The sequence below is a fragment of the Plectropomus leopardus genome, chromosome 23, assembly GCF_026936395.1.
Source record: "Plectropomus leopardus strain MGB_pleo_1.0 chromosome 23, ASM2693639v1, whole genome shotgun sequence".
Classification (NCBI taxonomy): domain Eukaryota; kingdom Metazoa; phylum Chordata; class Actinopteri; order Perciformes; family Serranidae; genus Plectropomus; species Plectropomus leopardus.
The window spans coordinates 2,722,968-3,011,325 of NC_142198.1; the positions used below are offsets into that span (position 1 = coordinate 2,722,968).

At 38.7% G+C, this 288,358-nt stretch overlaps 16 protein-coding genes and 1 long non-coding RNA gene across 38 annotated transcripts in view; 7 read left to right on the forward strand and 10 right to left on the reverse strand.

Moving 5' to 3' along the window:
• Nucleotides 1–894: 894 nt before the first annotated feature.
• cd68 (CD68 molecule) lies at nt 895–13,167 on the forward strand. Its single transcript, XM_088073974.1, has 6 exons — nt 895–1,048; nt 3,215–3,597; nt 4,044–4,163; nt 6,241–6,310; nt 6,676–6,849; nt 8,303–13,167. Exons 1-6 carry the CDS (start codon nt 1,000–1,002, stop codon nt 8,440–8,442), a joined length of 936 nt encoding a protein of 311 aa, XP_087930100.1. The 5' UTR covers nt 895–999; the 3' UTR covers nt 8,443–13,167.
• Nucleotides 13,168–14,209: 1,042 nt separating this feature from the next.
• Nucleotides 14,210–21,528, forward strand: LOC121964549 (uncharacterized). The gene is made up of 7 exons (XM_088073975.1): nt 14,210–14,369; nt 14,889–15,010; nt 15,096–15,206; nt 15,852–15,905; nt 17,934–18,095; nt 19,339–19,461; nt 20,469–21,528. The coding sequence occupies exons 1-7, from the start codon at nt 14,363–14,365 to the stop codon at nt 20,505–20,507; spliced, it is 618 nt and encodes a 205-aa protein (XP_087930101.1). The 5' UTR covers nt 14,210–14,362; the 3' UTR covers nt 20,508–21,528.
• A 1,729-nt stretch (nt 21,529–23,257) lies between these two features.
• Nucleotides 23,258–25,069, forward strand: LOC148185582 (uncharacterized). Its single transcript, XR_015775783.1, has 2 exons — nt 23,258–23,384; nt 23,548–25,069. It is a non-coding gene; the product is annotated as an uncharacterized LOC148185582 (long non-coding RNA).
• slx1b (structure-specific endonuclease subunit SLX1B) lies at nt 25,035–31,554 on the reverse strand. 2 transcript variants are annotated; one of them, XM_088073976.1, is made up of 5 exons: nt 30,925–31,482; nt 30,776–30,827; nt 29,093–29,410; nt 26,251–26,466; nt 25,035–25,352 (listed from the first exon to the last, which is right to left on the reverse strand). In XM_088073976.1, exons 1-5 carry the CDS (start codon nt 31,095–31,097, stop codon nt 25,323–25,325), a joined length of 789 nt encoding a protein of 262 aa, XP_087930102.1. In that variant the 5' UTR covers nt 31,098–31,482; the 3' UTR covers nt 25,035–25,322. The 2 variants fall into 2 exon arrangements, with proteins under 2 accessions (XP_087930102.1, XP_087930103.1); XM_088073977.1 differs by lacking the exon at nt 25,035–25,352 and adding an exon at nt 28,736–28,847 and having other exon boundaries at nt 26,343–26,466; nt 30,925–31,554.
• A 198-nt stretch (nt 31,555–31,752) lies between these two features.
• Nucleotides 31,753–34,222, forward strand: LOC121938713 (bolA-like protein 2). Of its 3 annotated transcripts, none has more exons than XM_042481884.2 (4): nt 31,753–31,844; nt 32,055–32,119; nt 32,983–33,080; nt 33,950–34,222. In XM_042481884.2, the coding sequence occupies exons 2-4, from the start codon at nt 32,057–32,059 to the stop codon at nt 34,047–34,049; spliced, it is 261 nt and encodes an 86-aa protein (XP_042337818.1). In that variant the 5' UTR covers nt 31,753–31,844; nt 32,055–32,056; the 3' UTR covers nt 34,050–34,222. The 3 variants fall into 3 exon arrangements, with proteins under 3 accessions (XP_042337818.1, XP_087930105.1, XP_087930104.1); XM_088073979.1 differs by having other exon boundaries at nt 31,757–31,775; XM_088073978.1 differs by having other exon boundaries at nt 31,816–31,870.
• A 5,792-nt stretch (nt 34,223–40,014) lies between these two features.
• Nucleotides 40,015–47,837, reverse strand: LOC121963297 (protein C-ets-1-like). The gene is made up of 8 exons (XM_088073747.1): nt 47,819–47,837; nt 45,813–45,932; nt 45,508–45,711; nt 44,128–44,202; nt 43,803–44,009; nt 42,013–42,237; nt 41,133–41,251; nt 40,015–40,254 (listed from the first exon to the last, which is right to left on the reverse strand). Exons 1-8 carry the CDS (start codon nt 47,835–47,837, stop codon nt 40,042–40,044), a joined length of 1,182 nt encoding a protein of 393 aa, XP_087929873.1. The 3' UTR covers nt 40,015–40,041.
• A 2,560-nt stretch (nt 47,838–50,397) lies between these two features.
• LOC121961994 (glycogen phosphorylase, muscle form) lies at nt 50,398–74,185 on the reverse strand. The gene is made up of 20 exons (XM_042512154.2): nt 73,840–74,185; nt 69,511–69,612; nt 66,996–67,074; nt 66,797–66,900; nt 63,709–63,840; nt 62,374–62,485; nt 62,197–62,279; nt 60,188–60,331; nt 59,503–59,595; nt 58,118–58,264; nt 56,961–57,124; nt 55,997–56,111; nt 55,814–55,915; nt 55,579–55,726; nt 55,090–55,148; nt 53,882–54,023; nt 52,977–53,184; nt 52,712–52,846; nt 52,442–52,508; nt 50,398–51,589 (listed from the first exon to the last, which is right to left on the reverse strand). Exons 1-20 carry the CDS (start codon nt 74,080–74,082, stop codon nt 51,440–51,442), a joined length of 2,529 nt encoding a protein of 842 aa, XP_042368088.2. The 5' UTR covers nt 74,083–74,185; the 3' UTR covers nt 50,398–51,439.
• Nucleotides 74,186–75,718: 1,533 nt separating this feature from the next.
• On the reverse strand, nt 75,719–89,501 carry sf1 (splicing factor 1). Its single transcript, XM_042511990.2, is given in 13 exon segments — nt 75,719–76,760; nt 76,763–76,978; nt 78,384–78,548; nt 79,007–79,232; nt 79,622–79,817; nt 79,924–80,031; nt 80,136–80,251; nt 80,433–80,616; nt 80,763–80,852; nt 82,272–82,424; nt 85,194–85,269; nt 87,069–87,200; nt 89,099–89,501. Coding segments are annotated over 13 exon segments (2,034 nt in total). The 5' UTR covers nt 89,361–89,501; the 3' UTR covers nt 75,719–76,650.
• A 1,051-nt stretch (nt 89,502–90,552) lies between these two features.
• rbm4.1 (RNA binding motif protein 4.1) lies at nt 90,553–97,909 on the reverse strand. The gene is made up of 3 exons (XM_042512225.2): nt 97,749–97,909; nt 95,710–96,122; nt 90,553–93,938 (listed from the first exon to the last, which is right to left on the reverse strand). Exons 2-3 carry the CDS (start codon nt 96,113–96,115, stop codon nt 93,088–93,090), a joined length of 1,257 nt encoding a protein of 418 aa, XP_042368159.1. The 5' UTR covers nt 96,116–96,122; nt 97,749–97,909; the 3' UTR covers nt 90,553–93,087.
• A 1,361-nt stretch (nt 97,910–99,270) lies between these two features.
• On the reverse strand, nt 99,271–106,223 carry rbm4.2 (RNA binding motif protein 4.2). Of its 4 annotated transcripts, XM_042512369.2 has the most exons (4): nt 105,959–106,082; nt 103,643–104,072; nt 102,555–103,306; nt 99,271–101,684 (listed from the first exon to the last, which is right to left on the reverse strand). In XM_042512369.2, exons 1-3 carry the CDS (start codon nt 105,986–105,988, stop codon nt 102,570–102,572), a joined length of 1,197 nt encoding a protein of 398 aa, XP_042368303.2. In that variant the 5' UTR covers nt 105,989–106,082; the 3' UTR covers nt 99,271–101,684; nt 102,555–102,569. The 4 variants fall into 4 exon arrangements, with proteins under 4 accessions (XP_042368303.2, XP_042368304.2, XP_042368302.2 ...); XM_042512370.2 differs by having other exon boundaries at nt 99,271–103,306; nt 106,077–106,223; XM_042512368.2 differs by having other exon boundaries at nt 99,271–103,306; nt 105,959–106,083.
• Nucleotides 106,224–108,472: 2,249 nt separating this feature from the next.
• Nucleotides 108,473–160,325, reverse strand: map4k2 (mitogen-activated protein kinase kinase kinase kinase 2). Of its 5 annotated transcripts, none has more exons than XM_042511968.2 (32): nt 159,854–160,325; nt 145,157–145,214; nt 142,996–143,086; nt 142,615–142,679; nt 140,704–140,759; nt 138,575–138,622; nt 137,031–137,073; nt 136,783–136,855; nt 135,648–135,779; nt 135,398–135,460; nt 135,193–135,274; nt 133,399–133,515; nt 133,167–133,245; nt 125,722–125,780; nt 125,572–125,621; nt 124,060–124,098; nt 123,589–123,622; nt 122,348–122,504; nt 120,428–120,603; nt 120,205–120,246; nt 119,253–119,337; nt 118,269–118,348; nt 117,387–117,447; nt 117,182–117,305; nt 116,357–116,421; nt 116,166–116,269; nt 114,510–114,687; nt 114,361–114,429; nt 114,193–114,279; nt 114,040–114,110; nt 113,883–113,938; nt 108,473–112,351 (listed from the first exon to the last, which is right to left on the reverse strand). In XM_042511968.2, the coding sequence occupies exons 1-32, from the start codon at nt 159,944–159,946 to the stop codon at nt 112,264–112,266; spliced, it is 2,625 nt and encodes an 874-aa protein (XP_042367902.1). In that variant the 5' UTR covers nt 159,947–160,325; the 3' UTR covers nt 108,473–112,263. The 5 variants fall into 5 exon arrangements, with proteins under 5 accessions (XP_042367902.1, XP_042367901.1, XP_042367904.1 ...); XM_042511967.2 differs by having other exon boundaries at nt 125,572–125,624; XM_042511970.2 differs by lacking the exon at nt 124,060–124,098.
• A 1,039-nt stretch (nt 160,326–161,364) lies between these two features.
• Nucleotides 161,365–179,470, reverse strand: men1 (multiple endocrine neoplasia I). 3 transcript variants are annotated; one of them, XM_042512265.2, is made up of 10 exons: nt 177,133–179,470; nt 172,895–173,373; nt 172,555–172,763; nt 171,096–171,224; nt 170,737–170,777; nt 170,548–170,635; nt 168,956–169,092; nt 166,651–166,795; nt 165,509–165,682; nt 161,365–164,656 (listed from the first exon to the last, which is right to left on the reverse strand). In XM_042512265.2, exons 1-10 carry the CDS (start codon nt 177,180–177,182, stop codon nt 164,141–164,143), a joined length of 1,968 nt encoding a protein of 655 aa, XP_042368199.1. In that variant the 5' UTR covers nt 177,183–179,470; the 3' UTR covers nt 161,365–164,140. The 3 variants fall into 3 exon arrangements, with proteins under 3 accessions (XP_042368199.1, XP_042368200.1, XP_087929862.1); XM_042512266.2 differs by lacking the exon at nt 177,133–179,470 and adding an exon at nt 175,661–175,867; XM_088073736.1 differs by lacking the exon at nt 177,133–179,470 and adding an exon at nt 175,563–175,585.
• On the forward strand, nt 176,579–221,351 carry rtn3 (reticulon 3). 3 transcript variants are annotated; one of them, XM_042512264.2, is made up of 9 exons: nt 176,579–176,886; nt 187,628–187,675; nt 193,977–196,709; nt 203,616–203,823; nt 208,380–208,518; nt 212,499–212,568; nt 215,539–215,585; nt 217,076–217,134; nt 217,222–221,351. In XM_042512264.2, exons 1-9 carry the CDS (start codon nt 176,796–176,798, stop codon nt 217,268–217,270), a joined length of 3,444 nt encoding a protein of 1,147 aa, XP_042368198.2. In that variant the 5' UTR covers nt 176,579–176,795; the 3' UTR covers nt 217,271–221,351. The 3 variants fall into 3 exon arrangements, with proteins under 3 accessions (XP_042368198.2, XP_087929860.1, XP_087929861.1); XM_088073734.1 differs by lacking the exon at nt 193,977–196,709 and having other exon boundaries at nt 176,599–176,886; XM_088073735.1 differs by lacking the exons at nt 187,628–187,675; nt 193,977–196,709 and having other exon boundaries at nt 176,602–176,886.
• Nucleotides 221,352–224,394: 3,043 nt separating this feature from the next.
• Nucleotides 224,395–240,531, reverse strand: zfta (zinc finger translocation associated). 3 transcript variants are annotated; one of them, XM_042511987.2, is made up of 5 exons: nt 239,941–240,531; nt 236,861–237,376; nt 234,590–234,946; nt 233,605–234,060; nt 224,395–233,213 (listed from the first exon to the last, which is right to left on the reverse strand). In XM_042511987.2, the coding sequence occupies exons 1-5, from the start codon at nt 240,062–240,064 to the stop codon at nt 232,720–232,722; spliced, it is 1,947 nt and encodes a 648-aa protein (XP_042367921.2). In that variant the 5' UTR covers nt 240,065–240,531; the 3' UTR covers nt 224,395–232,719. The 3 variants fall into 3 exon arrangements, with proteins under 3 accessions (XP_042367921.2, XP_042367919.2, XP_042367920.2); XM_042511985.2 differs by having other exon boundaries at nt 234,590–234,949; nt 239,941–240,530; XM_042511986.2 differs by having other exon boundaries at nt 224,395–233,210; nt 234,590–234,949; nt 239,941–240,528.
• Nucleotides 240,532–244,964: 4,433 nt separating this feature from the next.
• Nucleotides 244,965–260,290, forward strand: LOC121961889 (uncharacterized). Of its 4 annotated transcripts, none has more exons than XM_042511980.2 (7): nt 244,965–246,849; nt 247,341–250,808; nt 252,604–253,311; nt 255,083–255,132; nt 255,222–255,283; nt 255,378–255,695; nt 257,345–260,290. In XM_042511980.2, the coding sequence occupies exons 2-7, from the start codon at nt 247,545–247,547 to the stop codon at nt 257,359–257,361; spliced, it is 4,419 nt and encodes a 1,472-aa protein (XP_042367914.2). In that variant the 5' UTR covers nt 244,965–246,849; nt 247,341–247,544; the 3' UTR covers nt 257,362–260,290. The 4 variants fall into 4 exon arrangements, with proteins under 4 accessions (XP_042367914.2, XP_087929936.1, XP_042367915.2 ...); XM_088073810.1 differs by having other exon boundaries at nt 244,965–245,349; XM_042511981.2 differs by having other exon boundaries at nt 244,965–245,135.
• A 1,229-nt stretch (nt 260,291–261,519) lies between these two features.
• On the reverse strand, nt 261,520–269,783 carry ecsit (ECSIT signaling integrator). Its single transcript, XM_042511988.2, has 8 exons — nt 269,629–269,783; nt 268,698–268,873; nt 267,828–268,233; nt 267,458–267,681; nt 265,965–266,022; nt 265,443–265,591; nt 262,100–262,205; nt 261,520–262,008 (listed from the first exon to the last, which is right to left on the reverse strand). The coding sequence occupies exons 2-8, from the start codon at nt 268,836–268,838 to the stop codon at nt 261,722–261,724; spliced, it is 1,371 nt and encodes a 456-aa protein (XP_042367922.2). The 5' UTR covers nt 268,839–268,873; nt 269,629–269,783; the 3' UTR covers nt 261,520–261,721.
• eml3 (EMAP like 3) overlaps nt 263,231–288,358 on the forward strand; it is an 80,105-nt gene continuing 54,977 nt past the window's right edge. Inside the window, exons 1-3 of one of the 3 annotated variants that reach the window (XM_088073811.1) lie at nt 263,231–263,297; nt 263,391–263,511; nt 265,206–265,326. Coding sequence is in view for 2 of the 3 variants with exons in the window: in XM_042511983.2 (XP_042367917.1) it covers nt 271,427–271,451 (25 nt within the window). In the remaining variant the exon portion in view is untranslated. Of the gene's footprint in view, nt 263,298–263,390; nt 263,512–265,205; nt 265,327–270,994; nt 271,452–288,358 lie in introns of those variants that run through there. The other 2 variants (XM_042511983.2, XM_042511984.2) reach the window with 2 other exon arrangements.

Consider the following 288,358-nt stretch of genomic DNA (forward strand, 5'->3'; position numbering starts at 1 on the left):
GGTTCTCACACCCAGTTTTACATTAAGTTTAGTTTGAATTAGTTCAATTATTTTTGGTTACCCTCTGAAACCTTAGAAAATTGGTTTGATTTCTTTCAAAAACATTGGAAAAGACAATGTGTAACATAACAAGACATGGCTCAAGAATCAAGAAAAATCAGCTGAAAATAAGCATAAAAAAGTAAAGTAAAAACAAAAACAAACAAGAAAGTAAACCAAAAATGTGAGGAAAATTAGAAAATACATATGTATAGTTTTTGCTCTCTAAAATAATTTTTGATACATAATTATACAAATAATAAATATATTTTTCTGGGTGGAACCTTTTCCTTTATTATTATTTTTATTTATAATGTTATTTAATATGAATATTTTAATAATCACCCCTTTTGTAAAAACAAATTTTCAGGTCATTTTCCTGCCACCTTTTACTTATGTTTTACAACTATGGGGACATTTTTTGCCAAGTTGGTTCTTGCCTTTTTTCTCCCATGTTTTCTAAAGAAATCAATTCAGTCAGGTTTCATTTTTTTAAATAGCTTATATAAGACACTTGGAAGCAGTGCAAGTAAACTGATGTCAAAGGTTCCAAAGGGTAAATAAAAGCACCAATGTAAATCAAAATCCTAAAATCTCACATAGATTCCTTAAAATGTAGGATATTACCAATTTATTTACAAAATATTGCCATAAAGTGTAACTGAAGAATAGCCTACTATTATATAATCAATACTTTTTAACTTAAATGTAACCTACTCAAAAATATTCAAGGCAATTTCTCACCTGTTCTACTATTAATTGCAATATTTGTTTTTCTGACAATTAGTGCTGCTTTTACTTTGTAAAAGGATGGTTTCCGGTTACGTGCCGCGTCTGTGCGTGTTTGACGTTGCTGCTTGTTTATCAGCGGATCCGCTGCGCTGTTTGTGCACACTGAGCGAGTGCGAAAAGCAGTGCTGCAGCAGGACAGATACCGTCAGTGAGTCAGCACCTGTCACCATGAAGAGGGCTTTTGTGTTCGCCTTTGTCCTCTGCTTTGCTGTCTCAGGTAAGACATTTTTTTTTTGTTTCGAACACTTTGTCAGTCAAAAAAAATAAATAAATAAAATACAAAAATGTGAAAGCTTTTCTTTTCCAAGCAAGCCTCCAGACCTGCAAGGGGGGTGTTTTTCATCTTTTGCGCGCTCCGCAGAGAATGAAAGCTGATTCGCTGAGTTTCCTCATAAACTTCAGGCTATTTTTTTATGTTTTTACGACAGGTGATTGTATGAATTTATTGTAAATTATCTCATGCGCATCAGATAATTAACTTCCAACACGATCATTAAGGTGTGCGCAAGAGATAAGAAAATCTATAAATATACCACCGTCCAAGACTTTAGGGGCCCCGCAGTGGAGGACTGATTCTATATAAAACAAATGTGCTCCAGTACATTAATAAGTGTTTTATAATACAACTGTGCTGCGTCATGTTGCTTGATCAAAATGATTGTATAACAATGGGTTTTTGCTTTTATCAGCTGATCAGGAAGACTTGATGTTGTCCTTACTCGATGTAGAAAAATGAAACATGAGATGTCTTCATGAGACCTCTGTGTGACTTCCTGGATTGTTTGGGGAACAGATATTTCCGCAGTCTTTCGATAGTGTTACTTGTCTGAGTCACATGTCTGCTCGCATATGAGAGCTGTTTTTTTATCTTTCTTTCTATCTTTTTCTTTCTTTCTGTCTTTCTTAATTTCCCTTAATGAATAATGAATCTGCAACTTGGGTTGAAGCCCAAACCCCAGTGGATATTACATTTGAAATGTTGCAACATCTAAGCACCCCAGACAAATTTCCCTAGTTTTAAAAAGAAAAATTCTTAATTTTTAAATTCCAATTAGCTCAGGGTTCAAAGGTGTAAATATTTGTGAAAGGCATTTGAAAGCAGCACAAAGAGCACAAGTGATGTTGCTCCAGGTTTCAAAGAAATATAATACATTCGTGTTGACTTTGGTGGTAGCGGTCAGAGTTTGCATTTATTCTTTTAAACAGGCTTGAAATCTCCTATCCATCTGTCCAGCTCAACCTGATCGCCGTTAGTAACATGAAAGTAGTAATTTAACATTATTAAAGCCAGACATCTGTATTTCGCCCACTTCCCTGTTCTATCTCAATGATAATATGGGACATTTCAATAACCACTGCCTGAACTTGCAGATTAACTGTGCATTGACAACTCATCACAGTGTCATGAATGTACTACAGACATGTGTACTTAAATGTGGCGTCACCAGTCGATGTTATCAAATGTCAGTCTGCTGATTTTACTGTTTGCTTTAAGGCAATAAGCTGCTCACAGTTCAAAGATCAGAAGTATTAGGCTACAGGTATTAAAGCTGTGCTAAGAAGTATTTTTTATATTGTCAAATCACTTTATATGATGTGAAACAGGGATGCAAAATATTTGATTTTTGTCCAATATTGGTTAGCCATTAACTGATACCAATGTTAACTTAGGGTTGATGTTTTTTACGTGTTCACTTTGTTAATTAAACAAATGCGTGTGTGTGTGTGTGTGTGTGTGTGTGTGTGTGTGTGTGTGTGTAGTTTGTCATATCGGCAGAAATCAGCATGTTTGCTGATACCAGCATTTCAAATTAAAGCCAATGTAGGCTGATATTGATGACGTGCTGATATCATCATGCATCCCTAATGTGAGAGGAGTCACTTGTATTGTCAAGCGCCCACATAATTATCATATTTGGACTTTTCCACCAGCTCAAACTGTTTTTTTTCCTCATTTTTTCCCATTGATTTGGTTGTGCAGACTGAAAATTCAACTATCATTAGCTACATTCCAGCAGCAGCAGGCAGCTGTTTTCAGTAGGCTTATTCAACCCACTTCACACTACCTGTTCAGCATCAAAAACATGTAGCAGTTGAAGAGACATTGAGGCAAGTGTTTTTCTCAGGAGTCAGTAGAGATAAAAATAAAGGTAAAAAGATAAAACTGGACTTAGTTCAGCAGGTGGCACAACTCCAAATGAACTTTTATGTTACTTTGAGCCTGTAAGATGATGTAAATAGGAGACTGCTTGCTAACCTGTTCGCCAGTACAACTCTATTAAAGCCAACAATATGTTACATGTTATATTTTTTAGCATGTTCTTCCAAAGTGGTATATGAACAGTGAAACTGATGTTTTCTCCCTCTGTCCTTCTAAATGAAGCACTGTCATTGGCTGAAGATGAAAACATTCCCGTGTCTTCTGCAACTATGGGCCCTGCAGGAGAGTTTGACTCCAACTCTACTGCAAAGCCGCATCCTGCCATGACAACCGCCAAGCCCACTCCTGCCAAGACAACCGCCAAGCCCACTCCTGCCAAGACAACCGCCAAGCCCACTCCTGCCAAGACAACCGCCAAGCCCACTCCTGCCAAGACAACCAAGAAGCCCACTCCTGCCAAGACCACACTGCCGCCACCCCCACCTCCTCCTCAACCTACTCCCTCTACCAATTTGACTGTGGGAAATTACAGCCTGCAGGGAGACAAAAAGGAGATTTGCCTGAAGGCTCAGATGGCTCTACAGATCCGACTGATGACACCAAAGGTACATTTTATCAGGCACAAAAGATGCAACAAAAGCATTATAAATCTATAACAAATATATATTTGTTTAAGAGCATAGCTGTTTATCTAAACCAGGTTCTAATCTAAAACTTGCATCCAGGGACTATATTAAACCATTTAGAAATTCGTCAACATGGATAGAACATTGTGCACAAGCCTCTGACTCAGCTTTCAGCAATGCGATTGTCAGCATCATTTTTTTTCAGGAATTGAGAAAATGATTTCAATGCAAATTTTGATTTCCTCATTGTGGTGCATTTGACAGACTGTAAAAGGCTAAGATGTGTATCATCTTTGTGTCATATGACATTTGCTAATTCTACATGACCAGGTAATTTCTCTACAGAAACACTGCCGGTACCGTCTGGAACATTGTGATACAAGCTGGCCGCCAAATTGCCTGATTTCTCTCTGTTTGTCTTTCAGGCCAATGGAACCTTCATTGTTCAACCAAACCTTACCAAAGCAGATGGAGGCTGTAAGGAAACCACGGCCAACCTTACCCTTGTCTTTAAAGAGGGCTTCATCACCTTCATGTTCAACAAGGTACTTTCCATGTCCTAGATTGGGCAGAAATATAGAGGTATAATGGTGAGATGTGCTGATAGGTGAGGAAATGAGGTCAGAACCTTATCTTTGATCTGCTGATACGGATTTGGCATTTAGTCATGAGCAATTTAAAACTCGGACAGCAACACCACTGATCCATTTAGTCTTGTGATGAATAACAAATAATATCACTGGTAACTTTATACAGGGACTGGAATCAGTGAACAGTGGCTAAAAAAGGGAAGTATAGTTGACAAGCCTGTTCTAAGAGCATGTGACAGGGAGTGCCTCACTTCACAGAGCTCACATGACTCATTTAAAGGTTTTTTGAATGAAGGAAAATGGCGAAAAAAACGTTACAGTTTCACAGTTCAAGGTGGCGTCTTCAGATATCTCATACAAAGTTTTCCATGATATGTTAGAGAAAAGCATATCAAGAACAGGACTTTTTGCTTGAAAAATTACTGAACCAAATAATTGGTTATTAAAGTGGTTCTTAATTACTGTTTTGTCAATCAACTTATTGATTCAAATTGATCATTTTGGCGCTAAGAGTTTGCATCATTTCAAAACCTTTATCAAGCTTTTTAGGTTTAGCTCTAATAACAAAAGCAATTTAAAAAACAATTCATTTGTTAGCATTCAAAGAACTAAAAGTTTCCAGTGCGCCACCCTGTGTACCTCATTCTGAATGTGGTTTAGCTTGGACTTGGAATGGAAACTGTGTTCATTAAAAGACACTAAACATAAATATAAATCAATATGGAGCAAAATGAATTATTTATTAAAAATGAAGTATCCAGATATATGAGTGAACTTCACCACATACTCTTGAGTAAAGTTATGTTTAATTATGTTTTGTCATAGCAAATCACAGTGATTTTGTATGAGGTTGTCATACTAAGCAACACAATCTGAAAGTTTTGGCTATAATTAAAGCTTCATTTATTTGGCTAAAAGACTGCTTTAGCTTTCGAAAGTAGCAAAGTACAAAAGTTATAATACAAGAGATAAAAATGGAAATGATTGTTTCAGAATCAAAAAGAGCTGTGTTAAAAAGGCGGTTGCCAACAAGTGGCTAAATGAGACTGTAGCACATCATCACACCAAATGTGGCTTCTGTGGCAAGGTAGAGTCATGTGACCTTGGTGTTGTCCATTTTTGGCGTAGCACTAGCTTTTTACTTCTGCTGATTGCATTTAGACTTCAAAAATCATAAAAGTGGTGTCAGTTTGTGAAGATTATCTTGGTGGAAAAAAATGTTCAGGTATCAAACGTTAGTTTATAACAGAGCCTATTTCATATAATAATCTAAAAAAGTTGAGCCAGCCTGACAAGCTCTGTGTCCACTGCTCAGCAACCTCAAAGTGCAGTAGTTTATGTACTGAAACAACAGCTTCCTCTCTGTATTTCCTGTAATACAATCTGTTTGTGCTGTAAAGGAATCCAACACATTTCCAATCACATCAACACTCTGACACTCAATAAGAAATGCTGCATAGAAGACAATCAGCCTGTCAATGTTCTTAATGAATTGTGTTATTTGTTCATGAAAATTAAAAAACAATATTGCATATGTAATTACAGTAAGGATTTACAGTGCTACATGAATATCCACTACTAGGGGTCGACTATTAGGGGTCGAAATTGGTTTTTCAGGGCCGATACCAATTATTAGTAAATAATGAGACCAATAACTGAAAATCTGTCAATATTTTTCATTTGGAATATAACAAACCCCAGCACAGAACTTTATTTAAATGCCTATAGCAAATGTTTAATCAAAACTGAGACTTTCAACATCATATACAGCAAGTTCCCAGCAACTTTTTCACATGAAGTCAAGTGAGTAAATGAAAATAGCCTCCTGAGGTTTTACAGAGTAAAAGTTCTTCCCATGCTGACCCTTTCTTTGATTAATTTTATTGGCGATCATTAAAATAAAATGCAGATACAGATCAATATCGGCAAAATGCCAAATATTGGCACTGATATTTGTCTGACAAGGCTGATAATCTGTCAGCCCCAACCCACTGCCACTGGATAACAACTTGTCCTTTTATTCTTTCCTCAGAGTATTGCCAATAATACTGTCTACGTCGATGCTCTTTCCTTCTCCCTCTCCTACCCTTTAAGCAAAGACCGTAAGTTGGAATTACTCACATATTATTCCAGTTTCTACATTTGATTTACTGCCATTTTATCGATTAATCTTGAGACTAATTGGGTCAATGCATGCTGAAAGTTGGGGTTGTTTAACACTGGCAACTACTGTAACAGACGAGAGGCATCCAAGAGACAACAACTTCCTTGTTTATGTGTTTGTTCAACTAGATAATAGACATAATCTGTGGTATTACTGTTAGGGCATGTGATGCCTGTAACAACCAACCTACTTTCAGTGCGATGCAGTCAAACAGGTTTGGTTCCATAACTGATCATCGGTATTTGTTTTTATGGTCTTGATGCCCTGAAAGGACCTGAAAGTGTTTTTGTCTTTCTGTTGCAGGCAATCTTGCATACACTGCCAGCAACAAGTCAATGCATCTCTTTACTGCAAGGATCGGACACTCCTACTCCTGCAAGAGTGAATCCCTCTACATGGGAGACGGACTGTACCTGGATGTCAACCAAGACCGGATGCAGGCCTTCAATATAAGCAAGAGCAACGATTTTGGCCTTCGTAAGTGTCTTTATGAAGCAGAGCCAGGGAGAACTCTGCTAATTACAAATACGTACAGTTGTCAATTAATTGCAATGTCAAATCCATTGATATAAGTAAGAAGTCCTCCTTATGCAACGTTCTGCACTAACTGCAATGTTAAATACACCATTACAAGTAAAAGTCCAGGTAAATTTATTGAGACTATCAAAAAAGTAAAAGTAGTCGTCACACAGAAGGCCTTCTTTCATAATATTGTATGTGTTATATTAAGTTTAGTATTATAAAAAAGCTGTTTATGCATTTTAACCCTTCGTAACTTGAGCAAATGAGCTTGATTGCAATGAGCAACAAGAATAAATAACCCAAAATTAGCAAGAAATTTGTAAAAAGTACAAGCAAATTACATGAAAATTAGAAGGAAAAAGGAAGATAGATAGAAGTAAAAAAGACTTGAAAAATGCTTGATTAATTATAATTATTCTGTAACATAATTTTAAACAGGTAATTATGATAATTATATATGTAGTTTTTCCGTAGCTTTTTTAAAAAATAACTTAAATCTACTAATTTCTTGCAATTTGTGGAACATTTCTCACCAAGTTACTCACTGACTTTTTTTGCCATGTTTTTGAAATCAAACAAATTTGTTTCGGGTTCAAAGGTCTAAACATTTGTAAAAGGCGTCTGCCAGCAGCATCAGGAATATGATGTCAATCCAGGTTTCAGAGGGTTAATTGATAACAATGGATCTCTCTCTCTTTTTTTTTTTTTAACAAATCTATCATGTTTTCTATGTAAAAGCTAAATCTGCAAGGTAAGTAGATACTACAGCTCTAAAATAAATCTAGTGGTGTGAAAAGTACAGTAAGGTTAACATTTAGTTACTTCCCCTGGTGAATAGCCATAATCACAGTTTAATCACATGGCTGTCAGTTGTGTAAGACAGGTGTATGTGACCTGTGGAGCAGTGTGTATTAATACACTCTGTGGCATTTACCAGCAACCACCTGCAGGCTAGGAAGAGCAGGTTTAACTACAGTCAGACTGCAGCCGCAGCAGCGTGTTTCTGCTGAGATACTGACATTAACAGGCAACAAAAAAACAGCTTGCGCATGTTTTAGTCTTGAGCTTTTACTCTGTACCGGTCAGTAACATGTACCAGAATTTGCATATATTATATATATTTTCTGAAACGTTAGATTGCTAACAAGCATGCCAGCTCTTGGTAGACTGGCATTTAATTCATCATAATTCAATATTTTATGAAAAATGTTTATTTCTCACAGCATGTAATTGTAAAATAATTTATTCGATTAATCATTAGAACTGTATCAATCAGGGATACTCAAATTGCTGATATACTGGGTTATCATATATTGATATACTGGGTTTTATTAGTTGTCAGAGGTATGTCTAATGTGTGTGTGTGTGTGTGTGTGTGTGTGTGTGTGTGTGTGTGTGTGTTTTCCAGCTGACCCCTGTGCTGCTGACAAGCCTGACTACCGCATTGCCATCGCGGTGGGAATCACATTGCTGGTGCTCATTGTCATCGTGGTGGTGGTCTACCTGCTGGGCCGCAGAAGGAGGACCGATGGCTACCAGTCTCTGTGAGCAAGGCCGGGGAGACTTTGATCAGAGGTCACACAGATCTTTCTCAGGGGCTAAAGGGCACTTCCACTAAAGCCTAATGTGCCATTTTTCTGGTCCTTTATGCCCTGGTTTAGCCAATTTACTGTTTTTAACAGTGTTCGAACTGGAGATCCCAAGTATGGAAGCCTTAGTGTGCCACAAAAAAGTTTAATTCATTATTCAATGATTAAAAATCCAATATCCTAATAAATTGTTCAGTTTAAATGCACTTAGGCACTTGCATTAATAAATAAAAAGGGAAAAATAGAAGGATATTTGAATTTTTCAATTAATGGAGTTATAAATTACATTTTAAATAGCATTTAGAGTCATCTTTTTGTTATGTTATTTACTTATTTGTTTGTCTGTCGATTTCCCTTTCATGTTTCATCAGTTTCCTTCTTCAGTATTTAGAATTGTGTTCGATTTGATTTACAAACAAGACATCAGAACAGTACGTCATCTGTTAGATCTAAAGTCTAAGCATAGAGCAGCAAATAGTGCCCCATTTATTGGCCAATCAGAGCTTCATCGGTCGCTCTGTTGGTTGGACTTTTGACCTAACTTTTAGGTCATGATGACCAAAATAAAGCCTCATGAACCATTTTCATTATTTTATGAGCTCACTAGATGGTGCTCTTGGTTAAAAAAACAAAGGGCTCAGTGCAGTTTGCATCCCTTAGTGGAGCAGAGAGTTGATACTCTCTGCCATTAAGTGGGCTCAGGGAATGAAGGAAATGGTTCATTAGGCTTATTTTGGCCATCTTTTGGGTGACACACTGCTTAAATATCTTAAAATTATTTGTTTTAAATCATAAGAGTTTGGATAAAAACAAAAAATTAAATTGAATGCTAAAAGAGGAAACATGAATTTTCTAATGGAACGTGATAGGTGGACATGCAAGCAAAAAATGAATTAAATTTTTAAAGTTTACAATAAATTTTGATGAGAGTTTTTGCTCTATTTAAAAAGTTGATTTTTTTTAAGAGATCAAGGGAATGGCGTTTGAAATAGTCATTTTGTTTAATAATGCAAATTTAATTAATCAATTCATATAACATTTGTATTATTATTATTATTAGAGTGGTACACTTTAGATTCCATACATGTGGGTTTTAATTTGACATCCCAATAGCCAATTTTGTTCTAATCACTTTCTCAAATGTGCAATTTGTTATGCCAGAGAATTACACAAAGTTACAAAAGTTTGACCCCTGGACTGTATTCTCAGGGTGGACAAACCTCTGAAAGAGCATTTTCACATTGGGACACTAAAAACGATGATGCTTATAACGACACATCTATACAGACTGACTTGTTCATAAATACTTAAAGCAAAAACTGACCAAATAGAATCAGTTCAGGTAATTTTTTCCCATTGACAGCTGGCGTATTAGTGGTCAGTACAGTGATAATGGTGTCATTTTATATTTAATTTTTAACAGGAAGCATATTGGTTCCTTCTGTTAGTCTAACCCCACAGTATACTCTCGCTGAGCAGGGGAATCGGGAAGTAAGTCACATATTCTAACTAAATTACATTCAGCTTGTCTCAGCAAATACACGATAAAGGACATTACTTTTTCTTCATAGTTTTACCATTATCTGTAAATGTTTTGTTATTCCTTGTTTTTTTAAGAATCAAAATTTGTGTCTTCTGTATTGCAGGGAATTTTATTTTGAAAAGGGAAGGAAGTTATCCAATCATTAACGTTGATTATACTGAGTGTGTTTGCATTATTCATAAGCACAAAGGGAAAATTAGAGAGTTGTTTGTCAGGAGTTATGTCAAACTAGTCAATGATCATTTGCACTGATTGCTGTCCCAACTTGATTTTCTTTGTCATATAATATGTAGCTGATGCTGTGTTTCTATAGAAATGCAGGGATGGACCGTCCATGTGGGTCAGCAGCGAGCTGAGTCTGATGCGCATTAGATGTTGAATAGGTTTTATCACGTCTCGGGAATCTTATCTCTCCTCCCTTGGCGAGCCTACTCTCATACATATTGCTGCCTCCAAGGCATAGTTTGACATTTTTCTTTTATTTGTTTTTTTCCGCCTTGTTACATAATGGACAGATACTATGAGAGGGTTGAACATCTTTTCACCTAACTCTGGACAAGAAAACAAAAAATAAGCATATTACCCATAACGTCCAAATGATTGGATGGAACAAAGAAACATTATGCTGTCGAGAAAACAATCCCAGCTAGGAATTTTTGGTTCTATAAACATTCTGAGAATGTTTAAATGCAGCCACTGAATATTTTAGTAACATTTTCAGTTTTCTTTATGTTCCCAGAACATTACTCTTTTAGTTCAGGCAACATTCTCTCTAAACATCAAAAATCATTCGTTCATTCATTCATTTTCTGTAACCGCTTGTCCTCGTAAGGGTTGCGGGGAGGCTGGAGCCAATCCCAGCTGTCATCGGGTGAAAGGCGGGGTACACCCTGGACAGGTTGCCAGACTATCGCACCGACACATATAGACAGACAACCTTTCACGCTCACAGTCACACCTAAGGGCAATTTAGAGTCACCAATCAACCTGACTTGCATGTCAGAGAACCCACGCAGACACGGGGAACATCAAAAAATGTTTTTTTTAATTGTTAATATATCACATTACATTACATTTTCGACTAAAAAAAAGTTATGTAATCTCAGTCCTCAATAACATTTTCTGATGTTGCTTTGAAAGCGTTCTTCTTTTGTTCTTATGTAACATTGTGGGAAGTTTTATAAAAAAGAGCATTATATGATCTGTCTCAACATCACCAAAGTATCCTCAGAATGTTGTGGTTAAAATGTTATGTCTTAGTCAGGATTTAACCTTACAAGAACATCATTTGAAATGATAAACATCCTTTAAACATTCTTAAAGTATTAGAATCAAATGTTTTCTTTAAAACATTATTGGAACATGTAGGTGACGTTAGCCAATGTTGTGGCAACGTTCTTTGCTAGCTGGGCTCCCAACACACTGTGAAAGCTATGTTGAGATTGTTTCGGTCAACTACTGATTCCAAGGTCGACAACGAACTTTGAACCTCAAATATTATGCTGCGTTCAGGGTCCTATCAGAAATAGCTGAATTGCAATTTTATTACATAAGTAAAAGAAACAATTTTTTTTCTAATCCTCAAATCCCACCTTTATGTTAACAGGGTCAGTGTCTCCCGTACCTCCAGCGGTATTTAGTCAATTTAAATTGATAGCTTAGATTTTTGAATCGGGATTGTATGAAGCACATATCCATACTCAGTGTGTCACATACAATAGCTGTCTGTCGGCATGCCCTTATTTTGGAGAAGCAGGCTGGAGGCAATGTCCTGCTTTGGATGGGGGTCAGCAACAAGAAGTGTTGTAGCCACCTAAAAAAGTCCCACCTAAAAAAAATCAATTTCAGTTTGAGTGCACACTATATTAAGAGTATTTTCACCACTTTACCTTGATGTCAGAGAGCACATAGTTTTAGAAGCTGTTCATGTCTTTGGTTCCCCGTCAATGCTCTTTTAAAAGCAACCAGACTCCATTGAGAAAAACAGTCATTTTAGCTTGCTGAACTCAGGACCTGCTGGTTTCCTGCTGCTTCAGGTAGTTTGTGTTATTCTGTAGCTTTGATGAAACTGATGTATCCCAACAGATTGAGGCAGCAGCAGACCATCAGCTCCTATGTTCAGCGATGTTAAATCACTTTTTTTCTCAATGGAGTCTGGTTCTGAAGAGAGTGATATAACTGCTTCATTTTCTCAGTGGAAATCACTGTCTGACAGCAAGATACAGTGGTGAAAATATTCTAAATACAGAATACACTCGCACTGATAGTTTTTTTAGGTGGCTAAAATATGTTTTGTTGCCAGCCCCCATCCACAGCAGTACATTGCTTAACTTTCATGTCAGACTTCAGCCTGCTTCTCCAAACTGGGGGCGTGCCAACTTACATCTACTGTATGTATTACACTCTATATAAGTACCTCATACAACCGCACCTCAAAAGATCTGAACTATCCCTTTAATACAATGAAGCTGAATGGAATTTCATTTGTGCTTCTTAAAGCATTGAAACATGACGTGAAAAAACTGAATAGTGGTTCGCATTTCCAGAATCGATGTCCCGGTCACTTTGTATTATCCACAGATGTCACTGTCAGCAATTTTTATTGGGACTATTTCTGTGGGAGAAAGTAGTTCTGGTGAAAGCTGTTGTCAGGACTGTGTGTAGGTTACAGAATGACCAGGACATTGTGTGTGGAAAAACAAGCAGCTGGTGAGTTTTTCAAATGTCATTTTTCAATGCTTTAAACATCCATTGTTTGGCGGTGGAAGCCGAAATCCCAGAGGCGGATGTCTCAAAGCCGGGACAGACTTTTCTTTGTGAACTGAACCTTTAACTTGGTATGCCTGTCTCACTATAATGGACAGTGGCATGTCGGGCGGGTGGGGTAGGACGTCTAGGTGTGATGTTCCAGTCTGTCCCTACATAAATGTCCTGCAGTAGTTGTGCAACAGAACTAGACTCAGTAAAGGATACGAGCTGCTGCTCACAGCTGCTCACAGCTGCACAGGTTTCGTCCATCAGGTGACGCTCTGAACTTATGAAGGAAACAAAAATGAGGGACCTTGCTGTACAGTTATCCAGTGTGAGTGCACTTTTATATGTTTTTAACTTCTTGTGCTAATAAAGAAATATATTTCTACATTTATGTGTGTGTGTTTGCTCTGCAGCGTCCTCAGCAGATGTGCAGTTGTTGTTTTTTTGTAATTAATCAGTATATAAAAACCACAGAATATTTTACTCAGGTGATTTATAGTTTTGATATACTTGTATGCGTGTTATTTATATTTTACATATATCCAGGGGCAGCGTTTGGATTTCAGAAGTAATGCAGTTTATGATTCAGTTGGTTATTGAACTTTCTATGATAATAGCATAAAAAAAAAGAAATAAGATGTACTTTAATCCTTTACTGCATTCAGATGCCTTTTACATGAATTTAACCCTTTAAAACCTGAGCAAATTGTCAGTTTCCTGAGAAGCATGGGGAAAAGGCAATGAGCAGTGTAGGAAGACATTACCAAAAAAAATAGCAAGAATGTAAAAAAATTACCTGAATATTAGAACAATATGAATAAAAAAAGGCAAAAACAAATAAGGAAATTACTTGGAAAAAGTGCAAGTACAACAACAGCACAGAATATATATTTTTTTGGTATCAAAAGAAATCAAACCAATTTAATCGGGCTTTAAAAGTTAAGTTAAGTTCTAATTCTGTTCTACATTATTTTTGTTTTGAATGATACATTTAAAAAAACAGCTGCTACAAAGTAATGAAAAATAACCAATAAGAGTACTGATAGAGAACAAAAGTGACAAGGAGTAGGAATAGTGGTAGATTTAGAGATTGTTTGCTGCTCACATTTCACCATAGAAGAAGGCCAAATGGACACAACCTCTTCACAACGTGTTACAAAGTGTTGGTTTGTGTTACATCCCACAGGCTGTGTTTTGCGTCTTTGTTTCTTTGTTCTTTTTCTCTTTTGTGATGTTCCAGGTCACCCACTTTTCGTTCTTGCTTTTGAAAGTAACAGTGTCTTATTGTTGAAAAAAATTTATTTAAATTAATCGGATTGATAAATTGATTGCATTGATTGATAAAGTCATAATGATCGATTTTGGGACAGGTGTAAGTGATCAGGCCTCACTCAGCCAATCATCGTCCTGGTGTGAGACAGCTGGTGGAAGAAGTGAGCAGCAGGAGTCATGTTTCAGGGACAGATCAGACCAGGGCGGGACTCGATCTCCAAAATCCACCAAGTTGCAAAACTTCCGATCAGCGGTTAGGGACCGTTACAAAACACATCTGAAGAGGGAAGTTACCGCGGACATCGTGACCATGGCAGGTAAATATAAGCTGCACTACTTTTTGTTAAAAGATGAATGATTTCACAGCTTTGTGTGAACAGTGAGGACAGAAAGACATGACGATCAGTGTTGTTTGTGCAGTCTGATGAGATCCAGATGATGTTTTTACTGAGACTAACTTCCGCTGCACACGCGCCTGCAGTGCATGCGCTTCTGTTGTTATATCGGAGAGTGAAGTTAGAGAATTGTTGGGGATGTAATTTGAGTATTACTCTTGTAGTGCAAGTTTAATGTGCATCTAATATATACAATATACATATATTTAGTGGGGGGTCTTTGCTCCATCTGTCTTATATATTATTACTAAGTTGAAGACCACGGCTCTAGGCTATGGCGCTCTGTTTACATAGAAATGAGGTCCCTTTTTATCATGTTTTACACTGGTGCTACATTTTAGTTTAAATAATCTAAACACCGTCCCAATTTACTCGAAACATGCTGTTCCAAATTATAACACAGGAAAGACAAGAAAGTAAGAGTAGGTGTGGCTGTTTCAGATGAAGCAGCGGTCGTGGAGGAAGTCACCAGGCCAGCTCAGAGCCCGCTCATCACAGTCAGCTTCCAGAGAAGCGCCCACAGGAAAGAGAAGTACCTGGAGGCTGAGCCAAAGGCTCTGGGGGTACAGTGTGTGTCTCTGTGAGCTTTAAACTGCTCTTACACCAGTTTTGCAGTCTTAATATAACATATTCTCTCTGCTGTCCTAGATCACTCAGATTGGCCTGAGTATATTTAAGATCACCTGCACGGCTGTGTTTCTGATCACTGGCCTTGGCCATGTATTCATGGACGTAATGTTCTTCATTGCATCTGCACTGGTAAGCACATGGACGTATCATAAATTGAACCTTATATCAACAGCAAAATCTATATCATACGATAGCAGCATTTACACCAAGGATGAGAATGGATGACGTGATTAAAATCAGCAGCTGCTATGAAAATTCCATCCGGCTGCTTGGGCATGTTGCTGCTGTGGCATCAATGCCTGCAGTGCATTTTTTAAATTTGCATTCGAGTCTTGTGTCCTCTCGGCTCTGAACAAGGTCCACCCATTGAGTGCAATAATGATAATAATAAAAATAATAAATAATATATACAATAATAATAATTGTAATAATAATAATAGCAGTATATTCCCCTTTAGACTGGCAGCCATTGCCAACACATTCTAATTTCAACTCGTCAAATATCATCACATGATCAGTGCCATTCACGTCTACATATGACGCACTTCATATCCTCCTGTTTCTGTTTTTGATGTTCCAGGACGACGTTTCAATTTCCGCCTGTTTATTGCATTGTGTTTTGTTTTTAAAGTACACCTCCATGTTCACAGCAGATGGACAGTGTCAGAAGCACACAGTTTTTTTCCAAGATAACTTTACAGTGTCAGTGAAACATATTTACGATTATTTCCTTGTGCAAAAGTTTTAATTGCATGATGTGTGTTGTCTTTACAGGTGATAATAGCTGGGAGTTTGGCTGTAGCAGCTCAGAACCTCCATCTGCCAACGGTGAGTTATGTGGCTGGAGAAGAGAAACCAACACGATCGCCAATTCTGCATAAGCAATTATCATCAGATTTTAAGAACAGTAAACAGAAACTGCCAGAACATACCAAAATATGTGGTCATGAGAGATAAAGACTACTGGACTCTTCCAACCACAAAAAAATCTCAGTCTCTGCAACTTCCCTATTAGATGAGCCAGATGAGTCACATGGTAAGGCTGAATGCAGCCAGTTGTTGCATAACTCCACTGACCATGTCAGACTTTTCCATATGTGGCCAGATTCAGCCGTTTGGCTCCCTTTAACCCTTTGAAACTTGCGCAAATTGGCTCGATTTCTTTCAACATGGGAAGAAGGAAATGAGCAATGAAAAAATGACCCAAAACTTAACAAGCAATTGGTAAAAAAGTTACAATAAATTTACCTGGCAATAAGCAAAAAAGAAAAGATAATAATAATAAAAACAAACAATCAAGAAAATGACCTAACAAGTGCAATATATATGTATGTGTGTATATATATATATATATATATATATATATATATATATATATATATATATATATATTGTCTGTGACATGATTTAAAAATATAATTATTTTTGAAAAATATATGATCTATTTTTTTCTGGATATTTTTCACTTGTTTTTTAAATAACTTTCAAATACTTCTTCCCCCTATTTAAAAACTACTTTTTGGGTCATTTTCTTCATCAGCTTTTACTAATTTTCTCTGCAATTTTTGGGACATTTCTCACCAACACAAAAAACAAACAAATAAAAAAAACAAGGCAAACCTGGAAAAAAAGATTCTTAAAAAATATATTAATTTTGCAACATAATTTCAAATATGTAATTATGATAATTATAAATCTATATTTTTACTAGCTTTTCATCTTTTTTCCTTAGACATATTTCCCAAGCTTTTTTAACATAACTTTCTAAATCAACTAATTTCTTTAATTTTTTTTTTGGAAGAAATCAACTTATCTTGAAGCATTTCAAAAACATGGGAAGAAGACAATATGAGCAACATGTAATTACCCCAAAACTGACAAGAAATCAAGAAGAAATTCAAAAAAATTGCCTGTCAATTTGTACAAAAAAAGATGAAAATGACACAAACAAGTGCTTTTAAAATTATGTTAATTCTGTAATTCTGTGTTCGGCCTGGTGACCCGTGGCCGGGCGAAGGAAACTTTGGACCATTTGTGTCTTTCATCATAAGTGGTCTGGTGAGCTACGCTTTGTCTGGTCCCTCCCCTAAGACCTGTTTGCCATGGGAGGGCAAAGCCCCCGACAGCTGAGCTCCTAGGATCATTGGGACACGCAAACCCCTCCACCACAATAAGGTGTTAGCTCAGGAAGGGGTATTCACTTGTTAAATAAAAAATAAAATGAATAAAAAAAATTTAAAAATAATAAAATAAATACATTTTTTATTCACTTTTTAAAATGTATTTATTTTATTATTTTTTTATTTTATTTTTGCAGTCATTCATCTTTTTGTTATATTTATTTCTGTTCTTTTTAAGTAATTAATTAATTAAAAACAAAAAATATTTAGATTTTAACAACACAACGTAGACATCATAGGTCATTCTAAGCCAGCTAGGGTGGGGAGTGGAAAAAAAAGAGTTTTTCTTCTGGAGTATCAATACCTGCAAAATTTGGGAAACACGGGGTCACATATAGATGAGATGCAGCTATGTGTATATGATTTATTTGTATACTCTGCACAAAACCAAATAAAAATTTGAGAGTAAAGAAGCTGATCAGTTTTTATCTCAAACTCAGGCCAACCTGTATGACCAGGCAGTACTGATCAAATAGAAACCAAGATTCAGTTGCTGTATTTGCAGTTTATAAAACAGTGCACTGTTTGGCTGTGATATGAGAATTTGCAAACAGGAAGTGGGCACCATACTGTTTTCTGATTTGCCTTCATTTTCTTGTTTTATCCAGTTTGTAAATGTTTTGTAGAAAAATGTAAGTCCAATGATTTCCTAAACGTTGCATCTCTTGTGTTTCAGCTGAGGGCCTGTTTCGGGATGCAGATTGTGGCCTGTGTCGCCTCCCTCTTCAGCATGATCCTTAGCCTGATTAAAATGAATGAAATGCCCTTTCACTGCAGGCCATATTATGATTCCTACCGCTCCCAGAGGAAAGGGCATGACAGCTGCAGTATGGCTGCGGTGAGCGATAGCTGTTTATAAGAACAATGTTTTCATGTTTCAGAATTGGATAAGATGAATATTGAAGTTGTATTGTACTGTAGTGATCAGTTATAAAACAATGTATCACTAACATATTTAAGTTATGCTCAAGTTACCTTTTGAAATCTGACACAAAGAGAAAGCCAAAATTATTTTACCCGTATAGTTTTTGCAATGTTGTGTCATTACATTAATAGTTCCCACAGGATGTTGCAATGTCACAAACACAACAATTACTGTAAATTCATCCAACCCCCATGCATTCTGTGTGACCTTTGAATTGTATCCAATCTCAGCAAATTGCATGCAAATTTACCCAATTATCGTAGTCTTCTGCAAGTTTCACCAAGTTTTACAATTTTAAAGGGTAAAGTCCTTCTTTATACAGTCTATGGTAAAGCCACCAAAATCCTGACGGGACAGATTATTCTATTTTAACCATAGACTGTATATAAAGATGGATGACACACCCCCACTTACTCCGCAAAGTGCGGCTGAAATATTGCAGATATGGCTGCTGACATTTTGCACTGATGACTTGTCACAGCTGTCAATCATGGTGGAAAAATCCCATTTTTGTAGAAGTGAATAACTCATTAAAACTGAATTTACTATAAAACGCTCACTTGAACAATCATCGGGGTGATAAGAACTACCTTCAGTGACAGAAACCATCACTGGGAAAATTTGTTTGGCATGTACTTTGAGTTTTTAGTTTGACCTATGTCCCTTACACTAACATGGAGGGGCGGGCTTTATGAACTATACTGCGGACAGACACCAGGGGAAGATCCAGATTGAAAAGTTACACTTTGTGGGAGCTGTCATGATGTCCATCTGTATTGACAGTCTATTGTATATCTTTTAAACTTTCAAATTTAGTACATTTTGAAATACAAGTTGAAGATGTGAGCACTGAAAGCAGATAAACCCTCATTTAAAGAGTCCAAAGTTGAAGAGTAAGACATGAAAGACATGAGTTGAAGACTAACAGAAGGAGACCAATGAAGTGGCTAGAGACAGATGAATAGTAGATTGACATTTAATTGTCAAAAATTTGCACAGATCACAGATTGCACAGATAAATGAATTAATTAATTTAATTGACATGTGAAAGCATATGAAGTGTCAGTTGAAATGAAAGCAACAGAGGCACTTCATCTTTTCTTTTATCTTTCCTTCTTTATTTTTAAGCATTCTGCATGTATTCTCCCTCTTGCAGAACGCCTATTCACACTTTTTCGCTGAGTGTGTTCTCATCCAGGCTGCCCTGTTGGCCATCTCCTTCACTCTGGTCGCCTACTCCTTCAAGGTGATCAACTGCTGCGCACCACCTCCGAAGATGGTGAGAAAAGTCTGATGATAGCTGCAAATGTTTAATTAATTTCTTTTTTATTTTGTTTTTTAAAATCTTTTTTACTCTTTACTTACTTTTTAACACAAATCATGTAGCCATGTCTACTTTTATCATGGTGACCCTCAGGATAACTAATGCCTAAATATACACCAACCACACAAGAAAAAGAAACGGCCAGGGTGACAGTAAGTTTACATGACGGTAGAAAAAGTCGATATATTGGGTTAGTCCGACTAAAACTGGACTTTTAAAATACACATACACATATAAATCTGACTGAAATCACATTAAGTTGAATTTCTCAGACTAGCATGCCTTGATAATGCAGGTGGGGGTCAATTTACTTTATTATGAGTAGTTCTGCGTATGCTCCATTGTCGGGTTTTGACCCAAAGTGAAAGCAGAAATTCATGGGAGAAAATAAAATAAGATGAAGGTAAAAAGTAAAGGGTAAACTTATGTACAAAAGTACAGCGCCAAAAAATTATCAATGTTTTCACCATCGGACATGCAACCCATTTGCTGCTTGCTAACTTCTTTTGGTGTATGACATAATAGGTCTAAAAGAAGAAGGTCCAGAAGTGTAGATTCATTAAACTGTGCATGGAAATGTACTGATTGTATTGAACCCCATGCAGAGTTTCAGTAGGCCCAAGAAAAGTGAAGCACTTTATAAAGAAAAGATTTAACTAAATCTAATCGGAAGACTAGTGGTTCAATCTCCAGCTCCTCTCATCAACATGTGGAAGTACCCTTCGCCAAGATACTGAACCCCAAAGTGCGTCCAATGCTGTGCCTCAGTAACCATTCACACACTGTGTGAGTTTGTGTGAATGGTTACTGAGTAGCAGGTGGCACTTTGCACGGTAGCCTCTGCCACCAGTGTGTTAATGGGTGAGTGTGACATGTAGTGTTAAAGCCTTTGAGTGGCCAGAAAACTAGAGAAGTTCTATACAGGTGTAATCCATTTACTATTTGTTTTCTGTCCCTCTTAGCCGGTGATCACTGTACAAGCCCCCCCTGTCCAACAGTGAGGAGACAAAAAGGACCAGCTCAGAAGGCAGATGATCAGCTACACACAAATGAAACACAAAAAACTGTACTAATCAATATGTTTATATTATCAATTGATCAAATGGCTATGTGTCATGTGAAAGTGGTCATATGTAATGACAAACCCACAAAAAGTTATCAACCCTGCATGGTAACATTTCACTTCAGCTCAGGCTCATGCACTGTTCATATGTATACCGATGAAAAGTAAGGCACCACAGTTTGTATATAACCCATGTAATCCTGAGTTAGTATAACTCCATTGGGAAGGTTTCAGTTTACTCAGGTTTCAAAGGATTAAGTATTGTATTAGAAATGGTATAATTTTAAGGGTATTAGTACTGGTATTGTAATTTTTACCAAACTGTACATGACCAAGTAAGAGTTTAGCAACCAACCCTCAGAGTGTATTGAATTGAACAGAGGTGTGTTTTATCCATACACTTTTTTAAAATTGCGTTCCTTCTTATTTCAACCGGACACCATTTTGCCTGAACATGTACATTTAATTTTTTGTGTTTTTTTTGTTTTAATTTTTCAAAACAAAAAAAAGAGAATCAGAATGTACATTTTCACTTCACTTTAAATCCTATATCACCCCTTCATGTGTTCTTTCTCTAAAAGATTATTTCCATTTAATATAGATGGAAATGGGAGCAAATTTACAGTCTCTTCCAGAAACATTTTTGAAGTGACACAAAATACAGCAATCTGTATTCCCAGTAAGGTTGATCAAAGACGCTCTTCACTACTGCAGAACCCCCCCAGTGCATTTTTATGTTTTCCTCCGTTTTAAAGTAAATACTAAAATTTATAGAGCCATAACTTAGTTTTAACACTTATATGAGTAAAATCACAAATGATTGCACATTAATGCTTTTTTAAAAAATAGTTTTGTTGAGACTGTTGGTTACTTTATGATGATTATTATCTATGCAATGCTTCATTATTTCATTTTTGATTGCAACTAACAACTGTGAAAAATGAAAAACTAACAAACGATCAGAGTTTTGTCATTGTTTTTATTTTGGGAGGCCAACATGCTAAAATGTAACAAGACAGTCACATTTAAATCTCACCTGTTATTCAACCCTCTATTTTATATAGGTTACTGGTCTGCTGGCAATGTTTCTGTGAACTTGCCAGTGTTCAAGAGTAACTAGCTGCATGAAATTAAATTGAAAATAAATGTAATTGTAATCATTTACAGTTTATTAGAAAATATTTGTAATTGAATTAAAATTATCCATTAAAATATTGGTGATGAAAAGGGGTGAGTTCCAAATACAGTATGTGTTGTTTTAGTTTATATGTTTATATGTACACCAACTTCTAAATTTTTTGTCCGTTTAACAAAAGTCGTAGTATATTTTCCGAAATAGCTTGAAAAATTTATAGTATATTATGTCGTCCAAAGCAACATGAAAAAGTTAGTCATAGTATTGTAAGTCATCTAAAAAGATCTAATGAAATTAGAAGTATAGTATGTTGTCCAAATAATAAAAATTAATTAAATAGTATTACACCAAAAATTGCATTCAAAAAAATTATACTATAGTATGTATAGTATGTATAATATGTATAGTAAGTATAGTATGTCATCCAAAATAGCATTTTTAAAAAATCAAAGTGTATATAACCCCAAATAACACAAAAAAAGTCACTGTACATTATGTTGGTATAACAAAGCCATAGTATAGTATGTCTTGAAAATGATCATAAAAACGCCATCCAAAATAGCATAAAAATGTTGTAGAGTCACATCTATGACTACGATGAAGGTAGATAAAAAACACTGAACAGAGAAATGAAGATGAGTGAGAATGAAAACACACTATATTCATACTTGATTATGGGATTCAGTAGCTGCAAATGGATTTATGCGTTTTGTTTTGTTTTTTATGATATGCTTTCTATTGGTTTTAACTGAACCAGAGACAGTCATATTAAAAAAACAAACAGTACTGATCTGATAAATCAGTATCAAATATCTTATCAACAGTAATGTTAAGGCCACTGTAGATCGATAAATCTAGGTTTGGCCCAATAACATGCTGAGTGAAGTCAAAGGAGTGCAAAACTCACAAAACTCCCTAACCCTGTTGTCAGAGGCATTATCCATATGCAAATTGAATTTTCCAGAAATTAAAGGTTCTGATATTTCAGGGAAAATGAGGTTTGCTTTGGAGACCGATAAACAGAGTCATAACATTTAAGAGGGACCAAATAGGACTCTCTCCAAGAGCTAGTGAGGGCTACTGTAGTGCTGTGAGCTGCCATCATGAGCGAGGAAGAAGAGTCTGAGCAGGGGTGGTGGAAGTAAACAGCATTTTATTATAATACAGCCATGGCCGTGAGCATTAAAGCCTCATGAGCTACATGCAGACTGGATCCAGCTATTGAGACTGAGGATTCTGCTAAAACGTTCAGCACCACGGGACAGTGTAGGGAGGGGGGCACTACTAAAAACGGATATCCCACAGTTTTTTAAAAGGCTGAAAGGTCATTAAAGTCCCTTTTAGTCAACTCAGACAGATGACGGGATGTGTCATTGGACCCTACATGGAAGATGAGAGTGAACACAGCAGACAGGGGATTTTTCCCAGAATAACTGGGACTGTGACGGAAATCAGGGAGTAGCTGCATTGAAAGGGCGAGTGTTCCTTATTGTGGAATCGCCCACAAGAGAAAAGAGGGGTGTGGAGATATGAACTGTGCATTCCCACCAGCAGCAGTGCGACCCCTCTAGTGGCACTGGCAGGCTGTGGTAACCAGTGGCAGCTTGTGGCACAGCTTCCCGATGAGGATTGATGGACAAGGCCGGTGACTACTGCTGCGAGGAGGGGTGTCCTGCTTAGGTGAGGGATTCCCCCATTGTCACCACAGGGATGACACCTCCTGACATTCTCCTTTTCACGACGCCTTGCAGTAACCTGCACAGGGAAGCAGATGAGGATGTATCCTCTGGAAGATGCAGTTTGTTCCAATTCACTGTGCTAATTTGGCTGATCTCCCGCTCAGTGTTCTGATGTGATGAAGAGGAGAAAGCGGCGGCAGAGGGTGAGAGATCCCGAACCGGTGAGAGCAGAGCGACAAGAGCGTCCGATGGGTGAGCTGGAGCCTCAACATGTAGAGCAGCACAGCGGTTTGAAAGATACAGGTGAGGCTGAGATGAAGCTGCATCTGAACAGCTCCTGTCGCCTCCGATCAGGAAGGTCGAGTCCGAGCTTTGGTCAGGATTGAGGAGGATTAATGTTCAAAGAACGTTTTAAGGATGTTTATCATTTCAAATAATGTTCCTGTAAGGTTAAATGCTGACTAAGATGTAACATTTTAACTGCAACATTCTGAGGATGTTTTGTTGATGCTGAGAGGTGACAGATCATAGAATGTTCTTTGGTAAAACATTCCCACAATGTTACATGAGAACAAAACAAGAACATTTAAAACATAACATTCAGAACATGTTATTGAGATTGCACACCAATTTTTCAGTTATTTCCTCACTGCTCCAATTTAACGCCCCGCTCCTTTCACTAGCCGGTTGTGACAACAGATTTTTAGTCTTATAAAAAAGTTACAGGAAAATTACCTGAAAATTAGTTACATGAAAAAAAAATGACTTGGAAAAAGTGTTTTAAATCATAGTTTTTGGAACATTATTGTAAATATTTAATTATAATTATTGACAAAGGTTTTTTTCTTTTCTTCCCTAGACATTTTCCCCCCAGCTTTAAAAAAAATCTAAATCTACCATTTTTTTTTGCAATTTGTGGAACATTTCTTAGCAAGTTGCTAATTTTTCCCCATGTTTTTGAAAGAAATCAAACCAATGTGCTAATAGTTCAAAGAGTTACCATTACAACAAGGACAGAGAATACTTTTCAGTGTTTCACAAAGTCCTTCTGTTCTGTTCATTTTTTAAATAAATTTGTCGTGTCCCACAGACAAATCTCACTTTAACTACGCTACACTGTCCCCATCATTTTTGGTGGTACTGCTCTGTTTCATCTGTATCCCTAATCTTTCAGAAAATATGAATAAATGTGGAGGACAGCAGAGTACAGACAGAAGGCTCCATCCATCATGTCTGTATATGTATCCAGTGGTGAGCATACCATAAACTACATATAATAACATACAATTATTTTTAAGCACTTCTTTCCTGTCATCTCCTTGAGTGTTTTTATTTTCTTTTATATTCCTTGTTTTTTTCTGTGCCAAATTTCAGGTGGTTTTTGTGTACTTTTTACTAATTTTTCACACATTTTGGGGTAATTTCGTATTGTAAGTTGTTTATTGCCTCCCTTTTTTTGACAGAAATCAAGCCAATTTGTGAGCTAACAACAGGTTAATAATGACTATTCCAAAAATTATCAGTGATTTTTACTAATTCCATGACTTTTCCAGGCCTCAGAAGACAAAGTTCAAGAGTGACAGTGGCAACTGGAGGATATCTTGTTTTATTTGTTACACAATGCATTAAAAATAACACACACACACACACACACACACACACACACACACACACACACACAAATACTGAATACATTAAACACATATCCGTAGCAATGTTTAAAAATATTCATGATCAGAATGATAAAAACTGAAAAGGAGGAATGTTGGACTTGTACATATTTCTGCTGGACAGACTTTCTGAAGTCACCTTATATTCATGATCTGTTTGATAAGACATTCATCCATTTTATATAATCTACATAATTCTCCATGACAGTGTCATGTACCACAGTTCATGAAGAAAGATAAAAAAGTTCATTTGTGGAGGTTCGACCTCTTCATAGCTGCAGCTCATCAGCCCAGTGGCTCTGCAGGAGAACAGAGGATAGATTAGTGCAGCAGAAACTACATTCACTCATAATACATCAATACCTCTCACTTCTTAAACCCATTTTTATAGACTTGCCTTTATGTGATGCAGTCTTTTTATCTATTTTACTTATTCTTATCTTTCTTTCTATATCTTTCTGTTGAACTTATTTTATGTATTTTTTTTTTTTTTGTGGTTTTATTGGTAATATAGCATTTGTCATTTTTGGTGTTTTATTTGTATTAATTTATATTGACATTTTGCATCCTGTATCTTGCATTATTTGTGCTCTTGTTTAATTTAATCTTAACTTGTTTTGTATCAACTATGTTCAGTAGGACCGTGCCCGTGTGTGTGTGTGTAGATATATATATATATATACTGTATCTCCACATTCATATATATACACACACACACACTTACATACATACGTGTGTGTGTGTGTGTGTGTGTGTGTACATTTTTATGTATATATGTGTGTGTGTGTGTGTGTGTGTGTGTGTGTGTGTTTGTCTGTGTATGTGTGTGTGTTCATTTCCTGAATTAAATAAATAAAAATTACAAATGAAAATACATGAATAATTCTACAAGAAGCCACACCAAACAAACTAACAAAAAATATTATTATATATATTATACTATTGTTACTGTTATTGTGGCTATTATTATTATTATTATTATCATTATTGTTAGTATTATAATTGTTACCAATTTTTTAATTAGAATTTTGTACAGAGTGTTACTGTGGATGTAATGTCCTTTGCTTTGAATTCAGAAAAAATCTTTTTAATTTACATTTTGAATAAATTAATGAAGGTTTAGAACACAAACGAGACATTCCAGTGACTGAGCATCACACAGACATAGATATAACAGATATTTGTATGCTGTCTGACCTGGGACGCAGACGGTGTGAACTCCTCCAGGTCTCCGAAGCAACCGTGTTTATGGCGGATGAGACTTCCCCACAGCACAGAGCGACAACACGCTGGACATTCCCCCTCCACTGGCAGAAGGTGTGATGGCTCCAACTTGAGGAAATGGTTGGCAAGACAGATCATGTGACTGTTCATTCCACAGGACGAGTGAAAACAGCTCAGCTTTTCTGACTCCTGAGGACAAGAAGAGACAAAGATAAGAGGACTGGAGGGTCACCTTACGAGCTAACTGGTCGTCATGAAATAAAGGTTATCTGGTATTTCACAAACGAATACTCCAGACTATGGAACACATCCTATCTCTGACATTATTTCTGACATATCTGTGATTATTACAGATGAAAGATATGGGGAGCACAATAGCTTTCAACTATGATCCCCAATTTTAGTTATTTATATTTTTTACAATTTGGTTTGGACCATACAGAGTCCCTACAGGGGCATACATGTCGGAGAAAAAAAATGAGATGGTGAAAAAAATCAATAGGTAAAAAAATTTTTTTTAAAAATAATAAAAAAATAATAATAATAATAACAATTCTCTACCGGGTGGGAACTGGTGTAACAGACATACTTGTAAAAGTGTCTTAAGAAAATGCAAATATTTCTCAGGAGAAAAATAAAATTTCACCATTTTTTTTAATCTAATTTTTTTAACTGTTTTTTTCTCCCCCATTTCCCTTTGGGAGCTCTGTAGTACCATGCTGCTACCACTGGGGATGAAAAATGAAGCCAGCACTGAAGCACCAAAGTTCCTCTAATACTAAAGGCTGGCTTCAAGAGCAGTTTATATACTTCCATGTCAAAAATGACGAACTTTACAGCTAAAAAAAACATGTTTACAGTACGGGGATGGATTTTCTCACCTGTTTTCTCATCCATTTTTCATCTTATTAAGACCTACAGTTAAGCATTATTATGGGCATTTTAAGCGACAAGTAGTTGCCATTTGTCGAGAAGTTGCTGTCACAGATGCAATGTTGGTTAGTTAACGTAACCGTGGTGTAACCACATTCAGGGTGTAGCTGTTGCTATTTCAATCAGTACGTTTACACGATGTTAGAATAAGTCAAACTACAAACGAAACTGCTTAACTACTAAATGTAAACATGTTAGTCTGACTGAAATCAGACTGAATCGAATTTCTCAAAATCGGACTAACAACATCCAGATAATTCGATTGAAAGCTGATTTCACCATAGTCGGACTTTAACTGGACTATGAGTGCTTGTTGATGTCACACCAGCTTCCCATGGTAACTAGGGATAGGGACTGTTCATTATTTATGAGGGGGTCAGGCATTAAAAAAATGGAAGCACTGAGGAGGGACTTGTGTTTTTAATTTTGGCTTAGGTGAGGGAAATACAACTTGAAAATAAAAATTGACTATTAAAGATTATTAAAATAAAAAAGACAAACCCCTGCCTCGCCTTTCCTTTGATAAATAAAGTACAGTCCCACAACACCGGCACAGAAGCTAAGTGATGTCCTGCGGTGGACGGGGCCCCAGCAAAACATATTTTACATATTTCAGTTTAAGTGTGCACTGTATTTGAATATTGTCTCCTCTTTACCTCCACCGTTCAGTGGAATAAAATGACTGTTTTCCTCAGTGGAGTCTGCGGTTTTTCATATAACGACTTCAAAGCCCTGATGGTAAGGGCTGTCTTTCAGCAAGGTAAAGCGGTGAAAATATTCTAAATACAGCGTACACTTAAACTGATTTTTTTAGATGGCTTCATACTAAGCAATGAAGGCAGAGTTTGCTCTGCGCTGTTTGATTATATGTACATAACGCAGTATTTTTCTATCCTGAGGTTATTGTAAATAAAACAGTTATGACTGTGATTCGGTCTATATCATACTCTGTTTAAATAATATGGGTCGATAGCAACTAGCTGAAAAAGATCATATCTCTACCTGCTGTGTTGGAGTCGGACATACTTCTGTTGATGAATTGACAATAACAGTAGTGCAGGTAAATGGCCTGATCGAGTTATGACTGTAGCTCACCTTAACCGTGCATGTAAACATACTGAGGGTGTTTTCAGTTAATCGGAACGTTTTGGTCACCTAAAAAAGTCTTGGTCTTAAATTCTTTGAAAAACAGGGAAAAAAGGAAATAACCAACATGACAGGAAATGTCCCACAAATTGTGAGAAATTAGTCAAAGGTGGAAAGAAAATTACTTGAAAACGTGTTTTGACAAAGGGGGAGGATTTTTAGAAAATTATATTAAAAAATACATTAAAAAAACGGGAACAACATCCAGTTCATAAAAAGATATTATTAACATAATTGTATATTTAAAATGATCTCTTATAATATAGATAAAGATCTCTCTATTTGTTAGAATCTTTGCTTAAAAACTGGCGGAAATAGAAAGCCTGGAACAATAAAATGATGCTACTGACCCCATAAAAATAATAAATACACTTTTTACCTGTCAGTCCCATTACTCAGGACTTTTTGTCCATGCCAGGACACTTTTTTTCATGGATGGTCAGATGCCAGGGGTTTGACAAGTTGTGATCCCAAACCCTGAAGTTAACCTGCTGTGGAGCAGGTTATCAGTTCAGCATCAGTTATTATGGTGATTAATCCCCTAAAAGTGAACCAGCTTCACTTAGTAATGAAAACCCAGGAGTTAAAACCCCAAATCCTGGCTAATATTCCTAACCTGAGGGCGTTACCCTCAGGTTAGGAATATTAAAATAATCAACTACTCCTTAAATAAAAAGTGCAGCATCATCACACTTTTAAACAGAAGAAAATCCTCACTGATTTTTAGAGGCCGTACCTTGAGCAGGCCTTTACAGAGAGAGCACCTGGACGTCTCCTCGTCCTCTCCTGCAGACTGCGGCGGCAGCTTCTTTTTGGCTCTCACGCTTCCAAAAGCGACAGGGATGTGCAGCGGCGGCTGCAGACTGGGCTCAAAGTCCATCCTGTACTCCTGTTTGAGCCAGCGGGCCGTCAGCGGCAGTCTGTTCCACGGCGCCACCCGCAGCATGTTGGACACCACTCGCCAGTGGAACTGCAGGCTGGACTCTTTCCTGGAGTGCCAGGAGACATGGGACAGACGCCTGGAGGAGCGAGGGTGCTGCCACGCCCACTCAAACTGACAAAAATAAAGAAAGTTAGAATTATTCACAGTTTAAAGCACAGTGGACAAAATCAGAGCTGGTTAATACTATCTGAAACTGAATTTAAGACCAATATAAAACTGAGAATAATTGAACGTATTGCCTGTTTTTAATCAAACAAATGGATATTATTTTTGGCAAAAGAGCAGAATGAGAAAAAGGATACCAATATATTTGGACAGTATTTGACACTGAATTTACTAATGACCCAAAAAAACACAGCATTTCTACATCTGTTTAGGATGAATCATGTGATAGATTTATTTATGTAACATATGTTGATGCTGTAAAGCCCTCTGAGGCAAATCATGATTTGTGGTATTGGGCTTTATAAATTAAATTGAACTGAACTGAACTGTAAAAAGTCTTTGTGCTAAATGCATTGCACAGGGATGAGGATTTGGAGTTGCCCGCCAACTCAGTTGCGAGAGGAAAATGTTGGCATTAAAAGTTTCTGCAAACTCTGAATAATTACATTTTTACATTTCATACATATAATATAAATGTTTCTAAAGCGATGTAGCATGAGCTGGTTTTGTCATCTGGAGGTGGAGAGCATGATGGACAGAACTGAACAAAGAGGAAACGTCTGCTAAGGTGCAAAACAACAAAAACTGTTGTTTTTTTCGTTTTTTCCAGCAGGGACAGCTCCATGACAGGGGGTATTTTAAGCCCAAGATGATTTTTTACTAATCATAACCAAGTGATTTTTGCATTTAAACTTAACCACATGTTAACCTCAGCCGTGTTAAAATGTAAAGAAACATAAAGTTTCAATGTAACTGCTACATGCTAATGGTAACACATGGTAAAAAAGGCAATGACCAACCTGGCAAGAAATGGACCACAAATGGTAAGAAATTAGTAATAGGTGACAAGAAAATTACTAAAAATGTTCTTAAAATTACAAACAAATTAAAACAACAAAAAACAGGAAAAAATTAAAGTGTTTTTATTTTTAAAATTATATTACAAAATTATATATAATAAATAAATATATATATATATATACTTTTTCAGCACTTTTATGTTAATTTTCTTGTCTGTTTTTTACTTATTTCTTTGCTAATTTTTGGACCTTGTCTTATTAAATTCTTCCCATGTTTTGTAAGAAATCAAACCAATTTTCTCAGGTTTCAAAGGGTTAGTATGTTACTGAGAGTTTTGATAGAGAAAAAACACATTTAATATTGTGTGAAATAGGGAAAGGTTTTTTTGTTTGTTTGTTTTGTTTTGTAGATTAAACCTCTTCTTAATTTGGCCAATAATAAGGGAAAGTGCTTTCAATTAGCAAGCCTAGCTAATGATATGGTCCATTCACTTTACAATATGTTACTTACCCTGAGGGCAGCAATATCAGAGGGAAAGCCATGTATAATGAGGACCATCTCCCTGTATAAAACACATAAAAATATGCACAATATTACATAATTCTGCGATGACACAGTGTCCATCATGTAGTGTAATACAGTAAAGTTTTAGGTCTTACCATGGTCCTCTCCCACTGGTCCTCTTGGCCCCTCCTCTGTGCCGTCCGGCGTTGTGCTGTACGATCCTGCGCTCAGGGTTTACGGTGAAGCCGATGTAAATCCTGCCTTTGAATTTAGGGTTGATGCAGTACAGCATGTACACGCCAAAGAAGCTCTCTACCTCCACGACCATTGTAGTAGAAAATAAGCAAATTATTATTTAGCTTCTTAATTAAACAACTGGTTTTACCCGAGTTACGTCTTCCATGGTAACTGTTAGCATAACGTTAGCTGCCTTGTGTACATGTTAGCTAGTAATGCTATAAACAAAGAGACGACAGATGAAACATTTTATTAAATATTAGCCAATTGAAATTTGGTAATACTGCCATTGTCACGGTAATATTAATCGTACTGTTGCTGTGAGGCAACCGCTTTAAACACTTTCACTTAAAATCAGGCATGACTAACTTCTAACAAACAAACAAAACGGGTACGTTGTATGGTACGTTAGCGCGCATCATTCATTTAACATTAGGTTAGCATGTAAACAGTGTCTGCCTTAGTAGCCCACAAAAATGCCTGATAAAATATGTTTCAAATTGACTCATTGTGTCATGCCTGGGGTAAATAATACACTCGTGTCGTAAATAATGACTAATACATACTAAGACATTTAAAAATGGATCAACTCCAAACACATATTTTCGTAAAAAGGTATTATTATTACAATTTAGATCGTCCTTCTGTTAGGGCTCCTAATATTGTGATTCGCTACTTTAAAAGTTAAGTCCCGCCCATAGCATTTAATACACAAGAATAAAGGGCTCTGATTGGCTGTAGTCACACGTATTCTTCGGTCAGTTATGAGGTCAGTGACGTCCACCCATCAAAGCACAGTAATTGAAATTAGCGATAACACCGTAATAGACCCATTCTGGTAATAATACACTTCTAAATTAAAATGTCAGTCTGTCAAATGTGCTATAACAGTGTTTTTCAAATATCTGGAATTTTTACACATTAAGAATACGATTGTACTTCCGGTGTCAGCATGTCTATCTGACTGGACCTGACTCAGAAATTTACACTAAATTAGCCCCACTGTAACCGATTTATTAACGTTACGGTATATGTTTTGTTTACACAGCCATGGCTTTTACAGTTGATTACATCCGGGAAAAACTTATGAAGGAGCTGGAAGCAGTGCACGTGGTAGGTTTCTGGTTATTGTTTGTATTACATGTACTAGCTTAATGCATGTGTGTGCTGTAGTGAGAGGAAACATTGAGTGCAGGCTAATGTTTGATATGAATGCTACTCAGTTGTTCATCATTTATTCTAATAGTATGATCAAGAAACGAAGCCCCACTAAATTGAACGATTTTTGAATGGAGTTTGGTTGAGCTGAGTATGTGGCTCCCAGCTAATTTAACAACTGACTCTGTCATAGTAGAACCAAGCAGCTGTAGTATACAAAATGAGCCAGACAGCAACATATAGAGCACGTGATCACACACAGAATAGCTCAGTGTCAGCAATATGCAGTGGTGGAGAAACTATTCAGTTCCTTTACTGAAGTAATAATAACACACTGCAAAAATATACTGTTAAGTCCTGCATTAAAAATGTTACTTAAGCAAAAGTTAGTATAGTTTGGACAATGTGTGTAAGAGTGTAATGTGTGTAAAAGTAAAAGTACCCGATTCAGAAGAATGTTATAAAAGAAATTTAAAAAAAAATCCAATACAGGAAAAACACAAAAAAACTCAAAACTATTAAAATAAAATTACTGAGGGGTTTATTGAAATAGTCGCCAAAGTACCCAGTTTTGAAAACATGCCAAAAAAACCTCCAAACTGCTAAGAAAACAATAAGACAACAGTAAACAACAAGAAAAAGACTTCAATATTTATCAAAATAGCTGCAGATTAATTTTCTGTTGATCAGCCAACTGATTAATCAACTACTCATTTCAGATGTACTTGTATAAACTATTGAGGTAGTTTAATAGTATACACTCCACCACTGGCGGTATGACAGTGAGCTGACTGTAACTTTCATTTCGTCTTCTCCAGGAAGTGGAGGACACGTCATCCAACAGATGTGCTGCCAGCTTTAAAGTCCTGGTGGTGTCTTCCCAGTTTGAGGGCAAACCTCTGTTACAGAGACACAGGTACTACACGCTGTAGCCACTCTCACATAATGTGTTTGTTGTCAGATCTTTGGTATCAGAATTATTCAAAATACTTAACAGTTGGGGCGGGTCATACAGACAGCATTCATACCAGAATAAATAATGATTTCTGCTGAAATCAAAGACACTTAATTTACATTTTTATGAACCTTGACCACACAAAAGTGTCAATATAGCTTATATTATTACAAAGTTAATATGAGAAGTTATTATATAGCAGCTATGCTACATGACATCACCCAGTGTATGTGGAGATACACACAGAAAAGTCTGTTTTATATCAGGTTATAAAACCACAGACCGTAATTGAGCTTAATGCTCAATTAGTTAATTTATTATTATTTTAATTTATTTATTTTTTTAATGATTATTATTATAGACTTATTGTAGGAGCTGACTCTAAAGTCAAAGATTAAACAAAAATACATAATCTTGCCAAAATGTATGCCATATGCACAAACACAGCCAAAATTATCAAAAAAATGAAGAATGAAAAGAGTGTAAAATGGGCCAAATAGCCTCTAAGGGTTACATGATTCAAATTACCAACATGAGAACAACACTGCTCCTTTAAAAAAGCAACAACAAGAAAACAATTTTTTATTTATTTATTTTAAATTTTGTGCAGTGGGCAGTGTAAAAAAAATGGATGTCAATATGAGGAGCATGGACATTTCATCAATCAGCTGTGCACAACCCACCTCAATTCCACCCTTCCCTGCATGACACTTGTAATATATATACAGAACACAATTAAAAATAAACTTAAATTACAAAAAAACACTAATAAGAGTAATGGATATGAAGCGTTCTTTTGACCACTTTTTCATGTGTCCACTCTTTAACAGGATGGTGAACAACTGCCTGGCCAAGGAGCTGGAGCAGATCCACGCCATCGAACAGAAGACCCTCACACCAGAACAGTGGGACAAACAGAAATCCCAATGACACACACAAACACACACACACACACACACACACTCACATCATTTCCACTCTGAAACAGGCCTTAAACGTTTCTGATGCTCTGATATGTAGAACAAATTTAAAAGCTTTCCTTCATTTCCTGTAACTCAGCAGTATGGAATGTTCTGGTGGCAATAAAACTCTTGGATGCTGTATTTTGTCTTTGTTTGTTATTTACTGCAAGTCATTCAATGTAAAAATCAAGTCAGCGAATATTGGATAAATATTTTAGATTTTTGCCACTCTGAGGTTCTGTATGTAATTTTGTACATACATTCATCCTTTTTTTCGTTTTTATCAACTGCTGATGGGTGAACAGGCTGTAAGATAAAATCTGAGACTTATCCCCAAATTTCTTGTTTGCCTGGAAAAGCCTGTGGTTTGACCTTTCTGTGAACGACTGGAATTTTCAAGGAATTTGTTTAAAAAAATGTGAGGTTATATGCTTTCTTAGGAGGGGGTGGGTTTTTAATAATTTGGAGGTTTTGGGTTTTTTGTCTTTTTTTTTTTTTTTTTTTTTTTTACAATTTGAGTTGTTTTTGTTTTGTTTTTCTGCATTTGGGGCTTTTGCTTTTAAAAGTGCTCGCTCACAGCTACAAAGACTGCTGACTGCAGTTCATTTAACAGCCTCAGTGAGAGCTATCATTCAGAACAAGGATTTTCCAAAGTTTTATACAGAGCCTTTTACAAAATTGTTGCAAATTGTATTTCCCACTTTGATAAGTTTATATACAGACTATAAAAGTCCCATGAGGCAAACTTTTAATATAAGGCTATATAAGATATACAAATCTAAAACTGACCTGACTTGTTCTTTCAAATAAATATTTTTATATTTTTAAAATGACACACTTACTTTAACATGTTGACCTGCAGTCGTTCGGGACCGCTGGGGTCTGTGTGTGTAGGTTTGTATCAGATCCATTTAACAGCCTCTGACAGCAGAACACGTCTGTATTCAAGTGAACAACATGTAAAGAATGAGCATTGAATATAAATTAGATGAATACGTTGACAAAAAAATAAAACAGATCTCCTAACGCACATGTATGTATGTACATTGTGTGTGTGTTTGTGTGTGTTGACTCCTCACACACAGGTGTTATTGAGAGTGGGCGGACCCCCTGCCTGTGTGGACTTAAGGGTGACACATTACAGCTGTGAGCTTTGATTAGTCAATCTTTGGCTTATTTTGGGGCAAACACACAACAGCTGGGTGTGATCATGTGTTTGAGGAGATCAGTAACATACACAGCAGAACAGCAGAATAATCACAAATATAAATTATACATTTTGTGGATGTAAAATGTTCTCTACAGTTGTATGTCATCATAAAAATGTTTCTTATTTATTTGAATTATTTTGGAAACATGTTGTATGCAAAGTTTTTTAAATTGCAGTATAATAACATGAAAAATACATTCAATTCAATATAATGTGTGTGTGTGTGTGTGTGCGTATTAGTGTGATTCAGAGAGTCTGCCTCTCATGTTTTCATGACATCTCCGCTTTACAGAGCATTAGGTGTGCAGCTGAGCATGAGTGTGTTTACTGTGTTTACCAGCTGAAAACCATTTGACTTGTTTTTGTAACTAAGCCATTAATAAATATGTATTCTGACTAAAATGGACCACAGAAGCGGAAACCTTAAAGAATTAAAGAATATATATATCTCAACAACTTCACAAAATGAAGAAAATATAACTTCATTTTAAGTAAACTTAACAATTAGATATATTATGTGTTAGATATAAAGTGAACATAGTTATTTACATTTTTCAAGGCAATTTGTTAAAATAATAATGAAATTGACTTATCAGCTTTTACAGTGTGGGACTGAATACCATTAATTTACCATTAACTTTTCTTTCTTTTTTTTGGTGGTTTGTGGGAAATTATCAAGTATTTTATTTCAGATGGCTTAAGTCCACTTAATGTCAAAAGTGATTGGTGTTAGAGTCCAAGTTGAGCTGCAAGTCTTTCTTTGGTTTTGTCAAGTTAGTCTAAAGTCATCAAATTTGGCACTTCAGTCCAAGTCATGTGACTTGAGTCCACGCCTTTGGTTTTAGTAGTATAGAGTGCGCAGAACATCAGTCATCAGATGGCTGCATACGTGGAGATCTTAACCCTCGTCTGTGTTCTAGGTGTTGGCCTCTATTATGTGGAGATGATAGAGAAAGTCGAATTATTGTTTTAATCCGACTAAAACTGGACTTTTAAAAAACATGTCAGTCTGACTAATATCATACTAAGTTGAATTTCTCATAGTTGGACTAACACACCCAGATAATGTGGTTTGGGGTTGATTTACTTTTTTAATGTATACGCCTTAATCAGACCTGAACCAGCCTACACGTTCTGAGCATGCTCTGTTGCCCCCATACCAGGCTTTGACCCAGAAGCTGAATATGATAAACTGGTAGAAGAAAGCCGGGAAAAACAAACAACAAACAAGACAAAGGTACCAAGTACAGCGTGAAGTACATACAAAATGTAAAGCGCAGAAAAGTTATCCATGTTCTCACCATTAAACATGCAGCCCGTTTGCCACTTGCCAACTTGTTTGGGATGTGATGTAATCGGTCAACAGGAAGAAGGTCCGATAGAAACTAGCTGAAAGGCCGCATATCTCCACCTACTGGGGTGGAGTCGGACATACTTCCATCAACAAATGGATTCTACCATGGTGCTTGTATACTGGCACAAGGGCAGTAGTCCAATTAAATGTCCTAATTGAGCTGCAACCATACCTCCACTTAACTGTGCATGTAAACATACTGGGTGATGCAACCTTGTGAAATAATGTTTTATTGTAGGAGAAAACATGTTTCACAGCAAGTCACATTGTATGCAGAGTCCCTTCATGAGTATGACACGTTCAGGTGTTAACATATCATTTGCATGTCCAGATTTACAGCGTGACTGAATGCTGATTCAGCTGACTGCTGATCTGATTTAACCCTTCAGTGAACAGGAGGCAGAAACAGAGCGAGAGCATCAAGTGTGTGAAGATTACTTCCACCACTTACCCTCCCGAGGCCCACTAATGGAAGAGCCGACATGGGGGAGAGAGTGTGTCTTGGTCTGAGTGTGTCGGGAATGAGTTTACTCACTGCTCAGGACAGCTTGGCTCTTTTCAGGGTTGGAGAAGATGACATTAACCTTGTCATTTATACCACAGCAGTCACCCCCTCGAGAGCTGCACGTAACAAAAGGAGAAACAAATCCCAATTATGGAAAATAATTACATCCAAAGCACTTTTTTTGACACGTGAAACCTGTCCATTAGTTCATTCATACGGTATGCTGCTAGCATGCACACAGAGACCATCCACAAAAACTCAGAGATGTTATTGCCAATTCTTCTCATATGTAAAAAAAAAAAAAAAGATTTGCAATGCTGGTTAAATCTGTAAACGTAGCTTTTTCTCTCTGTTTCAGCCCTTCCAGATTAAAGCAGTGTTTATCTCTCCTAAACTTGACTTTTTGGCTGTATTAAACACAGTATAGGTGACCATCACTATTAAAAGTGATGCAACCAATGAAAACCATAAAATCAGCTGGTGTTAATGCAGTTTTGTTATTTGCCAACTGAAAAGAAGACATAGAAGATATTTAGCTGTTTTAAGTTGTTCAGGTTTTTTTTTTCTCTGTGGGTGCAACATATTTTGCCACAAAAATGGCTTTTAAAAATTTAAACTGCTAAATGTAGACATCTAAAGTGGTCTTCTTCAAAAGGCATCTAGAATAGCTGTTGCCTCTGTTTTCCAGGTTTGCAACCCAGTCTAACTCTAACTTTTCAAATTTCCTCCACTTGGTCAGTGGCCCGTTGGTGTGAGGCAACTCCACACAGAGGCACCTTTTATAAATAGTATGAAACAGCCCTGGCAGAAGTATTTGTTCAAATGTAAATGACATTCTGTATAATGTGAACACAGCAGAGAGCAGAGCAGAGCTGTTTTCAGACTTCCAGAGGGATGCTGTGCACATTTAAGAAGCACGTAACTCAGTAGATTTTGGGGGTTTTCTTAGATTTTTTTGTCTTTTACCTTTATTGGAAAGGAAAGGTCAAACATGAAAGGGGGAGGGAAAGAGGATGATGAATGGTGCGTGTAATCTAACAGACAAATCAAGGTAAAAAAAAAAAAAAAGTATTGTTACTTCACCCGATTAGCTAAACCTCTGCATCAGACGTGGATGTCTCACAGTGTGATCTAGGATAAGATTTTCATGATCATCGAAATTTGTTTGGGACAGTCTTTAAGGTGATATGTCAACATTTATTTATTATTTTTGGAGAATGAAACATTTGTTTGTTTTGCCTAAATGCAGCTAATTCTGCCCCTCCTTCATGGGTCTTGTGTAGCTCTGTATTCAGTTTTGAATTTTCAGAAAGCACAGAGTAACTCAAGCAAAATAGAAACATGGTCAAAAAAACAGATGGTCAAAAAAACTTAAATTCATCTATCAATAGAAAGCATGTCATGTCAGGATTTCTACACTTCTTTAGAGGAACTTAAATGGAAACAGAACCCATGCACTTTTTCCATGAGTACATATCATACACCAGCTGTGCGGCGTCGGACTGAAAAGAGTCATTCTTAAATCCACAGGAGCAGAAATGAATCCCCTGCTGTATTAGGAATTAGATGGCAATAAATCAATAAACAAGCCGTGTGTGGTCAGAGATGTTTAACCAGACAGCTTGATTTCTCTGCAGGAGCTGACTATTCCAGTCACCCACACACAGACCACTTCACATACAGAGTGAAGTGAAAGGCAGACAGAGTTGGCTGAGCAGGAGAGAATACATCAATTATGTTCCATTAGTCCAACCACCAGCTGATCTCTGTTAAAGCACCTCCTGGCAGGGATTCTCTGCGGCTGCAGCCCTGTGTTCGGACTACTTTGTAAATCAGTGTAGTGTGAGACACTGTGGTTTGCACAGCTGCTCTCTCCTTTGGAAATAATGAACTTGCTGTGTGCAATGTTCAATTTATGCTTTTGGTGTGAAAGCCCATAACAATGCATCACGGGCGTTCAGATTGAAAACACTGGTGCTTTGGCTGATGTGAACAATGTTTAACCATTCCCAACCCATCAGCACGTCCCTGTGTGTGTAAAAAGTAGAGTGTACAGGTGCTGTGAACCAGTCTATGTAGGCGAACGTTACTATCTGAATAATGTGTTCTTTAAAGAAAAGAAAGATTTATTTATTTATCTTGATATTTGACATTAAGGCAGAAAGGCATAAAAAGCTAAAGCCATTTAGGGCGCAGTACAAAAAAACAGAAGAAAGAAAGAGAAGACTTTTTTGAACATTTTCTTTGTATTTTTTAAATTGTTATTATTATTGTTGGTTTTTAGCTAAGTTCTTTGTCGATGTTGATTTCTCATAAGCAATTTTTTTTGTTCATATTACCATAAATGTAAAATATAATTACTAAAAGGCAAGGGCAAATATTGCTAGTTCCAGCACAGCTTAAAAATGATGACTGTGTCAGTCTGAAGCTAGCAATAATGATTGTGCTGCGTTGTGTGCTGCTTTGAACCACGTATCAGACAGGGCCCTGCATGTGTCAGTGCACTACGTGGAACACACTTGCCTTTTAACATTACACATACATACGTGAATTGTTGAATTCTACACGTCAACATTTAAAAAACAACTTTTATTCTTTTAGAAAAGCTCAGTTTTATATGGAGTACAGTGTATTGGAGCAATAACATCAGTCTTAATGATTCACAAAAGGAATTAATGACATAAATGACTTTGCTGTGCTTTTATTGTTTGAAAATCACAACAGTCAATATAAAGTGCAATTTTTTACCCATGACGGGTCAGAACAACCACAGAATTCTCTCTCTCTCACACACACACACACACACACACACACATAAATATGAAAACAAATAAAAAGTTATAAACTATAAAAAGTGTCTCTCCTCTTCTTGCCAGTGTTCATTGAACTCATTAGTGGTTCTTGCTACTGATGTCCAACATGGCGTGCAGCTCCCCGGGCTCATATCCCAGTAGGCCTTGCAGGTTGCAGACAAAGCGGTAAACGTAGCGCTTGCCAGCCGTCTTGCGGATGATGTTCTTGTCGTAGTAGTATCGTAGGCCGCGGCTTAGCTTCTCATAGTTCATCTTGGGTTTGTTCTTCCTCTGACCCCACAGCAGGGCCACCTGGACACACAGCTACAGCTTTACTCCACAGCTCAACAGCAGGGACACAGCTCTAAAATAATGATGATGAGGATTGCATATATCCATGCATCTCATTGAAGAGTGAGACTGTACATTGTTCCTGATACATGTCATCACATGTTGCCGCCATACAGGGGACTTCTGCATCTACATATCCTATTATATATATTATATGTATGTACGTACATTTTCTACTCTGTCTGCTGTTGACGTTGCGGGATGGCGTTACCATGATGTCAACAAATGCACATGGTGGGATTAACGTGGTTATGTTTAGGCAACAACCGCCCATGGCAACCAATGCCTGAACATCAACAACTTCATCATCAACAAATGTTAGGATTAACTCTGCACTCTGCACTTTTAAGATCAAAAACATCCTCCATACAAGGGCACATAGTAAGGTTGTGTAGAAAAAACATCACATTCAGACAGGAAGCAAACACCAGACTCCTGTATGTAAGTCCAGGGTTGTTATCTAGAGGGACCCTTGTGCTCCATATATTACGTCATTAAGGGCAGCGTCTCAACCTGACACCATTTAACAGCATATTGTGCAGATGCAACAGATTCCATCCAGCCATCTCCTCAACTGACGCAGACCAAACACGAATCATGAGGACGCGGCAGGTACCATTTGGCAATCCGCCGGCATATAAAAATACCATGAACGCTTCTGTCCTGTCGCGTTCTCAGGATCTCATGCCAAAAGCACTGCAAAAGTGATGGTGTTTGTCAGCTTAAGAGTAAGAATGGGCTGAATATTGGTCTTCTCATCTGACTGTGGTAACATTAGAAAACATGTACTTCCCTAAATGTTAGAATGTTTGACATCTCAACCTCGAAGCATTATGTACCTCATCAGGGTCCGTCAGCTTGAACTCCCACCCATCTCCTGTCCAGCTGATACAGGACTGACAGCTGCGGTCTGTGAGGAGCTCCAGCAGAAACTGCCACAGCTGAATGGGACCACTTCCTGTTCAAACACAGTGGAAAGAATACATTAGAGTGTGATGGCATATTAGGGCCACTGAAGATAAAACTTAAAATAAAATTATATAATTGAAGGCCAATATTCAAAGAAAAAAACTTGATGTAACACAATAATCTCATCCAATATGTTATTTTCTTTTGAATTGATCCAATTTCATGGCAATGTCTTTTCAAAGTCCAGATGCTGATGATAATCTGGTGATTCTGGGCTAAAATCAGTAGTATTTCCTTATTGCTAAATCCAGTTGCAAAGTATAAATTAAGAAATTCATCCCCTGCATGAATAATACACAGGTGCAGGTGGCAGCGTCTGTGCAGTGAGGTTGAAGTGAAGTGATGTGGTTCCTTTGAACCCCCCCCAAACACAAGAAAACAAATATATATATATATATATATATATATATATATATATATAGATATATATATATATATAGATATATATATAGATATAGATATATATAGATATAGATATATATAGATATAGATATAGATATAGATATTTTTATTTTTTTCTCACAAATCTGTGACTTTAAAAAAAAATAATATCAGACTTTTCCTCGCAAATTTGTGACATTTATCTTGTAAATTAAAAGTTTTTTCTAAGAATATTGCCCTCCTTTTTTAAATGTATTTTGATCTACAATGGCTCTAATACGCTGTCGTGTTTTAGACCTGCCACATAGATTTACAACAAATTTGAATCCATACGAGACATAAAAAATGTCTCCTTCAACCACCACTCACCAGTGTAACCAGCAAGGATTGCTGCTGGTATCACGGCTCGGCCTAAATCGGTTTTGTTGCCTACGTATTCTTTAAAGCTCCTGTGTGGGTGTGGTAAAGCGAAGATATCTTCAGACATGGTCTCTTCTGTCACTGGCTCTACATCATGGAGTGGAGTGGTCCATGACAGAGATCCCACGATGTCAGAGTCGTCACTGTGAGCGATCTCCACCTCTGAGTCTGTCTCTACACACACAAAACAATAGGAACACAGACAGGTTATAATCATGGCAAAATGTGGTTTGTAGTCAATGTAGTTAAAGAGTGACTAAACCCCAAACCATCTTTCTCAGTTGAAAAACAATTTATGTGAGTACTTAGTAGTGCTGTTGATTGATTCAAGTCCAAACCGACATAAATTCGGCATACTGTGTTATAAATATGTATAGGGACTGCCACCTAAAGGTTGAGACCTGCTATTGATGTGCCGTTTCACTAGAGTTACGTTGCCTGGGTAGCAACTCGGATCCAAGTTTGCTCTCTGTCAAATGATGTCACTTGTGTAAATATATGGGGGGGACATATGGGCAGGCGATGACAATGGGCCCTAAGGAGTGTCAGTGACTTTATCTTTGAAATAATCAATTTCTTTTTGATGTTATGTATTTGTTTTAATAAACGTTTTTCAAAAATCTGCTATTGCAATTAAGGTTTCCTATTTTTCTATTTCCATTGGCTGATCCTGTCAGCAGGAACCTGCTTTCATCATCGCTGAGTCTCCTGTCACTGCTCACTCATTAACTGATGACTGTGTGTGAGCGGGAGGCAGGGAGGTGCTGTGGATCAAGAGGTGGCGTGATTAAGTGACTGGGTGTGTCTCAGCCCCAACCACTTTTGAGACTTTTTTTTCCCATTACAGGGAACTAGCCGGAACTACCACAGAGGCCATTTGAGTATTTGCCAGGTGTTATCTGCCTTTCTGTCTGAGACACATTTTGTCAATGCAACAGCATCACAACCATGCAAGATTAAGTTATGAAACTTTACAGGTGTGTAGATGAGATTAAAATAAAGGTAAAAAATGTTAAAAAATAAGAGATGGAAAAAATCTTAAAGGTGACTGTTGCCCTGGATCCTATGTTGTTCCTGCTCGGAGCTGTACTATAAGGAGTACTGTAAGGATCAGAGATACATATTATGGATTTCCTTACTGATCACTATGGAAATGATAACTGTGAACTGGAAGAATGTAAAACCACCAACCATAACACAGTGGATGCAGAGACTCAAACAGCGCTGCATGATGGAATGAATTACTGCAAGTCTACAAATGAAGATGAATAATAATAATAATAATAATTATTATTATTATTATTATTATTATTTAGTGTTATTCCCCTCAAATTGTTTTTGTTATTTAACTATTACTTATGTGTTTATTTATTTTTATCATTATCATCATCATCATTGTTATTATTATTCGTGTTATTGTTATTGTTGTTGTTGTTGTTGTTGTTGTTGTTGTTGTTGTTGTTGTTGTTGTTGTTGTTGTTGTCGTTTCATATACAGTCCTATGTCAGGGAATGTTTCTTCTTTATGAAAATGGAAAATAAAAAGTTCTAAAAAAAAATGATTTAAAGGTGAAGTTAGAAGATGGATGTGAGCTGAGCAAGGGCACAGGAAGTCCTGCTGACCTTAAATTTTCAAAGTAATGCACAGTAACCACAACTGAATTCAGTTACCAAAGAAACACTGTGTTCATTTGCTGTGATCTAACTGCACTATAACATTTAAATAAAGAGTCTTTTGACCTGTGTTCCCTCCTGTCTCCTGCAGCAGAGCAGCAGCGGCGGTGGCGGTCATGTTCCTGCTGGGATCTTCTGCTTTGATCAGATAGTAGTCCTGATGTGGTCCCGTCACAGGGTGCAGGGTGTGGAGCTCTGTCCTCTCATATGGACGATACTGGACATGGTAACTGTGCTTGTCTGAAGGCTCCTGAACATACTCTGAGTAACTCTCTGAGGAAACAGACACAATCATATAACTATTCAAAATTATATCATAACAATTAACAATGGAGTGATTATGGTGGTGGTAATTATTTTGATTACAAAGGTTAAGGAAGAGGTATATTACCTTTGTTGGTTTGAAGCTGGCAGAAAGAAGGTATGGTACATGTGGTCAATGAAGAACTGCACCCATATTCATTCTCTGCTGAATCAAATTCAAATAGTATTTTTGTCAGAGGTCACATTTGCTTATTATTCCAATATGATAAGAAACATAAGTTACAGAGTGCACATACCTGTATATACAGTGGTGGGGAGTGACTAGTTAAATGTAATTAGTTAGGTGCAATTTCATTACAAAATAAATGTAATTATAATCAGTTATTGAGGAAAATTATATATAATTTAATAACAATTACTAATCAAATATATTCTTTATGGTAAAAAATGTAGAATATAACTTTAATTCTTTTGCTATGCATCTTTTTAAGGCACCAAAGATGAAAAATAGTCTCCTGGCTAACTCATTTTTATACCTTTTGTATTTATTAATTTGCACTGCCCCTTTTTAATCAGAATCAGGAAAAACTGTATTGATACCCGGGGAAAGCTGTGGTTCATTATAGTCGCTCTGATGCCGGCATAGAGAATTAATGTAGTAGAAATAAGCACAAATACATGAAAATAGAAATGTGAAAATAGAAATAAAGTAATAGTAAACAATAAGCACGATATGTAAACACTGAAATATCTAAAAAAATATATATATATATTGTATGTATCATATGCTGAGTATGTAAGCATGTAAAAATATCAATGTAAAGAAATACAGTAAGAGATAATTAGCACTAATATGTGTGCTGAGTGTAAAGAGTGAAAAATATGAAACTGTGCCTTATATTCAATGAAATGTATAACAAGTATGCAAGTTCAAAATATAAAAATATAAAAATGTGTGCAATCAATGCTACAATGAACAACAGAGATATACGTAAGATAGAATAACAAAACACTATCTATACAATATATACAGTATGTGTCACAAATAAACTAAACCTAAACCAAATCTTTTTCTCTGTGCAGAAATGTCTTCTTTTGGTACATTGTTCAGCTTAATGTAAGTAATAAGTAATCAAATATAATAAGTTACATTACATTGATGAAAGAATTAAGATTGTATTACTTATTACATTTTTAACAGGGTAATTAGTAATCTGTAACTTATTACATTTCAAAAGTAACCTTGTACACACACACGTACACCTTGTACACACACACGTACACAATTAATGTGTCTACATACGTAAACACGTCTACATATTCTGGATGTAAAATATGAAGCAAAAACATTCTGAGTTAAACACATGAACTATATTAGAAACAGGTCCCAAAATGAACCCTTTGAAACCGTGTGAAAAAATTTCTCGTCTAAATGTGGCTTTATAAGGCTCTTTAAAGGTAAATGTGAGTTTGGAAGGATCAGATTTTGGTTGCAACATGCCCTCACCTCTCCTCATGGTCTCCAGATGCTCCCAAAGGATTTCTCCTGCGGTGCAGTCGCTCATCAGGCCCAGGAAAGCCTCTCTCTCCAGTCCACACAGCTCACTGCCCTGCAGGCCCCTCAGGTCTGAACCCAGGCTGTGGAGCCCAAACTCAGCCTGGCACCAGTCCAGCCAGTAGTTCACCTCCCACTCTGACCACAAGGTTGGATCTGCAAAAATATGAATACACGTACAGCTTTGAATATAACATGCAATGCTGTGTAACCTGTCACTGCTGTATTGATGAATAAAGTTTGTGTCTCAGCCGTACCCTGTGGGAAGTGATGGGTGATTCTCTCCTGAGCAAATCCAGCAAAACTGGCCTTCACTGCCTGGCTCAGGACCTCCTTACTGGTCGGGGTGAGAGGAGGGACCTCCAGGGTGTCCAGCTCTGACACAATATAATTTAATACAGTTTAATCACAAACAAATATGTTTTTACATATTCACAGTAACATGTATCAGTGTGATTACTCAAGTTGGCTTATTCTTCTGTGCATGTTAGGTCACCTTTAACTTGCAAACTGTTTATGCTACATATATCTCTCATGTATTGATACATACATAATTCAGTGCAGTGTAGCCTTCTGTATTTTCATAATATATGCATACATTTCCATATTCAAGTAGGTTTTCCTGAAAAATATGATTGGTTAAGAGACTTTTAGTATCCATATCCTTCTACACTTTATATGACTGATATTTAAAACTTTGCACAAAACTTCAATTAATAGCCCGGGCTGTTATTTGCTTAAATCGCTGAACTCGAAAAAAAAAAAAAAACTGTTTCTCAGCAAAGATGTAAAAATACGGAAGGAAGGAAGGAAGTGTGGAGGCATTATCATTATGGTATGGTATCTTGTTTACTCTGTCAGTGTTACTTCTTCTTTGGTGCTCATGGTTTTAGTAAAATGAACTGAATGATTGAACTATGGAGAATCTTACAAAGCTAGCCATGTGTGTAGCATGTCCATATTGAGAAAGGTTTAAACACTTATATTTGTATGCATGATCTAAACAGCTAACTAACATTATCTCCAGCCGGTAGCCAACAACCCGGTTTTATACAATCAAAAAGGATGTATAAAGAATAACTCTGAAAGTTCTACAAAGAAGGTAACCTTGCCTCTAATTGAGACAGGCCTTTATTTGTCAAAATGTGTAGCCTCACCTGGCTAGTATAAGGATTGGGAGTTTAATTGGGACAAGGCTTATCTTTGAAGTTTTACGATAGTAAAGAGATGGAAATCATGATTTTTCTTATCAATAAGTGTAATTCCTTGTCAGTCATTAATGAATAAAAACAGTTTCATTGAGTATATTTACATTTTATGTATTATAAGTCTTACTGATCAAATGATTATCATAGGCACATAATAATGACATAAAAAGCTTTAAAATCTACGGAGGTCCATTCATGCCCATATTTCTATCTCACTATCCTTATTCAGTATAAAAATTTTTCAAGTCATTAAATATACAGTCATTGTCACAGCCATCAGTGTGTGATATTGACGCCAAAACCATCCTTTGGCATCGTTATGAGAAGCATCAGGCTTTCAGCTAACTCTAATGTAAATCCATCCACAGCAATACTTGAGAGAGCCGCTGATGTGGTATGAACCCTTTGAAACCTGAGGAAATTGGCTTGATTTCTCTCAAAAAGAATGGAAGAAGCCAATGTGCAACTTGAGAAGAAATGACCCAAAAAATAATTAAGTTAGTAAAAAGTACAAGAAAATTACCAGAAAATTAGCACAAAAAAAGAAACAATCAAGGAAATGACTTGGAAAAAAGGTGTTTGATATCAATCATAAATCTGTAACATAATTTTCTGATATAAAATTCTGATAATTATAAATATTGGGTTTTTAAAACATTTTTCCCTGGCTTTTTTTTTTTTTTTTTTAATCATTGTCAAAATCTCCTAATTTCTTGCATATTGTGGGATATTTCTTTTCAATATGCTAATTACATTTTCCCATGTTTTTCAAAGAAATAAAACCCAATTTTCACACTGCTCAAAGATTTGAATACTTGTGAAAGGCTCCTGAGTGCAGCAAAAGAAAAGCAATGTCAGTCCATGTCACACAAGTTTAATGAATACCACATTTTGATCCTACTTTGATTGTCTTCAGGTCAAAATGTTAAAAAAAAAAAAAAAGTTAGTTTTTGCTGTAGTGTCTATTAAGTTCAGTATTTACCAGATAATGACCAGATGAGAACAAAAAAGAACTGATGCTGACTGAAGAGTGAGACTAAGAATAATTGTCTTACCGTAAGTAACGCAGTCCATCCCAGTATGTCAGGAGTCTGGGACCAGGTGGAGGAAACTGGGACCACAGAGGGGGAAGCGGGGCTTTAATGTGATAGACGGGAGGGGAGGAGGGGAGCGGCGGTGATGGACAACTGTCAATCATGTGGACGTGGGAGGGACAGATGGAACAGGTCTGAGGGTGGAATCACAGAATCAATCACACAGCAGGTGACAGAGGCTCCCATGTACCCAAATTTGAACCCACATTTTTTTTAAGATCCTAGCGGTATCTAGTGTTGCCAAAATCAACTCGTGGCTCATGATGTTTGTTTGATGGCCATCTTGAAATTGATGTCCACGCAAATGGCAAAAACACCAGATTTCATAACTTCTCATTTATATGATACAACCACTCTTAAAACAAAAGCAGGCAAATTACACATTTTAGGCCCATAACAATTAGGTGCAATTTGTACTTGAGATCTTGCTCCCCAAAGTGGAACTGTCTCATCCAGTTGTTAAGCTTGCAACTGATAATAAGAGAGAAAAATTAGATACATTTGGCTATTGTGGGAAAACTACTGCAAACACAATAGCAGAAGTTATGTTGTTATGGGCCTACAATAGCATATGCTGTAACAGATGCAGGAATGGTCCCTAAAATAGAACATAACAAAGCAAAATAAAATTAAAATAAAAATAATTGGAGGTGTTATCAGTTATTCAATCAAACATGTATGGACTGAAACAAAAAAACAAAGACAAAAAATCAGTAGTTTATACACAGACCAGTCATGCTTGATCTACAGGATAATCTGATGCAAAAGGTTGCTTTATTTCCTTAAAGAGGATCAAAAGCAGGATATTCAAATCGATGCAAGTGGTCAATGTGCTGAAAACTGGAAGTGCAAGCATCTACAGTCTATTGTTCTGCTCTCATGACAATAAAGAAGAAGAAGAAGAAGAAGAAGAAGAAGAAGAACTTATAGTACCTTTAAAAACAGATGTTTACAAAGTGCTTTGACAGACAAAGCAAAGGCGGGAACTCAGGAACAATAAAATAAACATCAACAAGCATGCCAGAGAAAAGACTAAAACAGTCAAACTGAAAAGACAAGAGACAAGAACAGAATGTGTATACAAAAGGTCAACAAGATTACAGCACTAAAAGGAACAAAAGTGATAGAGCTGGCAGATCTCAAACGGCAGTTTAAGAACTGAATTTATCAATTTAAGAAAATTAAAGATCAAAAGCAATAGAAGTCAATATAAAGAAGACAATAGAAATAATACAAGAAGTAGCGTAAGAAGACGACATCACATTATTCATCACATGAATATCAAACAAATGAGCAACTAAATAAATTTAAAACATTTTTTAAGTAAAGTTAAGAACAGAAACATCAGAAGGATAAGGAATGGATGAAAAGGAGTAGGAGCCACATAGTAAATGAAGAGATTAAGAGAGATTAAAGATGGACAAATAAATAGCAATAAGATCACATAAAAGCAAGTCTGTAAAAGTGAGTTTTAAGAAGTGATTTAAAGATGTCACTGATTCTGCAGCCTTATGTCCTCAGGCAGGTTGTTCCAAAGCTGAGGGGCCCTGATGCCCAATGCAAGACCGAGAAAAAAAAAATGCAGTCAAAATAAAACATAAAGACTAAAATGGCCAAAAGAATAATAACCAATGGAGTCATTCACCATGCAATTTACAATAGACTTACTTTTAAACTGAATTATCAGCTTCCTCATTTGTCTTTCTGCAGAATATCCTGAGTGCTTAAATAAAAGCATCTTTACCATTTCTGTTCCAGCATTAAAGACAGACAGAAAATTTGCAATATGGCTTGTATCTGACCGAGGTAATAATTGCAAAATAAACTGTTGATGTCCATGATATAAAAATATAAGCCCTCTATCACCCTCTGCTGGTCAGTAGACTGCATCAGGCACAGTTCACATTTACATTCAGACCATTTAACCCTCTAGTCCCTGAACTCAAAACTGCCTCTCAGGGACAAAAATGTACTCCTCCTAAAACTGCCTTAAAAATACGATGTAAAGTACCGTTTTATTTTCTTTTTTCAAGCATTTAACTAACTTCCGTCCTAATCATAAATACAAAATATCCATTCATTTTTCAGAATTTTTAACCATTTAAAATGTTCTGTATTTCTTTACAAAATGCCACTTTTTTAAATGACAAAAAAAAACCAGAAAATGATTTATTGATTTACCCTTAAAATGCCAATTTCTTTGCAAAATGCTACTGTTTTAATTTTGGACCCTGGGATATGTCAATGATAAGCAATAAAGTGAAATGAAATGAAGTGAATTTTTTGTGCATTGGTATTTTTAATGCAGTATGACATATTAAAAAAATTAAAAAGAGGACAAAAAAGTCCTCTTCCTAAACTGCCATAAAAATGATATGAATTAAAACTATTCCCCACTTTTTTGGAGTTAACTGTAGCAGACACATCTCTGATCCTCCTGTACAGTTCAGGTGGCCTTGCTCTTATACTGAATGTTATACAGATACTTTTGTCTTTATGTTTCTCTTTAATGGCAAAAGTGAAATTAAACTCCCGAGCAGTTGATGTATATAGTATACAGTTTATTGACTAAAAAAAGAAAAGTGAAGTGTTAGGTTCATCGTAATGGGCAGACGCTTCTGCAGCACTCACACAGTCGGTAGCTAAAGCAGGTCGATACAGTACATTAATCAGGCTGATATCCACAGAGTCATGGACTATACATTCACGTACGGATACACCACAGAACACACACATCTCCCAAAGAGTAGTTGAGTCACTTCGGTTTTAGGCAGAGAAGGCGTTGTTTTCTAACACAGGTCACTTTGAGGAAGAGAGGAGACACAAACATGCTGAGGAGATCACAACTAAACAGATGAGGCAGCACATCTGCATCACAGGGTTCCCCCGACAAGTAATGATGACTTACACACATGTAAATATTCAGCAAACACCATGAAACACTGACAGAGCACTCTGAGTTTTTTAATACGAAACATTAATATGAATGTTAGTCTGCGGTGGATATGGAGTCAAGGCTTCCTTCCAACACCATCGAGTCACAGTGCTGCGATGAGGCCGAGGTGCACATGAACCACGGAGTGTCCCCTCTCTCTTCCATGGAAGACATGGGCTGGTTGGAGCCATAATAGTGCTGAGGTTAATCGTCATTTTTGCTGGATTCTGATTGACATATGCACTCAGAAGAAGAAAGGGAAAGAGTGAGAAATGTGGTTTGAATCACTGTGTATGGAAGTTTGGTTAAACTCATAATCCCTGATTTTGTTGCAGCACTCAAGGAATTTCCAAACTCTGGAAAACAGGAGGGCACTATAACAAAATGAGGAAGTATATCTCTAACACTTTACCTTCATACACAGTTTTCACCCAACAGTGAGATATGCATTGCTGGTGCACAGAGTACAGATTGGGAATAAACCCGCTTCAATATATGTTACTGCACGTAACAGAGGTTGCATGGGGATAGAAAATGTGAAGAAATAATGCCACAGTACACAGTGAAAACAAAAAAGCTACAGGGTGTTTCTTCAATGGTTGGACCACGTGTTGAGCTACAGTGAGGTGGAGGAGGCAGATGTGGTTTTAGCGAGGATCGTCAGGAGCGGCGATCTTCTCCAAACTGGGCTCCATGTCCCAGATCTCCCTGGCGTACTGGGAAATGGTGCGGTCACTGGAGAATTTGCCACAGCCGGCTATGTTGTGGATCACCTTCTTGGTCCATTCTTTAGGGTTCTGTTAATAAACATTTGAAATTGATTAACTTAACACCTGAAAAAAAATGTCATAGTATAGCATAGTATAGCAAAGTATAGTATACAGTACGTAATACAATATATTACAGTAGTATACTATAGTATAGTATAGTACAGTGCAATACAATATATTCGAGTATAATACAATAGTAGAGTATAGTATATTATTATATAGCACAGCACGATATATTATAGTATAATACAATAGTAGAGTACAGTATAGTAAGACAGCATGGTATAGCATAATACACAGCCAGGGCGGCTGCGGATCGGGTGGCAGAGCAAGTTGTCCGTTGATCTGAAAGTCGTTTTGATCCTCCGTTCCTCCAAACCGCGTGTCGAAATATTCTTGGGTAAAGTACTGAACCCCATATTGCTCCTGATGATTGTTCCGTTGGTGTGAATGCAGCCTTGGCCGCAAATAAATAAATGTGTGTGTAAATGGGTGAGTGTGACTCATAATGTGAAAGTGCTTTGAGTGGCTGAAAGGCCTAGGAAAGTGCAGGTCCACTCACCATTTATAGTATAGTAATTTATAATATAGTATTTGTTATATAGTACAGTACAATATATATTATACTATAATACAAGAGCTATAGTATAGTATAGTATAGTATATTAATACAGTTGTTGCAGTGATATAGTATAGTATAGCATAACATAGTATAAAATAATGTAGTACAGTATGATATAGTATAGTATAATACTATTGTATATTGTACAAGTTTTGTATAGTACAGCCCAACTCTTATGGCCTTTTCATTAGAAAATAACAGAAATAGTTCATGGGGCTTTTCAGCTCTGGTTGATCTCCTCATGCTGACACACTGACCTTGTAGAGCGCGCTGACTTTCTCTTGACATTCGATGTAGGCTTCATAGTCTGCAAACACCTTGAACCTGCAGACACATACAGATGAGTTGAAGCAACCAGTCAGACTTTAGGTGATGATGCTTTGCAGAGCCTCATGTGGAAGGTTATTTGTTCTGCCAGTGTCTGACAGTGATGCACTGATGACACTGCATGACTGTGGACATGCAGTCGGACTGTGAGTCAGCAGAGACAGAGTGCTGATCCCTCAGCGTCAGCAGTGAGCTCTAACCTGTCGTGGTGCATCAGCATGTTGACCAGGTCTTTGAAGAGGTCAGGCTGGCCGGGGCTGAAGAGGCCTCCAGAGATCTGGTCCATAGCCTTCTTAAGCTCAGGGATGCGGTTGTAGTATGACGCAGCGTCATAGCTGAGGACAGAAGACATTCATCAATCATTAGAACAGGTATCACGTGACAGCATGGGTGAATCTGGCCTGAAATCTTTCCCAGTGCAGCTTTACAAAAATCTTGATTGTAATTCTCTGTCACGAGGCTAACCCCTTCTTGTCCAGAGCCTCCACATCGGGAACCCTCATGCCGAAGATGAAGAGGTTCTCCTCTCCAGCTTCCTCTGCCATCTCCACGTTGGCTCCGTCCATGGTGCCGATGGTGAGGGCTCCGTTGAGCATGAACTTCATGTTCCCGGTTCCAGAAGCCTCGGTGCCGGCTGTGGAGATCTGCTCCGACAGGTCAGACGCAGGGATGACTGCAGACAGGACATACACACATCACAGGTTTTCTCTCTACATTACTTCAAACACGAGTACAGGACCTCGACTTGCACACTTTAGGCCAGTGATACCCAGCTTACACAGCCTGTGGGCCAAATCTGGCCCCCGATAGGCACCCAACCGATTAGGTCGTTTCTGAAATCCTAGAAAGGACCTAAAATACTAAAAAGTGTCCTAAGATCCTAGAAAAGTTTTAAAATCTTAGAAATGTCCTAAAATATGAGAAATTTCCTTAAATCCCAGAAATGTCCTGAAAACCTAGAAACATGCTAAAATCCAAGAAAATTCCTTAAAATCAAACTTATGTCCTTTTATCTTAGAAATGTTCAAAATTCTGAGAAACTTTCATAAATCCTAGAATTTTCCTTAAATTTGAGAAACGTCTTAAAATTAAAGAAATGTCCTTTTATATTAGAAATGTTCTAAAATCTGAGAAATTTCCAGAAAACCTAGAAATGTTCTCTAATTCGAGAACTGTTCTAAAATCCTTGAAACGCCCTGAAATCCTAAAAATGTCCTAAAATCCCAGAAACAGGTATGGAGCCGTTGCAACTGGCCTCTGATCTCCTGTAATTTTGCAAAAGTGGCCCCCAAGCAAAGCAAGTTGAGTATCCCTGCTCTGAGCCTTTAACATGTTACAAAATAAGATGACAAATGAACAGTATCCATTACCCTTCTCCGCCAGAGTGACCCGGTAGTTCTCCAGGTAGATGACTTTGAGGCGATCTCCCACCACAGGGTCGTTATTGACAATGTCTCCAATGGATGTGATCAGCTTGATGATCATCTTGGCAGTGTGATAACCTGGAGCCGCCTGAAACACACGGGACCATCGCCATGAGCGACACTCAATAAAAACCGGGCTGCAGTGTAGCTCATGTGTGATTTATGTTTTAAGGATGTGTACAATTACTTCTTTGTTGTTGTTTTGCTGAAAATTAGCATTTTAAGTGGTGCAAACTTTCATCAGAACACAATAGGAGCTTTTGGCACTTTGTAATCCAACACATTCAGCAGGTTGGCTGTAATTCAAACACCTATCCACAATTATACAAGACTACATTTTTTTTCATTGAAGCATGATCAAATTGATTAGATTTCTTTCAAAAATGTGGGGAAAAGGCATCAGCAAATTTCCTGAAAAACAAAAAAAAAAAAAAAAAATTAGTAAAAGTTGATAAAAAAAACCATGAGCAAGAATGAGAATCATTACAAAATGATCAAATAATGGGGAAAAAAAAAATATATATATATATATATATATATTTTTTTTTTTATTTTAGGACCTTTTCTGGTCATTTCCTGTTCTGACTCTTGTTAATTTTTGGGTAATTTCTTGAAAAGTTGCTCATTGCCTTCTTTCCATGTTTTTTTAAAGAAATCAGGCCAATTAGCTGAAGGCACAAAAACGTTTCCACAGAGAGGACAACAGCTCTAAGTTAACCCTTTGAAACATCTGGTGGTAACAAAGCACAATACACCAATCCATGTCAAACCAAGATTGAGGCCATTTCTGTAGTAAAGTAGGTAAGAAGGAAGGAAGTAAATCTACGCTAATCTCAACACAAAAGTGTTATCAGGTCCTTCTCATCCCAAATAGCTAGGAGGAATTAAAAACGCACTCCAAACAAAAGCTCAGGTCCTGGGAGGGTATATCTATATTTCAGTAAAAATATATTGTAAAAGCATGCTGAAAGGCTTGTTTTTAGTCTTTTGAAGGAGCTACGTGAGCCGTTTCTTCTTATTTACAGTCCTCCATTAGTTAAACTAAACATTTACAAAAGTCTTCTCTGTAATGGACTCACAGCGAGGAGTAAGATCAGCCCTCCAATAAACATAGAAAGAAAAAAACATAATGTAAGAGCTTCAGTGTCACCCACCTTTCCTCCAATCATGATGGTCCTGGGGGTCCATGACTTGCTGGGTTCCTTCCTGATTCCTGATTAAAAACAAATAAATTGAGGTATTCGATAAATAACCATATTATGTTGTTCTATTCTGTCCACTATTATATTTTACTTTCAAGTCTCCTAGTCAAATATATTACAGAACTTTGGCATGTACACTTTGTCTCTTCCAATTTTTACAAACTTCTTAATTCTGGAAAAATCTGAACAGTTAGGGAAATTTAAGTGTTTGCCTTGTTTTATGTTCTGAACCCATAATCTGTTGTCCAGAATAAAATAAAATAAAATAAAATAAAAAAAAAAAAAATAAAATAAAATAAAATAAAATAAAATAAAAAAAAAATAAATAAATAAATAAAAATAAAAAATAAAAAAATAAAATAAAATAAATTATCCACTTAACTCTGAATCCACATTTATTTAATTTTTTAAAAGCTTCAGATAAAAGGAAAACTCCCTCACGGTTGTAGAGTGTGATAATGTGCAGGCAGTTGAGCAGCTGCCTCTTGTACTCGTGGATCCTCTTCACCTGGACATCAAACATGGAGTTGGGGTTGATCTTCACTTTGTAGTGCTCTTCGAGATGGGCTGCAAACTTCATCTTGTTCTCCTGAAAGTGGAGGTCATAACAGAGGAATGTGATTACAAAGACAATGAGGAGAGTGACTAGCTTTGTTTAGACGTTTTAAGCTCTCACTTGTTTGACTTTGGCAACATCGCGAATGAAGGCGTCATCATCCACAAAATCCAGGAGCTTCTTCAGCTGGTCCAGGTCACGGATGTAGTCCTCACCAATTCTCTAAAGAAAACAAAGAAGTTTTTAGCTCCTGGAAGAACTCCTCATTTCTCTGTATTAACTGTGTATGAAGAACACACACACCTCTGCGATGACCTCAGCCAGGCCGGGGTTGCACATGACCAGCCAGCGGCGCGGTGTGATACCGTTGGTCTTGTTCTGGAACTTATCAGGGTCTGTTTCGTAGAAATCCTTAAAGCTGAGGAGAACAGAAGCAGCAATAAGAGAGTTATCAGCATAAGAAAACCTTACAATAGAGATACTCAACTTGCAGCCCACAGGCCAGATCCGGCCTCCGATAGGTTGTCGGGTGGCATAATATTCATAATAAAAATGAAGTGATTCACACTGTGAATTGTTTTTGTCCTTTTAGTATACATAAGGTGTAACAGTGCACAAAACAGCATCAAAATAGAGCTTGTTTGTTAGAAAAAAAAAGTGCCAGTGAAGGATCCCCCACACCTGCCGACACAGGTCCTAGTTAAGACCCTAATGTCCTAAAATCCTAGAAATGTGCTAAAATCCCAGAAACGTCCTAAAATCCTCAAACTATACTAAAGTCCTAGAAACATTCCAAAATCCTAAAATGTCTTAAAATCCTAAAAACATCCTAAAAATGTCTTAAAATCTTAGAAATGCCCTAAATTCCTAGAAGTGACCCAAAATGCTAAAAATGTCTTCAAATCCTAGAAATGTCCTGAAATCCGAGAAATGTCCTGAAATCTTACAAATGTCTTAAAATCCTAGAAATGTCCTAAATTTATAGAAATGACCTAAAATCCTAAAATTGTCTCAAATCCTAGAAACATCCTCAAATGTCCTAAATTCCTAGAAACAACCTAAAATCATTTTGCAAAAGCAGACCCGAAGCAAATCAGGCTAAGTATCCCTGCCTTCCGACACCAAGTTTAAATCAACATTCTTCAACCTTCTTGGTAACTGCGGAGGATTTGTTGAGTCATGTCAAACACAGACATGGCCGGAGGCTTCTTTCCACTCATGTTATATAAGCACACACGAGTGAGTGAGATGGAACAGGTTTCCTTACACCGTGTTTTTGATGATTTCAGAGTGGATGCGGGCCACGCCGTTGACAGCATGAGATCCCACGATGCACAGGTGAGCCATGTTGATTTTCTTGTTGTCCCCTTCCTCAATCAGGGACATGCGGCGCAGGCGGTCATTATCTCCAGGGTAAAGCTTGCCAATGCGCTGGAGGGGTGAAGGAGAGAGACGTCTCAGTAGATGGACAGAGCAAAATATTGGACGAAGCGTTGGACGAGTCTGCTGTGAAACTTGACTTACAGGCAAAAAGATGAGGAGACCTGACTTTGTGGCCCACTAACCTTTTTTAAATGGTTATTGCAACACAAACGTTGTATGTGGGTGTGTGTGTGAATGTGTGTGTGTGTGTGTGTGTGTGAATGTGTGTGCATGTGTGTGTGTGCGTGCTCTAATGCCAACATCAATACCACCTTACAGCGTAGGATTAGGGCCATGCTAATGAAAAAAATGTTAGATTTCAAGAATAAAGTCATAATATTATAAGAAAAACGATAATATAACGTAATATTACAAGAATGAAGTTGTAGTTTTACAAGAATGAAGTCGTGGTTTTACAAGAAAAGAAGTCATAATTGTATGAGAATAAAGTTGTATTTTTATGAGAAAGGGGGTGTTGTATTACAGAAATAAACATATTAGCAGCAAACTGTAAAACAGATGAAAGCACAGGCAGCCTTGGCAGCTACTGCCCCGGTGTCATACCACACAGACCACCTTTGCTCTCAGCTGGTTTACAGTTTGCTGGCAATATGTTTATTTCTGTTATATAATATCCCCTTTCTCGTAAAAATAGGACTTTATTCTCATAAAATTATGACTTAATTCTCAAAATATTATAACTTTTTCTTGTAAAACTACAACTTTATTCTCAGAGTCTCAAAAAAGAACATAAAACATAATCAGGAGCAGCGACCTCACTTTAAAGAGGTAAGTATGGGCTTAGCTAAGACCTCAGAGCAGTGCAGAACTCTCATTCAGGGTACACACTGATGAAATTGTTAAATGTTGATATGGGTAAGATGGCAGATCAGGTTATTTCTTTAAATCTCAGAGTGCTCATAGAGTTTATATAAAGAGTATTATTTATGCAGCAAAAATGCTCATAACTGCTCATAAATCCATGCTGAGCTGTCCTCGTACCTCCAGGTGCCTCCTGTTGATCTCATAGATGATCTCCAGGTGACGAGGGAGCAGGTTCTGGAAGAGGTCAACAGGCCAGCGCTCCAGGGCTTCAGGCAGGACGGTGTGGTTGGTGTAGGCACAGGTACGAGTAACGATGTCCCACGCCTGGACATACAAAGGACAGGACATTATCACACACACTCATGCGGATCCAAGACTACAACTAAAACGGTCACCATGACATTAAAATATGTAATTACTTTAAAACCTGAGAACATTAGCTTGGTTTCTTTGCAAAACATGGGAATCAGAAGCAATGAGCAACCTGAAAATAAAGGCAAAGAAATTCATCAAAAAATTTGTACAAGAAAATTATGTGAAAATTATAATAATTATTATTATTTTATTATATAAAATTATTATTATTATTTTTTAAAGAAAAAATAAACAAGAAACTAGCTTAAAAAATAATAATAATTATATAAGATACCTTTAAACATATAATTATGATAATTGTAAATTGTAAATTGTAAATTCTGGAATTTTTCGAATTTTTTTAATATACAAATTTCATGCAATTTGTAGCACTTCTTGCCAATTTGCCCTTTTCCCTATGTTTTTGGAGGAATTTAAAGGTTTTAAATACTTAACACAAGGAAACTGTTGTTGATCCCCCTCTCAAAGGATTAACTTTTTGACAAATTTAATTCATGTATAAAATAGTGCTGTGTTCCCTATGTGTTCCCCACTATTTTGCCCTCCAACAGTTTTGGGAAAAGATGATCTCTATCAGCAAGTTTATTCTCTTCCGCTCTGTCAGAGCGTGTGACTGGAGCTGTGACTGATGTGTGAGTGTGCTGTGTCATTGTTGCTGCACTGTTGAAGAATGCAGAGAGACAGAGTTGCTGCACAAGTGACCACAGGACATCCTGTTATACTGCAGGAGGTAGAGGTTTTGCAGGGTTGATCAGAGTCCAACAGCACAAGAGTGTGCACGCGTTGGCTCAGACTTACAAAGTCTCCTCGAGTCACAGTAGTTGTGTGAAGACTAAAAAAAAAAACAGGTTGAGAGAGAAGTTTGTGCCCTGCCTGTTACACCCTCACACACCTGGACGATCAGTGCGTTAAGTGAGTGTGACAGCTGGTTTGTGTGTCTCGTCAAATTCCAAACATTGTCGGATGCTTCACTTTACATTTCCATTTTTTCCAAAATGACGGACGGGTTTTAGGGCAGTCTTGTCTCAAATAGCTTGAAAAATTGTTAATATAGCTGCTGTAAATAGGAGCAAAAAATCTCTCCTGGGAGAGCACGCCCCCTAAGCCTCAAATGTTTACTACATGTGGCTCCACCCCGGGTCTTTTTACTGAGGCCTGTGTGTTATTGCACTGCTGGAGCTCCCTACCTTCACCCAATCAAGTTTCTCAGTGTCCACCAGGATCCTCATCAGCTCAGGGATGGCCAAAGCAGGATGGGTGTCATTCAGCTGGATGGCCACCTGCACAAAACAGACACACACAGAGATATGGAAAGTTTTAGAGTGAACGCACTGGCATTAAGGAGAGCACAGACCTCTGCAACCAAGCTCTGAGTCACAGATAATAGATTAATGATTCAATTCCGAGAAACATTCCAAAATGCTATAAGTTTCCTAAAATCCTTTAAATGTCCTAATTTCCTAGAAATGTCCTCTATTCCGTGAAATTCTTAAATATGTCCTAGAATCCTAGAGACGTTCTTAAATCCTAGAAATGTTCTAAAATCCTAGAAATGTCCTAAAATCGAAAAACGCCCTCAAATCCTAAAAAAAAGTCCTAAAATCCTAGAAATGTGCTGAAATCCCTGAAATGTGCTAAAACAGTAAAAATGCCCTAATATCCTAGAAACATGTCTGAGGCTGCTGCGACTGGCCCCTGGCTCCTGTCATTTTGCAAAAGTGGCCCTCCAGCAAAGCCAGTTGAGTATCCCTGCCTAAAAACAGCAAGTTTATGTCAACATCTCTAACCTTAGGGTAACTCGGGTGGATTTGCTGATGCTCGTGGTAAAGAACTGCTGTCACCATCTCTGACATCATATGATGAATCTCTCACCTTGTCTGGCAGTGTAGAAAGGTCGAGCCGCACGAACTCTGTGGAGCCAAACTTGGAGGCTTTGAATCGACGGATGATGTCCTGAAGAGTTGCTGCCACGACAAAGTACTCCTGCTTCAGACGCAGCTCCTTCCCTTCAAAGAACTGCAGGACCGAGACAATATGGAAGATAGTTGCTGCTATTGTCTCATTTTTAATCATACATGAGCTGCAAACACTTGAAGTGTGTTATGTGTTATAGATACTACAAGTATTTTTCTTCTATTTAAGATAAACGAAAGTCTTTTTATTAGGGGTTGACAGATTATCTGCCTGGCTGATTATCGGAGCCGATATTTGACATTTTGCCGAGTATCTGTGTCGGTGTTTAATAATCGCCGATAAAATTCATTAATTCTAAAGTGCAAAGACTTTGTAAATCCTCAAAGAGCTATTTCTGTTTGTTTGTTTTTAGCTAAACTTGCTGTATATGATGTTGAAAGTGTCAGTTTTGATTAAACATTTGCTAAAGGAACTTAAACAAAGTTTTGTGTTAGACTCTGTTATATTCTAAATTCTAAATATTGACGGAAAGATTTTTATTTTTTATTGCAAAAGCATATGGGTTCTAAATATCGATATCAGTCTCATTAACTACTCATAATCAGTATATATATCGGCTCTGAAGAACCAATATCGGTCAACCCCTTCTATTTATACAAGTGGGTCATAAGTAGTTGATATTGATAGTATTTCAAGTTAAGATAAGATAGGAGATGTGAGATAAGAGGACACAGCCATGAGTTTAGTATTTGCTTCTGTAAAAGAGGACTTGACCTTTTTTGAAGCTTAAGATGGGACACGTGGTTCAGATATGTCACTGTAAAGCAAAGAACGTCTCTGTCTGTCTGTCCATCTTTCTGTCTTTTACATATCTCGAGAAAATCGTTATTCCGATCTACTTCTCGCTTGGTGAGTGTGTTGTTGTGGACCAAGACATTCAGTGTTGACTTTGGTGCAACTTGGACATGCAACACGTTCAATATTTACAAACTTTGAATAAACAAGGGAACAGGATGCAAGGGGGGCGGGGCTTCAGGGCTCTAAATGTATCTCACCGTCTTTCTGACGGTGGGTAACCACATCTTGTCTTTCTTTGCCACACAAACTTATATTAGTAATAATGTTCCCACAGGCTAAATACCTCCGCTAATTAATCCACGCTCTGCTTTATAACGGTGGTGGTGTTGTCAAAGCAAGCTAAGAGGCCTGTTAGAGATTAATACAGCAGCTGAGTGTATTTCACTGGTATTTCTGACCACAAGTAGCTGCAACTTGGCTGTGTTTTTCTCAGGGTTCCTGCAGCTTAAGGCAAGTTACATTTTAAGTCTTCTCATATATAATATAGATTATATTATATTATATTTTAAAATGTATTCCAGGTCACTCTACATGGACAACAGTTAACATTAATACCATATTACTCTTTACAGGTGATCAAAAATTGATACATAATACGTGAATTAAAAATAAAGTGTCTTACCAGTGAACCAAACATTGACTTTTTATCACCATGTTTATGCATTTATGACGACAAGTCGGCAACTCGTTATCAGTGTTAGTATACTCACTGGCATGCTTCATAGTTCATGCTTGCTAATAGATGCGTATACTAAAATATGCAAATACTCAAAGTAGATGATAGATACTAGGAACAAAACAACGAAATATTTAATTTTTTAATACTAATTTTGCTGCCCTGAAATGTAGCAACTTGGCAAGTTGGGTATCATCAAAATTTCCACATTTCCTGCTTGTAATTACAACTTTGGAAGGCTGTTTATGTGCTCCTAACTCATGAATAGGGTAAATATGATATTTCTGAGGAGCACGTGAAGGAAGCGTAAGACCTATGAATTGAAGTACAGTGACTGACCCTCAGTTTGGGGCAGTGAAGAATAGCGAGTGAAGTGGAGAGTAAAATGTAGACAGAGTTTGCTGGCTGGTGTATTGGTGATAAAAGCACTCACGTTGTCGTTGGGGTAGAGAACCCTGGAGATGTTCTCAGCCAGGTTTCTGTCCAGCACAGCTTGAATGTAGCCGCCAACATTAACTGCGGGACATCATTTATATTCGTATTTAATAGCTGTTGATTTATTTTTGGGAAGGCAGTGATGATTGTTCAACAGTAAGACGAATGTGCTCACAGTCTTTGAGGTTGAAGTCACAGGGGGCTTTAGCAGACCACAGTCTCATTGTGTTGACGATGTTGTTCCTGTAGCCGGGGACTGGAGTGTCATAGGGGAGAGCCAGAACCACCTGAACGACAATAAAAAAAAAAATAAAGCTTTTTAACACCAATACAGTCTCCACTGCTTAGTTTGTCCACCAGACAGCACTGATGAGTTTATTTACACAATCAAATTTCTGATAATGACACAACAACTATCATTTATCTTCTCTTCTGTTCCATAGTTTTTTAATAAATTACTGCGCAGGTTTGGGGCAACAACTACAAAAGTTTATGACATTCACTTACCAAAAAAAATTAGAAAATTAGAAATTAGTAAAAGAATACAAGAAAATGACCTGGAATAAAAGCAGGGAAAAAAGCAAAACAAAAAAACAAACAAGAGAATGGTCCCAAAGAAAGTGCTGAAAATTAAAAAAAAAAAAAAAGTAACAGATTTTAAAATAATTTGTTTTCTTTTCATTTTCCCTCAGTTTTTTTTATAATAATCCCCCATTTCAAAACTAATTTTTCACATTTAACTAATTTCTTGCAACTTGTGTAACATTTCTCATCAAGTTGCTCATTGCTTTTCTTTTTCACATTTTTGAAAGAAATGAATTTGCTGATGGTTCAAAGGGTTAAATAGCTTGTAAAAGGTGTCTGAACACGGCACAGGAAAACTGATGTCGATCCAGGTTTCAAAGGGTTAAGGCTAAAAATAACCTAGTACCAGGAAATATTCAGAAACTGTTCTGCGCTCAAGAGAGAGGTTATCATTTAAGAAGAAAAGTGTAATAACAAAACCTACAGTGTTCGACCAGGGAAAGTTTTTGTATTTCAGTCTGTGGAGTGAAGCTTTGGAACACATAAAAACATGATTTCTACAGGCAGGCAGAGGGGGTCTGACAATCACCAGCTGTTTACAGGGGTTAGTTTAGTTATTTGGCTACTGAATATTTATTTTTTTCTACTTTATCTTCTTTTTTTTCTGCAAACAATAATCTTAAATTGTTGGTATTTGTATATATGTTTAATTAGTTAGAGTATAGGTTTTAAATATGTAAAATCAAATACGTAAACCAAGTCATCATGTGTTTAACCATTTCTTTTGCTTTATGTTTTTCATTTTCTGTAAATATTACTTTTTTGGTCTGCGGTCTTGCTTTTCATTTTATATGTTCAAAATTTTCAAACCACTATATTTTCCATAACACTTAATCAGACAGCTGTTATCTATTACAGGAGAGGCGAGCAGCACTGATGAACATTGTCTGATCACAGGTCAGTTCTGGTGTGTGTTCACACTAACCTGCGTGTCGACCCACTTCACTCCTTCAGCCGTGTGTTCCACTCGTCCGTAGAAGTGGACCGGGCGCATGTACTCAGGACGAGCCTTTTCCCAGGGGTTACCGTAACGCAGCCAGTCGTCAGCTTCCTCCACCTGTGGAAACATTGATTTGTTTAGAATTTTTTTAATTTAATTAATTGATTTGTGTTATCAGATTTACACATTGCAAATACACGAGACATGCCTATTATTATGTGAGCATTAACCCTTTGAAAACTAGGCAATTTGGATTGATTTCTTTTAAAAAAAAAAACATGGGAAGAACGCAATGAGCAACAAAAGAGGAAATTACCCAAAAATGTTTTTAAAAAGTACCAAAAAAGTGTATAAGTAAGTAAGTGTATAATAATTTTAAACATTGAATAGATAATTGGATCTAGTTTGGTTTTTGAGATTTTTCACTAGCTGTTTAAAAATAATAATTTTGAAAATAACCATAATAATTTTGAAAATAACCAGGCCACTTCTTGCCAAGTTGCTCAGTGCCTTTTCCTGAACTTTTCAAAAGAGATCAATTTGCTCTGGGCTCAAAGGCTTAAATACTTGTGAAAGGCAGCTGAACAAAGAAAAGTGACGTCGAGTTAGGTTTTTAAGTATTAAAGACGTTTGCTATACAAGGCAAACAAGACAAGACGGCACCAAGTGGACAAGACAGACTGCACGAGACCCGATGGACAAGACAAGCAGGGTGGGACTGGACAGACAAGACGGGACCCAACGGACGAGACAGAGGCAGAAAGATTGGACTGCTGAGACAAACTGCACATTATGATTTCTTTAAGCTATGTGACCAAAACGAAGTGCGGATGTGAGACATATATGAGGAACCAATTGTGCAAACAAAGAGAAATAAGCATGAAAAATCTATTGCTAAAAATGGGGACAAGGTGTCATAAGATGTGATGGTAGTTTTTAAAAGATGCTGTTACTTTCTCCAGATGAAAGAGGTCTGTGAGTAAACTGAGCCAGTGGAATAAGGATACCTTAGCTCTGTTTTTACAATTTAATAATATGACCTTTTCAGCAATGGTTAATGACATTGATATGAAGGATCTGAGGTGTTTGGAAATGTGTAATGAAGAGATGTTGACCCAGAGCAGCAAAACAAATGAGTGAAAATGGGAGAACTAGCAAGACTAGCCCAAATGACCTCCGCCTGAGCTCTAACGCTCCCGCGGTATCTGGGAGGGTGACTGGGGGTGCCAAATCCCCTGTCTTTTACTTTCCCTCTTGAGCTATTTATTACCTTTTTATTTATTCATTCATTTTAAATATATTAATTTGTTCATTTTAAGTTTATTTATTTATTTTTTTTAATTATTCTGTTATTTTTATTTATAATCTTTTTTAATTTATTGTTTTATTAATAATAATAATAATTATTATTATTATTTTATCCCTTTTTTAAAGATATCTATTTATTTATTTATTTATTTATACAGTATAATCCCTATTCTTATCTTATACTCTTCTTATATTTTCTTTGTAGTATTATTTGCTCAGTCCATCTTGTCTTTCTTCTTTCTCAGCTGCAGACACACCTAAACACATACACATGAATTACCTAATTAACCACCCATAGCATAGTAAAATAACCGTTTACATATTATTAACAGTAAGAACACGACCATTCATGATCATTTCTTGGTATGTTTTTTGTTTGTTTGTTCTGCTTTGTCTCGTCTTGTCAAGTCTTGTCTAAATTTCTGTCTCCATCTACCCCCCTTGTACGCGTTGCCTATGAATACCCTGTTTTGTTATTGTTTTGTTTTTCTTTTACTGCCCTTTTGCACTCACTAATAAAAAAGAGGCGATGTCACAAAGTAGTGCAATCATGGGGCATGCTGAAGTCGAGGGACTCGGATAGCTCACTCATGCCAGACTACGTGGACATTATGGGACAGTGTGAACACTGAACATGCATGACTTATTTTGCTATTGAGCATATAGCACTATAGGCCTTTAAAATGGTATACTGGTACATAATAATGTCTCTGGGTCCTTCAAACAAAACATCTGGACAAGATCAAATATGTGACGATACACTTTTGCTCTTTGGGAAAAGACTGGAGCTCATGAATAGGTTACAAACTGTCACTGCAACGACACTGATGACTAAGATTTTAGGGAAGTAAAAAGGACTTCCTCTTTAAAAAATGTGGGACTGGCTGCCTCATCCTCAAAACCTGTAAAGTCCAGGTCATGTCTCCAAGAAGAACTGACTGTTCAGGTTAGGTGAAATATACCACAAGTGATAAGGGTACATTCACATGTTTTCATTGAATCATAATATAAAGCAGGTTAGATTTAACCCTTAGGGCCCGCTGTATTATTATACACACTCATATCGCTCCGTGCACAAAATGCAGTTTTCAAAATCAAGCTTTACAAAACATTATACATTAATATTATTTTCTACTTACATTGACTTAACCAACATCAGTCCTAATAACATATATCGAATATTCAATCATTTTCAGAATTTTAAATGCCAGATTTTTGTCATGATGCCACTATGTTTTTGAATGAAAAAAACACAAAAAATGAATTATTTTCAATATATTTCATGCAAAGTAGTTTTTTAGTTTGGGATTTTTAGTCAGTGATTGGCAGCAAAATTGATTGTGACAGTGCACCTAGTTGAAATGGCATGTATTTTTTCCATATGCCAAATATGGTTAAAAAAAAAACCCAAAACATCATCAGGTGGAAAATAGTAAAAATGACAAATACCAAGCCCAGAATGACTCCCAGAAATAATACGATGCATGTTTTTATGCTTTGATGGGGTTCAATTGTGCATTTTTTGCACTTAACAGTATGAGTGTAAGAATTTAGTTTACACAGTGTATTTTACACTTATTGTAGTAGCTGACCTGGAAATTCTAAGATTACACAAAAATAAGTCTTGCCAAAATGTATACCATATGCATGAACACAGCCCAAATTATCAAAAAATGAAGAGTGAAAAGCATGTAAAATGCACCAAACAGTCCCTAAGGGTTAATGACAGAGAGTCAAGTCCATAATCACCATTAGGTTAACATACCTGCCAGCCGTCCACAATTTTCTGATTGAAGATGCCGAACTCGTAACGGATGCCGTATCCATAAGCAGCCAGACCCAGAGAGGCCATGGAGTCCAGGAAACAAGCTGAGGAAACAGCAGGGAGGGAGGGGTGTGTGCTTGAGACTGTCCTGTCCACTGTGCTAAATATCCCAGTCTGTCAGGAAGATGCAGGAACTCACCTGCCAGACGACCCAGCCCTCCGTTTCCTAGACCAGCATCCTCCTCGATGTCCTGCAGCTCCTCCATGTCCAGACCCAGCTGAGGAGCACATCAGTGAATAAAGGAGTCAAACACAAGCATCATTCCTCCACAACATCTGAGGCGGACATTAGGCCAGTCTCTGTCTTTCCTTGCCTCTAGCAGCCACTGCTGCTACGCATAACCACTAAAGAGGCACCCCATGGGGTGCCTGGTGGCTCAGTGGGTAGAGCGGGCACCCCATGTACAGAGGCTGTGTCCTCGCTGCAGCGGGTTCGATTCCAGCCTCGGCCCTTTGCTGCATGTCATCCCCTCTCTCTTTCACGCTTACGCTGTCCTATTGAATAAAGGCATTTATAAGCCCAAAAAATAATCTTTCAAAAAAAAAAAGAGGCACTCCATCAATCTCACTGATAAAGGTCCGTTTACTCATTTATTTCACTGTTAACATCATCAACGTTATGTACCTTTTACAAATTCATAAGCTTCATGACCATTAGTTTTGTTGGCTGACAAAAACAGTAATTTTACCCACTGAACACAGGAGCTTCTGGTCTACTGCTGCCGCAATCGGTTCGCTTGTTTTATTGTGTGACTTCAGTGTTGTAAATTTTTAGGTCAGATAAACCAAATCATGCAATAGCACAAACTAACTACTGATCAAGGTAGGGCTGCGGGATATGGCTTTAAAATAATATTGCAATATTTAAAGGCTATATCGGGATAAACATTATATATCTCGCTATTTTTAAATGTCCTTTAAACAAATATTAACTATTACAATACAAGATTACTGAATGAAGGATAGTTACTATAGAAGTATATCAATCAAGTAGCTCCTGTCATATATTAAAGTCAAATACACTACTGTTATAATACCATTTAATAAAATACAGTTATAATAATAATACATTTTATTTATAAGTGCCTTTCTCAGCACTCAAGGACACTTTACAAAGATAAAACTATTAAAATAAAACAACAGATAAAAGCTACACACAGTATAAAATGGAACAATGCAATTACACAGAGTAAGCCGTCTTGAACAGGTGAGTTTTGAGTCTGGATTTGAAGAGAGTCAGTGTTTCGGATGTCCGGTGGGAGTGAGTTCCAGAGTTGGTGCTGAGGCGGGCGGGGGGCACAGTGAGGTGGATGGAGTAGAAGGAAGGAAGTTAAATAAAGTACTTTTATGATGAAGGGAGGAGACACGTGACTGATCGGGGGCTGGGTGTCTAACTCCCCACTTTGCACAACTGCACTTTTCTAACTCAAACTGTATTAACTACGTTTTCACAATACTTTTATTTTGTTTTTATTATGCTTTTATTGTTTTTTTTAATTGAATGTGAGCAGCTGACTGCCCAAATTCCCCATGGGATTAACAAAGTATCAATCAATCAATTGAAATTTTAAAAATAATTTTTATAATTAAATAAATCAATGCAGGACCCATGGTGCTTTTATTGTGAAAGACTCGGCTTGCCTCAGGCAGGTGGATGTTTTTGCTGTGGACTTGAAGGTTCCAGTCAGGTATCCATGAGGATTCATTCACTGAGCGGCAACAAACTAACAGCTCTGCTGTTCATATATAACTAATATTTGCAAGTCACACTGGTGCTCCGAGGTCGCAAAATGTGACTAAATAGTCGCGATCTGAGCTCTGCAAAAGGTGTGTTTGTGTGTGTGTGTGTGTGTGTGTGTGTGTGTGTGTGTGTGTGTGTTTATATTCAATGTTAGCGATAAAGTCCTTTTATATATCACAAGCCGCAATGCATCAAGTGTTCGTATATTCACCCACCTCTAGTTCTGTGTCTGACTCTTTATATCCAAACCACGTGAATGGACGCAAAGCATTATCAGATGATGTAAACAAAATAAATGATATAGCATAATATGAAACAATTTATTTTCACACAATATATTTCATCATATTGCACAGCCCTAGTATTTAGTAGTGTTGTTGACTGATTCAGGTCCAAGTCTTAACATTTGAGTGCAAAGTATTAAAGTTTTCGGATTGTGTGAAAATTTTGTCGCTATTGCAATTGAATTTTGCTATTGGCTGATCATAGTAGCAGGAGCCTGCTTTCATCACTAACTAAGCCCCCGTGACCGTCCCCTCACCGCCCTTTCACCAACCGACTACTTTGTGTGTGTGCAGGCAGCAGGGAGGAACTGTGGATCAAGATGCAGCACAACTGGGGGACTGGGTGTGTCTTAGCTCACCCTTTCAGCCCTGCCAATTTGAGACTTTTTTTTCATTCCAGGGAGAAGGCACTCAAGCCAAAAGTGGGGGGTTTAGTTACTCTTTAAACCCAAAAGCAAGTCTACTCCAGTTCTGATTTTTTCTCTGAATTTTCCATGACTCATGGAGGAAAATCTCACCCTGCTACTTCTTAAAATATGTTTTTTATCTAAGAATTAAACCTATAGCTATATTTTCTTTACATTGCCCGTTTGTGATGGTTTACAAATTCCCATGATCCTTTGCCTCACCTGGTATGTGGCTTCATCACAGGCGTTCTCCAAGGCCAGGTTCACCATGGTGTTCTGCAAAGTGCGGCCCATGTAAAACTCCAGGGAGAGGTAGTAGACACGCTGCAGGAAAACAAGAAAAGCAAACCGTTAATGCTGACCTTTGTTTTGGAATTTGCATATAGCTGTCAATACTTAAACCCTTTAACACCTGGAACAGTTTTCTTGTGCTGCGTTTTAACACCTTTCACAAGCATTTAATCCTTTGAAACTTGATTGGTTTGATTTTTGCAGAAAAACTGGTGAAAAAGGCAAAAAACAACTTTTACTTATCCCTGCCAGCTGAGATGTCCCACAGCTGGCAAGGTTAAGTAAAAGGTGACACAAAAATTGCCTGAATTTTTTTTTTAAAATGTTGATAAAACTATATTTATAATTCTATATTTAACATTATGTTACAAAATACATTATATTAATTAAAATATGTTATATAACCCGTAGGCCTGCTTTAATATTACATATACTTAAATCACTCACATCACAATCACTCACAAAATGCACTTTTCAAAATCAGGCTTTAAAAAATATTACACATTTATATTATTTTCTACTTTTAATCCACTTTTTCTAATATCTTGCTAATTTTAGGCCATTTCTTACATTGTTAACTGCCTTCATCCCGTGTTTTTTTTAAGAAATAAAGCTTTATGTTCAGGTTTTAAAGCATTAATCAATCTGTCTCTTATTTATATATATATATATATTTCCGTGCAAAAATATTTCTAAAAAAAATGGACAATATCGTTTGTTCATCTACAATTTGACAGGACAAAAAATTCACATCATTGAGCACTGAAACTCATCCTAGATTCTCAGGAGGACACTTAGAATGAAACATGCGCCCTATTTAGTGTCCTTACTGGCCCTGCAGCATTATCTGTGGTAGAACACAACAGCTGCTGTCAGAGGAAACAACAGCAGGACTATTACTGGCAGCTCCTCCAACACTCCACACACAAGTGATCCCAGTCACACAACATTATGTCTCCTCACAGCTCTGTGACACAGCTCTTTTAACGTATTAAAGTGTCAAATCGAGATCATGCTGAAAACTGTACAAGGACATGTCAAAGTATGTGTTTTATGTGTCTTAGCTGACATTTCTCTGACATTGTTTGCAATGTGACATTTCTGATCTTGCTGACATATTGTGGGGGCCATATAAAGGAAGCCGACATGGAAAAAAAAATGTGCCAAAGTGACAGAGGCATCCAGTGTCGGTATAAATAGAAGAGGAGGGTCTGTGCTCCTTCTTCAAGGGTTATACTGGGTTCACATGAAAGACACAAAGCAATGTGTATTTTACTGTTAGTATGCAGATTTGCTGTGTGATTATTAAACTTTTAATGTCATAAATACAGTATGTACCCATTAAAGAAAACACGGAGTCAAACTGTTTACATTCACTGACAGAGAAGGAAATACTTGTCCGAATTCCAAGTCAGCTGATATGCATCACTGTGAAACTATGACTTGCAGCAGTAGTGGTGGGGATGTTTAACCGCTATAGCAGTGGTTCCCAACCGGTCGAGCCAGATTTCTCCTTAGACACTACTTCAAGATCCACACATCTGATAAATTACCACATATTTTATTTTATTTCACAAAATCTAAACGACACGTCGACTTGGAGCAGAAAGAAAGAAAAATATATTGCAAAGAATAAACAAAAGCAGCACTTCAGCCTCCTGCAGACGGTGAGATTTCAGAAATCTCAGTGACAAGGTCGTAAGTAAGTATTAGCATCTGCTAGCATTCGCTAGTCGCACTAATCAGAGCGTCATTTCATGCTGCATTTCTATTGGTTGGTTTCGAGGGTAGAGTAGGACCACTGTTTTAGAGCCAAGACCAAAGATATCACCATGTTTCTGCCACATTTGCCTGCTTATGTCTGAGACAGCCCAGAATAGCACAGTGTGAAAATAAAAAGAAAAGCTCTGTGCCAAAAATTCACTGTACTTCCAAATACAGTGTGTGGTTGTGTTTTTTTTTTTTTTTTTTACAAACTAAACACAATCACAAGTTACTTGCAGCCCATTCAAAATAGACCCATGACCCACTTTTGGACCACAACCCACCAGTTGGGAACCACTGTCTTATAGGATAATGCTATATTATTCTATTTATAATATCATTACTAAATCCCATGGAAAAAAACAATGTGTTAGTGTGTCTCTCAATACTTTCTGTCTCTCAGCTTGGTTCCTACTGACGACATACATGTTAAAAACAGCACACAATGATTTTTTTTCCTCTTCTAAACTCAGTCATTTAAAACAGCAGATCACTGTAGTTTTTGGCAAATGTTACTCAAACAGGGGGAAACAGTACATTTCATGGGGGACTATTTACGATGGTGGATGAATCCATATTTGGTGCTGTAGTGCTGCTGTTCTCAGTCTTTTTCATTTTAAGGACCATTAAGTTGATAAAACATGAGGTCACAGACTCCGAGTTGATAACATTTGGCTTCAGAGACCTTCAGATTTTGGTTGTTAGATATGATTCAACAGTTGTCAGCTACAGTTGAGAAGATAACGGTGCAAGAGGCCAAACCTGTGATCAGAACAGTCACTCTTACTCACACTGGGCCCATTTCCCCGGGGGACTCCCAGAACTCCCTTAAGGACCCCTGGCTGACAACCACCACTCTAAAAAAGTATTTGGGCAGCGGGACAGAGTTTGTGGGACTGAGTAAAAATAAACTACAGTGTGTGTTCCTGATAATGAGGGGACAGTGTGGCTCAATGACGTGTGTTTTATGCTTTTTGGACAACAAGGAGGTCTATGGAACAGATGATGAAGATATATCAAACTCTGATACACACAGTATACTTGTTAACCCTTTAAATCCTGGATCAACATCATGTTTTGTGCTGCATTCAGATGCATTTAAACCTAAAGAACCTGAGAAAACTGCAATTTCTTTTGCAAACATGGGAAAAAGGAAATTAGCATTGTGGCAAGAAATGTCCAGAAAAGTGGAAAAAAAAAAACAGTAAGAGGTGACAAGGAAATGACTTGAACATCAGCTGTGGGAAGATTATTAGATATTATCCAAAAAAGGAAAAACAGATATTAGCTTGAAAATGAAATATCTGAATCAGACAACATGCTGATTTCTGCTAATAGCACTAACCAAATTGTTTTTTTATTGACTAATTTTTGACTCATTGACTCATTTTTCACAAAATTAGGTGGGGAGAAAAAGGGGATATATCAATATTCATATTGATTATCGGCCAAATAAGCTATTATACATCTGCATATTAGTTATCGGCAAAAAAGTTAATATTGTGCATCCCTTAAAAAAATTATACTTGGCATCCGTGTATCAGTACAATATTGCCACGCAAAAATATCACCATACTATGCTGTATCAACTTTTTCCCCCACCCCTCGGAAATATGCTATATGTCTTGTTGTGCATCACTTTAAGAAGTTTTCCCCAAATGCACCCATATCTGTCATCGTTAGAAACTTTAGGATGTTCACTGGAATTTAAAATAAAGTTCTGTGGAGCTGAGCCAAGCCTTGCTGCACGGTCTAGCAGTGCATTAGTCATCAAAAACTAGATTTAAGTGGATGAAATGCAAAATTTAGGGCAGACACTCAGCCTCCATCACATCACTGAGTGTCATCACACTTGGCAAGACCTGTACACAGACAAGTGCAGCTTTGCATTATTAATTACACAGGTGATAGCCCTTTAAATTCAGCCTCCTGTTCCTGGAACACAATGTATTTTCCAGTGCATGCAAAGTAGCTTTATTTGCCTTTTTAAGAGTGTGTGGCCATTTTGTGATGCGCAGTGTGTGCTGATAGGGATGAAGGGGAGGTGTTACGTAATAACGTACATTTTTCAACAACTAGTTGAGTCTCCTAATCCCACTCTATGCTGGATATTATGTGTATTATGTGCACATTTGAAGCACCGAGGCCTTGTGTCGTCCTCGATGGCGCACAGTTATCGGATCAAGGTTACTGAGGCAGATGCTGATGCACGAGCTGCACATTATGTAACAGAGCTTTGATATAGAGGAAATGTCAGCGTGCACACACACACAGCTGTCTCACACCACACTTAAACTGTTTCAAAGCCCAATATGACAGAGCAAACCAGAACGCTTCTATAAATGGTATAATGAGCAAACCAGCTATGAGCGCGCGCGCGCACACACACACATACACGCGCCATCAGTAGTGGTGCAGCACGAGCATCCCCTCCCACCGACCCCCGGTCAGCTGTGTGTACGTGCGGTGCTGTGCAGGACTGCGGCATCAGCTTACTTTGGGATCTTTCTCGTAGTAATGCTGCTGCGTCCGGATCCAGCGGCCCACCAGGTGGTCCCGGACCGTGTTAGCCAGAGCGAAGTAGTAGTCCCGTTTGGTGGCCACATTCCGGTCTTTGACCAGGGTGAAGTGGAGGTGCCTGTTGAAATTAGTTTTCAGGTCCGAGACGTTTTCCACCCCGGCTAGCCCTCGGACAGATATCTGCTTCCGCTTGTCCTGGTCTGTCAGCGGCTTTGCCATGTTTAAAGCTACTTTCTGTCGAGTTTAAACTGAAATTTAATGTCACCCGGCGACCTGCCCTCTTCTTCCGACTCTCCTATGACACACAGACAGCCGCTGGGATGTGGCGGTCCAGCCTTTTATATACGTCACGTACTCAAGTCAAGAAAGACTGGAGAAGAGAAGCTTTTCCGGTCTATATTTTCAAAATAAAACCCGGATTTGGGTCTGCTAAACGAGCCTGTCCAGATTTGCAACTGCGTCACACGCCTCATTTAGCATGTTTCCCATTGCAAACAGCACATAAATTACTAACGTGTATCTGTGCACGAGATGTTGCTATTTTCAGCAAAAAGGAGCCAAGGACTACGTTGTTTTCTCGATATTATTTGGTCAATTAGGAGGTGCGCGGGGAGAATAGATAAGTGGTGCTTTTATTTTTCAGTCATAATTGCTTTTTTCCGGTTTTGATATGGATAACTTCATACCATTCTTCACACTTTCCCAAAAATCCCTCAAGAACCATTCATCTGTTCATTTTGCGTCGTTCATTCAAATAATTTTAGACAAGAACTGCACCATAAGTTTTTTAATACATACAAATTTTGACAGAGGCAGAGAGATGCTATGAGGACATGTACAATTTGTGTTTTAATTGAATGTGACAAGTTAAATAAGTAAAAGTATTAAAACGCCAGTTTGAGAGAAAGTTTAGCTATTAGAATTAATTTTTGTCCTAGAAAATTAATTCAAGCCATGTCATTGTCACCATAAAGCAAACACTTTGCTGGGTTGATCTCTCAATATGGAACCAACGTTAGCACCATATCAGTTTTTAATTTGACGATTATCATTGGCAAAAAAAAAAAACCCACGGTAACAATAATATGATATATATCGGAAATTTATCTGGAAAAAGTTGCTTAAAAATTATGTAAGTCACTAAAAATATTTTGAATTATAAATATAATTCTATGATATGAATTTGTATTCATATTTTATTGTTTAAAGTTTATTTATTTATTCTATAATACACATGCAAGAAACTTTTTATATGTGTAAACAGATGCAGGTGTGTTTTCTTTTTGTTATTTCTCTGTATTTGTTGCTGTCTCTGTCATAATAGTAGGACTGTACCATACAATGCATACATTTATTATTTATATTGAGAGAAGTTATTGCTTGATGCAAGTTGTGTTGAAAATAATTGGTCAAAATATAAATGTAGTTCTATGGACATTTAACCCAGCTTTAAAAAAAAATAAATTATAAATTAACTAATTTCTTGCAATTTGTGGGACATGTCTTGCCAAGTTGCCCATTGCCTTTTTCCCCATGTTTTGCTGACAAATCTTAACAAATTGTTTGAATTCAACGTTTCAATACAAGTGGAAGGTGTATGAATGCAGCACAAGAAAAGTGACTTTGGCAACTGTAGACTTTTAATTTCCCTCTTTTGGAAACCACATACTGAATGTCTCTGTCAGTCCAAGCTTCCTCGAGGGGGTGTGAGGCCCCCTGACAAAACGAGCTTATGTAACACATCTGAACGAGGCGGCTAACAGGTCCTGGCCTGAAAAAAAAGACTCTTGGCAAGCATTCTGACACAAAGGGTCTCACAGCCATGAAAGGAGAAACCACTCCGTACTCAATGACAAAAAGGTGAAATGAATCAATTTAATACTAAACCAAGCAAGATTTCAACAGCTTTTCATTCAGGCAAGCGCCGTAACACAACAGACTGATTCCAGAAACAGAGTAAAACTAACATTTTTTCTTCTAATAACTCGAGGGACAAAAGTGATTTTTTTTGTCCTTGCAGAAGCAACACAAACACTGCACACAGCGTCTTGTCAGAGCAGAGATGCAGAAAAACAAGGATATATCAGATTCTCAGCATTCAAGTAGTGCAGGGGGTCCGAGGCTGGCGGGGTGCAGCGTGGAGTCTCCCTTTTCAAACTCAATGTCACAACTGAGACGCAGGCAAGTAACGAAAGAAAAGACGATTAAAACCCTGGGTATTTCTGAAAAACAATCAGACAGTACTACAAAAAGGTTTTCTGACAGAACTAAGATACACTTCACATCTCATTATTACAAAAATATTCTTATTCAACTCAAAGCCAACACAGGGAACATGACAGGAGTATAAATCTGTGAGTGAGGCCTTTACGATGAATCATGCAAGTTGAACTTCAATATATTAAATCCAATAATAGTTAAGTGTTAAGAATTGAACATTTGAAGCGATGAGGCAGAAATTAAACTTCTGGCTGGCTATCTGAGCAGTTTATTTGGTATACAAGTAACGTGACAAACTACGGGAGCAATGCAGGACGCGTGCCCAGGAGCATTGGTGTTTGTATACACACACACGTGTGTTCATACAAACTTTAAAAACAGGAAAAATAACTCATTTACTAAAGTTACACGACTTTACAAATTGTACTAACACAACCTTTCATTGTTTCAGAGATGTTTTCACAATATCAAGGATCAATAAAAAATAAAGCACTGGTTATGTTTTTTCTGTGAGCGCACATCCACAAAGTGGAGCTCCTGTGGGAGGACGATTCTTCTGTGGCAGGGTTAATTCTGAGGGGGAGGAGGGGGGGGGGCAGGAGGCATGCCGAAGGGGGCATGCCAGTACCCCATCCCCATCATGGTGACAAAGTTGGAAGGGTCCATGGGTGGTGGGGTGGTGGTGGGGCATACATCATGCCGGTTGAGCCTGGAGGTGGTGGAGGGGGAGGAGGGGGTGCGCCTGGAGGCAGTGGGGGCTGGACGCCAGGGGGAGGCGGCACCATGGACGGGGTGCCCATGGGTGGTGGGGGCTGGGCTCCAGAGGCTGCGGGCTGCTGGGGCTGCTGCCATGGAGGCAGGGTGCCTGTGCCAGGGCTGGATGTGGTGGTGGTATCTGCAGGGGGGGAAGCTAGAGTTTAACTCTTTGCTGTCAGCGGAACGTTCACACTACAACAGACACACCAAATTATCACTCCATTGTAGGGCTGGGCATGAGTGCGACGCTCCTTCCCTGTCAGGGTATTACTATTAAGTTACCAGCCAACACCAGCATTTTTGATCATATTACTTATTGCAAGAAACCTCAAATTTTTTTGTGGTTTAACTATATAAACAATGAATTCCACAATAAAGAACAGGTCTTCTGTTTCCTCGGCCTGTTTATTTGGTTATTTGATAACTGAGTACATATTCGTTTTTCAATTTAACCATTGACTTTTCAGTGTTTCTGGTCCTGCTGCTGTACCAGTTACACATACAGTGACAAGAATGATAATTTTACCCAACTGTTATTAACGCGTTTTTGACTCTTGTTGAGTCGAGCCACTTCAGTGTCGGTGTGAGCAGCACTGAATGCAAACACGTGAGCCCCCCGCAGCTCACTCTGTTCTGCAGCACAGAGAACACTTGCCATTTCAGCTTCATGCTAAACAAAATTTAACAGAATAATTTAGAGCACTGAACAACTGTTTGATTTTTACATTTTAAACTTTATAAATTATTAAGTGTCACAACCACTAACAAACAGTCGGAGGGTCACTGGGTTTGCTCTCATGTAACGCGTCAGCTCTGTGGCGCTCGGCTTGCTCTCCTGAACCTTTGAAACTGTCGGGGGTCAGGACCCCATCTCTCCCTCATCCTCCCTCATCCTTGAAGCGCCAACCATTCACTCATCACCTTATAGTGTAGCTGCAGGGTGCAAGGTGTCAGTACAAAATACCACTTCATGCAAGCGTAAAAACTTTTTTTGTTATAAATGGGAGGTTTTTTTTCTTCAAATTTGACGTGTTTCCATTAGGTGTATTTTATAGTGACAATTTCAATTGTCGCAATTTGAGGGTTAATGGAAACCAGCCTATTTTTGGGAATTTAATGTGTGCAAACTCCAGCGAGGACGTGCAGTTACCATAACCAGATACAAGAGAACTAGCTGACCTGAATGTGACCTTTTTGATGACCAGGCTGCAGTTCATTAAGAAATGTCTACAAATAAAAGCCCATTAATTGTCCGTCTGAAACAATGTTCGGCATTTAGGTCACTCAAATTGTCTCTGGGCAGCACTTCACACAACAAACATGTCTGTACTTGGCAGTGAGAAGCCAACTATTTGAGGCATTTTGCAAAGTTGTCACATTGTTAGAAGTTGTTATTACCTTCACAGCAGACCTTGTAGCCTCCAGCGCAAGGAAAAATAGGACTGAACTAAGAATCGTCTGAATTGTTTTTTACGCCGACACTGTATGTAAACTGGGTGTAAGATGACGGATTGGTTTCAAATACAATTTTTGTGTGATCTTACTCTGTTGCCAGGGTAACGGTGTACTGGTTGCCATGCTGCTGGTTGGAGGGGGAGGTGGAGCCTGCTGCTGCCATGGTGGCAGGGGTCCAGAAGGGGGCGGAGGCGGCTGGTTGCTGGGGGGAGGAGGTGGTGGTGGCATCATGCCCATTGGAGGAGGCAGCAGGCCTGCAAGGAAACAAAACGTCACACATTTTCCTCTATACTGAAGTTTGGGTGCCACCGTTTACTCCGCATGGTGCACAAAATGTGGACAAGAATACTCACTCATGGTTTTATAACGCCAAACAAGCTTATGTGTGCATTCACCACAGACTATAAAAAGCTTGTGCTACACCATATCATACAGAAGTAAAACCTACTTCCTTTATTCTACTTACCATCAGCTTCCACTATCTGTCAACTCCCTAAAGCCTCATTTTGACAGGATTTATTTCCCTTGAGGTGGGCTGACTGTTAAGTAATCTGCACTGGTCGGTAGTAATAGCCACAGTTGACTGGTAAAATGCTGTCCAATTGGGTAAATGACAGATAAGTCCAGTGAATACTTTAATCCCCACTTCCCCTTTAATGTTAGTCCCGTCTGAGTGCGACTAGACGAGTAAAAACTTCATGTCAGCTCTTACCCATGGGGTGTCCGTGAGGTCCTGGACCCTGGCCCATGGGAGGAGGAGGGGGCTGCATCCAGGGGGGAGGCAGGCCGTTGGGGTTGGGGGGCATAGGGGGGCCTCCCATGTTGGGCATCGGGGGAGGAAAGCTGTGGGGTCCTCCGTGGCCACCAGGCCCTCCATGCATGCCGTGGAAGCTCCTGTTCTCAGCCGGAGCGGAGCTCATCCAGGGAGGCCGCGTCTGCTGCACGCAAACAGTCACCCGTCATTTAAGCTCCTTTACACACTCACGAGAGGAGGAATCATGTGTGCTGCTAACTTATTGGTAGTTGGAGCTGCAACAGTCAATCAATTAACTGGTTTGAGTAATAGTTAAAGGGAAAGAAAAAAAGGCAATTCAATAAAAGCGATTCAAGCCTGTTAAATTTGAATATTTTCGTGTCTTTGCTCCTCCATGATACTAAACTGAAAATCATCAGGTTTTTGACAGAACTAAATACAGTAATTGAGAACATTATTTGAACTTTGGGACTGATCCACATTTTCTCAAGTTTTATAGACCAAAAAAGTGATTAATTGAGAAAACAATCAACAGATTAATTGTCTAGAAATATTGTGTAGTTGCAGTCATACCGGCGGTGGCTGGGTGCTGTTGGGTCCCGTGGCCCGAGGTGCTCCTGCTGGGGAGTTGTTGTGTCCTCCACCAGATGCGGGGACTGGAGCCTCCCCCAGCTCAGCCATCAGGGACAGATATTCCTTGTCCATACGAGCCTTGTCCTGAGCCGACTGAGGGGGCTCGCCACCTGTTGCTCTGTGGGCAGCGAAAGAGCTGTACAAAGCAAAACAGCAAACAGTGTTACAAAAACATTAGTAAGCCTACATAAACACTTCAAGCCTTCAGCTTAAATACTGTGAACTGATGAAGTGGTCATCACCTGGTGTACTTGCAGTCAGAGGAGATGTGGCCTGCTCCACCGCACTTGGTACAGAGGGTGGTGTTTGTGATGCTGCGGGGCTCAGAGTTCTGCCAGGGACGAAGGATCCTGCAGAGATAAAGAGGCACACTCTGTAGCTGCAGCTGACCACAACACACTTGCGTTTCAATCCTCCAGTGAGGACATTCATCACCGATCATCTCGCAACTGACCTGTTGTCGTCTTCCCTCAGCGTGCCGTTGAGTCTGGCCAGTTCCCTCAGCTGCATCTTCCGTAGGTCATTCTGATCCTCGGGTGTCTCGATGCCTTGCTTCAGAATGTTGCGAATCTGTGGACACACAACTCTCAGCATTCAAATACTGCACATATTGTACAGTCGCAAAGGCAGACCGAATAAAAAGAGCAATAAACTGAAGTAAAAATCTTCAGATCAGATCATTTCAGTGTAAAGAGCTGAGCAAATGGGGAGTGTCTCGATAGGAGTGTCATGGCACTTGCTGCCATCTAACCTGCTCCACAGCTTTCTTGACGTTCTCCATTGTGTTGGCGGTGACCAGAGCATGCAGAGGCTCGTCCTCCCCTGGCAGCATCTGCCCGTCCTTTCTGCCCACCTTCCCCTCCTTCACTGAACCTTTCCCCCGGATCATGATCTTGGCGCAGCACTCCTTCTCAATATTCTTCAGTGTATTACCACTGAAAAAAAGAGATTTAAAAAAAAAAAAAAAAAAAAAAAGCAGGAAGCTTAGCTCACATCAACATCAACTGTACTGGCTGGTAACGTTCTTTCTTGTAAAGCGTGTCAAAAATGCAACAGAGTAGTCACGTTAAGTTGGCCTTACCGTGGCCCGATGAGCAGACCAACAAAGTTGATTTCAGGGTATTCATCTTGGGGGATCATAACTTTGTCATTGACTCTTGTGGCCGGAGGTCTGTGGGGAAAAAAATATATAAATAAATAAACAAACATTTACTAGGAGCAATCAACAGCTTTCTGTTTCTCCTAGAGGGAACTGTGGGCACATAATTATTATATTACACCATACAGATGTGTATCAGCACCAATCAACTGTTTTCTTAGCACAAAATCAAAAACCATTCATGCAGATATTCCCATAATAGCAACCCTTCAAAGCTTTGTTTGGGTTGGTATTTCATCAAAAAGGCTACAGCAGGGCAGCTCATCATTTTTGGTAGTTTGGAGAAGCAAAGGAAGAAATGCGGATGTCATTGATTTCTGAGCAGGGCCTAAATTTATATTCGATCGATGAAGCAAGCAGAGAACAATGGCTATCGATCAGCTGGTGATTGGACGCAGACAATCATGAGCTTCATCTGCCATGGCTGGTAACCAGCATTCTGTTCCAATTAAACTTACAAGTATGTGCATTGTATTCTAGAAAGCTTCTAGCGACAAATTTTGAGACTAGGGCTGGACCCAAACAGTCAGCTATTGGGATCTTCATTACTTGGTTAGGTATTCATTTCATGAAGGAATTTGGATGTGCATTTTTTTTCTTTTCAGAGGACAATCTCATTTCAGTGTTTGTTAAAATAAGTAAATAAATCTTAAATCTTAGATTTGTTGGAGTTAGTATGCTGCTTTGTTCAAGTCATTCTAAGTAGTTTGTAGGTCTACAATAATTTGTCCATGATGGTAAAAATGAACCAGCAAATGCTTGAGCCCCGTAAAGCTCAGCCTGAGTGGAAACCTTTCCTGCAGCACAGAGCAGGTGCATTTTAATATGAGTCATAGTGAGGACACTTATTATTTCAGACACAACCAAATTTAACTCATTTAGAACACGGGACACAGATTAATATATTGAGTTTTCAATTTTAAAAAACTACAGAGTGTCACAACTGCAGAAGTTTGGATCCCAGGCAGTGAATTTAATACATTCAGCTCATTTCACAAGCTAAAACTTTTGACACTTGAGAAAATTGGTTTGATTTCTTTCGAAAACACAAGAAAAAAAGGCAATGAGCATCATGACAAAAAAATAACCTAAAAAATATTTTCAATTCTTAAAAATTATACTAAATATAGAGAAAAATGTCCCCAAAACATTATGATTTCAAATTTATATTTAAAAATTATGTTTAAACATTTTTTTTTTAACTTTTATTTGTTTTACTTATTTTCATGAGATTTTCTTGTAACTTTTTTTAAAAATATATATTTTTAAATCATATTGGGCCATGTCTTGTTTAAGTTGGTTGTTGTCTTGTATGTTTTAAAAAAAAAAAAAAAATCATAACAATTTGCTTCGCTTTCAAAGGATATTAATTAACTTAACAGACTGTGTCTATAGATAAAAACAGGTGGACAACAAATAATTAAATCGTACTTATAGTCGGCAGGAGGCTTGAAGTCAGGGTTGAGTCCAACCATCTCAGTGATGAGGGAGTGACGCTCCTCCTCGATCTTCTTTCGCGTGCGATACTCGCGGGTGTTTAACCTCTTGCCCTCGCTGTTGTAAATGGGCTCCGGAGAGGGAGACCTGAAAATGGCAGACAAAAGACAAGACAGACATCATCAATACCTTTCGAGAAGTGGAGCTCTGCCATTAACAATCACACAGGCTCCCTACAGCTAACTAAGACTTTAAGAATTTCAAATCTTCATCAGGAATTTTAAGTCAATGTCTTAGAAACAAATTTCAATTGTTTAAAAGTAGAAATTTGGATCTACTGAGAGAATTCTCAGGCAGACTATGTGACTCATGGCCAGTGCAAGAGTGAACTCAAAACAAAAAGAAAATTATGTAGGAACTCTGCACTGACATTGCAAAGGCTAGAGTCCATTCTTTTATACAATTCTGGGTAGAAAGGGGGCAACCAAAGCTGTATAGTGGTAATTAACCCAATACACTGGAGGGGCATTAACCACAAAGAAAAAAAAAAGAACAATAACATGGCCATAACTAAACCTGCATACAGGATTGTTGGCCTACAAGAAAGGAAAGTTGGGAGGTAAGGAAAAAGAAACCAAAGCAAAATTCGCAATCCTAAGCAGAAACGCTGGCTTTGAGAGTTGCTTGGTGTTGGCGTGGCGGAAGAGGTCCGTACCTCCCCTTGGATGCTGAAAACCTGTGTTGCTGCGTTAAGGAGGCTCTGTGCTTGAAAAAGGGTTAGGCTGATGTGGGGTAATTTGGGTTAGAGAAAAGGAATTAAGATTAGATATCCACCTTTTCCTATGCTCTCCCATCAGAGAGCCACATGTGTCCATGTGATGTGAAGAGTGAGAAAAAAAAAATAATAATAGGATTTTCCTTTTATGCTTCAAACTTCCAACGGTGACAACCTGAAACACCCCCAGTTGGTTCTGTCCCATTAGATTGGGGAGTGATTTATAAGAGTGCTGTGGAAATGTCTGATTATGAAGAGAAACTCTAAACAGTGTACAGGCGACAGGGACTCTAGCTAACAAAAAGGTCAACTTCACACACTCTTGAGAGCAAGCCACGTCCTGCGGGAACAGATCCTTATGGAAACTATGTTACAAGCTGACCACTGCTTCTCCAGAACACATACAATTCTGGCAGTTCTCTTCCAGAGCTCAAGAGTCCAGAAGGAAAACTGGAACACGCCCCCCCTCCCCCCTGGGTGGAAATGTTTAAAGCCACATTATGGGAAAACCAGAGATGACCAGAATCATTTGCTATATCCGGATCCTATTGATCACTGGTATATTGTTATGTAGGCAACAAGCCATGAGCTCAGTCATCACTGGCAAACAGTTATATAATATTCAGTAAGCAAAAAAGTTAGGCAGGGTCATGTTGATGGGGCTTGTGTGAACCTTTGGGTACCAGCGAACTTTTTCAAAAGAGCCAATCCATCTGAACGATTTAAAACTAGCAAGATGTTAAATATTCAAGGCTTTAAAAAAAATGGTTTAAGTGTTTTGACCCAAACCTGTTTCAGAGGAAAATCTTTACACATTATGCATCATATATGTATTCATATATTCACACAGGACTCTACATCAGACACATTAAACAATCAGTGGATGAAACCATGATGCATAAATACTAGAAGACTAAAGCTGAAGCAATGTCTCCACTGAACTGTTAAGCAGAGTGAGAAATAGTCCAATAAAAAGGTGCATAGATTTAAGACAGTTAGCTTCGTTCTGGCAGTGATTTGCTAAATGATCTCAGCTGAAATACATCTAAACTCAACTCGCACTTACTGGTTGCCTAAGTATTTATATCCCCTTATTTCTTCACCATAGGACACCATCTCTTACCAAATTACATTAAATTCAATTATTAAGGGTTTTGTTAACCCAAGATTGAAACACTGTTTTCCATTACATCATGAAAAAAAATCTATAAACAATTGGTTTGATTAAAAAAATATAGAAAAAAAAAACAAAACACTTAACTTGAGGATGGTATTACAGCTATAAAGAAACTTATTCTGCAGTGGATGAAAACCAGAAAAAGCTCAGGAAAATCCACAAAATGGACACTAAGAGAAGAATTTGTGTTCAAACTGTTGCTTTCATAGAAAAAACTAACATTCAACTTTATACATTTGTTTAAACTATTTGTTCAAAATTTCAGTTAGTATGATTTTGCACTTAATCAGATTACTGAAAGAATATTTAAAGGAATATGAATTTTCAATTTTAAAAAATTGAATTTTTAATTTTGACAGAATGTTTTATTTTGATGGAATTGCAAACAGTGTCCTCGTCTTGAGGGGGGAAAAAAAATCATATATCCAATCTTTAAAAATGGCTGTAGTTTAACAGACAGTCTAAAAAAAGGTTTTGAAAAAGGATGGTGACATTTTTTGCACTCAACTGTACAGTTTAAAATAATCATCATCACTATGTCTTATTCTTAGTCATTACCATGTAGGTAACCTTACCTTTATCTTACCAAATTTTGTTCTACCTGTAAAGTTTACCATTATTAATTCAAGCAAGCTACTCGGGTATATTGAAAAAAAGGCTAAAGCTAGCAGGAAAAACACAATCACGTATGCTTCCTTGTAATGGGATGGTGTAGCAGACTGAGAGCTTTACAAATATATTAAAGTGGATAAAGTCTCTTCTAGCACTAGACTTGACACTGTAAATAACAGTTTAAATAATGCCTTCACTCAGGAGATATCTACCTAAACTCTACCTCTGCCAGCTAACACTACTATGCAGTCTGAGATTTAGGCTAACAACCACATATAATCAACATTTGTCTTCCAAAAAGTCAAGAAGGTAGAGAAAATGTTACTGTTCATGGGTTTAATCTTTTTCCGACCTGTCCTCAGGGTTAACAGGGATTCCCAGGTCTCCTGTACGCAGTTTACGAGTCAGGTCTTCAATCTGCAGTTGGACTGGAAGAATTCAGGTTAGGAAAGAAAAACAAGGATGGAGAGAAATGTGGTTACCACAACAACATCAGGGAGACAACGCTCTGCACATCAGAGCACTGTCTCAAACATTACTGAGGTAAAGACAAATGGTGAGTCTGTTAAATCAAAAATAAGAGGGAGATCAAATGAACATCTGGTAAGACTCTAAAGCATGAGACCACTTACGCATGTCGGAGGACATCAGAGGAACACGTATGTTCTAGAGGTCATTTACATTAGCAGCAACTGGACTACCCTCTTCCCAGACAATGATTAAACATGGCCACATCAGTAAATGTCTAGACCATGATTCCTAAAAATGCCTGCCAAACCATTCATATTTCAGCCTAACAGGTGGTTTTCATCCATGAAGACATGGCTTCAGATACTGCACACATTATATTTAACGGCTTTGGCATTTGAAGGACACATGGAGTCTAAAAATCACTGATTGATCTGTTTGTTTTGCACGTTTCAGTAACAAAAAAAGGTGATCGTGGTCACTCTTTGCACTCCACAGGTCTAACACTGAGGGGCAGCAGTGACAGAGACAACTCTTACATTTGGAAGGCAATGAAAAAAATAAATAAATCAGTCATCCCATGCACATTATGAAAGCTGTAATGAAATACCCCCCCAAACACAGAGATTCACTGGTCACCCAAACAATTACTCTGAATTATAGAGATGAATACAGAACCTGTGAATTGTAGTTCACAGCGATTTTCATCTTAAAAACGCTTCCCTTGGATTGTTTTAGGGGATCTACTGAATGAGCAAAGGAAACGAGAAATGTGACCAACAGAAGGTGGGCACAAATGAATGTTTACATACCAAGGAAGAACAACCATTACCAATGAGTGAACAGAATCAATAACGATGTCAGTTATTGACAAAAAAGGACTTATCTGCTTCAGAACACCCCATTGAGGGCCTGTGAAGGCAGTATGCTGGTGCTACACTGCTGCTGGAAGGCATGTTGAGATTCAAATCAAATTATTTCATATTACCTTTTATTTACAGGCCAAACTAAGAGCACAGTAACAGAGATCTAGTGTTTCCCAATTTGCAATGCCCACTGAATTAACTGGTTTAGTAATGTAAATATGTTGGATTGACTTGCCATTGAAGCAGCATTGCTCACACTTGGACCAATAGAAACAGAAGCACACTTTGGCATGTTAGGACATTATGAGGAACGCCTCCATGCACAGGAACAATACTGATGATGTGTAGGGGGATCAAGCAAGACAGTGAGCAGTGACCTAAAAGCCCAGGACAGATATCAGCAAGCACTTGTGTTTAATCATCTATCTCAAAGTCCTCTTGCTAATGGGTGCCCAATGGTATGCAAACCAGAAGACCACAGAAACAAAGCAGAACCACTTCACTTCCATTAAAGAGAGATAACCTTAATTACAACTTTACATCATTCAGTTATAACCATTGGAGGTGATTGCTTTGTCTCAACAGTTGGAGCAAAATTAGACAGTCCCACTTTGTGCAATGCCACTGTCAAATACATTGGAAATATGATTAGAAATATATAGTTAGTAAAGCGTCTTGTGGGTGCCTTTAGAGAGCTCTAACTGTTGGGAAGTAAGCAAACAGGACATAAATGTAACATTAAAGCTGGTATGCACCATGTAGGAAAACTAGAACCTCAAACAAATATAATTAATGAGACATATTATGAAACAAAATTGCATTTAAAATTACAATAACATGGCAAACTTAAGTATAAAGAGAATGGTGTCATTATTTTAACAAAAAAAATTTACCTATATATGCTCTCTCTTGATCTCTGGTCAGTCCAGGCGGAATGACAGTGGGCATGCCCGGAATGACTGTCTTCTGATCGGGTGTCTCGCTGCTCCAGCGACTCTTCTTTCTCGATTTCTTCTGACCGAAATCTAACGAGAGAGACAAGGGATATTTTTCCTTGAGCCTCCCTGACTGACCGGGACAAATGCATGACTCTCTTCCACCAAAACTAACCATATTATTATTTATTCAAACCAAATGTAAGTATGGGGGCAAATACAATGAGCAAACATTAGAGGAGTGAAAAACTGTACACAACTGAGGCACAATCAGTAACTTGACACGGCAGACATTATAAAAGTTAAAGTTTAACGTTTAGTAAGCGACATCCACGAGTTAAAAAAATGCCTTGATTTTTCACTATTGTCGTGCATGCAGGAGCATAGAATTTGTTGCTTTTTTAAAAACAGTATATTATATACATATTTTTGACAACATTTTTAACCTGACATGTAGAATTAAGGGACTTCTAAGACAGAAGTCTATGTTGTGCATAATTTGTTCAAGGGTCAATATTTGTAAAATCTGACATAATAAAAAAATCTGTTTTCACAGTTTCTGGCTCGTATATAAATGGTGTAATTCTCAGGGATGCATGATATTGTATTGTTTATTGATATCCTATAAAGATCAACTTATTTGGCCAATAACCAAACATATATCCACTTTTTCCACACTTAATTTACAATAGCCAGTAGATGGAGGCATGAAATACAATTCGTTTCAATGTATATGATATTCATTCAAATAATGTTGGCTAACTCTGGTAGTTCATTTCAAAGCCAATATAGGCTGGTATCAATGACTTGTATCATTGTGCACTCATATTAGTTTGGTCAATTCCTAAATATAACATGCCTTTTTATCCTGACACCAGGATTTGGGTCCAGAAGGCATTAGTAATAAACACAAAATACAAGCATTTAAAAGTTGGATATCCCTTTCCTTAGCCAAGGAAGTCCCTGCTGGGTGCTCAAAGAATTATTTGACATGAGGGGGGAGGCATGTCACAATGAATTTTTGGTTTAATCTAAGTTGTCATGTTTTTAATAACTGTAACATCACTAATGATTTTACCCTTAAAGCTGTAATTGATTATTATGATGATATAAATAACAAATATTTGAATATGGTTTTGCATTTTTTAATGGAAATTCTTTATCCACAAACATTGTTTTTAGGTTCACATCCCTCTTTCCATCTTTTCTTGATAATATATATTTATATAGTGCAACACATTTTCAGATTATTACAATACCCTATTTGGCAAACTCCCTGATGTGATGTGAACGTGTATTATTTTTGTTTCTGCCGGTGTCCATTCTTTCTTAAAAGATTTGTTTTGGGTTATGTATTGGTATTTGAATGATTATTCTCATTTATTGTGTTATGTGTAGAACGTCAATTTATTAGTGCTCTCGTGTGTCTCCGATCTTATTTTTGTGACATATTTTGCACATATATTTGGTAAATAAAGCTGTGAAACAAAAAAGGACCGCAAATATGCCTATTTATCGTTAGCCATTTATGTCCATAACACGTTTAATCCACCAAACTTAGCGTGTAATGTAAAATAAGTTCAGCATGACATTTAGTCAATAACAGCAGGACGTTATAACACAGCGGTAACCGTTCATTGGTTGATGGCCTATGTTACACAGAACTTCAATCTCGCCAGCGTTAGTTACTAGTGTTAGTACTGTTTACAGTGTTCATGATACACGTTAGCCGTTTTACGAGCAAACGCAATGGTAGAGGACAGTCTGAATGATACAAACTTACGTGAGCTAACCACCATTACTATTCGCTACTCGCTCAAAGGTATTAGCTAGCTAACGTTAGCGGGATTGTCCCCATTTGGCGCAAGGCTGGGGCTCGTTGTGAGGCCTTTAGCCGATGATACTTAGCCACATTATCTGGCTAGCATTAGCATTAACTCATGCCGCATTACGAGGCTGGAACGTTAGCGGACGTTCGGTTAACTCACCTGTCTTAGCCAGTCCGCCGCCCGCGGCTGCTTGCTGTGGAGCCTGGGTCGCAAAACTTGGCCCAGGGCTGAACTGATGCGGCTGCGGAAAAGATGCACTTGGCATCGGGGGCTGGAAACCTTGTAGCGAAGGAAAGGATGCGGGCGGCCCCGGCGTTGGCATCAGCCCGTTCCCCGCACCAGGCCCGGCGTCAAATCCTCGTTTAGCGCCAATACTGGGGTGCAACTTCCCTAAAGGAGTTGCGTTTGCGCCCGTGGCCATTTTCGGTGCACTCAAAGGGCTTATACTCCGTCGAAAGTCAGTCGACCTTGATAGAAATTTGTTTAAGTTGAGAAAATATCTGAAACTGCAGCCTACAATCCCGTCTCACATTACTTTAATCAAAATGGCGCCCAACGGGCCACCACAAAGGATGATCCCTTGGACGTGGGATGAGCCGCTGTAGTAAGACGCATTCCTATTGGCCAGACTTCATATGCCGTATTCTATTGGGCAAAGTTCCTTTCAATATCCTCATTCTAAAAACTGATTGGCTCCTGTGATTAACAATCCCTTTATGCTCCCACCAACAATAAGTTAAAAAATACACTGCAAACAAAATTGCTACGTTTATAATGTTAAGTGCAAAAAAATGTGCGGGGTATCATTCTGGGCTTTCGACTTGGAATTGATCATTTTCACTATTTACCATCTGATTTTGGGTTTTTTTTTTGTTGTTTTTTATTTTTTTCCATATATGGTGTACGGAGAAAATACATGCCATTTCCACTATATACACTGTCACAATCAATGTTACTGCAAATCACTGACACATCCCAAACTATGATAATAAAAAAAACGACTTTGCATTTAGTATTGAAAATACTTTTTTTCCATCTAAAAATACAGAGGCATCATGACAAAACCTGTCATTTAAGTGGTTAAAATGAAATTAAAATAGAACAATAAAAAATTGATGATTATGATTGATGTTGGTTAAAAAAATAACTCAATGGAAGCAGAAAATAATCTTTTTTTTTCTATAGCATGATTTGGAAAGTGCATTTTGTGCACATAGTTATACAAGTGTGTGTAACATTAAAGCTGGCACTAAGGGTTAAATCATTTGAACTTTGTGTTCTGCGGCAAAGAATCACCAAGTATCTAAGCTCCAGACCTAAAATTTGAATGGATTGGCCAATATGTATGCTATAATGGATATTCAGTCTGATGTGGCGAGCAATACCCAAATGATACATTTTATCCACACACCCTATGTTACCATGCCATTATGTCCGCCAACACCTCAGAGTTGATATGATCCAAGCTGCAGTTATAAGTGATCGTGTGTGGCATTTCTACTCCCCCTTTTTTCCCCTAAACATGGTGAATCTCCTTCTCATAGTTTGAATGTTGCACTTTGCTGTGAATGCCATTTGACAATATACAAAATGACAAAACAAACACACCACAGTTTTCAGACTTTGGACAAACAAATTTTAATTTTAATCCAAATGTTATAAATCAAAACAGACAGCATAGGCAACTGAGGCCATTTTTTTTATGACACCAACATATGATGAAGCGAAAGATGTGAAGCCTCATACAGTACTTATCACAGCAACAAAAATCTATTTGATGTAAGCAATGTGCCTACTGACCAAAAAAAAACTCTTGATGTAGCTTGATAAAAACTTTCAACTTAAATTCACAAAAGGTTAGATATAACCATTTTTTACTCTGTGCAAGTCCATATTATGTACAGGTGTTACATTTAAGCCCACAAGTTAGACAGTTTGTGATGAAGCATTCAGTACTCTTATATGTTTTGCCATGTGGTAACAACATGAACGTACACAAATACACTAAAATACACATTATATAGAAGATGAAAAAAAAATTTATTAACGAGACTAAAGACTCACTTTTAAAACATGCACCATGCACTAATTTATTTTTTTTTTCCACTAACTGAACCTAAAGAGTGTATAAACATAAAGCTACTTTCACAGCAGAAAGATTCAGTTCTTACAGTGTCATGAAAAGCTATCAACCAGGTCACAGCTAAACCCAGGATCTGCACTTGGGCTAAAGCAGGATTTATACTTCTGCGTCGAATCGACGCCGTACTTACGTCGTAGGCTCTGGGTATACACATGACACACACCTCTCTATAAATATAACTATGTGTTGCAAATTTCTATCACTGGGAACAAAGTTTTTATTTACTTTTAATTCACAGATAAAACAAAATAAATTTTGAGGACAATTTATTGTGTTTAATCTGTGATTTATCCTTACTTCATTTGAATAGAGATAAAAGTCTGCTAACCGCTTGGCTAATTTATGCAATGTAAAATGCCATGGGTTGTGCTAATGATGTTAGCATGCTGTATTTGAGGGAATACGTGTCTAATAAAAAAAGACTATTGTCTTTACAGTGAACCTTGTGAGCTGTAATTGAACCACATTTTATATGTGTTGTCTGTGTTAAATGTTGCTCTTGGTCCTGGCTTCAATGAGAAGAGGAAAATTTTGCTAGCTGCTGGGCTAATTTATACAATGTAAAACAGCATAGGCTTGTGCTAGTAGCGTTAGCATGTTGTACTTGTGAGGAATACGCGTTTAAGATAAGACTGTTATTTAAGTGAACTTTAAAGGGTTATAATTGAGCAGAATTTTCTAACATTACCATTGTTAAATGTTGCTCTTGTCTCTGAGTGGAGGAGAACTTTGCAAGGCTAATTTATACAATGTAAAATGCCATAGGCTTGTGCGAATAGTGTTAGCATTTTGTATTTGTGTGTTAAACGTGTCAAGCAAGTGTTCTGGTCTGTGAAGCTTCAGGTTAAAATGAAGCCAATTTGTGTACTTGTGTTTGGAATTGTCACTATTAAGCCATGTTTGATGTGTGTTTTGAATCAATCAAACTTCACAGCATTTCACAGAAGTTCCACCACTGACTGGCATTTTGGAGGTGTAACTACAGTGTGACACAGACGCACCACACACAAGTATAGAGGGCCCCAGGGGAGGACATTTTTCTGTAGGCCAACACAGTAGTCAGCTTCGCCCTGGTTCCCTCAGAAAAAAACCCTTGGATTTTGGATTGCGGCAGAAAACAAAGGCCACCAAAGGTTTATGATACTTACATGTTTTGTTCAGCAAGATAATCTTGACAAACGAACACCGCTCATGATTTTTGATGCCTAAATGCAATCTGTATAAGTAAGAATTTAATGTTAGGCTATAACCGAAATACACCGCACCACATTAAGGCTATAAAGCCATGTTGGGCGTGATGTCGTTCTGTAGTCTCATTTAGCCACTTGCTAACAACCACCTTTTTTAAGACACAAAAAAGCTTCAAAGTTAACAGTGGGGTGTTGGCTATTGTCTGTCGTGGAAAAAAACGTGAGAATCTTTTTAGCTTGTGTTAACCATAGATGCCATTTCGGGCCTCTGACCAAAAACCCATTCAATAAAACCCATTGAGTTTGAGACAAAGGAAGTGGAGGTGCTGAAACGCTAACTCACTTCCAGGGTTTTGGGACTCATTACTGGGGTTTCCTGTTAATTAACAGTTTAGGCCACCTGCGCAGACTACGGCGTAGGCTCTGCGTAGAGCTGATGCATAACTATAAATCCACCTTAAGCCTTCTCAGAACTGCGCCAATACCACAACACGTAAAAAAAGACAATAAAAGGTGGTCAACTGAGCATTAGTTGTACTGCATTTTAAAGTATAACCTGGAATGAGATCATAGCATGTGAGGGCATTCAACCATTCACAATTATATCTATTCATTTGCTATCATTGGTTAATTTTACTGTAACCATAATTTTACTGGCCGAACTCCTCACACACACACACACAGAGGGCTAAGCTTTAGCCTCTACTATCCCCTGCGTATCAATAATATTTCATTTGCAGTGATTCCAATGGCACTTAGGCTATCCTATCCACTAAATGTCAGACAGCTGTCACCTGACTGGTATGGGACAAAGGCTAGTATGTATACCGTGCCCGATCAGCGCCCGGATCCCGCGAATGGTCGTAGGTAGAACTTCTTGGGTGGGTGGGCACCGGAGAAAGGCGCGAACGCTCATATGTGTATCCATCTGCCTCGGCAGGGACTCTCCGAATCGGACTCCGGTCACGTGCGTAGTATGAGGTGACCGGGGCTGGTGGAGGAGGGAGGGGAGGGCACTCGTATGGGTCGAGGCTAGCGGGGGGCCCACGCTCCCTCATTATAGCTGTGGAGGAGGATGTTGCTGGAGCAGGCAAGGGGACACCGCGACGTTCCTCAAAATAACTGCCTCCATAATTGGCCCTGTACTTCTCGTAGTAGTCCACGACCCCGTACGGATCCCCTTCCTCATAAGGCGACCGTCGCACCGGGTAGCCTGGTACCGCGCCATAGACTGCACCGTTGCCCCTGTATGCCGCCTCGCTGCCGTACATCCGAGCCATGCTATGGTCAGCAACAGCGCTTATGCCGTAACCTGGGGGCGGCCCGTATCTCATTGCGCCCTCGTAGCCCGAACCCCTTCTGTACCCTGCCATGCTGCCACTGTGACCAGCACCCCGGGAAAAACCTTGTACAGGAGCGTAGCCGCCATCATACTCCGGCTCGCCGCTGAAGTCCGGATAACCCCTGTTGCGAGCACGCCCGCCGAATCCCGAATCGTATCCATCAGACTTAGGCTCTGAGCCGTTTCTGTGGTAGCCATTTTGGTCTAGAGGGCATTCTTTGGACCAGTGGCCTTCTTGCCCGCAACGATAACAACCCGATCTGTCTCCCATTCCCGGCGCAGTGCGTAGGCGGCTAGTCGAAAGCTTCACGCTCATCAGTTTGCCTTAAAAAGAAAACACTCAATAAGGATTGATGCCTGCATTTATTCTAAATAATATACTTCACATTTCCTTCCTGGTATACAAGAGTCTCCTAATCAATCAATTTGCTGAATCTGAAATATAATCTAAAAACAGCAATAAGACATGGCTTATGATTTAAACATTAAAAAAAAAGCTATTAAAGCTGAAATCCGTAACTTTCACACATTCCTACCCCCTGCAGTGGTAAAAGGGTACTCCAAAGATGTTCATACTACATCAACGATACCAGCGTTGCCATGGAAGGTTGTGCGTTCAATCTTCTAGTGCTAAACTTAAGTCAAGTTAGCAAAGTTTCAGCTCAAATTATACTTTCCTTTTAGCTATGAGGGGCTGCGTGATAAAACTTTGCTATATATGCTCATGCTGCCCAGGGTCCGCACGAACCGCATGTGCAGCCTAAAATCTTTGACCGCATGGGCAAGTATGTGCGCCGAAACCACACAGTTGAACTGGGTGGTTTCCCGGGTAATTATTTGTATGGTGAATTATCAAAAAACACAAATGGGCACCTACCGCACTATATAACTGACAAGTCAGATCATACCTGTTCTGGTTTTTAATGCTGGTCAGTTTAAAGGGATAGTTTGGATCTTTTGAAATGGGGTTGTATGAGTTACTTGTGCTTAGTGCACAAGACACAGTAGATTCCAGTCACCACCCCTCCAGTTTGGAGAAGCAGGCAGGAGCGCTGACATGGAAGCTAAACAATGTTCTGCTGTGGATGGGGGCAGCAGTGTTCACTATATTAAGAATGTTTTCACCACTGTCCCTTACTATCAGACAGTTATTTTACGACAGAGATCTGAAGCTGTTTTACCACTCTCTTCAAAGCTAGATCATATTGAAAAAAACTGTAATACTAGCTCACTCAACACAGGAGTTGATCTACCGGTGCCTTGATTAGCTATTTTATGTTTATGTGTTACCTTGGTATTTAAAACGGTTAGTTCAAATTCACCAAAGTCACACAATGACACAAACTAAGTGATTGAGGCAGCAGTGGACCAACAGCGTCCCAGCCACAGCCTGTTCACCCTGCTGTCATCTGGAAAAAGATACAGAAGTATCCGCTACCCAACCACCAGACTACAGAGCTGCTTCTTTCCCCAGGCTGTGAGACTCCTTAATTCTTCCAACATTTCTTCATTTCTTCTTAAACCATGTTTAAGAAAAATGACAATAAATCTTTCTTGCACCTGGTGTTCAGCAAAATAAAATAACTGGTTTTGTCAATGGAGCTTTGTGGCTTTGACAAGAGCATAGATGGGAAACTTAAGCCATTAAGGGTTTTCTATAGGTGTGACTTTTTTAAGTGCTGCTACCCTTGTCCACATCGGTACATTACTTAACTTCAGTTACAGTACTCCCGCCTGCTTCTCTAAACTGGGCACGTGCCAACCAACATCTACTGTAGGTAATGCACTGACTATGCACCTCACACAACATCACTTCAAAAAATCCATACTATCCCTTAAACTAACTGTACTGACTGACAACCAGAACAGGTGTGAACAGTAGCTTTTGCCAGCGACATTACGGATACCAGCTTTAAAATAATAACGGCTGCCTTATTATCTTCTGCTTACCGTTATGCCTTCACGTTTCTCTTTTTACTTACCTGCAGCGCATCCACAACTTACCTATCAATTCACAAGCACAGAATTAAATATTCTTCATACTACATCTTCCATACAAGGTTAACTCCCCATTATTCCCAGCCCAAGAGTTCACCTTTAAAAGCCGTGTTGTCTAACTGATTAATGGCCTCCATGGCATCCTCCACCCGATCCATGTGAACAAAAGCATAGTTCTTTACTATGTCACATTCCAGCACACTGCCAAACTCTTCAAACTTGGCCCTCAGCTCCTGGTTGGTGCAGGCAATGTTACCAACATGTAGTTTGGTGGATCCTCTTGACTTGCCACGACTCAATTCTACATTCATAGGCTGGCCGTTTAGCTCGTAATGGTGGAGGTTCCTGATGGCTTCTTCCGCCTCTGATTTGTCATCCATGTGCACAAAGCCAAAGTTCTTGACAATACTGCATTCCCCAATCTTCCCATATTGGGAGAAGAGAGAGCGAAGTTCATCTGATGTGGTGTCTGGCGACAGGTTTCCAATGAATATTTTCACCATTGTGGAGCTAGGAAGGCACAAGACAAGAAATAAAGATTATTGGCTCCACAATTCTAAGGACTCAAAGCTTTGACCAGTTGACTTAACACTAATTCAAATAACTTGATCGACAATAAGTATTGTGATTTTGGAAACCCTATGTTTCACACATTACCAAACGCTTTCCTGCAACCTGCATTGAGATAATCACAAGATAATGAACTCTGATAACAATGACTATTCAATGGATAACCACTAAACAGTGACAGTATCCAAATTAATCTGATTCACCATAACAAAATTATGCTGTACAGGTGTTCATCAGAACTTTGACATTAAAAACAAAACAACACCATTTCCCTCTAAATTTTAGCTTTAGAAAACCTTTACTTACGTAAACAGCAGACAATTCAACTCAAGAGCTGCTATTTATGTAGCAAAAGCCTCATTTGGTGTATTTTTGCACTGTGCTGACAGTGTCTGGGAAAAACATAACACATGCTTATTAAAAAAGTCTGCAGTTTCTGTTATAATGCACTTTTTAAATATGTAAAATTCTCCCTGTTGTTCTCACACATAGTAGGCAGATCATTTTTGATGACAAGAATAAGAGATTAAACATATTAGGAGTGGACAGATTATCAGCCTGGCCGATTATTGAGACAGATATTTGGCATTTTGCAGATGATCCGTATTGTTGATTTATAATCATTAAAATAAAGTACTCATAAAATTAAGTAATTAAAAAGTGCAAAAAAACGTGTCTGCATGGGAACTTTTACTTCGTTTCAAGTTTCAGTTTTGAGTAAAGTTGAGTAAGTTTTGTGTTTGTTATATTCCAAATTCCAAGTATAGACACAGAGATTTTCAATTTTATTTTATCAGAAGTATCCAAATAATGTTTAAACGCATTCAATCTATTATGATAAAAAGTAGTAGTCGATACTTGAGCGTTACAAATGGTAAGTCACGTGGCTCAACGCTAGACGGAACCGATTGTAGAAAATCAAGGGAACGTTTTACAGATGGTTGTAACACTTAGATTGCAACACTACCAGTATCAGTTAAATACAACACCACTCCCCGTTGTCGATAATTTTATTGCAGTTGGACTTTAATTGTAACCTTTGCAGAAAGTTGCTATTGCTTTGGTGGACCCCTAAAAATAATTGGGCAAAACACAAAACCGATACTTAATTTAGTTTTTATGTAGCTAGTGGCGTCTGCAGAGTGGATTTGCTTTGTTTCTCTTTGGTTATTATCTATAGGTCTAACGTTACCAAGAACTATAAATTTAATTTACCAAAAAACAACAACAATGTCGCATTTGCATCGCTCTCGTGTTTTCATTTAGCCGCACATCGTGGCTCCGAGGCTTACTTTCGTTAGCGTCTAGCGAGAGTAATGTTAGCAGAGTTACGTTAGCCGACGTATCACAATCGTAGGGGGCAACACGTATAATTGGATCATTGTGTTGGATTTTAGCCAATCGCAAAGTTATTTAAAATCCCTCTCAACGCTTTAAGCTTTCACTGAACACATCGCTAGCTAGTCTGCGAGTTAGCTTAGCTTATCCATACATTTTACAGACACGGGCCTTGATATCATAGACACCTTTTGGTTTATATTCATCGTCTTAGAGTTGAATTCTTACCTTTTTAAAGCCTAAGTGTGCGTCTCGACCCGAACAGAACAATATAACTGCTGTTTTACCGACTGACGTTACATTACCAGCTCGTGACCCGGCTACCACTATGGCAAACACACAGGGCTAACTCGGTTAGCACCTTTTGAGAGGGAGGCGAGTGTTTGAGTATGACCCGCCCTTCTCCGCCGTACTCTAGTTCTGATTGGCTTACCATGGTATTCTTACACAAACCCGCTAAATCTAACCAATCCAACAAACGCAGATGACGGGTGTCATCCAACCAATCAGGGCGAGAATAGGGCGGGTCATTGCTTTCACATTGCTAGGAAAAAAAAAAAAAAAAAATTGGGACGCGGCCAAGTGCCATGCCACCATATTGACACAAGACAATATGGAACTACACAGAGAGAATAAGCCAAATGCAATAAAGGACATCCCATATATAACATATTTCGATACATTTTTATGGTTAACATAACAAAGAAATGCACACATGCATTTACATTTTGTTAGTTTGTCAAACTAACAAAATGTATAATCTCTAATACCTAAACTGTCTCTAATACCTAAACTGTACAGTGATGACAAAATAAGATGAATTTAAATAGCCACCCGTTCAATAACACAGTTATGACAAAATAAACTGTATTTAAAGAGCCACAAATTTAAGATAAGCAGCCCATAATCATGGCTATCATAACGTTTAGCATGGATTGTGTTTTTCATGTCAACATGTCAATCTTCATGTCTGAAAGATTGAGGAAAAAGTAAAAAAATGTTAAGCACAGAATTTCCCCTCAACTGTGCCGATAATTTTATTGCGATCCAAGGAGTTCCAACCCCGAGGATGGTAACTACTGATCAGCAAATGTCCAGGAACTACTATAAAGTGGAGCAAAATGAAAATTGTATAAAGCAATACAAATTCTTCTGTTGGATTTCTCGGCACTGATTGTGCCATTGTGTGAGAGTAATAATGCAAATGGTTACTTTTGTTCCAAATATGGAAAACAATACATCAAGGTGTTTTTAATATATCGTTCACAAAACAGATAAGGTCACAGTGACCTTGACCTTGACCTTGGATCACCAAAATCTGATAAATTGTCCTCAAGTCCAAGTGTACTTTTGTGACAATTTTGAAAAAAATAAATAAAGGTGTTTTTAAGATATCTCATTCACAAGATAAGGTCACAGTGACCTTGACCTTTGACCACAAAATCGAATCAGTTCATCCTTGAGTCCAAGTCTGTGCCGGATTTGAAAAAAAGTAAAGCATTAACAAGAAAAATTGGGTTACGGTGACCTTGATCTTTGACCACCAAAATCTAATCATTTTATCCAGGGGTCTGAGCCTTGAGTTTACTGCTTTTACTTAACCATGACTTTAACAAGTGCACGGTACATGGCAGAATTTATTGGACATTTTTGAACATAGTTTTTAAAAAATGAAAATTTGTATTTGAAGTGAATAGTTTCACTGCACCCATCACCAGACACCTTCAAAAACACGATTCAAACAAAGAACTGAAGAAAAGTGTCACCAAATTCATATTTGGCTTTATTAAAAATCATATCCACCATAAATTTTCAATGTATGCTGGTATTTTTACAGCTAGTATGAAAAATACAAACTTCAGATCCACGTAAATGCAAAACAAAACAAAGGCACCTTCAAGAAAACACAAGTGCCTCATGACTTACACAGCCCAAGCCCTGAGTCCTGCCTCACACGTACAAATCTGCTGCTTATGCTGTTATATGAATACAATAAAGATCCAACAGAACCAACAATTTTAAAGATGAAAGGGAAGTATCTATTGGCAGCTGTTTTGTAATATGTGCAACATTACCAATGGAAAAAAAACATTTAAGATATTACTTAGTTGCACATCACAAGTCAGCTTACAATCTTAAGGTGTCACTCAACGGCACACAAAGTGGAAATAGACAAGTTTTGTGCTTAAACTTACCTTTATGAAGTTAATATGGATCATGCAATGGAATAGCTATAGAATAATAAAATCACTGATGTTAAGACTGGTTTCTTTTTAGTCTCTCTTCTGCTGTGCAATTCTGTCTGCCAGGTATGATTTAGGAAAATGAAGGCTCCATTTACAGCTCAAAGGAAGTGTGCAACCAAATCAGGAAGCAGATAGCGCTTTTGTTTTGTTACTAAAGAGTATTAATATAAGTTATTTGATGGTGGAAAAACAAAGTAACTGGTAGTTGCGAGGGCTCTAATGAAAAGGGAAAGCAATCTGGTTGTCTCTGCAAAAAGCTACCTCAAGAATAACACTTGAAAACGCAAGAGAGCAATGTTGTCTGTTTCCACTTTCATTTAAAAACAATTTCGACAAGCAGACACCTCAATGAAAAGTATAAAATGTATCACTTTGATATTCTGTAGACACTAATTAGAAAAAAAATGAGACTGGAATGTCTGAGATTATTTGTCTAACCATAGATACTAATACTCAATTGGGATTCTGTGTCAGCCAGGTCAGTTTCATGGATATGGATTAGGGCAGTGTGATAAATTAAAATTCAACTTTCAAGTAGTTTAACACCCAAATAAAACTACAGTTTTCCCAGATATGAATTCTTCTTCTCCAAAAGTACCGCACACAGCAAGTTTAGCCTGCAACCACTCAGAACTACCGATTTAAAGCGCCCAAAAAAAGTGTAACGTTAGCAACGTGTCAAATTAGATAACAGTTCTACAGCGTTTATAAGGGATTTAACGTGTCGCCATGCCTTACTTCATTGATAGCAATCAATTGACAGTCAAAAGGGTTAATAGTATAGGTCGTACATTTTTGTTTTTACGCAATGGTATTGGATAGGAACTCATTATTGGCCAATTCAGAAGTACAGGAATCAGAATCTGAGAATCTTCTCTCTGCGAAGTTAAAAATGGAATACATCTCTAATATCAATATCTTGATACCGTCTTTCATTTTGGATATAAGTGCTGCATTTCCCCAGTTTTAAAGGCTGCATTACAGTAAAGAGGTGTAATTTACCAGATTTATGTTATTGTATTTGCCTTTGTCAGATTACTGAAAATTTGTCAAAAATCTCATTGTGTAGACATTTCATAAAAGCACCATTAGTCAACCCTGCAATATTATCGCTATGTCGATATTGAGGTCTAGTCCAATATATTGATATATAATTTTCTCCATATTGCCCTGCCTTAATATGGATCAATTTCTCTTTTGTTTTCTTCAATGTGAATTGGAACACAAATTTGCTACATTGGGCAAAGAGTGTAGTTTTTTTTTCGCTGCTTACTGGGTGTTTCACCCCTGTAAGCATAAAAACCAACCAGCTATAACAAAACAAACCTGAAGAGTCGCAGACTGTCACAGCACACTGATGGACAAAAATGAGGATCATTTCTGAAAAAACATGCATCTTTATCCACATCCATATAACTGACTGAGGTCATACCAGACGTGTGTCGAGAAGTAAGATAAGATTCCTGTGTACTACGAGCATGGGTTAACCCTCATTCCACTGAAAAAAGATAGGTGCAATTTCATATCTTCAAGAAACAGCAACACTTATTTTAAACGACAAATGGAAACCAAACAAATAACATTTGCTGAATTTAACGATGTGCTTCATGTGAGCGAGGAACACAGGTAAAAAAGAAGACATGGCTAAAAACTGAGCTGAAAACCAGCAGAGCAAGTAAGCAAGTTATTGTTTTATACACCGTACATGTCAAACAGTGCAGTTTGCTAATCATCCTTTTTGAAAACAGATTAAGTGGATGCAACTGAAAAGACGATTAGTCTGCAGGCAACTGGCGTCTCAGGTGCCTAGAAGGTGCAGACGCGATTTCCGATCTTAATTTTCCGCGTATATGCTCTGCTTCGGCGCACATCGCGCAGACTGATGGAAAAGGAAAAGTCCTGCCGTTCACAAACAGACCTAGAAAGAGAGCAAATTCCCTTTTCAGAGACCGAGTTTATACCCCCATTATCCGCAGCACAGCTTGTAGCGGTTCAGTACCTTTTAAGAGTTAAAAGGGTTTCGGGATCCCAGTGCCCACTGTAACGACTTACAGGAAAATGTCCCACTGTGCAGACATTATGTTAAAGTGTAACTTGAACATTTTTCAACCTGGATCCTATTCTCCCATGTTTTTGTGTCTAAGTGACTGATGTGAACATTTTTTTTAAATGAGTCCAGTATTGAGAAAGAGAGCTGCAGCATGCAGCCAGCAGCCATGCAGTGCCTGTAATGTAAACAAATGGGGCAACTGTGCACCGCCGCTGTACGTCCTTTGAAGGTTGTTATTTTTGCCACAGACAGGCTCACATTACTGCTGAGCGCTATGACCTATATTTTGTGTCTGGTATTTTCCCTGTGATGACTCTGTTGAAGAGTCGCAGAGTTTTTCAACTGAGCGCAGGTATAAAGGTATCTGACATATTAATATCGTAAAAACGTATCACAGATTTACCAGATGAACCAGTATATCGCCCAGCATTAGCTCAGATTGATATTAAAGGTGTCTCATTACCTTTCATTTGATCTGGCCTTCTCATTCTAATAATCGGGGCCCGTCTCTGTCAAAAACATAACCATTTATATACTGATGTGCAGTGATTGTGCTCAGTTGCCCTGTTTGGTTACATTATGTGGCTGCCTGCTGCAGCCCTCTCTCTCAATACTGGAAAGATAAAAAAAAAAGAAAAAAGTCCACATCAGTTCACAAAAACATTGGGAAAAAAGTTCAAGGTTTAAAGATGCCAAAGTTACCCTTTAACTGTCACTGATGTTGACTATGTTGCTCACCTTGGCACCATGGCTTTAGTAAGGCGCATAGCGCGGAGCGTAATGATCCTTGGGTCGTGGGACTGAGTAGGAGCTCCTGGAGCCTGACACCGGTGACAGCCGTGTTCGCTCATAGGTGTAGCCGGCCGAGGACGTTGGTACTCGTCTGATCGGGCTGCGGTCACGTGCATAGTATGCGGCAGCTGCGGCGGTCGATGAGGATGGAGGCCGACGCTCATATGGATCTACACTGGAGGCAATTTTTGAAAGGGAGGATGGGGGAGGAGGAGGAGGGGGGAGATAGGACATGCGACGTTCTTCGAAATAACTTGAGCCATAAGAGCGAGGTCTGTACTTCTCATAGAAGTCAACACTGCTATAGGCACGGTCACGATCATAAGCTGATGACCTGTCGGCGTAGCCGGCGGGTGCTCTGCTGGCGTACCGATCCCCCAGCTCATAGCTGTAGCCTGCGGGCCTACGAGGGGGAGGCGGCAGCCCATAACTAGCCTGACTATACGCAGAGCCACCCATGTAATCAGCATCTGGAGGTGGGGCCATCCCGTAGCTGCCCCTGCCGTAACCCGGGGGACCGCGTGGGGGGCCCCTGCCGCTCCGACCTCTTTCGCCGTCACCGTGGCTACCGTTCCGACCGACTGGACAATCTTTCGACCAGTGACCATGTTTCCCGCAGACATAGCAGCCGGTATGATCTCCCATTCCCGGGGCGGTGCGAAGCCGACTGGTGGACAGCTGTACGCTCATCAGCTTGCCTTGTGAGGAGAGAGAAGACACGCATGAGACCACGGGAAGGCTCTTACCGACTATAACACACCTTCAATGCATTTGACGGACAACCACTGAGCAAAGCGCAATATCCTGCCGCGCCAGGTGCATGAGATTTTCTGTCGGCGCCTGTTCACGAGTTACACTGCCACTGGTTCTACATTTACTACAAGCAAGTCATTACTCTCAGTCCGTTTGGTATTTAGGTGGAATTATGCCAGTGGATTTTACTTGTCATGTGAGCTCTACAGCCACAGAACAGCATCCAAATTGGTAAACATAGACAGCAAAGACAAGTAGCTCCCCCCTGCCAAAGAGTTCACCTTTGTAGGCAACGTTGTCCAGCTTATCGATGGCATTCATGGCATCCTCCACTCGCTCCATGTGAATGAAGGCGTAGTCCTTGACTATGTCACACTCCACCACCGTACCAAACTCTTCAAACTTGGCGCGCAGCACGTCAGCGCTGACCCCTTCACCCAGATTGCTGACGTGCAGTTTGGTGGTGGACTTGGGCCTCCCTTTGCTCATTTCCACGTTCATGCGCCAGCCGTTCAGCTGGTGCTGGTGGAGATTTCGGATGGCCTCCTCTGCTTCGGACATGTTGTTCATGTGTACAAAACCATAGTTTTTGACAATGTCACATTCTGAGACTTTTCCATACTTTTCGAAGAGTTCGCGCAGCTCCTCCGGTGACGTGTTGCAGGCAAGGTTGCCAATAAATATTTTCACCATGGTGAAGTTCTGTGTGTCCTGGAAGATTTGGAAAAGTGTATCAATTACTTCTGCATAACCACAACCAGTATTTAATGACAGGGATGTGAGGGACACTGACTGTCAGTCAACAATTAATAGATAATAAAGACACCTAGTTGCCAATTAAAATGTGCTGAAGCCAAGGCTTCAACATATTTTCACAGACAACATTTCAAACCTTTTCCAAAACTTCTCAAAGACCACCCCTCCCCCAAATTTTTTCCTTGCATCACACTGTATTTTTAAACATATTAGGTTCAATTATAATTTCAGCTGCCCCCTACAAGATGAGTTCAAGGACTGTTCAAAATCACCCCAAATTTATAAGTTGTCTATAAATAAAATTGAAAGGAAAAGAATCTTCAAGAAATTTCAGGGTTTTCAGTAAAACATGCCCAAAATTAAAAGTAATTTAAAAACTTTTTTAAGTTCATCAAAAAAAATAAATAAATGAAAAAAAAAAAGAGGAAGACGAAGAAAAAAATTCTAGGAAAGGCATTTTTTCTTTTTTGGCATTTTTTTTATGAATTCACTGTTCATCAGAGTTTTTGTTTTGTTTTTTTTTATTTATTTCATAAAACACATTTCCATGATTTTTCCAAAACTTATAGTGTTTTTTGGGGGGCCTGGAAAATGTGATTGTGAAATTCCATGACTTATCCAGGCTTTCCATGACTGTGGGAACCCTGAGCAGTGCAACAGGTCTTCTCTCTAGTAGGTCAGATCTGGTCAATTTAGGAATCCTCTCAGTTTACATTGTTGATCCACAACATAACAGTAAAGTCATCTTAGCAACTTTATAGTTTTGTCTTGTTTGTGGCAATTTATTTTTTGATGCTTGCTAACTATTTGCAGGGAGGAATGCACTGAATAAATAATAATTAACATCAAGGCATTCAATTGAAAGGAAGGAGGTGTAGGCTGAAGCTTTATTATAACTATCCTTTTTACTTAGCATGTTGTCACGAATTTACCACTTAGATTAACCCTTTGAAACCTGAGCAATTTGGCTTGATTTCTGTCAAGACCATGGGAAAAAAGCAAAGCGCAATTAAAGAAAAATGTGACCCAAAAACGACATAGAAATTGTTTAAAAAATGTACAAGAAAACTACACAAACATTATTTTGGAAAAACAAGAAAAAAAAAACACCAAAAGTCAACTTGAGGTTGAAAAAAGAAACTTAAATCGAAAGCTATTTACGATCTTCTCTAGATAGTTTAAAAACAAAGCTAAGACAAATCGTCCTTTTACTTATTTATACATTATTGAGGTAAGCGACATGAGTATATGTAGTCCTGTACAGGAGTAGGGTTTATTGTATGTTTATGGTTGTTAAAAGGAGTTAGGTTCATCTTCATTTTGCCAAAAAACAAGTACAAGTGCGACGTAAACAACAACACTGGGTCCAGTGGTGGGTTTAAATGTCCGTTACAGAAATGTTGACTTACACACAGACGAGTTTGACTCATTGAATAAAATAAAACGTGTAAGTGCAATTACTTGAACGTTCTAGTAAATAAAACTAAGTTTAAGACTATGTAATGACTTTTCAGGCCAACTCTAAACTTTTGGAGAACCCACAGAATCCGGGTCACAGCTGACAAGTTGTGCTAGCCTGCTAGCAAGCTTGCTAACATCTACGTTGTTGATCTTCTGTGTGTATGTTTACAGTCATAGTGTAACTAGCCTGGCTGTAGCCTAGCTACAGTCTGAACAGCTCGCTAGTTGTTTATAAAATACAGTAAATGTTGTTCAGGGCGTATTGTTTTTATGTTTATTCATATTTCATGTAATGGCGTTCTTATGGTTGTAAAATGAAGGCGTATGATAACAGAGAGCTAACATGTTAGCTAACAACTTACTAGCTAACGTGCACTCACTCGCTCAGACAGCGTCCTCTCAGAGCACATCTACAGCAACGCTGCCATAACAGCTACGCAGCAATAACTTCGTAAAAACATTTCGCTTCACGTTTTAACCGAATATTATCTAACTCACCGTCTGAGCAACGAAGGCCTCGGCTCCAATGAATGAGAAGCGAAATGGCGCTGCTGCGCCCGAGATGCAGCTGCTTCCGTTTCTTCTACTGTTAATTTCATATCCGGTTTCACTACCGCCACCAGCCGAGTGGAAGTCTGACCTTCTTAAAATATATCCATGGTATGTACGTATATCCTGCATAGCCTAATATCAACGTTATTTATTTTTATATTTTCAGAGATTAGGATGAAGCTGCAAGCAGGTTGCACGGCATTGAGTGACTCCATTTTACCATTTTCTAAAAATACATTTTTGAATCAACAAATCGTTCATTTCAGTATGATTTATATGTTAATGTAGGCAGCAAAAACAAATGTATATAATTTCACATTAGTTTAGCTCTTTTGGGTGTTTTTCAAGGCTTCCTTCATAATAGGAAGTTTAAATAACATCAGCCATTTCCTTTAAATGAAACACCAAACAGCAGTGCCATCTGGAAGAACCTCATGAACACATTATTGGTTTGAGTGTATGGAAGCCCATTGCTGCCTTAATGCCAGAAACAAAAATAATAATATTCATAATAACATGAAAAGTTTTTCATGTTTTTATATAATTCAAACGTATCATGTTTGATCTTGTTAAAACATGAAAAAACACCTTCTTGCTATAAAAAAAAGAAATCTCTTTATTATCTGATACTTATATTTTTCTTCTGGCAGGCCAGCAATACCCTTCTGTATCAAAGTATCACAATCATTGTTCCATGTTATTTTATAAATGTCACCTCTTTCAGTTCATCTTTTTGGGATATATAAATCTTGAGTAAAATCTCACCCAAAGTATATTTGCTAACATTTTTGGCTAACACAGTTCTGTTCTGCATGGAAACACATGGCCTTCAATCAAAATTAGAATGAGACTCATTCTTATTATAGGAAAAACTGGTGAAGCTGTAACATCTACACAGCTCACTTCAAATCTCAGTAATCCCCAACATGGTCCAGTTCAGCTCTGGGCTTTGAAAAGTTCAGTTTGCTACCATGAAGCTGCAGTCATGAAAGCAAAGACAATGAGCACTTTCTGAAGGTGGTATAATAAAGATATTCAAAAGTGTACTAAGGGACTATACTTTATTTAGAGTAGTATAGGATGTCTCTGATGTGTATGTGTCTGTGTGTGTGTGTGTGAGCATGTGTGAGTTTATGCATGCAGGGGCGAATAATTCAATGATATATATATATATATATATATTAGTGCTGGGCCGTTAACGGCGTTAACGTGCTGCGTTAACGCGGGATTCTTATCGCGCGATAAGGAAATTATCGCGCGATAAACTATTCACTAGGTTGGGTCTATACAGTGAGCAAGGCACCAATTTCACTTTGTTTTTTAAGCGCGGATGTATACCTGGTCGAATTACGCGGAGGGGGCGTGAACAAGGCGGAAGCTGGTCTGCCTGAGTGACTGGAGTGATTGGCTCAAATCGTGTCACAAAGCTACTGACTGTTAATGGTCTTCTTCATGACCTCTAATGTAGGCCCACAGTTCAGTTAGGGTCATGTTATCAGAGGCTGCGCCCTCTGCTGTTCATTCCAGTTAGCAGGAAAAAGCTTTTTCCACATGGAGACAGAACCTGTGTTCCTAAATGTCTGTGTTTAACAAAATAAAAAAAAGTTAAACACCAAAGTAAATCTTATGGAACATTATTTTTCTTTACCAAATGTTATAGTAGAACAGCTTTCTCAAGCATTTTGTGATGCATTTTCATCATTTAGATAGATAGATATTATTTTGAATGTCTTTGGCAAAATTCAAATCTATAATTTTAATCTAGATTAATCTAGAATAACTACAGGATTGCAGTGAGATTAATCTAGATTAAAAAAATTAATCTATGCCCAGCACTAATATATATATATATATATATATATATATATATATTTTTACACAGGACCTGGTTAGTACAAATCAATTATTTTTGGCAAAATTTTAAATGAGAATTCAGAATGAAGTGATTCTTAGGACGGAGCCTACATTGCGTATGATGAGTTTAGGGACCTCCAAAATTTGAAAACCTACAATAGTATCTGTTTTAAAAGTTTCTGACTATGATACAAACCGTGTAATTTTTGGTAGTTCTTAAACAAAACATGCATTTTAATCCAACCATCTGCATTTGGGGCTCTGTGGGTATTCAAAATAAATACAAAATATGACCATTTTCAGTTGTATGTCCCTCCCCTAAACAAAATAAAAAACATAAGTTGCTCCCTCATGCTTAAAAAATCATGACATGCCTCCCCTCTTTTACACCACCCCCTCCCCTCTCATTAATAACGAACAGTCCCTAACAATTGTCAAAGCACACAACTATTATATCCAAATTCCTTTTTATGTTTAGAAATGAAAAATAAAGTTTATTTTTGATTTATTTGGTATCACATGCACAGTAACTTGTATAAGGACCATCAGTATCAGTATGAGTTTAACCCATTAAGGCAACTACAAACACAAATACTACGACTGTTGTGTTCTGACGTGTTACCAAACCTCTGTTAAGACTATAAGTGAGCCTTTGTAATGACAATCAAACATAACTAATTCTGCTTCTGCTTCAGCTTCAAAGGATATTAAAATCTTTATTGCCCATTTTACAACCCCTCAATACCATAAGAGCATTGTTATGTACTTAAAATGTATACACAGTAACAATAAAATCATCTTAAAAAACAAAAATCCATTTGCATATTACGTCTTTCAAGTATCTCTCAGGGATGGATGAGTGTTACTCTAACAGTTCCCTTTCCATAAATAACAAATATCATTACACACAACACTCTAATGTAGTGGCTTTTTACATTTTAGTCAAACAAGCAAAAATACAATTTAATTGCATTCAGTTTCTATGGCACTTCATGGAATACAATGTTCATTAAGCCTATATGTAAGCTAAAGTAATAATACTGCTGACAGACTAGGGACATAGAGACACATATCAAAGCAGTGTTTGGCACCAATCATATGTAGCCAAAAGGACCTGGCCCAGCATCAGCCCAAAAGTGGCAAGTTGGAGAGGAAATGTCACGCTGTGTCCAGTTGCCCGACTCTGCAGAGACACGGATGAATGACACCCCACAGTTGGGCCAAATAAGCCAACCCAAATCCAGCTGCCAACACTGCCGTCACTGGGATGTTATCAAAAAATGTCCTGGCCCAGCATCGGCCCAAACTTGGCATGCTGGATGAAATAAGTTTGGCCACATCCAGTTGAACCACTCCGCTAAGACACGGGATGGATAAGCCCAAGAATTGGGCCAAATAAGCTGGCCTGATTCCAGCCGCTGACACTGCCATCACTGGGTCGTAATCAAAAAATGACCTGGCCCAGCATTGGCCCATACATAACACACCAGAAGTCAGGTCACTTTCGGTTGTCCAAATCCGCTGTGACACGTAATTAGCAATGCACAAGAATCTGGGCAAATAAAGTGGCCTGATTCTGGCTGCCAACACTACCAACACTGGGCCATAATCAAAAAAATGACCCGGCCCAGTATTGGTCCAAACTCGGCAAGCTGGAGGAAATAAGTCACGCTGCATCCCATTTCATGACTCAGCTGAGACACGTTATGAATGACATCCCAGAGTCGGGCCAAATAAGCTGCCTCGATTCCAGCTGCCAACACTGCCATCACTGGGCTGTTATCAATAATGACCTGGCCCAGCATCGGCCCAAACTCGGCACACCAGAAGAAATAAGTCACTTCACACTGCACTACGCCGTTGACAGATGGGATGAATAAACCCAAGAATTAGGCCAAATAAGGTGGCCCGATTCCAGCTGCTGACACTGCTGTCACAAGTTCCTAATTAAATTATGACCTGGCCCTGCATCAGCCCAAACTCAGCACACTGAAAGAAATAGTTGGGATGGGTAACTGACTGCAATGAAAGGACCCTTCATAACCAAAGAGTTGAAAAGAATTCATCAAAATTGCAATGTAAATGCTGCTATGCTAGCACATTCATAAACTTCAAAATACATCAAATGTCGAACGACATAATCACAAGTAAGTATACATTTGAGAAGTTAACTTGATTAAACACACTGTAATACTCACTAATATTCATCTAACCAGCTCATCGTTAAGTTCAAGGGGATATTTGTGCTAAACTTGAAGAAATTCCCTCAAGGCATTCTTGAGATACTGAATTCACGAAAATGACTGAGATGCAAGGCCACAGTGACCTTGACCTTTTCATCACCAAAAATTTACCAGTTCATCCTTGAGTCCAAGTGAGTGTTTGTGCCAAAATATAAAATATTCCCTGTTCTTGACAAATTGTGTTCAAAGAATAAGACAGACAAAAGCACAGTGACCTTAACCTTTGACTTAGAACCACCAAAATCTAATTAGTGCATCCTTGAGGCCAAGTGGACGTTTGTGCTAAATTTGACCCCAAAAGGTGACCCCAATGGCTAATTGGTGAAGCAACTGTCTTTAGCTACACTTCCACCAATGGTCACTAGGTTCCAAAAATGTCAGACTCCACAGAAATCCATTGAAAATATCCTAAATTTGATCATTTCCTTTACAGAACATCTCTGAGCCCGTTTACACCTGGTATTAGATTCCTTTTCAGTGATTTTAACACAAGTGAACAGCTAAGACACATCGCCACTCACACATGAGTCTACCATGCAGTCAAAGGACCCCATGCACAGTTATTGAGTTCACATTCATACTATTGCTGTTCACTAGCATGCTTGTCACGTTAGTGGTTGTGTCAGTACAGCTGGAGATATTGCTGTCAGCAGAATTCAACACATCTCTATCCATAGTGCAAAATGATAAACGATCCAACCAACTTATGGAAGATGGCCAAGTTTTAGAGAGTTAGCACGCTGTCACTAAAACAAGAACCACATTCTGCATCGATGACACGATCCTTGTCCAGGATGCATTAGTGTTTACAGTACAAAAGATGTGTGGTGAAATGCATCCCACGTTGTATGAATGATATGATCACAATGCATCTTGGTGGTCATTTATATTCAGTATGTTTACATGCACAGATTATTATAACTGATTATTTACAATAACTTCATGGTAGAAAACCACAGTGTCACGCACAAATAATCAAACTCTGCTGTAATTGATTAGTTTTAGGCCAACTAAAAGAAAATCAGTATCAGTTTAAGTGTATGTGATATTTGGAATATTTTCACCACTATCTTGCCGTAAGACAGCCCTTACCGATGGAGGTTTAAAGACATTATATCAAAACCACCAGACTTCACTGAGAAAAACAGTCATTTTACGTCACTGAACGGCAAAGCTGCTGCTCTGTTGTTGTGGAAGGTTAAGAGGAGACAGTATTCAAATATAGTGCACACTTAAACTGATTTTTTGTTAGTCTGATTTCGAGAAAACCGATTTAGTCCGATTTCAGTTGGACTAACATGTTTAGTCAGACTGACAAAATAATTTGACATTTCCTAACATCATGTAAACGTACTGACTGTCCACTTGTGATCAGACCAACCCAAGAAGCATCTTAATAGCGGGTGTAAACAGGCTCTTTGTTGCTATCATTATTTCTTTTGTGTTGACTGACAGGTGTCTCAGCCTATCACACTCAGCTTTGGTGTTTGCGGCTCGCTTGCTCCTCCCTGCTATTCCTCCCACTTGACCCAATGTTCTGGTTCCAGTAACTGAGACAAAGACAACAAGAAGCAATAGGCCCAAATAAAAGCTTCAAAACATCAATTCAGAAATGAACAGTATATCTGTTCTGTCCACGCTGCTCCTCAGTCTGTGGTCCATACTGACAGCAGTCAATCATCTCCGTCAGCAGGATGGAGCTATTTCCTGCTGCAGTCACACTGGGATTTAAGCTGGTAAAATGAACTGTTTTTATGAGAAAATCTTGGTTTTTGGCAGCTTTATTTTGCCAAAGAAAAGTTAGAAATGCACTTAGCATGTTGACAAGTCTCTCTTGTACACTCTTGTACACATGTTGCCCAACAACTTACAGTCTGAGTCTGGACGGATAACTGAATTCCACACTGACATGTGTCCCTCAGAGCAGAAGGTTGGTGCTGGTGTCTGCTGCAGCTCCAGTGAAGAGGGACACAACCAAGGCTGGACAACACATCTGCATTTCTCTTCAGTGTGTAAAGACGCTGACATGTTTTATCTCAGTAGCTGCTCTCGTGTCCAGTCAGGATGTACAGGTTGCTCAGTGCCGAGGGGTCGTCTGTCGGTGTGCTCTGAAGGATGATGTCCCTGTGCAAAGACAAGAAGGGGAGGGGGATACATTTTACAGCTCATTTTGGAGGCATTTATCAAATATTACTGAGGAAATGCAGAGCTGGCCCAAAGCTACTGATGCAGCCAAACAGTATGTAAATCTAAATTATCGTATTTTAATAAGTAGATATATGAAACATATGTTTGCAGAATCTGTGGGTGACAGGACAAGATTTTGGGTATGTTCTGGTTTCTGTTTGTAGGCTGAGATTGTCTCACGTCGACTAGTCATCATTTTATTTTATTTTATTTTACTTTACTCTCCATGTGGAGAAGCGGAAATAAGTAGCCAGAATGCAGTCTCAGCTTTAGTTTGACAGGTTAGCTTTAACCTACTTTTTTAATTTATATGGATTCATATACAGATATCTGTTTTTACTGAAATCACAGGCGCACGGAAGAGGACATCTTGGACCGGATAAATGCTTGCCACACCAGGAGCTCGAAATTCTGAGTTTTTATCACTACCAGAAGAGAGTCAGTGTGATCTGAGATGGCAAAATGAGACTTAAAGAGTTAACCTAGAGTATGAGATTATTAACTCAATAAAAAAATGTTTACTGAAGCAATAAATCAAATGAGAGTTAATGTCATTTCCTCATTAACCCTTAGGGCCCACTTTAATATCACACACACTCGTATCGCTCTGTGAATAAAATGTGCTTTTCAAAATCAAGCTCTGAAAAATATTTTACATGAATCTGATTTTCCACTTTCATTAAGTTAAAGTTTTTTATCAACATCAGTCCTAATAAATATCAAATATTCATTTATTTTCAGAATTTTAACCCTTTAAATGTCAGGTTTTTGTCACGATGCCACTATGTTTTTGGATGAAAAAAAAACAACACAAAAATGAATTATTTTCAATGTTACATGCGAAGTATGCATTTTCTAATCACAGTCTGGGATATGTCAGTGATTTGCAGCAACATTGATTGAGACAGTGCACCTAGTGGAAACAGCATGTATTTTCTCCGTATGCCAAATATGGTAAAAATGACATAATCAGAAAACAGTAAAAATGAAAAATTCAAAGGCAAAAGCCCAGAATGACACCCAGAAATAATTAAATGCATATTTTATGCTTTGATGGCTGTGGAACCAAAAATGTCAGTTTGAATGAGTTTCAATGGAGCATTGTTTTACCTTAACAGTCTGAATGTAACAATTAAGTTTCCACAGTGTATTTTAGACTCACTGTTTTAACAAAAATACACAATCTGGACAAATTTTATGCCATATGCATGAACACAGCCAAAATGATTAAAAAGAAGAAGAATGAAAAGCGCATGAAAGGCTCCAAACAGTCCGTAAAGGTTTATAATTTCCTATTAATTCGACTACCGCCACACTACTATCATGGTTAACATTACAACAACTATTATTATCACCAATACTAATGCCACTACTGCTACGTCTTTACTCTACTACCACCAGTACTACTATTACTGCTATAGTTTGACCAATGAATGATAGTGATATTGTCAGATTACTGTGAACGTACCTGTTTGTTCCCAAAACTCTGAATGCTCGACTCTCATCTGTGATTTCTTGTGTCACCTGCAGTTAAAAAAAATAAGTGTAAATCACCTTTTTGCAAATATGGCAAACGCCTACCAGTAGCTCAGCTGCAGCCGGACATGAATCTTGAAGCTAATCACCTCGTTTGAATGGAAACTCCTCCCTTTGAGACCGTGCTTCCAGAACGCCAACACACTGTCCTGTAGGCACACTGAGAGAACACGTCATGTCACTCAGCTGTCAGCGGGAACGTTAGGTCTCATACACCGTGTTTATCACATGATTGTATCTACCTAGAGTCTCAATGGGGAAGTCAAAGACCATTTCAGGAGCCAGCTCTTTGGATGGAAGCCCTCGGAGGTTCACAATCTTTACAGTTTCTGTCAGGAACAGTGTGTTATGGGTCAGTATGAAAGACGGCTGGAGGATTTGGAATGTGTTTTGGGATGGAGGTGACTTACTTTCTAATGCGATGAGGACGGTGTCTCTGTCCAGCTGAGTTACCTGCACTGCCCTGAGTGCTCCGCTATCTGCACACGCATTAAGAGAGAATTGAGCTGGAGCTTTAAGTTCTGTAAACATGTTAAAGAAACACAACAGCATGTCCTACCTGGTGCTGAGATAGGCGAGCTGTTCAGCTCGATGATATCAAACTTGAGCTGTTGGTTGACGGGGCATTTGCCGTTGCTGCAGTCTCTCACACCAACACAAAGCTGGGGAAACTCGTCTGACACCAACACCAGCAGCTCAAATATCGGCAGAGAGTCGGGGAGCCTCATTGCTATGTGCTGCAAGTGAAACGCACAGGAAGAGTCAGGTTACACCATGCTACTGGTGAGATGGATTTAGGGTTTTTAAGGTATTTTTTGGTAAAACTTGCAGGTGTGACATGAGAGGACACTTATTCTATGTTTCAATGGGAATTTTGTCTGAAACAATTCACATAAATGTTTTTCAGGACCGATACTGATACAGATTTACTATTACTTAATGAGACTGATAACTGATATTTAGAACTGACATGCATTTACAATAAAAATGAAAATCTTTCTGTCATATTTAGAATTTGGAATACAACAAACTCCAAAACTTTAAATGCCTTTAGCAAATGTTTAATCCAAACTGAAACTTTCTACATAAAATATTATAAACACATTTTTTAAAGTCAAGTGAAAATCAAAATAAAAAATTTATAATTAAAAAAAGCTCCCTGAGATTTTACAAAGCAAAAGTTCTTTCCGTGCTGACTCTTTCTTTGCACTTTTAAATTAATCAATTCTATCAGCAATAACAAAAATAAATATAATAATTCCATGAGAATATAACTCCAGAGACCTCGCTGGTGTAGTATAATTGAAATGTTTGTGGCTGCAGGAGTCAATATGCTCTAAGCTGTTTTAAAGAATCTCATGTATAAATGAAATATTATTAGTTTTATCCCACATAAGGTATAGCACTACACATTACCATTTCCAGCTGTGGAAACACTGGTATAGTTGTGTCTTTGTAAACTTTAAATATCTTTTGATTGATTGATTTTTATACCATGATATACTGTGTTTATGTATGTTTCTAATGATTGTGATGTTTTATATTTTTTATATGGACCCTGAGTCTGAAAAGGGATTGAATTGGATTGGATTTAATTTAATTTCACTTTTATAAACAATTCAGAGTTCAAGAGATACTAAAAGCCTGTCTTTTTATTTGTTTTTCATTTTTGCTATTATTAGATATTGACCTACAATGACCACAGACCAACTGGGTTGAAGCCAAACATAAAAAAACTAAAATTACCAGATTTAAAATGTGAGAATGTCATCATTTTATTTTTAGATATTTGCTTGAAATGTTGTCATATTTAGCGTACGAATTCTTGAGTTGTGGCCAGAAATGTGCGTTTTCAGCTCACAGTATCCTTGACCTTTGATCACAAAAATCTGGTCATTTCATTGTTGACCCAAAGTGGGCTTTTGAGCCAAATTTAAGAAAATTTCCTCAAGGTCTTTTTCTGATATGGCATTCACAAGGAAGAGATGCACGCAAGATCACAGGCTGGTTCTTTGATGAGTCCAAGTGGACGTTTGCGCCAAATATGAAGAAATTCCTCCAAGGTGTTCTTGAGATATCATGTTCATTCAAATGTGATAAACCAGTTCACAGTGACCTTGACGGACAGATAACTGGAAAACATGAGGTCATTGCCAGCATGACGGCATAAAAAACAAATCACCATCTTTCACTGAAGACCATTGTGTGTACAAACCTTTAGATGCATGAACTTCTGCAGAGGTTCATACCACAACAGAAGAACCAGGCCGGATGGAACTGCCCCACACAGAAAGGTGCTGTCTGTGTATGGGTTCCTCGCTGAGATGAAGAGACAAAAGTTGGAGAGTTTGCAGTTATTATTGAATAAACATACAGAGCATGTAGAGAAAAGTGTGCATCACTCACCTACACTACATCTCCTACAGCCTTTAGTGTCGGGGATCTTCACAGATATGGCAAACTTTCTGTGGCTTGAGAGAGAACACAGTTCAGTAAGAACAATTTTCACAGTGACAGCAGCAACCATAGACTAAATAAAAGAGGTGGCATGGCCTCCAGGCCAAAAAAGTAATGCTGCCTTCATTTTTTCCTCAGAAATATTGTATTTACCATATTTACGAGATACGAGCGCATGAACAGCCCTCCAAAGTCAACAGTTGTACATTTTAGTATCTGCATCTGTTAACTCTAGCTAGCAAGCAAAGTTTTAACTATAAAGCATGCCAGGCAACTTTCTAACTTGACATCATAAATGCAAAAATATGGCCTGAAATGAAAAAAGTCAGTGTTTGCTCAATGGTAAGAAACTTTTTTATTAATTCACATATTAATTATCAAGTTTTGACCACATGTGAGGTGTAATTTCATATTAATGTTAACTGCTGTCCATGTAGAGTGATCTAAATGAAATATAAAAATACAATATTACAATAAATAAAATCAATCAACCTATCAACCTCTTGTTCAAATGCTCTTAGCATAAAATGCAACCCATCTTCTTTGTAGCTTCCACGCTGTTCCCACTTTACCACCTCAAAGCTCATGAACACAACAAAGTTGGAATAACAACTTTCCAACTCAGAAACTCTGACCTTCCAACATAACATGAACACAGCATGAGGCCTATGTTTAGGTTTAAAAATATCTTACTTTGCTGCCACCCAGTGGCTGCATCAAGACGGACACTATTGCTCCTGCTGCACCTGCAGCTCACTTAATGTCCTGTCCTACCTGGAGCTGATCCTCTCAGTGAAGCGGCTGGTGCTGAGCGACAGGCTGCTGTGTTTCTTCTGCAGATGTCCTCTCTGCTCAAACAGAACTGTCAGACTGTGGGAGTACAGCTGGGAAGACTTCCCTGCAGGACAGAGGTGTTCTCAGAGCAGCAGGTAAGCATACAGCATTGTGTTCTTATGTGAGATGTGGAGAGATTTGTTACCTGATACAGACATCAGCACATTGTTCATAACGTACAGCCATGTGCATCTCTGAGGGAGCAGCTGTGGGGAGAGAAAAAAGACGCTGAGCAGTTCCTTCAAGTTCAGATTTAGTCACACATCTACAAATGTCTTCCCCTATGTTCCTGAGTTATGGCGAGGAATAATGGTCAAAAAAGTGTTTTTGCAGAGCATTATGATGTCACAGTGCAGTTGACCTTTGACATTGGATATACTTTTCATCCAATTTGATATTAATGTGAAATTCTGTTACCCTTAGTGTATGAATTCTTGAGATGTTGCCAAAACTGTGATTTATGAGGTCACAGTGGCCTTTGATCACCAAAATGTAATCAGTTCACCCTTGAGTCTAATTGGATGTTCGTGCCCAATAGAATGAAATTCCCTCCAGACTTCACTGAATACACTGCATCCACGAGAATGAGAAGGGCGTAACGTAACAGTGACCTTGACCTTTGACAACCAAAATCGAATCAGTTCATTGTTGAGTCCAGGTGGATGTTTGTGCCAAATTTGAAGAAATTCACTTGAGACGTTCCTTAAAAATCAGAATTTATGACAAGCGACCACCTTGGTCGATCCCAATATCCACCTGCAGCATGTTTAACTTACTTTTTAGAGTGTGAGCATAGCTCTCTTGGCATGTAATCAAGACCAGACCCTGCAACCCCAAACATCCCCACACTACCAAAATAACAGGATTCCTTAAGGGACACAACAACAAGCTTTCCCCAGTCCACAAACCACAGACTACAGGATAAGATTCTCCCAACTCCCCCAGTAGAACTATGTTTTTGCAAGAAAACTTCTGAGTGCATTGTGTGCAAACAAATAATAATAATAATGATAATGGACCTTCTTACCTTCTCTAGTGTATCCTCATGCAGTTCATTAAGGTTCAGTGTATAAATGCCCTCCTCTGCCCCAAGAATAAGGTGCTGATCTAAGTAGGAAACCATAATACAAAGAGACATGATATCAATTTGAGGGATGGATCTTGTTGTTAGTTTACTTAATGAGATATCTAGAAAAGCCGCCTTTATTCTGTTTTGAGACACATCCAGACCAGTCTAACTTCACCTACGGCTTTCGGGCCAAATCTGGCCCCTTTAAACATTATCTTATTCACAATAAAATACGTTGATTCACACTTAAAAATGTTTTTGTGCTTTTAATATACATAATGTGCCAGAATGCATAAAATAGCATCAAAATAGAGCTTATTTATCAAAAAAAGTGCCAGTGGAGGATCCTCTGCATTCCCTGATAGAAGTCCTAGCAAAGACCCCAATGTCCTAAAATCCTAGAAACATCATAATAATGTAGAAATGTCCTAAAAATGTCCTTAAAACCTAGAAATGTCCTAAAATCCTCAAACTGCACTCAAGTACCAGAAATGTCCTAAAATCCTAAAAATGTTTTAAAATCCTAGAAACATCCTAAAAAATGTCTTAAAATCCTAGAAATGTCCTGAAATCCTAGAACTGACCCAAAATGCTAAAAATGTTCTAAGATCCTAGAAACATCCTAAAATCCTAACTGTCCAAAAATTCTAGAAATGTCAAAAAATCCTAAGAATTTCTTAAAAACCTAAAATTGTCTTAAAGTCCTAGAAATGCCCTAAAATCCTAAAAACCTCCCAAAAACCTGGAACTGTCCAAAAATCCTAGAAATGTCCTAAATTCCTAGCAATGTCCCAAAAATGTACTTAAATCCTTGAAACATGTGTGGAGCTGCTGCGACTGGCCCCTGGCTTCCTGGCATTTTGCAGAAGTGGCCCCAAAGCAAAGCAAGTTAGGTATCCCTGCACTGGACACTAAGGACATCAAAAGACGTTCATGTCTTACCTCTTGTCTTGGGTAAAACCCATGTGACAGCACAGTGGATCTTAAGAGGACAACCGTTGAAGACTTTGGAGAAGCAGGCTCCCATCTGTAGGATCAGCACAGCAGGTGAATCACTAATAATCTGATGTGGTTTATAGCGACCCTTCATTCCACTTTCAAATGATAGCCATTACAACATAAAGGCACGTATGATTATTACAGATGCATTTAAGCTGCACTAGGCTATTTCCAAATACCAGCGAGCACTAACTGATCAGGCTGAATTTTGTAGCACAAGAAATCCAAAATGGAATGATGCAGCACTAAAAACATCAGCTGATTTTGCACATATCAAAGTGTTCCTAGTGCAGCTTGTCTCATGCCATGCGAGGAATCATATTAGGGGTCAGGGCGTCGCCATAGAGTGGTGAAGTAATGAGTCCTAAAACACGGAAGTAGCATTTTTGCACTTCCGGTTCCCTCGTCTTAAAGGTTTTTTGAATGGATTTTCAGTAAAATGCCTTAAATAAGGTCTGTGGTTAACACAAGCTAAAGGTATTTAGACGTTTTGTTCTGAAACATAAAATACGTCTGTATAAACCCCATTTTTGAACTTTTGAGGTTCTTAAAAAAGGCGGTTGGTAACAAGTGGTTAAACGGGACTTCAGTGTTTGTCAGGGATGTTAGACGTCATCACACCGGACACAGAAACTCATTCAACCCACCGGCCCATATCATTTATGCTTCAAAACACACAAAAGTGGTGTTCATCCGTGAAGATTATAATGCTGAACAAAACGTGTAAGTATCACAAACTCGTGTTCGTCACAGAGATTATTTTTGGCGATAATCAAAAATCCCATAAGGTTTTTGACACTAACTTCCTGGTTGGCCTACAAAAATACACCATCCGTTCACCACTCTATTGGTCGGCTTTTATTGTAGGTGACATGCTGTTAGCGTTCACACTTACATGAACTTGAGGGGTAGGAGGGAGTCCGTGACAATCAGCCCTCTAAAAATTTCAAAGGTTACACATAACAAAACACAGGGGATGATAAAATCTGTACATCACATTACAAATCAACATGTCTGGCTGCATGATTTGTCACCATTAGACAGACATTAGGAAGTTATTATGTTAGCAGATCACACATGTTTCCTGCTGATATGACAAGAGTCTGCCGTCAACTCACAGCGTCCTCGGTCTTTTTCCGTAGCGTGCTCCATTCAGGTGACAGCGGCGTCTCTCTTTTGGGAGAGGTGACGGTGGCGGCCTTCCTCTTCTCTGCCGTGACGGCGTCCCCCGCAGGCAGACATGGATCACTGCAGCGCTGTCTGATGTCCTGCGTGGCCGAACACCTGGACAACACTTGTCAAATGCAGAAAAGAGGAAGTGATATTTGTCAGTCTGAGTTTTGTCCTGAGTCGGTTTGGACTCACAGTGAAAACTTACACCTGACTGTTTTACACCTTTCCTCCCAAATTAGCTCTGGTTCTTGAACTGGTTCAGGATTCTTGGACCCTCGGTGCTTTATACACTGTAAAATCTGAAAAGTTGACCTTACTTAAAATAATCTGGGAAACGTATCACCTTGAAAAAGTAAAATAAAAATATAACTTTAAATCTTAATTTATGTTTTGATCCAAATGTAAAGTTAAAATTTGGTTGTATTTACTTATTTTTGTTAAGTTGTTGCAACTTAAAAATGACATGTTTGATTACATTGTTCTTTTCTAATGATGACATTATATCTGCTATCAATGCTGTTTTGCTCTGTGCTCCATGCGCCTCTATATCCCACTTGTTGTCTGATAGTGTAGACTTGCTGAGATGGTGCTTATTTCAATTTATTTTGATTTTGTGCTCATTTTTCCTTGATTTTGTGCTCATTTTCTTTTATTTTGTAGTTGTTTTTCCTTGATCTTATGGTCATTTTCTTTGATTTTGTAGTTATTTTCTTTGATTTTGTAGTTATTTTTCCTTGATTTTGTGGTCATTTTTCCTTGATTTTGTGGTCATTTTTCCTTGATTTTGTGGTCATTTTTCTTTATTTTTGTGATGCTACCATGGCTGAATAGGCTACATACAGAAATGCTTTCCTTTCCTGTATTTTGTTTAAATTCTGTGGGTTCCCAGCTAGCAAGTTTTGGTTCTCAGAATGTTACAATAATCTAGCAACAAGTTTTCTCTTAGTTCCCAGAATGTTATTCTAAAAGGTATGGGCACTTTCTCTAAGAACATCCTAAAAATGTTTGGTGATAACCTTCTTAAAATATTTTTGATAACATGGTTAGAACAATATGCCCTAACACTCTTCAAATGTTTTCAGTGTTTTTTTGATGTTTCCAGAATGTTATTATTTTAGAGTAGGTTGATGTGGTTTAAAAACATTATACCAATATGTTGTGATACCATTCTTAAAATGTTTTTTGGTAACAACATTGTTAGAACACTATGCCCTAAACATTCTATGATCTGTGACCTCAACAACATTACCAAAATATCCCGAGAATGCTATATGCAAAATGTTCTACCTTTATTATATCACATTACAGGAACGTTTCATAAAAATGCTTTGGGATCTCAGGTTTCAAGTACATCTCAGCTAGCAGTTTTTGGTTCTAAAAAGGTTTTGGGCATAAAAACAATGCCATGTTTCGTAACGTTTTCAGCAGAAAGTTTTCTCTTAGTTTCCATAATGTTTGTCTCAAAGTAAGGGTAACGTTCTCTATAAACATCATAAAATGTTAAAAATGTTCTTTTTGTTTTGCAGGAACGTTTAATAAAAAAATGTTGTGTAATCTCAGACCTCAATAAAATGTTGCACTTGAAACATTACATCTTAGTATTTAACCATACAGGGACATTATGTGAAATGATGAACATCCTTAAAACGCTCTTTGAACATTAGATTAAAAACCTTGTGACAACTTGGAGACTAATGATGTGGAAACGTTCCCTGCTAGCTGGGTCTTGGGTGCTCTGGGCTACATCCAGTCTTTGATAAAGTCAAACAAACACTGTCGCCCACTTCACTACACAGCTTTTTGTTCTGAGTAACTGAAAGAGTGACATTGGGCTCTGGAGGCGTGTCTGGTGTCAGGTGTTGTACCTGTGCTGGAGGTGGAGTCAGCAGTGACGGCAGCGTCGGGGCCCAGAGTGCAGCTGGGTCTCAGCGTCAGGTCACTGTCGTCTGCGTTGGGAGTCAAAGAGCTAAAGGCTGGCAGGGAGGCTGTGGACGGACTGAACAAACCACTCTTCCTGCCTCCCTGAAAAACACCAGCAGACCCATGAGTCACTCTGAAGGGTTAACAGGTCACATTTCAACATGCTGTCTCATCCTGTAGCTACAATGACTTTGGTGAAATTCTGACTATTCATCTCCATTAACAAGTGAAAATATTTCTTACACTTCAGATCATGCAATGATCCCCACATGACCACTCAAGTTAAAGGAACAGCAGGGAAGCTCTGAAACGTTGATGTTATTCTTGATGGAAAGGCCACAAACTGTTGGTACTGACAGTATTTAACCCTTTGGGACTGTTACATTACACGCTTTTCATTCTTCATTTTTTGATCACTGTGGCTGTGTTCATGCAAAATCTTTTGCAAGATTGTGTATTTTTGTTTAATCTGTGAATTTCCAGCTCAGCTCCTACAATAAGTCTAAAATACACTGTGGAAACTAAATTGTTACATTCAGACTGTAACATGCAAAAAAAACCATGAAATAAATAAAACATGCATTGTATTATTTCTGGGTGTCATCCTGAATTTTGCCTTGGATTTTGTCATTTTTACTATCTTCTAGCTGATGATGTCATTTTAACCATATTTGGCATATGGAGAAATTACATGCTATTTTCACTACGTGCACTGTGATTATGAGAAAAAATATTACTCAGCATGTAGTATACTGATAACAATGAAGGTTTTTTTCATCTAAAAACATAGTGGCATCGTGACAAAAATCTGGCATTTAAAGAGTTTAAATTCTGAAAATGAATGAATATTTGATATTTACGAGTAGGACTGATGTTGGTTAAAAAATTAATTCAATGAAAGTAGAAAATAATATTTATGTATATTTTTTTTTTTAAAGCTTGATTTTGAAAAGCGCACTTTGTACACACAGCAATACGAGTGTGTACGATATCAAAGCCCTAAGGGTTAATGCAAAATAAGAATTTGGAGTATCGTTTAATGTGAGCCTTCTACTGTTAGATTTTTGGTTAAAATGAATCTATTCGGTCAAGTCTGTCAGGCGTATATACTCAGACTGAGGATAGAATCAGTACATTGTGAGTTACTGGATCACAGTGAGTGTGTGGTTGTTTGGTCACCACTCACGTCAGTAGATGGCGCCCTCCTAATGGTTAAACTTCTGAAAGAGAAAAGAGCAACAATTTAATGATCAGGATCCAAAAATCTGAAAATGGAATCATCCAATGAAATCCAAATTAAGCATCACGGCAATAAGCTGGACAACAAATGCAGATGCTGAAGATGCTGAGGGCAGGGTAACAGCAGCACACGAACAAAATTCTCGAGGAAACACCACAAAAAGCAGACACAGAGCCCAGAGAGCAGAGAAGCAGTGGGTTTGTGCTGAATCATCCACATCGGGTTCATGGAGACGTTCAGCAGGACTTTGGGGAGATTAGAGGAGAGTGAACACAAACCCACTGATTATGTCATGACTGGCATTAGCGATATTCACATGATTACAAAATAATCACAAGAGGTTGATTTGAGGTGAATTGATGTAGGATGGGGGGGCACTGCTGTTAGGAGAGGCTGGTGTGGATGGACGTGGCCTACCTCAGCTGCAGAGCTTGCTCCACACATTCCAACAGGCTCCTGCAACAGGAAGACCTGGTGTTTATCTGACTACGGGCCTGAATGGCCCATAAAAATGGGAGGGAAGGAACCTGAGGGCCACTACTATGGCTCTCTGAAGCCTGACAAAAGTGCTGATATCTGGGCCGAGGCTCAGACGGATGATACTCTGTGCCAGGTTAAAGGAGAATTCTGGTTAATTACAACTCTGCTCTTATTCTATACGCTTTGGACATCATCACTTTCACTCATGATAAAATTATAGTCACCGAGTTTATTGCTAACCAGAATTTTAGCCAAGGTTATAGAAATAAAAAGCATAGTCCCATATCCCTTTTCCACCAAAATTAGTGCATTGTATGCAGGGTTTTAACCGTCTGAAAATATATTTCACAAGTATTTAAGCCTTCGAAGCCTCAGCAAATGGATTTTATTTCCTTACAAAAATATATAAAAAATATGGAAAGGCAATGAGCAATTTGGTAAGAAATGTTCTGCAAATTGCAAGACATTATTTAGAAAATCTTTTTTTTAAAAAAAAAAGCTAGGGAAAAAATTCTAGGGAAAAAGAAAAAAGCTAGAGAAAAAACTAAATCTATTTTATCATAATTACATATTAAAAATATATATATATATATATATATATATATTATTTTAAAAGAGCTTATAAAAGTATTATTTGCCTTTTTTTAAATTTATTTTTCTTTCTTCTTTTTCTTTTTTTAAAAAAAATTTTCAGGTAATTTCCTTGTTAATTTTTTGACAAATTTCTTACAAATTTTTGAGTCGTTTCCTCTTTCATTGCTCAATGCCTTCTTACCGTGTTTTTGAAAGAAATCAAGACAATTTGGTCATGTTTCAAAGGGTTAAACCGATAAACCTGCTAAAAATAGCCGATTTTTTTGTTCTCAGATCTTACTGATTGCTTGAGTGAGTACAATATTAATATGACTGACAGAAATGATGGTCCAAACTCCACAAATAAAACCAACGTTGTAATAAACCAAAACCATCCTTTTCTAAAACTTTTATTACCACTGATGATATTGCTTATTAACTCATTATGATACCACTACTTGCTTTGTTAGCCTTATTAGAAATATTAGGAATACTACTTTTACTACTACTACTACTGCTGCTTTCAATAAAAAACATATCAATCAGCCAATAAAAACTGAACTAACAGGGGTCCAATCAAAGACACCCTAACACTTTAATATCCACATTCTGTTATCAAAAATACACGCTTGCAGATTGCGTAATAGTGCCCAATGGTGCCACCAAATTCCAAAAGGGAGACTATTGGACACTGAAAATAGTAATCAGAGTGTGTCTTTGGCAAAGAAGAGAATTTGGGAAGGTTTTCCATTGATGTCCTTAGATTAACTACTGATCGTTTCAAGGGAGGCATCCTGTACACCTTTAGCATCTCTACAGCTAAAAAACAATATATTCCCAGTGTTAAAAAAAGAGTGAGAGGGAGAAAAGTCTTACGGTGAGTTGTCTTCATCTCCAGACAGACTCCAGTCGTCATCATATGAGCCCTGCTGAAGGGGGACAAACAGAGCCATATTCATGTCCATTCATGAATGTCATCAGTTAAAAGCAATTTCACCAAAATATTTTACAGATTAAGTCAATTACCAGATCGGGATAAGGCTCCGTGACTTTCCTCAGCGGAGGCCCAAACTTCACCTGGTCAACTGCAAAGAAAACATGATGAGAATGAAACGAGTCCTGCGCAGCATTCACTCACAGGGTTCCTACAGCCAATGGCAAAATTATTTAATGCTTTTAAAGACTATTTTTTACTTACATTCAGGATGAAATTTAATACCAATTTTACAATAACCAAAACTGAAGGAAAAAATAAATAAAATGAAAAAAACAAAACAAAAACAAAACATGAACCAACATTTTTTTAATAGAGTTAAGAACACTTTTGACCACGTTTATTGTAACATTTAAAAGAAAATTACACTTCTGGTCCAGTGATGTTTTTTTTTTGTCTAGATCTTCTATTAAATCAATTTTGAAGACTTATTTCTATTTAAAGGTATTCCTATAATTTCTCTTTAAATAATTATTGCTATTATATTATATTTCATAATATTCTATTTTATTTTATTACCTTAATACTGGTCCTTGCTCCTGACATTTTACTTAAGTCTTGCACTACTCTGGTTGATTTTAAATTTAAGCATTGTTTTTTCTATTTGCCTTTTGTGTTGTATTTTTTGCTTTTTAAAATTCCTGTGCGTTGTTTTTTCTATTTTTGTATTGTGTATTGTGGGATTTTATTTGTAAAGCACTACGTGACGTTGGTTTGGATAAATGTTGTAAAAATGAACATTATATTATTATTTTCCCTGATTTTCAATTTTGTGTCTCAGTTTGTATGTGGGATCATTCCAGGACTTTAATACCCACTCATGAAGAGTTATGGAGAGAGATTTGGTAAATTATTAAAAAAAACAAAACAGATATTACTAATTACAGAGTAAAAGAGTATGACAATAAAGAGCAGTCCAATGTGTTCCCCCACAATCCAGCCGTTTTCATGCACTATTGATGAGCACTCACTCTCAAGTGCATCGATTAGTCTTAGAGCCAGGCACAGGATGCACTCTGCTACCACACATCATGACAGTAATGTGCTCACACTGTGGTAGACTGGCCTCTACAGCCCTGTCCTAGTACAAGTGTTCAATGATAAAACACACTGACATTTTTACTGACTGCTTAAAGTCACAGTAAAGTTTATAACACTCAGGAGGTTTGCTGTTTACTGTTTGGTCTGATATGACCAGTAGCTGTGATGGCTAATGCTAGCTAATGCTGTAATCCTGTCAAAAGTTACACTATTTCCATCACAGATTTGCGCAAAACTTAAGTGATATTTTTGAAATGTCAATAAAACAAAGTTGGAAGATGACTGTGTTTCCGCTGAGTAATGTTGAGTAATGCGACTTTTCGTCTCATGTTTGTGTTATAGTTCGCTAGCACATGCTAACTATGCTTTGTTCTTTCAACATCATGTTGTATTCTTAAATACAAATACAGACCACTGCCACCTGCTGGTATGTAGAGTCAATTCCTCTCAAAAAAACCTTAGACTAATACTAAAAAAAGACAAAAAAAGCAGAGAACATACGGGCGTGTTGGCTGTAGTCTTGACAGTATATTCAAGTACAACTTTTTGGCAGGGATGCAGGCAACGTGAGGGGACGCATCAATTGGCCTTCACCGCCACTAGTTTTTTTATGCTGGTTATGGTGTGTTTGGGCCTTTAGGTCATCATAATATCCACACTTCTTGATTACACAGACCACATCATCTCCACAGTAAGGTACATAAGATTTCCATCTAATGTGCCATGGACATTCATGGTCCCCACAGAGGCAATCTATCATTTTAAAGACTATCATGTATTTCATGCCACCTGAGGGCAAATTATTTCCATGTGTGTGCAAAAAAATATCTAAACCAACAACAAAGATCCCACAGATAAGATAAAATACGGATATTGCTGTTTCATAGCATATGTCAGAGCAAGATGCTCATTTATTCAAATTTTCTGAGCACATGATGGCTCCCCAGAGGATGGACCAATCTATGTAACATTCTTAAGCAGCACCACCAAGTCAAAATATTAACTTGGTACATTAATGGATAATTTGCTCATACAACAAAAGTTGATTGCTTTTAGTTTGATTCACAATATTATGGATCAACATGAATAATATTCATAATAATATTCAAGACTATTTTAATGCCACTCACAAATGAGTTAAAGGACAATTTTATTTTGCCCAAATGTTTACTGTGAAATAAAACATGACTTTTGAAAAGAAAAAGTTTCTCTACATCAAATATTGGAAAAAACAACCTTTTTAATGAACATATTATCATAAAAGCATCTATTTAGTTTACCAACAGAAGTGGGGAATATTTGGAATTTCTGGTCAATTTTGTGTTTTTCAATCTGCATGTGAGATTCCACTATTTGGATTCCCATCTTGACAAGTTAAAGAGAGGAATTTATTAAATTATTTAACAAAAAAAAAGGTATTATTTTGAGACTTTATGATGCAACGTCCGAACAAAATGATTCATAAAATGATTTTGCTTTCCATGTCTGAGCATTTCTAGAACTTTTAAAGGCCTTATTTTTAGATTCATTAATTCAATGCCTTTTAAGACTTTTTAAGGACCTGTGGGGACCCTGCATACATACATGTATGAAAAATGATTTTGAGCTATCCAAAGTAAAGAGAAGGGCCTCCATGTTCACTTTGATACTATAGAAGTGTGAAGCTTCTTGCTTTGGTTTCTCTGATGACTGAAATGTGATTAACAGGAGGAAGCAGGTCGTCGTGTAACCACAGAGAACCTGAGCCGCGTTGACAGTTTGACTGTGAAGCAGAGGATGGGGGAACTAGTGAGCCAGAAAGCGGAAGTTGCCGTCTCGTCTCACCTCAGTTAGTTCTCATGGTGTTTCTGAATGCCTGCCTCACTATGTGAAACTTCTATCATCATTTTAACCCTTTGAGACCTCATTAAATCGCTATGATTTCTTTCAAAAACATGGGGAGAGGGGAACAAGGAACTTAGCATGAATGGGTTAAAAATTTGTAAAAGTTTAAAGAAAATTGCCTGAAAATATGCAAAGAAAAAAACAAAAACAAAAGAGCTTGTAAAAAACTTCTGAAAAATATTCAAAAAATGTTTCTATGATACAATATTAAATTAAAAAATGAATGAATGAATATTATAAGTTTCCAGGACATTTTTCGCTATTTTTTTTTTGCATAATTTTCTGATAATCATTCACTCCTATTTTAGGAGTCTCATTTTAATAATGTCTTGCAAGTTGTGAGTCATTTCTTGCCAAGTTGCTCACTGCCTTTTTCCCCAGGTTTTTGAGAGAAATCAAACCAGTCTGCTCAAGTCTTAAAGCATCGAACAGCTTGTGAAGGGCATCTGAACACGGTACAAGAAAGCTGATGTCAATCCAAGTTTCAAAGGGTTAAAGTCTATAACTTATAGATGTGAGAAGTGTTTAAAGTCATTTTCTTTGCTGTTGAGAAAAGTGACTGCAAAATGTCTTGGACTATTCAACATTCATGTCAAAACTGTCACAGCTAACACTAAAGGAATGGAAAATTTAATTTGTAATGACATAACAGAAAAACGACATTTGTTTCGCATGTTTAACTCAATTTTCTCCAAATGACATACTTTAAATTCTTTTCCGCCTTCCCAGCAGTCAGTGGTGTTACTGCAGCTGATAACTGATAATCAGCTTGCAGAGACTTGAAACATGCTTGCAAAAGAAATTCCATCAGAGTAAACATGAGGTGTCCTTTTTTGGTAACAGAGTCGCTGAAAGCTGATTGCAGAGCTCTGCACTGTATTACAAAGTTGCACATCTGAGCAGCCAGCAGCTTCCCCAAACTCCACACAGCTCTTCATGTTCTTTGCAGTGTGATTATGCCTTGTTGTTGCAGCACTATTTTAGTGTTTCCTGTTGCTTATGTACTATTGCTCTGTGCCTAGTCTGTCACTTTGCTCTAAATGAAATATCTCATCAGCTATTTGACGGATCTTTATTAAATTTGGTTCAGATATTCATGGTCCCCAGAGGATGAAGCTCAATGACTTAAATGACTTTTCCTTGAGCACCACCTGCAGGCTGACATTTGTGGTTTTGAGTGAAATGTGTCAATAAATGCTGGATGGATTGCCAAGAAATCTGGCACATTCATGTCCCCCTCAGGATAAACAGTGACAACTTTGGCAATGCCTTAAATTTTATCTGGATCCATTATTAGGTCAGACTTTCAATTTGTCCAGTACTTTGGTTTAGAATAGAATAGAATAGCCTGTAAGCGTTGATGCATTAATCACAATGCCTATCCATACATAACACGTTATTCTTTTTAAAATGTCTGTAATTGCATTCCGACATTGAGGAGGCTGTACCGAGCTGAGTGTTAGAAAAAAACTGGAACTGGAACTAAAACTGGAAGACCTCCAGCGGTGCCAACCATGTCATGCTAGCTTCTCAAAAAGGGGAGTAAATAACGCTCCAAAATTAGATAATATTTCAGCGATGGAAAAACAGCATGGCCATTTTACAGGGGCCCCTTGATTTTTGAGCTCAAGATATCAAAATGAAAATGGGTTCTGTGTGTACCCATAAATCGCTCTTTTACACACACTTTATGCTAGTCCCATCCAGTTTTTTATTGTCATTTGATTCCTAATCAAGACAATCTGGTAAAAATTGCTTCATCTAGTCAATATGGACTTCATTACTGTTTTGTAATGCAAAATAATGGAATTGAAAACATTATTAAAAAATGAGATTAATTGAATAAACTATACAAATTTTGCATTTAATAACAACTTTAAAAATGAATCATTAGACAGCTCTAAAATATAAACTGTCTGTTGAAGAACATCATTCATTTGTTGAATATTTGGTACTGACTGTCTGATACTTGGTACTGCAGACAAAGCAGCAACCTCTGAGGATTAAAAATTAAGCTGATGCCAAAGTGCCAAAATCTGCAGTTCCTCTAATTTCCAATAAAGGCTGGCTTCTACAACAGAGTCAATCCCCATAGACCATGTTAAATCACCCAGCTTTACAGCAGAAATAAATGTTTACAGCCAGGTACAAAAAACAGTTTATGTCCTTATAGCTAATTTCACCTACTCAACAATTCTACGTTTACTTTTTATTGCTACTTAAAGTTAAGCACAATTAAGGTTGATTAAGGGTATAGCTACAGCCTATGACTCAGATCCACCCCTCACTCCTCCACAGTGCCACATTATTGTCCAAATATGGTCACTTCTGGTTCCACTAAAACCAAGATGGCAATTGCCACAATGCCAATGCTTCAAAACCAAAATCCCAAAACCACAACTGACGCTACATCCATTATTTATACAGTCTGCAGATACATGCTACTAGCAGTATATCAGTCTAGTGTCAGTGGTAGCATCAGTCGCAGTGTGAATCCTCAAAGCTCATTTTGGTCAAACTGAGAAGCGATGTTAGGTGTGATTGTGGCTTGTGTGTCTATGAATAGCACCCTGTATGTAAGGGAAGTTGAGGTCAGCTTGATATATGATTTAATGCTGGGCAGAGTGTGAAGCCAGACAAACACACTAGACACACTAATGCCACAAGGAGCCTTTTTGGCAGCACAGCAGGATGAAGTCACTGCAGCCAGTGCATAGAAGTACCACTGTCTGTCACACACCAGTGGCATGTTCTCTGTGCCATCCTCTGACGCAGCCTTCGTCCCACATGTGTGGACGGGTTACAGGACGAGGGGCGCCATCAGCAGGCTGACTGAGAGCCTTTTGTCCTCATTCATATTATGGAGATTACAGCAGCGAATACTGGGGGGCATGGCACACAATGAAGTCACTCTTCAGCAAGCACAACCAACATACAGTATATTTAGACCTGCAGTTACAAGTAAAGGCATCAAGTGTAATTACACACACTGATTGTCAGAAACAAACTGCATTACTCTGCAATATTTAGGAGATACTGTATATAGAGGATACACGCAAATGATGCAGAGCTCCATAAGGACCAGCTGCCCATAACGTATATTGTTTGTCATATAGATGTGATGGTGCAGGTTGTTCTCACGCACTGTTTGTTTATATACCTATGAAAATAACCCATGTAATCGGGAAGGCTATGATCATCTGACAAATGCACAAACACCACTAAGGAAGGAAGTAGTATAAATAGTAAAAGTGCATAAGGAGGCAGGTTGGGGTGGTAGATGGGTCAAACAAAAACAGGACTTTCCCCATGGAGACCGGTGTTTGTGTCCGATATGAAACTGCATGAACTTTGGGTTATTTAAGGACCACTCAACCATGTTTCTTTTCCTAAACCTTATATATCTTTATTGTTCTACACCTAAGTACAACGCCCAACCATGAGTCTTTTTCTAAACTACACCTACATAATTTCACATTAAGTACAGAACTTTACATTAAGGGCCAAACAAGACAACACTCAGCCATGATTCCTTTCCTAAACCACACCAACAGAACTTCACGTAAAGTACAAATTTATACATTAAGTCCAAAACGTGGCAATGCCCAACCATGATTGTTTTCCGAAACCGTACCTATTGTAACTTTACATTAGGTAAATAATGTGATAAAGCCAAACCATGTTCCTAAACTTCACCTACAGAACTTTACGTTAAATAGAGAACTTTACATTAAAAGCAAAATGTGATAATGCCCATCCATGCTTCTTTTCCAAAAGCTAACCTAGCTGGTCGTGGTGCTAATTCATTGGATATCATATGACAGTGTTGTATGAGGATGCTTTGCATGGTGCCTACAGCAATAATGTTGCTGATCTCTTTTGAAATCGAACCCACAGCTGCTGCAGCAAGGACACTGCCTTCGTATATGGGGTGCCTGCTTTATCCACTGAGCCACCGGACACCCCATGTTGCTGTTTTCTTTTGCTGTTGCTGACATAAATAGATCCTCAAATAGAATTATAATAAGCGAAAAATACGTCTCTCTGAGGATAGATTTGGATCTTGTATCTGTATCTGTATCTGTATCTGTGTCTGTCTCTTAGCTTAGCTCAGCTTAGCTTAGCAGACTAAGCTAAACACTGGAAGCAGAGAGAGTCCACATCCTTGCTCGCAGCTCTAAGGGGCTGTAGCCTGTTTATGGTTTGTTCTGTTTGTGTTGGGAAGTCAGAATTTTTCAGAATACATACACTTGGGTGTAATGTTATTTTATAGGTCCAATAACACCCTGCATACTGAGATCATCCCAAACTCTGACCAAAGGGAGGAGGAGACTCACATCCTTATTGTGGAGAGTGTTCTGCTTCATACCTTTGATCAACGTGCTGAACCAGCGTTACTTTATTTCCATCCCACAACAGGAATGCAAAAAGAGGAGGTTCTCCGGGAACTACACAGTGCCAAACCCACCTGTTCTGCTAACATGCTCACAGTGATAACGCAAAATGTCAGCACTCTTCATAAATGTGTGTGTGTGTGTGGGTGTGTCCTCACATTGTTCTTCAGACAGGGTTCTCTCCACAGGCAGGTGTTTCCCTGCTGACTGGATCTTGTCAGGAGCCATTTCCCCGACCTATCAACACATCATTTATATCACACTGAAAGGGACATTATCTCGACACCAGCTCGTCTCTGTGTTGTTTGTTGTAGAAATCACAGTGTTTTTACACTAGTTGAAATTCTGCATGGCTGGTTAACACTGTAACAGTATCAGAGATGTACTGACCTCCAGGTCATTGTCGTCCATGCTGTGTGTGTGGCCGGTGTGGAGCTCAGGGTTGTTGGCCATGTCCAGCAGCTCGATGACCAGGTTACGGGTCAGGAGCTGGGTCACAAACGGATGCTGGAGGAACAAGTTATAGATCATGACCTTGAACTACAATGGCAAACTGTATCTAATAAAACCATGCAAAATGACATTGAAGCTACACCAACTAGTCTATTGCTGCCTGCATATGCTCCTCGCAAATATTGTATTTACTGTATTTTTGAGTTACCAGCACATGAGCAGCCCTTCAAAGTCATAATTACGAGTGGGAAATCGTGAAATTTCAATGTTACCCCAGTTGCCTGGTTGTGACATTTGCAGAAATGGTGGAAAGCATAGGTACAGTGTTAACAATTGATGGTAAACATTATATAATTCCTTATCTTACGATCATTTACTTTTAGTAGCTGCACATTTTAGTATATGCATCTATTAGCTGTAGCAATACGCTGAACCACGTTGGTCATGTTGTAATGGTGCAGAGTTATTGCCTGCATTAAAAAGCCAGCTAAAGTGAATAGGAAGTCTTCTCTTTGGTGACATCCAAAGAGAAGATATCAGATATCTATAGATAGATATCTATACATATTATTTTCCTGGGGTCATGTTAACTGCCTTGAGTTGGACGTCAATGGAGGTTGAAACAGCACCCTAACATTATAAAGCAGCCTGTCATTGGAAACACACAACTGCTAAACAGACTACTGCGTTATGGATCTCCATATTTCAAGTTCAATCATAATGACTTAACTTGATCTCTTTATCCACTGAGGTACCAGGCGCCCTGATGCACGAACATTTTAAACTGGTGCTTTAAAGGGGCTGATATTTGTTGCAGTTACCTCTACGACACCTCAAGCTGAGACAACAGGAACACAAAGTTAGCTGGCTAAGCAAATAATAGCTAGTTATAAAGTTATTTCAGCATATTAACAAATTAAAAAGTCAACCACAAACCTGGTGCACAAACTTCGTTCTGCTGCTGAAGCACAAAGGAGCTCTGTGCTACTTGCTTTTGGTAAAACATCACCAAGGAAAACAAACCTTTTTACTTCTAGCATCCATGTTTGTTGTTTTTTTTCTGACCAGAGCACTTCCGTGTGTGTGTGTGTTGCGTTCACAAGAACGGAACAGTGGTGGTGACAGTGACCTTGACCTTTGAGCATAAAATTCGAACCAGTTCACTGTTCAGTCCAAGTGGACATTTGTGCCAAATTTGAATAAAGTCTTTGTTTAAATATTGCATTCAAGAGAATGGATGGAGAACGTGACAACATAATGCCTCTGGCCACAGCTGTCACCTGCACGCAGACTAAACTGAAACTCTAAACTGAGGTTATTGTGGGAGGACGCCTAGATCAACACAAGGTTGGACTGAAGTGTCTATAATTAAGAAATAAGAAAGCTATTGACAAAAAAGTGCCACAGCAGCTGACTGGGCCATACTGCAGATTGAATTCAAATGAATTAAACTGGCAGTTGTTCAAGCAAAGGCAAGAAATCCAGACAACAAATCAAGACGTTCTCTGATGTTTCTCTGATGAAAGAAAGAGAATGCTATCAGCAAAAATGTAAAAAGATCTCTTAAAACAGCTGTGACATCAGCCAGCTTAATCGTGTGTCATCATGAAGAGAATCAAACTTCTCTGAATGTGCAAGAGTCCAAAATAGCACTTATTGAATTTATGAATAATGCACATGTGAAGACAGATGGTTAGTTAACTAATGAAGAGCTATAAAGAGTGAGCTAACCTGCAGCAGTGTCTCAGCTGAGGGCCTTTTACGAGGGTTTTTAATGAGCGCCATCTTCACAAAGCTCTGGAAGCCTGCTGACCTGCAGAGAGCGAGAGAGAGTGGATGAATTATACATCAACAAGATATTGATGAGATTAAAGAAAGAAAAAAACAATGGATCCTGATACATGCTGTGTGATTTTAAAGGAAGGCTTCAGCTCACCATTTGGTTTTGTCCTTTAGTCTCGGAGGCTGGAAGCTGCTCTTGGACATCAGCATCAGCGCTCTGAAACATTGTTTGAAATGTCACCGGGCTGGAAAATGTCTCTATTGTTTACATGCAGTGACCGTCCAGGAATAAAATACAAAGCGGGCAGCCAAGTCTCCTCTGTTTATCTCTGTGCTTTGAATTCATTAGATGTGTCTGCTTCCAGCTGTCTGAGCTGGACTCCCTGCTGTCTCTGCTGACTCACCTCATTGGGTGGAGGTCAAACATGGGCGGCTGGAGCTCAGCCAGCTCGATGGCAGTGATGCCGACGGCCCAGATGTCACACAGGTGGTTGTAGCCGCCCTTTTTCTCCACTGCGGCCACCTCTGGAGCCATCCTGCACACGTGACCACAAGCAGAGGAGACATCAGAGGAACAAAATTTCAGATACAGCATAAAATCATCAATATTTTCTATTTATTTTACCGTTTTAATTTATATTTTTCTGTTTTTTTCCCTTTTATTTGTGGTTTTACTGCTTTTATTGTTTCTGTTGTTGCTGTTTTTGATCTATTTCTTTGTATTATTTTATATTGACATGAAGTGTCCTGCATCTTGCATTATTTGTCCTCCTTTCATTTTTTTTTATTTGATCCAAATTCTACCTTAGTTTCTTCTTGCTTGCGTTCAACAGGACTGTTTGGCTTTCTGTTGTTGTATTCACGTCTAAGTATCCCTTTTTTTCTTTGCTTTGTTTGTCAAAGCACTTTGAGAACTCTGTTTTTAAAGATGCTCTATAAATTAGAATTAGAAGAAGAATAAAGTTATTATTATTAAAGTTATTATAAATACACAGCACATATTGTTCTTTTATTAATGCTTTAGTATGAACTAGCTATTTTGGTCCACTTTGGGTATAACACTGTTTGGTTACATGTTTACTTTCTAATATTGAGTTTAGTTTAAAAAAAATATTTCCTAAAACAGCTGGTCACAGCTTGTTTTATCCAGGTTTTTTATATTATATTTGTATATATATTTGTTATTTTCTAATGTTTCTCTCTCTTTTAAAGCTAATTTTCAAGTCATTTTCTTGTCTTTCACAATTTTTTTAGCAATTTTGTGGGACATTTTATGTCGAGTTGCAGATTGCTTTTTTTTTCCCAATGATTTTGACAGAAATCAGGCTTTAGAATACTTGCTTTAAATACTTGGAAAATGCATCTAAAATGGATGTTGATCCAGGTTTCAAATGGTTTTAAAAAAAAATTTAAATTGGGTAGTTGCATTATGCAAAAAACATACAAACAACAGTATTGTGTGATATTGTCAAAGGCTGAAAAAGAGGGAATCCCCCTCTGCAGACGGACGTCAGGTGAGCGCGGCTTTGTTCATCTTACCAGTACGGAGTTCCTATAAAGGACTTCCTCTTAGCTACGGAGGCGCTGATCTCTGCTGCCACTCCAAAGTCAGCTACAACACAAGAAAGACACACACACACACACACACACACACACACAAAGAGTCACAGTGAGGCTGAGCAGCTAAAATCTATCATAGATGGCCTGTTTAAGCACACGGGATGAGTGTGAGCAGTTAGAGGTACTGCAAATGTGAACGTGTGTATCCATTACAGATCACCACTGACCCAGTTTCACATCTCCTCTCTCTGTCAGAAGGATGTTGGCTCCCTGCAGAGAGAACACACACACACACACACACACACACACACTGATGTAAACCCCCAATTTCATGACGTTAGATCACAATCATGAGCTACAGTCTCAAAGAAATATGTGGAATGGACACAAAGTCTTAGCGCATTACGTGATGGTGGGCATGAAATGTGTTAAAATGATGTCATAGCAACACGAAAACAGTGCAAAGTCTATTGCAAACATTCACAGTTTCGTTGTCAAACAATTGCAGTTTGGTTAGATTTAGAGTTAGAGCCCAACCGACACTGGATTTCTTTGGGCCAATGCCATTACCAATGTTAGGGAGTGAACAAATGGCGATATTGATATATCGCCGCTGTTATGTATACATGTAATCATGAGATGTAACTATCCCTCAGATATGGTTATCAACTACTTGTGACAAAGATAACGTAATGAAAGCAGGATATTTTATAGTGTGACAATACATTTTTATTGTGAAAAGTGAAATCAGTAGCCGGGGCCAACAATGAAGTTGAAAGTTTTAATAGATCATAGGCACGCTTTTTTGTTTTTAATATGTCTGTGGCATTGTAATGATTTGGGGTACAGCTGTACCACTGCGGTTGCTGTATTACTTTTTTTTGTAAATCTGAGAATGTGTAGCTGCCAGAGGCCAGTGGATATGTCAAAGTCCAACAACAATACCGTCGGTTTGTTCATGTTTCACTGAATAAACAAATAAAAATTTGAATTATGAAAATGAAATCAGTGTACTGAAATGGTAAACCTCTTTGGGAATTTGATCATTCTTAATTGCTCTAAGCATCTTTTTCTGCATCAAGTTCTGTTAAAAATGAACTTTACATACCATGCATATTGGACAATGCATAAGCAAATACAGATATATCTGTGATGGGCCAATATCAGCCGATAATATCTGCTGACCGATATATCGGTCTACTATAGTACATACCTGGTTATGTTTAGGAAAACACTTTGGTTTTGGTTAAAATAACAAACTAACTTTCAAAATGATGTAACTTATGTATTTTCGTAGTTACATTAAGTACCTGTGTAAAGTGTCTTGTGTAGTTACATAAAATCTGTAGTCATTTTTGGTTTCACACCGGACACAAACAGCGATCTCCTGGTTAAAAGACCATGTTTGTTTGACCCATGCACCCATCCATCCTATGCTGACTTTCTAGCTCTTTTTTTACTTAACCTAAAAAAAGGCAATGAGCAACTAGGTAATAAATGTTCAAAAAATAAGTACAAGCAGATTTACAAAAGTAGATGTAAAAAGGGGAATGTCTTAGAAAAAAATTAAATAAGCTAGGACGATACTTTATTTGTAATGATCATAATTAAAATTATGTTACAGAATTATTAGAATTTTTCTGATTGACTTTGCATTGGCATTGTTTTTATGTTGTCACCACGTCATTTTCACACTTTTCGTGTCCATCACCACATAAGGCCACGTTCAAACTCTGACCTGGCTCTACAATTTTTTAAAAAACTGCCGTACCTTTATGTCTCTGTGCATTTTGCCAGTTTCGTGCAGGTGATATAAGCCCTGTGAAAAAAACACACAGAATGAAAATCAGCTGAGCTTTGTGCAGATTCTGGGTATATATTGTCTATTATTATTATTCTATCTATTATTTGCAAATGCACATGTTCTAAATATTGAGAAAGACGTGCACCCTGTGTTTTCCCCCAAATCTACACCTATGGATCTGGATGCTTCCTCTATTCTTTGTAAAAGTAAAAATGGTGTAGGGCAGTGCAACTTGTAGTAATACTGGTACATACATTAACTTTACTTTGGGCCATTGGTGGAAATATGGGATGGGAACCTCCAAACATCAGACATACAGGAAGCTTTAGAATAGATTTATGAACATCAAAGAGTCATTCAAAAGATTTTTAACTGGGACTTCTCCCATGATCATCCAATGAGATGACAGCCTTCTTTCATTTGAACGATTTGTCATTTATTTTCCAGAAAAGGGTGCTCTATGATAATCAGGAGATTATGAGCAAAATGTTTCTTGTGCATAAAGAATAATGGTCTGTTGATATACAATAAAACCCAAAACTACAAACTGTTTTAGAAAGAACAGCTACAGTGAAGAATCTTATGTGAAGGATCATGTAAACAAAATACATCTGGCATTTAAAGGGTTAAAATGATGAAAATTTGTGAATATTTGATATTCAAGTTTAGGACTGATATTGGTTTAAAAAAAAGTCAATGAACGTAGAAAATTATGTTATTGTAAAAAAAAAATGTATAGCATGATTTTGAAAAGCGCATTTTGTGTGCAGATCGGTATGAGTGTGAGTATGTAAACCTTTACAAAAAATAAAAATGTATAAAAATCAATGTGCTAATCATCATCATCATATGACATATGCCACTGACCATGTAGTATATATAAATATAAATAAGGTGGCATCATGATAAAAACCTGGCATTAAGGGGTTAAAATCCTGAAAATGAATGAAAATTTAATGTATTATAAGAACTAGTGTTGGCTAAAAAAACTACTGAAAGTAGAAAATAATATTATGATATGTATGATATTTTTTAATGCTTGATTTTGAAAAGTGCATTTTGTGAGTGATGCAAGTGTGTGTGTAACATTAAAGCGGGCCCTAAGGGTTAAAACTACTTTAATGTGTTTTTCTGATTTTTCTGATGCTACCTTTTAAATCATTCTCTGAAGAATTCCACAGGTTGACACCAAACACTGAAATACACATTTGTTTTAAAGTAGTTCATGCATACTGAAGTTTAAAAATAAATTTACTTCTATGATCCTCGGCCTCTGAACTAAAAACAAACAATTTTTGGATATTTACTGGTAATCCTCTGCTTTTTGCCCTGAAAATAACTAATGAATGAATGAATGGTCTTTAAGTCAACCAGAGCTTTAAGTTTCAGCATTCCTGACGTGATGAACAATCCGTTGTTCTCGAGTCCACGTTATGTATCATTTGTATTGCTCAGAACAGAAATATTAGACATTTTCAGTCGGTAATCAGACATCTTTTATGATGGTTAGACTTATTGTTGTAGAGTTTTCATCCACAACGATTTTATCTAAATGTGTTTTTGACCATTTGAAACCAAGTGTAACACAAAAACTGTAATTTTGGTTTAAATGATGTAATTTAACTGCAAAACAAAGCAACATTTAGGATGAAAAGAAAACTGAACAATGGCACAGAATTCCTAAGAACGGCAAAAGGAAGTAGAGGGACGCAGGAATGCTCGTTTATCAGGTTAGACTGCAGGGGATTACCATGGCAATGTCATCACTCACAATCATCAGTCTATTTAGATATGCTGGAGAAACTTTTTCTCTCTGACCTTTCAAACTGAGTTTTCTTTTGGGTTTTCGTCCTTTATAATTTGAACGTTTTTTGTTGATTCTCCAACAAACAGCGAGCTGAAGGTCACTCACTGACAGACAGTCAGCACGCTGTGTTGTTCCGCAGCAGCTTTTACCTCTACAGTATATTTAGTGGTCTGGCGAGGTTAAATACTATTTAGCTCTTGTGTGGCTGGGAAAAAAACACATGAGTCACTCTGTCAGCAGAATATCTTTAGAGATTTCAACAAGCTGCCTTTCACAGTGAAAGCCTTACCTGGAGGGTTTCTCTGCACACGTACGCGATCTGTTTCTCCTTTAAGGGGCCCGTCACTGCGGAGGACACTTTGATTAATAACTAAATTAATTAATAACTAAATAACTAAATTCTAATAATAGTCTGGCTTCACAGAGCTCACAGTGCTTCCACATGCATTTTACAGTGATTATACCAAACTCTCTAAATGAATGTGATGATTACAGGCTGACATTTTTGGGAAATTTGTCTTTCACACTAAGAGTCAGATGACAAGAACAGTTTGCATCCAGAGACAGGTCCAGAGCATTTTTTTAGCCGAGCTTAGCACAAAGATGAGAATCAGCAGAAGCAATGCTTACAGCTTTGTCCAAACAGCTCCAAAGCTTCTTCACTGAGCAGGTTTATGAAAATAGGACCTAACATGAAGTTGTTATTTTAAGCCTGAATTGGATACGGTTTGATCATAAGTTGCTATATTTATCATTTATTGGAATAGAACAGCTTCAGAACTGAGCATCAAATAAATTCTGATTAAACTGTCTTGTCAGATGATTTGTTAAACAGAACCATCTGAGATGCCATCATTGGAAACAGTGAGGTGATTTCCAAATAATACTTGGAAGGTGCTCTGGTGAACCATCTGTCAGTCACAGGCTGACTTCAACCAATCAGATCAATAAAGACAGAGAGTCGAATGAAGAGTGAAAGCATCCTCTCTGTGGAGAAAAGCCTTCTTTGACGTTCTCTGCTCTTCTTTCGATCAGTGCGTTTACGTGATGGTAGAAAAAGTTGAATTACTGTGTTAGTCCAACTAAAAGTGGACTTTGAAAAAACATGTTAACATGTTAGTCTGACTGAAATCGGACTGAATAAAATTTCTCGAAATCAGAGTAACACACCCAGAAAACACAACTGAGAAATCAAGCTATTCTATCATGTAAACACTTCAGTCTGACTGTAAATGGACTCAGCGTTCTGCACATGCTCCTTTTAGCTGCGCGGGCCTCCCTTGGTGCTTACGGATAAGGACTGTTCATTATCTATGAGGGGGGAAGGGGTGCTGCAAAACGGGTCATGCATTTTTTAAAAATATATATAAGTACTGAGGAGGGACTTGTGATTTTAATTTTGGCTTAGGTGAGGGACATACAACTTGAAAAGGTCATATTTTATATTTACTTTAAATTAACCCCCCCCAATAAATAAAGTACAGTCCCACAACACCGGCACAGAAGCTAAGTGATGTCCTGCTGCGGACAAGGCTGCAGCAAAACAGATTTTAGCCAACTAAAAAAAATCAATATCAGTTCACTATATTTGCATACTGTCTCCTCTTTACCTTCCATATATATATATATATATATATATATATATATATGTGTGTGTGTGTGTGTTGGGTTTTTTTGTTAAAACTTGAGGTTTTAAAATTGGAGTCCACAAACCAATGGCAGACATCACCCTGCCTTTCAAAGTCGAAAAAGGTATTATTTTATATAGTCTACGGTTTAATCAGAGTATTTTGCCCAATTTTAGTAGTGACACAACACGAACAGTCTAAATTGGCTTTTCTGTTGTATTTTACATTTGTAATAATTGGCTAACAACTGCAAACTATACAAGACTCTAATTACCTTTGATAAAAAAGAAATTTTGTATTTGTACTTGCTTTCACTTGTTATCTGCTGCAGGTTAGTGAAAGAGGTAAACAGAGCTCCCGAGGCGCAATAATAAGTTTTCCTACTGCTGACTGCACCAACATACCAGGAATGTCGACATATCTCTGCATTAAACACATAGTTGTGAAAATGATATGGGTCTTTTTCATCTTGCACTGTGTAAGAATGCAGCACATTTCTAAGAATGAGCTGCAGATTTTTCTAAAATTACATGTGTTATATCACTATTGTTCACAATAATTAGTGTGCATACCGTGGTACATATCCTGAAGTGACCCCCCACCGCAGTACTCCATGCAGATCCACAGCTTGGTGTTCCTGCAGACACACATACACACTCTTATTATGGTGTTTGATATGAGACAACATGAAAGCATTCAGTGTCCAAAGTAAAAACACTCAAAGACACTCCCCGAATATTCTCAAACTAAACTAACGCCCACAAATACACACAGCATCATTCATCAGCCACGGTGCCAACAGTCTCACAGAGCACCAGAAAGAGTGGGAGAGGAATCCAGCAGCAAAGCGGGGAAAAGAAAAGTCACATTCCACATATTTAAGTCCACCAACAATCCCAGCACTCCCACACACGTGCAGAGGACAGACTGGACAGGCTGGAGACACGCAGCACCTGTGGTAGCTGCCGAAGTAGGCCACGATGTTTTTGTGCTTGCACTCCTTCATCATGGTGATCTCCTGCTGGATGGACGTGATGTCATCACCTAGACACACAGACAGACAGTTTAGTGAGTGTCCTCTGACACTGGAGGGACAGTTATAGACCAGTAAACTGTCAGATTAGACTAGTGGGAGTACTGGTAGTATGTGAGGCTGACATATTATTCACTTGATAGTTACATTATTTTATTATTCTATTTCACTTCCTTATTTATTAGTAGCATTTTTCTAATTGAGTTATTTTATGTGTGTATGCACTGTATTCTCATCTTGGACAGCAAAAGTGCTCTACAAATAAAATTTACTATTATTGTTATTATTATTATTATTATTATTATTATTATTATTATTAGTATTATTATTATAGTATAGTAGTATAGTACAGTAGTAGTACAGTTTATTTATCTGTTTCTTCATTTACTTATTTATTCATTTATATATATATATATATATATATATGTATATTTTATTTTGTCACTTTCGTTCTACTACCTTTTTTGTTTTGATTTCAGGTAATTTTCTTGTAGATTTTTTACTAATTTCTTGCTAATTTGGGGGTTTTGGGGTTCTTGCTACTATGAGAATTAATATGGAGTTATATGAGAATAAACTGGTATACATTATTATTATTATCATGTATTTGATATACAGTATTTCTAACTTTAATTCTGTTACATTTCTCTTTTGTGTAAATTTTAGTTAACTTTCTTGTAGATTTTTTACTAATTTCTTGCTAATTTCTGAGCCATTTCTTGTTACGTTACTCATTGCCTTCTATCTATATTTTTGCTAAAAATCAAGCCAATTTGCTCAGGTTTCAAAGAGTTAATATTAAATTTTTTTTTATGGATTTTACATTATTTACTAGCCAGCCATAATACAAATTGTTTTATTATTATTATTATTATTATTATTATTATTATTATTATTATTATTATTATTATTATTATTAACGTCAGTATATCTCAGAGTGTTGTGCTGGCTCTGGGTAGCAGGACTTCATTCTCTGCTCAGGATGCTATTACTCCACTAAATATTTACATAGTCAATAGTGGTTTTCTCTGAATATCATATAAAATTCTTTCGGGTAAGACTTAAATTTCAAAGTAAAAGTCTGACAATTCGGAAATTTTCATGCTTGCTGCTTGCTTACATTCAGACTGTTAAGTTAAAAAAAATGCTCAATTATAACCCATTCAAACTAACATCTTTGATCCCACAGCCATCATAATAACATGCATTGTATTATTTCTGCGTGTCATTCTGGGCTTTTGACTTGGAAATTATCATTTTGACTGTTTTCCACCTGATGACGTCATTTTTTAACCATATCTGGAATATGGAGAAAATACATGCTATTCCACGAGGTGCACTGTCACAATCAACATTGCTGCTACTCATTGATATATCCCAGACTAGTAGTATATCAAAAATAATTCAGTTTTTTTTCCAACACTAAACATAGTGGTATCATGACAAAAACCTGGCATTAAAAGGGTTAAAATTATGAAAATTAATAAATATATGATATTGATGCTTAGGACTGATGTTGGTTAAGAAAATGATCTCAATGACAGTAGAAAATCATATCAATGTGCAATTAATTAATGTGCATTTTTTGAAAGCTTGATTTTGAAAAGCGCATTTTTCGTGCAGAGTGATAAGAGCATGTGTGATATTAAAGCGAGCCCAGAGGGTTAATATCAGCTCTCTCTGACGGGCTTATTGTATGACACACTGTGCAAAAAAAAAACCAGTAAATGACAAATAAATTTAATAATAATAAAATCTGGTTGCAATCTGTGTGACTCTATACAATGTGAATTTCACCAATTGTCAACATTCATTTTATTTTTTGACACAGCAGCACTTTCTCAGGCCTCATACAGGCCTAGCTTAGCAAAAAGCATGGAGACCAGAGGTCTAACCTTGTCCTGTCCGAAGCTGACCTGTTAAACTAATATTTATCTTCTGCTCTGGCTGACTGACAGGGGCATAGTTCCCCAAATGTTTCTGTTCCTTCACAATTCAACTCAAACAATAAAGAAAAAATCCTTTGAACTGCTGTTTTGCACATAAGCACATGTGAGCATGTAGTGTCACGTGTAACATACCAGGGTCCAGCTTGACGATCTTGATAGCTGCCAGTTCAGACGTCCTGATGTTACGAGCCTGAGAGGGATGAAAATGTAGATAGTTAAAAACTTAATAAATAAATATATGCATTATAGCCTGTTGTTAATGCAGAAACAAATTATTCTGTCAGCGGAGGATGTTGTGCATGTACACACATAAAACCACACACAGAAGGACACATACACACAGGTTCCCTTTACTGTGTTTGAAAATGACTGAGTGAAATACAATGATGCATTGATTCTAAATATGTCCAACAGAAGACGTGACACGCAGCGTTGTGTCTTTTACTGTGTCCTCTGGATGCCTTTGTGCTTGAGAAAGATCTGAGAAACACACAGAGCTTGACTGGAACAGGCTGATATGCTGCCAGAGTCAAAGATCATGATTTATGTGTTCAGAGAGTGGTGAAGTAATGAGTCCTAAAATATGGAAGTCTGTTAGCATTTTACCACTTTCTGTTCCCTCGTCTCAAAGTCTCTGGGATTTTTGAACGGGGTTTTCTGTAAAATGCCTTAAATAATGTCTGTGGTTAACACAGGCTAAAGACATTTAGACATTTTCTTCTGCAACATAAAATATATCCGTATAAACCCTGTTTCTAAACTTTGAAGGTTCTCTGGATAATGACTTAATGCAGCTCAAATATTATTTAATTTAAAAAAAGGGACATTATGAACTTATGAGCTGAAATGAGCACGTTAAGAGGGCTGTAATTGATTGTTTATTTGTTTACTAAGAAAAGGGGCAGGTATTTTCAGACTTTCATCTTCCTGCTCCTGTTCTTTCATGGAGTGTGTCCAAGTGTTATGAGAAAAAAGAGTATACTAGGTTTTGTTGTTGTTTTACAGCAACAACAGGGACCTTTTACAGGCGTTACAGGTTTTTTTTAGGTGGGGTTTCTTTGGCGATGTGAGGACAGAGGGATGTTGTATGCTGTAAAGCCCCCTGAGACAAACTGTGACTTGTGATAATGGGCTTTATAAATAAAATTTCTTACTTGTTTTGGAAATTATAAACTGACATGAGCAAATAAAACAAATATGAATGAATGAATGAATTTACTCGTCTTGAAAAAGGCGACTCATTCAACCCACTCGCCCACCTTTACAGCTTTACAGCAACATTCACGCCCCAACTTGTAGATTTATCTGTTTAGAATATTATTTGTGTTTCTGCAGTGTTTGTAGTATTTTCTACGTGGTGACGTTTAACTCGTGCGACCGTGTTGCAGTTCATTTATAGCCTAACAATAGCTTTTTGCTTCTAGCGATTTCATTTACGCTTCAAAACACAGACTTGGTGTTGATCTGTGAAGATTATCATGCTGAGCAAAATGTGTCAGCATCAAAAACTTGTGTTCGTCACAGAGCTTATTGTTGGCGATAATCGAAAATCCCATTCAAAAATCCCAATAGGTTATCAATGAGGGAACCAGTGCGATGCTAACTTCCTAGTTGGCCTACAAAAATACATCATCTTGTGTCTTCTTGTTGGCAAATATTATATTTCCCCATGCACAATGGCTCTCCATCTCTCTACAATTTACCTCTTTCATAAGGCACTCAAGGTTACACTTCAGCCCCTTGGCTCATGCCTGCTGTCTCCAGCCCACAGAGCAGATCATACTCATGTAATGTGCATCAGAACCTTGCTGTGGCAGAGTGCACTGTTGTGGTTTTGAAAGACTGGATGTTGTGCCTTCACACAGCTGGTATCTTGCTGCTCTGTGCGCCAGACGAGGCTATACTGTGTTTTGCACAACATTGCAAAACGCCTCTGTGTTACTTAACACATCAGCCTCAGAGGACATGAAGGGTAAAAGTCTACAGAAACCAACATGCAGACTCTACAAGACTTTCAGCCAGACTGTGATGAGCATGTTTAGTAAGAATGAGCGAGCCTTTCTCAAAAACTGAGAGCTTTAGGATGAAAATACATAACTAGTCGTTCACCCTCCTGTTATGTTGCAGATCAATTTGGCTCATTTTAAGATTTGAAAATCTTTGGCAAATATTTTAAAGCATTTATTTCAGTATGCAACTTTTTGGACTTAATTGGTGTCACCAGAAAATGGTTTATATAACAGAGCTACTGTTTGGGTCAAATTGACACAGCAGTTAACCTCCTAAAATGAGCAAAATGGTTAACCTCTTTCATAAACATGGAAAGTAATGAGAACCTTGACAAGACATGGCCCAAAAAAATAGCAGGAAATTGGTAAAAAAAAAAATAAAATAAAAAAAAGAGAAAAATAAATAAATAAAAAGGATACAGGTGAATAACCTGAAAATAAGCGAAAAAGAAGTTTAAAAAAACCCAAAACAAACATGAAAATGACGCCCCAAAAAATCCTTGACAAATGAAAAAAAAGCAAAACATTTTTTTCTGTAACAATTTTAAATATATATCATTCCAATAATTTTACAATGTACATTTTTTTTGTCACCATTTATTCATTTCAATTTGGAGGACATGTCATGCCGAGTTGCTCACCCACCCCCCACCCAAGTTTAAAAAATTCAAAACAAAATTTAAAAAAAAGTAAAACTGTAATTCAAATTTTCATTTTTTTTTAAAGCTCAAACACATAGGCCTATTAATAAAAGATAAATACAAAACTACCATGATCTGCAAGAGGTAAATAACACCACTGCACCTTATATTGATTTAATTGTTGAAATTGTGTTCATTGGTGTTTACTCTGAGTTTTTGGTTTATGGCAACTTTTGTGTGGTTAAACATGAACTCAGGAATATTCTTGCTGTATTGACAAATGAACATACCGGGAGGGTTAATGCAGTCACATCCATCATTTTCCAAACACAGTCTTAATACACTAAGCTGTGGTTGGAGCTCTGCCACCTGCCTGCTCCATCAAGATATATAAAAAGCTGGGCATATATCCAAGTGCTCAGCATGCTTTGATGATGAAGACTTGCGATGAGATCAGCCTGCTGTCTCACCTTAGCTTTAACCTTGTATTGATTCCACAGCACAGGGATCAATACAAACAGCATTGGCACAAAGAGCTTTCTCCTGCTGACGGTCAAAGACAGGCCCCTGGTGAGTCAAAGTAAAACTGATAGTCAGCTTATTGTGAGGGTGAAATGGTCAGGGACTCACCAAACACATAAAAATTCATCAGCCGCGATCCCAATTCAGGGAGAAATTTACAACATCTGCAACAAAGTTTACATGTTTCCCTGACATTCGCCTGTGGCTACATGTAGCAACGTAGACTTAGCAATGTAAATACTTGCAGTTGCAAGGATGACCATGTAACAAAATCCAGCACAACATGACATCATACTGCCTGAAACGGAGTATTCAGAACGGTAGGAAATCTGAGGATTACTTCTACATACTTTTACCTTATTATTTGAAAAATTGCCCATGTTTAGTATGAACATCCTTCATTGTAACATTAAATATTAAGTCACAAAATGTAGAAAAGCATAAAAGGTGCCTGTTAATGCCCCGTGTGTAGAATTTAATTTTGACTTTAGCATCTTTTAATTATTATTATGATAGCATCATAATAATAATAATCATAAAAACATAATGAGCGACTGCAAATGTCCTGCAAATTGCAAAAAAATTAGCAAAAAAGGGAAAAAATGTCCAGAAAAATACACTTAATATTTAATACTTTACTTTACAACGCTGCTTTATTTTTAAAAATATGCTACAGATTTTTTTTGCATTTTTTAGCACATTTTAAAGATAATTTTCTTGTTTGTTTTTGGTGTTTTTCTTTTTTTGCTTATTTGCAGATAATTTTCTTATAGTGTTTTTACCAATTTCCTGCTTATTTTTGTGCCATTTATCAAGTTGCTCATCGCCTTCATTCCATGTATTGGAAATAAAATCAAAATTGGCTCTGATTTTAAAGGGTTTAATGACCTATATTGTTTCCCTGTTTTTTTATTATTGAAGAGAGGCAATAGGATCTATTTAAAAACTGTGAAGGTATCAAAACACTCAGTGCACACAGTCTATATTTAGATACTGCGACTTTAAATGAGCTGTCAGCACTTTTGAAATTGTGATGTCACAACTATACTATAAAAATGTAGAAACTGCTGCTACTGTGCCGCTGCAGTCACTCCTGGCTTCAATGATGACCCGAAAACACAGAGAGCACACATGGAAGACCCAGAAATGCTGACCTATCACAGCAGAGTGGGCTTTGTAGGGAGGGGGCCTGAAGAAACAGGCACTAAAACGGAGCGTTTCAGAAATTGATTGAATACAGGTATATTCAAACAGACAGCGTGGGAAAAATAATGTGTTTTTTGGAAACTTAAACACGTACACATGTTCTGGTAGAAACCCCAAATACAAGTATGTAGCTGAAAATTAGCATAGTATGGGACCTTTAACCCAAGCAACATTCCTTTTCTTGTGCTGCTTTCAAACACCTTTAACAAGTATTTTCACCTATGAATCCTGAGAATATTGGTTTGATTTCTTTCAAAATTGCAAGACATTAGTAGATTTAGAAAATTATTTTTAAAAAGCTAGGGGGGAAATGTCAGAGGAAAAAAAAGAAAAAAGCTAGGGAAAAATTTTATTTATAATGATCAAAATTACATATTTAAAATCATGTTACAGAATTACTATAATTAATTATTATCATAATTGAAGCATTTTTCTGGTCATTTCCTTATCTGGCTTTTTTAAGTCTCTTTCTTCCCATGTTAATTTTCAAGCAATTTCCTTTTTAAAAACTTTTTACTAATTTTTTGCTATTTTTGGGTCATTTCTTCCTAAGTTTTTCTTCTTCCCATGTTTTTTTTAAGAAATCAAACCAATTTGCTTAGTGTTCAAAGGGTTAATGTCTTTGTGACATACCTCACACTGAAGTTTTCATTTGCTATCAAACATCTGACAAACTAAAAAAAAAGGTGACCACTGATCAGCAGCCAGGCTATTAACAATTCAGCAATGTGCACGAAAGAATATAAACTGCTCAGTGTCACTGCAGAGCTTTTAAAGTGAAGTCAAAATATAAGTGAAAGTCAGAGTAGTTCAGTAGCAGTCCTAACCAGTTGATCCAGTTGGGGTGAATCTGTGAACAGAGTTTTCTCACATTACTCCATCAGAGGTGATGGAGGATGTTGTTTCAAAGCTGCTCTACTGTGTTTTCTACTTCCTCACTTCTTCCTGGGAACATCAGTCATCCGCTCAGCGACTGCTCTGACGTCACACGGACTGCCTTTCACTCTGGGCATCCACAACAAACCAGGCAGCCACCAATGGGACACGCAGGTCGCCTCAACACAACCTGTGGCCTGGCTGCACTCACTTCCTGTTTTCTTTCCTGTTCCACCGCAGGGCTTCCTGTGACTGCAGTGATAGTAACGTCTCTGAGATGGTTTTTAGATAGCTAAGCCTGAAATAACAGCAGTTTGGGGTTACGTACAAATGTGGAGCGGAAGCTTCACTGTACTTTGATCAGGCACCCGAATAGTTAAAGTAGAAATGATCTACAGTCTCAGGCCAAACCGGAATTTCTATATAATGAGACATTTCCGACTGAGCACAGATGTAAAGCATTACATGGGACATGAATGTCCACAGACATGACGCTTAACTCAGTATAGCAACTTCAGACTAGTTGTTGGGGAAAGACAACAACACTAATATTACCTGGAGAACTCGTGACCACCAGTCCGACATAATCCGCTCCCTTTCAGCTAAATGCAAGAAAACTATATTATTCAGACAGTCTATGATATAGACCGCATCACAGTCATAACTGTTGATATAATAACTTTGAGTAGAAGACCGCCATGTCATGTACATATAATCAAATGAGTTTTAAGCCACCTAAAGAAAAAGAATCAGTTTAAGCGTACGCTATGTTTGGAATATTTTCCCCGCTTCACCTTGCTGTGAGACAGTCCTTACAGATGGGGATTTGAAAACGTTATATCACAAAACACCAGACTCCCCTGAGAAAAACACACTTAAACTGATATTGATTTTTTCAGTTGCTAAAATGTTTTACTGCGTCCCCGTCCACAGCAGGACTGTGCTGGTGTTGTGGTGGTGGTGGGGGGTGGCTGGAGTGTGACTTTTTTTTATTTAAAATAGCCTAAGGTAAAACTAAAAAAAACAATCCTCACAAAATCCCTCCTCACTGTTTTTTTTTCCAGGATTTTCAATTTTCCACTTCATACCTTTTTTGACAGAATTATAAAATTTGTATATTTATTTATGCATTCATTTATGTATTTAACCTTTATTTAACCAGGTTGGTCCCATTATAGATAGTCCCATTATAGTCCCATTAACAGATTAATAATCTGTTTTCCAAAGGAGACCAGGCCATGTCAGTCAGCAGTGAGAACACAAAGTTACAGACAGAGACGCAAAGGGAGAGAAAATACAATTCACAAGCAATAAAATTTACATTAAAAGAGAACTTTCTATGAGTCAAAGGAGAAGTTTCTGGGGGTCAGTTGTACAACCAGGAAGGCTAAACACATCCACATCCTACAGAATCTGCTTCACAGTCTTTCATTTTAGATTCAAACACATTTATCAACACCAGCTCTTTGAGTTTTGAGTCATTCTGAAACAAATTCCAGTCTGAGGGTGCAGAATACCCAGAAGCCGTTTTCCCCAGTTTCTGTCAGAGCATTTGGGACAGAGAGCAAAAAGAGGTCCTGAGAGTGCAGTAAGTACTGTCTGGTACTTTTCTGTGTGATGAAAACACAGGGGTAGTATAAATGCCTTATGAGACATGAGACAAAGAGCAAATCTCGATGTCAAAGGTATCAAATAGAATCACCCGGAGCTTCGTTCTGAATCTTCTCTCTGGACACGCTAACTCTCCTGCAGCATTTGTGTTTACAAAGGAAATCCATCCTAAAATGCTGTCATGCAACCAGTAAAGTGCTCTCTCACTACCTTAAAAGTGCAACATGAAATATCACTTCTCATAAATCACACACGCGGCCTCATTAACCCTATCAGTCCTTTATTAGGACACCTCAGATTAATTTCTGGTCAACAGCTAAACCACTGTTCTAAATCATTGAACACAGGGCAGCACAAATAGCACAAGGCCAGTTTCCATTAACCCTCAAATTGCGCAAATTGAAGTTGCGAAAACAAAACACCCCTAATGGAAACAAGTCAACTTCGAAAAAAAAACCAAACTCCCATTTATGGGAAAAAAGTTTTTACGCTCGCATGAGGTGGTATTTCAGGCGACTCGAAAAAGCAATATTTTGCAAAACTGCAATGAAAACACTTTTTTCGCATTTACATATCATATAATGTGTATCACCAGGTGGCGGTAATTTGACTTGGATGCCAACCGCATTTAAACCAAAAAAAGAAGAAAAAGTAAAGAGGCCCCGCCCCCACAGCTGCATCCAGATTTATAATAGATCCATAGTGTAGACAGAGGAAGAGAGAGAGATCTTCTAAACTCTTATATGAGACAGAGAAATTATAGCGATATTAGACTGGCTTTATCGAGTGGTTGCAATAGAAATAAACCCGCCAATGTTTTCGACATCCATCGCCACGGTTACCGGGATGTTGTCACGCCTGGAAAGTCACATAACATCGCAAGAGAAGTTGCATATCATCACTCAGTGGAAACGCATCTTGCAATTGTGTTTTAATAAAATTCTGAAAAGATCGCTTAAGTTCTGCACAGATCTGTAATGGAAACCCGCCACAGATACTGATGCTTCATACTGCACAGCAGCAGTGATGACTGCAAGAAAAACAGATGGCACTTAAAGAATCAGCCTGTTTCTGTATCCATGCAGGATGATGCAGCCACTCGATAATGAAATGTTTCTCCATCAGTTGGTTGACAAATCAACAAACTCTTGGGAGAAAGCTTGGGCTGGACGATGTTGCATATTGCAACAAAATGATAAGCCTTGTTGAAAAGTAAGAACAACTGTCAGTAGCATAGTAATTAACCCTTTGAAACCTGGATCGGCATTTTTTTGTGCTGCATTCAAACACCTTTTAAAGGAATTTAGCCCTTTGAAACAAGAGCAAATTGGCTTGATTTCTTTCAAAAACATAAGAGGAAGGCAAGAAAAAATGACCCCAAAATTATCAAAAGAAACAATAGTGAAAAGTACAACAAACATTTACCTGAAAATTAGCTTAAAATAAATAAATGATGAAAAAAACAACAAGAAAACGCTGTGAGAAAAGTGCTAAAAAACATTATATATATTTTGCAACATAGTTTCAAATATGTAGTTATGATCATTGTAAGTAGTTTTCCCTAGCTTTTAAAAAATAATTTTCGAAGTCTAATTATTTCATGCAATTTGTTGATCATTTCTTACCAAGTGTCTCACTGTCTTTTTTCCAAAGTTGTGAAAGAAATTGCAACAACTTGCTTAAGATCATATACATGTGAGAGGCATCTAAAAGCAGCACATGAAAAGTGATATTGCTTCAGGTTTTAAAGGGTTAAATTTCTGAACCTTAAGCAAATTGGTTTGATTTCTTTAGAAAACATGGGGGGGAGGCATAATGAGCAATTTTGCAAGAAATGTTCTGCAAATTGCAAGAAATTTGTAGATCTAGGATGTCTTTTTTTAAAGGTAGGGGAAAATTTCCAAAATGACTAAATAATAATTAATTTACTTTTATTTATTTATGTTTTTTGCTTTGCTTGTTTGTGGGTTTTTTTTTTTTTTTTAAGGGTTAGGGTTAGGGTTAGGGTTAGGGTTTCCTTGTAATTTTCTTGCTAACATTTAGGTCATTTTTGTAAAATTGCTCATTCCTCCCCAGCTTTGAAAGAAGCCGATTTTTTCAGGTTAAACAGGGTTAATACTTTTAATTTACATTTATTCTGAAGCTTATTTACCTTTTTGGAGAGTCAAAAATGTAGCCATCTGCTCAGGTCATGTTTCCAGCCAGAGGTTGCATGAGTGAGCACAGGTTTTAGTCTCTACACAGATATGATGGCACCAAACCTGCAGTCACTGCACCTCCACCTTATCCGTTATTTATCTGTACACCTCATCGTGCACAATAGCTTCTAGATTTGTGATGTAGCAGTTTTATAATAGACGTGCTTGGATGTGGCACAGAGTATTTTTCAGCCTGTCTTAGAATCAGCGCTTCTCTCTGGGAAAAGTTCACTTTCTCAGCACAAAACCTGCAACTCTGCTGCATTGTGAGATGTGTCTCAGCAGAGGTATGATTATACAGTCTGACAGCGCTTTGAGATCAGGACTTTGTAATTAACCTCCACAATAAGTACTGAGCTGCACTTTTGGGTGTCAATCCATCAGAATTGCGGAACAAAGGTTTCTTTTCCAATTTCCACCAACGTTCAGCAGCAACACGTGCAGAGACAGATCACAGACGGCACAGAGAGGTTTGCTTTCTTCCTGGAAAAACAACTGTATACAGCCAACTGCAGTTACATTAAAAACTTATGTACGGTTTTATGTCTGCTATTTCCAATTAGGGGTCAACCGATTTTGGTTTTTCAGGGCCGATACTGATTATTAGTGGTTAATGAAACTGATAACTGATATTTGGAACCGATATGCATTTACTATAAAAATGAAAATCTTTCTGACAAACACCTTTGGCTAATGTTTAATCAAATCTTCTTTTCAGCACCATATACAGCAAGCTCCCTACATCTTTTTTTATAAAGTGAAAATTTAAATTAAAAAATGAACTAATGAAAATAGTTCACTGAGGTTTAATACATTTTATCAGCAATCATTAAAATAAATCACCAATACAGGTAATCAGCAAAATGCCAAATATTGGTGCCAATACTTAGCCAGGCTGATAATCTGTCAACCCCTACTACAAATATTGCTATATTATTTTAAAGCCATATTGCACAGCCCTACCGCCAACTATATTTACAGTAAAAACTGACCTGCAGTAGTACATATGGTATTTCCAATTACTTTTCATGCTCAAATGTGCAAAACAAAAATTACTTCAATTTGAAACACAATCAAGGACAGAAACTCAGAAACATAGAGCGGCTGACGCTGGTCACAGCCGCAGGAGGACATGAATCAAGATCATACACACACGAGCTCTGAGCTGAGTTTCCTCTGAATAACGGCGGTGTAATGAGAGTCCACCAAAATCCCACACAGTCACATGACCAGAGGTTTCACCCCTGACTGCTGCTCTTACAGTTCCATCAAACCAGCAGCAGCAGCAGCAGCAGTGGGAGTGAGAATGTGCTATTGTCTGTCACTGTGTATGGCTGCTCCCATTCACAGCGCATGCACATACACACACACACACACACACACACACACACACACACACACACACACACACACACACACACACACACACACACAGGCCCAAATGTGTGCAAATGTTACAGTCATGCAAAGATAGCTCAGAAAACCACAGTCAAAGTCAGCTGAATATTGCTCATATCAGGATGAAGATTTAATCAGAACTTTCTTATCATCATAAGGAGCTAAGCTGTCAAATATTTGTGATAATATTTGTTGAGATATTTGTGTGTATTGCTGCAATATGGAATTTTAAAGCTGCATCATTCAGTGTATTCATATGAATGATGGAATGAATGTGTATAATGTGTAATGGCTCATTTACCGTAAAACTTCAATTAATAGCTGGGCTATAATTGGCTTAAATCACGGAACTCAACAGGCTTATATGTTTGGGACAGGCGTCCATATGGAGTGGGCTTTTAATACTAATTCACACAAAACTTGCTCAGCGAAGATGGAAAATTCAATAAGTATTTATTTAAACGTTTGGCAAATTGGCGTTAATTTTATTTAAAAACATGGGAAGAAGGAAATGAGCAACAACAGATGAAATGACTCAGAGATAGCAAGAAATCTGTTAGAAGTACAAGAAAATTACCTGAAAATAAAAAGTGGCCAAAAAATCAGCGCAGCTTTAAAAAAAAAAAAAGAGTACACCACTGATTTGGCATCAAACTCCTTAGACGTCAGACTCACAATGGTTTCTAAAAAAATGTTTTAAGGTTTTAACCGATACGCATTTACAATAAAAATGAAAATATTTCTGTCAAAATTTAGAATATATCAAACTCCAGCACAAAACTTTGTAAAAATGCCTTTAGCAAATGTTTCAGACACAGAGGGAGATGCACAGTTGGAGTCGACAGATTATCAGCCTGATCGATTATTGGGGCCGATGCTGATTATCTGTATCAGTGTTTTATTTTAATGTTCGCTGATAAAATTATTATATTACAAAGTTTTGTTTTTTGCCTTTATTAGATAGGACAGGAGATTGCTAGCCTGAAAGGGGGAGAGAGAGGAAGACGTGCAGCAAAGGGTCGCAAACCGGAATCGAACCTGCAGTCGCTGCGGCAAGGACACAGCCTTCATATATGAGGCGCCTGCTTTATTCACTCAGCTACCCGACGCCCCAAGATTGTCATTTTTATTGTAAATGCATATCAGTTCCAAATTTTGATTACTGGAGTCATTATTTATTATTAAATTTATTATTAATATTATTATTAATCTATATCGGCCCTGAAAAACCAATATCAGTCGACCCCTAAAACAATTAATTAATTGAATTCATTCATTAATTTTAATGGCAATCACTGAAATGAACCGCCACTAAAAATAACTGGCAAATGCCAAATATCGCCCCCAACAGCAAGGCCGAGGCCAGCACCTCCAGATGCTCCACCTGCCCCCCTAACCCTACACATACGCATTTTTAGCCCCGAAAAATTCTCACTTTGAGCGGTTATGCACTGAAGCAAGGATACTCTACATGATTCTAGGATTTAGCGTATTTCTGGGATTTTTGTACATTTCTATGATTCTAGCCCATTTCTAGGTTTTTAGGACGTTTCTCAGACAATAGGACATTTCTAAGATGGTTTGGGGGGGGGGGCAGATTTGGCATGCAAGCCCCAAGTTGAGTGGCACTGCTATAGTGCATAAAAAGGCACAAAATTGAGCTTATTTATCAAAAAGTTTTGAATAAATACGTGAAACGGTTCAGCATATGCGCCTAAATAATTACTCATGTTACCCACCAACATCTCTCACTGCCGGGCCTGAGCCAGCCCGATTAGTCTGTCAGCCCCCGCTCACAGAAAGTGACAAAACCTGAGTGCAGAATATGACAAATACAAGGGCTCACTGCAATGCCAATGCTGTGACCTTCAGTCTGCTTCATCCTCAGTACAGATCCACACACACAAGAAGCTCTGAGCAGCAGCTCTGAAGCTGTGCTCCAGGCTTTACCAACACACCGTGCTGGTTTTTATGACACTTGTCATCCCTGTGTATGTAGGCAGAGCAGTTTCCAGAGCTGCTGCTGCACTGACTGAATGTTCGGCCCAGAACATAACAAGAACAAACACTGAAAACACACTGAAAACACACTGAAATTGAGACATTAGTCTTAAGGATATGATCTGTTTCTGGTGTAGGGTGTCAAAAAAAAGAAAGAAACAATACAAATTCTTGTGTTGCGTCTGCAGGATGCACGCGGCACCGGGGCGGGTTCACAGCACAGGATGTTTGCATCCTGACGCTCAAATCATGACGAGAAAAGAGACGACATGAGCCAGTTTCCTTCTGAATACAAAGGCTACATGCTATGACAGTATATACTGTCTATGAATAGATATGAATGTGTCAATCAGCAGATATTTTGAGGCTGTTTAGGTTGTGACATCTAACCCCTGAACATCAGCTATAGAACTGCAACTTAATATTTTATTATTCATTCATCTGCCAGATTATTAAAATGTCAAAAAGTATTTTAAAAATGGCATTAACGCTTCTTTAAAGCCCACGGTGACACCTTCAATTTGCTTGATGTGTCCAACCACAACCTAATCACCAAGAGAGATATTTCACGTTTTTGCAAACCACTGATATGTAACGTGTGTACATTATTAGGAGAACATACACTGCAAGTTTTATGTGTCTAACCAACGCTGTGGTGAAGGTGTGATCAGGTTCAGGCACAAGAATCTCTTGATATACTGCTCAGGTTTGGTGGAACAAAAGCCACAGGAAATGCAGTAAAATACCCAAATTTGGTGGCTCAAATGCTGCTCGGAAATGCAGCAATCTGTTTGTGAAAAAACACAAAACCTGGTTCTGGGGCGACCTCTGGTTCACCTGGTTGAGTGTGTGCCCCAGAGAGGCTGAGGCAGATGTTCAGCTCTCCCACCTTTCCTGTCTGACTTAGCTGTCCTATCAACAAAGGCAAAAATGCCCCCAAAAAAATAATCTTTAAAAAAGCCGCTAAGGGTCACAAAAAAGTGCTCCCAGAAAATATTAGACATTTTCACTTGAAAAATTGCTGAAATGATTCATTCAATTAATCAGTTATCAGAATGGATAGCAATGGTACATGGACTGCTCTTGTATAACGCCTTTAGTCTTCCAAACAGTCAGAGTGCTTTAACACTAGCCGTCACATTCACATCACTATCTTGTTCAGACTGGAGTTAACCCTTTGAAACCTAGGGCAACATCACTTGCCTTGTGCTGCTTTTGGACGCTTTTCACCAGTATTGCAAATTTTAATTTGTGAGATTGCATTGCATGCAATTAAAACAGGAAGAAAGGCAATCAGCAACTTCAATCAGCAACTTTCAAATGTTCCACAAATTGCAAGAAAGTGGTAGATTCAGAAAATTCATTTAAAAAAGAAAGAAAAGCTATGGGAAAATTATCGAGGGATAAAAGTTAGGAGAAAAAGAAAAAACCTAGAGGAAATAAATGTATTTATAATGTATTTATATTTATTTTTTAACATTGTTTCACTCTTTTCTTTTTCTTTTACAAATTTTCAGGGAATTTTTGTGGGGTTTTTTTTTTTTTTACTAATTTCTTGAAAATTTGTGGGTCATTGCCTTTTCCTCCCCTGTTTTTAAAATGAATTAAGCCAGTTTGCTTAGTGCTAGTATTTCAGGGCTATATATATATATATATATATATATGACATAATGTCACACACACACACACACACACACACACACACACACACATATATATATATATATATCACATAAAATAACATTGCGACTAGGGACTTTATTATTATTATTATATTCCTTTTGAAAGCAACATGAACCTGTGGCACAACTGATGCAACAGGCTGCGACTGTGCTCTGTAAAATACCTATCTGTTTCCAAGGGATACTGGGATTCTTTAAGGGTTGAAAGGGTTAAATGGCTTTGTTCTAATGACATAATGTCACAAACACACACACACACACACACACACACTCACACACACACAAATTGTTTTGGATCCATTTCCTTTACATTGATTCTATTGCTCAGGGGGATTCCAAATTAATTGACACTTTTCAGCATGATTTCCTTCAAACTCAAACATCATTTTCACACTGCATGTAGTCTGACATGGAGCAGAGTGTGTTTTTCTGCAGGAGAAAAGGCTTTTTAACCCTCACAGAGGCAAGGATAAGATTTCCAGTGTTGACATCATGCCTCAGGTCAAGAAAAAACGCTCTCACGTGCGGCACTTTATGTGATAAATATCAGAGTTGAGTAAAAACACAGTTTCACCGTGATGACAGGAAGTGTGTGTGAGTGCAGTGAGAATCTCTGTTGATGAACTACCGATGGAGGTGGTTTCTCCGTGTGTGTGTGCTCTGCGGTGAAAATGTTCTCACTCACCTTGAACACATCTCCGTAGGTGCCGCACCCAATCCGGTGGATTAACTCGTAATCATCCAGAGGGTCCAGGAACGACACCCCTATCCTGTCCATGTTTGGAGACACCTCTGGGTGCTGCGCGTGAGCCTGGCGGGCTTTCTACTCACACATCCCAGCTGTTGTTGTCCGGGGAGAAGACGGCAGCAGACGGACTTACTCTGACTGGCGGGCTGTAGTTGACCAGCTGCTTAATGGGAACTAATTGGAGCTGACTAATTGCTGGAGTATCGATCCGGCGGACACACTCACACACAACTCGGCAAACGTTGACACACTCCAGGCGACTGTCTGAGTGCAAATAGTCCCGAGTGCTGCTCGAGTCACATCACGCATGAGCGAAGAGTCTCCACACTGTAAAAAATTACAAGTCCGTCACCTCTGTTAGCTCAACCGTGGAGTCGACCTTCCGTGTCGTGCTCTAGCTCGCGCCTCTTCTTCTTCTTCTTCTTCTTCTTCTTCTTCTTCTTCTTTGGTCACAATAAAAATACAAATGTAGCAGTGGTTAAAAAAATAAAAAAGAAGAGAAAATGACACATTAAAGTCTATGAAATAATACAAAACTGTGACTGAATTTGGATATAGAGAGTCAAAGTTTTAACTTTGCTAATTATTTTTTGATTTAGGGACTGTTCGTTATTAATGAGAGGGGAGGGGGTGGTGCAGAACTACAATAGAGGATTAGGGCCATGTTAAAGAGACGAAAAAAATCTTAGATTCGAGAATTAAGAAATAGTATTAACAGAATAAAGTCACAATTTCAAGAAAAAAAGTTGTAATATAACGAGAAAAAATTTACAAGATATAACAGGATAAAATTTGTAAATTTCAGAGAAAAAAACGATGTGAGATTAAACTCATAAATTTATGAGAACAAAGTCACAATATTATGAGATTAACCTCAAATTTATAGAAAACAGTCATATTATATGACTAAACTCGTGATTTTCATAAGTCATAATATTGCGAAAAAACACGTAAATTTATGCAAAAAAAAGTCACAAAATTAATCTCATAAATTTGTAAGAAATAAGACCAGAGTCAGGTAATATGGTATTAGAAGCAACACATTTAGAATAAATGATCAGAAGTAATAGATGAATGGTAAAACTTGTAGGATAAAAAGAAATTATAGAATAAAGTCATAATATTGTGAGAATAAAATAAGAATTTCAACAAAAAAAATTGTAATTTTATTTTACTAGAAATCCTAGAAATTTCCTAAAATCCGAGGAATGTCCTGAATTCCTAGACACATCCATAAATTCCAAAGGTGTCCTAAAGTCCTAGAGACATCCTAAAATCCTACAAACGTGTATGGGACTGCTGCAACTGGCCCCTGGCCTCCATCCATTTTGCAAATGTGGCCCCAAACCAAAGCAAGTTGAGTACTCCTGGTGTACAGTCTCCTAACACTGAGTGGTTTATGAACATGTGCACTCATATTTTTAATAAACATCCTCAGACTCATAACATTCTATTTTCATCAGGTCTTTATTACTTGCAGATACAAAAACAACAAAAACCACGAGTCATCAAGCAAATAGGATGTAGCAGGGCCACCTAATGTGGCTCCGTGTCAACAGTGCATGGTCTTCCTGGGCTTCTCTAATCCTTAGAAACAGGCCTAGTTTAGCTATCCTCCAAACTAAAGGCCACCTACTTTAGAAAAGAACAAAGGCAAAGTAAGGCAACATAGAGCTAGCAAGAAAGAAGCTATCGATAGAGCAGAAGTGGACAATGTTACACAGTAACTATCCTAAATTAATTACTTCCAAGGCTTCAGTCATGGACAGGTTCCTAATGGTACCAGTGGATATTTACACGTCTGTTGGTTGTAATCTGGTCATAATCGTTACTTTGGCTTCAAACGTCCACATGAGTCAATGACGAGTTCATAGTCGGTGTGCAATTGGCTGCCAATTAAAACACAAACTAATGATGAATGAGTGCTTACAATCAATCACACCAGGTAGCTGGTTTCAAGCTGGAGTTAAATAAAAACAGTGAAATGCCACTCCTTCACTTCAAATTTTGATATGTGGCTCTTGGATGCTTCAGATTTTTTGAAGAGGGGTTTGCATGAGGCACTTATCCATAGTCAGTGTGTTACACACAGTAGATTTCAGTCGGTACACCACCAGTTTGGAGAAGCAGGCAGGAGTCTGACACTGAAGCTAAGCAATGTACTGCTGTGGATGGAGGTCAAGCAACAAAACATATTTAAGTCACCTAAAAAAAAAAAAAAAAGGAAATCAATATCAGTTTGAGTGTATGCTATATTAAGAGTATTTTCACTACTCACGTCACCGCATGTTCTAACAGGGAAACTGTTAACTCCCTCAGTTACACATTTATGCTCTTGCCAAAGCCACCAGACTCCATTAACAAAAACAGTGATTAACTAATGCTAAAAAGGAAGCTGCTGGTCCACTGCTGTCTCCATCAGTTCGTTAGTTAGTGTTATCGTGTGACTTTGGCGAGTATGAACTAACCCTTTTAAATGCCAAAGTCACAATATAACAAATAAAATAACTATTTGAGGCAGCAGTAGATCAGCAGCTCCTGTGTTCAGCAATGTTAAATCACTGTTTTTCTCAACGGAGTCTGGCTTGGAAGAGAGCTGCATAACAGCTTCATTTTCTTTCTCGTGTTTATTACCTTTAAAAGCTGAGCAAATCGGCTTGATTTCTTTTTAAAAAAATGAGCAACTTCACAAGAAATTACACAAAAATTAGCAACAAATTATTTAAAAAAAAGTTACTATAAAATTGCCTGAATATTGGCAGAAAAGGGTAAGTAAAAAATAACTTAAATAAATAAAATTAAAACAATATTAAATATACAAACATTATTATATATAATTTATTATAATTCTAATGATCATAAATATGGTATTTGGACTTTTTTTTGTCCACTTCCTTTTACTCCTTTTCAGACATGAAATACTTGTTTACTGAATATGTCCAATGGGCATTCTGGTGTTTTTCTTGCTCTCCTTGTTTTCCTATTTTTTAATTTTTTTTTTCCTTTTTAATAATTTTCTAAAATTCTCTTTCTCCCTCCTTTTTTTAAACATTAATATTCAGGTTGTTTTCTTGTCACCATTTACCAATTTCTTGCAGTTTGCTCATTGCCTTTTGTGTTCATGAAGAGAATTAAACCTATTAGCTCAGGTTTCAGAGGTTAAAATACTCGAGACAGGCCTCTGAATGCAGCGCAAGAAAACTCATGTTCATCCAGGTATCAAAGGGTTAATGTAAAGCAGTGAAAATATTATAAATATAGAATACATTTAAACTGATGCTGATTTTTTTTAGGTGGGATTTTTTTCTGACATGCATTTTGTTGCTGATTGACTGACATCTACTGCATGTAATACACTAGGCGGGTTTCCAGTACAGACTTTTTTTAAAATGTCGATAAAACACAATCATGATATGACTGTGTTTCCACTGAGTAATGTTCTGTTCTGTGACTTCTCCTCTGGGGATAACATTCCAGGAAGCATGGTGATGGATGCTCAAAACATTAGCAGCTTTATATCTATTGCAGCCACCGCACTAGCCGTCATTATTTCCAATCCAAGACCACGTAGGCGTGTTATGGAGCCATAATGGAAAGGCGAGCCCCTTATACGTGGGAGCGGACACGTATGAGGGATTTCTGGGAGGTGATAGTCCACGATTTCACAGAGGAATCGTGGAATCAAAACTTCCAGATAATCTGCTCAGTTTTTGAAGAGTTCTGCTTGTAGCTCCTGCTGCATCATGAGGGAGCCAGTTCCTACTGACAAGCACATAGCCATAGCATCATGTGACCTAGAAAAGACAAAGAAGTGTTTCCATTGCAATTCTGCAAAATATGGCGTTGTCAAATCGCCTGAAATACCACCTCATGTGGGCATGAAAACTTTTTCTGCAATAAATGTGAGTTTCTTCGAAACGGACGTGTTTCCATCAGGCTTATTTTAAATTCACAATTTCAGTTTGAGGTATAATGGAAACCCGCCTACTGTCTATGAATAAGAACCTCATACAATCACACTTTCACACAAAAATCTGAACTATCCCTAAACTCAAGTGTGCAGGTCAGATATATTGCTGGGAGCGATGAGAAGTTTGACTGAACTGGACCTCTGGATGAAAACACTGGTAAAAAGTTTCACAAACAAAAGTGAGGTGACCGGGGGTCGTGCTGCTGTTCACAGTATGTCCTACAGAGTCCTCACTCCTCCAACAATCAGCAGGTCTAGAGGGACTTCCGCTGGCGTTTCATGAAGGACATGGAGTAGTCCCCGGCCGGTGTGCTCTTCTGCCTCTTCATCTGGACCTGCGACTGAGCGGTGAGCTGCAGCTTGATGGCGCTGGAGTTCACCTTGGCTGCACACAGCAGCTCCTTCATGCCCTTCATCTTTTCGCTCTGGAAGACAACCACAGGGCCGGCTGGGGAGGGGGACGCCTGCTGCTGAGATGAGGGGGAAGAGTCTGGGCTGGGGGACTTGGGTTTTCCTTCTGCGTCTGTGCTCCGCAAGCCCTGCGAGGAGCGTCGGCGGCCCTCTCCCACCTTCTTGGGCTGGGCTGCAGCAGGAGCAGCAGGCTGGGAGGAGGGGGAGGTGGGAGCAACAGCAGGAGGAGAGCTCTGCTCATCCAGCTTGGACTCTCTCCTGGGGCCCCGTCTGCGGCCCTCCCTGGGGTCCTCGCTGGACAGGTCGTCATCATCCTGGGACTCTGGCTCTTTGGTGATGATCGTCACCTTCTGACGCACCTTTGGAATCAGAACACACGCTTGTTTTTAGCCACACAGTAGGGATGGGTCATATATAAGCCACCTGCATTTCAGTTCTCCCACTATCTCCTTTAGCTCTCAGCCTCTCACAGACACACACACAGAGCAGGGCTTTTGCAGAGCTCCAGACTTTGACTATTTACTAACTGGAGAGCTGTTAGTTTGTTTCCAGCTCACAGTGAATTAATCATCATTTTAAATGGCGTTAGCTAACATCCAACACAAGCAAAAACATCAACACTTCCCGCCTGAAACAAGCAAGGTCTTTCAAAATAAAAGCAATCAGGCATTGTGGAAGGCAGGTATCTTCAAAGGACTTTTACAGGTGCTGGATCAAAAAAAATCAAACCGAGGCGAGAATCACACAAAAGATCCACACACTGAACTAAAAGCTCACAGTAAATTTTAATTGTGCAACATTTCGCTTTGATTCTTGCCTTCAAAATAAAGGCACCCACTTTGATTTATTTAATAACAATGCTTTTTAAAATGTCCTTATATAAGTACTTGATTTCTTATAACTGCATTTTATTTAATGTTTTATCAGTAGTGTATTCAACTACACTAAATGACAGAAGCTGCTTTTTGCATTTTTTGTAACTGCAGTTCATTCAATAATTTTGTATTTTAATAGTTAAAATTAGTTTAAAGGCCATTTAAAAGTATCAAGATATATATCATAAATCATGATATAGCCTTAAAATAGCGCAATATTATTCTAAAACCTTATCGTCCGGCCCTATTACAAAGCATCAACACATACGTCACATCAGTGTGTACTAGCTGTGGTCAGTTTGAAGTTCAGAAGCAGAGCTGTTGTGGGTTCCTCACCTGAGCATCAAAGCGGCTCAGAGACTGGACCAGGTAGGTGGCCCAGCCCACATGAAGGACTGGCGTGGGACTGCCCTCCTCCCATTTGCAGATGCCATCATAGAAACACAGCAGGTGGGCAAAGCATTCTGGGTCCTGAAGTGCTGAGAGGGCCGCTGTCTGCTTGGGCTGCTCCTGAAATCACAGTACGTCAACAGGGTTTACACACAGTTTCTTTTTTGTCTTTTTTATTAATATGTTGAGGGAAAAAAATATAATGGTATGTTTAAACTTTTGTATGGACATACAATACTACAAAATTATCTTGGTAAGATTCTCCACAATTCAGTTATTGAGTAAATTTTACTGAAACCATGAGGACCAAAGAAGAAGGCATTATCAGCACAGTAAACAAGAAAGATGGAAACTAGTAGATGTTGCACACTATTTTTAAAAAGCCAGGGGAAAAAGTACAGTGAACTATATTCATAATTAGATATTTAAACATTTTTAAAGAAAATTATCATACATTTTGAGCTTTTTTTTATCAGATCATTCCTAGCTTTGGATTTTTTTTCTTTCTCTGGTATTTTTAGGCTTAATTTTTTTAGGTAATTTTCATGTACTTGGGTCATTTCTTCTTTTGTTGATTGTTACCTTCTTCCTATGTTTTTGAAAAAAAGCAAATAAATAAATAAATTAAGGGAATATTTGCCCAGGTTGTAATGGGTTAAATTAATAATAAATTGTATTTCCCATCTTTGCTGAGCAACAGTTTTGTGTGAAACGCATTAAAAGCCCGTCGAATTTGCTCTTATGATTGTCTCTACAGTAGCACCCTCGGGAATAATGCGGATATCATCTCAATCTAAAAAGTCATACATTAGAAATCTGGCAGTCAGTGGGTATAAATATATTTATCAACATGAGAAGAACAAATTTTCCATGTGGCAAACGTGTGTTATAAGTGGCTGCAGATATGATCATCCAGAAAAGGTGTCCACAGACAGATCACATGCTTAATACCTGGTGGGGAGGGGGGGCGCTCTAATTTTTTTTACTTTGTTCTGTTCTGGTGCTCCTCCCCAAACAGTAAACTGTAAATGAAATGAGCCGAGCAGGTCTGAGAGTTTGAGCCCTCCTGCGCGGCTGGGAATACTTGCCTTGTCAGCTCCCTCTCCTCCCTCCATTCCCTCGGCAGCACTCTCTGCAGCAGCAGCTGTCTCCTTCAGCAGAGTGGGGATCACATCGTTTGCAATGTCAAAGAACTCCTTGTAGATCTCCTCGTCCTCTCGGAAATAGTTATAACTGCAAGAGCAAGTGAGAGGAGACGGACTTTTAATGACAGAGGAGAGGACGTCAGAACACAGCCTGCAAGATAAGACTCATCATGTCATGTTGCATGCCAGATTTCTGATCATCTACTGGATTATAAAATTACATAAAGATCAGATTGAGAGGGAGCTGTTTGACCACTTCATGTCTTTTAGGATGGAATGCTGATTATTGAAGACACTGCAACAGTCCAGACAAGTGTCCTCTGCCCCAAAAATCTACAAAGAATCCACTGTTACGAACACATTCCCTCTTGTAGATGATGCACAGAGGGCGAGCTGGAATTGAAGAACAATGGAGGAGCAGGAAAAGGAAGCTGATAGATGGGGAGAGAATGTGTGGTGGGTCAGTGCTGGTATTTTTAGCTGCAGCTCATGAGCAGTGTGTTTAAAGGGGAGGAGAGAGGGCGAGGATGCTGGACGTTTCCTGGCTGCCTCAAGCGCCACACCCTCAGAGTTTTGCTGTGGCTGATATCAGAGGAAAAACCGCAGTGTACAATCCCAGCCACAGCTAGACTCTGCTGTTTCATCACTTTACTTATACACTTACCTCTGAGTTGAGGTAGCTGATGAAAGCAGTTTATCAACATTTTTTATTGGAACAATACATGTCAAGGATGGTAGCTTTGCATTTACTGCCATCTTGTGTTCATGTGGTGAAACAACATGTGAGGCTGCTAGTCATTAAGCTGCTGATGTACAGTAAACACCAGCACCAAGATAATAATGTCAAGAAAAAAGAGTTTAACCCATTGAAACAAATTGGCTTGATTTCTATCAAAAACGTGAAAAGTGGGGCATTAAATTGTGATGTGACAGGCAGTTGTCCGTCCGACCGACAAACATTTTATTATGTTTTACTATCTTATGTTACTTTTATCATTATTACAAGTATATATTTTTCTGTTTTTAATTTATAACCAAGTTTTTGTTTCGTCTTGGTCTGGATATCAATTTAATTTGTATTATTCGTCTTGTCTTAATCCTGTCTTGGTTTTGTATTGCTTCTTTTTCACCTATTACTGATGCTTTTGTTTCATCTCTACTGGAATGACCAGTTATTAGTCTGTTTTTATCTGTTCTACTTGGATAAATTTAATAAACAGATTGTGGTTAAAAAAGAAGAAAAAAAAACATGAGAAGAAAGCAATGAGCACTGAAAAAAAAGATCCCAAAATTAGCAAGAATTTAGTTACAAGTACAAGAAAATTACCTAAAAATCATTTTCAAAAAGCACAAAAGACAAAAAGAGAGAAAAAAATCATGTTAATAATCTGGAAAAAGTGCTTTAAAATTACAAGACTTATGTAACATAATTTCAAATACATAATTATGACAATTAGAGACTGTTTTTCCCTTGCTTTAAAAAAAATTAAATAAAATAATTTTCTCAATCTACTCATTTTTCTTGCATTTTCTGTAACATTTCTTATCAAGATGCTCATTGTATTTTTTCCCAGGTTTTTGAAAGAAGTTGCACCAATTTGCTCAATTGAATGTTTAAGAACTTGTGAAAGGCGCCTTTGAGCAATACAAGAAAAATGATGTCGCTCCAGGTTTCAAAGGGTTAAAAGGTAACTTCGGTGTTTTTCAACCTGGATTATTTTCCCATGTTTTTGAGCTTAAGTGATTAATGGAGACAAAACCCAAAATTGAAGACAAGAAACACAAACTGACATTTATCACTTGGGGTTAGGGAAATTTTTTTTACAAATATTCACTGTTATATAAAACGTCACTTTTTGGTATTGAAAATGTGAGAAGCATTTTGTAAATTTTAATCTTTTTTTTTTAAATTTTTTTAAAAAATGTTTACACTGCAAAGTCAGAAAAAAAAAAGATTAATTAAATCCAATATCTGACGTCTTTGCATGTTTAAGACTTTTGAAACATTGATTCAAAACATTTAAATACCAATAAATGTCTTATTTTTAGATGAATGATTTTAAAGCATTTTACGGCTTTTGAAGGATCCGCAGGAACCCTGGTTAAAGGAATGCTGGACCCTAAGAATGCAGCGTAGTCATCTTCCCAGACTGAAAATACAACCCTGGACTTCCACTGGAGCTTGAAACCTATCAATATTCAAAGCTGACCTTTGACACAGAGGTGTGTTACAGCAGTGTAAACTCACTCTTGCATGACCTGCGCTGCCTCCGCCCAGGCCTTGAGAGCCTCTCGCACATCCCTGTGTCTGTAATGGAAACCAGCCAGATACATGTAGGGGTAGATGTGCTCGTTGTTGTAGTACTTCTGAGCAGAACTCACAGCCTGAGAGAAAGAAAGAAGGAAAGAAAGAAAGAAAAAGAGAGAGAGAGTGCACAGACACACACAAGTTAGAGGCAGAAAAGTACAATGGCACCTGCTATTTATCTCTGAAAGGTCCGCACATGTAGCTCATGGGGTGTAACCAGTTTTAGAAATGAACTTTTTTGCCCACCTGCTACTGTGGCTGGTGGATTCCAAAATCTACTATCCACTCAACAGATTACTATTGTTTTTTTTCTGGCTGGTGAGTGAAGCAAATCGAGCAGCCACTTGCTCATTTGACTGGTGGCTGGTGCTGATTCCAACCCTGGTGTGACAATCCATCGATCTGGACCGATTTATCAATCCACTGATCAACAGTAGAACTTGACTGATGCAGAGTGAAAGCATATGATATCATTATCTTCAAGATACACCATTTCATTTTGAAATTCTGTCACTGTCAAACAGCAGCAGGCAAATGATGGCAAGCAGTGAAGAGAAAAGTCTGGAGAAAATCTTTTATCATTAAAATGGAGCTGTGTGAAGCGGCCAGGATGAGAATTAGCACCTCCAAATGCAAGGCCATGGTTCTCAGCTGGAAAAGAGTGGAATGCCCTCTCAAGATCGGGGAGGAGATCCTGCCCCAAGTGGAGGAGTTTAAGTACTTCAGGGTCTTGTTCACTAGTGAGGGAAGGATGGAGCGGGAGATCGACAGGCGGATCGGTGCAGCGTCTGCAGTAATGCGGACTCTGCACCGATCTGTGGTGGTCGATCTTTGTTCCTACCCTCACCTATGGTCACGAGCTTTGGGTAGTGATCAAAAGAACAAGATCGCAGGTACAAGCGGCCGAAATGAGCTTCCTCCGTAGGGTGGCTGGGCTCTCCCTTAGAGCTAGGATAAGAAGCTCGGTCATCCGGGAGGAGCTCGGAGTAGAGCCGCTGCTCCTCCACATTGAGAAGAGCCAGATGAGGTGGCTCGGGCATCTAATTAGGATGCCTCCCAGACGCCTCCCCGGCGAGGTGTTCAAGGCAAGTCCCACCGGTAGGAGTCCCCGGGGAAGACCCAGGACTCTGGGTGTCTCTCGGCTGGCCTGGGAACGCCTCGGGATCCCCCGGGAAGAGCTGGACGAAGAGGCCGGGGAGAGGGAAGCCTGGGCTTTCCTGCTTCGGCTGCTGCCCCCGCGACCCAACCCAGGATAAGCGGTAGAAAATGGATGGATGGATGTTTTGAAATGAATTTTCTAATAGTTGGGAAAATTTATTTTCACTCAGATTTTTGTAGATATTTAACAAGACACTTAACTTTTATATAATATATGCATTTTTACTATTCCAAGTCGAGTTTCCAGAGGCTTTAAAATGTGTCTCTCATATTGATGTATTCAAAATGAGTAGTCCAACATTTTGGGATATATTGGGGCCAAAAAAAACGTCTCTCTGCTCTGTGACTTGAAGGAAACCTCTGTAAAGTCTCACCTTGAGGTGGATTTGCAGGGGGCTCTCCTTGCCTGGGATTGGATCCTGATCTTCAAGGTCTGCTAGAGTGCCCATGGCCATAGGATACCTGGTGCACAGTACACAAGTGAAAAAAATTACACTTTAACTCTACAGAGAAAAGGCAAACTGTAAAACTTTTCATTCTTAACTTCATTGATACAAACTTACCTGTCCAGGTCGCCTCGATCATACAGCAGCCAAAGGAGTTTCTGATCAAACAGGGAGAAATAGCACAAGATCAGAAAGAGAAACACATGCAGCTTATGAAAAAGCAATAAACTTAGTAAGTGATGATAAGAAATACAGCTGTGACTGTGTGACACATTCATAGCACCAAACTATGTGATGACAGAGAAAGATAACGGGAATTTCCAACAACACAAGAACATCAGATTGTTCTGTTGGCTTTCTGACATTTAGGTCGCTGCTTCCTCCAGCATCTACTGTGAAACTGAAAACTGTGGCGTGTTCCAGTTTGAAAAACAGATGTGGAACTACATACCACACTTTAAGCGGCGGTTACTGACCTGTTGCAGCTGCAGGAGCTCGGAGCTATCGGTGTGCAGGTCCAGTGACGGGTTGATGGCGCAAACCATGAAGGCCACCTCCATGTTTCTGTCACATTTCATGTAGGAGCCCTTCAGGTACAGCCAGCTCTGAAGGAGACACACAGGTTTACAGGAATGTTATTATCAGATACTGCTCATGTAAATCTACGGACAGCCGCCTTTGCGTTTATTTAGAGAGGCTGGAAAAAGGAGCAGATTTATGCATCTCTTTATGTGTCCACAGCCCATACTGACTTTTTACGAGCAAAACACCAGGTTTAAACATGAGCTCATATGGACTGACTCATTCAGCTGACAGTCATGGTGACATAATCCTGTATCATCAGAGCGACATGGATTCATGAGGCAAAACTAAATTCCAGTAACTGACAGCAGGTCATGTTGCACGTTACTGAACCTGATGTTCAGGGATACTTTTTTTGTGACAAAACAAGCTCACCAAAAAATAAAATATGGACTTGTTCACTTTTTATATTACAATTTTGTAAAAAATTCTAAATGTATTGTTATTTTGCTTATTTTTGTGTTGGGGAAGGTCTTCCGCTGGACTCCTCCCTGTGGTTCCTGTTACCTAGTAATAAAGAAAATTTGAATAATTCTCCAATGCACTGTATTCATCTATTGTTTATTTATTTACCAAGCTCAGTCTTGTAGAGCCAGGAGGATATTTCCTCTCTGATAGTCAGGTTGGATCAAAGCCTGACATCCTGTGGCGAGTCCTTTGCCGCTCGTCAGGGGATGCAGTTTAAGCAGGAGAGCTGGAAGTGCTCTGTTCTGTCGCCACTGATGCTAGTTTCATGTTGTGTGCGTCTAAAAAATTGGGATATTTTCACCTGCTTTTCTGACTGTTGGCATAGACATCTCTGCATTATTGATCAACTTGTTGACTTTTAGACTATCAGTCTTTTTCAGTTGACATTTGACTTGCAAAAGCTGCAGTGTTTTGCAATACACTTAACATAACACGTTTATGGTCTTACTGTGTGTGTGTGTGTGTGCGGGCGTTTGCGTGTGTATGTGCTCCACCCAAGCAAAGGAGAACTGATAGCGATGCAGTACAGGCTGAAACATAAATTAGATAAATAACATAAGCATATGTTTTTTATTTAATAAAAACCACAATCTAGGCTTATCTAGATGAAAAGTGACCTTAGATAACTGACTTGGCCCAATTTATAAAATAAAAGAAAAATAAAATTGACCTGACTTTTCAGGGGGGTGCCCAATATATTGGTGGGAGAAACACTGATATTATTGAAATACAATACTTAAAAATCACAATACAAACCAACTTGGTACCCGGGTATTGTAATAGTATAGAATCAGGAGATAATTGTATATTTTGTATTATAAATTTGAACTATGTGTATGGATGTCTTTAGGTGCATTTTTTCACGTAGGTGGAGGTGGACCTTACCTTCTCACTGACTCCTGCTGTGACTGTTTGGCCTCGTCGGTCCTCGTTACCCTTTCCATGCCAGGTGACCTCAGCCGTCTCTTCACCGTTTTTGCTGAAAATCACCCAGGCGTGGTCCTCAGATAGTGCCAGGTGGACGTCCTTCAGACCAAGAACCTGGCAGGCTGCCACCACAGCAAATGCAACACCTGAGCTGTCCAGTTTGGTTCCTGGTTCAAATGTGACAAAGAATTATTTTCATCAGTTGGACATCACTAATTCCAAGTTGATCAAAGTCTGTACTTCAATAACAAACATCTTCAAAAAAGCAGATGTCATTCTAATACTTGGTATCACACACCAGTGATGAGACTGAAGAGGGACTGGATGTGGGCCCGGTCCTTGAAGTAAGAGCGGCTCAGACTGTTCCAGATCACGTCTGACACCTTCTTCACCAGCTCCCTGCTGGAGCCTGCAGCAGTCCTACGGTACTGGGACAGGTCCACCGCGCCGCGAATCTGTGCCGTGAAGCGCTCGTACAGTGCAGAAATCATACCCAGCTCCACTGTAGGGAAGCAGGAGTTGGGACAGTCTGGCTCCAGTGGTTCAAAGCGGACCCCTGGAACGTTCATGGGGATGACCCTGTTCACAGCTAGGAAGTGCTCAACGAAACCCAGGACCAGGGAGAGAAGGGCCAGATCTGGCTCAGACTTGTGGAGCTCGGCGTCAAACAGCTGAACCACGCCATCGATCCCCCGCAGGGGAAAGTGCTTCTTCTGGGCTGAGTGCAAACCCATGATATCTGCTGGCAGTCGACTCACGCTCTGCTCACCTGCAGTACTGAATGTTACACAGCCACCAGTTACACTCCACAGCAATATCACACACTGATGCTGTAGAAAGCACAAGTAGATTTAGCAAACATTACTCACAAACAGAAGGAAATGCTGTATTTGTTGGGAACTATTTTTAATGGCTTGCTGATTTGTTTTCAATAATTAGCAGGACAATATGAAGTTCTATGGCACAGAGGAAGAAGCTGTATCAGACTTTGATACACAACACAGTATCTGTTAGTAGATACTTTTGTTGTTTGTTTTGGGCTGCATAAGAGATCAGTCAAACAGTAAATCATGAAAGACCTATCCTTTAACTTTGACATTTTACCCATATAATTGCCCGTTACAACACATTAATATATCCGCATATTTTCACAATAAATGAATATTACATACACTGAAAAACATTATATTTTATGTCTCCATCTGCTGGTGGGCCAGCAGGATAAGAGTATGCAGAACATGATGTTAATTCTACTACAGAAGAGACCTGACAATCACTTAAGGTGGGGAAAAAAGTGGATATATCGATATCAGTAATCAGCCAAATTAGTGGTTATATATCAGCATATTGGCAAAAACTACAAAATTGTGCATCCGTAAAATAAATACAAAACACACCCATTCAAAGTTGAACATCCCTCCCCTTAAGCCAAATCAAAAAACATACTCCCCTGTGCTCAAAAAAAATATCTGAAGAACTAACATCTGAAAAAGGCAATGACACACTTAAGAAATCTAAGAAAGGCACCACAAATTGCAAGACATTAGTACATTTCCACGATTATTCTTCATTATAAAAGTTGTGTGTGTGTGTGTGTGTGTGTGTGTGTGTGTGTGTGTGTGTGTGTGTGTGTTGGGGGGGGCTATATGTACAATTATCACAATTACGTTTGTATAATTATGTTTGAGAATTAATTTAAAATAATCGTGCTAAGTAGCTAAGTAACAATCGTTATCAAATTTAACCCTTTGAAACCTGGAGCGACATCACTTGATGATGATGTTGCTCTGAGGCATCATTCACAAGCATATAAATCTTTTAACCCTGAGCAAATTGGTGCGACTTCTTTCAAAAAGCATGGCGTAAAAGGCGATGTCTAGGGGGAAAAAAAAGACAAAAGATAGGGAAAATCCAGATTTATGATGATTAATATTACATATTTAAAATTATGTTACAATATTATTATTATTATTATTATTATTATTGTTATTATTATTATTATTATTATATTTTCAAGCATTTCTTTTGAGTCGATTTCTTCTTTTTTAAATCCTCTCTTCATGTGCTTTTTAATTAATTAATATATTAATCATTGCCCATTGCCTTCTTCCCCATATTAAAATCAAGAAATCAAAAATCAAGCCAAATCAAACGGTTAAAAAAAGCAATAGGGCTGAAAAAATACCTTTAATTTTCCGTAGAAAAATATTCTACAATACATTTATAAATATTAATACTACATGCGCTACTTTTTCTTTATTTTTTAATGCGTCACAGCACCATATCTTGCCGTATATTTTATTGAACTTGTATGGAGGCTTATCGGCATACATAAACATGCTGGTAATAATCTCGGCAATAAGAATTTTAGCCATGGGATTAATGCTGCACGTTAAACAAATAAAATATAAATCCAGACAGTGACCCACAGCCGGGAAGCTTGACTCGTTGCATAATGCTGGTTACATGAATGCCGCTAACACGGGCTATATGGCGCTTTGGTGGGCGGGGCACTCCTCCTGCTACACACGGAGCTACATTTAATTCAAAGCTGCTAATAGAAGCTCTTCGAGGCTTGAGAGCCTGAATAATACGTCGAAATGTCTCCAGAACAGCACAAATACATGCTGTCTTTCAGTAGACCGAAATACGTCATTAGAGGAATTAATTTGCATGCCTGGTTAGCTGGTTGAGGCTAACCAGCTAACTTTACTAAGTTAAGTTAGCTAACGTTACCCATTTAGTTTTACTACCGGTATTGTTTGTTGAATGAATACTACTTTATTTAAATGACTGAGATAAAGTAACGTTGCAGTAACATCCTGAACCACAAAGTGAGCCACACACACTGTAGCAGATATAGAGCAGATGGCTCTGAATGACGGCTGTTGTCACAAGCAGCTAACAAGCTAACGAGCCGCTAGTTAGCTAAACTCATCACTTTTGGATCACGCATCTTCCCCTACCACTCTCGCGAAGTATATCGCCACAATATGCCGCCACACCGGTTCACTCCAAGCTCTTATGAACGTTAAATTTGAGCAATGTGTAAGAGATAACGTACCCGTTTTTTTCACAGCCTCAGCCACATGTTTTTGTTTGTGTCCCCCTTCTTTTGCCGCGCAGTTCAGTCTGCCCGACAGTCACTTGCAGTGTGCTACCAGGCGCTACGTTTGCGTAACGGAGCAGATCTCATAACGTCATGGCGGTCGCTGTCAAGCGCATTTGAAAGCTGAAAGGTCCATCCCCATGATTGTAGATCTGATGCCCTGCGCACACGGTGTCCTCTCATGTATCTTGGGAAATGTAGTTCATAGTATGTTTTTGTATACACTACCAGTAGAGGGCAGCATGTTTATATTATGTGATATATTGCTACGAAATGGAACAAAGGTAACCGTTACATAATGGAAAACAAGCAAAATCCACACCGTTTAGGCTAATTATACTGCAGCCGAGAAGCCGAGAAGCCACTGCATTTTTATTATTTTTCAAAACAAATTTCATAAATGTGGCTACGGCTGGCTTTGTCACAAACAGCTCAAACGAACACTAGTCTATACATTGTACCGCAAATTATCCACGTTTCATTTGGTTTAATTTCATTCGTACAATATTATGCCCTCCTTGATGATATAATGGCCGAAATACAAAATCCCACTTTTGTTCAGAGCAGGTATGACATGGTGTCTGTGTTCAGGAATATTCCTTTTGCTGCCTTCAATTACTGTCGAACATTTTAGAACACTCGTGAACTTCACACCGAAATAACAAGTTCTGCCTCGAATAGAGTAGATGGAATACATTTTTAAAAGCCAGAGAGAAAGAAGAAAAGGTCAATGCGTGGTAGTAATTTGAATAATTATACATTTTGATGTTAAACGTCTTGGACACAGACACAAGTCCTACGTATCAGATTGAATGTGAGATATACGAGCCTGAGCGGAGATCCTGAACGCCCCTCACCCCGACATGTTTTCCCCTCCTCCATTAGTCCGCCTTGTTTCCCTCCATCTCTTGTGCTTATCTGTCAGTGCTCGGACGTTGCGTTAAGGTGCGGATCCGAGTCCCGCTCTTGGGGGAAAATTGAGGAAAGTCAGACGACATTTACGTCTTCAAGGGACAGTAAATACGACTATTTAAACTGAAACGACAGACATTTTACCGCCTTTGTGCAGTTGCTTTGAAACTACAGTAAAATGGATCCAATGACCCAGTCCGCCCAGATATCATCGTCGCAAGGGTTTGCCGATGGACAAAATTCTGCTGCCAAAGAATCAAAGCTATCCGGTAAGACACAGTCTTAGGTTAAGTTAGCAAGCCAAGTGTTATTTTCAAAGAGTATTTTATCTTTAATTACTATTAAAGCATATGTGTTTTTATTTACAGGCGTTAATGATTTCATAGTCAATTCCAGAACTTGGAAGTGTAGCCATTTTAATGTAGAAAGCCTTTATGTTGTGTGTTGTTGTCGTGTGCGTGTCTGCTTAAGCTTGTTTAAGCTGTAATGGGAAACACCTGTGGTAGTGAACTTACCCGGGCACACGGCTACCAATCATTCCCCGTGTAGCGTCGGCCTGGTACATACCGTTGTCTTTTATGGCTACAACGCCAAACCTCCTTTATGAAAATGTCAGTTTAAAGTCCGCTTACTGATAAGCGTGAGCCACAGTCTTTAGCCATTGTTAAAAAGCATGAGGTAACACACTGACTGTGCAGTAAATATTCGGTTAGGTAGGCAGCTGAACACTATTATGTGTTGTCACTGCTACTTACTGAGCACCATTATTAATATGCGTCCGTATAAGGATGCTGCGTAATTAGCAGGACTAATTAAGGAAGAAACAAAACAAAGAAATGTTAGTAAAATACGTACTTCTTGGTGCATTTTACGTCAGCCGAATTGAAGTCAGCACCCGATTGACTGTTAATGTAGTCTTACATCATACTTATACGTGGTGCATATTTGTTGAGAAGTGGATACACATTAAATTACATTTTAAACAATAAGGTTTGGGGTGACAAAGCGTTATCGGCGCTAAATGTTGCGATGCTCTGCACTGCAGATGCATTGTTACTGGGCAACTGCCAGTGAAGGGAGAACCTCTTAAAGGCGCATTGCCCTTTTTTTGTCTCTTGAAAATGATAACAATCCCTCAACAAAACATCATGGCTGAAGAATAGCATCATTCACTTCTGTCTTATAACTCTCACCATCTTCAGTTTTTTAAGTGTTTTAGCGTGTTCAGGTTTCACGGTCTAGACGCGCCTAATTACAACAAAGGAGCAGTGTTGTCTTAGGAGGCCTTATTGACAGGTTATTGTGTACAGGGAGTGGCTGCTTCACAATCACAGCGTGTGTTGCCTCAGTGAGTGTGCGTATGTGTGTGTTAAGCCATCTGATTAGGACCCTGTGGCTCAATCAACCACTACATCTTAGCCATTTGAAAATCCTTCAAAGCCATGTTCTGTTAATCAAAAGGATTGTAGGCTTTGAAGAATTATACCACATGTGGTCATGGGCGTCAACTGGATGTGGCAGGGTGTGGCACATGATGCTTGACTGAGTTATGATTTGGTTTAGGAAGTTTATCAGTGAGAAGAGGAAAAGAACTATTAAATAAACAATTACTAGAAATCTGCAGGGGCATAAGAGGAATTACATTAATCAGGAAGCATTTAAAACCATGATTGTTTGCATGCTTGCAGTCATATGATGTGATCTAAAACGTATGACAACAATGACCAAATTATAATCTGTTATGATATAATTTAGTCTATTAACCATTTGAAATCTGAGCAAATTTGCTTGATGTCTTTCAAAAACATTGGAGGAGGAGGGGGGGGGTCAGGCAATGAGCAATGAAAAATAAATTTCATTTTCAATTAAAGTTCATGAAAATTTCCAGAAATTTATTTTGAAAAAAAATTGAAAGAAAAAACAAAGAAGTGCTGTTATAATATATCTTAATACATGAATGTAAATATGCAATTATAGTAATTATAAATTTAGTTTTCCCTATACATTTTTCACTAGCTTTTTAAAACAATTCTAAATTTACTAGTTTCTTGGAATGTATGAAACATTTATACCCAAGTTGCTCATTGCATTTTTCACCATGATTTTGAAAGAAACTGCTTTTGCTCAATTTTCTCTGGAATCAGTTGTTAAAATTATCCTATTTTATTTAACCTGTATTTATCAGAAAAATTAAAAAAAAAAATATAAAAAAAAAAATTCTAAGAGTGTAAATACTTAAAACATAAATTAATACTTCTGAAAGGCATCTAAAAGCAGCACATGGACAGTAATGTCGCTCTAGGTTTGAAAGGGTTAAACAATTATGAATGGCTCCACTTTGTCCCTGAAAAGCCATGAGTACAGTCAGAAATATTGGTGCTTGATTACAATTAAAATATAAATTGCTTGATATTTTAATTAAAATCTAAATTATAATATAAATTGCTTGATATTTTAATGTAGCACAAGTAGGTTTAATTCACTTAACTTACATGTAAAATCAATTCAGAGGTGGCTCACACAGCTGTAGTATAACCTCCACAGGCAAAGCTTTTCAGGAGCTTCTGTTAGAGCCAGTTTTTGTCTGCCAGTTTCCAAGGCAGCGTCCGGAAAACATGGCTGTTAAAATGAATAGTTTTGTGGCAGCCATGGTTGTTTTTTTTAAACGTTCCATGACAGATAACAGACATCGCCTCCTGCAAACCTTAGTCATTACAGCACTGCTGAGTCACCCCAAAGTATGGGCTTTAGGGCCTACTCAGTCTGCATCTCTGACTTATGGGAAAGGCAGTGTCTGATCTTTCCACTCAGAAATACATTCGTAGGGATTAGCTATGGACATCACTTTATTTTTTCAACTTTTTTATTTTTAGAAATATCTGTATTATAGTGTGTGAACTGATGTTCATTTGAAATAAGACAAACAAATCAGAAGTTTTATAGTGAAATTGTCTACAGCTAATAATGCATATGTTATTGATTCATTTTTCAATAATGTTGTGACTGTATTTTAGGCAGACAGGTTAGAAAAGGTTCACTGCATTGCATTGAATCATGATGTAACTGTAGGATGAAAATGTAATATATTAGCAAGGACTGGTATGGGCAGGAAGAGTAGTTAAGCTCAGTGAAATATTAATTTACCCTCTTGAAAAGCAATAGTTATTTATTTCAGCTCCAAAGAGATCCAGGCCTTAATTGGAAACCGGCTCATACAGGAGAGATGTTGGCAAACCCACCAGACTCCGTTTATATAAACAGTAGTTTTAGCATTTATTATAGAGGCAGCATATTTTCACATCTTAATTCAGAGTTTCTATCAATCAAACTAGAGTTGGTGATTTTTAAAACAGTGGAAAGATGAAGCATGTTTTTTTGCAAGTTTAATTTAGACTTTAACTGTTTGTGGTTAACCCTTATAAACCTGGATTGACATTAGTTGACTCGTGCTACATTCAGACGCCTTTCACAAACTTTGTGACCGTTTGAGCCCTGAGCATATTGGAGGGAAGAACACTGTGGCAAGAAATGTCCCACAATTTTCAAGACAATTATAAACAAGAAAATGACCTTAAAATCAGTCTTAAAAATAGGGGAGGACTATTAGAAAATGATCTCCAAATACGAAAAATGTCCAGAATTTAGATTTAGAATACTAATAATTTCATATTTTAAATTATGTTACCGGAAAAAAAATATAATAACATAAAAAATTAGCATATGCAATTTAGGTACAGGTTGAAAAATCCAAACAACAAAACACATGTTAAACATGTGCTTCACATCATAATCTGCCACTGGCTTTTAGTTTGAAATCTACAGGAAGTCCTGATTTGCAATAAAGATAGCTAAATGTCCATCAAGACAGTCGAGGTGAAGCTACTAGAAATAAGTGCTTGGTAAAAATGATATCTCTCTCAAAAATAAAGTGTTTTTAAGCAGAGTGATAAATGTGGCATAATTCTGTGCATTTCCATAATTCTGTAAATACTCAGTGAATAATGAATAGTGAATGATTCTGAAACATTGCCACATAACTGATACAGAGGCTGTTTGTCAAACGTGCTTTTGTCCATATTGCTCAAGCTTTACAGTAGCATCGTAATCTACACTCGGTTTATCTTTTAGTCTGAGGACATCACAGTTAGCAGATGGCCTGGCCCTCCTCTCCATCGTCTGTCTGTGGCTCGGGCCATTTCGTTTGACTTGCACGCTGATGAGTGACACTAGTCACAAAGGAAGTGACACACTTCAAATGAGGACCTCATTTCTCAAACTACATTGCATCAGATTTTGAGGGGAAGTTAGCCTCAGAATCAGTCAGTGTATTGCTGCATTATGTGTTATCTCAAATGGGTTTTTTTGTCTGAAAGGTACTTTGAACTGAAATACCCAGATTGTTGCAGCATCAGAAACTTATCAGTAATCCTTACATCACAGTTTGATAAGTGTAGTTACTGGTTTAGTGATTTCTGTGCACTTATGTCCTCATAGGATCGTTCTTACATGAGCCGAATAACCTTTATATCACTGGAGGCATCAGACCAGACCTTTAGTTTGATCTCTTACCTTTCAGACACCAGGCGGGTTTCCATTATAGATTTGCTCAAAACTTAAATATATTTAAAATGTCGATCAACCACAAATGCGGCGTTTCCCCTGAGTGATGTTCTGCGACTTCTCTGGCGATAACATTCCAAGTAGCATGGCGATGGTTGCTCAAACTAGCAGCTTTATTTGTATTGCAGCCACTGCACTAGCTGTCATCATTTCCAATCCAACGCCAAATCGGCGTGTTATGCCAGCGATAATGGAAAGGCAAGAACCTTATACTTGGGAGCGGCCATGTATGAGGGATTTTTCCGGAATTTTTTTTAGATTTTACATGAGCGGATGATCCACTCAACTTTTGAAGAGATATGCAATGCAGAAACACCCATTGTAGCGCCTGCTGCATCATGCCTGAAGGAGCCGGTTCCTACCAACAAGCACCTAGCCGTGGCCTCATGTGACCTAGAAAAGTAAAAACAAATAGTTTCTATTGCAGTTTTGTGAATAATGGTTTTTTTTAATTGCCTGAAATGTGAACTTAAAAACTTTTTTTGTGATAAATGGGAGCTTTTTCGACATGACACGTTTCCATTAAGCTTATTTTATATTCACAGTATCAGTTTGCGCAATTTTAGGGTTAATGGAAACCTGCCTAGTGTTCACTGAAGAAAAAGGGAGAGTTATGCTCATCTCCTTCTGCTTGGCTATAGTTTACATAACATTTTAATGAGTTAACATAACTCCCATGACTGTAGTTAGTTGTATGTCGACCCTGCAGATGCACAGCTATACTAACACATATATATTTACTAAACCTGCAATCTGCCTGAAAAGAATTGGCGACAAGCAGCGGTTTGATCAATTCTCGTATCTTTTTTATCAGTACTGCGTAATGACCTCATGTTTCAGTGAACTGAAAAAGCTTTGGTTCATTTAGCATGAGGTGCTTGCTGTAAACCACTTGAAAGTGAATCACACCAGCAAAGCCTCAAGGAACACGGAGTTCTTTCAGCCTCCCCCTCCCTCTGCACTTTTCTTGCCAAGATAGCCCTCCTCTCTCCACTCCCTGCTGGAGCGGACTGTACCACCGAGGTCACAGGAGGCAATCAGATAGCCCTCAGGGGTGGACAGTGCAGGATAGAGCAGCAGGGCAGGAATGGCAGGCATGGCACAGGACCCGCCCTGCAACATCACTTCCACTAGGATATGAGCCTCAGACGCCAGAGGCCACTGCCTGAGCGGCCTCCCACCTCATGTCTGCCAGTGATAGATTTAGTACACAAGAACTGTGGGTTTGGAATGTAAACTGCGGCTACATGAGGGTACTCTGACCATTGCTCCAGACCCCCAAAATGACCATTTCTAAAAATGGACATATAGCTGCATTAATATTTTATATCCTGAAGAGATAATTTGAAGATTTTTTTGAAGTGTGGTTAAATGTGGTACTCGTTTATAGTCAATGTGTTACCAACAGTAGATGGCTATCAATGCCCCCGGTTTGGAGAAACAGGCAAGAATAATGGCACGGAAGCTCAGCAATGTATTGCTGTGGATGGAGGAAGCAGCAATATGCATTTTAGCCACCAAAAAGATCCTGCGAGAACTATGACGTCATGGCCGCACTTCACGCATTACATTTCAGACATGGTCATGTCACAAATAGGAGGACAACAACAACAGTGGCGGATTACCGAGCTGTCAGTTCTCTTGCATGCATTCGCCATCGTCTTCTTGTTTGTTTATACTCACCGTTCGATAGAAGAACGCCTTCATGTGCAGGCGTGTGGTGTTCTTCTATAATGTGTCATTACAAAGTTAGACCAACAACTTCTGGCCTGGCATGCATACTACAGCGTTTTCGATTGATTTTGCGGATCCATGTACACGTGGATCGTTTTCACAATGTTATAATATGAATGCAGATTTTTTTTTTTTTAAAAAATGCAAATAAAAGATTTTCCGTTTTTAGTTGGGGCGCTCTCATCTAAACGTGGCCTTAAACAGTTTTGTTGCACAAAGCCAGACACAATTGAGAAGAACAATACTTTAACATCACTGAACACTGGAGCTGCTAGTCTACTGCTGTTGCAGTCCGTTTTTTATGTTATTGTGTCACTTCCGTGTTTTTAAAATTTTAGTTGGGATCATGCAGTAGCACAAAGTAACAAACTGATGGAGGCAGCGGTAGAACAGCAGCTCATGTTCATCGAGCTAAAATGACTGTTTTCTTAATGGAGTATGGTGGCTTTGAGCAAAGCATAAATGGGAAACTGAAGCGACCTTGTCTGAAAAGGGCTGTCTGCAGCCAGGTCATCTCGTGAAAACTTAAATGTTGTTCCATTTTCTAATACAAATTTTTATTTTTGTTTTTTGGGCTGGCTAAAACATTGCTTAGCATCTGTGTCTTTACACCTTACCATGGATCTAGGCCTTTGAATCCGCCCACCTCACAAAGCTCAAGTCAATTGATGGGCATCATGACAAGAAACAGCAGTTTCTCGGTTGAAATTTAAAAAATGAATCATGACCCCATTAGTCCCAGGGGTGGGGCCATGGCTGTTGTCAAGCAGAGTGCTGGCACCAATAAGGAGTAATAACAACAATGGCGACCACTCAAGACACTGTTCTTAAGGCTATTCTAAATCTAAATATTGCCCGACATCATGGTTTGTTTTTGCACCGTTACATTTCTAAACCCCCGTTAAACGGCTATATTTGCATGACTACAAATCAGTGCGGATTTAAATTACCATTAGATTCAGCCGGATAGGTTGTTCTCTATTGATTGGTTAGGGAAAATGATTCCCCCATGGAAATCAGTTAGATTTGGTGCAATGTCAGACTGAAGATGGAAGCGGCGTGTCACGAGATGACAATTCTGATATCAGTCAAGGTGCTTCTGCTGCTTCTCTTAACTGGGGGTGTGCCAAGTAACATCTACTGTATATATACTGCATTCATGTGATGGCAGAAGGTCGTAGTTTCCAAGTTGAGAAGTCGTCCTCCTGACTGTTGTGTTTATGTGCTTTGACGTCATACAGTGGGAACAACATGGAAGTTATAAAGATGGGTTGCATTTTAATGCTAAGATTATTTAAACAAGAGGCTGATAGCTGTTTCCACGTTATTTAGAATTTTATATATATTATTTTTATATGTAACATAGGTCACTCTACATGGACAGCAGTTAATATTAATACAATCTTACACTTAATATGTGATCAAAAATTGTTTAATTCATAAATTAATTTAAAAAATTGTATAGTTGACCAAACAATGATTTTTGTCTATGCTTTTATGGCGTCAAGTCATGTTATAAAATAACATTGTTGTCAATGTTGGTATACTCTACTGCCATGCTTTATAGTTCAAAGTTTGCTTGCTTGCTTGCTACAGATAATAGATGCAGGTACTAAAATATGCAACTACCAAAAGTAAATGATAGCTACTAGGAACAAAATAACAATCTATAATTTTTTACCATCAATTGTTGACCCTGTTTCCGTGCTTTCTGCCATTTCTGATGCCCTGAAACGCCACAACTCCGCAACTCTAGTATCATCAATTTCCCGATTTCCCACTCATAATTACGATTTTTTTCAGGCCGTTCATGTTCTCGTAACTCATAAATTCGCTAAACACACACGAAGGCAGTATAACACACTGACTATGGATAAACACCTTATATAGCCCACATAAAAAAATCTAAACTATCCCTTTACCAATGGACCCAATGACAGTTTGTAGTAGGAAACCCACAGAGAATTATCACCAGCCCTGCTGCTCTGCTCGGCTCTACAGAGTTTTTCAGCTCATTTTAGCTCATTGTTTTGGTGGTACGGCCCACAAACTCTTACCACAACAGCAATGGGTGCTTGCATTAGTCCTCGTCTTCTGGGATTGTAAATAGGGAACTGATATGTCAAATGTTGTTTTCTGCTTGTTAACTTCACAAGTTAATGCAGCTTTAAATGAAAGAAATGCATAGTAAAGCAGACTGATCCAACAGCTCTGGCTGTATGCCAGTTGTTAGACATTCTTATTCTTATTGATTTCTTAATCTGTTTTCTTAGTCTTTATTCATATATTCAGCTGTACTTTTTTCCTTTGCAATGTTCAGAATGCCACCACATGCGCTTAAGTCACGTGCAGTCCTCTTTAGATCTGTATGTTTCTGTTTTTCTTTCATTCCCACAGCTTCACATTGGTTAGATTTCAACACTAGAAAATACCTGTTCCTATGATAACATACTTAATATTTTACGTTATGTTACTGTGATCTAACCTGATATGTATGTGCAGATTTGTCAACAGTGACTTTTTTTTTTTTTGTTAAATCATGACATTTATGCATGTTTTTATTTTTTAATGTGCCTAAGATGTGACTTATATTTGTTTAATTTCTTTTTTGTGGATATATATGTTAATATTTTTTAAACGGCTAGTATTGTCTTCCAGCCTTCTGAGTTCAACCGCCACCAGTTTGCCTCTGTCAGATGTGGAAGCACATGTAAGATTTGTAGTAGAGTTTGCATTGTGGTGAAAAAGTGAAGGTGTGGCGTGTTAGGAGGGCACGACCATGTGAAACGGAGAGAAGGAATGCTGCACTGCAAGGGCACACCAAGTGCAACCTGCCAAGCCTGTAGACACTCCAACAGAGCTGAGCTGAAGCGAGACGCCGGTGCCACACCTCCCTGGGCAAACCCGAAACTCTCCCACATCTTCAGTCCTTACCCATGACTCAGGATATTTCTCTGCTAGCATCCTCACCAGGTTTGATGAGGGGAATGTGTTGTGAACTCTGATGGTACACTCCTTATCCCGAAAACTTGACGGTGTCATATCCTTAAACATGAAATGGAAAATGGCTGCATAGTTGCAGTACTCTACGAGGAGTATGTGGATCCTAACGTTCCAGCCTCTTCTGGTTTCAGGGGATGTTGGATCCTGGCTGCAAGGAATTGCTCACATTCAGACACAAGCGTTATTGAGGTTGGGTTACGAGGTCAAGTTCACAGTCGGCGCTCAAGTTCATCTGAAACGTGTTAGAAGGGGTTAAGGTCAGGGTGAGTCAAAGTCTTCCACACCAACATGGCGGTAAATAATGGACTTAGTCACGGTGATATCACCCGCTGGTGTGTGACTGTTTTGATGCCTCACATTCGGCATTTCAGCTGCTGCCATCTTGCTTTTTATGGAGCCAGAAATTACCATATTTGGGCTAGAGGGTGGAGCTTTGGAGTAGTGAGGGGTGGATCTGACCGGAAGCCAAGGACACTGTCAGCTGACAGCCTGTCCCTAAAGTGGACCTGCCCTTAACCCTTTGAAACCCAAGTAAATTGGCTTGATTTCTATCGAAAACATGGGAAGAAGGCAATGGGAAATGAATAAAACGTTCAAGAAAATTACCTGAAAACTTAAAAAAAGAGAAAAAAAAGAATTTAAAAAAGAAGGAAATGACCCAAAAGAAATGCTTAAAAAATATAATTCTGTAACATTATTATAAATGTCATTGATAATCATGAATATAATTGTTCCCTACCTTTTTTGCTTTTTTTCCTAGACATTTTTACTCAGCTTTTAAGAAATAATCTTCAAAATCTACTATTTCTTGTAATATGTGGAACACAAATTGTGCTCATTTCCATTCATTTTCCCCCCATGTTTTTGAACGAAAGTGCACTAATTTGCTCAGGGTTAAAAGATTTAAACACTTGTGAAAGGCGTCAATAAAAAGTGACGTTGCTCCAGGTTTCAAAGGGTTCAATAGGTGGTTGTTATTTTAAGAAAATGTAAATGGGTGAGATATATAAAAATTCACTCCCCGTACAGTTGTCGTCAATGCTGAAAGTAGCTACAGAGATGAAAACTGCTTTTGGAACCAGGCTGTGAACATGTTTAACTCTGCTGTCAGGTTGAGAAATTGAGTATTTTAACATGGGGGTCTATCGGGATTGACTCTGTTTTGGAGCCAGACTCTAGTGGCCATCTGTTGAACTTCAGCTTAAACGTCATTTTTCAGTGCTGGAGGTTGCCGATTGGGCTGTCCACATACTTTAGGCCATACATTGTGGGTGAAATCTTTGTGTCCTGCTGGTTTTATTGTAGCAACATGAAGCACGGTGTTTTGGTCGTAGTTGATTTATGGGAAGCACTTCTTTTTGCTCACTGCAACACTAAAGCAAAGTGAGATTGTGCTTTTAGTGGAAGTGCTTCTTAATTAACCTGCCTGCGTAGCAAATCTAAGTGCATGTGTTAAAGTAATTTTAGGTTTACGGATGTAAACAATGAGCATATGCATGAGGCAACTGTAGAGCTGTAGAGTTGTTAAGGCTGGATGATTTAACTCTTGTTTTCTTCTCATTTGTCTGCCTTTCTTTGACTGGGTGCAGTGGATAGGACCTCTTTTCTTCCTCTTCTATGATGATCATTCTTCTGTCCTTTTTATTTTTTCAGATTCCTTTCTTTCCTCTTCGCCTGTATCTCTCATTCAGTCTCCTCAAGGCAAGTGTATGGTTCTCTTACGCTGCTCGCCTGCTCTCTCTCTCCCCCTCTGTCCTGTACTCTCTCGCTGGCCTGCTGCTGTACCGCTCTACTTCATCCCTCTTTCTAGTGCCCCTCTCCTGCTCGTACGAATCCGATCAAAACAGAACAAACCTGCAAAGAAACCAACGGCGTGGTGATGTAGTCTGAACCCCCCAGCTCCTTCCCTAGCTCGATCAGTCTCAGCCCACCCCTCCTCCTACAGATCTTGTCTTGCTAACCATCTGTTTCCAACACTGCTGACTCGCAGTTGCTGCACTAATTGTAAGTTAGTAAGGCAGCTCCTCCTGTCTTCACTGACATATGGTATTGGTAATTTTTAACCCCCTGCTGCAACTTGATACGAAACCTCTCTAGCTCGTGACCTAAATATCTTGACCTACTGACAGGTTACATTGTTAGTTTATTGTTGAGGTGGCAGGAAATGCATCTGTGCAGAGCTGACGTCTGAGCAACAGAAGTTCAACCAACAGAGCTTATATACATATTTACAAGTCACCACAGGCCCCACAATATGATATGATATTATTACAATACTTAGGTCACAATACATTCGTATTGCAATTTCAAACATGTTGTTTATTGTAATATATAAGTCATAATGGAAGTAAAAGTACATATTCTTTTTACCATTTCAAAAAAAAAAATGTTAGTTTAAGTACATTCCAACTGTGTTCTTTTTGTATGCCAGCATTTCCGAATGAAAGAAATTATTAAAGAAAAAAAATTCTTACCATAAAACCACTATGATAGAGGTTAGTCACCTAGTAGAATATTACATAAGTAAAAGTCTTAAAGAAACACATATCTACTGTACTTAGGTATCAGAAGAAATTTTAGGCAAGGTAGCTTTATTTGTATAGTAATATTTAATCATGTAAAGTCAAGTTTAAAAATTAGTTTGCCGTCATGAAGAAAAATTAGGTTTTTTAGTTTTGCTAAGGTTCTAAAGAACAAAATCCATTTTTTCCTTCCTTCCAATTCGTTAATTTGTCTGTCCCTCCCTCCTTCCTCCCTTCCTTCCCTATTTTGTAGTAAGTAGCTGAGATAGATGAGGGAAAACTGACAGACATATAAAAACTAAAGCACAGATACGCCCAAGTACTATACTATAACAAAGTAAAAGTGCATCATTACATTACACCACTGATTGCAATATATTGTGATTCATAATTTAATTGCATATTTTCTCCCAAAACATCTGCTTTATATATGACAAAGATTTAAGTCCATTCATCTCACAACAAATTTTTGTCATTTTTTAGCAGTATATTGTTTCTAGTAGACTGAAAAAGCTGTTGGTTTTATTATTTTAGTAGAGTACCAAAAGCTGAATTTGTTGTAATATTAATATTTTAAATAATAAAAAATATTTGATACTTGCAACAGTACAATTCAATATCGCCAAGCAAAAATATCACAATACTTGGTTATATCAAGTTTTCCCCTACTTCTAATATTTACACATGTGACACATTTTGTGCCTAAGCTGCCTCGGAGGTGAATAATAAAACTGTCATAAATCACCAGCTCAAATCAAAGAAGTCTGTTTCAGAATTCAGCGCCACTTGTTCTCGCCCATGTCCAGAATCCAAGAATTAGACTGGTAAAACCGTGCCTCCGCAGCTGCTAGCAATCTGATCCATTTCAGTTTTTCACCGCCTGCCAGCGAGCATTATGTAGGTCAGCAGCGCTCACTGTAGGTTCAAGATAATCCCAAGATTGCCACCTTATTTTAAGAAAGCGGAGAAGTTCAAGTTCACATTGTGCGCACAAGAGCAGAAACCTAAAAATGGATCAGGTTGGTATCCCGGGGGGGGCACCAGCTTCCTGCTGCCCTAGTATCCGAGCCCAAGCTCCTATCACCCCCCAGTAGCAACCAGGGCCCCCAGAGGATGAGTGGCACTGGAGATATCATCCACCGCCCAGCGACCTGGGCCTGCCATCGCCTGTGGCTGCTCACCCGCCCTCCATCCCACTATCTGCTTCTGGCTTTGTAGGCTTTGTGCATGTCTCACATCCTTGCTTCAGCATTAATAAGTAGGTTTTCTTTCTTTTTTCTTTCTATCGTTTTTTGCTTCTTTATGTTCTGATTCTTTTTGTGCTGTCATCAGTGTTAAAAGTTGTGTGAACAACTGGTAGCCAGCACTGTGATAGCAGTTATATATTAGGATAGAGTGATGAGCATAGAAGATAACATGAGACACAAAGTATTCCAAGTCACATGTTACTATTACACACTTATGTCATAGGCATTCACTCTGTAAATGAGGGCAGACAGACGTGACTGCACCCTGTGGAATTTGAACTCTTGGCAACTTATCTGCCTTTCAGCAGGGATATCTGACTTTAAAACGTCTTATCAGTTCATCAGTGTGTGGGATTTCCCTGTAAATCCCATCATTGGTGAACTTTAGGAATACATTTTGGTGTGTATCACTTTATTAATAAATTCAAGTGACAAGGCGACAAGGATTCTGAACCCCCAAATATACCGCCACACGATCTTTTTTGAGTTGGGATTATTTCGTCACATACAGTTGATCCCAAGGTCATAAACAAATGAATTGTAAATGAGTTTGCTACACAATCCACATACATAATCACCCAAGAGCGGAGAGAGAGCAGATTACATAAATCAGACATGAAGACCACTGAGGCCTAATTTGGCAGATGGCTCATGAGTAGTTGCTTATTACGAAGCAAAGTTGTTGACAGATTTATCTAAACCATTTTCACGAAGCTACTCCCGAATGAAAGACCCTCCGGAAGTTTAGTTTGTAATCTAAAAACTCTGGCTTCATCTAAAATCTGTAGATGTATCCACAGAGCACGAGCTGTTTTGGAATTTGTTTACTAGTGCAGAGCCAAAGGACTACAACGCTGTTGGCGAGATGGAAAGTCCATTCATGTGGCCTAGTTTGAACAAGGCATTGTATTGTGGCGCAGGGGAGGTGGCAGTCCAAGACAAAGTGGACCAGTCAGTTGGACCTCAGTGGAAAAGTCTGTGTCTGTACAGTGGCAGGGGAGGGGTGGGGTCATGGGGATCATGCTGACAACACAGCTAACATTGCAAGGTTCACTCGAAGTAGGAAAAATCTGGATGTTGCATAGATAAAAGTAGTGGATGTTGAAACATGTTTTTAAGAGCGCCTGCTGGGTGAAAGTTAAATTCAGTCAGAGGCTGGAGTTCAGGTTAAGCTGGGCCGGGCAGCTGATGTTCATTCCCTAATATAGCTGCCAATTCCCTATCGTAATGACGGGATGTTGGGCGACACAGAGGGTCATTGGCGCTAAAAGGGATCATGTGATCGTTGGAACAGTTGCATGGAACAGTTGCATGGAACATCTTTAGATCTCTGTGGCCTCCAGGGCAACTAGGGGCCACATGGCTTGGGAAGGGGGGCCCTGCCATCATAGTGAAAAAGAGTTAAAGCGTCCTCAGCTGTGTGGCTGAGGAAGTGTTGGTGTTGGAATGACCTGATTAACTGCACCGGGACAGCAGTATTATCTAACTTTTGGCATATTTTTCACCATTTCGAGAACATTACATAATTCTGATGATGTTGTAATAGGCAGTTAACAAAAACTAATTATGTAGTGAGCACAATAATGAATGCTACTCTTCTTATGTTTGAAATATTTTTTAGATTAATCCTCTTTTTTCCTGTTGTGTTTGAAAACAATGTGCGGAAAGCTTGAATTGTTATGCACTTCCTGAAATGTTATTGGTGAACACTGTGCACTTGGTTAACGACCGGCCTTTTGCACGATTAAACTGTTTTCCATCATTAGTATGTAGGTTGTTGCCAGGTTGATCCTGCTGTTTGGAATGGAAAACAAAAATAGAGATCTGTAGGGAGAATTGGAGGAAACGGGATTTATTTATTTATTTATTTATTTATTTCATTTGAAAGGGACTACAGTTAGCAGTCGACAATTTTAGAAACGACACTCAAAAATGGCCTTTACCCTTGTCTTTAAGACCTGACCCAACCTGACTTAATGCTACAGGTACTGAAAAAGACCTGAACTTGACCAGTTGTTAACTGTAAGTTTGCCAGGCTAAAGCAAGGTTATACTACTGTGTTGAATTGACATCATACATATGTAGCCTATGCTGTAGCCTGACATGCACCTCCCCAGAAATTAAATCTGAAACAGTTAGTTGCGAAGAAAATAAAGCCCCCCCCCCCCACACACACACACACACACACACACACACAAAAAAATTTTTGAAGCCCTGTGAGAGATTTATCATGGCTTCATATGAGTAGAGGAAAAGTCCACTAGTTGCTAGGGTAAGTTATGAAATGTAAAGTGTCATAGGCTTATGCTAATGAGGTTAGCATGTTGGATATTTTGGGAAAACGTGTCTAGCAAAAGACAATTCTTTTGTCTGCGAACCTTGTGTTATCATGGAGCCAAATTTTATAATGCTACCTTTGTTAAATGTTGCCGTTTTTCACAGCCATTATGCAATGTCAAATGTACTAGGCTTATGCTAATTTTAGCATGCCATGATGCAGGCCATCTATTTGGCACACGCAAAATTGGCACAGTTAGAAAGAAAAATAAATTTCTAAACAAAATTTAAATTTAAATTTAACAAATTTAAATGTACCTAAGCCCGAAGCTTTATGCAGCAAAACAGGCTAATACTTTGGCTGAAACATTTAAGTTAGAAAGCAGAACTTGAGGCCATATTTGTTGCATTGGTGGGGTTGATAGGGAGTGATGATATATCGCACCCCACGTGTTGAAGAGCAGAGATGCACTGAGAAGTTTGCTCAGTCTGTCAACCAAGAATGTGTTAAGAGAATTGATATGGTGTTGTCAAGATGGCATTCGTTCCTAATGTATATCGGACTGGCTGGTTCTGAAGGAGTGTAAAGCTCAGGGCATTTTTTGCATAGTTTGACAGCCATTTGTTTTGTTATCGATATCTATGGCAAATATTATTGCAGGGGAGCCACTGGTAAAGTGTTACTTAAAAAAAAAACAAAAAAAGCTGTCGGATGAGGTAGTCAGCCGTGTGACAGAGTGGGCCAGCTTCTGTTGTAGATGGCAAGGGAAAACCCTGTGATGAAAGAGAGGAGAAACACTGGTAAATTAACACTTTTTTTTTTAAATCAAGGCTGCCATTGTGCGACTATCTTCATTCACACAAAGGAAAACCCTGTAAAAGAACATAATGAGGATGACATCTTGAATTTTAAAGGTACATGTTGACAACGCAGCAACATCAGCCTTTTATTTTATGATGTAATACACCCTACAATACAAAAAAGGGCTTTTTAACTTTGTGACCTTTGCTTTGTTTTTAGAAGTCTTACGTATCATTTTTCAGTGTTAATTCAGTTCTGTATTATTCCATGGTGCTTTGTCTGAAGGTGTCCTCCATGATGACCTCTAGCAGTTCTCATGAAGTTGCTGTTATTAATGACATTTGAATTTTGTTTTCTGTAAAATTGCTGTGGACTTTCAAATTTAGGATAGTAGTCTCAGTGAGTTGTCCTTGAAAATTGAAAGGGGAAAAAAAACAATATAAACACATAACAAAAGAATATTTGGGGGTGAAGTCAGAGCTTAGATTGCATGAAACTAAAAGGAAACTAGTTGTTGCATACCAGTTGTACGTTTTAGTGGACTACAGTCCTGGATTTTGGAAAAATCACACACAAAATACAAACAAAATACAAAAATACAAACGGATGACACACCATCAGCATATTTATTTTTGTGTTTAAAGGGAACCATTTCCAAATACAAACACATTTCAACTTAAAAAAAAAATACTAAAGAATTTATTACTTAAATGCCATATACTGTTCACAAACAAGTTATCAAATTAACACTATCAAAAAGAAACTGCTTTCAATCCTGCAAATATATAGCAAACCACTTGCTATACAAATTGCAACTAACATGCAATCACCACAGCTACATGTGGTGAGATCAGTGAGATTTTTATTTCCTTTGCTGCTTCATCTGATCACTCAGATAATTTCAGTTGCCATACTGAGTGCTGTCTGATGGCAACTTTGTGGACATAGTTAAGAGCAGCATGCAAAAAGTGAAGATCCCATCCATTATATGAATCTGCCTTATATTTCCATGATGCAATGCATGAATGCTTCGGCTGCAACATTAAGGCCTCGCTGAATAATAATAGAAGTGCATGGGAGTTTAGTGTGTGTGATTTACATGACCTCCCCTCCTTTTTCCTCTTGGCTGTCATTCCTCGTGCACGCTGATGCAGACAAAAGAGTGGTCCTGGGCTCGGACAAGCCTAGCGAAGGTGTTGCGACATCCCTTCGCTTTCCTTCTCAACCTGGTTCTTTCACCCCTGGTAATTATGGGAGTGAGGCAGGGCCACCAGATGGACAACCAGACTCACCGATAAAAACATCTCCTGTATCGGAGCGAATAAAAGCACTCGAAGCTCTTGCTGCCAAAAAGAAGGAACCGGATTTTAGAAGCGACGGAGGTTACTCTCACTTCAGAGACCGCCACCATGAAAAATCTCCCACTGAAAACCCCAAAACTCCCACTGAGATCCCTAAAACTCCCACTGAGACCCCTAAAACTCCCACTGAGATCCCCAAAACTCCAGCTGAGATCCCCAAAACTCCATCTGAGATCCCCAAAACTCCAGCTGAGATCCCCAAAACTTTCACTGAGACCCCCAAAACTTTCACTGAGACCACCAAAACTCCTACTGAGACCCCAAGAACCCCCTCAGACAAACCCAAGTCTCCCACTGAGAAAATAACACCAACTGTTCAGAAAATAGGAGGTTCTACCGATCCGGAGTCACCAGAGTCCCCCTTTGAAGTACTTGGAGATTTAAGACAAGTGAATGAATTTGAAGAAACTGAAGAGTGGATGAAGGCTCATTTACCTCCTGCACCAGACTTTGATGCTGTAGATTCAATTAAAGGCACCCAGACTTCAGACAATGTTGCATCAAAACCGGAGAAGGAGACTAACATAGTTGCTCCTGCTGCCTTTGCTGGTGTCCCTGATGCTTTCATGGATTCTCCTGCTGAAGCTCCAAAGTTGAAGGACGAGCTCAGTGAAACACAGAAGCAGCCAAGTGTTGAGGAGGAGTCAGAGTTTGACCTCAGCTTTTTGCCAACAGCCTACATGTGGGATCAGCAGGAAAAATCAGGTGCCCAGGCTCCATCGAATCTTGATTCAGTGCTTCCAGCTTCACCGGCACCTCCTGCCGGCTTTGACTCCCCATCTCCTCTTGTCTCTCCACCAGTTGGCAAGGATGCTAAGCAGAATGTTTCAGATGACAAAAAGACCAAGTGGACGGGTGATCTGGAGCCCCCAGAGGCAAGCGAAGCAGACAGCTCAGGAGAATCAGACGACACTGTCATTGAAGATGGTGTTACTGTTCCTGCATCTGTTCCACCTCCATCTTCTGATCCAGCTGTATCAAATAATCCCACCACTACCCCTGCTTCCGCTGCATCCAATCCGTCCACTGAGGAGGTGACCCCTCCACCAAAATCTGAGAGGAAGCTAATGACGGTTCCTACAATAAATGTTATTGAGACGGATGAGCCAAATTACAGTGACGAGGAGATGGAAATGGAGCTTGAAGCAGAGGAAGATGAGGATTATGAGGTTGTAAAAGACATAGCTAGAGAGGCTACAAAAACCCCAGAGCCAGAGGAGAGTAAGAATGAACCACCCAAAACACGACCCATAGAAACTGAATTTATGGAAGGCTACTCCCCTCCATCCTCACCTGTGGACTCTGATGCTGAGTACTCTCCAAAACACAAGATACTCAAGACTCTTCCTGAAACTGAAAATCAGGAATCTGCATCTAATGCTGAAACCCTACCCGATCAAGCACAACCTGAAAAAGCACAGACCACTTCCAGCAAGGGAGACGATAAACCCTCCCCTTTCACAGTCACAAATGAAGAAGTGGACTTTCCAGACAATGATGACGAGTGGTCTGATGAAGCACAAGATATCTTAGTTGCCAAACCGAAGGTGGATGAAAAGAGCAACACAGTTGCAAAAGACGCTTACATGGAGACTTCCCTTCCTAAAACCAGCTTCATGCAAGATGATATATATGACAGAGAGTCATTTGATTATGATTATGATGCATCCTCTCCCTTGGATGATATTAATGACAAAGGGTTGAATAATGCCAAGGAGCGGTTTCTGTCTGATCCTTCACAAATCCAAGTTGAACCACTGAATGCAAGCAGTCAAAATGTGGACGATTTCTCTTCACTGAACGATGACGAAGCCTTCCCCAACCAAAGTCAGTCATCTCTAAGAGAATATTCCCAAGACCCATATTCTTCTTTCCGAAATGAGACACCGAGCATCATCAGTGAGCAAGACTTCAATAAGAAAACTACCTCTGATATTGTTACAGATAACATGGCAAATGGCAACTCCCTCCCAGCACAGAAAATCAGCTCAAATGTCCAGCAGGACACAAAAACAGGTCACAACACACCTGACACAACAAGCAACCCAGAAAGCATTGACCCTGACAACTCATCTGAGCAGGCCGATAGCTTTGTGGAGTTCATGCGCGAGTGCCTGAAATCAAGGCATGACGAAGAACCTGATAACACACACCAAGCCATTCCTTCCCATGACAAGGTCTGCAAAACTGGTATACCTCCTCCCCAGTCCCCTCCAACCATGGTGATGGATCTTGAACAAGAACAGCTGACCATCAATGCTCTCAAAGAGCTCGGCAGCAGTCAAGAGGAGGAGGAGGAGGTGATGACTCTCCAGTCGAAGGTTCCTGACCTGGGCAAAGCTAACCCCAGTGCTACATCTGTACAGCAGTCTTCTGTTACCTCAGCTCCTAATCCTCCATGTCCCCAAAGCAACCCTGTGTTTGACAGCACATATTCCAAAGAGGTAGAAGCCATTGACGAATGGGTGGCTGAAGCCTATCATCTTGCTGAGCATGTCTTGACAGCAATACTAACCCACTTATCAGGTAACACCTCTTCCTCACGGGCAGTAGGCCTGCTGACTTCATGCAGTCCCCTCAAAAGGCCCCTTTCACCACTTGCACCTTGTAACTGCCTGCTCCTTCCTTTTCAAGGAATGCATTTTTACATGTTATATACATGGGCTTTGTGGCAAAAAAGGCACCCACTTGGTGATTGCAGACAGACCCCTTTCTAGCCATTGGCTTCTTTTATGGTCTGAGTGTAGCCTGCTTGTTAATTCGTAGAGTAGTTGACACTTCTTTCCACCTGTCAGCAAGGAGTTATACTAGGAGCACAAAGGCCTTAGATGAACTCAGTTGGACACATATAAATACAAACGTTAATACCAGTTCTTGAATGCCACATTCTACACTTTCATACTGTGCCACTTTTTGAAGGCGTGTGTGGTCTTGTACCTGCTTCAAATCCTGTTTATTTTTTCACCTTTGCACACCTGGCCACTAAAGTAGGTGTGCTAAGTAGATCAAAGGTTTTTGGAAAAATGCAAAAAAAAAAAAAAAAAAGTCTTACCACCTCAGTACTGGACAATTTTTTTATTACTTATTGACCAAGAGCTGATATGTGCTGCATATTTTTCCCTTTTTCTTAAATGTCTTTGACTTTTCCTATGGTTGTATCTTACTTGAACTGCATTATATTGTCGGCATGATCTCTTCTGGTACTGCTCTGTTTCGTTCATATCCGTAACCTTCCAGAAAACATGCACAAATATGGACGCACCTATTGTACAGACAGAAGGCTCTGTCCTTCTCCGTACAGATATCTTAACGATGAGAATAAATAAATAAGCGCTCAGACTTTAGGTTAGTAAAATGAAAGAAAGGTCGGTGTTGGTGCAGTTTTCTGTATTGTTGTTGAACTGATAAAATTTGTTTTTTAATCCTACAGCTTTAAACAGTGCACTTGTTACATGTACTCATCATCTCATTTAATCCAAACCCATTACAGATTAACAAGTTTATCTTTTTAGGAGAATCAGTTGTTTTGTAGATTGATTTGATGAGCACATTCCATCATCAGCTGGCGTGTGGTAACACAACCTACACATAATAGTCAGTAGTGCATATTATTACAGCATGATAGCACATGTGCAGACTAAATGTAAGAATGCAGTCAGGTCATTGGAGCAGGTGTCAGACACACCTCTTAATGTGCAGGGAAATCACCTTTAGACTTACACGTAACACTAAATAGCATTTCAGAGTTATAGTAATAATGTTTATATAATTGGATATGATACTGCCGAGCCCTGGACATGTGTTTGAGGAGATTTTGTCAGGTAGTTGGTTATATAGGCGTAAAGAGTACAATATAGAAAAGAAAGAAGGTCTCAAAAGACATAGGCGTATTTGACAGTATACTAAAGCTGCAGAGTCTGCAGTTGTCAGAGATTATTGTAGATAAACCACAGTGGAGTGATGTAAGGATACTAAGACTGCATATGGTCTAATGATCCCTGCTCCTTTTGAGCTTTTGACCCTGTCCTGCCCTCTGTCCTTTACAGCTCGGCAGTGGTCCACTGACAGAGAGTGGATGGGGGTTTAAAAATGGCGTCCCAGTGTTGGCTTGCAAGAACCTTGCATGTCACGGGGTACAGTCAATCCCCAGTGTCGGGTTTCTGTCTTAATGTGACTTTCCACAGCGCACTTGGTGACGACCATGTCATAATGACAAGGCATAGTACAAAAAAAACAAGCAAAGTTATGCAAAATTACTTGCATTTCTCTCAAATTATTTTTGTTGGAATTCATACATCAGTAAAGATGCTATCTGGGGAAATTAGTTTTCTGTCAGGTCTTTCAGTCCTCATTTCATCCAAGTCCAGCCATATTTTCATCTAAATTTGTCTTTAATATGCAAGCTTATATAAACCACCCTGTTTGTGTGCAACACACAGCATACTGTGATGATTATTACTCATTGAAAGTTGACCAGAGCAAGGGCAAAGTACTGCTGGGTATTGTTTTTCATGAGCCCCAGCAGCCAGTTCTGCAGTACCCTCCCCTCCTCTGCAAACATGATCTCCATTCCACACACGCATGCATACAGGCTGGTATGCAGACGGTAATCCTAACACATTCATCGGTTCGTCTACATGTGTTGAATATTTTAACCTGGAGTTGGCACAACAGAGAACAAAGTGCTGGTGCTCTGGCAACCAGAAATGAAGGGCAAACAGTGCAGAAGAGACAAAAGTTCAGCTTCATTTTAAAGCTGTTTTGTTCACTGCTTGGTGAGGCTCATTAGCCATGCACATAATGTAATTGTTATCTAATAGTGATAATAAAGACTTTGTGTTGAAGAGGAAGCTCTTGTGTGTGGTGTTCTGTAGAGGAGCCTGTGTTGTTGGATCCTCCCCCTCCAGCCATGAGCTTGAGCTATTTTAGTGCATCTCTGCAGTACTGCTCCTGCTTATTAGGCAGGGGGAGTTTGTTTCAGTTGGTCTCTGTTGTCATGTTGGATATGCTAGATGTTTGCTGCATTGCCATACAAGTTCAAACAACCCCCTTTTTATAAATTCTATTACAGCCATCTGTCAGTGAAATTCACACAGTGCCGGCCAAAAGTGACTCTCTTCATTTCTTTGTGGGCTAGTTCTAAAACCAGACTTGTTGCTGGGGCCTACAGATTAGTTTAAATCAAGCATTCCATTTGTGGTCAGATTTGTGTTAATCCTCTGTGTGAAGATTTGTAAAGTGGAGGAAAAAAGCATATGTGAATACTTGAATCAAACCTGTAAAAGTGTTTGGTATTTGACTCCCCACTAAGCTGTAAGACGCGGATCTGTAATATCTTGTGTGTTGTGGTTATTATCTTGTTTTAGTGAGGAGGAGTGACTTCAGTCAGGATGTATACAGTAATGGGGTCACAGGGAAAATAGAGCATGGTTTGAAAAGGCTTAATGGGTTGTTACTTAAAATAATCTTATTGCTACATTCTCCAGTGGAGCAGTTAGTAATTAATTAAACTGCTCAAATTGTATTATGGCTACCCTTCATTGTTTGGGTTTTATAGCGCTACAACTTTCCACTTTTCAGTTGGGCTGATGCAGGTGTCAGAAATTGGAATCAAGGTGACACGTTGTATCAAATGTTGAAATGTCATTTAGACATTTTTTCTACAACTACAAATTTCTATGTATTAACAAACTTGACTGACTGGTTTTAACAATTATTTGAGCACATTTTATTACTGATTATTCTGAATGTACGATAGCCCACTGCTAACATTTTAATCCCTACACCTCAACAAAAACAAAACATACATGAGAATAAGGTTGGTGACAAACATTTTTATGCTTTCTCAACAGCAATAGCAGAGGCCAAAGGCATTATGTTTTCTTGTTGTCTGTACATCCATATCACATTTGCCACAAACATTCACTTTGACTCAATGATGAGCAGATTAGAATTTGGTGTTCAAAGGTCAAGGTCACTGTGACCTTGCATCTGTCTCATTTTTGCAAATCCAAAAATGGCCTTGAGGGAGTTTAGACAACTTTGGTACAAATGTCCACTTGGACTCAGGAATGAATTGATTAGAATCTGGTCTTTTTTTTTTTTTTGGCCATAACTCAAGAACTCAATAGTTATCCGCCTTAAAACTGTGCTGATTATATAAATCTTCTGCGTGTAAAGCATCATATACCCAGTTTCTCACAGTTTTCATCAGCAAAATGGTTTCTAACGTCAACTACCAGTTAAGAGTGAACACTGGTCCTGAATGTTCACTGATGGGATTAGTTATGATTGTGCCCACTCTGAGACAAAATAGCAGCTGGCTTAGATTCACATGACATAGATGCACATGCCTATGGATTCATGCGCTGCGTCAGTGGTGACAAGTGTCTGCTGTCACAGAGAGCTGCTGTACGTTGTGTGGATTTAAATCATGACAGAGACCTTCAAGATCTTTTGCAGAACATATGATGTCAGAGAGTTAAAAGCAGGTTTGGTGTGGCAGTGGTATCAGGCGGTGCAGTGTGTGTACCTGCACGAGCAAAGACTCAAATCAACATACTGTAAAAAAAAGTGTTAGCAGTTGGTTAATGCTTTCAAATTTGATTTGTCACTGATGATGGTTCTAGAAGGGTGCATTAAATAGTTCGTTGGTTGAGCCTTTTCCTGCTCAGGCCTGTGGTTGTGTGTGTGAGTGTGTGTGCAGCTTTAAGAGCAGCACAGTGAAAGCAGGCCACTGCGCCTCAGCAGCCACTGGGACCTGAACAGAGTAGAGCCAGGGCCAGAGACAGAGAGACAGGGACAGAGAGATAATGAACGAGGGCCGTCAAGCTCCGGCTGCCTCCCAGTGGGTACCGGCAGCAAAGCATGCTGGGAGGACACGCGCACCCCTGCAGTGCAGGGTGAGGAAACCCCGCTCATTGTTGCTGTCTGATGAAAACATTCCATTTCCAGGGAAGTCTACTTTGTTTCCAGCTGGACCACTATGCACTTTTATGTTGTCAAATCAGTTTTGACGTGTGGCTTTATGAATCCACTTGTCCTGATTTTTTCCAAGTCACTGACTTGATAGATGAAAATGGTATTGCACTGGAGTTATGAGGTTTTCACAGTCTCATTGTGGGTTCAACAGACAGAACTGGGAACAATAGAGTTGTGTTAGTGTGTGAGCCCCACAGCAGTGCTGCTTTTGCAGCTGCTTTTCTCTCACAGCCTCATAAACAGCTTCAGCTCTGGGCGTGCAGCACTTACTTTGTAAAGATGCCACACAAGCCATGTAGTGGTATGAAAAATAATGCCAAAAATATTTATTTTGTTAACATTTATCTCCAAGTCATCCACATATGTAACTTTCAGAAAATGTGTGTTTTAAACTAGGAAAGTAATTTTCTAACAGTCTGATGGTTTTTTTTAGGAGGATTGCCCATATGTCCTTTTCCCACTGGACAAAAAACACTAACATCTGGCTTTTGTCTCTAGTGGGAAAGTTTACTATCTGCATCCATTCTGTCAACAAATGACTCTAGAGGAGTCACGTGTATTTTTTCAGCTCCTGCGTTAGTTTTTTGTACCTTTTGCAGACCAATGCGATGACATGCCACAACAAATTCTGGCCATCTTAGTACAAGCAGCGTTCAATTGTTCAAAATCAGTTGGCATTCAGTTTGAAAAAGTGAGCAACAGAACCAACCACTGTAGCATTTTCTCTGGCCTCCTTGCTGCCTTTTTCTTTTTGCTAACACTGTTTTCCAGCATTAGTAGACTCACAAGTGAGGCTTTAACCTGCAGGTAAAGAAAAAAAAAAGCCATGTAGACGGCTCCAGTTTACTGGCAAATGGAATCTATCTCCTATTTTTAGCAGGTTGTCCTGCATTTTAATTACCTGTATATTACACACTAATTTTGGTGGATAGGTGCTAATGCTGCACTAAAAGATGACAGAAAAGTGGCACCACTAAAAGACACATACAAACGTCATTCAAACTCAACATAAATAAATTGGTTACTCTTGTGTGTAATCTAGTTAGTCCAAGTCCACTGCTCAAACAATCACCACCTCCAGTTTGGCTGAAAATAAATCTTTAATTCACCAAGTTTGACTTTAAAAACATGCTGTTATTCCCTCCGTCTCTCTCTGCCTGCTGGCCGCCTGCTGGCCGCCGGCTGTTCACAGTCCTGTTACTTCTCCCATCACTACTAGGTGTCGCTGTGTCTTTCAGCTCAGCTGCCTGTTCCACCAGTAGAGAGTGGAAACTGAGCTCTGGTGGTGCATGCTGTGCACTACATGCAGGTTTATTAGAAAGAGGAGTGCCTGTATTTATGACGGTATATAAAAACACATCTTTGGGATTTCTAAATACTGCGGTACACCATGGTACCACCAAAGCCTAACCTGCACGTAACTGAGCTCTGTCTACAGAGAACATGGCGGCCTTCAGAGCCGACTTTCTATACTGACTTACCCGATCTAATCCAGTCCAAACAATAACCCTGCAACAAATCCTGTTCATACGAAGCTTACCATGTAAGCCAGTGATGAGTTTTGTTGACACTCTGTGGTGTTAACTCAACTTGCATTTCATCACACTATGTGATGGGTGTTAAATTCAGCTGCAGTGTATTGACAGATGTTTCTAATGTTCTATTCGCTGACATTCAGTTGCTATACACAAGACATGTCTGACACAACTTCAACCTGCTTTGAAATCCCGGCTCACAGTCAAACATTAAAACATCCCAAGGAGTTAAAAATCCCCCTCTGGATCCAAACTTAAGTCAAAGTTGGGGAGGTCAGGGCTCACCTGGCAGATCTCTTTGGGATTTTGTATTCAGGGTCTTATGAAAAAGCAAGTAGTTAGCTGTAGCTGTTGTGACTTTTCTGTGAATTTTTCCTATATAACGTGTGTTCCCATTAAATTAGCTGGAGCAGTGAAGCCTGAACAGTCCCTGAGGCATCAGCCCACGTGGTTCCTCCACCACTTACACAAGGCTTTTTTAAATCCACCCTTTTCCCCCACACAGGGGGGAGGCGTGGCCACCAGAGCAAGCCAGCCCATTCTAGCATTACATAACCACCTTGTATAGAGGCTATCACTTCTGCATGCACGACTCCTCACAGGACGTTCATACAAACATGACAGGCATCTATGGCAGCGTGCCCTCCACTGTTATTCTGGGCTGCCGGTGACAAAGGAGATTTATGGGGTATATTTATGTTTTATTGGGCCAGAGCTGCAGAGTAGGAGTTTTCTCCAGTCCTGGCTTGTATATACTGTAGTTCTACCTTTTTTTTTTTTAAATGAAAACCATAAAGGGCCATTTGAGAGTTATAGCACCATCATACTACAACTTCATATCATTATAATTCATCGTATGCCAGTTCTGAGCAAACCAATGTCGGTCTAACCCTGTCCCTCTAACCCGCCTTTGCAGTGAAGGATCTGATCCACTGGCGAGACCCCAAGAAGTCGGGCTTGGTGTTTGGGCTGTCCATGCTGCTGCTGCTGTCGCTGGCAGCCTTCAGCGTCATCAGCGTGGTCTCCTACCTGCTGCTCGCCCTGCTCTGCGTCACCATCACCTTCCGCATCTACAAGTCCGTCGTCCAGGCCGTGCAGAAGTCCAGCGATGGACACCCCTTCAAGTAAGACCAAATCCTCTCGACAAATTCACTTTACTTTGACCTTTTTCTGTGTGCTCTCCAGGCAATCTGTTAGCATGGCTAATCTCAGAGAGTTCCAGAGCTTTGGGGCCCTGATGGTAAAAGCCCGATCACCTTTAGTCACTGGCCCTAACCTCAGTACGACTAGTGAGGGTAGACTAGAGGAACTCTGATCAGGACCAGGAGCATAAGGAGTCAGAAGTTCACTTACATAGCTTGGGACTTAACCATGTTGAATCTTAAAAGTTATTCAAAGATACAATAAATAAACCCAAAAATAACCAAATAATGTAGTGTAAAAAAAACTAAGTAGTGTAATTAGTCTATAGAGGACATCATCTTTTTTGCTTTATTAAGAAAAATGCTAGTTAGACTTTTGTTTAGGAATGCACTAGTTTTATCAGCTGAACATGATATTTTCCCTGTAGACTTCCCCTAGCCTATGTATGCACAGGCTAAAAAGCAGGGCTCTAAATGGCGTCCCGTCTTCCTTGGGACAGTAGAAAATGACTGAAGATCTTCCTTGGGACGCCAACAGAGCGAAAGGATGCAGTAAACTCACTATCAAGAGTTGGAAATGCAACCTATTGTTGTCTTGATAGTGCTGCAGTGTGAACAATTATGCAACAATTTGTTCATGTTTTCACAGCAATATAAAACAGATAGTAGAGAAAGTATTATGATTTATGTTTAATATAGTAAAAAGCCTTAATTTCAAATGTTTTTCAGGTGAAGGAAGGTTATATTAACCTTTTTGAAACCTGGTGAGGTATCACTTTTCTCATGCTGCTGTCAGACACCTCTCACAAATATTTAGACCTTTGAACTCTGACCACATTGGCTTGATTTCTTTCAAAAAGCCTGGTGGAAAAAGCAATATGCAACTTGGTAAGTAATGCTCCACAAATTGCAAGAAATTGATAGATTTAGAGGATTATTTTATAAAAGCTAGGGAAAAATGTTCATATTCTATTCTATTATATAATATGAATAATTCATCATTCATTCGTGATTACATATTGAAGATCATGTTACAAAATTATTATATATATTTTATATATATTTATATTTTCTTGTGCTTTTTACTAATTTCTTGCTAATTTTAAATGACAATTACTTTGTTCCCCTGGCACAAGATTTATATAACAGAAACAAAATGAAAAGCAACAACAAAAAAACAATGGTATTGGTCAAACCATTAACGTCTTTTTTGGTATCGGCCCTGGAATTTCATAATTGATGCGGCTTTAAACTTGCATTAGTGTCAGGATGTTAACACTTCTGAAACCCAGTTTGTTCCATGTGAGGAAATGAGACTCGTACATGCTGATAGCAGCTGAAGTAGCAGTAATACTTGGAGTGCTAAAAGATTCAGCATTCACACTCAGATGCTTTGCATTTGCTGCTGCAGCTCTCCAGAGCAAAACGTTCACCCAGCATATGGTTTCATATCCATCAGATACCCATCAGTATGGAATAATGTAAGGAGCATACATAATTGATAGTGATACACAGTAAGTCATGCAGTGCACTGAGCCATGCTGCTGCCGTGCATCATCTTAAACCAGTGTCACACCTAAACCATGTCCAGGCAGCTGTAAACACACACACGCACACACACACACACACACACACAAACACACAACTGGAGTTCATCTCAAAAACACTTCATACTCTGACTTTTTATGTACTATGGACTTCATAGGATTTTTTCCTTTTTTTAATAATTGAGGCCTCAGATTTTGTATTAATATATAGTTGTTAATTGTTTTTTTTAAAGACTATTTTTTGGGCTTTTTGCCTTTATTTCATAGGACAAGGGGGAGAAAGAGGGAATGACATGCAGCCAAGGCCAGAAATGAACCCGCGGCTGCTGCACATGGGGCGCCCGCTCTACCATCTGTGCTTCTTGGCGCCCTATTAATCAGTTCTTTATTGACCCTAAACAATCTTATATTAATTATACAGTATTTGTATTAGGGGTGGGCAGATTATCAGCCTGGCTGATTATTGACATCAATAATTGGCATTTTGAAAGTTTCATTTAAAGGCATTTAAACAAACTTTAGTGTTGGGGTTTGTTATATTCCAAATTCAGTATTCAGTATTGACAGACAGATTTTATTTTTGTTAGAAAAGCATATCAGTTCCAGATTTTGGTTATCGGTCTCATAAACTACCAATAATCATTATCAGCCCTGAAAAACTAATATCTGTCAACCCCTAATTTGCATAATACAAAACACACCCACCCACACAAAACACATATTGATAGGTAAACATATATGAGGCATACACGATATGTTTATATGCATGTTTATATGTGCTGTATATATACATTATTCTATTTTGTTTAATATTTTAATCACCTATTAAATTCCATTGCAGTAGTTAATGCAGCATGTGAAGTCTCATGCTAGTAAAGCTATTGAATAGATGAAAAAAGTTCATTACTATCCCAAATTTGAGAATGTTAGAGGGCAGACGTGACATCACGGCCTGGTGTAACCTCTGCTTTTTTTATAGAACAACTTTCATGTTGAGGCCAGAGCTGAAAACACGTTTCCTGTTCAAAAGCAAAACCCTAAATCCTCCTCAGACCTCACATTAAACCAGATCATTCAGAGAGGGAGACAATGAAACTGATGTGAAAATAGAACAGCTGCAGTATGTGTGAAGTAATAAGATGCAGTTGAAAGCTGGGTTTTTTTTCTTTTTTGTTTTGGGTATTTTTGCTTTGTCCTGGTTCATCCACTCTTATTCACATTCTTCGGTCAGGGCTGCAACCAATAATTAGTTTTATGTGAATTTATTTGTTTGTCATGCTGCTGCATTTAGTTGCAGAAGACTTTAAACACACTTTGCAGCAGACTGTGGTTTGTTTGAGCCAGTTCCAAATGACTGATGAGACATCTCGTGTGTGTGTGTGTGCGTGTGCGTGTGCGTGTGCGTGTGCGTGTGCGTGTGTGTGTGTGTGTGTGTGTGTGTGTGTGTGTGTGTGTGTGTGTGTGTGTGTGTGCGTGTGCGTGTGCGTGTGCGTGTGCGTGTGCGTGTGTGTGTGTGTGTGTGTGTGTGTGTCTTTAGGTGGTAAGCCTGGGGGGAGGGTGCAGCCCACTATGAACTACTGAAGCCCAAAGGGAGCAGTGGAGGAAGTTTAAGAGAAAATCTAGTTTTTCATTTTCAAAACTCATCCTAAAACACAAATTCAAATTTTTTTAAGTATTGCCGAGCCCCTCGGCTGAGGCCTTTTCAGCAACCGGGTTCAATTCTGACCTGTGGCCCTTCACTTCACAGTTAAACTTTAACCTGCAGTACTTTGCTGCATGTCATCTCCTCGACCTCTCCCTCCCTGGACACCTCATCTGTCCTAAAAAATAAAGGCAAAAGCCCCAAAAATAATAAAAATTTGAAAAAAAAAATCTTTACAACAAACAAAAAACAAACTAAAACTGGAGCAGACAAAAACACAGGGCAGAGTTTTACTTGATTTTTATTGTAAGCTTTCATTATACAACAGGGGGAATTCTAAATGAAGGTCTGTCTCTATTCAAGACCCCTCCCTCTGCAGTCGAGGGAAATGTTAAAATTTCCTGGTCGGTCTGCTCCAAACAGGAAAAGTAAGAAACGTAATATTCTGTTGTTTTGAAACAACTCTTCCAGCACTTCAGTTTCAAAACCTCTCGGCTGACCTCACAAGAGTTCAGACTGGAAAGTGAGTTTTGAAAGTAAGAAATGTCTGAACTTGCTCAAGTGATCATTGAGACACTGGTCTTGATCAACAGCCCTCTAAAGCAGGATCCTCAACTTGACCTGCTGGGGGGGCCACTTTTGCAAAATGACAGGAGGCCAGGGGCCAGTTACAGCAGCCCCATATGTGTTTGTAGCATTTTAGGAATTGTTTAGGATTTGAGGACATTTTTGGACATTTCTAGGATTTTAGGACAGTTCTTGTTTTTTTTTAAGTTTCTGGGATTTTAGGATGTTTCTGGGATTTTTTAACTTTTCTAGGATTTTAAGACATTTTTAAGGATTTTATGAAGTAGCTTGGATTCTTATGTTTTTCGGATTTTAGGATGTTTTTTGGATTTCTGGATATTTCTAGGAATTTAGGACATTTCGAGTTTCGTTTTTTTAGGTTTCTGGAATTTTAGGACATTAAGGGCTTAGCAAGGATCTCTGTCAGGGGGTGCATGTATCCTTCGCTGGCACTTTTTAAAAAAAAAATTAATAAGCTGTATTTAGATGCTGGTTTATGCACTCTGGCACCTTATGTATACTAAAAATACAAAAAATCCCAGTGTGAATCACTTTGTTTTTATTGTGGCACCCTATCAGCCAGGTTTTGTCCACGGGCTGTAAATTGAGTATCACTGGTCTAAAACTTTATGCTTCATGCTACCAGGACACTAAGAAAAACAAGTTAGTTTCCTCGTAAAGCTTTGTTTCACCACAGGCTGCGTCTGTCTGTTTTCCTGCAGCACTTTTGGACTCTTAGCCTCGTTTTGTTCTCACCTTCCTCTCCTCCTCCCTCTCTGCAGAGCACTGATAGATAAGGATGTCAGCATCCCTCCTGAGACTTTCCGCAAGCACGTGGACACCAGTCTGACCTACATCAACCGAGCCCTGAAGCAGATGAGCCGCCTCTTCCTGGTCGAGGACCTCGTGGACTCCCTAAAGGTGAGCGGTTCGGCCCTTCAGTCACTGTCCACTGTCATCGTCCCATGTCATGTAGTGGGAGTCAATTCCCGCCCTGTCCCATAAAGACTCCTCTTCAGGCTGCAGCCTATTTCTAACTGATTTGTGCTGAAAGAACTCATCACAATGAAAGATGAAGTCAAATAATAGTCTGGATTTGAGCTGCATGTTTATTTCGTTGGATAATAATCATTTAGAGATTATAAATAGGTGGCTTGGAACGCAACAGCTACAGATGGAAAGTTACAATCAAGTCACACTGTTTATCCAGCTGTTAGGAAACACATCTGTCTCACTGTGATCTACAGATGTGCCTCTAAAACCAGCCAATCGGCAGCTCAGTCCACAAAATGTTTAAGTGTGACATTTAACATTGTTAACAGTTCAAAATGTCATTGACAAAGGCGTGACGTTACAGCAAAGTACATTTTCCAGATAATCTCGTTTAACTTGGTAAACGTGTCGCAATATGTTGAACAAATCTTCATGTAAGGTTACAGAGCAGATAAGACGGGAGCAAAGAGTCAAACAGTGTGCTGATTCAGTTTGCTCGCTCCTGATGAAAGCGGGTGTGAGCTATGATGTAATGATCCCAAACTCACTCTCAGATCAAAGTGCAAAAGTAAAGTGACTGTCATCAAAAGTCAGCTGTCTCCTGTTGTCTCCTCCTAATGTTTGCTGTTCTTGTTGTGCAACAGTCAACTGTCACTGGAAAATTACTGATGTGTTTGTTTAGGATGTCTTTCAAAGTAAACAGAGATGATGAACAATAGACTTTATGTAAAGGATGATGTACAGAGAGCGAGTCATTGTTACAGAATGAACCCTGACAGGGTGATGCTTAAGAACAAAAGCTAAAAAAGATTATTCTGATGAAAGTAAGATATTCAGAGCAGCATATCAATGACATTTTATTGTTATGTTTTAATGTCAAATCTTGGTACAAGTGTCCTAGAAAATAAGTGGCGTAAAAAGCACAATAAGATTCAAGATTCTTGTAGAGTAGAAGTATGAAGTAGCATATTAACCCTTAAGGCCTGCTTTAATATTCCACACCCTCTGCAAACAAAATGCACTTTTCAAAATCAGCCTATAATTTAAAAAAAAAACATTATGATGATTTTCTACTTTCATTGCATTTATTTTTTACAAAAATAGGCCCTAATAATAAATATCAAATATTCATTCATTTTCAGAATTTTAACCCTTTAAATGCCAGGTTTTTGTCATGCCATTATGTTTCAAGATTTGAAAAAAAAATGCTTTTTTAATATACTACATACGAAGTAGATTTATTATTAATTATTATCATTCTTATTCTTATTCTTATTATTATTATTATTATTATTATTATTATTATTATTATTATTATTTTCAGTTATTAGCAGCAACATTGATTGTGACAGTGTACCAGGTAGAAATAATGTGTATTCTCTCCATATGACAAATATGGTAAAAATGTGAAATTCTAAGGCAAAAGCCCAGAATGACACCCAGAAATAATACAATGCATATTTTTGTACTTTTATGGCTGTGGGATCAAAAATTGCATTTTGAGTGGGTTTCAGTGGTGCATTTTTTTCTTTTCTTTTCTTTTCTTTTCTTTTCTTTTCTTTTCTTTTTTTCTGAATTTAATAATTTAGTTTCCACAGTGTATTTTAGACTTGTCAAAATGTATGCCATTTGCATGAACACAGCCAAAATAATCAAAAAATGAAGAATGTGAAGTGGGTAGAATGTGCCAAACAGTCCCTAAGGCTTAATTACCTTAAAATTGTACCTAAGTGCAGAGTCTTAGTTAATATACGTAGTTTCAACCACTGCAGAGAAAACATGAAAAAGATGAAGCAGGAATAGAGACAAAAACAATCACTGTGCGTGTGTGTAGTGGAGCAAACTGAATAAACTTACATTTCATGTTTACATAAACACGAAAGAAAATCAATTCTTCCATTAGTGCCATCTCCTCTATCGTTATTTGTCCCACAGCTGCTCACTTCAGCGGCCTCCCAAACAACTGATGAAAATCAGGACGGTCCCCCTGTGGCCTTTTCCAGGCGTATCCCCAAAACATCCAGTTTTTAAAACCCAGTGGAAACACAGGAAAGAAGCTCATCATACCAAAGCTCTCAGAAACGCCTTCCCCACCCACAGGTGTTAGCAGGGCTATGCACGCTCTCACCAAACTATGTACAGACATTAAAGATAGATGTAGAAGGCATCCATCCCTGAAAGGTGCAACACAACCAACAGGAGAAACAGGCAGCTGACAGGCCAGCTTAGTTGGTCCACACCTACAGGCTTCTGCTGAAAGCTGCTTTTGTCTCACTAATGTAAACTGTCACAGTTGTAGCGAGGTGCGGCCAATAAGATAAATGACCGCGCCGGCTACGTAAACCATCGACAAGATTTCATCCCAGGGCTGAATGCCACGGCTTTTTTCTTTTATGGTAGATAGTAAGTCTCAAATAAGTCTCTGTTCTACTTGCTCAGATCAGATAATAGGAACCATTCATCAGAGCAGAGCCACTGTCAATCTCACCATCAACCAAGCAGCAATGATACTCCATATCTAATATCTAACAGTGTGTGAGTGTGACAGGAGAGTGAGATCAGCAGCACAGAAACCTCCCCTCCTCCTTCACTGCTCCTCTGATCAGCCAGGAAACCCCCCCCGACACTACCGTCACAGTCATTAACCTCACAAATACATTCTGTCATCAGATCAGGCTTTACATTTATGTATTTGCAGCAGCCCACCACAATTAATCCTTTGAAACCTGAGAAAATTGGTTTTATTTCTTTCAGAAACATAGAGAAAAGGCAACGAGCAACTTAACAAGACCTGGCTCAAAAACTAGCAAGAAATTAGTACATTTTTACATTAATGCCATTGATACTAAATGTTTACATATACAGTATATATATATGTATGTGTATATGTTTACATTTTTGCAACATAATTTCAATTATATAATTAGATTATATATTTTTTTTAATTGTGCTTTTCATAATGTTCAAAATTCTGCCCCCTTTGTATAAACAAATGTTCAGGTCATTTACTTGCCCCTTTTTACTAATTTCTCACACTTTGTGGGACATTTCTTGCCAAGTTGGGCATTGCTCCCCCCCCTTTTTTTTTTTTTTTTTAAGAAATCAAGCCAGTTTGCTAAGCTTTCAAAAGGTTAACGCTTGTGAAAGTTGCTTAAGGTACCTCAAAGAAACAGATGTAGATCCAGGTTTCAAAGGGTTAAAACATCTGCTGCCATGCAGTGATTTTATTTATTCATTTATTTATTTATTTATGTATTTTGAGCTGTACCATTCTTTAGGAGTGTTGTTGGAATATGTGCCATTCTGTTGTGCATGCGTGCCACACTCTCGGAGCGCAGAGCATACTGTGGGCACAGACGGAGCAGTGAAACTTAGCCACTGATTGCACTGGGTCTAAAAGTTTGCTTTTGGTCACCTCTGCAGCAGCTGCTCCTTTCATCCATCTGATTTGATCAAATCGGATGATATCAACGGATCAGTTATCCATCCCACAACTCCAACTTCATGAATCTGCTACTGAGGAAAAAAAGAACTCAAGCCTGTGCTGTGTTCACAGACCTGCAAAAACAAATTTGTCGAGGGGACACAGAATAATAAAACGGACATAAACACACAAAATATTTTTTAAAAAAAACAACTTATTTGAATGAAAACAAAATATTTGTAAATAATAATAAATCAGTCATAAATAAATAATTGAAATCTTGAAATATACAACATGGACCATTGATCTATTTGATTTCAGATGTTTCTCCTGCCTTCGTCAGTTTGTGTTGACCAATATTGAGACGTGATTTGAGGATTCCCAGCGTGATGTCATCAGATACGAGTTAAACTTTGCATGACGTGTTGGATGGTGTTGCTCCCCTCTCTGAGTGTGCCTGTGCTCTCTGTTGTTCTCTCTCCAGCTGGCTGTGGTCATGTGGCTCTTCACCTACGTAGGAGCCGTCTTCAATGGAATTACCATCCTGATCCTGGGTAAGCACTGTGGGAACCAGCACACAACTCTCACATTCATTGTCTTTCAGACACAGTGGATGCTCCTGTTTTCACACACTGGGATGTACATTTCTGAGTTTTACCCTTTGAAACTTGGATGGACATCAGTTTTCTCGTGCTTAATTCAGACAGATTTCACAAGTGTTTAAACCTTGTAAGCAAAGCAAAAAGTTTTAATTCTCTTTCCAAAAAAAGAGAAAAGTCATTGAGCAAATTGCATGAAATTGGTAAAAAGTGACACGAAAACAACCTGAAAATTATTTTTAAAAAAAGGAGAGACAGAAAGAAATATAAGAAAAATCTCCAAAAACTGTATTTATTTTTACTAGAATGATTTAATTAAAATGTGTTACAAAATTTGTTTATTATTTATTATATTTATATTTGTTAATATTTTTTAGCACTTTTTTGAGGTAATTTCCTTGTTTCATTTTTTGGTGCTAATTTTCAGGATATTTTCTTTTAACCTGTTACTAATTTTGTTGGGCATTTTTTGTAAAGAAGCTCATGGTCTTCCTGCCTTGATGTTTGTGACAGAAATCAAGGCAATGTGCTCAGTTTTCAAAGGGTTAAATGTAAACCACTTCACAGTTCCCCATTGAGAGAATGTTCTATGACTTTATCGCAGTACATTTGCAGACATTCAGCTCTCCATAGTTTCCTGTGCTGCTCTTTACTGTAAACTCAGAGAAGCGTCACACAGACGGATACTGTCTCACCATGTAAGCCTTAATTCGGTCAGCCATGATGAAGTCATCCTATAATGGACCGAGACTTCCTGTCAGGTCAGCCGACACCTCTAATGTCTTTGTCTTTGCTTCGCTAGACGGGTTTCCATTAACCCTCAAATTGCGCAAAATGAAATTGCGAATATAAGAACGCCGAATGGAAACACGTCAGTTTTGAAAGAACTCCCATTTATCACAAAAATGTATTTACACTTGCTTGAGGTGGTATTTTAGGCGATTTGAAAAAGCCATATTTTGCAAAACTGTGATGAAAACATTACCTCGCTTTTATGGATCACATGGTGTTCAGTATGGAGGCGTTACAAGAGCTGTTATTGCATCACATACCTCTTCAAAAGTTGAGCAGATCATCCAGAAGCTTTGAATCTGCAATTCCTCTGTGAAATCGTGGACTATCACCTCCCAGAAATCCCTCATATGTGGCCATTCCCACATATAAAGGGCTCACCTTTCCATTATGGCTCCATAACACGCCTGCGTCACCTTGGATTGGAAATAATGACAGCTAATGCGGTGGCTGCAAAAGATATAAAGCTGCTGTTTTTAGTATCCATCGCCATGGTTACTGAGATGTTATCACCAGGGGAGAAGTCACAGAACAGAACATCACTCAGTGGAAACACAGTCATTTCGCAATTGTGTTTTATCCACATTTTGAAAATATAGCTTAAGTTTTGGGCAAATCTGAAATAGAAACCCTCCTAATGAGATTGATGCTTCAAATTAAATGAATGGCAACATTTTTATATAAATATCCATTCCCAAACTTTTTTCCAGATGAATTGAACATAAATGCTCGCGTGGCCCAGTCGATTACTTTCTCAGCTTGTTTCTCTAATCTGTTGCCATTTTTAGTCTTGACCGACGAGGCAACTTTTAACAAAAGGAAAGGCAAAATATAGGCCAAAGAACGGCTTCAGTTTATTTGTTGAAAGTTGTGAAATATTACATCAGGGCCAATGTGGGAAACTGTAACAATACGTTGTTCAGACTTACACGAGGCCATACAGTCCCAGAAAATGTGAGCCACCATAATCTGAATCTGAGGACTATTTTTCTTGACTAATATTTCTTCAAACTGATTTCAAATCTGACTGTTTCCATGGAGGCTAAATAAAATGATCCAGTAAGATATGCATTCACATGCCCCCAGAGGTTTTAATCAAAATCTAACTTTTTTTGACTTGTGCAAAGTGGTTTAGCCCAATGTGAAATGTCTAATCATAATAATTCATAAAGCATAGAAGGGCAAAAAGTGATGGAGCCTGTCAATGAAATTTTAGACATAAGTAACACACGTGTACTGGTTCAAAATCAGTCAACACACGTATTAATCAGAGCGCTCCCACAAGGACGCAGCACTAGCAGAGCACACGATTATCTTTAAATTTAAGAATAATTCTTTGTCAAAATCAGCAGAGGGAGCTACATACAAATAGTCACAATTAGGAGTCCACAGATTATCAACCCTGCCAATTATCAGAGCCAAAAAAATGAATCAGGAAAAAAGTTTGCCTATTACATTCAGCAAAACCTCAGGGAGATTATTGTTAAATTAACGAAAAATTAAGTTTTCGCTGAACATTATAGAAGTTGCTGGGAACTTGTTGTATATGATGTTGAACGTTTGAGTTTTGATTAACCATTTGTTAAAGGCATTTAGCAAGTTTTGTTTGTTTTGTTGGAGTTTGTCACATTCCAGATTCTAAATTTGGAAAAAAAAAGGCAATGAGTCACTTCATAAGAAATTTGCAAATACATATCAGTTCCACATATCAATTATCGCTCTCATTAAGTATTAATAATCGGTATAGGCCATGAAAAACCAATATCGGTCGACCCCTAGTCACAGCTCATGTTACCCCTGTGTGGGACAAACGTGTAGAAAGAATTAGAATATCAAGAAAGTGCTAAGAATATCAATAATTCAATGAATAAATGTTTAGATGCAGAAAGAAATGTAGATTCACAGAAATGTACAGGTAAAATGGGATTATTATTTTATTTACTGATTAATTACCAATTTACTGTTTTTTATAAATTTGAAAAATCATCTATTGACAGATTTAACAATAAACAATTTTATTTTTTTTGTCCCAACACACAGGCATGAGTAAAATGAATAGAAACATTTGCATGAGCAGGTTTTTTCAGTATGTTGTTGTGTTCCTAACATGCGTGCTCTCTGTGTGTCCTCCAGCTGACATCCTCCTCTTCGCCGTGCCTCCCATCTACGAGAAGAACAAGGTGAGAGCGCATCCCTCTGTTCCCGCTCATGATGAATATATCAGATGACAAAGTGAGACTCAGAGCGGCTGAGGGCAGCGATGACGCTCCGTCAGCAGTGAGCTCACTGAATGACTGCAGTGATCATCACACACTGAAGGCTTTCTGCGGCCCTCTTGTTTCTGTCCAGAGTCCAGCTGCTGAGAATATGAAGTCATTCCACCGCTGGCTCACATAAGAAGGCCGTCAGAGTCGAGGCCATGCATGTCAGGAGAACCATGAACTTTATGTTTTTAAGGGCTTAAACTCATCAACCGTTCAATGCAGACTTTATCAACTGAAGTTTCAGCTGATAAAGTCTGCATCATTTACAGAGACGCTCACTTGCTGGTTTCTCACAGCTGCTTTGTGAGTCTGTGAGTTATGGCAGAGTTATTGCCGACACTAATGTACCGTCATCTCGGAAGAAATTCACACCAAAAATATGTCATCTTATCAGTGACTGCAACTCCTGACTCACCAGCTCATAAAGGTTCAGATGCTAAGGAGCTGCTCAGATGTCCAGCCAATCATTTCCTGTGGCTTATCTGGCTCCAGATCGTGGCTGTAACAAGTAGCCCAGACTCCTTTTAGAAAATCAGAAACTGTATTTTTGCCATGTAGGTTTGCACATACAAGAAATTTGTCTTGGTGATAATAAACTATGAGTGGACATGAGTACTAAAGTACATGTTGGTAATCATTCAACATATAGAGTGTCCGCCGCCACTCCTGGTATCACACGGCTAATGTAACCTACTGGTAGTTAACAGTCTTAGCTGTCGTGTTGGTGCGAGTTTGTTGTGACTTCAATTTTGGGATACAAATATTTGTCTTTCTCTTTTTGCAAATCCTACACTTGTTGGAGCTAGTGTGCTGTTTTTGCGCAAATGCGTCATGAGCTAACACAGCATCCAACAGCGAGCTGTTATACAATCCCAACAAACTCAAACCAACACTGAAATCAACACTGAAATGGCTCAACTCTGCTGTTTAACCCATTAATAACTATTGGGTAACATTAGACCTGTCATGCTAACAGTTAGCCCTGTCACTGTGTGTGTGCTGGGCGAACTCCCATTGACTGTACCCAACATGGAGTTCACACACCTTCTGTAGTGGTCTCCCCTGCAAAGAGGCAAAGAATCAGAGCGCGAGCAGGACAGGCAAAACTGAGTCAATCAATACGCTGTGCATCGCTTTATAATAAAATAAGATTTTAGCCTTTTAAGCAGTAAAAAAAGAAAGACAAAACATTTAACCGTAACCCAGTTTTGTGCAGGGACATGCAAATATTGACAAGGGATGTGTAAAAGATAACAGCATAAAATATAAGTACAAAAAATATGTACATGTGGGGAAACAGTAAAGTTTTCGGGTTTTACCAGGAGTTCAGCATGTTTCCTTATTTTAAGATAACAACTTTCTCAGGCTGATGTTTAACTTCTCTCTCCCATCTTTTCTCCTTGCAGACCCAGATTGATCAGTACATCGACATGGCACGCACTCAGATCAACACTACAATGGCCAAGTGAGTGTATCTAATCATCAGTAACGAGTGTATCATAGATGATGAGCTCCCAGATTTGTTGACACCCGTTTTGTTTTCCTCCTGCAGGTTGCAAGAGAAACTTCCCGGAGCTGTGAAGCGCAGCAAAACTGAATGATCCACCCCTCAATTAGAAACCTCCATGTCACCATCATCCTCATCTCCATCACCATCCTAGACCCCCCTTTACCTTCTCCTCCCCTCTCTCAGATAACCTCGCCCTCCCCCCCAGTCTAACTCCTCCTCCCTCCTCCATCCAGCATCACCCCCGTACTACACTGAACCCTGCTAGGTAGAAAATCTCTGAGCTACTCGATATTCAATGTAAAACTACTGCGCAGCTTAACTTGCAAGCATTAAAAAGAACTGTGCCTGTGCAGACAGGAAGCGTGTCGCTAGCGAGGAAGTGATGTAGCGCCGCGGCGGACCCTGACTGTCTGTGGGCGTGCCACAGGGGAATGGAGGCAGGGTCGAGTGAACTAGACTGAATCTATGACCTGGTTTACAGCGAGCAGGGGGTGGATGATGGCTGTCTACGTCACAAAAAAAAAAAAAAAAAAGCAAATGTCTGTACTTTAAACCACATTTCCCTGAAGGTAAATGGATGATTTAAGCTGGAGAAGGTTAGAAAAATGTCAAAAAAAAGGAATAAACCAATGTTTTGGGTGTAATTGTGGCTAGTCTTACCCTGCTCTCTCGCTCTGCAGCTGTTCTGTGGATAGATAGGAATTCATTTTGGAGGTGCATAATGGGTTTGCTGTTACTGATGGGCCTGTTATTGAGTTAGTTTCCATTCACCCTACAGGCACTTGTGTATGTAAGTTTCTGCAATGCACTGAACTTTTATTTTTTAAACCCCTGAGCAGGTTGAAATAAAAAGGATTGGAACACTGAGCCAGCTGTGATAATTTGGTCTAGTTCACCCTTGTGATCAGATGCATTTTTTGAACAGTTTTCTGGATGTACATACACCTTAAGACAACTACAGGCTCTCTCTGCTGTATGGAACAACTTAGCCTCGCTTTTTATATCAAACGGAAAGTTCCCTCACTGACAGCAGCCCTAACTCCTTTTGTCGCACCTGTTCAAGCCACAGTGTTGACGTCTCACGTTCACTTGTAAATTTTTATTCTTCTTCTCACTGCTTATTACTATTATTGATATTAATTATAGGATGGCTGCTTTGACTCCCTAGTAGCTTGACAACAGCATTGTAAGAGTTATGTTAAGTGTCATTGAGCTTCATTAACTGGAGGTCTTTCAAAGGCCTCCGTAGAAATAATTCCTGATTGTTTGATAAGTTAAGAGATTCTCCCTGATTCGTTATAAAACCCTTTAATCTCAAAAATGGCTTCCCAGCTCACTGTTGGTGTTTGTAAGTGAAATAAATTGCATTTTGTCAAAGCTTTTTTTTTTAAGGTATACACTTGGATAACCAATTAAGTAGTGATACGAAAGCTAATTCACGCTAAAAATAAAAAAAATTACAATTCCACTTTAAGGATGAAAATTTGAATTGGAAATTGAATTTAAAACTGTCTAATAGTGTTTAAAATGTATTAATTCATTAATCAGGGTTCCCACGGGTTCAGGGTTTTTCATGGAAAACCTGGAAAATGCATTGAATTTCACAGACAGGTTTTTCTCAGCCTAGAAATGTCATGTAATTATTAAAAAATCATTGAAAGGAACGAAAGTCATGGAATTGTGTTTTGTGTTACAAAATTGTTAAAGTAATTCTGCATTGGTAAACTGCCACGTAATGTAATGTGACACCAAATTAATTTTCTGTCACTTTTTGCTCTAATATGCATCAATGTGTGATGTTTTATTTACTATCGCGTACATTTTGTAATTTTCTCCATGCAATCTGTCTCTCCCTTCATCTATGCCAGCTAACTGAAATTATGTTTGATATGTTAGAAAAACACAAAGCAAGGACATTTTTTAAAAAATATTATTATGGGTCCTTGAAAAGTGATGGAAATGTTTTGAAATTGTGGGAATTCTGGGAACCCTGATTCATGTTTTATAATTAAACACTTGTTATTCTAGAACTATTGTGTTGGCACATTTTGGACTCCATACAAAACCTCAACAGTGACCTAAAATGACGGTTTGAGATTGAGGGACTTGTGTAACAAACTGAAGGGGGTGTCATGTTGAATAAAGAGTGTCGCGGGGGGATATGGAAGTGGTTTTGGTTTGAAGTGATTATTCTAGAGCTCTGTTTGTCACTTTGTTCCTTTTGTTTGACTGCCATGACGCGCATGTCATAGTCTAAGCTGGAAACAGATTCTCACCCTTTCTATAGGCTGTATCATATTCTTGACCCTGACTTTTGTTTAATATTATTACTTGTGACTGTTTTAATGGTGTTTTTCGAAAACTCAGTAAAAACCATAGTCATATGTTAGCAGTTCTGCTACGTCTCCATATTGTTTTTAAGGGATGAATATATAGAAGGAAATGAGTATGTTAGTGTTGCTGTCCGTTTCATTGTGCCCCGAGTTAAGTTTGCACGGAGTAAATGTCCCCTGAATACTGAATAGCCAACAGCCTCTCAATGCAGTAACTACTCCAAGTACTACTACGTCTGCCTGTGTACTGAATGTGTTCTCTGGTGGAACATTCCTCCCCATGCATGCCCGCCACTGTGTGTTGTCTCACAGGTGTACTGGTTGATCCCATGTGCATGCTGTCTCAGACTTTTAAAGCCAAAATATGCAATGTTTCTGTTGACGATGCTAGCCCCCCCCCACCACCCCAGCTGTAGAGGTTACGGCCCTGCATTTTGGCACTCATGCTGATGTCTTAAAGCCTGAAGCTGAGGTAAGCAGCGTCTGTGAGGGTGAGGCACTGATGAGGTTATTATGTGTTCTGCTTCGAGGGGGGGGGGTTGCATATTGTAGCTTTAAGTCGGCATTTTCATCTAAAAGTTATCCTGTATGCAAGCTACGTTTGCATTAGATGTTTGGTTTACAGTTATTCTTTTAAAGGGCCAGTTCTTTTTTGGGGGGGGGTTTCTACCTCTGTTTCACAAACACTGCTTATGAACCATTTGTGGTGCTCTCAGCTCTGATATATTATTATTAAGCACTTTTTAAGACTGTTTCTGCAGTAGAACGTAACTCCAAGGAAAACTGTTCTCACTGTGCACCACAAATGTAGTTCTGTTAATGTCAGTCGTATTGCGGTGGAGGTGGAAAGCTCAGCGTCACCAACTTAAATCTGAAAACCGAGGAGGTTACAAACGTAACCCTGGTCCTCTGAATTCAAGAGAAATAAATGAGATTTTTGTGTTTTGGGTTGAACTGACCGTCTAATGTTCAGTCAGTGTTATTTGCCCTTTTTTTGTTTGTTTGTCTTTTTTTCTGTAGATTTCTACCTCTACCCCAATACCAATGGTTGTAAATGAGGTATCATTTGTGCTTCTCACGACATTGTATTATGAGTCTGCACTGCACAGGGATTATTTCTAAATTTCTAATATTTTTAATTGTTCCAAGGAAAACTGTTCACAGTGAGCAGTACAAACTTAAATCCATTAACGTTAATTATATTGTGGTGGCGGTAGAAATCTCAGAGTCACTGAATTTGATCTGAAAAGTGATGAAGTTACAAGTGTAACCCTAGTTCTCTGAAAACACAAAAAATAAAATCTAAAACTAGAGAGATTTTTTGTATTTTGGTTAAAATGACCCTTTAATATACCAGAAACCTTCATGCTGAACCATCTTGAACCATTCTGACCCCACTAATTAGCTTCCCATGACTTTTTTCAGAAAAGGCCACATTACCCATTAGTGTTCTACCAAGGCTAAACAGATTTCCAGAATAAAAGTTGGCAATTTCTTTTGAGTGTAATATATAACATGCATAAAACCCCCGCAGCATGTTGCTTTCCCCTTTTTCCCGTCTGTCCTCGTGTTTTCATCGGGTATGGGAGTGTGTGGCAGGAGTGTGTTTGACTTTTTTTTGTCTCAGAGAGTCTCGTTTTGCTTTCGACTCTACTTGTTTCTAGACGTTGTTCACTAACATCAGCTCTGTTTTGTATTAGCTATGACTTTGGTTCCGATTTTTTGAAGCTTTGGGAAAGATGTTGCAGGAAAAAAGAAAAATGTTAAAAAAGAAAAAAAAAAAGTATGTGGTCTCTGTACTGATGTCAAAGTGAAATTAATAAAAACACGTCAAAGGACCGTGGCTTTGTGGATGTGTTTTCTTCTCTCGGGGTAAAGACAACAATTATTTCCCCAGGATGCCTGCAGTGTGGGAGGACAGAAGATTAAAAAAATGTGCCCTGATGAAATATTTAAAATAAGAAGCTTTGACTTGAGGCTGCTGTCTGTTATGGTGTTTGGGTGGAGGGGGGATTATGGTTTCTAATTTTAGAGCAGGCCAGCATACTAAAACCATTAATGTTAACAGTCACATGCAGACTTGACATTTCATTTAGAGCCTACGTGGGATTACATAAGAGAATCAAAGTGGTAAATAGTGAATGAAGTGTTACACAGTGAGCAGCTCCAGTCAACATACAGCACATTCAGGATGGCAGGGTGATGCTGGAGAACAGCTAGATTTGAGTTTTTGTGATCTGACATCTGGATTTTTTTCGTCTCTTCAAACCAGACTTGAAGCTGATCATAAAGTAACCGATCCTTGCAAAAGTATAATTCATGAACAGAAGATCCGTGTTTGCTGAATGAGAATTATCAGGATCATGCTAACTGCTAATAGCATGTTAGGGGCTGTCTGTAAATTAATGAGTGTGGAGGGGGAGGTGTAAAATGGGGGAGGCATTTCAAATCATTTTTAACCACTAGGGAGGGTATTGTATATTTTTTGATATGCCAGGGCAGGGACAACCAACTTTAACCCTTTGAGGCCCGCTTTAATATTATACATATACATCACTCTGTGTACAAAATGCGCTGTTCAAAATCAAGCTTAAAAAAATATTATACATTAATATTATATTCTACTTTCATTGAGTTAATTTTTTAACCAACATCGGTCCTAATCATAAATATTAAATATTCATTAATTTTCAGAATTTTAACCCTTGCCTGCCAGGCTTTTGTCATGATGCCATGATTTGTTTTTAGATGAAAAAATATATATATATATTATTAATAATTTCAATATACTACATGCTAAATTAAAAAATATATATATATTCAATATACTATTATACTGTGCTGCCATGTTGTAGTTGTGTGCAAAGTATGCATATTTTTCACAAACATGAATGGTAATTTTACATGCAGCTTGTGGGGTTTGCAGAAGCAAACAACCACAAGGTGATGATTCTAGTTTTAAAGCTGCCACTTTATCATGCTCCTCTGACTCCTCTTAGTGCAAGAGATGCTTTAAAAACAGTCTCGAAGCTGTATTACAGTTGTATATGTTCTGTTCCTATGATGTCCCTTTTGTCTCCTGCAGCTCTGCACAGGTGTGCTACGTTGCCTGATGAGGTGCAGGGCTTAACAAGCTGCAGCTAGCCGGAGAAAGAGCTGCTGAAAGAAGGGTTTCAGTGATGGACAGTCCTCACACAGATTTAAGCTGTCTCTGCTCTAGAAAGACAAGAAATACTTCTGAAACTGATCCTGTAAAACCAGAGAAAAAGATCCCTGGCATGGCTTTAGATCAAAAGGTAGAAAATGTGCAACACCTGCATTGCATTGGACCAGTAAATGCTCCTGCTGCTGGGTGAAATAATGCAACGTCATGCATTCGACACAATAGCGGCTGGACGAATGTTGTGTTCCAGTTTAGAGGTAAGATAAAACATGTTTCTGAGAACATTTGCAGCTCAGTAACAGAATCCTGGTTTATATTTGATCAGCTTACTTTTCCTGTTTCATTTTCTCAGCCTCCATTTTCAGGAAGCAATATGGCGCCCACTTCCTGTTCACAAACTCATATCAATATTATGGCAAACATGGTATTAAAATACGTTCCTGAAAACATTTTAAGAGACAAACAGAGAGATCAGTAACATAATCTTGATTTATATTCAATCATTACTGCTTAAATTAACAGTCTGATTGGATTTTGGTCTGAGTTCGAGACGCAGAGAGAGGGGCGGGTCTGGCTCTAGGTTCTGATTAAATGGAGGGAAGTTTACTGCAGTAAATTTACACACATGACCCACATTGTTTTGATACAAAGCTGGTTGAAAATCGGCCATGTGTCGCTGATGCAGCAGAGGCTTCTGGTGTTCGGACTGCTGGTCTCGTTGCCTCTCTGGCTGAGAGTTTTATTGTTGTTTGCATGTATTCTGTTAAAAATTTTCTAATTTTAGACAAAATCAAAACTTTTCTGACTTAATGCGCCACTCACTGAGCAACTTTCATTAAAAAAAACCTCCAACTATTGAACAAGGCAGCACTGATCAAATATGAATCAGAATTCTGTTACTGCATTTCTTATTCTTACCCTCAGTTGTTCATATCGTAGTGTGCTGTTTAGCTGTAATATGAGGAATTTGCTCCAGACAGCTCATGGTGCTGTGTTGGCTCAACTGTATGTAACAGGGTAGCCAAGTCCCAAACGTTCTCATTTTACAGTTGAAACCGTGCACTAAAATATTTCTAAATGCATTTGAGGTGAGAATTTGGCAATGAAGCGATACAGTCTTTATTTATATTTCATATAGGATTGGCACTGCCTATTTAAAGTTTGACAGCAGTTTTTTTTTCTAGCTCTTTTTAATAATTTGTAGGGAAGAAAAAATTACATAAATACATTCTCTACACATTTTTCCCCTTCCCCTCTCCCTATCTCTCATCACAAACACCTGAACACAATAGCCAGAAAGTTAAGAAATATTACATTAAAACATGCAGACACACACAGAGCTAAATTAATTTTCAAATTTAAAGAAATAATTAAAGAAAAATAAGATTATGTTAAAGAACAGCATATTTTTCAGTTAAAAGAATTAAAAGAGAATCATAGGCCATGATTATCAGCTGCTTTCTCTGAGATGACCTCTGATTGGCCAACGCTTCCCATCACAGGCTAGATTTTCTTAAGCCTGAAAACGGAGCCAAGTGGAGGGCCAGAAATCTGTTCTTTCAGAATATTTGGATAAAAATATGCTTCGTTTTTTGTGATTTTAGTACAGTGGCACCAATATTAAATTGCCTACCCCAGCTTTAATGAAGCATTATGATTTTTTTTCATTGGATAAATTGAATAAAAAATCACAGTAAAAATTAACAGCAGACAGCTTCATGGTGTTGAGTATTTATTCAAAGATCATGGAGGAGAGAAAACATATCTCACATGTTGGCCATGTACAAATGAAAGGTGAGCGGACGAGGTGAGAGTGAAGATAAATGAGGAGTCAAAGAGGATCTCTCTCCATGCCATCATACACATACATAATATAAACACGCACACGCAAGCAAATGTATCACATGTTGTATCATTCATTTCACTGTAACTTCATTTTTAAATAATTAAGTGCTATATCTGAACTCTTGTAGAGTGTCGTGGCGGCCGGTTCTCAGCCGAGTGGACCAATGAAATGGAAACGTGACACTATGTCTCTGCTGTCAGAGTGGAACAGGTAAAGTCCCTCAATATCACAGTTTGTATCTTCAACCAAGCAAATTCTGTCAATGTTCAACAGAGTCATCAGGGCACTGTTAGGGAAAAACTGAGATTTGGGGGGGTAAAATGACAATATGTGCATGTTTTTGTTTTCCTGACAGTCCAATGCATATTCCTTAAAATGACAACTTTATCTTCATTATTACTTAATTCTCAAATTTTTATCAAATTTTTTATTTTTTTTTTTTGACTTAATCATGAAAATATGACAGCATTTTTAATGTACGATTAAAGCATTCAAACTTTTTCTCAAATTAAGACTTTTTTGGCGCAATGTTAAGACTTTTGTCTTAAAGGTCCAGTGTTTAGGATTGTCTGTAGATTGCAACTAACAGAAACTTCTTCCATGTGCAAAGCATGTAGGAGGACTTTGGTGTCCAACATAAAACACGAATGGCCGTCTCTAAGGTCAGTGTTTGGTTTGTCCTTTCTGGGCTACTGTAGAAACAAGATGGCAGACTCAGTGAAAGCGGGCCCACTCTGTATGTAGATTTGAATGCCTCAATCTAAGGTAATGAAAACACAACAATTATTTTCAGCTGATTATTCACTAAAGAAAACAACGTTATGAATATTATTTTCAATTTCTGCCAATATATGCCTTCAATCCTACACACTGGACCTTTAAACTGTCATCTTTAATCTTACGTTCGGACTATTTTCTTTAAATATTTTTTCCTATCACAATATTTAGGCTTTTCTCCACTCAAAATTCTGACTTTATTCTTTATATTAAACATGTATTCTCTAAATTTAACATTTCCTCGGTATTAAACTTTTCTCAAGACACAACTTTTTCTTATTGTCAGTTTCTTTTCCCTTAATTATGCATAATTCTTGCATGACTTTTCCTCAAAGTATAATGAAATCTCAGTTTTTGTTTTTATTTTAACATTAACCCTAACGCTCTTTTACTGCTGTATTTCTAGCATCACCTTTACAAACAAAGCTGTAACATGTATCCAGTATCTTGTCAACAGCCTCCTCAGAGTTAACTGATGAGATGGTTGTTGATGAAAACAGAATCCCTGAGTTACATTTTTCAGGTGAAGAAGTGACATTTTATGGCAGACTTTTCTTCCTCTGACAGCTCCAAGTTACTCTTCTGTTGCATACATTTTGTACAGTGGCAGAAAAAATGAAGCAAAGCTGTAACAAACTTTTCAAAGTCCAACGATCAATGTCATTGTTGAAATCTTGAATGAAGTAGAAAAACTGGACAAAATTACAAACACGCTTTGTAGAAACCAGGGTGCATAAAAGTGCTTGTATAAAGGAAAAATAATTCTATTTTTTCATATATTTACATATTCTTTTCTTTGTGCAGTTCAAGCTAAGATGAGTTGTAGATGATGAAAAGGATGCAGGCCGGTGGAGCAATAATGCAGACTGACAGAGAGATAACATATCTCATTATAATGGATGAAAGACAGGAGGACGTCCTTCTCCTCCACTGTAAACAAGGAATTAAATAGACTTGAGCAATCTGAACTCACGGACTGCACGCTGGCATTCATTGTCTTCAGCAATAACATCAAACACAGTCTCATTCAACTGGCTGTACAGAACAAAGCTGGGGTTAAGTACATTTTTGGGGACAAAGTGCTGTGTTGTCTTCAGACATTACTGTAAAACTACCTCACCTCGGACTCACCGAAGACTCTGGCTACATCCACACTACAACGTTTTTAAATTAAAACGATCTCTGTCCACACGAGCACGTTAGCACCGTTTCAGAAATAATCTACGTCCATACTAACACGCCTGAAATCTTATACCATATGACCATTCACATGCACAGAGTATGACTGAGCCAATGTGTACAGGAAGCAGATTGTCTGCTCTTTAGTTGGTTGCTTAATGATACCTCTTTCCCACCAAAATTAGCGCATGCATACAGGTTTTTTTTGGTGATAAACCCACCAAAAATAGGCTACAGACTGCTTTCTCACTGACAGGAGAGCAGAGCTGTGTACACGGCTCTGCAGCAGCTGAATGTGTGTGTATGTGTTTAGGTTATAGGTTGCTTAATCAATCTCTATTTCAAACGGCAGATTAAATGGGATAATTAGGATCAATGTTTGAGCTGCTTAGGAGGAGAGCTAATAGGTGTCGGTGTGTCTTTTCATCTTGTTGGTTAAGGAGCTGAAATGACCGTGTTCACCCAGGTGTTGTTTCCCTCAATGCCGATCAGAGCTGGAGGTGATCGATAACCGTGAGTCATTTGAACACTTTGATTCTCATTGCATTAAAAAGCCAGATGTTAACAGGTGTTAGCAGTTTGGGGTTTTTTTGTGCAGTGGGAATGAGGCTTTACAGAATATATTGCGGACATGGCGAAAGTGTGACTGAAAGGAAAAAACACCTGTAATTTGTTCTATGTCTATGCTGAATTTACTCAGGGAGCAAAGGCTAATGTTGATTGTTTTCTTCCAGAAATGGGTCACGTGAGAGGGTGATAGCATGACAAATCACATTAAATTAAACACTAATAAGACCATTCAGGTGGCAAATGTGCCTGTCTGCATCATCAAAGTCTTCAATTCTGTCTGTCTAGACTAAAATGCAAGTTTGCAAGTTTGAAACTCAAACGGGTCTAGCAGTGCCTTCTAATCTGTTTTAGGGGTTTGAGTCTGTAAGAGAAGCTAAGCAAAGGTTAGCAAAAAACATATTAGTGTGGATGTAGCCTCTTTTTCTAACTTCCTGAGAGCATAAGACTCGGGCCCCGACAAGAAACAAACCCTAGGCCCCCTCCTGGACCTGAAAGATAATAGCTACACAGCAAATATCATGATGACAAAAATAAATGTCCAGACACTCAAGCAGGAGTTTTAATGTCTAAAGCCTAGGGATGCACAGATTTATTGGCAGCACACCGGTATCGGCCTTATTGACTGCCATCGGCCTATCAGCAAATAAGATGACGTTCACTAATGGCAGAGGCCATTAGTGTTTTTTTTATTAAAATCTTTTTTTTAAATTAATTTTCAATATAAATGGAGCACCCATACCTATCCACATACATATATATGGTATATATATATATATATCAAAATGTAAAGAACAAAAACAATCCCTCTCCAGTCACTGTAAATGGACTGTGTATAGTTGTGTTTATCTGTTACAACAGGATTTCACACAGCATGATTGGTCAAAGTGTAAAGTGATGAGGCTGCGCTTCCAAATTTTGCATCTGCAAATTCCTGAATAAAGCCAGAAAAGGGCCCCAAGTGTCGTGGTATTTCCGGGTTGTATGTTTGAGAGAGTCTGATTTTCTCAAGTTTTAGACATGACATGACATCTGTCAACCACTGTGTATGAGTGGGCGGGGCAATGTCCCTCCACCTGAGCAGCATGGCTCGCCTTGCAAGGAGAGAGAGGGAGGCCAGAGCATGTCTTTTTGGACCCCTTAGTCAGATCTCTGTGCCAGCAACCCCAAACAGAGCCACCAGAGGGTTTGGTTCCAGTCTAACGTTTAACATCTGAGATAAAGTACGAAAGACCTCTGTCCAGAACTGGTTAAGGCTGGAGTATGAGCAGAACATATAGATGAGGGAGTCTTCAGCAGTCTTACATTTATCACGGTAGAGGCTAACCTTAGGATACATACGAGATCATTTGGCGTTTGAGGTATGAGCCCTGTGCACAACTTTGGGCTGACACTATGTTGTAGAGTCAACAAATGTGTCTGGCTTTATGGACAGTCTGGGTATATGACAGGACACAAAGTGCCTTATTTGTAAATACCTGAAAAAGTCTGATTTAGGAATATAAAATGTTCTGCTCAGCTGCTCAAATGATGCCAGGGTGTTATCTATAAACAGATCCTGGAAGCATGTCATACCTTTCCTGTGCCACTCCTTAAAGGCTGCATCCTGTGTAGATGGCATAAAGGGATAATTTGATATGATAGGTCTCAGAAGAGAGAAATCTTGTAAACCAAAACATTTGCTGAATTGGGTCCATATTTTCAATGAGTGTTTAACCACCTAATTATAAACAAATCTGAGGGAAGGAAGTCAGAGCGAGGATCCTAGCAGTGCAGATATGGACAAATTGTCCTCCGAGTTTAGCTCCAATGCTACCCAGTCAGGGCTGTCTGGCCAGCTTTGATAAAACAACCAAAATGTCAGACAATGCAGGTTAGAAGCCGAATAGTAGAAGCGAAAATTCGGGAGAGCAAGACTGCTGGTCGCCTTGGTTTTCTGAAGGTCTTCCTGAGGCGAAGACATTTACCCTGACATATATAGGATGCGATGGCGGAATCAAGTTGGTCAAAAAAGGATCTGGGGATAAAAACTGTTACCGCTTGGAAAAGGTACAAAAACTTTGGTAAGATGGTCATTTTGACTGCATTGATAGGTCCCACAAGGGAGATAGACACGAGCAACCACGGTGTCAGAGATCGTTTAACCTGATGTAGCAAAGTCATAAGGTTAACTTGAAATAAATCCTTCTACTTCCTAGTTACTGAGATGTCCAGGTAGGAAAACTTATTCTTCTCAATTTTAAAAGGCAGGCTAGTAAGATCTAGGACTCGCGTTCCATTATTGATAGGAAAGAGTTCACTTTTATGAAGATTGAGATTATACCCAGAAAACCGGCCAAACTCACCATGCAATAATATAGCAGAGGGCCATGAGGTGCTCAGGTTAGAAACAAAAAGCAAAAGGTCGTCCGCATAAAGCGAGACTTTATGTTCTATGATGCCTCTCCAGACATCGCACATGTCCTCACAGTCACAGAAGGATATTACAAGTGGTTCGATGGCTAAATCAAAAAGCATGGGACTCGGGGGGCACCCCTGGCAGGTTCCACGGTGAATGTGAAATGGTTCTGACAGTTAGTACGGATTGAAGCAGTAGGGTGGGAGTATAAAATTTTGATACACTGAGTAAAGTTCAAGCCAAAACTGACTTTGTCCAGGACCGCAAATAAATAATTCCATTTGATACAGTTGGATGATTTCTCAGCATCAAGGGAAACAACACATGACTACAGCGACTATTATATCCAATAGTTGCCGTATGTTAAAGTAGGAATGCCTGCCTTTAATGAAGCCAGTTTGATCTTTTGATATGATTGTTGGTAAGATATTCTCTAACCTGCAAGCTAGGACTTTGGCCAGGATTTTAGCATCCGTGTTCAAAAGGGGGTTAGGCCGATAAGAGACACAGTCAGTTGGGTCTTGTCTTTTTTTAGCAATGAGTGATGCAAGCCTGAACAAAAGATTGAGGGGCAGTCGTGCCTTTGGGACTTGGACAGGACTAAACTCAGCTGAGGGGAAAGTGACAGAGAATTTTTTGAAAAATTCAGGTGGGAACCCGTCAGGGCCCTGACACTCTCCCGACTGCATTGAGGATATGGCTAGTACTGTTTCTGCCTGAGATATAGACTCTTCCAGACTCTTCTTAAAGTCTAGTGGGAGTTTGGGGATGTTGATTTTGCTTAAAAAATCAGCCATTTCAGTGTGATCTGCTGCCTGGAGTAGAAGTCCCTGAATGTGCTATTTATACCAGATGATCTGAAGTCGTGCCATCATTTGCCGTTTGTATTTTGGAAATATTTTGTCAGCTTTGTCACTATGGGTGTAGAACTTAGCCTTATTTTTTAAAAGTAGGTGTTCAGCTGAGTGAAGTAGGTCGAATTTAGTTTTAAGTTCCACCCGTTTTTTATACAGACCCACATTTTGAGTTTGAGCATATTGTTTGTCAATCTCTCCAATTTGGTGGGCTAGGTCCGAACGTTCTTTATTCAATTTTCGCTTCATTTGTGTGGTATAAGCTATGATCTGTCCCCTAAGGTGCACTTTAAGGGCATCCCATACAATTGAACAGGAGGTTTAAGGGGATGTATTGGTAGTAAGAAAGAAGGTTTTCTCTTTCTCCATAAATTCCACAAAATTATCATCTCACAGTAAGGTTGACTTAAACCGCCAGCATCTACTCCTTTGTGGAAGGCCAGGGAGGGAAACACTTAAAAGAAGGGGAGTGGTCTGAAATAATGATACTCTGATAGACACATGCATTAGCGTTTTTCTTTTGTGTCATATCAATTTTGCGCAGGCTAAACAGCAGGCATCGAGATAAACGGCGTCACCATCAGGCTGAGAGGACACGGTAAACTCACTCACGGCGAGTCAGGGGACAAGCTAATGTTTCCCTAATGACTGTGAACAACAAATTCATGTTGAAATTAGCAGGTGGAAAGCTAATTAACGTAAGCTGTAAGCAGCTCACTGAGGTTGCACTAAGTTAAATTATGATGCGTACAAAACCTATTCAGTAAAAATGATTATTGGGTAAAAGTTAATGAATGTAATCTTGTAAACTTACGTTTTTAGAAGCAAGAAATTTGAATTAATACAGCTGTTTGAAGGAAAGTGTTGTTTTCACAGCAAAGATATTAGAGAGAATTTTGATGAATCTGTATCGTAGAAAGGCTTCTGAAGCATTTTTAAAGAAGTTTTTCATATTAGGTTGAATTTGTGCTCATTTAAAGTAAATATAATGACAGCCTGAATGACTTTAACACAGTTCAGTTGTATTTACAGTTCAGTTGTATTATCATAAATAAGATTTCTTGCTTTCCTTGGCACAAAATGGAAATAAATAACAACAAAAACAAAATAAAAAAACATTGATATCGGCTATTGTGTTATTTTAAACATCGGTATCAGCCCAGAATTTCAAAATCGGTGCATCCCTATAAAAGCTTAATTTATATTATTATGTTATTAATGACCGATCAGACCAGAAAGTGTGAAAACAAAATCCACTTTGCTATTGATCCATGGTGCAAATTTCACCACAGTTTACACAAAAGCACCATGCAGATTTACTAATGGATCTATTGATTGGTGAAGTAGTGACTACTTGTAGGGCTAGTGGGTGAGCTACTGTACCCAGTGGCTTAAGAGCTAACATGCTAGCTAGCTGGTGTAAGCTAGCCACAAGTGCACCAAAATTTTACCATCTCAAATGCCGGTCTGACGTGGCCGTCACCTGGGGACCTCATGTGATTTGTAATAATTGCATATACCAGCTGTTTTCTTAATCAAAATGCTATTTTTGTACCTTTTGCCATAAAACAGCAAGTTGTTTTAGCTTGCCTAATCTATAATACTGAGTCAAAATAATGACACCATCTACTGGCAACAGGAGGGTAGCCTTATGTGACAAACATCATTTCATTTTCATACATTTTACAATGTGTGGTTGGAAGGTGTGAGGGCTTGTTCGTTGCTGCTTGCAGCTTTAATAATTATTATTACTATAAATATTAATTATTATTATTAATTTCCAAAATCTCACGAGAACCTCAGGTGACATGAATGCCGTGCAGATGTGGCTTTAATTAATTCAAAAGAGCCGAGCTGGACTTTCATTTTTTAGGCCATGACATTTGTAGGTTGTGACATGGTTGTGACATTTCCTTTGTGGCAGTTGCTACCAGCCACAGCATCAGATTCAGATTAACATTTACAGGGGAATTCCCAGTATTTGTCAGCCTGGGTCTTAAGAGCTGTCCACACCAAGAATGACAACTATGACAATGACTATGAATATGTTGTTTTAAAAATCGTTCCAACTCAAGTGGATGGTGGCTTCAACACCACAACGAACGCAGTGACGAACAATTTTGTTGGGTCACTTTCAGAGCAATTTGATGAATGATAGAGGAACTATTTATTCGTGTGGATGTTCACATCATTATCGTTATAGTCATCATTTTTGGTCTTTATTCGCAGGATTCTGTCTGATTAAAATTCACTCTGCGCCTGTTATGTAAAGATTTGGTAAATTTGGAACAAAGCTAGTGGGGACAGTGGGCACGAATAAGAGAATAATACCCTGTTTGACAAATACTTGAATTTCTCTTAAAGAAAGAAGGTGGAAGGTTCTGAATAGGGGCCGTGGGAGGAACAGTGGACGGAAGCCCTTTCTAAATGCTGATGTGTGCTGGATCAGGGGCCAGCTCGGTGTGTCCATGGTCCTGGGAGGAGAAGCAGTCGTCAGAGTGGATGAAGTGCAGGGCGGTCTGGTTATAGCTCAGCAGGGCCTCCTGCTTCTGCTCCGAGCTGTAGTAAAGAGAGTGTGGGTGTACCTGCGTGATGTGCCTCTTGATGGTGCTGACCTTCAGTGTGGCCAGAGTGGCTCCGCACACCATGCAGATCAGCCCGTGTCTGCGACAGTCATAATCCATCAGGTACTCCATCCGCCAGCGCACCTGGTAGTTCCTCCTCTGGTCCTTCCCAGGGTAATGGCCGTGACGAGAGGGTGTGGCTGCAGCGCCGTCATCCCTCGCTTTACCCTTCCCTCCACTAACACCCTCCTCCTTCTTCACCATTTTGCTGGGAGTTCTGACATCAGGGGAGGTGTCCTCATTCGTCTCTCCTGTGGTATTTAGGACATCAGCTGCACTCGGGTTGATTTCTGCTAAAACAGCAGGAAGGGTGCTGCTATAGTTAAACTGAAAACATATTTCTGACATCTTTTAACAAGAACTCACAAACATAGCTGTCTTGTTCTCATCATAAGCTGCTGTCACATTTGTCAAAAATAGAGATGCTGTAAATACAGGACCTAAATTCAGCATCATGTATATTTCCAAAGATCATGTACTGTAATACTCACCACTCTACTCTGAGCCTCAAGTTTATATAAAAATGTCTTTTTCCTCCCAAGTTCTAATACCTGCCTCTTTACTGTTTTTTATTGCTCTTACGTTAATGCCAATATAAGACAAATCCTCTATGTGCAGCTCGTCTTACCACTATTCAAGAATTGAAAGTTTTCCAGCACTAAGTAGTAGCTATATGCATCTCACCATCTTGTACTTGCATGCCTTCACTAGAGTAATCTTTGGTCCAGGCAGCAGCCATGGCTTCCCTTTCTTGTCGGCTCAGGGTTGTCGTCTCTGGGTGACATTCCTGGATGTGGCGGCGGAAGCTGCTGACCTTGGTTTCCTGCAGGACCTGAGAACACACCATGCAGAACGTGCCGCGGCCCTGAGGCCCGTAGGCCACCAGGTAGTCGAGGCGGAGCCGCCACGGGTCGCCCCCGTGTAACCTCCTCTTCCTGGGCTGGCGGAGGGGCTGAGGTCCCTGCTGTGGAACTCCAACGCCTCCGTCCTCACCAATAAGACAAGTGTCCTGAGTTAAAGTGCCATCGCCTTCTGGGTACAAGTCAGTGTTGATCTGGATGGCCTCCACTCCCTGAGCATAGAGGTCCGCCCCACCTTCTTCGGTGTTGGGCTCTGATTTGATTGAGTTTTCTGACTCTTCTGTTGTGGGACAGGGAATCATACAACATGTAAAATATGAAACAATAACAGATATACTGTGGTATTTAACGACAGATCACATGAGGTTTTGGCCCAGTGTTAGGAGGTCTAAGTGGTGGACGATAAAATCAAATTCTTGTTGTTAGTGATACTATTGGATGCTGATGGAACACACTGACGAGGTCCTAAACTCATCAGATATGGTCTGTAGTCAGGAGGCAATCTGGATGAATCAAGAGGCTGATGGGTTAGGGTTAGGGTTAGATATCCAGACTGCCCGGCTCACCCTGTTACTATGGCAATGCTGATCCAGATAAGCAATGATAAAAAGTGTTGGTGGGTGGTGGATTTGCATTTGTGACGTCAATACATTTAAAATTGATGACTAAAAAAGTAAAATAAATTTATCATACTACATATTATTTAGTTATACAGATCCACCAATAGTCACATACTTAGAGCTGTTGTGGCTATAATCTACTATGTGTTTCCTTAATACCAACCATATGTTTTATTTTTGTGTTCTTACCATGAGTCTGAGCCCAGGCCTGCAAGATGCAGTGCTTCTCCTCGGAGCTGTAGACCAAGGAGTTGGGGTGGGTGTCCAGCACGTGGCTCTTGATGTGGTCCAGGTGGAGTGAGGGCAGCTCTCCTCCACACACCATGCACAGCAGCCGGCCGGCCTCCGCCTCGTACTCCATCAGGAACTCCTGGCGGAACCAGGCGTGCAGCGAGTCATTCAGGTAGCGTTCCAGGGTCCGGGCTGATGGCCCGGGGAGGTCCTGCTCCTCCTCTTTAAGCTGTGAGGCTTCACCCTCCTCAGAGCGGGGAGATAAACTGGGGGGTTGCTGTGGCTGCTCCTGAGGCGTCACAGGCTCTGGGGGTTCTGCTGTGGATAGAAAATAGAAAACAAAACCATAATGAAAGAGTTTTAAAGCATCATTGCTGTGGATGAGCAAGCAACTTTCTCATGTTACAGCTAAAAAGTACAGAAAAATATGCTTCTGAAAAGATTAGCTGAAAAATACAGAATCTTGATTCATATTTGATCAGCACCACCTCAGAAAAGGAAAATCTATATGCTCTTCGCACTTGGCTGGTGTTAATTTCAGACCCTGATGGCATGCGCTAATAAAATTATTTTCAAGATTCATTGCATATCTGGGGAGCTTTTCCAATGTATTGACCATGCATGTTCATATTGCAGTGATGATTTATTTTTTAGCGCTACAAAAAATGTAATGGATTAGAATCCCAGACTGCATTTATAATACTCTTGAGAAATAAAAAGAGAATACCTACATGAAAAAACAGTTTGGTTAGTCCCAAAAACAACTGATTTACTTGCTTATTAAATGTATTACTTATTTTTGAAATACTCTATTATTAACGTATGTAAGATTTAATGCTGTGAATGATATCTCATTATTTGTTGAAACATTTCAGTAACATTTCTGTGATATTATATCAAGGGGAGAATTACCCCCAGCATGCTAACTGTTTGGGATGTAGTCATACTGACTCCAGCTCTGAGGCCAGAGCCTTGTTTGAGGGTTAATGGTGGGAGGGGTGGGAGGGAAGCAAAGAGCCTGGAGGAAGCTCATGCAAATCCACAGAAAACATGCAAAACATAAAAAAAGTTGTGACTAGACTATGAAACAGCTTTGTTCTGACATCCAGTGTTTTCGGAAAAAGACTGTGGACAAAAACTGGACACCGATGCCAACGACTGAATTTCTGAGTGAATTCTTCCTATGAAAAAAAATAAAGGTCAAAAAGGTGGAAACTCCAGCAACACTTAAGACTTAAAAAACAACTGAATTGCAAAACTAGCACATTTAGGGTCATGGCCTTCATCAGGGTCATGACCCTGCGTTAACCTCTTTTGAACTCTTTGCCCTCTCCATGCACCTTGGAGGGGGGTGAAGTGGTGCTAATGTTTATGCATTACTGACAGGTGTCTCAGTGCACTTTAAACTACACTCGTGTTTTGCATTTTTCTCCTGACTTTGAGTTTTCAACAGAAGAGCCAGTCAAAGCAGCCTAGCGGGAATTTCCTATGTCAGATTTCCCCAAAACACATGAAGATAATAATTTACATTTGAACTGGATGCTTATAACCTACATTACCAAAATCAAAATTTTACAGATTATTGGCCTGGCTGATTGTTGGGGCCAATATTTCACATTTTGCCGATTATTTGCATCAGCATTTTATTTTAATGATTGGCAATAAAATTATTTAGTTAAAAAGTGCAAAGAAAGTGTCAGTATGGGAGGAACTTTTACTTTATAAATCCTCAGGGAGCTATTTTTATTCATTTTTATTTAAATTTTCAGTTGACTTTACATAAAAAAGTTGCTTGAAACTTGCTAAATATGATGTTGAATGTTTCGATCAAACATTTGCTAAAGGCATTTAAACAAAGTTTAATTTCAATGTTTGTTATATTCCAAATTCTCAATATGGACAGAAAGGTTTTCAATTTTATTGTAAACGCATTTCAGTTCCAAATATCTGTTATCAGGCTCATTAACTACTAACAATCAGCATTTTTATCGGCCCTAGAAAAACAGTATTGGTCAACCTTTGATCAAATGTTTTCACATATTCTGTTTTTTGAATTTTTTCTCTTTTATTTTGAATCTGTAACAGCAGAGTCCTGTCCGGGCACAGTCCTCCCCTCCACAGCACATCATCACTGAATGATGACATCATCCTCTCCTCCTCACACACCGCCAGGCCGAGACACAAACTCATACTGCCACCAAGTGTGAGACTCTGAAACCTCCTACCCACCGGCAGCATGCTGCTCTGATACCAGCTGCTCCTCCTCTTCCTGAGCTGAAGGTCCAGCAGCAGAAGTGAATGACCTCTGACCTCCCCCCAGGCTCAGGTGGCTCTCCCAGCCTGAGTGGATGACCTCCTTGTCGGCGGCGCTCCAAAGCAGGGAGTCCGGGTGCTTCTGTCTGATGTGCCTCTTGATGGTGCTGAGCTTCAGGGTGGCCAGCGAGCTGCCGCACACCATACAGATCATTCCGTGCCGCTGGGGGTCAAAGTCCATCAGGTACTCGCTGCGCCAGTACTCGTGGTAGTAGCGGCGGTGGTCGCGGCCTGGGATCCGGCTCAGGCCGGGACGGGAAGCCCTCTGGACCCTGGGTTTAGATCCGGAGGGCCCGGCGGCCCGAGACAGGAGGAGTGGTTGGTCTGGTCCCTCTGTGATGTTCCAGTAGCTAGTGCATGGAGACTGGACAGGTTTGACCATGCTGGCCTCTGATTCCTCCTCGCCATGTCCGTTGGCGAGACGGTCTTCCTCTGACAGAAACAGGAGAGAGATTCAGTCTGGTGTGATGTGTGGATACATTTGGTGAGTGAGAATCTCAATGGCACATATAAATATCTTATTAGTGGGGATGAACAATTCTACTTTCTGTGGTTATTAACGTGCCGGTCTGTTTTTTGCTGACATGCAATATGCCGATACAAAAAACAACCCATTTGGCCAACAACTGATACCAATATCAGTTTATTCTCTGATTCAATTCAACTGAATTTATTTGTCACATGAAATCATAAAAATGTTTTCAGTTCCATCAATTTGTAGTAATAGCAATAACAAATAAATTATCTGTAGTTATTTAGGGGTTCAACTTAAACTGAAATGTTGTAATGTTGTTGGACGTCGGAGCCTCTCAGGCCCCACCCATACTGAAAAATATATATTTATAATAAAATATATAAAGGGATTTTTATAAATTGTCCATTGTACAGACAATAATATGAATACATCCAAATTTTTAATTTCATTTTAAAAATTATTATTACACAATCTGTGGAAATGGTATATACTGTGCCTTTGGATTAAAAAAGAACAATCAAACAAAGTTATGTGTAAAATGAATATATAATGTGTCAACATGTAAACTACATATTTTTTAATTAAAACAGTTATATTGAAATATATTGAAAAGCTGCAAATGTGTTTACATGCATTGCAACTTTTTTTAACACTGATAAACAATTCTAGAAATTGCATGACAATAAATTGTCCAAGTTTATCATATTACAAGTACACTAGTAACATATATGTCAGCCGATAAGAGATAAAAAACTGCTAAACAGAAACTCAAAGACATGTTTGGGCTCATTTAAAAAACAGTGTCACTCCTACATAATTTGTACAAACGTACCTAAATGAATATATATATATATATATGTGTGTGTTAAGGGGGGGGTTGCTATACATGATCTCTTTGTCCATAAAAAAAAAAAAAGTGGTTTATGATATCAGCAGAAAACAGTATGCTGGCCAATTCTGATATTTCATTTTAAAGCCAATATCTGCCAATATTGATGATGTGCTGATATTCTCAAGCATCCCTCTCAATTAATATTATAAGATAAAACAGATGTTGACAAAGTTTTCCCTTGAGGAGGGAGTGGAGGGAAAATATTGATATAGCACTGTATAGCGATATTTTTCATACAATTGCTTTTTCAGTCCACTAAATATGTTATGCTGCAATAAAAACTACTGAAGTGATATGAATAGACTGAAAACATTATCTTGTTTGATAAAACACATGTTAACAGTTTTCCTTTGGGGACATAAATTGCAGAAGAAAAAGTAATAAAAAGCAACAATTGTGATATATTAACAATATAATATATATACAATATTGCGTTAATATATAATATTAACGCAATAGCATATCACAACACATTTAAAATTGCAACAATATTGTCTTGTGACTTAAGAATCGTGATAAAATTGTATCTTTGTGGCTCTGGTGATTCCCACCCCTATTTTGAGGTTTCCTAATATATGTTATCACAATACTAATAATCTCAAAATCACAAAAATATTGCAATAATAGTATTATATATCATGGGGCCTCTATAAACTACAGGTAATGATGTGAATGTACACTCCCTTGATTTAACCCTCTGAAACCCAAAAAAACATGGAAAGGAAGGCAATATGAAGAAATGCCCCAAAAATTGGCAAAAAATGTAGACGGTACAAAAAATTCACCTGAATATTAGTAAATAGATAAATAAATAAAATGGAATGTTAAAAAAAACTGAAACAGGTGCTTAAAAAGGTATAATAATTTGGTAACATAATTTGAAATACGGAAGTATAATCATTAAAATGTAGTTTTCCCCTCTTCTTTAAAAAAAATAATTTTCGAAATGCACTAATTTCTTGCAATTATGTAAACATTTATTACCCAGCTGCTTTTTTCCCATGTCAATTTGCTCTGAGTTCAGAAGTTGAAATACTTGTATAAGACATCTGAAAGCAGCACAAGGACAGTAATGTTACACCAGGTTTCAAAGGGTTAAACTACGTCCTGAGGACACAAAAAAACATGTTAAGAATAGATAAGAAATTGTCTCAAAATGTAATATATAGAGGCGTCACCGTTTGTCTCATTGTGATTAAAGCTGGAGCTCACAATTTCCCTGTTTGATGTTTGATGCAATCACTTTTTATTTAATTCACCTGTACCTTGTATGCTGTTGAAAACATTAGTGATTTTACGTCCTACGTGAAAGAACTCGCGTGTTAGATGTGATCTAATATAGGTTATATATCCCAATAACCCGTCTTATTATTGTTTATTGAGCGGTGTGAGCGGGGCGGTGCCGCCGCTGTGCAGCAGGGGGCAGCAGTGAGCCGGTGTCCGCCTGCCTGCGTGCTGTTGAGCCTTTGTTTATAGGAGCCACAGAGACGGAGGGGCCATGCTGCTCTATGGCATTGTCCCTGACACGGATTAACTGGCTGTCTGACAATGGCCGTAGCTCTGACAGCCACGCAGCCCCACTTTGCGGTGAGAAACACCAAGAATAATAACACGAGTTTATCTCTTTACCTCCCAAGTCACTCTCCTCTCGCGTCGCTTCCTCCTCTCCGCTTATTATTAATGAGAGCAGCTCAGTCTGCTCGGCACAGCGGAGGTCCTCGGGCTCGCTCTTCCCCGTCTCTTTCTCTTCCATCACTGGCCTGGCCGCGGCTTCAATACTGGCTGCTGGTCCTCCTTACCTTCACTGGGCGCTCGCGCTGAAGCGGGACATGTCACACTCACAACAACATGTTTCACACTAACATGTTCACACCGCTCGGCACCGTTCGACACGCATCTGCCAGGCGCTCTATCACGAGCCCATCGCTGAGGAGCCCGTGCTCTACGATGTCCCCCCACGCGCCCCGCACGGGAGCCAAGTTAACTTTTCATAGAATCACACAATCATGTATTCCGCCGGCGAAATGAGCCCTCCGCTCCGTCCTGCTCTGTGGAAGCGCCCCGGCGCAGGCCTTCACTAATGTATTTTAAGGCTCTTGCTTGTCTTCAGGGTGGGGAGCCGGACTAGGGGCCCCTGGGGCTCCTTAAGGGGCTCCTGGGTAAATTTAAAGAGACAGTAGCAGCGTCGACAATGCACACCCACCCCGGGGGGGGAGCAAACGGAGCAGCAGGCGCTAATACTGATAAGCTGCTAATACTAATGCTGTTGTTCCCACAAAATCATGCGATGATAGAGGCGGCTGGGTTCGGCAGAGCATCGGTTAAACACGAGGCGGGTCCGTTGCAAATCAGGGCCCCGTGGGCTCCAGCTCATGGTGTTTGGTGCTGAAAAATTCCGTGTATGATTTAAAAAACAAAAAACAAAAACGCGTATTTAGTGTTGTTTGAACAAGTAACATTGTGGGTCTATACCAGATTCAAATAATAATAATACAAATATTGAATTTTCTATCACAGAAGACAAAGAAAACCAGTAAATACACACGTAAGAGAAGCTGGTACAGTAAATATTTGTGGCACTTTTGCTTTAAAATTTTAATTGAAAACGTTCTGTCCACTGTCTTACCCATTAACTCCTTGAAACCTGGATGGACATCCGTTTTCTTGTGCTGTATTGAGATGCCCTTCACAAGCTTTTTAACCCCTGAAACATAAGCAAATCTGATTTCTGTCTAAACCATTCAGAAAAAGGCAATGAGGAACTCTGAGTTGAATTTAAAAATTCTCTGAAAAAAATGTCCAGAAAACTACATGTAGCATTACTATAACAATATATTTAAAATTATGTCACAGAAAAAAATTTAAACATATTTTATCTATTTTTTAATGGGTTTTTTTGGGTCATCTTCTTTTTTTTATCATGGGAAATGCTATACAATATACTATACAAACATTTACTAGGCAAAAAATGAAAGCTATTACTGTCGACATACGTATGCAGTGTAACATTAATAATTACCACTTTTCTTAGACTTCTCACGGGCTGTCTGACAAATGTAATGAATATGTTATATGAATATGGGTTTGAGTGGTGCTCTGCTGGAGTGCAGCAACACCACCTAGAAAAAACACATAAAGAAATGCAGTATACTGCAACACTAACCGGTAGTGATAATTTGTTAAGTTTTATTATTTATAATGTATTTATTTGTAATTGGGGTAGGGGCAGGGATTGAGACAGGTTAGTATCGCAATATTTTTGTGTGGCAATATCGTATTGATACACTGAGACTAAGAATCGTATTTTTTATTTTGTAAATTATTGTTATGGGGCCTCTTTTGATTCCTACTCCTATTTATCATTATGATTACACTAATGACTATGGTTACCTTGTATAATAGCATTTCTTATTTATCTGTGTATTTTGATATAATAATCCTTTTTTATCGGGGGGCTGGCCCCCTTTAAAGATCAGCACCTTTACTGATGAGGATTATGTAGATATGCTTCATAATTGTGTCAGATTATTGGATGATTGCATCAGCTCTGATTTACATTCTGTGATTCAGCTCAGTTCAATTTAATTTATTTGTCACATAAATTCATAAAAAAAGTTTTGTAAGTTCCATCAGTTCGTAGTAATAGTAATAATGATTAAATTATTTAATGATTTTAGGGGTTCAAATTATACTGAAATTTAAAAAAAAAAATTGGACACTGGAGACCATCGGGCCAAAGTTCTCTTGAAATATATGTTTTCAATAAAATATATGAAGAGAGTTTTATAATTGTGTCAGTTATGCACACAGTGGAGATGTGAATATACCAACATTTTTAATTTCATTCTAAAAGTTATAATTACACAGTCAGTGAAAATGATTCATCCTGTGATTATGATTTTTTTTCTTAAAACTGTTTTTTGTAAAATAAACATATTGATATAATGTGTCAACATGTAAACTACATATTTTTGAATTAAATAATTGACAACATATTGAAAAGCTTGTTTTAATCATAGAAGCATGTACATACATTACATTTTATGTGCATAACAAATGTCCGCCACATATTCACCCTTAAAACTCAACATATGAGGAAAATTAATGACTGAATTCAGAATATGCACCTTATATGAGAAACTTCAAATATTTTTGCAGAATGTTTGTACATATAAGATAAAATATGTGTGAAACAAATATAAAAATCTCAAATATGTTCATATATGTTAAGTTTTATGTCCCAATATTTAAAATATACATGCATCTTTAGCCATATATCAGATATGAATATTAATGGATATTACTACTATTTCTGCTATGCCTACTACTACCACTACTGTCAATTGTATCTATTAATGATACACATGATACAATGATACGATGACAGCTGGAGCCAATCCCAGCTGTCATCGGGCAGAAGGCGGGGTACATCCTGGACAGGTTGCCAGACTATCGCAGGAAATAATAAAAAGAATGATAAATAGAAATAAAATAAAATAAATTAAATATACATTTCCAAAAGCAGAAATATAGATGAAATACAATAAACAAAAAATAAAGAAAAATCTATAGGTAAATACTTTTTTTAAAAAAAAAGGAAACCAAACAAAACATATTTAAAAAAAGAGATAAACTGGCCTACAAACATAAAAACATAAAGGTACATTCAGTCAGAGGATTTGGGGATGAAATTAGCATAACTTTCCAAAAGCTTGAACCTATTTATTTTGTTATTATGCTCTGTAGCTCTATCACTGATGGCTCTGTGCATGAATTGAGGTCATGTGTTGAAAAAGCCAATAAATCAATGGACCTTTTGTCCAGCTGCTCCAAGTTGGGAAAGACAATTTGTTATTGGAAGTTTTATGTAATCTCTGTCCATTGAATGCTCTTTTGATTGGTTATTGAATTTGTCTCGTGTCCCAAATTCAGGTTTCACTAAATCATGAAAATAACAGATGACCTTATTAGCAGCCATTAGTCAGTCAGACTGAGGATGTGACTCATGGACATGTTAGCCCAAAGCAAGGCTGGTTCTAGGCATGGGCACGGGGAGGGGGGGGGCAAGGTCGCCCCAGATGCTCCATTAACGCCAAACAACGACATCTTTAGCCCTGAAGAATTCTCGCTTTGAGTGGTTATTGTCACTAAAGCAAGGATACTCAACTTGCCCATACATGTTTTTAGGATTTTTAGACATTTCTCAGATTTTGGGACATTTCATGAATTGTGGCATAATTCTTGGATTTTAGGACATTTCTAAGATTTTAGGACATTTCTAAGATTTTAGGACATTTCTCAGATTTTTGGACATTTCTAGGATTTTTGGACGTTTCTAGGATTTTAGGATAATTCTTGGATTTTAGGATAATTCTTGGATTTTAGAAAATGTTATAATTTTTCTCAGAATTAGGACATTTCTAGGATTTTAAGACATTTGTAGGATTTTAGAATAACCCTTTGATTTTAGGAAATTTCCAAGATTTTAGAATTTTTCTCAGAACTAGGACATTTCTAGGATTTTAAGACATTTATAGGATTATAGCACGTCTCTCAGAATTTAGGACTTTCTCAGATTTTTAAGACATTTCTCGGATTTTAGGAAATTTCTTCGAGTTTAAGACATTTCTCAGATTTTGGGACATTTCATGAATTGTGGCATAATTCTTGGATTTTAGGACATTTCTCAGATTTTTGGACATTTCTAGGATTTTTGGACGTTTCTAGGATTTTTGGACGTTTCTAGGATTTTTGGACGTTTCTAGGATTTTAGGATAATTCTTGGATTTTAGGATAATTCTTGGATTTTAGAAAATTTTATAATTTTTCTCAGAATTAGGACATTTCTAAGATTTTAAGACATTTCTAGGATTTTAGGATAACCCTTTGATTTTAGGAAATTTACAAGATTTTAGATTTTTTCTCAGAACTAGGACATTTCTAGGATTTTAAGACATTTCTAGGATTATAGCACATCTCTCAGAATTTAGGACTTTCTCAGATTTTTACGACATTTCTCAGATTTTAGGACATTTCTTCGGGTTTAAGACATTTCTAGGATTTTGGGACGTTTCTCGGATTTAAGGACGTGTCTTGAATTTTAGGACATATTTATGATTTTTCTAGGATTATGGAGATTTAGCTAGGACCTCTGTAGGGGGGTGCTGGGATCCTCCACTGGCACTTTTTTTTGATAAACAAGCTCTATTTTGATGCTGTTTTATGCACTCTACCACCTTATATATACTCAGAGTACAAAAACAGTTGCCAGTGTGGATCACTTCATTTTTATTTAGAATTAGAGAATGGTTTGGGGACCCAACACCATATCAGGGGCCAGATATGGCCTACAGGCTGTAAATTGACTATCACTGTCATGGTGCATTAGAAGGCACAAAATTGAGCTTGTTTATTTTTAACAAATGGATAAAAACATGAAACATTGCAGCCTATACGCATAAAGAATAACTCATATTACCCACCCACATCTCTTACTGCCCCCCATTCAAAACAGTCTAGAGTCGCGCCTGTTCAAAGACACAACATAGTGAAAATCATTTTTCATACACTCCTCTCTGTGGTTTAGGGTTTGAAATGAAGGTTGTTCGGTGTGTGTTCACGCCACTCACACATGCGTATATACACACACAAACACTGGGAGCAAGCATCCAGGTCCCACATCCTGGTACTTTTCAGCGTTGTCAAGGCAGCCTCAGAGCACGGCTGGCTGGCGGAAAGTAGCTGCAGTGTCCTGGCAACATATCTGTCCAAAAAACGTTCACTAAAACTGTCCCGGAAAGTTAGGTGTAACTAAAAGGTATCGGGTATGCATGTTTTTCTTCCACATGTTTCCAAGCGTCCTGCTTTACGGCAGTAATGTGCGGGTTTTCGGGCTTCTTTTAGACAGGCAGCAGACTCAGACAGGCGCCCGTCCGCGAGGACAAGAGGAGGAAGATCTTGTCCATTGTGCCGACCAGAGAGACACCGGTTTAGGCACGATTTACGCCCTAATGTTTCATTTTTTTAAACCACGTTTCTGTACGTATTGTTAATTTGGCTTTAGTTAAGTCGTTTCGCTGCGTTTACAATCAAATAGAGACAGAATAAAGAATGAAAATGGCTCTCGACAGATATAATTTGTGATAGAAAGGGACAGATTTAAAGGGACAGTGTCACCCTGCCTTCTTCCTGGTTCCTGTAGGCTAGCTAACACATTTCTGTAACAGTGTACGCGACGTGTTTAACGGTATATCTATCAAAAGTGGGGCCGTGGGGTGAAAATATTTCATGCTCACGTTTTTAAACGTTTCATGTAAATACGTTGTCAACGATAACGTGGTGTCTCTCACGTGGAGGTCGTGTTGTGAGAGAGATGGGCGGTTTAGTAGCCTACATATGCATTGTCTGCTGATTAGCATGTTATCCATTTAAACAAGCGTCCCTGGAAATGGGAACACATGCTACAGAGAGCTCACATATGATGTTTTATTGTTAGTAAAGTAAGCGTAAATACGATTACAGAGTAAAGTTACAAAGTATGCCAGTGTGAAATGGATCTGTTATCCAGAAAGAATGTACTAAATCAAGAATGTGAACATATTGTATTTGAAATTTTTCACGTGATAGGCTAATCCACATGCTGAGATGTGAATTTAATCACATCAGAAATGTGATACATATGCTATAAAAAATAATAGGATTATGTTTATATATGCTGTGTCTGACATTTCAAGTATGAAACACCTGAAAATCACATGGCTTTATGATGTGGATTCCTCACACATTAGAAGCTGTTTTACATGTGATTTTATCACCTCTGAATGGGGGCGGATTATCAGACAGTGGGCTCCTGGGCAAAGATATGCCAAAGCCCCTACTACCTCTCTGACATAGGAGCAGGACTCATATACTTGATAGTTGTTTAGCCTCTTTTTGTATTGTAACACAGTTTTTTGTGGTTTGGTGTCACTCTAGTCGTTTTGTATCTCTTAGAGGTAATTTTGTGTTTGTGCGGGTCGGTTTTGTCTCTTTCTGGTTGTTCGGCCCCTTCGTGTGTCTTAGCAATTCGTTTGCATCTCTTTTTGGTCATTTTGAATCTCCTCTTGTTAATATGTGTCAACTCTTGAAGGTGAAGGCAAGAACCCTCCCCCCTTACTCTTGGGGCCCGTGGGCCTGTGTCTGGTTGGCTTGTCTTAAGTAATGACACCACTGTTTATGAAAACAACATAAATAACTGAATTAATTGTTGCTTTAGTAAAATTTAGCTGGGTATCATGTTGTTTTTTGTATGCAACGTTGAAAAAATTGGTAATAGTGCGGGCAGCTAGCCTTGTGACCTGGGAAATTTACTGATCTTAAAAAGGAGAGCGAGAGAGCTTGCATATGCATTGACATGAGCAAATCTGATTTGGGAAGGGTCTATTCACTGGAACTTTTCAGGGGCGCAGCCATTTGTGTTGGGGAGCCTAAAGAGAGCTGACACGATTAGTCAGATGATCCATCAGTTTATTGTGAGGAAATTAAGAGGCAACAATTCTGGTGAGAATTTTACTAACTTTTATTAATAACATGTATTTATTTATCTTTAAAATTTTATGGTTTTGGCTCCTAAAATGTGTCAATTTGCTGGTTTTCTTTGTGTCCCTAGGTAGAAAATTGAATCTTTCTGAATTTTGGACTGTTGGTTGAACAAAACAAGTCTTTAAATGTGTAAACATGTCCTCTGGTAAATGGGCATTTATTTAGACAAACATTTTGTTGACATTTCATAAAATATCTAATATTTCAGAGACCAAAAAATCTATCAATTTATTTAGAAAATCACTGGCAGTATAATCAATAATGAAAATGATTGTTGCAGTTGCCTCAAGACGTTTCTGAGAGTGTCAACAAAAACAGGTCACAGAAAAAGGTCATCTTTTGAAAGGTAGATTAGATTACAGGTTGCCTTAGCTCACTCAACTATTTGCTCATGATAGCAGGTTTATCACAAAGTAAGATGCATCTAAACCTTTTTTTCTATTCCACAGGACACCTGATAGTGATGTGATGTCTGAGAGATTTGGCAGCTGCTCTGCAGAGCAAAACACCTACTGTGGCATCATATTAGAGGACACCATGTAAGTTAACAGCAGTGAGGATTGTGGACTGAGGGGGATGAACTGAATCGGCCTGACAAGGGAAGAGACAGCCAGCACTGTTGGGTAAGAACTGATGGGCTGTCCAAGCTAGCGATGCCAACTGCAAAAGATAAAGGTGGCTCAACGTCCCACCGCTATCGGCCTGCCTCAGAGTACGATGATGCCACCCTCACCCAGAAGAGAGAATACTGGAGAACCAAGAAACGAGAGCAGAGGGCCCGACTGACAGAGCGCAGAGGAAAGTCAACACAAGACGGTCGAGGGGAAAAGCTACATCTGCATGCCCCTGCATTGGTGAATTCTTCTTTATCCGGCTCCTTTGCTGCTTTCTCTTCTCCTTTGGAGAGTAATGATGAGTCATACAAATCAGCCAATATCTCTCCTGCATCACAGAGTCGAAATACCAAGGAGGTCAGTTCAGTTGAAGCCACTAACAGCCAAAAGGAGAAGTGGATTCATACAGCGAAACTCAACAAGGTCTTGCCTCAGATGCCAGCGCCATGTTCCATCTCAGCCAAAGCTGCAAGGGGCGACAGAGCCACAGTGAAAAGCCTAACAGCGAGGGGTGCTGTGAGCCGAGCCGTTACCTCACTCACACCCAGTGGAACTCAGCTGAACATCCGTTCCTCAGTGCCTCCAGTCAGAGTGACCCCAGCTACCAATGGCAGCTCCGCTAAAAGGACACCTCAGCCATGTGTGTCTATGCAGGGCGCATCAGGTCCCAAAATGCAACACAAGGCACAAGTTCCATTACGCATTCAGCCCAAACTCTTACCCTCTAATGTGAGCACAGGTATGATTCTTGTGTCTTCTCCATGTGTCCCAGTTTCTATTAAAACAGAGGGCAAAACAGAAACACCTCAACGTGGAACAAAGAGTGCCTTGGTCACCTTGCAGAGGGCTAAAGGTGTCAGCAACCTACAGAATTCACCAGAGCCAGAGGACGAGAGAGCGGCAAAGCGCCGAGAGCAGTGGCGCATCAAAAAGCGAGAGCAGAGGGCAAAGCTGGCAGCTCAGGTAGCTAAAGTCAGAGAGAGGACGCAGAGTGCAGAGCTGGCGTTACAGAGGCAAACAGCACAAAAAGCAGGAGTGGTGGGTGGAACAGTTCTTCAGCATCTTCCATCTCAGTCGTTTTTGAGGGGAGCTAGCCAGAAAAAGCGCGTTAAACCTTCATTTGCATCTGTCAAAAGAGAAAATGATAAACTGCAAAGTGGGGCAGCAAATTTAGCGACAATTAACTTCCAAGCAGATCAAATAAAAGTACAAAATCCACATGAGAACAGGCAGACGGCTATCACATGTGGTGTTATTTCTGTGAGAAAGCCAGTGGAGTCACAGAGAAGGCTTCCAAGTTCTGTGCATCTTTCTAATGTTTCCAGAGGGATTACTTTGTCTCGGTGTAAAACACCGAGACAAAGGTTCATTGAGGCCCAGAAGATTTTCATGAATCAAAGAAACATGAGATGTAAATCTCCATTGCTTTCTTCACTCTTTAGTAGTCGAAATATCCCCCCAATCGACCCCAACGACACACCTGAGCAGATAATTGCCAAACGGCGAGAGTATTGGCGGATTAAAAAGCGTGAACAGCGAGCGAAACTGACGATGGAAATGAAGGCTCGGTTGAAGGAGAAGGACTCTCTCATGCGAAGAGTGAAACGTTACCAGAAAATCCTAGAGGAGATGAGGAGGGCAAGAGCTCTGGCCCAATCAGGAGGAAGCACCCTTACCCATGCCTCGGAAACCATAGGCGGGTTCATTAAGGAGGATGGGACAGTGACCATTAACATTCCCCAGGTTCCTACAGGGCACAACCAAGCAGCACCCAAAAGTGAAGACAAGTCTTGTGTAGTTTCTAATAATACCTCCATCACAAAACCTCAGCATCAACCTAACACTAAACGTAGAGGTATTACACCCATTCGTGTAACCCAGTCCCCACCTCCCCTCCGCCCGGCTCAGGTGAAAGTCTCTTTTCCTCTTGCTGGACAGTCGGTCAACAAGCCTCCAAGACTTCTGGCAATCAGACCGAGGACTCAACTTGAAAGCACAACTGCTCCTAATTCACACAAATCAGCAATCCAAACTGTTAGTCAGCTCACACTGACACATCCTCAGACTCCTCAAAATGCCATCGCTGGAGGATCAACCACAGGGTCGAACCTTGGTGGGTGTGTCATGAAAATGGCTGTCTCGAGTTGCGCGCCATCACTATCAGCGCTCTCTCTGGATCCAGACCTGACCGAGGAGGAGAGGATGGCAAAGAAGAGGGAGTACTGGAGGATAAAGAAACGTGAGCAGCGAGCAGCTCGTGCCGCTCGACTGAAGCAGGGTGTCTTACAAGCGAGGGCCAATGCAACCTTGCAGAGGAGGAAGGCCCAGAAGCAAGTAGCAGCAACCACTGTACCACTTGGCAAAAACCATGCAGGAAATGCACAATCTCTACCCGACAACAGTGCGCCTGTTTCGCCACATGCAGATGAGATAAAACAAGAGGGTGAGTCTGTGCCAGCAGCTGACCTAAATTCTCAACCAGAACAAGCCATCTGTCTAGATATCAAACCCCCAACCTCCCCTACACCACCTCCAGCGCCTCAGCCGGAGCCTGACCCAGCTCTGAATGCAGACTGCCAGGCTACCACTCTGCTAGCTGTGGCCTCTATGAAGAAACTCCTGGAAGAATCACTCAGCTCAGTGACAGAGTGTAAAAGTCAGCAAACTGATATTAAAACAGAGTCAACGTTAGAATCCACAGAGCAAGACTTGAAGCTAGAGTTACCAGATGTGAATGATGTGTCTCCTATTGATGCTGACTTGATGTTGGAGATAAATCGCTGGCAGGCAGATGCTGATACTTTGGCAGAAGCAGATTCACCAAGCCTTCATCTCAAGGACTCACCCCAAAGGAGCGAAACACCTTCACCTCCTCCCACCTCCAACCAGGTGGCCCCACATCCCACCTGTGAGCACTCATCCCAAACCCATTCCAACTTTATAATAAACCCTTCCATGGAAGCGTCATACGGCCCATCGTCACCACCCAGAACTCAGAGGCTCCGACCCAAAACAGCAGACCATCAAACCTGCCCTACCCTGGAGCCGCCAAAGCTACATCACCTACCCATAGATCAACTCCAGCCACGACTATGTGAACCACAGTGTCAGGCACAAAACAGCAACTCAACATCGCCACAAGGATATCCCAGTGCGGTGACAGAGCACAGTGGTCTGATGAGCCTGCAGAGCAAGAGGGAGTACTGGAAGCTGATGAAGAGGCAGCAGAGGGCCAGGTTACGAGCCAGGCAGAGAGAGAGACAGGGAGAATGCAGCAGTCGACTTTCCCACAGAAACATTCAGGTGAGGTGACACATGGCAATAATATCAGCTACTTGTTATAATATTGGCTATCGACATCTTCATTTTGCACCATCTGCAACATGTAGATGTTGATAGCCAACATTGTAATAAGCAGCTAATACAATACATGCTTGACACAGCGTTTTGTTTCTATCATCTGATTGAGTCTTCGAGAGAGTCAGTTTGATGGAGTCAGGGGGCAAAGTTTAGGAAAAGCAACAGTCAAAGACTGTACAGAGCCATTCTGCTCCCTTTGCTAGCTAGCTTCTGTCACATTAACATGTGCATTTGTTTCACCTATTTCTTATGTTGAAATGTGATGCTGAGGTTTTGGTCAAATTTGCTACAAAATTGAGTACTTCGTCATTTTAATAATGACAAGTCTCAACATGTGATTGGAATGGACTTTTATCAAAACACACAAAGACCCACTGATGTAGCATTTAAACCTTTGTGGGCTGAAAGTTGCAAAAGTTCAGTAGTTACTTTTTTTGTAGGCCAGTTGACTAGTTGACAGGGTCTTTTTCATTGGATGTTTTGTTTGCAGAAAATACACATTTTGATCAGCAAGATAATCTTCACGATTGAACACCATTTTTAAAATTTTCAAAGTGGAAAATCGCCACATGTACAAAGCTAATGTTAGGCTAGGTATAAACGAACTAGGCTACACTAGGGTCACATGACTTTAACGTAGCCACCATAACAGCGTTGTTAAGCTGTGTTTGGCGTGATGTTGCTCTGTAGTCTCATTTAGCTACTTAGTAGCAACCAACTTTTTAAAGGCTTCAAAATTCACAAGTTGGTATTAACTGATGTATATAATATCATAGATAAAAAAAGTCTCTTAAGCTTGTGTTAACGACAGATCCTATCACAGGCTTATAACCAAAAACCCTTTCAAAAACCCATTGACTTTGAGAAGAGGGAACCAGAAAATGCTAACTCATTTCCGGGTTTTAGGACTCATTCCTGCAGCACTCTATCATATACACTTTAATACAACTTTACCATTTGTCAGTAGCAAAAATTATTAAGACTTTCACTTTTTTGCCAATTGTTAAGACTTTTAGGATATATTGTTTTTGAACGCTAACAGTATGCTAACCAGCCTCTGTTAAAATTACACTGTATTCAGTAATTGCTAGCCAGTACAGAAGCAGTTACTTATATAGGTCAGTACAGTTTGTGGAACAGTGGTTCGAGAAAAGGGTTAAATCATGACTAGCTACCAACCCTTATATGAATAGTTTGTCTTTTTGAAGTGGGGTTATATGAGGTACGTATCCATAGTCAGTCACCTACAGTAGATGTTAGTTGGCATGCCCCCATTTTGGAGAAGCAGGATTCACAAACATTGATTGCTAAGCTTCCATGTTGGATCTTCTGCCCATTTCTCCAAACTGAGGCATGCTGACTAACATCTACTGTATTTAATACACTTACTATGGATAAGTACCTCATTCAATCACACTTCAAAAGAAGAACTTCAGAAAATATTTCCAAACTTTTGACCCATGATGACCCCTGATTACACTGAATCCAGCGATATGAGTTTGAGGTTTGTGGACACAGCCAGTGCCCTCTCCAGCTGAAACCTGAGTCAATGTAGCGCAAACCCCTGTCTGGCATTTGACACTTGAGCAGCAAAAATAGAGGGGAGTGAGTGTGACTGAGAGGAGTCTACTTAAAGCTAATAACACGTGCATGTTTCAGAAAGATTACTATCTGGTTGCTTAATTTTTCCGTGTTTAGCTGTGAAAAACTGAGATAAATAATTTGTGTTGCCTTTCAGGCTCCAGGTCTCGTCATTATCAACAATGCTAAGGGTGTGAATCGTCAAGCAAAACCAACCCTCCGGCCCAAGCCACCCACTACCTCTCTGACTTCAGTGAGACGTATCCCAACCGTCCTGGTCGTTAACCCTACAACATGTAACGCTGAGCAGTCACCAGGCACACTGCAGGTCAAACTGCCTGTCACCAGCGTCCCCTGTTCACCCACAAGTGAGCAGAACAACATGGATGTCGGGCCTTCACAAATCCTGTCCGACTACGAAGAGACTCATGAGAATCAGCAACAAGCCATGCCAGATTCACAAGAGTGGATGTGTAGAAGCACAGATGTGGACTCCGTCCCCTCCCTCCCTACTCTGACGCCCCCAGACAACCCACTGTCCAGCATCAACCTGCAGCCCATTGAGCCCCCTTGTCAAACTGCAAATTCCACCCTCAGTCCAATAAAAATGCCTTGTGCTCAAGTTCAGAGCCCCACACCTGTGGTACAGTCTCCCACCAAGCTGGTCCCAACATGCACCTTGGTTCCACCAAAGCCCATCCCAGGGGAGTCTGAGGAGGACTTTCTGAGGAGGAAGCGGGAGTATTGGAGGATAAAAAAGAAAGAGCAGAGAGCCAGGAAGGCCATTCGAGACAAGGGAGTCTCCCCAAGGAGAGCCTCCAACAACTTGAGGCCCATCCTGCCTGCCCAGGACCTACCAACACAGGTAAGACCTGCACGAGTATATTCAGTGTGTAGGGGTAGTTGATGAGGTGGGTGTACTACCATGTAGGTGGGTCAGTTATCGAGGAGGATGAGGGTATACTTTTTTATATATTTCAATGGCTTTTTGGCTATTAGGTGGGTTTACTGCCTGAAAAAGCCAAAAAGAAAAGGTGCGTATACCCTCAACCTGACCACTTGGTATAATGTGGAGAACTTGTTTTGTGGCACACAGACTTTGTCTTATTATTATGCTCATTATACTATAAAAAACAGATTAGCAGAGGTGGCCAAGGCTTTTTTTGCAAGTCACAAGTAAGTCTCAAGTCTTTGCACTCAAGTCAAGATTGTCAAGTCTTAAGTCAAGTCCAAAGTTGAGACAGTCAAGGCCAGAGTAAAGTCCAAAGTCAAGACTCACAGGTCTCAAGTCAAGTCCCAAATCAAGACAGGCAAGTCCTGAATCAAATCTTGCAGTCAAGAACTAAAAAGTCATATTCAATATTTGGAGAAAACAACAGTTTAATGCCATTTAATGATTTTTGCTATCGACTGAATGCAGGATCCTTTGATTTAGTATTGGGTGTCTAGGTTGGGTGGGTTGTGTGTTTCTTTTTCTGTTTTGTTTTGATGATGTTTTTTTGTGTGTTCTGTCACCACTAGTTATTTAAATGCACTAATTATATTCATGCACAATTTGTATATTTGTTAATAATTTCTGTGTTAGTGTGTATTTTCTAACAATTTATGCAAATTGCCCCCTCTCAATGAAATGCTTTAAATAAGACTGAAAAGTCTCAAGTTAAGCCCCAAGTCAAGACAGACAAGTCCAGAGCCAAATCCAAATTCAAGACTGGCAAATCTAAGTCAAAACTAACAAGTCCTGAGTGACATCAAAAGGCAAAACTGACAAGTCTAAAATCAAGTCCCAGGTCCTAAACTTGATATACAAGTAATTAACAAGTCATAATGAGCTCTTTAACAAATCTATGCCATTTTTTCAACAAAGTAAAAATAAATATATTTTATGCAAATTATGATTGCTTTTTAAAATTTGTATTTATTTGTTAAAACAGAACTATTAAACTAAAAAGTTTCTTAGCTGTTAAGCTAATGTTAGCTAAGAATTAGCTCGCCAGCTAATACTACCTTTGGCTAAGTGTTCTTTGTGCAGCTAAAAATGTCAAACCAAGTTGGAAGTTGTTGTTGCATCTTTGTAATTTTTTTATCTGCACATTTTGCATACTGGTATTCAGTTTTGACTGACTGCTACATAGTTTTTGTTTGCAAACGAAATGAGTTTTGGTATTATTTTTCCCAACTGGGGCTCTAATGTTACATTAGTTCTTCATGGTTCTCTCCTGCAGCTTGGTTTAAACAAGGTGGATCTTGTCCAAGGTGGATCCTTAGCTTAGGAAACAGAGGGAGAAGAATTGATTCATGACACACTTTATAATCTTTGGGTTTGGGGGAAGGTATCAAGAATTTTAAGTCAAAACGGCCAAGTGAAGTCAAGAGCCATTCAAGTCGAGTTGTAAGTCTTTTGATTTTGTCAAGTCGATTCTAAAGTCATTGACATTGTGACTCAAGTCCGACTCAAATCAAAGTCATGTGACTGCAGTCCACACCCCTGCACGTTAGTCATAATAAAAACAACTGTCAGGTAACATTGTCCTGAAAAGAAGGTGAAGGCTCATGGTTATTCACAAATGATGTACGTTTTGATTACTGAACTTGTTTATTGAAACCTTTATTTTCTCTCTAACTAATCCCTGTAGGACTCTGGTCAGTGGGTCAGCTCTTCTGAGGAGCCACAACATTTAATGAGGTGGGTCGCCTGTACTGCTGACGTAAAAATAATTTTGCTGCCAGCTCAATGTAGGATAAAAAAGAATGGCTCTGTTCCCTGTTTGACAGCACCTCAGAGGACACCGACCCAGGATCCTTTCCATTCTCAACCTTCGCAGCACCAACAGAGGGTAAAGTAGTAACTATGTCATTTTGAAGTTAAGGGAATACACATTAAAAGGTGGAATTGGCACTAAACATTTTCCCCTTCCACTGTCTCTTCAGAGGAGTCAGGGCTTCCGTTCGCTGACTTTGAGAATGCGAACGAGGAGGAAGGTCCCATCTCGGACGCCATGTGGAGGAACCGCTACCTCATGGACTACGATCCGCTCAACCAGCTGCTGGTGTGCATGGTGTGCGGGGAGCTGCAATACTCCCAAACCGTGGAGGGAGTGAGGGCCCACATTGACGAGGCCCATCCGGACACCCTGGCCCTGGAGCCCGGGGAGCAACAGCAAATACTGGAGACCTGGGATGAGCAGGTGTCCCAGCGGGAGCGTTTCTTCACCAGCCAGCTCCAGCAGCACAGCGGGGCTCTGCCAGGTACAGTATGAAGAAATAAATAAATTACCTTTTTAAGAATGAAAAGTTGAATTCTTGTGCAGGACAAGGAGTGTACAGAAGGTATAATAAGATTAGATAGATAGATAGATAACATACAACATGAACACTCATATCCTTATACATAGATATATACATATATACATACACATATATGCATACAAATACATAAATTCAACCCATCAATCTACCCGTACACTCAACATATAAATGCATACTCATGTATATTACACATAACGTGTACATGTATGCACTTGCACACAACAAAACAATGCACAGTTTATAAACTGTAATTTCGGACCAAAACAGTGACATTAAGGGTTGTAAAACCAAAACAATGAGCTCAAAGATGCTCAAACACCGATAAGAGAAGACAGATAAGAGTTGGTGATATTAACCCTTGCATGTTACAGATATGCCTCATGTCCACTGCATGGTTCTTCTCAACTCAACTACACTCAACTCATCTAACTTTTGATCTTTTAAAATAATGTTTTCCACTGTGGATGGTACCTCTTCAGTGTAGGCTGGTTTCTCAGATGATTATTGCTGCAGTGATGCATGAAACAGCCATGACATCATCTTCAATGTGACAGTCGCTGGATCCTCTCATCCTCAGCCAAAGGGATATTGTACGTAGTGTATAAAACAGTGTACACTGAACTGTACAGCAGGGTTTCCCCACACATTCATTTATTTGTGGTGGGCCACCATAACTAAATCATCCGCCACCACAGCTAGATTTCTGGAGCTGGAGTTGTTATCAGGAGCGCTATGGAATATATATACCTTTGGGTTATTTATAGCGTACTTGAGGCAGAGACGACTGAGCAGAACGTCAGCAGCATTGAACATGAAACTGAACCGTTTATTTTGCTGGGTCTGAAAGTTTACTTTCACTTCCAAACTGCTCCTCTCATCTATTGATGTGATCTGATCAGCTGTGAACAGATCAACAAATCAATTATCCACCCTGCGAGTGACAAACTGCAGCAGAGGAAAAAAAAAGAACTCATGGAGAGCTCTGCCTACTGCATTGGGTTCATGGACCTGCAAAAACATCTACATTTAGAGAGATGATACAAGGCACATAGAGGTATTTAAAAGATACCAAAAAAAATCACAAAATACGTAAAAAACATTGACTCAGCTTGGTTGGAACCTCGACCGAGGTGGTGCATCCACAATTTTGCTAATGGAAAACCAAAAGTTGAGTTGAGATGTGTTGTACCATGCAGTAGAAATGCAGCATTAGTCATTTGATCCACTGCTGATATAAAAACGATGATTGGTGCAGCTTTAAAGCAGCTCACTTAGAGGAATCATTGCACAGTAGATATGTTATTGTCTGATCGACATATGGCTGATGATGTTCTAACTTTTTTCCCTCAGTGAGTGATAATTCCCCCTGTCTGTTTCATTCTTTTGTTGTCATTCTTTTCTCATTGGAGAAAAGTATGAAACAATTAACACAGTTCTGTGTATCTAAAGAGTGTTATCTTTCAAATCCTATCAATGATAAACTAGCTGCTGGTAGGGCTGTGTAGCAGAATCATCACTATACTGTTTGTTCACCTAAGACTTTGAGTCCCTTTTTTTCATTTGCCGAACCTGTCGGTCTTGTTTTGCAGAAGCACAGAGGGACTGAAGAGCAGAGGAGAGGACTGCAGGGGACAACTGAAGACCATGGACCCACACTTTATTTGTCTTATTTATTGTATTTTTAAATTAATGTGATTACCTTAATTGAAAGTCACCTTGAAAGAGAATGCTGTATAGGGAACTTTCACCCTAAAAACAGCTTTACCTCATTTCCTACCAGGGTTGTAATGTGGACTTAAGTATGGACATTTTTTACAGTGAAGCTACTACAATTGAGATTTTGTGATACTATTTAAAATATGTAAAGTAGAATCCAACATTCTGGGGAATAGAGTCCTTTGTACTAACTGGACCTATCTCTGTAAGAATCACACACATAAAACTTTTGTTAAATTATTTTTCATAATCTTGCTCTACTTCCTAAAATCTTCAATTATTTATTTAAATTTGCACATTTCAAACCTCAGCAACTATACCCATTCAGTGTTCCCCACAGACTTCGATTGAAATCTGATTGAAACTCTTAGCGTTTCAACCATTATAGCAGCAAAACAAAAAACTAATGGTAATAAACAAACTGTGTAACTTTTGCTGAAAAGCAGCCTCTGTGGCAACAAGTTGCAGTTTCAGGATAAAAGCCAGTTTCCTTTTTTCCTTTTTTCATTGTTATTTGCTTTAAAGATATCTTTCGGTGATCTGACTGTGACCTAGTTGACAATGGCAAGTGTTTTTGTGGGTTTTTTCTATCCTTTATTCTCAAAAAATTCCTGTCAACACAAGCACTGCTGTGAAAAAATCTCAAATGATAATGAAGAACATAATTGAGGAGCTGTCAAAAACATGCCAAACCAACAGGTGGCGGTGAAGTCTTAACTTTACAGCCATGCAAGAAGGAGAAGATATTGGCCAATCAGAAGCCTGAACAAAATCAATACCCGTAAGGCTACCTGGAGCAGTGACCCTCGTAGCACATTCCGACCACGAGTGTATCGAGAACAGGATCATTTTGATCTGTGAAAGTTGCTCAGTGGCATATTAAGCCAAAAACATTTGACCTCTTTGTGTAAAATTACCCAGATCTTCTGCTCTGCTTTTGCATCGTTGGACCCATAAAGCAGGTATGAAGTCCAATGAAGAGCGGCTGAGTGGCTAACTTCGGGTTTAGCACTCTGCTAACTTGAGTGGGGATAAAAATGATATATTTGTGTGGGAAAAAAACAAGTCCTGGGAGGTATGCTGTGTTAACTTCTTTTACTCTTTGCCATAAAACCATTAAAATATTAAATGGTGACATGCTAAAAGCTAGTCCTACTTGTGATTTCAGCACTCTTAATCCTTTTCCACCAACATGGAACCATTTCCATTACAGTCTCCTCACCTAAATTTGGACTGTCCAGAGCGTTTTGACCTAAAATCAATTGGTTCTAAACCTGAAAAGTTGGTCCACAGCTTGAACCAAAAAATACCAGGTTTGCTTTGGCCTGAAGGGCGAATCCTGATGACATCAGTGGGCGTGATAAGCAACAACATAGAAGTAAAGGGAAAAATCGTCAGGAATTAGGGTGCACTGGTCTCATCATTAGTTGGTTCATGCTTGTTTTTTGGGATATCTTTAATAACAGAGCCAGACTTAGTAGCTGTAATGTAATCCACAATTTGAGGTGAAAATGTTCTCAATGAGGCATAAGCTCGAATTGTTATTGAAATTTCTAGCTGGGACTTTTTTTAAGGTCGCTAAAAAACATTTTGTTGCTGACCCCATCAATGGCAGTGCATTGCTTCTCTTCGGTGTCAGACTCCAGCCTGCTTCTTCAAACTGGATGTGTGCTGACTGACATCTACTGTATGTAATACACTACTATGGATATGTACCTCATACAAACTCATTTTAAAAAAATCCAAACTATCCAAGTCAGTCTGACAAACTGTCAGCTAGAGCCAGAGAGACCCACCTTACCTTTTTCAGTGATAAGCAAAGTGTGTTTCATGTTACTGATTTCCAATTGAGAATTAATGTACATCAACCATTGCTGAACGCTGATATGTTAAAGTTACAGTAAATTACACAGTAAGTTTAGATTTAATCCCCCTGTATCTACAGCTATGAGACAAGAAACTCTCTCACACACGCACATTCAGCACAAGAGTGAAACACTTGATACTAAAATTGATTTGTTGGAGCTGACATTTCCTGTCAGTTTTGTACAAAGTTTCTTCTGTCGGCAGGCTTGCATTCAGGTCCCAGACTGTTGTAGAAGCTTGTAAGTTAGCGTTGGATTGTTGCATGAGTGTCTGGAACCGCTCCACATGATTTAGTATGTGATACTGCGCCATGCCGTTCTTCAAACCCCAAAACCTTACACACGTTCCTCAATGAAGTCTTTTTGTAACTTTTTTACAACTTTCTCATCTGTGTAAAAACCTCCTCCAGATCATATCAGCTTCATGTGACGTCAAACATCCACCCGACCCTCTGCACTGTAAATACTGACGTGATTATGAGATGCCAAATGTTTCTTTGACTGTGCTGTTTAATGATTTTTTGAGCTATTTTATTCATTATTTATTGAATCTCCTCTTATATAAGGAATTTTTGATGGTGCATTATTCATATCCGTAGAGAGTTCCACGTTAGAGACGTTTCTCATTTGTGAGTATTGAGAATCCAAAGGCTTTCCTGCATGATTAGTAGAAGGATGTTGTATATCAGATAGGAGCTCTGGAATGCATTCCCATGTTTTTGTATGATTTTCATAATTAGAGTAAAATGTCGATGTTCTGTTTGAGCACAAAGCTGTACAGGTCGGTCATGCTTGGAGAAAATGCCTGCACAGCTGCAACACGGTGTCTAGCTGGAAGTGGCCCTGCTATTTCACCTTTGGAGAATGTAATTCTGACTTGATGACTTGTTTACCAGTTCAAAGGGAATGTTTCAATGCCTTTTCAGTAATAAACCTTTTCTACCTTTGGGCTTACTCTGTGACATAGATCTGTCCGCACGTTCACACGCTCAGTTTGACTTGTTTCAGTGTGGTGAGACAAAATGTTTTGCTCCTAGTTCTACCTTTGCAGTTTTTTTTTTTTAGTTTATTTATGACTTTATTTGTGTCGGTGGTAACTGCCACACAAACAGCACCCACTCTCCAGTTTCCCCCTAGATAACTGTTAGCCCTGTTTGCAACATTGCAGATGCACGATAATTATCATATTTGTATGATAATTTTGCCCTCTGTACAATGTATGATCAATAATTCCAAAATTGCCCTAATGTACGATAATTTGACCATTGTGACGCAATAAGCACTTAGTTAAGTTTTTATGTCTCATTTTAACTCATTTCCTGGCTACTACATCTGTGTTTACGCATCACTTATCACATAATCTCCTTACAGCCAATCGTGTTCGCGGGAGCCCAGTTGTATATTTATAATAATTTAATATTTTAATATTTAAGTATCAAAAGGTTTTTAGTTGGCTGTCTTGTCATTTAATTTTATAGAAGCAGGCTAGCACAAAAAAATGTCAAACTGAACTTAAATACATGCCTCTTTCCACTCATACTATGTCATACTGATGTCAGCTGTGGGCTGAGCTGTGTTGACGGAGAAATGGCTTCTCTCAGAGGGTGCTTGTGCACTACACGCAACTTCACGCGCCTTCATACAACCACAAAATCCATTGCCATTCATTGTGTATCGAGTGACAATTTCAAAAATTCAAACATATCTCACATCAGAACAGCCACTCAAGCTGCAGCTCCAGTGACTTTCTGAACCGCTCTGCATAAATTCAGGAAATAACATAAGTGAAACTTTCCATGGTAGAGCGGGGCTGCACCTATAGGAGACCAATTCGCCTCAATTCATGTCTGTCCCACCCCACTGGTCACTTACATCCATCCACAATTCTCCACCCCCTTCTCTACCACAAAAAGTGGTAGGTGAACTCGGTGAAGGTGGTTGGTGAACTATCCCTTTAAGATGTTTCGACAGTTTGATTGGAGTCCAGCTATTGATAAGACATGATTTGGAAAGACACAGGTGTCAAAATAAGGTCTCACAGATGACAGAAACCAAGCTGTAAATCATCCAAAAACCCCTCACATAGATCTGGTGACCCTGTGTGGGAGTTCTGGCTCCTGTTTCCTTAAGAGAATTTCAAAAACTCAGCAACCTTTGACCGAAATTAAAATCATAAAAAAACGCAGTGTTATTTTAACTTTATTTGATTAGAGATCATTACCAGCGCCGAGTCTTCTGCAGGTCTTGCTCAGTTGGCGTGTTCCCTCGTCTGATGAACTAGCAGCTTACACTAGTCCAGCCCCTCCCCAGCATGGACATATACTCCTACATGAGCCATATACAGTATGTCATTATTTTATCAGTCAGTCTCTATCACACAGCTGTTCACTGTTTCATCCTCTGGCTTCTCCTTGGTTCTTCCTCCACTGTCCCCCTGGGTTCCTCTTCAGACCGTCTCTCCTCTCTCTGGTTCTCTGGGTCTACCTTGTGGTGGTCAGCTGACTCCCTGCCAGCCGCCGCTTGCAGCTCATGGGGCCCGGCGTCCAGGCGGAACAGCGTGGGGACTTGACCCAGGATGGGATTGTTCTCCTGGAGGCCGGAGAGCCACTGGTTGAGGACGGCCTGGTCTCCCTGGCTGGTCATACACATGGCGTAGACTGGACCCTCATCCACTGGACACAAGAGACACAACAGCTGCATTACACTCTAAATCTGAGGCGCCCTCTGCTTTCAGACTGCAAGTCAAAGAAAAGACTGTCTTACAGTCATCCACATCAAAGGTCTCCATGTCTCCCAAGTCGCGGTCATAATCCAGGTCTAGCTGCAGAGGATAATCCAGACACCTCTCTGGATCATAGGGTTCCTCCACCTGGGGACACATAAACACAAACACACAGCTGGATGAGCTTCAGTGCTTTTTTTGCATGTTTTTTAAGATGAAAGCATGATAATTTCCGTCCTTGTCCCAGTATACAAGCGTCGGGGGAGAACTGATTCATTGAAGGTCTGACTCTGCTATGGTGGGTGGCGATATGCTCCCTTTCAGCTAGTTGCTGCTGGACCCCAGATTCCAGTTGACCGATTATGTTAAATGACAAAACAAGTTGCATTTCAAATGACGAAAACATGGATAACTTCTCGGCCTGGTTGATACCTTCGTCTTGTTTTGTTTCCTTTCCTTATCTATTTGTGTTTTCCTGGCTTTCTTCTGCGAATTTATGCTATTCGATTTTCGGGTCAAAGCCTGACAAGGGGGACCATCAGAACACCTCAGCCAGTTCAGGTCCCATTGAGGTGTATACATGAAAGAATAAATCGACCGCCTAACGCATTATCTAAGACTGTTAGTCCGAGAAATTCAACTTAGTGTAATTTCAGTCGGACTTAACTGTTCAACTGTACATCAATTTTAAAAGTCCAGTTTTAGTTGGATTAACAAAATAATTTGACTTTTTTTAACCTCATGTAAAGGTACCGAGTAAAACAGGCTGCAATGTAATCCCTTGGAGCATGACGTCCACTGTGAGTGTTTTGCCATTAGGGCTCACTGTCTGACAACATTATGGAGAGGATCCCTACAGAGATAGACCTTTTTTTTAAAACATAGGATCCTTTTAGTTTAACCAGAAACAGCCCACAAGATGCCATCGCCAAACCAACCAGCATTCAAATAATCATTCATCTTAGCATGTATGGAATCAACATATTCTCACATCTGACTGTGTGGATTAAGAGTTTATTTTAACCAAACCAGAGTTATTGATTGTCAAAACAGTTAAAGACCAAACAAACTTGCTATTAAAAGTCAGAAAAAAAGATCTCCAGAGGAGATCACATGACCCACTTGAGGGAAGGTGGATCCAACAAACCAACCAGAGAAAGGCTCCACCTCCCTCAGGTGCATTCAGTTAGCTGATGAGAGGCTATATATGTTGCCCTCCTCCCTTTGTGCAGTTACCATGTGTGTCATTTAAGTTACTTTCCATTAATACTTTGCCTTGTTGCACTATTTGTTGTCTTGGTTTATTGTTAATACTTTGTTTTCTGATTACAGAGATAAAACCACACAAAACCTGCTAAGAATAAAGTGCTGTGCTGAAGCATCACCTCCTGCCTGCTTCCTCCTTTGGTCTTATCATCTGACTCAACACCAGTGTGACTCCTACAGGCTTTTTGTGAGTTTTATTTTGTGTTTGTAGAATCTGAATGAAGTGTATTTTATGATGATAAAATTAGCGTTTATTTAAATGGAGTCCGGTGGGTTTGCTGATGGTGATTTTAGAAATGTTCATCTTTATCAAAAAGGTCTATCTCTGTAGGGATGCTTTCCATAATGTTTCCAAACAACAATTGTATTTAAAAAAAAAACACTTTTAGTGGTTACATTGCAGCCTGTTTTGCAGCGCTCTCTTATAACTGGACCAATTTTAAATTACTAAAAAAAGGAGTGAAAGTTTGGACTTATCTCTTTTGTCAATCGGTAAAAAAAAATCCAAGGCACAGTTTTACAAAAGTTATAAAGCCTTTAATAAATTACATTACAGACTTTTTTTGGTTTTTACTCATTGACAAAAGAAAGGCTTTAACATCTCACTCCTTTTTTTGGCCATTTTTGTCCTTGAATCGAAGGAGTACCTGTTTTTGAAACCTACGTATCTGAAGAAGCACTCCTCAGCCAAACAGTTTTTAAAATTGTTGTGTTCAACAATCAGTCACTCAATCACGAACACAGAAAAAAAGAGTCCAGGTCGAAAAATGCTGAACTTTCATGTGCTGCTTGTATGTTGGTGTTTGCTTAGACTCAGAAAACTGTTGTTTTTTGAGTAAGAAACACGATAGTGTATCATGTTTGTAAAGAAGGAAGCCCAGATCCTCCACAAAAACTATCAAGTACTTCCTGCAGGCATCCTCACACAGTAACTGAGCTGTGAAATTTGGACTGTAGTGCTGTTTTTTTTCTGTGTCATGCTGTTAGGGCTGCAATCAATTAATCTGCCAATAATCTGTACGATTAATTGATTAATCGTTCAGTGTATGAAATTAAAAAAAAAACAACAGATTGGGAAGAGATGTTCAAATCTATTTGATACAAGCTCAAATTACTAGAGAGAATATTCATGGCTGATTTTGATCAGGTATTTCAAAACACCAAAAATCTGAAGTAAATATACAGATAAATCAAAGTAACTGTTGGAGAGAATGTAGTGAAGAGGAAGTGATTTAGTCATGTATTCTAGTCAGTCATGCAGCGTCAGAAATGGTTTGTGGGAAAACGAGTAGAAATCACTAAAACCTTTTGGCACCTTCATTACCAAAAACCCCACTGTGTTTACCTCCTCTTACCAGAAGAAAATGAGAAGACAGACTCCTATTTGTTTTTAATAGTAACGGCAGCAATAATTAAACCAGAAATTGGTTAAAAAAATGACAACTAAAATGATAATACATGGAAAGCTCGTGTGAATAAAATATATGAAATAAAAAGGATAACTATGAGAACCAAATGCATACTTTTGAAGAAAGATGGGAGAAACGGAATAAATATATATAGCATGTTTTTTTCTTTATTTTTTTCACCTGCTAAATCATAATATCCAGTTTGGATAGCCACATAACATTAAGTTATCCTGTAACATAAATATACTCTTTATCAACCTATGAATTTTGAAAGATTTGCAAACTGAATGATTCATGAACTCTCCTGATTGTGTCTATTATGCATATTTGTATTTTTGTCTTTATTGATAAAGACAAAAAAAGAAGATAAATAATAATAATAATAATAATAATAATAATCATCAATGTTAATATTTTGTAAGTATTATGTATTTTGTATAATATTTTTTTGTCTTTCTTGTCTTTGTTATAGAGGACAGCTTTGAGTGTGAAAGGGGAAAGCGGGGGATGATGTCATGCAGCAGGCTGGAGTGGAGCCTGCAGCCACTGTGGCGAGGACACAGCCTCAGTGCATGAGGCCCCGCCTCCACCAGGTGAGTTACCAGGCACACTAAATTAAATGATTATTTAACACAGATTTTACCCAACAACATTAACAAAAACAAAATGTATTAACTCAACACTGAAAGACAGAAGAGGGTTGTCCCACCTTCTCGTCTGGCGGCGTGGGGTCAGCTCTGAGGATGTAGTAGTGCACACAGGTCTTCCTGAGCCACAGAGGGAAGGGGCCCTCTACAAACACGGGTCTGCTTGGGTTATGCTGGGCCAGCAGCTCCATCTGGATGGGGCTCTGGATACCTGGTGTCGCACACAGGAAGGAAAGAAAACAAGCACAATGAGTTAGTCTGCATGCACACGGAAACGATCCCGCCATTGTACTAATCTAACATTCAGTATGGAGAGAATCCAGTTTCCTGGTTTTGTTCCTGCAGTTTCTTTGATATCCTTCCCAGCTAAGCTTAAAATCATTTACTGCGATTACGTGTCAAAGAAATAATGTTGGGTATTTTTCTGTCGAATCAGAGCAGTTAACATTAACTTTAAAGCTCAAACTTAAGACGTTATATCTCCTTACTTAACCAGTCCGGGACACAATTCCTGAAATTCCATGAGCAGTGGGAATACTGTGAAACCACTAACACATTCAATCTGAGACAAACAGTTTCCATACCGACTATATGTGGAAGTGTGACCTCCTCTCCACTCTCTGTGATGTCTGTGCAGGGCAGCTGGTGGGAAGAGGAAAGAGATTTCATGATTCGGGAGAACAAAGTAAAAACTGTGAAATCCTCGAGTTCACAACAAAGTAAAGCAATTGGTTATTTTCTCAAAAGTATGCTGCTTGTTGTCTTTGTTTATGTGAGCAGTTTCATGTAGGAACAATTTTCTTTCTACCAAACTACACACTCTGTATCATAACTTATGGACGAGAGGCTGGTCACAGAGTGAGATGTAAATATTAACGGCATCCTCCTCGGCTGAGCTGTGTCGGTAGCTAGCTCAGTGATGCTAATGGAGCTAGCAGTCAATGCACGCTTCCTTCTGTGCAGTGATACAGTGGGTGCGTGTAGTTCAGAAGAAAGAAAATAGTTCCTACATGAAACTGCTCACACCACGGTCTGTGGATTATCTTGAGTAACCGGGTCATGATTTCTGAAAAGACACATTGCTGTTGAATTTTACAAATGTATTATTTGGTGCTTTAAGCACCACAAGCTGAGTGCCATGTAGTTCCATTATATCTACTATTTTATCACATCAAATAAAACATCAACGGTCTGAAATAAAACATCAACGGTCTGAAATAAAACATCAACAGTCTGAAATAAAACATCATTATAGAAGTCAGACATCTCTATGGCTGATATCTCCAACACTCACATCAAAACTGTTTAGATTGATAAATAGCACTACAGGTAAGAGGAAAAATAAGTATTTATGATTTGGTTATGAACTGTTCATTTATATGTTATAAACTATTCAACCCCCTGAAAACCTGAGCCAATTGGCTTAATTTTTTTCAAAAACATGTGAAGTTAATTAAAAAGAAATTACCTAAAATAAGCAAGAAATCAATTAAAAAAATTAAAAAAAATAGACCTAGGAAATTACTTGAAAAATGTGCTAAAAGTGTAAATTCAATATAATATAATTAAGTTTCCTGAACATTTACCCCCAGTTTTCTTTATTTTATTTTCCGATGGTTTTCTTCCCCTCTCCCTTTTTGTCTCCCTTTTATTCCAGTTCGTTTTCTTGTTTTCCTTATTTATTACCAAGATGTCTGTTGCATGTTTTGCCATGTTTCTGAAATCTAAACAATTTACTCAGGTTTCAAAGGTTTAAATGCTTGTGAAAAGCGTCCAAATGTAGCACAAGAAAACTGACGTCAATCCGGGTTTCACAGGGTTAAGATGCATATTAAAATCTCTGGTTTTAAGTGCACGTGTGTACTGGGACTATTTTTGAGTCTTTATAGTTAGTTTGGCTAACTGTTTTCTCCTGCTTCAAGTCTTGATGCTGAGCTTGGCCTGACTCCGACTCTCTACTCGCACACGGACATTAAATAAACACCCGTTTGAAGATGTCACTCTCGGAAAAAAAAGAAAGTGAAAAGACGAATATTTCTGAATTTCTTCATGTCCAATCCAAGACATGCAGCTGTACCTGGTAGACCGTGACTTTAGCGTCCCGGTCATTAGCGATGCGAGTCAGGCTAAAGCGAGCCAAGTCCACCGGGTCCTCAGGCAGCTGATGGGGGATGGGGAACGGGTTCACGTGTTTGAATCTGGGGAACCAGTACATGATGCGCTGGTACTTCCTCATGGGATGGCCCTTCTCTCCAAAGATCTGGACCAGCAGGACTTTGGTCTCCATGTTGGGCATGATACCTGAAACACAATCACTTAGACTGAACACTGCTGGTGTATCATGTATGTCTTTCCCTCAAAATTTTGAGCATGCATCCAGATCCCTGCATGGAATTAATCATTCCAGGACCTCCATGACCGGACAGAACCCTGTCAGAGAAACCCACCGTAGTTCTCCATCTGCTCCAGTATCTGCACCCCGCACTCCTGCTGTCGGGGATAGTGATTGAACATCCGCTGGATAAAGTTTCGGGGCACAAACACCTCTTTGGGGAAAACATCCAGCAGCTTGTTGTAGACGACCAGGTCTCTCTCCACGCCAAACTCTGGCATCTTCTTCAGAGCGGCGTAGATGAACTCCACGTGACCCCGCCGCCTGATGTCTCTCTTGATGAACACATCCACCACTTGGTTAAACGTGGCCTTGGTTTTGGCTTCTTTGGCCACCCGCTCAAACAGGTCATCATGGGTGACCAAGGACTTGTCCCTCTTCTTGTCGTCCTCGTTGATGAACTCTGCAGGTATGGGTCGATTCTTAGCACATGGCGTGCTGCCGTGGAAACCCCTCAACACCTGCAATTTGTTGGGGAGAAGAAAAAGGCTGGAATTATAATTGCTGGTTGGTGGGTTTGATGAATCCAGAGTTTAAGACTGACTCTAATTGCTCAGGAAGAATAGAAAAGTTTTTGAATGCCATCATGTTTAAATGTATAATCCATCCATGGTCATGGTTAGGTACTTTCAGAGGCCTCAGAGTCTTTTACACATGTAAGACTCTGAGGCCTCCGTAAGTACCAGTTCTAGGGTAAGATGGGTATGCTGGTAAGATCAAGACCTTAAGGATGTTTAGACTCCAACGTCGGATTCATCTGTTTGAGGTGTGAAATGTGCTGTGTAAGGCTGAATCATTATTCCTTACTTTAAAAGGATAGTTGACCCCAAAAATGAAATTCAGTCATTATCTTCTCACCCTCACGCCGACGGGAAGTCGGGTGAAGTTTTGAGTCTGGTGCTAAGAGTGCAGACTGACAGTTTACCTGGTGCTGGGGGTGATGCAGCATGTGAGGCTGGCTGGAGGGGGCTGGCTGGAGCAGAGCAGCATGCTGGACAGCAGACCTGGAGGACTGACCCAGCAGTCTCAGACTCTGCAGCTGGAGGAGGCAGCGGGCAGACTTCATGGTCGAGACATTACACAGACATCCAGGGAACAGAGCTGCAGGTGCACAATACAACATGGACAGGATTCAGAAATGCTTAATACATTTACTTAACTCAACAGTGTTTGATGCTTTTGTGTTAACCCTCTGAAACCTGGATTGACATCACTTTTCTTGTGCTGCAGTCAGACGCTTTGGAAAGTATTTAAACCTTTGAACTGGATCATTGGATTGTTTTTTTTTTTTTTTTGAGAAGATGGAGGGAAAAGAAAGTGTTAAACAAATTGCAAGAAATTAGTAGCTTTGGAAAATTCTTTTTTTTTCAAAGATAGGGAAATATATACAAAAAAATATTTTTGATTATCATAGCTATATATTTGAAATTATTTTTAATGCAAATTACTTTTAACTTGTTTTTTTCCGGGTCATTTCCTTTTTTTCACCTAGCCTTCCCCCCAATTTTAAGTTGTTGTTTTTTTGTTTTTTTTTGCTTATTTTTGTGTCGTTTCTTAAGTTGTTCATTTCCCTTTCCCCATGTTTTTATAAGAAATCAAGCCAGGTTCCAAAGGGTTAACCGAACCAAAGAGTGACTCTGCTTTATTCATAAAAGCTATTAAGACAACTTCTGTTGCACAGAAATATTTGCCAGCCGTAAGAAAACACTGAAGTGACACATTTTTGCATGAAGTGTAGCGCATAAAGGGGGCAATGACAGGCTGACTATTGTTCAGTACTTATATTGTGTAAAACATGGTTTATGTTCATTTTTAGACTAACATATCTACCTTTATATCCATAGCTAAATACTCACTATTAACGCTGACGAACTAGCACAGAAATTAGTCTCCTTCAGAAATCCTCCTCCGTGGTCGCCTCCATGATGAAAAGCCGGCGGAAGGTCCTGGTCCTACACTCAATCGCTTCCGCCAAACAACGGAAACAGTAGCGCAACCAGATGTTCCGCATACCAGTTTTCTGTACAGTGAATATACTTTTTCTGCAGGGTATTTAAGCTATTTGTGGAGTATGCTCCTCTAAAATGAACTGTAGTAAAGGTATTTTAGCGCCTGTTAATTGTAGATATTTGTAGCATTAAGTTCTCTCATGCTGTGAAGATGCACATTTGGTTTCAGAAAAAAACTAACAAAAAACAAACAAAAAAAAAACCTAAATGTATTTAACACTTAAATACCTGAGAACATTGTCTTATTGTCTTGATTTCTTTCCAAAACGTGAGGGCGACAAGCAGCTTAACAAGAAATAATCCTAAAAATAGCAAAAAATTATTAAATTACAAGAGAAAAACTCAAAAACAAAACACAAAACCGAGGACCTCAAGGAAGTATATATAAATACTGTATAAATATATACTCCGTTAAAAAAAAAATAATAAGAAGTATAACACAGCTAGATCATTTCGTTATCACTTTTTCCCCCAAGTTAATGGGACATTTCTTTCCAAGTTGGTCATTATGATTTTCAGGTTTCACAGGTGTAAATGCTAGTGAAGAACACTGATGTCAATCCAGGTGATAAAGGGTTAAACCAGCATAACAAGTTAAAGCTGAATAAAGACTGAATAGGCCCACTAAATCTTTTCTTTTATCAGAATCAGAAATACTTTATTAAATATGGTTTAAATCTATTTTTAGAGATAATTTAAGAAAAAAACAAACAAGGGAAATATGTCCAGAAAATTACCTGTTTTAAAATTTTTTTAAAAATTGTCTTGATTATGCATTCAAAATTCTGTTACAGAAAAACAAAACATTTTCTTGTTTATTTTATTATTTGTTTGAAACATTTCTTTTTTCCATAATATTTTGGTTAATTTTTGTTGTTGTTGTAACTTTTACAAATTTCTCGCTACTTTTTGTTCCATTTTTATAGATTAGTTTCTTGTTGCCGGCCTCTCATGTTTTTGTAAGAAATTAAGCTAATTTTCACAGGTATCAAAGGGTTAAGAGAGCTGTGGTCGTGATAAATTTAATGCGCGTGCACTACGCGACCCTGCCGCGTGGTGGCGACAAATGCTCTCTGAACAGGTCCAGCTTTGATTTGACAGCAGCCTCTGAGGTTTTTGTCGCCTGAAAAGTTGTGCTGCCAGTTTCATAATGTATTCCTCTGGCAAGCTACATCTAAAATCTCTTCACTGAGTCACACACAGTGACTGGAGGCAGTAACTTCTACAGAGAGAAGCAACTTTGATGCAACTTTTCTGACATTCTCAAAGCATCTCTGCATGGTGCCTTCCTGCAAGTAGCATCAAGCTAGCTACAATATTGCTAATAACTTCCGGAGGACAAATGTTACTCTTTCAAATAGCGACGGGTGGGGTTTGTATTCCGGTATTTTATCTACTTTCATAAAGTCATTCGTATATTCTTGTTTAACATTCGCTCGGTACAGGAATTTATTATTCATATTTAAATAACAATAGCACTTAATTTACCAAAAAACTGCCCCGTTTCCGGTGTCGTCGTTGCTAAACCTGGCACTTGACTCAAGTCCCCAGAGTGTGACTTGTGACACTCCTCTCTCAGCATGGAAAACACACCTCAGTGCAGCCTTTACCTCTAGAGAAACTTCCACAATTTAAACTTCGGATTATGGATTCGTCTACAAACAGTCTGGGTGAGTTAAACAACGAAAAACGTCTTTTTTGTGTGTGTGTTTAGTGATTTTTACTGACAACAGCTTTATGGAAAGTTCACTTGAATGTGTTCGGATGTGCCGCTCACATGGTTATGGGGAGAGCACTTTGCCAAAATACCCCAAATGTGTCAATAAGTGTTCTGTTTTTCGTACATACGTCGGACAACATGGCTCACAGCGATTTACAAAAGTGTGCAAGTGTCAGGCTCGTTCGACTGCACATTTTTTCCTCAAAGCTGCTTTTAATTCTATTTTTTAAGTTGTACTGTTCTTTCCCACTGTGATTCCTTGTATATTTTGATGGAAGAAGTTAATGGGGGAAAATCAAGCGGGCTCCTATAAATGTTAGCATTTTAAGGTCGTTTAGTGTTGTTTCATTTACTTAAACTATACCGAATTAAAGAACGGCGCGTGAACATCTGGCTCCGTCTTATCCAGCTGTATATTAACAGTCAAGCAACGCCCTGTAAACTCTCCATTTCTCAAATACTGATATGTGTGCTCGTTTATCTTTGCAGCGGTGTTGCAAGTTGACAGCAGCCCTTGTAACAGTGTGTAGGTGTGTAGGAGCTGTTGGGAAACAGCTGCTATAGTTGACTTTTTCTGCAGCTAGCTAGTTTCGGTTTTAGCGCGTGATTGTTTAGCTCTGGATTCAAACAGCTGTCTTTATTTTGGCACGCGGGGTCAAGTCAAATTTGAGGCGTGACTGTAACTGTCTTTTCTGCTGTTTTTCATCCGTCTCGCGCAGTTTGTGTGTGTGTGAAGAGGGCTGCAGGGTTAGTAAACTAGATCAAACATTTGGTTTTGTTAAAATGAACGTTATATAAATGGAGTTTAGTTGAAAGGCGAATAAGGTCGTGGCTGGATGTTTGCAGCAGCTACATGAAAAGATCACCAGCTGAGGTGTCAGGATCACAGAAAACTTTGCTCTCTGGGTCAGGATACAAAAACACTTGGGTATATGTCATGCTTTGCACCATATGATCTGTCAAGGGACTGTACTTTATGTATCAGAGGAGGAGGGTGGCTTTGGTGCGACTTTTTTTTTGTTAAGGGACTGTTCGTGATTTATAGAGAGGAGTGCAAAGTGGGGAAGGCATGTCAAAAAATACGTTTTTAAGCAATGGGGAGGTAGTTGTTGTTGTTTTTTTTTTTTTTTTAATTTTTGGGTTAGGGGAGGGACATACAAATTTAAATGGTCATATTTTGCATTTATTTGAAATATCCACTGAACATCCAAATCTAGGTGGCAGGTTTAAAAGGGATGTTTAAATCATATATATATATATATATATATCACAGCCAGTATGTTGTTTTTTTTCAAATTTTGACTGTCCTTGAACACATCATGGGTGAAGAACGGCTTTTGTCTTAAAGTTTAAATGAAAAGTTAATTTTAGAAGTCTCATTTAAAAACTTGCCAAAAATAAACAATTTGTTCCAACAAGAGCCTGTAAAAGAAATAAGAAACTCAAGGATTGCGGTTTCAACTATTAACTTTCAAACATCAAAGGACACGTTTTTAAAATTGAATGATGTCTGCCGTTTTACTGATATTGCACTGTTGTGTACATTTTATCGCTGCTGTAATCTTGCTAGTTTGGCATTGCATTGGCTCCAATTCCTACATCTAATATATATATATAGAGAGAGATATAAATTAGTTATTTGTAGAGTATTTGAATTTAATGGTTTTTACAGGATCTGGTTGGTGCAAACAGTTTATTATGGGCAAAATTTTAAATTAGTAGAATTAAGCGATTTTTAGGAGGGAAGCTTACATTATGCATGATGTGCCCAAGGACTGTCAAAATTTTAAATTCAACAATAATTTCTGTCTGTACAATTTCTTGCCATGATATTAATGGTTTCATTTTGGTGAGTCTCAAATAAAACATGCCTTTTCCATACCTACCTCCAACAAGATTTGGGTTTTGGTGGGTTTTAATAATAAATTCAAAAATACAACCATTTCAACTTGTATGTTCCTCCCCTAAGCCAAAATAAACAACACAAAATCCTCCCCAGTGCTTTAAACATATTTGACATGCCTATCTGCTTTGCAACACCACCACCATAAAATAACAAACAGTCCATAACAGATTGTCCATGTTAATGCACAAGCAGCTGACTTAAATTGAATTAGAAAAAAAAACCCCAAAAAACATATCTTGCTCTCAAAGTCAAGCTGACTTTTTGCACACCAAGCAACAACCCTGAGTGTTTCAAAGGCTCTACCTGCTCTGCCCCCACAGTGCTGACTGTTTAACAGCAGCTATAACACTTTTGCACAATGCTGCTTTTGTTGCACATCTGTAGGCCCTGCTGTCCTTCCTTATGTGCTGATGTTGTGTTTACTTGTCTTGTAAATTGTGGGGCGGCAGGGCACAGGGGAACAGTAAATATCACATGGGGACGATCGCCAGCATCTGTGGGTAAGGCTGCTTTGGCTCCGTGCTGGAGGGAACTGAGCTGTAAAACACAGTGTGAGAGGCTGCCACTCTTTCTTACTGAACGTCTCTGTCTTTAATTATTTAGTTCTAATGCTTTGTATTGAAGGTGATTTAGTAACCTTGTGAATCTGTGATGTGGGTGTACTGATACTATGCAGCCCTGCTATACATGTGCTCCTTCCTGTGTCTCACTGTCAGATGACTGGCTTGCACCATATCATGGATCAGGTGATGTGAGTGTGATATGCAGGCTTTTTAAACCAAAAGCATTTATGTAGGGCAGCATAGGTTTATGCAGTATCACAACATGGTAAAAGTATGCAGAATTACAGAGTCTTACAGTGCAAAACTTGTGTTACTTGTTTTGTTTTGCACTGTAAGACTCGTACTTTTTATATTTTATATTTTATATTTTATATTTGTATCTTCTATTTTATCTGTTTTCTTTTTCTATATTTATGTTGCACCAACCCACCAGAACAAATTCCTCGTATTGTGTTAACTATACCTGGCAATAAATCTTTTTCTGATTCTGATTCTGATTCTGATACCCTTAAAAAAGAGATTGTTATTGTTAACTTACTTAAAATAATTACTTAATCAGTAAAACATGAATTAATTAAGTTTTTTTTTTTCAAATCAACTAATCAAGTTCAATTGACACAACTGCTTGGAAATCAAGCTGAGAAACTACTGAGATTGATGTTTATGTTTAATAATATATATATATATTTTGTTAACTGTTAGTTTTCAGTTACAACCTATATTCCAAAAAAGTTTGTACGTTGTGTAGGGATAACTAGGGATGATAACAATTAATTGATGATTGATTATTCGGTTGGAAAGAATTTAATTGAACATGTAAAATTCTATTGATTAATCGATGGGCTACGAAATGCTGTCAAAATACATGCAATATGTTGCTGTGAGCTTTGATTGAGGAAAAAAAACGAATTTGGTATTGTTTGAAATAAGCAAAGTTCTTTGGTTTCTTCCAACAACTAATTAAAATAAATAATTTTACTGATTAATTGACGAAGGAAAGTGCTTACAATTTGCAACCTTATGTAAAAAGTAAGTAAAAATGAAAAACAAAAAATTGCAAATCCTTTTGGACCTATAATCAAATGAATACAGTCCAAAGACAGGATACTTCATGTTAAAAATTAAAAAATTTTTTTTAAATTTTATTTAATTTTATTTTTTAATTAATGGAATATACACTTATCCTGAATTTGATGCCTGCAATACGTTCCGCTGGGACAGGAGAATGTTTACCACAGTATCACATTTCTTTTGACAACACTCAGTAAGTGTTTGGGACCTGAGGACACTCACTGTTGAAATTTTTAAAGAGAAATTCTTTTCCATTCTTGCTTGATATACAACTAAAGTTGCTCAACTGTCCGGGGTCTCACTTATTGTATTTTGTGCTTCACAATATGTCAAACATGTTCAGTGGCAGACAGGTCTGGACCGCAAGCAGGTCAGTCTAGTAGCTGCACTCTTTTACTATGAAGCCATGCTGTTGTACATAATATGTCTCATTGTCTCGCTGGAGAAAGCTTGGACGTTCTTGTAAAAAGACATCGTCTGGATGGCAGCATATGTTGCTCCAAAACCTCCATCTATGTGTGCCTTTCAGGGGCACTAACAGCCCCCCATACCATCACAGATGCTTTGAACTGGTAACTATCTGGATGGTCAGTTTCCTCTTTAGCCCGGAGGTCAAGATGTCCATGATTTCCAAAAACCATTTGAAACATGGACTCGTCAGACCTCAGCATACCTTCCACTTTGTGTCAGTCCATCTCAGATGAGCTCGGGTTCAGAGAAATCTGAAGTGTTTCTGGATGTTGCTGATATCTGGCATTCACTTTGCATGGTAGAGTCTGATCAAGTCTTTGTAGATGCAGTGATGAACTGTGTTTACTGACAATGGTTTTCCAAAGTGTTACCGCGCACATATAGTCATATCTTTTGATCAGTCATGCTAATTTTTAATGCAGTGCAGCATGAGGGGTCAAAGGTCACATTCACTGTTGGTGTTCAGCCTTGACCCTTACATACAGAGATTCCTCCAGATTCTCTGAGTCTTTTGATGACATTATGAACAGTAGATGCTAAATTCCTTGCAATTGTGTGTTTGGAAAAGTTATTTTCAAACTGTTAAACCGTTTTTCATGCAGTGACCCTCTTTGCTTGTGAAGAACTGAGCTTTTGGAGCATGCCCTTTTATACCCAGCAATGATTATTTAATGTTACCAAATCACCTGTTGAGCAGTGAAATGTTTCAAACATTTTTTAAGATTCCACTACGTTTCCAGTCTGTTGTTGCCACTGTCTCTGCATTTTTGAAATGCATTGCAGGCATCGAATTTGGAAAGTCTATTAGTTTGAACATAAAATGTCTTGCCTTTGTTCTGTACTCCACTGAATATAGTTTGGAAAAATGAATTGCAGTCATTGCATTCTGTTTTTCTAACAGTGTCACAGCTTTTGTGGAACTGGGGTTGTGCGATCAGCCTGGAATCATGAATTTGGACTGCATTGTTTTGTAAAAAGAGCATACCGTGTACTATAAGCTGGTAAACTACAACCACAAAATATGTGCCGTGCAAATAATTTTCAACATGCATGTTTATACTTTGTGTCAAACAAATATTAGCTGATAGTTTTGATGTCTTAGTCATGATTGTCCCCAAGTGGAGATTCCTTCTACCAGCACTGTACATTATCAGACAACAGCACACTTGTTCTATTGAACTAGCAATGCATGCCATTATCTTTGTGAGTTTGGTCTTATTAGTAAGTGATAACATGTTTAAGAAGCAAGTGGAGCAGCACAGTTGGAGCAACAATAGAAGGAGATGGGGACAACATAGTCCTTTAAGTTTGCCGATGGCTCAAAGTCTTTGATATACTTGTATACTGGTACTAGTAGAGCTGTGTTCATGGCTCTGCAGCAGGAAAGTATGCCTTTCTGTTGTGCGTGTGTGTGAGTTTTTTGTTTGTTTATTTTGGTGTGTCACGTTATGAGCAGGATGTAAAACAGGTTTGTAAGCAGTAGAAAGCAGCATGGATACCAGTGAAACTTTTACAGCAGTTACTTCTTTTTATACATCTCTTCCTTGTTAAGTCTCTGTAAACTCGTGCAGACTAATTTGGATTGATGTGTGAGTGATACTTGGATGGCGATGGACGGTATTTAGTTGTGGCGCATCATTGCATCTTGCCTGTTTCCCCCTCTTTCTCTCGCTTTCTCTCTTGATTCAGTCTATTAAAACTCCCGACAATGTGACATTTAAGCATAAGACAATACAGTTTCATTGAAAAATTTAATAAATAAACATTAATTTGGCGAGGATCTGACCTGATTCAAGCCCGAGGGAATAGTGAGAAATTACAGCCCAATCGGGTTTGGACAGAAAATCAAAGCTCTACAAACAAGCCCGCTTCATGCTAATGTCATGCTTTTTTTGCATTTGATTCCTTATCAAGACATTCTGGTAAGAATTGCTTTGCCTTGTAAATGCAAAATAATGGAATTGGAAACGTGATTAAAAATATGCGGTTAATTGCGATAACAAAAATGAATAATTTGACAGCCGCCCTAGTATAAATGTAACGTATTCATGGTTTGCAGAAACACAAAATAGCAACCTTTTCTTTTGGCAGCTAGACTTATACACAGGCAGATATATAGATATATTTGAAGTAGGGCTCAACAATAAGAAATGCTGTATTTCCACCTCGGCGAGTAAATCTAGCAACTCACCTGCCAGATCGGGCAGGAGGTTAAAAAAAGAATTAAACAGCATTTTCCAGAGCCGATGATGGAAATAAAGAGTAAGCCATCTGGCTTCCCTCTCATTTCTGATGACAGTTGCACATGTTAAATGACCTCAGCCTCTGTTGTTATTTGATAATGGCTAATAAATAAAACAATATTTGTATAAAACTTGATTTAAAGTAGATTTCTGATCTACTTGCCTTGCTGCACCTTTGAACCCTGCTTTTATAAACCAACTTTGGTGCTTTCTGTAGAGTCCATGGTGGCCTGTACTGGACAAAAATGTGTTAGAGCATGAGGGGATAGCAGGTGGCGCAGAAGGCAAAGTTCATATAAATCAACAGTGACCTTGAGCAGGTGAAACATTACAATGGGCAAACAAACCACACCTGTCAGCCTGCACGCGTTTAATGTATGGAAATGTAAACTGCAGTTTATTAGCTTACTTCTGAACAGTAGAACAAGAGTGGAAGACAGCAGTGAAGAAGTGAACACTCAGGGGTTTAGGAAATGTCAGCAGTGTCTGCCAGTCTCACCATGTCCAGTGTGTCTTTTCTTCAGCAGTTAAACATGTGTTTGTCCTTGGAAATACTGTCAATGAGGTTTACCTTTTTGAAGGTGATGCTCTTTTTCACCTGTACACCCACATACATACACTGTTGTTTTATTTAAATTCTAGTAATTATTTAAGTAGTTCCTTGTATTTATCACAAACAAACAGGATGTTGAAATGCATCACTTCCTGTGAGTCAAAAATATTTTTCCCAGAAAACAACAACAAGTACCAGACAACTGAAACTGTGTTCAAGGTGCATACTGGTATTTATGCACATGCTGTACTAATTCTTACTGTATGCAAAGGGCTGGCTGATATGGAGAAAATAAAATATCCCAATATTTTTTACTAAATAACCCAATATCAGTATTGTTACAGTATTGCCAGATTGACTATTTATGCTCTCATAAAATATTTACATATTTAGAGTTTTGATTAATAAGTATAAGTAATATGGATATAATGATTAAGTTGGTAAAGGCAAATAATAGAACAACAGCCTGGAAAGTTCCTAAAATTACATAATTTGTAACACAGCCTTTAAAGCCAGGAAAAAGACAATATTTATGATACTGCCATATCCAAAATGAGATTCTAAGTCTCATATCATATCAGTGTACAATTTTGATGGAGAAGTACATTCATATTAACATTAAACACCCAGATGAAGTATTTTTTATTCTATGTACATATTAGTCAACTTATTAATTGCATACAACAGGTAAAATTACATGAGTAATGTCCAAGTTCTGTAATGCATAGTTTACAATATGTTCTTTATAAAGTACTTATTGACTATAGTGTTTATTTCACTGTATGGTTTGTAATGTCTGTGCCAGACGTCAATCAATCTGCACCTCTGGAATATGACTTACAATTAATCTGCATTGAGAGCAGGCAAAATGTTTTTCTGAAGATTTGATCCTTTTTTAAAAATAATTATTTTAGTTTTATTTGCAGATTATTTTTTTTTTGTCACCCTAAGTGACTTGTGTCCTTTGTGCATTGAATTATGGGACAATATTGTCCATTAATTAGGTACAATATGTTATTTGCTTTGTTGGATTGTTATGGAGATGTCTTTGTGTTCCTTGATCCCAGCTATTAACCCTTTGAAACCTGAGGACCTGGCTTGATTGCTTTCAAAAGCATGGAGATAAGGCAACAAGCAACCTCATAAGAAATAATCCAACAATAAACAGAAATAAATAGATAAATAAATAGTTAGGCCCACAAGAATTTAAGAAACATACTTGACCCCCTGCCCCCCACCCCCCACCCCAAAATGAACAAAATAGGAAATAACCTAATTACCTGAAAAAGTTAAAATTAATTAAAAATGAATATAAATAATAAGAAAAAGTGTGTGTGTGTAAATATATGTAAATCAATCAAAGTGTGCATATATATATAATTATTGTATTATTATATTTTATTATTGATATTAGTTTTCTTAATATGTTTCCTTTAAAAAAAAAAAGAGAGAGAGAAAACATTTCTAAATAAATTTATCTCGCTTAATCTCTCCCCCTTGCTTTCTGAGCTAATTTTTGGGTAATTTTTCTTGCCACATTTTTTCTTGCAATAAATCAAACCAACTTGCTCACGTTTGAAAGGTTTAAATACCTGTGAATGGTGTCTGAATGCAGCACAAGAAAGCTGATGCCAATCCAGGTCTGAAAGGGTTAACTAGATGTGTATAATGACATCAGAACTGACAGCGGCAATAACTAAAACTGAGAAAATAAGAAGTCGTATCAAGCAGAATTCTCCTTTTAATATTGTGGTTTTTATTAATGTGAATAACAAAAATATTTGGGACACAGTGCAAGTTGTGCAGAGATCAGCAGGAAGTTGCATCAGCAGATGGCAGCTATTTCAGTGTTTTTCCCTGAATGTTGTAATAGTGCTTCTTTTCAGAAGAGCAGGCATGCTGTTTTTCTGGAGTCTGGAGGTAGACACTCACTGTCTCGGTCTGTTTGGGCTGTGGATGGAAGCTTCAAAGTACTGACCAAAATGTGTTAGTTGCAACGGCTGTGAAAAACTAACATTGAAGGAAAGCTGGCATCATTTGTCTGCTCAGATTTATAGCTCTCTTTAGTTATTTTCTGATTGGTTCAGTTGGTAGTGTCAGGCACTTTTACTGAAAATTAAAATGCTCTTCGACTTATTTAGCTGAATAACAAAGGGCCTTTGTAGAAAAAAACATTTCTCAAGGGAAAGAAATGTATCAGTACTGAAACTAGAGTATAGTATCAACAAACACTTTCAAATGATACCCAGCCGCAGTCTTTTTGTATGAAGTTCCAGTCGAGCTGCCACCGGTCGTATAAATCAGAAAGAACAAAAACAGCTCATCGTGGGCTTAAGCTCAGTCCCCAAAGATAAATGCTTTCTGGTTATTAAATCAGTAACTTAAACCTCATCGCTCTGCACTCAGTGAGATCATCGCGCTGCAGAGATTTATGTCCCATCTGCACTCACCAGACTAGCTTTCTGTTTTGTTATCTGTATGCAGAGCAAGCACGGTCTTGCATAATGTTTGTGTCTGCTTCAGCCAGATATGACAGTCAAATCTGCGACAGTGTGCTGTCCTGCTGCCAGCACTGTGAGCTCGCACATGTACCATCTCCTCTGGCTTTTTTGACGGTTATTTTTAGGTGCTTTTATCCTCTACGACAGTGGCGCATTTAGCAGACATACTTTTTAGGCTGACTTTGAATCTCTGTCTGCTGAAGAATTTAAATTAAGAAGCTTGACTGCTGCAAATCTTTTACTTAAAGGAACTGTTCCCATTCACCACAGCTGGATTAGCCTGTTTGGAGGGCCCCGGGGCAAAATATTTTTGTTGGGCCCCTTCACCCTCCCACTTATTTTATTTGATTTAATTAAACACGACTTTATAAAGGAAAAGGAATAGTGTGAAAAAAGCCTGTAAGATTTTGACATGGTGTTGGTGGGAAGCTCAAACAAGTGTTGCAATCAAGCTAGGGCTGTAGTTCATTTGCAGTTGGGGCGGCAATACTTTATAAGCATGGTGACCACCCATTGGTAGGGCTGGGCGATATGGGCTGAAAATTATATTGCCATATTTTTAGACTATATTTCGATACACAGGATATCTATTTTGGAACTAAACAGTTTTATCATAAGGTAGAACTTATTCCCTCGCAAACTATCTTTGATGATTGCAGACATTGAGCAGTTACAGAGCAACATTATCGTCACTTTAGAGTTATGTTTGTGACCATCTGATGGATGTAGGTCCAACATTGACTGGAGTTATGCCTCCACGCTGATGGCTGGAGGCATTATGTTTTTGGGTTGTCATCCTCATTCTGGTAACCGCGATATCTCAAGAACACCTTGGAAAAATGTATTCAAAATTGACACAAAGGTCCACTTGGACTCAAGGATGAACTGCTCAGATTTTGGTGGTCATAGGTCAGGAAGTTGCATCAGCAGGTCATAGGTCAAGGTCATTTTTCATCTTTTCTTCCTCATTCGTGTGCATTTGATGTCTAAAGAACACTATTAGGGGGATTTTTTAAGATTTGGCACAAACGTTTTCTTGGATATAGGATAAACTGATTCAGTTTTGGTGGTCAAAGGTCAGGGTAAGTGTGACCTTGCATCCGTCTAATTCTCACAAACACAATCTCTGTGTTTGAAAATAATGTCTATCATGGAAATAGTGCAATATATAGTGTGTTCGCCATTTTGTAGTTGTGTTAATTTCATCCACTATATAGTACACTATAAAATACCCACAATGCACAGCAAATTTGAGTGTACAGTCGATGTACCTTACATTTCACTCCTGTATACCACAATGCAGTGGGGTCGTGTATTTCTGGAGGAAGACAGTTGCCGCATAGTGTCCAAAATCATGTTGAGTTGTTCCCTAGATAATTCACAATTTAATACACACTACATAGAGAGTACACTTGGACTCAAGAATAGAATTTGGTAGTTGAAGGTGAAAGGTCATGGTCACTGTGACCTCACAAAACATGTTTTTGGCTATAACTCAAGAATTCATTCACAAATAATGAAAACATTTCCCACAGTTTTACAGGATATAATGATGACGTGATAATATTATTATCAAAAGGTATATTCGAAAGCATCCATGTTTCCACAGACACGGATGTAAACCTAAAGTGCAACTTTAGTGGTGTGTGGAGGCACACAACCGCAAGGCAGTAATGTTAGTTTTAGTTCTTTTTTTAGTCTCCACCAACTCTTAGCTGCAATAATGCTCCACTCTGTTCACCAGCTAACTGTGTCTGACTGTGTCTGACTGCTGTAACCTGCTGAGCAGGTAGTGTACAGTGGCTTTAGCAGAGCATTATCTCTAAAAATGACTTCCTGTTGCTGCTGGAAACACATCTGATGAGAGCTGTGTTGTTGGCTGGAAAACCAAAACAATGAACAGGATGAAAAGCTCTGTAGAGCTGCACAGTTGTTGTAGAGAGTAATTTGGTGCATCATGAATGCAAAAATTTAATTAGTGCAGCTTAAGGTGAAAGACTTGCAGTGGAGGTGTGTGCTGTCCTGCATACGCCTCATTTGATGTTAAGTGTTTATTGATGCTTAACACGGTGAATCAAATGCGTCACCACTCAGCCGTGCATATGGTGCAGTTCCAGTGCAGCGGGGGGAAGAGAAAGTGTTTCTCAGATATGATGCGCTCTGTTTCACTTCTCAGATGGGACCTCAGACACTTGTGCAGGGGCGTACAGGATGTTGAGCGGTGGCAAGGCGTCAAAATCAAAGAAGAGAGCACAACGTGCGCTTTGGGACAAACGGCGTCTGTAGGTGGTTGAGGTCATTATGTAGTGAGAGGTAGAGAGAAAGAGTGGGTGGACACTGTGAGAATATGTTACATTTTACTGTCACACAGCTGCTACAAGAGACGCTTTGCTTTGTGAGGACTGATACTGATATTTTTGTGAACACAGTCCATGCAAATAAAGAAAGTATCATTCATTTTTGTAAAATTAATATTTAAAACCTTGAAACCAGGATGAAGAACAGTTTTCTTGTGCTGCCTTCGGACACCTTTCACAAACTATTGAAACCTTTGAAACCTTCGATTTCTTTCAAAAACAAGGGAAAAGACAATCAGCAACTTGTTATGAAATGTCCTGCAAATGGCAAAAATAGTAAAAGGTGACAAAAAAAGGCCTAAAAAATGATCTTAGACCATTAGAATCATTAAAAAAAAAACCAAATAACTAATTTAGATAAATAATTAATTCTACATTTAAAATTGAAATAATTATAAATTAGTAATTAAAATTCATATTTATTGTTATTTTTGTTTAATTTTAGCACTTTTTCCAAGTAATTTCTTTTAGTTATTTGTTGCTAACTTCAGGTCATTTTCTTGTAACATTTTAGCAATATCTTGATAATATTTTGGTCATTTCTTGTTAAGTTGCTCATTGCTTTCTTTCCATGTTTTTAAAAGAAATCATGCCAATATGCTTAGGTTTCAAAGGGTTAAAGGAAACATTGGAGGGGAGGCAGTAACCCAAATCACAAACAGATTGAGTGTAGATAAAGAGTAAATCTGGAGCTCCTGCAAGGCTAATTATATCTGCTGCTTCCACTCTACTTCTGGCTTTGATCAGGCTGGATGAAATGGGAAGTTTTTGTAAACTCGTACATCAACCAGTTGGACGAGAAAGACTGTAGCTGTGCAAAGAGACTGAACAAAGAATTCCCATCAGTCCAAGAGTGTGTGGCTGCGCAGCTGTCAGGGAGCCAACCTCCCACAAGACCTGGAATGACCCCGAGCCTTTCAGAGAAGTGAAAATCAAATAGAGGATTTGTATTCCCAGCGTTGAAATCAAATTCTTTTACTTTTTTTCAGGATCATCGGATACTTTTGGCTTTTCAACCGAGTACCAGCAAACTCTCTGAGGCCTCATATTCACTTGTAGGAGGTGTGATTCACCAGCAAAATATGTTTTTGGTAAATTGATCTGATTCATTTTCCGCGTATACGAACCCACAAATTAATAATTTGTCACAAAGTTACTGGAATTCAATTTGACCGGGAGGTCGGTGTTAAAAAAGTTCATGTGAATGTAGAAAACTGGATTGTAGGTCAATGATAAAAGCACAAAAAACTTGCTAACATCTGGCTTTTTATTTCATGAGAAAGGTTACAATTGGAACATTTACTCACAGGTCAAATGATGATAGTTCAGGGTATTTATCATCTCTTTGAGGTCGTAAAGTAAGAACAACATGGAAGCTACAAAGAAGATTATTTATATTTTATATAAATTTAAAAAATATATTTTATAGATGATATACTCTTATCTTTTTATATATTTAAAATTGTAATCAACAAGGTCACTCTACATGGACAGCAGTTAACATTAATAGCATATTACACTTTATATTTGTTTAAATATTATAATTCTCGCCTGGCATGTTTTATAGTTAAAGGTTGGCCTGCTTGCCACATCTAATACTAAAATGTGAAACTACTAAAAATAAATGATAGCTACTATGAACAAAATAACTAAATATATAATGTTTTACCATCAATTATTGACACTGTTTCCATGCTTTCCATTATTTCACGTCACACAAACGTCAGAACCCAACTTGGGTATCATTGATATGGGTATCATTGGGTATCATTGGGTATCATTGATACCCAAGTTACCCCCAAAAAAGACTTGTTTTTTTAATATACTTTTCCACATTTGTGTTATTTTGTGAATTTGGAAAACTCAACAAACTTGTGGCTCACAGCAGTATGTAGGTTTAGTTGAAATCATAGACAGTATATAAAGATGGATGACATGAAAGTTTCCCCGAAGTGAGGTTATTCAATCTGGATTGCCCCCTGGTGTCTGACTGCAGTACAGGCCATAAAGCCTGCCCCTTTATGTTAGTGAATGGTCATAGGCTGAACTATAAAGTGCACACCAAATACAGTTTTCCCAAAGATAGTTTCTGTCACTGAAGGTAATTCTCATCACCGTGATGTTTGTTCAAGGGTTTGTTGACATGATAAGTTTGGTTTTAATGAGTTATTAAATTATACAAAAGGCGGCTTTTCCGCCATGATTGACAGCAGTGACAGCCAATCTGTGTGCTCACATTTGATGGAGCTGCTCGCTATTGGTCGGACGGGTGTTTGGGCGGGAACTCCCCCACCACGGATATCGTTACTGCGCAGCTGCAGGCTCCCAATGACATCACCCTTGCAAGATGGCAACGCTTGTATCCCGGAAATTTTAACCTCACTTCAGCATAGCGGGGGTAAGTGGGGGCACGTCGTCCATCTTTATTTACAGTCTATGGTTGAAATAATATCGTGCAGCAACCTATGTCAGGTCACATGACCTAAATTTTTAGGACGGCTTTGGAAAACAGCATTATGATGTTAAAACATATGTAACTTACCAAACATACCAAAGAGTTATTTTTTGGACTTGAATACATAAGGATACTTCTTAAAAGCTTTAGATGAACTTGAATCAATAAATAAATGATTAAGCTGGCCTTTAATAAACCTACACTTTAACAGTTTTGTAGATTACTCAAAAATAAGGTATTTGTTAATAGGTTATTTGGGATCAAGAACAGAACATAGCATTTTTTGTTTTTGTGATGACAAAATAGTGACACAGTTTGTGAACTTTAAATTTGACAATTTTAACAGCCAAACATGAAGCGTTTATGAGCCAAGCAGATGAAAAAAGACTCTCTTGTCTACAATGTTTGATTTGCATGCACGCATCATTTCCTGTCAGTTCTTTTGCATGCTGGTACTTTTTGGGCAGGAATGTTGGACGTCGCCGCCTTCAGTGGAAACTAGCACATAGAGCAGCATTTAGAGGACTCAAAAGCTTTGAATTGCCAACCAAAGAGTCTGGTGTAAAGTGCATTTCTCACAGTAATTTTGACGCAGCAGTAGTCCTTCAATGAAGTCTGAATATTAAGCAGAATTCCAGTGCAGTTGCTGTGAATTGAAAGTGGATCAAATTCCTGCTTCCCCTGAGCTGTTGCCAAACAGCTATGAGTCACCCGCAGTCTTGGCTTGTAACTGAAAAAATGAAAACAAGAAAACCAGAAGCTCAGAGTAGAGCGGGAAAGCAGTCATGCGTGCATATGTGTGTGTGTGTGTGTGTGTGTGTTTGTGAGTGTAGATGCTGGGTTCTGTAAGTGTGTAATTAATTTTGTTATCAGTGAATTTTGTTGATATGATTTAAATTGAATAATTAATTTGATTTGAATTGTATAATTTGAGTTGTTTATGGGAAGACCTTCATTCTTCTTAACCTGCTTCCTCTTTATAGACAGCACAGGTCGATCACGAAAATTTTGGAGGCCAGCGAGGTAACTAGTGGGCTTGACTGTTTTCCGTACTTCATCAAATTTTTTTTTAACCCTTTATAACCTGAGCAAATTGGTTTGATTTCTTGCAAAAACACGAGAAGGCAATGAGCAACTTAACATTACGTTGTCCAGAAAGTAGCAAGAAAATATTGAAATATTACATGACAAATTACCTGAAAAAAAGCAAAAAAACAAAACCAAGAAAAACCCTACAACAACAAAATGACCCCCAATAGTGCTGAAAATAAAAAATAAATAAATAAAATAATAGATTTTTTAAAATTTTAATTATATCATTAAAAAAACGATGGTGATTTCAGTTTAAGGGACATTTTCTTTTATTTTTTTTTTATTTCCCCCCCTTTTTAAACACTAATTTGAGAGTTTTTTGTCTATTTTTGTAATTTGTGGGACTTTTTATTTATTATTATTATTATTATTATTATTATTATTATTACTATTATTTATTTATTTATTTATTTGCCAAGTTACTAATGGCCTTTTCCCCATGTTTTCAAAAGAAACTGAATCATTTTTCTCAGGTTTCAAAATGTTGAACAGCTTGTAAAAGACGTGAATGCAGCAAAAGAAAACTGATGTCCAGCTTTCAAAGGGTTAATCAGCTCTGTCAGCATTAGGGTGCTTGCAGACTTATAGCAGCACGTGTAACACAGTCTGAAAGTCAGTGTGTAAGGAGGATGGTGTGTATGGAGGATGGTAACCAGAGAGTCATATTTATAGTCTGCTGTATATTAAAAGGACTGTCACTCACTGGGAGTGTCCTAACATGCACTTTGAAAAGACGAGACATCCCAGATAGTGGCGAGACACTCAAGCATTGGAGTGTTGTCCCTTCAGAAACCTTTATTATGCTATTATATTTAACCTTCACATAAGTGCTACCACTAGCAGTAAAACCAGATAATAAAACACTCCATTCATCTAGTCCATGTATAAAACCAGCCTGCTTAGTATAAGAGGGTTTTTTTACAGCAGGGGTGGGTGTGGTGCTGCCAAACTGCCAGTCATGGCTTCACCATAAATACACTGGAAAAGTGTGTTTTTCCTAAGATAGACTGCACAGAAAAAGAACACTGGAGCATTTCTGATATGCGTGTGTTGGCTACAATATCAACATGCTTTAGAGTATTCTTGAAGGTCCACATTTATCTGCAGTGTGGTATTTATATGTGTACGCAGCAGTTGCAGATGGACCCAAGCTGGTTTGGTTAAAAGCTTTTTTCCCAGAGGGCAAATTCAGTAATAAACAGCCTTTGGAGGGAAACTCCAGCTTCCTGTTTGGTGTATCTTCCTGTAGAGAATTGAGCAGACTTTGTGGTGTCGCGTCCAGATATTTCCTGGGCGTCTTGATAGGGCTGCCATATAGGGAGAAATGACATCACACTAGTGTCACAGATCTTAGCTTCTCCACATGCCAATCTGCGGTGTTATTATGGCTTTCTACATCTGTCATCACAAGAAAAAAACAATAAGAGAGAGACCCTGGCAATGACCACATTTCACTCTAAGGGGTCTTATAGTTCAGAGTTACTCTTGATCCAAAGCAGTGTTGACAGAAATGCGTATTAATCTCAATTTATTTATTTTTGTTAAATAGAGTGTCATTTTAGTCTACTGTATAATGCATTTAAAATTTAAATTTTGATTGTCTATTAATCGTTTTTAGGCCATGGCTGCTGTGGACATGGTTACC

Excerpts from the sequence above, each read along its gene's own strand:
- cd68 (XM_088073974.1), top strand. The coding sequence starts at position 1,000 with ATGAAGAGGGCTTTTGTGTTCGCCTTTGTCCTCTGCTTTGCTGTCTCA. Across the intron at positions 4,164-6,240 it reads TCACCTTCATGTTCAACAAG|AGTATTGCCAATAATACTGT; the intron begins GTACTTTCCATG and ends TTCTTTCCTCAG. Across the intron at positions 6,850-8,302 it reads GAGCAACGATTTTGGCCTTC|CTGACCCCTGTGCTGCTGAC; the intron begins GTAAGTGTCTTT and ends TGTGTTTTCCAG.
- LOC121961994 (XM_042512154.2), bottom strand. The coding sequence starts at position 74,082 with ATGGCAAAGCCGCTGACAGACCAGGACAAGCGGAAGCAGATATCTGTC. Across the intron at positions 63,841-66,796 it reads AAATTGTGGACGGCTGGCAG|GTGGAGGAAGCTGACGACTG; the intron begins GTATGTTAACCT and ends ATGTTTCCACAG. Across the intron at positions 52,509-52,711 it reads ATGCTGATGCACCACGACAG|GTTCAAGGTGTTTGCAGACT; the intron begins GTTAGAGCTCAC and ends ATGTGTCTGCAG.
- zfta (XM_042511985.2), bottom strand. The coding sequence starts at position 240,064 with ATGGAAGAGAAAGAGACGGGGAAGAGCGAGCCCGAGGACCTCCGCTGT. Across the intron at positions 237,377-239,940 it reads AGAGGAGAGTGACTTGGGAG|AGGAAGACCGTCTCGCCAAC; the intron begins GTAAAGAGATAA and ends TGTTTCTGTCAG. Across the intron at positions 234,950-236,860 it reads ATCAGAGCAGCATGCTGCCG|CAGAACCCCCAGAGCCTGTG; the intron begins GTGGGTAGGAGG and ends TTCTATCCACAG.
- rbm4.2 (XM_042512368.2), bottom strand. The coding sequence starts at position 105,988 with ATGTGCTCTGAGAGGACGCTGTCTGAGCGA. Across the intron at positions 104,073-105,958 it reads AGAGGACGCTGTCTGAGCGA|GACACACAGAACTTCACCAT; the intron begins GTGAGTGCACGT and ends CAAATCTTCCAG. Across the intron at positions 103,307-103,642 it reads GGACAACGTTGCCTACAAAG|GCAAGCTGATGAGCGTACAG; the intron begins GTGAACTCTTTG and ends TCTCCTCACAAG.
- men1 (XM_042512265.2), bottom strand. The coding sequence starts at position 177,182 with ATGTACCAGGCCGACGCTACACGGGGAATGATTGGTAGCCGTGTGCCC. Across the intron at positions 170,778-171,095 it reads AGCTCCTGCAGCTGCAACAG|AAACTCCTTTGGCTGCTGTA; the intron begins GTCAGTAACCGC and ends CTGTTTGATCAG. Across the intron at positions 166,796-168,955 it reads GCAGCGCAGGTCATGCAAGA|TTATAACTATTTCCGAGAGG; the intron begins GTGAGTTTACAC and ends TTGCTCTTGCAG.
- LOC121963297 (XM_088073747.1), bottom strand. Across the intron at positions 42,238-43,802 it reads GGAGACAGGAGGGAACACAG|AGACAGACTCAGAGGTGGAG; the intron begins GTCAAAAGACTC and ends TTGTGTGTGTAG. Across the intron at positions 40,255-41,132 it reads AGCTGACGGACCCTGATGAG|GTGGCCCTGCTGTGGGGTCA; the intron begins GTACATAATGCT and ends CTGTGTGTCCAG.
- LOC121964549 (XM_088073975.1), top strand. Across the intron at positions 15,011-15,095 it reads CTGAGCCAAAGGCTCTGGGG|ATCACTCAGATTGGCCTGAG; the intron begins GTACAGTGTGTG and ends CTGCTGTCCTAG. Across the intron at positions 19,462-20,468 it reads GCGCACCACCTCCGAAGATG|CCGGTGATCACTGTACAAGC; the intron begins GTGAGAAAAGTC and ends TGTCCCTCTTAG.
- LOC121938713 (XM_042481884.2), top strand. The coding sequence starts at position 32,057 with ATGGCTTTTACAGTTGATTACATCCGGGAAAAACTTATGAAGGAGCTG. Across the intron at positions 32,120-32,982 it reads AGCTGGAAGCAGTGCACGTG|GAAGTGGAGGACACGTCATC; the intron begins GTAGGTTTCTGG and ends CGTCTTCTCCAG. Across the intron at positions 33,081-33,949 it reads CCTCTGTTACAGAGACACAG|GATGGTGAACAACTGCCTGG; the intron begins GTACTACACGCT and ends ACTCTTTAACAG.
- rtn3 (XM_042512264.2), top strand. The coding sequence starts at position 176,796 with ATGGATCCAATGACCCAGTCCGCCCAGATATCATCGTCGCAAGGGTTT. Across the intron at positions 176,887-187,627 it reads CAAAGAATCAAAGCTATCCG|ATTCCTTTCTTTCCTCTTCG; the intron begins GTAAGACACAGT and ends TTATTTTTTCAG. Across the intron at positions 217,135-217,221 it reads ATCAACACTACAATGGCCAA|GTTGCAAGAGAAACTTCCCG; the intron begins GTGAGTGTATCT and ends TTCCTCCTGCAG.
- slx1b (XM_088073976.1), bottom strand. The coding sequence starts at position 31,097 with ATGGTCGTGGAGGTAGAGAGCTTCTTTGGCGTGTACATGCTGTACTGC. Across the intron at positions 30,828-30,924 it reads ACCAGTGGGAGAGGACCATG|GGAGATGGTCCTCATTATAC; the intron begins GTAAGACCTAAA and ends TGTTTTATACAG. Across the intron at positions 29,411-30,775 it reads CTGATATTGCTGCCCTCAGG|TTTGAGTGGGCGTGGCAGCA; the intron begins GTAAGTAACATA and ends TATTTTTGTCAG.
- map4k2 (XM_042511967.2), bottom strand. The coding sequence starts at position 159,946 with ATGGACAGGATAGGGGTGTCGTTCCTGGACCCTCTGGATGATTACGAG. Across the intron at positions 124,099-125,571 it reads GGAGATGAAGACAACTCACC|GAGCCTGTTGGAATGTGTGG; the intron begins GTAAGACTTTTC and ends TTCCTGTTGCAG. Across the intron at positions 116,270-116,356 it reads CTGTAGGAGATGTAGTGTAG|CGAGGAACCCATACACAGAC; the intron begins GTGAGTGATGCA and ends TCTTCATCTCAG.
- ecsit (XM_042511988.2), bottom strand. The coding sequence starts at position 268,838 with ATGAAGTCTGCCCGCTGCCTCCTCCAGCTGCAGAGTCTGAGACTGCTG. Across the intron at positions 265,592-265,964 it reads CACACTTCCACATATAGTCG|GTATCCAGAGCCCCATCCAG; the intron begins GTATGGAAACTG and ends GTGCGACACCAG. Across the intron at positions 262,206-265,442 it reads CCACGCCGCCAGACGAGAAG|GTGGAGGAACCCTATGATCC; the intron begins GTGGGACAACCC and ends ATGTGTCCCCAG.
- LOC121961889 (XM_042511980.2), top strand. The coding sequence starts at position 247,545 with ATGCCAACTGCAAAAGATAAAGGTGGCTCAACGTCCCACCGCTATCGG. Across the intron at positions 253,312-255,082 it reads CCCAGGACCTACCAACACAG|GACTCTGGTCAGTGGGTCAG; the intron begins GTAAGACCTGCA and ends TAATCCCTGTAG. Across the intron at positions 255,284-255,377 it reads CTTCGCAGCACCAACAGAGG|AGGAGTCAGGGCTTCCGTTC; the intron begins GTAAAGTAGTAA and ends CTGTCTCTTCAG.
- rbm4.1 (XM_042512225.2), bottom strand. The coding sequence starts at position 96,115 with ATGGTGAAAATATTCATTGGAAACCTGTCGCCAGACACCACATCAGAT. Across the intron at positions 93,939-95,709 it reads AGACAACACGGCTTTTAAAG|GCAAACTGATGAGCGTGAAG; the intron begins GTGAACTCTTGG and ends TTTCTTTTTAAG.